Consider the following 288,358-nt stretch of genomic DNA (forward strand, 5'->3'; position numbering starts at 1 on the left):
TCAGATCTCCAAAACTGACTGTAAAGCTGGGAAAAGAATACAGTTCCCATGCCTATAGGTGCAGGAGAAGCAAAGGAAAAAAGGTGAATTGAAGTTATAAGTGTTTACAGTTTAGGGGAATATTTAATTGTTTGTAAAAAAACCCATGGGGGTGACACTGAACAGGATAAGTGTTACCTTCAAAGGGTCAAGTGGACCTTCAGTTAAAATAGGAAGGTGAAAAACTGGCTCGGAACCCCTTAAGCTTTCCCCACTCTTCCCCATGACCTCTCTGTCCCCTATACTTTTTTTTTTTTTTCCTCTTCTTATAAATCTGTTCAGAAAATATTGTTTCCTTTTTGGTATCAGTTTTGTGCCATCACTTCACCATAGCAACAGACAGCAAACAGCAGTTCCAGCAAGTGAAGTTGCTGGCTTGCTCAGGTAGGCTCTCCTGCTGCAGCAGCCCTGAGTGACTCCCTGCTTTTGGAAAAACAATCACTTTCAGGTTTATTTCCACTAAAAGAGAACACACACAATTAACTAAATGCCACCAATTAAACTATCAATGAGGCAGGGATATTTTCAGTACTGCACCTGTATACAGCTACACTGTCACTGCAGCACACCAGGCTGATTTTAGAGCAACCACCCCAAGTTCTGGACACAGACAGGGCCACAAGCTCCCAGGTGCCATCCTGGGCAGTTCCCCTGCCCACGGCTCTGTGCTGGCACTGGGCACACGGCCAGCAAGGCACCAGGGGCTGGGGGGAGCTTTGTGAGAGATCCAAACCCAGCTGCCTCCCAAGCAGTGCCCAGCGGGGAGAAGGGATCTGAGCCGGGACACTGCAGCAAACACTGAAGCACACGAGGCTCAAAGAGGCTCAAACCTGATCCTGGAGCATGCAGGTGTTTTGGCAGGTCAGCAGGAACATAAAGAGGTCAACAGGATGATGGAGGAGAGGAAGGGAATTTTTACAAGTCACAGTTGGGATGTGCATGACTATCTGTACATCACTGAAAAGCACAGCAAAGTCACAAACTGTGACAAGGTACCTAACTCAGGTTGCTACCAACAAGTGCTTACACTGATCCTTGATGATGATGAAGGAACAATTGTTCTGGGGAGAAATTAAATAATAAAGGGTGCAGATTTCTGTCAAGTGCTCCTGAATTCTTCTTGCTTTACATTCATTGGACATCAGGTTTTTTTAACATATTTGATTCCTGTTTTGCTTTGGAGTGTAGGAACATTACAGTGAATGAATAAAAAAATATATTTGAAATATATATTGAAAATGCTTTGAAAAATATACTGAAAATGTTTTTAAATTGTTTCATTTATGCATATTCCTTTTAGAGACATACATATGTATACAAGATACATTAAGAATCGCTTTAAAGGAAGATGAACTTCCCCCCAAAAACTGTGCTATTTAAATTTTCTTTTAGGTTTGTTAACCCATTTTTAGGTTTAAAAGACATTGTCTATTGAGATTGGGGAGTGTGTTGTATATCTATAATTAACTTTTCTATTAACTACAACTTCTCATATCAAGACAAGTGTTGGATAAAATTCCTCCAAATATCTCAGCTGTCTGCTTTTCCCCAACTAAAAGTAGATGCTTTTCAAAGAAAAACAGCCTCAATGACAAAAGAAAGACAAACATATTGAAAATATTAAAACAAAATAAAAATTAAAAAATCTGCCAAACTTCCTTCCCAGTATCATCAGTGACAACACACTTCCAGGATATCAACAGCAGCCTAGTGTGGCATTTAAGAACATCCAAATAGCTTAGACCCTGCACAGCCCCTGCTGTTCTTTGATTTATAAATTAGTGTCCAAATCCTGACCTCCAGATACAAAATCCCACTGAATTCACTAGAATTTCACAGATGAAGTTCAGGACAGAAATCGGCTTTGAGCTGCTTAAATTTAATTGGCCCATACTATGTTTGTTGTTGGGAGATGGTTTTTTTTCCCACCACTACACAAACTGGGAAGATAAAAATTTAGTAACTAAAAATGTTTTCCAATATCCTACTTTCCTAAGGGAAAAAAAAAATATAATTACATGTAAATGGCAGAGTTATTGATCTTACAGTGAACATGGTAACTGTGGTGTCTGGGTTGTCATGTATTCTTTCTGTCCTTCCATCAGCTCACTTGTTTTCCACGTGGCTGCTCGTGTACTTACAATTGTGTCTGGTTATCATATGCTGAACATGATTGTTCTGCACACAGATTTATTCCCAGCATGAAAATTATTTGAAAATGGGTGGAAGAGAGAAACACAGCCATCATTTGAGAAACTCACACAGCAGAGTGCTCAAGGGCTTCCTTTCAGATTTGCCTTCCATACCAAGAAAAGGCATTGTTGCAATGACAAGTGTGCTACAATAGGAAAATCACATGGGATGCAAAATTAAAATCTCAGTCACAGGTGCAAATCAAGGCAGGAGGGGAGTGCATACACAGAACTGCTCTTTTCTCCCTGCTCTAGGCAAAACTGGCAGTGCCCTGTCCCTGCAGAGGCGACTCTGGGAGGTGCCCAGTGCCCACGGCAGGGCAGTGGAGCACCCCCAGCACTGTGTCCATCCTTGGCTCTGCTCAGGGCCCTCCTCCCCAGTCTCCAGTCAGCCCCAGTGCCCCGAGCTCCCCAGCCTGGGTCCTGCTCCTCTCCATCTCCATCTGCCCCTCTGCCAGCTCCAGGCATTGCTCAGGGGAGGCTGAGCCACAGCAGGGGCAGCCAGGGGCACAGGGCACAGCTCCAGCCCCAGCTGAGAGCTCCCAGCACTGCCAGGCCCCGGAGCTCACCAAAGGAGCTGGGCACTCTCTGCTGCCTGTTCCACAGCAGCAGGACTCTGCAGCACTGGGACTCTGTGCTGTCAGGGCTTCTTCAGGGCAGCACAGGGGGGCACCTACACTCAGCCAGTGATTTGAATCACACCTGTGACAATTTAAGTCACACTTGTCAAGATCCAGATAGAAATCAGGTGGGATTTCCCCATGCACAGATGATTCTGTATTTCTGAATGGCAGATTATGCACCTCAAGTTCCTCTACTTCCAGCTATGAAGAATTTCTTCCTTCTTGTAGCAATTCTGGACAACAACCCCCACTACTACTTACCCTCTTTGAATAATCACACCCTCACAGTACCTCTCACAGCCTAATGTTTTACAATGAAATCTGAGAAGCTCTGAATAATCCTAATAGCAGTTAGGCAGCAGCACTCGCACAATTATGATATAAAAGGTAAGTGTGCTCCCACCAGCTCTCCATTTAAATTTATAGTGATTGGTTCCATACAGTAACATGGTAAATGAAAAACATCCCCCAGCCTTCATTTAAGAGGTTTATAGTAAATAAAAAAATGCTGAGGGTTGTGTGTTGGCATCCAGCCTGGCAGCTCCAGTGCAGGAAGGGGATTCAGGCTCCTTTTCCTAGGCACACACAAAGTGCTGGGTGATGCAGGGCTCTGCTCCACCAGCACTGTGGCTGCAGCAAAGCCTGAGCAAGGCAGGCTGCTGGTCCTAAGGAACCTTCTCTGCCAGCCTAGGCTGGGAGGGCAGAGGCAGAAATCACCTGTGCTCTCCTGCCACTGCTTTCCAGAGACACTCCAGCATCTCTGCAGGGTTGGTGATGAAGCATTTCCCAGCCATGAGGCAGAATGGAGTTCCCTGATTAATTCAGTACACAGTGCCCTGATCACGCTGAACAAGGGCTAGCAACTGTCGGATGTGTCAAGTGCTGACTAAATTTTTTTTACAAGGAACACAGACCTGGAAGATTTTAAAACCTTCTCCAGAGACTAAAGACTGCTCTGTTCTGAGCTCAGACTGCAGGGAAAACAGGTCTTCACTCTGGAGAATTTAATTTCAGTACCTTCACTAGTACCTTCAGAAAATGCAACTTGGGTCTGACCCTGACTCTTACAATAACTTCCACAAGATCCTGTGCAAGTTAATTAGAAGAAAGGTGTAATTCTGCTACATAAAGCCGAGCACCTGGGGGATCCTCAACCCTATCCTGCTACAAAGTAGATCACTCCTGGGTGAAAACACCGAGGCACCTGCTGCTCTGTGCTCCTTCTGGCTGAGGCCACCCCTGCAGGTCCCCTCTGCCCTCACACAGGCCCACACCTCAGCTTTGGAATGAGGACAGCCAGCACAGCCACACGGGAGAAGTGCCCATGGCTGCTCCACTCAGACCAGCTCCTGCAGCCCAGACAATCAGTACAGCATGCACCAGAGAGGCTTTCCTCATCTTCACACTCCCAACATCACCTGTGCATTGATTCTGTGGTGCCCAAAACTTCCTTCCTTACCATGAGCCTGCATTGCTTCCCCTGTGAGGAAGGGCAGATCCTTCAGGCTTTCATACCTTCACCAAGCTGTTTCCACAGCAGTGCTCCACACCTTGCACTGCTGCAGTGTCCTGGCACTTTTTCCCCTCATGCTCCTCTCCATCCATTTCATCCTTAAAATAAATAAATGAGAGAAGGCATTGCTGGCTGAGCCTCAGCCCCACACAGCCCACCCTGCTGACAGTCCCTGCTGGAGACTCCTGTCCCAGAACTGCTGGACACCCTGACCTGGCTCCATCACCCTGCTTCAGCCTTCCCCATTGCACACCCACATAAGGGATATTGCCTGCCTCTGATTTGCTGGGATTTCACACCAAGAAATGAATGCCAGTGTTTGTGTGCAGGGTGAAAGCCACCAGCTGTGCAACATCCACTGTCAGACGGCAGCTCCTGGCCCAGCTGGCTGTGGCTGGCATCCACCTTGCAATCCCTCATTATTACATCCCAGGGCTCACCCTGTGCTTAAGGAAGTTCTCTCCTCCCTACAAAGCAGAACACACCAGTTTGTGTTTCCCAAGGCACCCTGGGAAGTCGGTGGTGAGGGAAGGGTTGTGCCAAATTGCCCCAGTGAATCCCTGAGGAGGAGAAGGGACTGTGCCCCCTTCCCCAGCTCCAGCAGCGTGTTCCTGGGCTGCCCTGCACATCTGCTGAGCCAGGGCAAAACCAGACACTGCAGAGCTGGGATTGATGTCACCAGAGCAAGGCACTGCTGGGGAGGGCCCTCCCTGCTGCAGGAGAAACACTCCTGCACACTCCTCTCTGTCTGCTCACACATCCTGCCCCGGGGATCACAGCATGGCTACAGGCAAAGCCTGCTACGAGATTGTCACCTCTGCTACGAGATTGTTCACCTCTTCTCCTCAGACTCTGGCAGTGCCCAGAAGTCCCAGGGCTTGTGGTTACTGTGCCACCCTATAAAGGCAGAGGAAGGGCTTGGGCATCCCTGACCTTCACACAGTACCCCTCAATCCCTGTGCTCTGGAGCAGCACAGGCAGCTCTGCCTTTCAGGAGCACTCCAGCAGAGCTGGCAGCCAGCTTGCCTGCAGGAAGAGTTAACTGGGTGGAAGGAGGCAGAGGAATAAAAGGCCTTCCTTTCTCTGTTTGTCAGGCAACAGGTCACACATGCTTGCAGACAGATCCCAAAGCCTGTCTCTACTCTCACATTTCCTCTCTTCCTTTCTCTGACGCTTTCCTGACATATCTTCTTGTGCACTTTGCTCAGCTTTTGAAGTAACACTCCTCCCTGCTTGTTCTCCTTCCCACTCCTTGTCACTGAAGTCCTGCTGCTGTCATCACACTCCCATCAGACTTCTCCTTTCAACTGTGCGTTTCCACGCTGTCTCTCCCAACTGTCACACACGCTTCTGGTTCAAACATCTGTTCCTCCCCCTCCCAGGGAAGTTGCTCCAAAACAAGCTGCTTTCTGTCTGAATGGCAGGGAGGAGAGCTTTGGTTGTACATGTGGTACCACAGGACCACGGTGCTGCCAAGGGAAAGGCTCCTCTTGGATTTCGCCACATCAGTCCCCAGGGCTGCAGGCTTAGGGCCTCCTTATTGTGCCAGGAAGGAGAGTGGGGAGCCTGATTCCTGCACCTCACAGCCTGGGGGCTCAGGGCTCAGCCCTGCAGGAAAGCAGAGGAAGGGGATGCTTGCTGCCCTGCACAGAGGGAAGGTCTGCATGATCACTCTGCCCAGGCAAGAATGGCTCAGCCCAGGCGAGTACCAAGAGGCCAGCAAGGAACTGACAGGTTACAGGGGCATTGTGGCTGCCCTGTGCCCAAGAGCTGGTGCTGCCTGCTGATTTCAAAGGTCCTGTGTCACTGCAGTGAGTCCCAGGGCAGTTCCAAACTCAGAGTGGGGCTAACCCAGGCAGCATGGCCAGCAGGGTGTCCTGCACAGCCTGCCAGTCCATGGGGCTCAGAGGCAGAGCACATCCCCAGCCCTGTGCAGAGGCCACAGCAGCCCCACTGCTGCACACCCAGCCCCACTGGTACCCTCAGGAAAGAGAACAAGTGGCCTCTGAACTGCTGCTTGCTCTGTCCCTATGTGCTGGCTGCAGGCAAGGCCCCAAATCAGGTGTCAGAACTTAGAGAAGAAGGTTCAGAGAGGTTTTATCAGCATTGCTAAGTTCTGCCCATTGTGAAGAAAGAGAAATGTAGTTTCTATTCTATTCCCTTTTCAGCTGCTTATAAGTTTTTCAAACATACTCCTATTCAGGGTGAAATGTTCAGTGCTTGGTCTCAGATCAGAGATGATTTCTTTTATTTTCCCCTACAGGAACTGTGAGCAAAATACTAAATGGAGTAGATTTGGAGTTTGGGGAGCATGAGCAATCAGATATTTCCCCCTTGTTCCCTCTGATACCATATGTTCCAGTTGGAAATTTTACACTTGCAGACTGGTAACTCGTAAATGGTGGAGATGATAGACTTCAAATGTTCTCATTGAGAGGCAGAAAACAAACCCAGATTTAACAAAATAATTGGTTCAATACTGTTAAGATGAGTTTAAAGAATTCTGATAATGCTTTCCCCTTCCGTCATGTCCCAGGAGACACAAGTACACACATTTTCTTTCAGTCTCTGTGCTGTAATTTTAAGGATAGCTGACAAGAGGTGGTCTTTGTTAAGATGTATCTATTTGCTTTGAAATCCAAAGAAGTTCAGCATTTCCAGGCTGCCAGAAATCACAGACTTATTATTTAAGGAACTTTTGAGCTTTGCTGTCAAGCCCATCAGAAGTCTGTACACTGCACAGCTCCCATTCAATGCATTTTTGTGCTCATTTACAAACTCTGCAGTGGAATTGCTTGAAGCTTTATTCCCCTCAGCTTGAAACTCACTTAAAACTAAAGCCAGGGAACCCCAGTGTTCTCGCAAAGGCATGTTTGGAAACCCAGCCTTACAGAAGGCTATATTGACACCTATATTATCAGCTAGGTCACTTAAAACATCACAGTCTATCTACCTGATTTTTTTAATTCAAAGTCAGGCCTGCAAACCCCAGGTGAGCTTTGGATAACCTGTTAATGCCCTGCATGTTGGTATAAATGCAGAAGTTACAAGGCAGACGATCAGCTTTGAGCACTGAGGGTTCCTGCTCACCAGTGCTCTGCCATGATCAGACCCATGCATGCAGCACACCCAGAGACGGTTATTTCCTTTATCTTTTCCAGGGCCAGGTTCACTAAGAGGGGCAATACTCCTGTTTCCCTCTGCACAGCACAGATGTCCTTTCGTGTCTGAGCAGACACTGCCCAGCCCATCCCCACTCCATCCCTGGTCCCACTCAGCTGAGAGAGGCACCACTGACAGCTCACGTGTATTTAACAACTTGGGCAGCACCAAAACACCCCAGCACACTGTGGCACAGTAAAACAGAACACAAAAATCACCCTGTTTGAGCCAGAACTCACCACACACCAGGGCTGGCAGGCCATCCAGGAGGCAGGTAATGGCTCCCTTCCACTCCCACTGACCAAAGTGACCCAGCAGCCACCTGGAACACAGCAAGAGATGAAATCTCTGGCAAGCAGCTCCCAGCCTGTCCTCTGCCTCCACAGCATCTGGCACCAGCTACTTTCACCCCAAGCCCCTGATCTCCCAGACAGGTATGGACCTTAATGATTCATGATTGTTACGTGAGTCCCACCTGCAGGCAGGGAGGCTCCACACCACCCTGCAAAGGTTATGGAATAGCAGGGGCTCCCCTCCCCAGCCCCTCCTGGGAGATACTTCCTTACACCAGTCTCACAGCATGGCAATTCTATTAAGTGCCATGGAATTAATCATGATTTATGCCAGCTGAAAGGAGAGAATAACCTGTATCCTCACCTCCTGTACCACTGGTACTGCTCTAATCTTGTTCATACTTCCAAGTCCTTCCTTCCAGGCAGGTTGTTAGAATTACTTTGTGCCTGTACCCTTAAGCTCTGGTCATTCTTTGCTGTAATTCCTTGCTGTGGCTTCTGGAAAGGTGTTTTTCTCCCTCCACTCCCCACAATAAATGAGTTTGTCACTTGAAATATACTGCCAATGTGTTACATGTCCCACAGTGTTTGTGGTTATATCAGAAGTGTTTGTTTATAGCACCATAATTCAGCAATATCTTGATTACAGGAGAGATGGTGTTGTAATTCACTGTGGCTTGAGAGAATATTATTTTTCTTTTCCTTTAATATAAACTGTTGATTTTCAGTCAATACACCGAAAGAAAAAGGTGCAGTTGTTGCCCTAGTAACCAGCTGCCTTGTAAACCATGAGATGGTAGGAGCACAAGGTGTTAATTGTTCCAAGGCTGCTTGTGGTCAAGGGTACCAGCTAGAATGGGAGAGATCACAAGAAACATCTGGGAAGATAAAGTCAGCCGGTGTGTGGTTGGAGAAAGCCTAGCAGGTGAAGTGAGAAGTTCCACTGCCACAGAGGTGCAGGACGAGTGGAATTGTGGCCTCGTGTGAGAGAGTCCCTGAGTGGAGCCTGCAAGAGCACAGCACACCCTGGGAGCTCCATGGGTTTTACCAGGCACACTGAGGGTTCAGCACTCCATCACCACAGGCAGCAGCTCTCCCTGACAATGCCCATTCCCTTCTCCTGACCAAACCCATCTGCTCTGTGTCCTGGTGTCTTGCTATGCTCTGCTCCAGAGGGTTCCTCCCTTCAGCATGAATTTAGGCTTGTCCTTCCCTCCACACACCTACCTGGGCTGCAGCACACCTCCCTGCCCTGCTGAGCAGGTCCTGCTCTTTGCATGGCACAGCTCAGCACCAGCATCTCCCTGTGTGATGCTGCTGTGCTCATCCTGGCTCTGCTGATGGCCAGGAGTGAGCACAGAGCATCTGTGCCTCTGCCCCAGCCCTGCGTGAGCACAGCCCCCAGATCCAGGGGGTTTTGTGCTGGGAGGCAGCACCAGGAGGACTCTGTCTGCAAGGGAGGGAAAGAGAGAAGGGCTGCATGGGGGCTTCCCTGCCGTGTCCCCTCCCTCAGACCAGAGCAAGCTGGCAAGCAGCAGCTCCACAGCATCTGCCACCTTCCCCTCTCTGCCCTGCCCAGTCCTTGCCACCGGGAGAGCAAGCAGCAATACTGTCAGGTCCGGGGGGAGCTTTCCTGCTTTGCAGCAATTTACCATGTCTGAATGCCCACCGAACCTGCCAGCATGTACATTCCCCTAGGAAATAAAGGCAGGGAGCGCAGGAAGCACGGAGTATTTGCAGGATAAGCCCCTCCCAGGGGCAGGGTTATGCTAAGCAGGAGCCTCTGCCCCAGCATGGGACGTGGATTACAGCTACACACAGCAACATATGGAGAGGAGGGCTCATGTCCTGCAGAGAAAAAGGATGGGACACCAGGATTTTTCCCCCTTGGACTCCATTGTCCAGGGATGTGTTCCTGATGTCTCATTAACTTCTGGGGGGCAGTTTTTCCCCCCGTTGCTTTTATTTACTAGCTCTTGGTGTTTGTACTTCGCAATAAAGGCATTGCAGTGAGCCATGCCACAAAGCCCTGAGTGCAATCTAATGACATATCACACCGGGGATGAAGCCTACATTTCAGCAGAGGCTTATTTTCTTCCTCTTGCTTCCCCAGGTCCAGCTGGCCATGACAATGCAGCCACCTTCCTCTCAGCACAGCCTGATGCAGACCTCTGCTGCTGATCAGGGCTGGGATTGCTGCCATTCATCCTTTACACTAAGAAAACACAGTCTGAGTGAATAAAGCTGAGAAACCATGAATTTTTCCAAGCAGAGAGTGTCTGGGCAGCACTTCAGATAGCAAAGCTGCATTTTAACTGGGATCTGTGGGAAAGGCTGAAAAATAAAGATGAATGAGTTTGGTTGGGTAATTAGATAATAAAATTGAAGGCTCTGGAGTTTAGCCCAGAAATATAACCCAGTGTATGTGGCTGGCCAGCCTGCTCACTCTCCTGCTGCTGGCAGCACTGTCTTACCCCAGCAAGGAGACCTGTCCTTCAGAGTCCCAGCACAGAAATGCATTTGTGTAGCACAGGATCAGTGGCACAGGACAATCCTGCCCTCTGCCAGACTGCCAGCAGCTGGATTTGCTCCCCACAGGTGCTGCAGGACTCAAAGCTGGCTTCCCAAACGGAGAGGGGAGTTGGGCCCTGGAACAGGCTCCTCATGGTCACAGCACCAGCCTGACAGGGTTCAAGAAGCATTTGAATGATGCTCTCAGGAACAGGGTGTGATTCTGGGGCTCTCCTGTGCAGGGTCAGGGGTTGGACTTGATGATCCTCGTGGGTCTCTTCCAACGCAGGAGATTCTATGGACTTCCATGTATATCTCCTGCCAGTAAATACTACTGTGGCTCTGTAGAGGGTGGTGTTTCAGGGTAAAAAGGGCAGCAGAGCCAGTCTGAAAGGAAAACTGGGAGTGATTTTGCTTTCTGGAGTGACTGTTTTCCTAGATTCAGTTTTCAAATCGCTGCATAGCTGAAAAGCAAAGCAAAGGCAAGTTCTCTTTGACTTGGGAAATACTTCAAAAATAAAGCAAACTCATTTTGAAAGGCACTTTGTCAGCTGCCCTATTTTTAGGATTGACTCCTACAGGTCCTTCCTTCAATGATAACAGTTTTGCCTGAGCAATGACTAGGGACTGCAGGATTTAGGCTTTTAATAAAGCAATTGTGTAATTAAAAATAAATGGGTCTCTAGTGTCACTATTTAAAAGAAAAGAAAACTTAGATCAAATAAGGCATTTCTTTCTTTTTGGTTTAGTCTGCTTGGATCATGCAGAGCTTTAATGACGCAGTCACAAATGTTGTATTTAAAAAGCCTCTTAGTTGCTGAGAGGAGCCCCAGGAGAGGGCTATTAACTGGCCAAATTAGGCTATTTATTTTTGTGAGTTTTGCAAGTTTGAAAAAGAGAGGCACATTTTCACTTAGGAGAGTGATATTTCAAATAGGTCACAGGAAACTCTGGCAGGCGGGGAGCAGAGCAGAGCGTTGGTAGGAAAACATTAACCAGAGACATTTTGCAAGTGTAAGTCGACATTTGGGTTCCTAATGGCTTCTGAAGTCCATTCAAAAATCTTTCAGGGAACATAAAATAGGGGCAAGGCACTGCAGCTGTGCAGGAGCCCCAGCCTGATCCTGAATCCCTAAAAATGGCAGAGCCATGCCCTGGGTGCTGTGAGAGAGCCCAGGGCTGCCAGCACAGCCAGTGGGACGTGTTTGCAGGAGATGGACTCTGCCTTTGGTCAGGAGAGAGCTGGGGCTCACAGCCAGTCAATCCCAAAACCTCACTGCACCTTCCCTGCCTTTAGCTTTCATTTTGGTTCTTAGGACAAGCCATGAACTTCACTTACCTCTCACATAATCACAGCCTGGAGCAAATCAGGAGCGACTTCAGTAAACCCTGTAATGCAAGCTGCATGTACACCTTCAGCATCAGACACAATGTATTTTAAATACAGGTTGGAAAAGGTGTCTCCACACCACCTCTGCAGGCACAGCACATGCTCACCAAGTATGTGTGTGTATATATATATATATATACACCAAGTGTATATATGTATGTATGTATGTATATATATACACCTTTCCCTGCTTTTCACCTTTGCAAACAGAATCAATTACCTTAAAGCCCACTCAGGAATGATTCAGGTGAAATTACTTTGAAGGACTGCTCCACCTGCCATTACCTTCAGCAGCTGAGGATGAAGTTACCCAGGAGTTGAGAAGCCTCTGGGGCAATGTCAGGCTGTCACTGGTCCTGTTCTCCTCCAGCAGGGCTGGGATCCCTTGAGCTGCTGCCACACAAGCAACAAGAGCACGACAGCATCTGGATGTAAAAGTTTTGCAGGATCAGGGTGAGAAAAGAAATGATATAGTAAGATAATAAAAAGCAGTGTTCCTAGAAAGTGAGGTCTAATGGGTTCATCTTGGTGGATTATAAATCCAGCAACCATACATGGCATAAGACAAAACCAAAGTTAAATAACCACATACCTACTAGAGCAATCTTCCTCAAGTTCTTTTCCTACATAAACTGGGTAATTGAGGACTCAAAGTACTGGCATGTGTGAGGCTGTGACTTGCTTCAGTGCTTCCATCAGTGAATAACAAATCTCTGTAAAAACACCTTTCTGTGGCTCTGGTGGGACAGGCTCTCAGTACCACATTCTGCTCCTCTGGCTGGTGAACAGGAGGAGCTGTGGGTGCTTTGTGCCTGGTGTTTTCACAGGAATTCAGGTTTTTTATGACTCAGACAAACGAGTGCTTCACTGGATCAGAATTACTGGTGTAAAGGGAGCTGGAAAGGGAAATTTGGAGCTTCACCAAAACCTTGTCAGTCCATACACAAAATGTCAGACAGACCTGGCCCACAGCTTTATTCTTCTCACAATCACTGTACTGTCATGCTAACATAAACCAGCCCATCCCACCCTGAACCAGCACAACCCAAACCAGGAGGGGTTTCTGCCATGGCCTTGTCCTGCACTGTGAACAGCACTGCACACTCAGCAAGAGGAAACCAGAGGCAGAGAGAGTCCCTGCAGCTGTGTCATAAAAGAGATCCCTGCTCTGACCCATGTGGCATGTGACAGGGGGGCATATTTTTCAGAGGTGAGGAGGGAATTTATAGGTACAGGGAAAGCACAAACATATTGCTTGTCTGTTTGGCATGAAGGAAGCTATAAATAGTGTGACAATTGTCTCCAGAAACCCAGGACAACCTCTGCCCTGATTAGCAGCCACACACTGTCCCTTTGGACTTTACTGATGCAGGTTGCAGTCACCAGCTCAGCCGGCTCAGTTGTCTGTTATTGCCTTTAAAACTGCTCTAGCAAAAGCTGCCTTTTCCAAGGAGAGCCAGAGGCTGGTTCTCTGCCTCAGACAAACCTGCTGCAGCTCCAGTGCTGATCATCATCCAGTTGAACAGTAGAGCTCTCCAGCTGGACCCTGTGCCTGCTTCGTGGTTGTAATTTTTCCAGACCTCCTCTGTATATTAGCTTAGCCTGGCAATATTTATTTAGCAGATAAAACTTTAATGCTGCTCCTGTAGAAATGGTTTGCAATATATTAACAAGGCCCTAATATTAGTCAAAAGCATTTTTCATGTGCCCCCAAATGTTTGGTGCAAAAGAATCAGCAGATGCCAAATATGACAAGTTAACCAATAGGTAAAACAGAGGATGAGGGTGATCAGGGGTACCATAAACCACTCTCTCCTCCAGGACCTTGCAGCTCACAGCATGCTGTGTATAATGCATACAAGGTTATTGCTTAAATCAATTCAGTATTATCCAAGTCCATCCAGACACAAAGAAATACTTCATGCTTTTCCCATGGATGGGCACAAAACAAAGCATGCCATAGTGCCATCCAGGACAAATAGGTGTTTCCTGTTCCATGCATCTGGATGGACTCTCACTGCCTGCCTGCCTGCCTGAAGTGGGGTTTCAGGAAGGCCTGCAAAGATTTGGGTCACTCTTGCTTTCCCTCAACCACCCCATCCCCTGCTCCCCTCCCAGGCACAGCCAGGGCCATCAGAGCCCACCCAGCCCAGTGACAAACAGCTCCTCCTGGCCCCATGCTGGGCTGAGGGGGCCTCTCCAGGGCCACCCTCCCCAGGGAAGGGCAGAGACATTCCTCATGGTGATGGGGACTGGCAGTGCCCACTGCACAAACCTCCCCCTGGCCTGTTCTCTTTCTTTCTCTGTTTCCCCATTCAGGAAAAAGCTTCTGTCACAACAGCTGCTGATTCATTTTCTGACTTGGTGCCGAGCATGCCAGACATAACATTTGTTTGCTGCCAAAGTGGTAAAAACAATGACTTACCAGCTCATTTTTCTTCAGTTGATTATGTGGTGGGGGGAGATAGGAGCTTTAATTAAAATTAGATAAGGAGGAGAATAAATCCACTGAGATGCAAAGAGCAATGCCTGGGAAGGCAGGAGAGGGAGGGCATCTGAGGAGGTGCAGGAATAACCATCACTAAACAAAGGACAACAAGGGAGTCCATGGGCAGTGGGGAGGGACTCTGTGGTCCCCTGCTGCCCTTCACCAACTTCTCACTCTACACTTTCCACCATCCAGATGTCAGCAGCTTCCCAGAGCAGTAACTCTCAGATCCAATGCTTTGCCTGCCACACTGAGAGGAGAGAGGCCACCTGAAGATGGCTCCAGTGAGGGCAGACAGGTATACTGGTCTTTGAGCCTTTCCATTTTTCTTCCCTGATTTGTCTTCTGTGATGGAGGAGTCTCACCATTATCTGCTTCTTAAAACACTGACTAATGATTTGCTCAGCAGAGACAATCAACATCCAACCCACATTTTGGAATTGCTCAGGGCAGAGTGACTGGACTGAGATTTTGGCTTGCCTGTTAAACACCAGAGCCAAGTCTGGCTCCAATGAGTGAAAGTCATGGCAATAACAGAGTGAGGGTGAGGACCTGCTGTGCATGAACCATCCAAAGCCATTATCCCAACATGAGAATTATCATTTCATCTGATGATAAAGGAAAGCCTAAATCATTCAGAGGCCACAAGAGAGATTTTTAAGGCAGATGGGGAACAATCCTCCCACAGGTGGAATGTGGCTGTGTGGTCAGATGCTACAATTCAAACCAAGGACTCATCAAGGACTACTCATCCAATGCCTGGTAACCTCTCCAAACAGATGAGGAGGAAAAGCTCACTTTTATACTTCACAAGCTCTTGCATTCTTTGCTTTAAATAGTTGTTTGCTCTCTTCATCTGAGGGGAATACAAAGAATGGCTATTTGCAAATGCAAAACCCGAGATCAAGGAGTCATTCTTGTTCACCAGAGAAAATAAAATAGACACTAGAGAAGCTCTTTAGAAGGAAGGAAGGATTTTCAAGAATACCAAATGAAGCACCTAGATACCACCAACAAACCACTAAAAAAAAAAAAAAGCTACACACCTTCTTGGAATATTTTTGGAAAATCACCTCATTATGTCAACTTGTATTCAGAACCTGAAAGGAGTATCTTCACCACCATACTCTCACAGAATGGGGAAGAGGGGATTTAAGAGGTATCTTATGTTCTCCAGTTCTCCACTTTTATCTCTGCTACACGACTAAACAGTTCTTTCCTTGACTTGCTCTACCTGCATCACTTCACAGGTCTTGTACACACTGTTTCCTTGGATGGCAGTGCTAAATTCCTTCAATATAGCAAAATGTAAGTGTTTAAGAAAATCTCAAGTTGCTCTCCTAACCAGCCATGTTACAAGAACACCACCAAGAAAGGTTTCTCCCTCCCATGACCTTTTGCTGATTCAGATCCCACAGAAAGCAATGCTCAAGCTGTGGACTGACATACCTGACCATCCACAGACACCCTGCCCTTCCTGGCTTCAGCTGGACCTGTAGTTTCCCAGCACCTTTGCAAATTAAGTCTAGAAACTAAAACATTAAATTGTATTGCTGCATAAAGGACCTTAATTTCCAGACTTTTATCAGCAGGAATGATATTGCCATTCTGTACACTAGACCTGTTTTTGTAATAGTATGGTTCATCAGAAGTTTTTATGTTAATACCAAATCAGAAATAATACACATGTGATTCATAATAATCTAACTGAATGGCTGCACTGAATGTATTGTAAGAAATTCTGGTTAGGCAAGAAACTCATTAAAGAAATAGTGACTACTATTATCCCACAGCATACATTGTTCTACTGGAAAGTTTCCTTGAGTAGTTTCTTTAATTAGCAGTTTGATATTTTGAAATAGTGTGATCTCCACAACACACAATTTGTAACACAGACTTGGCTGGCAAAACAAAGGAAAACAAGCAATCTTTTCATAGTTTGCATCTCTAGGGCATATCTTGTCATTTGCTGCTGTATATATGTGTATAACTTAGTGACACTGTTCTTGTAGGATTTTGATTCTTAAAAGTTACTTAGATAAAGAGCTTTTTTATTGGAACATTATATATTGTCTTTTATTTTTCTTTCTTTTTTAGAAAATCCACATAAAATATTTGCATAACTTTGGGCTATTCAAATAGAAGACATTGACCCCAGCTGTGTTCTGGTGAATGAATCATTTATGTAGGAGCTCATTGCACAGAACGTATGGTATTTTATCTTTGCTGGGTTCCTGCCAAATACAGTCTGCAACAATTTTTCCCCTTTGCAGCATTTACTGCTTGATATCCTTTAAAATATCCCAGCTCCAAGTGTGAGAAAGCAAAACAGATTCTGGCCAGCTCTGGCTGAGAGCTGTTTGTGTGGATACCCCTGTGCTGGCACCGAGGTGCTCTTGTTTTTGGAGAACATCCATTCCAGATCTGAGACTCTCCTTGCACTGACTGCTTTTAATAAACATTGAATCAAAGTTAATTTAAACCTGCAGGGAACTCTGCAGAAGCCCAGGAGCAAAGGAAAACAGGGATCCTCTTCATAAACATAGGAACTGCCCCAGTGAGAGAGGAAAAACTTCCACTGCCTTGCAGATCCCGAGCTCTGCACCTGCAGGGAAAGCCTGCGGGGAGTGAGGGAGGGTGTTCCTGCCACTGCTCTGCTCAGTTACAGCTATCCTCCAGGTATCACTTAGCTGGAATTTGGGCAAGACATATTTCTGCCCAGAAGGGCAGGGAAAAAGATTATTTCATTAAGAGACTGAGGCAGTGCATGACCAAAGGCACTATTACAGCAGGTTTGATTCGAAACGCTGAGGGAGAGGTCAGGCTCTCTCCGCACTGATCTCCCCGGGGAGAGCAGATAAGGCAGAGTGCTAAGGTTTCCAGCTCCCACATGAATAGATAAGGTCTGAATGAGCAGCCTCATCTGCAGGCTGCTTCCCTGAGTGTTTTTCATAGCTTTCACTGGGAACCCTCATACCTTTCTACACGGAATCACATAATTATGGTTTCCACAAGAAATTCAGAGCAGGATCTCCTCCCACAAAATTTCCTCTCACCTGCACTCCTTTCATCACCAAAGATGACTATTTGTCAGCACTATCTCTGCTGCTGAAAGGGTTCACAAGCAGCTCAATTTAGCAGCCAGAGTCAAGACTATTTCCCCATGTGCAAGTTTCTAAAACGTGTTTGTGTGTGGCATGAGCATCTCCATGAGGAATCCCTCATTCAGGACACACTTGCAGCCTCCATGTGCTCTCCCTGCTAAGCAAGGATCTTCTTTCACAACAGACAGCCTCCACCAGCAGGAGGTTACCTTCCATTTTCCCAGGAAAGCCTTGCTCAGATGGAGATATTGCTAGCAGGATGCAGCCCCATTAATCTCTGCCATCCCCTTCCTCCTGCCTGAGCTGTTCCCTGTCACAGAAGGCTCCCTCTCCATCACAACCTCCCACGTGCAACTGGAACATAATAGCCTGGTTAAACCTGACCTGGGTAAACTCCAAATACAGACAAGACAGTGCTCTGAAGGTCACCAGTTAATTCATCTTTCAGCAGCAGATTATTTCTGATGTGAAATGTTTGCTCCTATTCCCTCAACAAAGCAAGCCAGAGTTTATCTGGGGTGAAGGACAGCTCTGCAAGTCCTTCCTGAGAGTCACCCCAGAACCTGCACTGACACCAGTGCCAGTGTTCCAGAGCTGAAAGTGCTGCTGTAATTACACTGTTGTACAAACTCCAGTTTTGGTTGCTCATAACTTCATCTATAATTAATTGTTTAGGCTGAAAATTTCTCCATCTGGATTCAGCCTCAGGCTAAACTCTCATTTTGGCTGAAGTGGCTTGTGTCTCTCCCAAGAATATATTTAAGGAAAAAAAACTCTCTTTTGCCCCTGTTAAAAGGGTCTTTCTGTAATTTACTGAGATGTTCTCACAACTCCATGCTTCTAAAAGCAGCACTTTGAAATACTGGCAGACTTGACTGTTGCGAGACATGTCTCTTCATATTGTCAGGGGGAAAGAAGGATCACAATGCGGCCGTTTTCAGCCTCAGGCTTTAATATATATAAACATGTATAGGTATGTAGATACATACGCATACACACATATATTTAACTCAATGCTGAGCAAGCCTGGTGCCCCACTGTGAGCACAGCAGTGAGGGGACACACACAGAATCCAGCAGAGACCAAGGACACCTCTGCAGCTCCAGGGCCTGCAGAGCTTTCACTACAAACGTGCCCTTTGCTGCAGGTTCTCTGGGGTACCAGGCCAGGAGAGAGCTGGAGACAGGTCAAGCTGAGCAGGACACAGACATGACATCTCAGGGAACACAGGAGAAGCAGCTACTGAGAGGAGCCTGTGATGAGCCTGGCCACAGAGCAAGGTCTGACCTGCAGGCAGAGAAGGTAACCCTAGGTGCACATGGAGCAGCAAAGACAATGTTCAAAATGTTCAAAAGCAGCTCAGGAAAGAGCTTCTGTCTACTCTGAGAACAGCCAGAGGTGTCTCTATAGAGGGCTATTCTACAGTGAGAGAGAACTGGAGAAAATGAGTATGTGATCACTCATGATAAAGAACACAGCACAGTGCAAGGGGGCTGAATGTAACCTGCATGAACAACCTAAAGCTTCCTTCTTCAGGAATATCTGAAGTTGAAACCTTATGACAGGCTAAAGATGTTGTTACCGCTTTCAGAGGGGGTGCACACCATGCAGAAAGCACACCTGGCTGCAGAGAACAAGCCCTAGAAACACAGGAAGTCTCGAAAAATCTTAACTGAAAAGTGAAAATTACTTAATTAAAGTTTTTACCAATTCAATAGAGTCCAGAGATGTCATTAGGAAAAAGAAACCCCAGCACACATCTGCCTCCAAGCTAAGCAGGCAAGCAAAATGGCCCCACTCTAACTAAGAAATTGAAACGCTTTTAGACAGTTCTTACTACTCTGTAAACATGAGTCAGTACAAGTGAAAATGGTGCACAGATGGGCCAGCACACAAGCAACAGAAGTGCCGTGATATTTACAAGGGGGAAAAAAAAAATCTTCCTTAACAAGTGTAAATATACCAGAGAAATCATGGGCTTGCAGCACAAACTGGGCTTTGATGTAGCAAACACTCCACCAGGGACAGCACCAGGAGGAAGAGGCATGGCAGACACTGCATCTGGAAAACAGTAGGCTCAAAGCACTGAGCTCTTCCAAAGAGCCACAACACACACAAACATGCCAGACACAAAGACCATCCCATACTCTTCATGCAAGCAGCAGCAAGGGGCCAAGCACTGAGCCAGGCTATGAGAGATGCTGAGAAGGAGAGACTTGTGGTGAGTGTTGGCTCCAACAGCTGGAAAAGAGCACTGTGACAGCCCCACCAGCACTGCCCACCACACCAGACATGCCACAGCTCAGACACACAAACCAAAGTTGGTGGTGTTCTGCATGGAGCCAGGAAAGCAGCACCTGAAACACTCTGTCCAGATCTGGGGTCCTCAGCACAGCAAGGACATGGACCTGCTGGAACAGGACCAGAGGGATAAGGTCCAGAGAGACTTTAAAACATCTTCCTGTACCTAGAGGGGCTACAAGAAAGATGGAGACAAACATTTTACCAGGGGCTGTTGTGATAGGACAAGGGGTAATGGTTTTAACTAGAAGAGTTGACTTTACCTAGATGCAAGGAAAGGTTTTTCCTTTCCTTCCATCTAGTTAAAGTGAGGGTGTAGAAACACTGGCACAGAGAGGGGGGAAATGCCTCATCCCTGGAAGCATGCAAGGTCAGGTCGGATGGGGCTGAGAACAACCTGATGTTTAGCCTGAACTATATAACCTTTAAAAGGTACCTTCCAACCCAAATCATTCTATGATTTTTGGGGCCCGCAGCCTCTCACAGAGCAGCAATAACACAGGGGTTCTTTTTTTTCAGCCTCTCTCAGGTCTCCCCTCAGTGCAAGCTGCTCTGAGTTCACAGTGAGAGCATGGGGCTGAGCTCTCCAGACTAATCACATTCCTCCCCACACGCCTTCCCCTCACCTGTAAAACAGCAGTAACAATATTTACACTTCTGCAGTTGGCTCAAGATGTGGAATGAACATTTAATTATCATCAGTGCTATTCACCTGCAAGGAACTGCTCCCAGCCTGACCACAGCAGGAGTGAGGAGCGCAGAGTGGAGCTGCAGGAGACAGCACAAATCTCATCCCCGTGGTAAAAAGGTGTGGCAGCTTTGAATGGGAGAGAGCTTCCCCATCCCTTATGAACTTGTTTATAGCGAACTATCACAGAATTTTGTAGTGAATTTCCAGTTTGCAGGTCAGGCAGACTGCTGCCATTCAGTGCTCTGCTCACTGACTCTGCAGTGACACACACACTTGTGTTCTACGGAAAAACCATTTTTAAACAAGAAATCTGCCTTTCCAAACCTCTCACCTCCCCTGGGTCCCTCTAACAACTTTTGTGGGTTTGTGCTACATTGTCTCACTCCTGAAGACCTTTTTTTCCCCCAGTGTTGCGTGAAAGACCCAAGCACAGCAGGAGAAATTAATTAACAGAGCAGACAGCTATTCTGCCATCAAATGAACAAAATTAAACAGGACCAGAGACTTACACTCATAGTCACCCCTAAGTGTTTCACATGACAACAGCAGGGAAAACACAGTCCAGACTGTTGTTTTAATGTTGATAATATTCCAAAATCCACAGCGCTTACCAATTTCTCAGTGGAAATAAAACCTTTGACACCAGTGGGAATTCTGTCTGGGCATGAAAGCTGCTTGTTGTACTATGATCCAGCAGTAAGAGTCTGTTTTGATTGTCAGATGTTTAGCACCATTCCCTTCTACGCCTGCCCAGAGCACCTGGACTGACAAGCTGAGGACAAAACTTGAACACATCTGTGCACTCACACGCTTTGTGCCAAGGCTTGTGCTGCTGAGGAGCTGGTTCTGCTCTCCACTGCAGGCAGGGTTTATTTATGCTTTGCAATCACCTCCCAGCAGCTGGAGGGCTGTCTGATGTGTCAGCCTGCTCTGCTGCCTTTTTGCATCTCAGCTGCTTTGTTACTGCTCAGATGCTGACCAGGACTGGGCTGCTAATTTCCCCCAAAATCATGAAGATGTTAAGGAATATAGGGGGAGGGAAGGGGAGAAGGAAAGCATTGTAATACAGCAACAGTGAGAGGGAAAAGAGTTAAAATGAAGACAGGAACAAAATTCAAAGGCGCAGGAGTGTAAGACAGCATCACTTCAGGCATGTGTCAAAATAGTGTCAGATTTCTCTCTGTTCATTAAGTCAACAGTTAAACACCCACCAGCTCTGCTTTTTACTAGCCCTGGAGTTCTGCTGCACCTGGAGAACCTCTCTGTGGCATCAGCAGTAGAAACAACTGGGTTTGTCAGCAGATAATCTCATTCAAGAGTAGGCTGAGTGACCCCTTCCACTCGTGTCACCATGAGGGCCACGAGGAGGGGTCAGATCACAGACCCCAGGGGGTGGAGAGCAGCTCAAGCACAACAGAAACAGTGGGAAATTTTAACAATTTTTCCTAGTTTTAAGTCACATGTAACAGCACTTTATCAAACTCTGGGGACTTATTTGTCCCCAGAGTTTGATAAAAAGAAAATCATCCCTATAATACTAAATTAAAAGCATAAAATTCATATCTGTCCAGCTAATGTGGTAGAGATCACCAGCCTGTGGTGAGGAATGGTCCCAGCTAGGGAACATCTGTGCATTCTGAGAAGAATTTTTCCTCTCCAGCACTTGGGGTTCTTAACTCCCTCATTTACAGAAGATTCACAAAGAACGTGACATATGAGTGTCACACACTGCTTTTCAACAGGACTTTGAAACTGTAACAATATTTGCTATAAAATTACTGCCCTATTATAAAATTTTGTGCTGTGGTTAAAGAAAACCCAAACAACCCACATGCAATAACTTAAGAATAAAATGTTAGTTTCCCTTTTTGTACATAACTTTTATTATACTCATTGGAACTTTTCCATTGCAGGTAGAAGAATGAGTAAACACGCAAACCTTTATTTACAAAAGAGGGTAACATTGTCCAAGGGAGAGTGCATATTAGATTGAGACTGTGGTAATTTTCTAGGACTGTATTTAGATGAAAGAATCTGGGGGTTTTAGTGGTTTTGGCCTCAAAAGCCTTCCCAAGGGACATGTACAATTTAGCTGTGATAAGTCTCCCTTAGGTTTATGAGCCAAGAAGACAGACTCATCTCTCTTCTGCAAGAGCCAGCATCCAGAACTTGGCAACAATCACACTTTGCTCCCAGGCAGTGTCAGCCCTGAGCTGTACCTGCTCTCTGCCACTTCACAAACCCAGGCACATAAATCAGCCCTGTCCAGTCTGAGGGAAAACCCCACACAGACACCTTGGCTGCCCTGGCACTACCTGTTCTGCACTCCAATTTCCACACTTCTCAGTCCAAATAAGGCTGCTTTATGCACTGTTTTATTACTTCAGGTAATGCTGCACACTCTCAGCAAGAGGAACAAAGACTTTGGTGAAAGCAAGCTTGTTTGTCTGAGGGTTTTGGGGTTTTTCCCGTAAAAAAAAACTTCTCCCCACTTGTAACTATGAACATTCCTCAGCAGTCCTCACCTCAGTCAGCCAAAAATCACATTAGGTCTTTCTGAAAAACTAAGTTCTGTGCAATGAAGTTATTAACTGCTGGGAAAGGCAGAAAAGCTTTTTTACAGCTGTTCATTGATGCACTGAACGTCACCTTACACTCTATAGCCCTTTTGGATTCTGCAGACTTTTGGAGTAGGCTAAGAAAAAACAAAAATCTTGGCCAGAGCAGTTACACTGCTTCTTGAGACATGGGGGTTTTTTTGGGTTCAGGCCTCAGATTCCCAGCCAGCAATTTCTGTCCCTGGTGGAAATTAAAAAAAAAAAAAACCAAAACAAAGCCCCCAAAACCAACCAAACAAACAAAAAAAACCCAAACCAAACCAAACCGCCACAAAAAAACAAAACAAAAACTCAAATAAAAACAAACAAGCCCCCCCACAAACCACCACCAAAACAAAACAAAAACCACCCACAGAACACACCAGGTTTGTCTGCTTTTTAGGAATCCAGAGAACAAATATGAGTTCCTAAGGCATTTGCAAGGGATGTGAACTGAGCCCAGCAGCCTTCCATGGAAGATCACAGTTATTATTCTGACAAAAGGCAGCAGTGCCTGGCTCCAGACCAGGGTGCTCCCAGACACACAGAGCGGGGGAGTGGGAGAGGAGCAGCCTGGCCATGGCAGCTCCCATGTGGCACCCTGAGAGCCCATCCCCGTGCACATCCACTCCTGCTCCCACAGAAGGGGACAGCCAGCTCCACCTGATGCTCAAGTCCCCACACTGATGCTTGATTCTGTCCACACAACAGCTTTAATGACTCTCAGAAACTTTTCACACAGAGACCACAGCTTGTGCTGCTGCCTCAGTTTCAGACAGGTGCACAAACCCCTTGGTTTAACCCACTGGCTGTCATCCTGCAGTGAATGACGCCAGAATTCATTTGCTCCGTTTAATTTATGTTTCAATATAACATGTACATGGATGGTTGGGTACCTGCATGTCATCAGTACAAACCATACCAAGCAGTCCTGTTCTCAGCCCTGCAGCAGTACACCACTCCTCACACCCAGCCTGCTGCTCGGCTTCCTTTCCTCTTTCCCTTTTAAATGGCACAGACAGCCGAGGAAGAGCCAGGCACTCACCTTGACCCAGACTTTCTCAGCAGGAACAACCAGGTTTGAAATGAGAGAAAATGCTTGGCGGGTGCTCCCAGGGGACTGACCAAAAATAACTGCACTCTCTAGTTAACGTCCATCCGAGCACTACTAACATTTCTCCTTTAAGAGAGTGCGGCTGCAGCATTTGATTTACACAAGGTGAGGCGTTTGTTTGCAGTCCCCGGCAGACCCAGCACACAACAGGGAACAGTCAAACCCAGTTCATTCACCTCTGAAAGGTGCCCGCGCTCTCCACACAGACAAGGCATCTTTTAGGGTGTGATTAACTGTAATTAGGAACCTACCTCTCACCTTTGATTATAGCAGTAGTCTAGACAGCCAGTGTTGGCAGAGAACCGACAAGACTTAAAATTACCTTGTACAAAAATTCCCCAATGCATCGGTTTTGCAAGGAAACAGACCGGAGGCTCTCTGGGAAGAGGGTTACACCGAGCAGCACTCGACACTTGGCAGCAGTGAGGAGCAGGTAAGGCTGTTCACAGGGAGCTCTGCTCAGCCGTGGCTTCCACCGGGAGCTCCCCGCGCCCAGCCCGGAGCGCCGCGGGCTGAGCGAGCCGGGTGCGGAGCCCCGAGCGGCTCCTGCGCTGGCACCGCAGAGCAAAGGCTGCTGCATGTCAGCTCTGGCTCGGCACCAGGGCCGGCAGCGTGGCCAGCCCACTGCTCGGGAAAACCCACTGAAAACTGCTCCTTCCTTCGGCACGGGCGTGCAGCTGGGGAACCCGGGAATATCCATCCTCCGGTCCTGCAGCCGCGGGATGCTGCGTGGGGCAGGCTGCTGGCAGCTCTCATCTGTCTCCTACTACTGCTTGCAGCTCTCATCTATCTCCTACTACTGCTCGCAGCTCTCATCTATCTCCTACTACTGCTCGCAGCTCTCATCTGTCTCCTACTACTGCTCGCAGCTCCTACTACTGCTTGCCTTTTTTTGTTTTTTAAGGAACCTCTTGGATCATAACTTTAATCAAATCTTTAGAAAACAAGGCATCTAGAAAATTTGGCCAAATGCATTGCAGCTTCATTAAAGAATTTAAAATCTTCCCTCCCCTCCCCCCAGATTATAATATGTTTTAACTTTAAAAACAAATGTTCTTTTTGAAAATACTGCCATAAAACAATATCTCAGGCCGGAGATAGACTAAGGTCGAAACATAGTTCAGCCCCTGAAATTACTCGCTTTAAATTGTGTATTTTCATTTTCCATCTCAGATAACGGTGTGGCAAGTCTGTGCATTGCTACATGACAGCTCGTTCTGCTTTTAAAACAGCAGCACTTCAGTAGTAGCTAAATTGATGCCTTTTATGGGTCCATCACTTCCCGAGGGTAATTGATTAGCGGCTGTGAGGGGCTCTGAGATATAACATGTTCTGAGCCTGCTAAATTATTTGAATAGACTTAAGATGGAAAAGATTCAGATTTTTGTGTGATCCAGTATTACCTGTCCCGATCAGCATTTCCCCTTCCCATATTTTGGCTCAGTTACAAAACAAGTGTGCTAAGCCGAGGGAGCAAGAAGAGTTGAACATGACACCTGTTAAAATATAATAGAAAGCGAGTATATTTTTCCACGGAGAGTTTCTCTGATGACTGTTTATTCCCCTGTTTAAAGATTACAGCTTTAATCTCGCTCAGGAGCAGGAAACGGAAAGGTCACAGCTCCGAGGAGCTCGGAGCGATCCGCGGGCAGACGGCAGCCGTACAACACGCTGTGCTCCAGGCTCCAGCCTCACAACACATCCTCTGTGCTGTAATTTGGAACCATTTAAACTCAGCTGCCTCAAACACAGCCCGAACCAAGAATAGCCTCGGCTCCCGGGCACAGGTCAGGCGATGCTGAGTCACTTGCTGGCCGGGGCCCAGGCTTTCCAGCTGCCTTGGGCTCGGCCTCCTTAAAGACACAACTTGTGCCTGCCGCACGCAGCCCAGCTCCAGCTGGGCACGGCCAGCCAGGGCTGGCACCCCTGGATGCCGGGGCTTTGGCCAGATGCTCGATTCCAATACGAAATCCTGGTTCGTGCCGCCCTGTTTCCCTCCAGCTCCGGAGCGCAGCGCTGCTGCTGCCTTCCTGCCCATTCAAAGCTACATTCATACATCTCTTTGTAATTATGAATCAACTCCCAGGCATCGGTGCACACCCCAGGCTCACACAGAACGGCAAACAATGTACTGTCACGGGTTGCATCAGCTGCACGATGCTCTCTCATGCCTTCAGGCTTGCTAAAGCTGATCCAACTCTAATATAATAATAGCCTTTTTACCCGCCTCCTCCCCCAACAATTACCGGAGGCTTGGAAAGCCATTGAAATGCAAATAGCACACGGAGAGGTTATTGGGAACCAGGCTGGGAAGGTACAAATGCTGTCCCGCTAGTTTCCTTTAGTTTGACACGTAACGGGACTGTAGTCCTGAATTTCGCTTTGTATAAACAGGGAGAGAGACGCAATATCGTGGATGTACAGACGGCCAAGTGTAGGAGCTGAAGTGCATCTTCTCCAGCACGGCTTCTCTTATCTGGGACCCCTGTTACCCCCCTCGGGTGCTACAGGAGCAGAGAACCGCACAGCACACAGGAGTCTGTAGCTCCGGTAATACCAGCGTGCCCAACCACACAAACTCACAGAAACGCGCGCAGTGTGGGTGTGAAAGATCTTGCCCCCACAAGGCAAGGCACAGCGGAGCCTGCAGTTTGCTCTGTGCCCAGATGAAAGTCAGAAATCCTGTTATCCCACCGCATCCTTCAGCCCAAGCGCTTCTACAGGGGCCTGGACCCCCTCCCTGCCCCCCGCCCCATCATGGTCTGTTTGCCTGCTGTCTTTTCAGGTAATGTTTCCACCGAGGACAACAAAAGGGCTTTCTGGACCCAAGGCGGTCCTGACACTCGGCTGGAGCAGCCGCGAACAGCAGCGTGTACCATGCTGGGAGGTGACACGGGACTACGATGACCCAGACACATCTTCAGCCTCTCAGTCCCCAGTAAAGCTTCAGGAATACCTCCTAAAAATAGGCTGCATCCTCATCCCCTTTTCTGCAGCAAAATTACCTATAAATATCACAAAGAAGATGTTTACCCTGTTATAAACAAATTCCTACCCCCGTTCAAAAGAGCCATAGAGAAGAGGGTCCAGCAGCCGGCGCACAAGGAGTAACTTGTTTCCTTCGGCGAGAAGGCGGCTGAGGCAAATCTACGGGCAGTTTGCAGCTACTCAAGCGCAGTTATTAACGCGCCAGAGCCCACACAGCTGGGGGTGATGGCTAAAGGGTCAGTGGGAGGGGTAGCCTGAACCCAGGGGAATCTTCTTGCCAAGGTAGTGAACAGCATGGCCACTGGTCATCTCTGGGGGGCACGGGAAGCTTTCAGCCCTGGAGGTTTTCACAGGTGGCTGTGGCTGATGTAACCTGGTGTCCATGGGTCCCGCTCCGATGGGGCCTTTGGGCTGGAGACCTCCAGAGGTCGCTTCCAGCCAACAATTCCATAGCTCCGTAACCTCCACGTGAAACACCTGGCATTAAAGGGTGAAACTGCGGCAGCTCCTTCCCCTGTACTTCTGTACTGTCCCCGGAGCAGGGCACAGCTCCCAGCCGCGCCACCGCCCCATCCCAGCGGGAACGCGCGGCCGTCCGTGCCCGGGGCGGCGGGCACACGGGGCTCCCCCGGTGCCGGGGCTGACAGCGGCAGTCCCAAACCCTCCCTCGTTCCCTGCGCGTCCCCCATCGCTGTTTGCCGCCCGCCTCTCCCCGCTCGGGCGAGCAGATGCGGCACTGATGCCGATGCGGCGGAAGGATGCGCGCCGGGGCCGCGCTTTCGGCAAAAGGCGGCGGGTGCCGGCACTCGGTCGTGCTCCGGGGCCCGCGGGTCTCCGGCAGACACCCCTCGGGTCCCCTGCACACACCCCTGGGCTGCGCGGGGCCGGGCGGGGGCGCGGCCCGGCGGGGAGGGCGGGGGGCGGGGGCGCGCAGCGCCCGCCCCTCACGGCCGCGTCCCGCCCCGGCGGAGTCGGGAGCCGAGCCCGCGGCAGACGCAGCCGCGCCGCGCCATGGCCGGCCGCCGCCTCCTGGGGCTGCTGCTGGCCTTCGCCGCGCTGCTGGGCGCAGGTAGGGCGGCCGGGCCGGGCTGGGGCGGGCTGGGCGCGGCGGGAGGGGGCGGCCCGGGGGACAGGGCCCGGGGGCGCGGGGAGCTGCGCGCATGATCGCGGCACGGGGCTCGGCCCAGGAACGGCGGACCCCGGCCGGGGTCACCCCGCGGGATGCTGCCCCTGAGGGATGCTGTCCGCCAGGGATGCAGGCGGTGCGGCCCCCTCGCCGTGGCGGCTTCTCGGGCTGGATGTTCCCCCGGTAGCACGGAGCCTTCCCCGGGGGGTCTCCCGGGGCCGGAGGGACGCTCCCCGAGGAGAGGCCCCGGCTGGGAGGGTGCAGCCCCGGGATCGCCCCGGGAAGGGGGCTGCCTCCTTCGGGCCCCACCCTGCGCAGAGCACCCCGAGCCCGCAGCGATGGCGGGGTGCCAGCCGGTGCATCAGGCCGGGCCGCAGACCGTCCCTGTCCCCCTCCTTCTGCCGCCCCCACCCTGGGCTCTGCCCGGCCCCTGCCCCGGCTCCCTCGCTGCCCGCGGGGCCGGGCCCGCAGCCGTGCCCGCAGGTGGGGCGGCTCCAGCCTGCCTGAGGTGACAGTGACAGCGCTGCTGACGGACGCATCGCGGCTGCCTTCGGGTGACAGTGTGACAGCGATGCTTAGGAAGCGCCATACCGCAGGTATAATGCCCTGGAGCAGCCTGGGGCTCAGTTAATCCTAAACAGAGGTAGCCATGGAGTCACCGCCAAAGGAGTTTGGGTTTGTCTGTCTGCTCGCTGAGCTGCTGGATTAGAGGATTCTCTGTGTGACCCAAATTTGTCGGGCTGCTGGTTGTATTCTCACTCTTTTTTTTGTCCCGCTGTTATTTCTGCAGATCAGAACAGTCTAACCCAGAAATCGTTCCCAGCTAAGCAGCAACTAGGAAGGAAAAAATTAAATACTGTTTTTAGGAGAGCAGGAAGGAAGAAATTAAAGTCAATGCGAAGTTTACCACAACTCTTTGTCTCCTTAAAAAAACTCAACAGTACTTTTAAAAAGCTGTGTGTTTGAATTCAAAAGAAACGTCCTTCTAATGATTATACAGAGGAAATATACAAAAATTGTGTAAAAAACCTCAGGAAAGTTTTTCTAAACAAAATCTGCTATTAACCAGGAGGCACCCGACAAGCACAGACTGGTTAGAAGATAACAGCATCAAAGCAGATAGCGAACTGAAACCCAAGGAGCTCTTCCTGTTGGAATAGATTAGGTTTTCCATGAGTCAGCCTGGAATTAGTTTGTTTGCATTTGGCACCTACCTGTTTGTGCACCTGGAATGGTAACAGTGTGGTACAGAGTTGGTTATGCTGACCAGGTTAGCGGCTGCATTTTTAATTGATGGATTTCAGTTTGACAGGCTGAGCTGAGACAGTGCATAAAATCTTGATTTTGTGTTAAAAAAAAATCTGGTTAGTCAGTACTAAAGCTATTTGCATTTTGTGTTTTTCGCAATGTGGGTAAACAAAAATGCTGTTTTGGAGCTCTTGGGCTGCAGAGTCCAGCTCTTAAATATCCTTGGCTGTGTTCGTATCAGAATAAATTTCACTGAAACATTCATAAATCATTCCTGCCAGCGTGAGGCTTCACAGGTAATTGAACAGCATTAAGTTTGTCTCCTCTCTGAACTGTTTTAAATTGCCTCTCCGTGGCAATCACTGTGCCAGGGGGAGTTCCCTGCTCCTGGCTCCCGTCCCGTGCAGAGCCTTGCCACACGGGGCACACCGAGCCGGGCTGCCGGTGTGCAGCACAGCCTTTCCCCGGGCCTCTGCTCCCTCCCCCGGGTATCCCAGCCCGTGCATGGGTGCCTGCTCCTCCCTCCCTCTCTCCCAGATGTGTTGGAACAGCCCTGCAGCACCCTGAGAGAGCCCTGGGAGCCCTTCCCCACCTGAGCACAGCCTCCCTGCCATCCTGCTGTACCCACGGCAAGGTAACAGGTGGTGCCAAGGCAGTGGTTTCCCAGGCAGGGCATTCTCTGCCATTTCTTCAGAACAGCAGCAACAGAAATCACGCTTCTGCATTGCCTCTGTTCCCCAGCAGGTTGTTGGGTTTTTTTGGCTTCTTGTTCTGAAATAGCTACTCCAGTAGTGCTGAAGGCAGGCTGTGGGCAGCTCAGTCTCTTGGAAGCTGAGAGATTTACAAATTACCAAGAACTAAGAATAACAAACAACAAAATCAGTACCTAGTGTGATTCTTGCAACTGTGGTCCACCTGCACTACTGACACAAGACTGATGTGTGTGTTGTCTGTGACTGTCCAGTAAAGCAGGAGCAAACTTGACTTTTTAATTGGAAAAAAATGGGTTTGGGTTTCTCTTTGATCACGTTCTAGTGCATTTCCCTTCATTGATGGCTGTGTGCTTCAGTGCCCTGTCTGGGCTGTCAGACACAGCTGTGCCACATCTGTCTGTGCCTCCAAGCTGCCTCTGCCCACAGCCTCTGCCTGTGGCTGCAGTGCTGGAAACAGGCACTGCTTGTAGGGCCCCAGCCCCTTTGCCAGTGCTGCTAAACTCTGCCCTGTTCCCAGGGTGTTGGTGGCAGAAGCATTAAAGTATTTTGAGGTAGTGGAGAAAACCAAACACCCTGCAAAGCCTATTGGCTGTAGCCAGAGCAGGCATTCCCCATGCCAGCACCTTGCATGGTGCTTTAAATTCACAGATCTGTGACTTTTTTCCAGAACGTAGTTATGTTTCATGTTTATGAGTCATCCAGGGATAACCACACGCTTCTGGAAAACAATAAGAGATGAGCAAGAAACTTACCAGAATTGTTGTTTTCCCCTCTCCTGTCCTCAGTCTCATAAGCCAGTACAGAAATGCGTTGATGTGTTTTCTTTGAAAGCTGGCAACTTTGACATCTGAGGGCTTGTTGGAGGGAGCACAAAGTAGAAGGCAGAAGGGCTACGGAGAGGTTTTGTGCTTTACCTTTTGTAAGAAAAGGTTGAAGAAAACCTTCACTCTCCAAGGCGCGGTTAGCCACCTCAGCATGACAGGCTGTGTTGTCACTCGTGTTTTCATCGGCAGCATCTCACAAATCACTTCCCCTCCGAATGTGGCTACAGCCCCCAGCAGCAATCACAGTAATTGCTGAAATCTGAGGGCAGTATCAGACGGTGCAGTGCAGAAGGCAGTGTCACACAGTGCACTTAGCTCGGTGTAACTGTTGCACAGATGGCCGCAGTCCCTGCACGGCTCCCCTGCACCCCTCCACACCAACAGAGGGCATGGGCAAAGCAGGAAGGAGCCATCTCTTTTCCTGGTGTTTTCAGCTGTCTGGACTCTCTTTTGCACTGGGCAGCTGTGGATGCAGCTGGCAGAACAGGGGTGCCAGTGCCAGGTGACCCCATGTCTTTGTGCCTCATCACTTGCTAGGATCACTCACCATGGATATTCCAGAAGGGATGCAGGGAGGAATTATTTGGAGTACAACAGGAAAGCTGGGTTTGGCATTGTTGTAGAAACTAAAGGAGATAGCAGCATTGTATAAAGCTCCTAAAAATCTTTCTTATAATACATTATTGTGTTATTAAAGTTATAATTACCAGGTATCAGTGGCAAGTCAAAGTAATACATTTAAAGAATAATTTTTACTTAGGTAATGTCTTCAGTGTGTATGACAAAGGAGGAGAAGCCAAATTGGTTTTCTTACAAATTATCTCTCATCTTTGAACACATATGCATTAATTAAATGTGCCATGCTCAGATATTTATGTACATAACTGTGGAAATAATTAATTTCCATGGTTCTACTTGTATTTAGTTTTTTTTCTTCTACCAGCCTAGTGATAAACATGCTTGGAAATTGCTGTTTAACTCTTGAGGGCTTTTTTCCCCCTCCACAAAAATGTGATTTTTTTCTTCATCTGTTGCAAGTGTTTCAGCCCTTAAAGCACATAAAACAGAAGTGTCTATTGATCTCCTGAGCTGACTAGAATAAACCTTTAAAACTACTAGGTTTAAATCCAGATTTGTTTTCTTCTTGGAGGAATACCTCCTGGAGGTTTAAGGCATTAACTTTACAATTAACTAAAGGAAAAATTGGGGTTTTATTAGACATTGCCTCTGAAGCCACTCTAACAACAAAACATATGCGTAATAAACTACATAACACTGATGGCAAAGAGAAAAGCTTTGCAATAATTCCTTTGTAAGCTGGTTGATACAATTCACAATCAGGGGAAGTGCTCAGATAGAGGAAAGCAGGAGAAGATGAACGTGGCACATCAAAATGTAGAACATGAAAGGACTTTGAAAGGGAAACTTCAAAGTTGGGGATCCAGATGCTGGAATCACTAGCTGTGATTTAGGATGTGAGCACAGGAACGTGACTGCTGAGGGAACAATGTTTTTGAGAAGGAAGCAGAGTCCTGATACAAGCCATGGCACAGAGAGAGGTGAGCGCTGCCTCTGCACTCACAGGGATTTCAGTGGAGCTGCTCAGGGTCAGCTTTGGGTTTGATCTTCTGAGAGCTCAGCCTGCTGCTGTGATGGGGGTGAAGTTAATGCTAATGCATATTTATGAAACTGCCTTGCAGTCACTCCAAAATCCTTTTCCTTTGCTTTTCAGTCTTGTCTAGGAAAACCAGAAACTTATTTTGGGAGGAGAGCTGGGGCCACAGGCAGAGAGCTGATGCTGAGTGTGAGCTCTGTTTCCCAGGCACATGAGCAGCATCTCCAGGGAAGGAGATGGCCAGGTTGCTGTAGGGTCTGGTGTGATCACCACATACATGTGTAAAAAACCAAAGCAAGTGAAACCAGAGGCATTGCAAGATTTTGGAGATGGTGGCTCAGACAGGGAGGAGGGACCCTGAGAACAGCAGCATTCTGCTGTTGGAAGGCTCTGCAGGCTGGTGCAGGGTTGTCTCCAGCAAACAAGTGCTGGGGAAAGAGAGCTGCACAGAATTTTGCTTACCCTTTGAAATGCTCTCTTTGCCCATTCACAGAGAAATCTGGGTGAAAAGAACTTGCCAAAGTTGGAATAATCTTACTGAAATCCTGCTTCAGAAGATCAAGCTGCAGGTTGGTTGTTCAGGGGTAACTGCAGCTCTGGCTCTGGGAGAGTAGAAGGCAAAAGCTGAACAAGCAGAAGAGGTTTCCAGCCCCAGCTGTGGATGGCAAAAGAGGTGCTTGTGCTGCAGAACAGATGTTAGATAGCTGATGAGATGTTGAGCAGCACATTAGTCTGTGTCCCTAAAGCTTTGTCTGCAGGCAGAAGCGTTCTTGTAGGGGTAGGAACTTGGGGAATGCCTGATCTCTGTATGAACTTACTGTGGGCTGAACTTGCGCAGCTTGGTGGGACATCTCTGTGGTGACCAGACACCTCCAATCAGGTGTTCCTGCTACTGCAGGACGTGGGTCATCTTTCCAGGCACTAAAATCTGAGTGAAAATAATGCCAGGCTAATGCAGACTCATTTAGAGTAAAAACCTCCCCAGGTCCCCTCCTGCCATCTGGAACACAGCCTTCCTCTCGGAGCTTTGCTGAGTTTCCACTACAGAACCTGAACAAGTAGAAAGACTCAGAAGTGGTGCAACTTCACCCTGGCACATTTTCTCACCCTGGAAGTTCTTTTGGCCAGAAAATCACAGAATCAATTAGGTCAGAAAAGACCTGTGAGGTCCTTGAGTCCAGCCTGTGACCAACAGTCACCATGTCAGCCACACAGTGGCACCGAGTGCCACATCCAGTCTCTTAAACATCTCCAGCGACAGTGCTTCTACCATCGCCATGTTTCATCACCAATGTTTCATCACCCTTTCAGTGAAGAAATTCCTCCTAAAGTGCAACCTAAAATCACCATGCAGCCTTATGCCAATGCAGTGCTGGGCAGAAGAGGTTGCACCCCCCAAAACCATCCCATCCCATCCCGTGTTCTGTTTCCAGCTGCTGCCAGCCTGCTCTGAGCCCCTGCTTTGTGACCCAGCCACAGTCTGGCTTCAGCCCCAGGTGCTTCCCCTGGGGTGGGTGTTCAGCCTGGCCCCACTCACCAGGCCCAGCTATGGCTGCTGGTGCCATCCCTTGCCCTGTGCAGACACTGAGCCCATGGCATGCAGTTCTGTGTAATTATTTGAGGAAACTGGAATGTGTTATTTCCAACCAGCACCTCCCCACCCCAGGACAGCACTGAGCCTTGACCTCATTATGCTTTTAAAAACACCCACAGATCCCAAACATGTCTTTCACCATGTGTAGAAAATAGAGCATTTTAAAGTGAGGTTGAACATATATTTGAAAAAGAGAGTGTATTCCTTCTTTTTTGTAATGATGGTCTTAACTGAGTGAATTATTTATGCTTTCATAGAGAAAATCTTAGAACCACAACAGCTTGCAGACAGTTGGGTTTGCAAGTGTTGGTGCTATTTCCTCTCCAAGTAGGGTCAGAGAGAGCAAGAGACCTGTTGCTGGACTTCTCTTTGAACTCACTGAGCATGGTTTTATGTTTAAATTCTTTCATGCCACATGAATAGCACAGAGTGCTCTGTTTATACAGCAGCTGGTCCCCAGGTGATGGGGATGCAGCTTGTGCTGGGCATGGGAAGCAGAAGAAGCTGGATACACACCCCAAACTCCCCTTTGCAGAGACTTCTCCAGACCCCTGTGTGAAAGCAAGGAGCAAACTCACCTTATTGAGGAGAAGCTGTTGGGAAAGGCTGGGGATGTGGCACAGCTTCCCTCGCTGTGGGTGAGCCGGGGGCGGGGGGTGGTCTCACAGCGTCCGCTGGGCGGTTAAAAATCACCGCCAGCTCCGGCACCACCTGCTCAGAACCATCTCCTGCAGATCTCTGTTCGTGCCGCCTCCTTGGAGGGTGCAGCCCCCGCCCTGCTGTGTGTCCGTGCTGTTCCTTCCATGGCAGCCCCACCCGGAGCAGGGATGCTCCCGGAGCCCAGCGGGTGTGGGTGGGCCAGGAGGGTGCGGCAGCAGCAGCACGGGCTGGGCGCTCAGCCCTCGCACCCGACCCGAACATTCCCGTTTGCAGGGCAGGGGCTGTGGGGAGGCGGGGACAGCAGTGGCCAGGCGGGAGCCCTGCGGTGACACCGCAGACAGATGCTCTCAGCCACAGGAGCAAACTGAGCCCCCCGTGCTCTCCCAGAGCCCTGCTCCATCTGTCAGCATTACCCGAGTCTTCCTCCCACTACTGCTCTGCTTCTGATTTTAAATAGCACAGTATGACAGGAGCATCACACCCCAGGTGATGAACCAGCATTTTTACTGTGTAATTCCCTATTTACCTACTTTTAACTACAGCACCTCCTCTTGATCTTTATCTGATGAGAGCAATCTTTTTCCACCGGGAATCAGGTGATAAGCATTTCATCTCCTCTTTCAGTTTCTTTGGGCTCCTGCATCACTGACTTTGTCATCAGTTGTTTCTGCACTGAGTTATGAGCAAAATGCTTTCATGCCACAATTTGTTGTTTGGTTGATGAGCAGGCATCTTTGGCAATAGACAAATTCACAGCCATTAGTTAATGTGTAAGTAAAAATCTTATGGCTAATGTGAATGTACATTGTGATCTTTCTGGGTGGACAGCAGCAGGAGAACATGGAAGCAGCTGTGGTGGTGTAACCTCAGCTGGCAGCTCAGCCTCACACAGCCATTTGCTCACTTCCCCCATGATGGGGAAGAGAACTGGAAGGGTAAAAGTGAGAAAACTCCTGGGTTGGGGTAAAGGCAGTTTAACAGGTGAGGCAAACCAAGGGCCTCATTGCCCACTCCCCATGGCAGGCAGGGGCTCAGCCATGCCCAGCACAGCAGGGCTCCATCACCTGTGCCAGTGACTGGGGAAGGCAAACACCATCATTGCAAACGTCCCCCCTTCCTCCTCCTGCCCAGGTTTCCATGCTGAGCTGGTGCCATGTTATGGGATATCCCTGGCTCAGCTGGGGTCAGCTGTCCTGGCTGTGTCCCCTCCCAGCTCCTTGGGAGCCTCTTGCTGGTGGATGAGGAGCAGGAAAGGCCTTGGCTCTTTCCTTCTCCTCATCAGGATGGGGGTACAGCTCACCCTCCAGTTTGTCCACACCAGAGACCTGCACACAGCATCTGTGGGGACAAACCTGAGCCCAGGGTGACACTGTTGGTTTTTTTCATCACTGGAAAGTCATCTAACCATTCATCCTGTGCAGTTGGTTCAGTGCTAATTTCCCCTTGACCTCTTCTGAAGTGGTTGGGGCGTGGGAATAAAATAATGATGCTGTCCACATCCTTTCCCCTTTAGGTATATACCTTGTTCTTCCCTTAAAAATCCCCAAACAAACAGCAAGAACGTGGAAAGGAAAACCAGCTCCCTTTCTTATATACCTTTAAGTTATTAAGGGTTATACCTGGGGCATTTTCCCAGAGAGAGTCAGAAATTTGCAGAGCTCCTGTGAGGTCTGGGACAGGCTGAACTCTTCCTGCCCTCCCGTAATCCTTGGCTGCAGTGTCCTGGTACCCACTCCAGGCACAGAGAGTTGGGCATCACCCCATCCTCAGCACAGCTACAGGACTGGGGCCAGGCATGCCCAGAAGGGGAGGAACCTTAAATATATCTGCTCTGAACCTTTCAGCCTTTTGCTCCGGGTGCAATTGATTTGGGGCTAATTGAAAGCAGGTTTTCGCAGTGCTGTGGCAGAGCCCTCTGACACAAACCTCAAACAACAGCTATCATATTAAAGTTGCTTAGAAAACATCACCTGCTCCATGGTCTGAGATGGCAGAGAGCCCTGGAAAGCTTTGAGTGCTCATACTGAAGAAAACTGTTTATTATCTTGTGTTGCCAGAGCAGGACTACCTGGTGTGGAACATCCTGTGATGGAAGAGCTGCTGGAACATTTGTTTCACGTGGGGTCAGAGACACAACACTGCTGTGGAGCCAGGGATGGGGCAGAGCTGGCCATCAGCTCCAGCCCAAGGCATTCCATGGGAAACCCCCGTGCAAAGCCTTTCCTGGCTTTGGTCCTGCTGACCTGGATGGGCTTTGCTTTCCCTCAGAGCTGTTCAGAGTTGCTGCTGGCACTGGGGGGTGTTTGTCTGTCTGTGGCAGGGACCCTCAGCTTTCCAGGGTTCCTTGCAGCCTCTGTGCTGGTAAATAGAGCAGGCTCTGTGCCAGCCAGTGACCAGATGCAGCTGTTGGCAAAGACAAGGCAAGGGTGCTTCCCTCTGGGGTTTTAAATCTTGCTGTGGAGGAGTGGAAAGGCTGTGCAAGAGGGCAGCAGATGAAAAATTCCTCCCTGCTGTGTTTTTGGTCTGGTCTCTGCAGAGGGGCCTGCTGGTCTGGCCATGGCAGCACAGCCTGAGCCCCCAGCCGCTCCCCAGGGCTGTGGGACATGGCAGGGCGTGCAGGGTGGTGCTGCTTCCTCAGGTGCCTTGCAGGCAAGCTGCAGGTCTGTCCCTCCACAGCAGGTGGGGAGAAGATGCCTTCAGACCTTTGTGCAGCCCTCAGCATGTGCAGGCTGGGTGGGCACTGCATCCCTTGGGCATCCAGAGTGTGGCCAGGCAGGTCCCAGCAGGGCTCCCCTGCCCACCAGGGATCCCTTCTGGCCCTGCCCCACATCGTGGTGCCAGTGATGTCTGCTGGAAGGAGCCTGCTGCAGTCTGGTTTCCTCACCAGCTCCATCACTCCTGCTGGGTGTAGAGCTTATTGGGTACCACTGCCAAATAATTCATATCATTTCTAGCAAGCCTTGAAATCAAGGTGCACCAGACACCTGCTTCTCACGCAGCTGCCCCAGAGCCACGGTGTTGTGCTGTGCCTCAGGGCCCAGGTGAGGTGTGGTACCCTGAGCTGCAGACTTCACAGCTTGCACGGGGCTGTGCTGCCTCTCCTGGCCTGTCCTGGGGCACTGGCTGGAGGAAGGGGCAGAGCTGGGGTTGTGGTGGGGCTGAGCTTCCCAGCAGGGGCCTGGGGGCAGCGTGGGCACTGCACGGGTCAGCACAGCAGAGCCCTGGCTCTAGTGGAGGCTTTTAGGCATTTCCATTAATAGGTTTCAAACACAACCACCATCAGTCCCTCCACAAAGAGAAAGTCTTCATTATGCAAATTCTCATCTTAAAGCTTTATTCATGTGCTTCCTGGCAGGCTTTCCTTTAATCTCAAGAGCGAGATTGCTTGGAATTACCATACACCCTTGTTAATTGCATTAAAAAAAAAATTCAGCAGAGGTTGTTTTTGCCATAATCAAGAGTGATTTTTGATTAGTACTTCTGAAAATCAAAATGTTTCACTGAGAATAGAGAGCAAGGACAGCAGCATTCCCTCATCCCCTGCAAGGAGCAGGGGTCAATCCCAGCTGGGGGAATGTGTCCCGCTGCTCTTGACTGGTTGTGCCCTGGGCAGGATTGCTGTACCCCAGCATCAGCTGTTGGTCCCACTGCTGGGGTGAGTGCAAGGGGCTGTTTCTCCCACACTTTGCTTCCCAGCAGAGCCCATCCACCCCTTGCCCTGGTGGGCTGCTGACAGCTTGTTTGTGCAGGGCAACCAGTCTTCCCTGGCAGCAGCTGAGAGATAGATTGGAATTTAAAGTCTGCTTTTTGAGGCAGAGCTACCTTGAGGAGGAGGTGTGTGCTGAGGAGGCAGCCTGGCCTCTGTGCAGGGAGCAGTGCAGGGAGCAGTGCAGCTGCACAGGAGCTGCCCTTAGCCACCTGCTCCAGCAGCAGTGCTGTGACCAGAGACTGTCTGTGACACCCCAGCTCTGAGGGGCACTGCTCTCCCTACACACATGGAGCTGTGCTTTGGCCTTAGCAGCCAGCAAGAATTTGGGATTCACAAGTAAATTTCCCTCCCATTTGGCAGTGGCTGGGACCGGTTCCCAGACAGCAGTGGGGGAGGCATTGGTGATTCCAAAGCTGTGCTCTGTCCTGGCTGGGATCTGCTCTGGCTGGTGGTGTTGTGCTGCCTCCTGCCCCAGGAGAGGTCCCTGGGCACACTCAGTGCTGCAGCAGGGCAGACCCATGCCCACGGGGGAGCAGCCATTTACTCCCCACAGGCTTTTGGGCCGTGTTTGTGCTGACCTGGTAGAAACCCCACTGTGAGGATGCTGCCCAGAGGTCCAGCCACACAGCTCTGCTCCCAAACCCTCCTTCCCCAGCGCCCTGCCCAGAGGTCCCAGCACAGCTGTGGGTGCCCACCCTCAGGCCCACCCACCCACCTGTGTGTGCCATCATCATAACTTGGAGCAAAGAGATGGGGTTGGTCACTGGGGACACCCTTTGGCTACCACAGTACTTGCTCTCCTGCTTTCCTCCTGCTCCCCCACCCTCTGTGTCGCTCCTGAGGTGGCTGCAGTGCCCACCCAGCTGCACCATGGCAGTCAGGCACTTGGAATTACTTTCTGCTGCCCTTGTACCTGCTTTGCATTCTCCCGTAATCTCCCAGGCTGTCAATCTCGTGCTGTTGCAGCTCTCTATTCCCAGCGAAGCCAAACACACATATCCTGCACAAAGAGATCCGTGGGCTGCTGCTAAAAATGGAAAACACCTCGCTCTGAGAGCTGCAGACGGCCTGGCAATATCCTGGGTGTGAATTATGATACTGTAATTCAAGCTTTGTCAAACAGAGGGGCTTAATTAGAATATATATATAATTGTAAAAACTAAAAAGCTGACGAGTACAATTGTGTGTTTGAGCTGCCTGCTACAGAAAATAATGAGGAGAGAATACATTAAGGCACAAAAACCTTCTACCTTCAAAGAGCAGCTAGCTATGATTAAAAATACCCCCAGCAAGGCAAGGGGACTCAGCAAGAGCTGGGGGAGTCTGCAGTGCTCTCACCCCTGTTACACAGCTTCTGCTGGACACAGCTGCAGCCTTGGGGTCCCCCCACCTCCCCATTCTGGCTTGGGGGGATTCATATTGGGTGCCATGTAATGTCCCAGCTTGGTCTCTGTAGATTGCCAGATTAAATAAAAATATGGAAAACATATCTCATTTGCCTACTCCCCCCTCACCATGGAGCTGCAGTCCATCGGGTGTCCCACTGCCCTTGGCTGGGGGCACACAGGGCTGCAATTGCCCCCAGTTGCCCCAGGGGATGTGTGTTTTCTCCCAGCAGCCAAAGAGCAGAGTTCTTCCAAAGACCCAGTGCAAGGGTAGGGAAAAAATTACCCAAACTAGCCTGGTCATCATCCCTTACTGCTCCAGCACTGAGCAACCAGCAAAGGGGGGTTTTGTGTGTCACTGTTGTTGTGGCCGTGTAACAGGTTGGAGGTGGGGATGTCCTGTGGGGAAGGTGACATGGCAGGGCATACACATCCCTGACTCTGCTTCATGGGCATCACAGACAAAACTCTGCTGCAGCTCAGCAGCTTCTGAGCACTGATGTGTAGGAATGGGCCCCAAGCTCTCCTGAAAAGTATAAAACCTTACTCTAAATACACTCTGTGCTGTGCCTGAGTTCCCATCAGAGGGCTTTGGAAGCACCACTCCTGCAGTGACTGTGGAGCAGTGTCAGGGTCCCAGGAGCAAAGGGATTGCACAGGACAGACCAGGGAGTGGCAGTGCTGCCTCCAAAAAACTGCATGTGCACTGTGAACACACCTACCGAGAGCTGGTGGGGTTTCCAGTGTCTGGCCGTGAAGCACCAGATTTGTTACCACTCAATAACAGAGTAAAAGAATGAAGAGAGCATTCCAGTCTTATCTGTTGGAGCAAGCAGGGGAGTTTGTGTGCCTGTGACAGCAGTGCTCAGGTATTGATCTATAAAAGGTCTAATACATCTCTGCAACACCCTTTGCATGAAATACAGATGTTAGCTTCAATTAACTGGCAATCTCTTATTAATTCTTGCTGACACCTGGGTGATCTGGAAAAGGATGTTGGTTTGCCAGGGCAGCGTTGGGGAAGCCCTGGGTACCAGGCTGTGCCAAGCACTGCAGCTCCATGGGAGGGTTTTACTGGGCAGTTCAGTGCATCCACAGTTTGCCCAGCCCTCACTTGGGCAGCATTGCCACCTCTCCCACCAGGGCAGGGAAAGCCCCAGAGTCCAGCCCAGGACTCTCCAGCAGTTGTTGTTTAGCTCAGCCCCATGAGGATGGAGGGCCCTGAGCACCTCTCCCCCCTTGGGGCCAGCTGCCTCTTTGGAGAGGGGTTTTGGAAGGGGCACCTTCCTTTCATCCTGGGCAGAGTTGCCAAGGGAGCTGTCACCAAACCCAGGGGGCTCTAAGTGCTTCTCAGCTGGCAGGTCCAGTGAGCCCCCCAAAGCCAAGTGGAGAGAGCCCATTTTTTGGGACACTGTGTTCCCTGCTGGGCCCCTGTCCCCACAGGGGGGACATCTCTGTGCAGCCCCACAACCCCCAGAGCCCTCCATTAGAGCGTGTGAGCTGCACACACCCCACAGCTGTCCCCTCCTGCACTGAGGCAAAGCGTGGGCAGGACACACTGACACAGGGCTCAGCGTGCAGCAAGTCAGTGCCTTGATATTGACTTAATCATGGAGAGCAGAGGGAGAGGGAAGGGAGGCTCCTGGCATTCTGCTGTGAGTTGGTGCTGCCACCACGTCCCTCCTGCCAGCTCACATGGTGACAGAACGTTTTCCTCCTTCGGGCTGGGAACGCTTCTCATCCCACCAGAGAGGCAACGTGGGTTTCCCCTTCTGCCTATTTTAAGCATGCTTTTATATAGAAAGAAACAAATGGTGGAGTCCTGTTAGTTCCTGGAAATCCAGTAAAGACTGGGGAAAAGCCATTCTGGGGAAGGAAGACTGCACAGAATTGTCAGACTGACAAGGCTGGGGCAGTTGGCCAGCACAGTGATGAGTGTGTTGAGTCTCTGCAGGGCTGTTGGTGGTTTGGCAGCCCCCCCTGCAAGCCCTGGAGCTGGGCAGGTGTTTTCCAGCACTGTGGATGGTCTTGCACATTTTTGACTGTGCTCCTTCACACTGACAGACCACTTGTTAGCTCTGCAGCTTCCCCCAGGCTGTCAGAGCAGGAGAGCAATGCATGTCTAACCATGCCACTATTTCACCAGCAATAAGGCCCAAGAGGGAAAGATTTTGGGAAGGGAGGAGGGAGGTGTGGAGGGAGGCTGAGGGTGGCAGACACAGCCCTGCTGTGCTGAGCAGGGGCTCTTCCATGTGCCTCTCCCTGTGGGTTTCACAGGGATGTTCCCTGCCTCACCTGCTGCTGGCCGTTCCTCCAGGCTCACAGGGAGGTGCTGGCATCATTCAGCTCGATGGGAAACCCAGCGTGGGCTGGGACACTCATCCTGTACACACCCCCTCCAGCAGCTCCCAACTCCAGCCTTTGCTGGGAGGAGAAACCCACAGCGCCTTTCCAGCCCCTGCCCCTGCTCACAGCTCACATCCATCCCCTCAGGGCTGCCGAGGGTTTCACAGGCAGCAGATGAGATGGGAGGTGATGTGTGAGTGAGAGGAACCCGAGCTGCAGCTGCTGCAGTACTTAGTGAGCACTCTCAGTGAAGTTTTTCACTGAAACGCTGATACCTGCTTTGTGATGGACTGGTGCCTCCCCATTGTTATTGTCCTTGTCAGTAAAGCTTTAAATTTATTCATGAAGCACGCTGGAGCTCAGGTGGCAATAGCTAAATCCATTTAGCAGTAGGAATAAGAGGAAAGCCATTTTAATGTTCTCTCGCAGTGCTGCAGTACTTAGCAAACCCAAAGGATATTAATTACTCAGCATGCTCCGAGATGTAAAAGCATGAATTTATCAAGACAAATACATTCAGAACTAGGGTAAGTCAACAGTAATTAATGCCATGCAAAAAAGAGACTGAGAAAGGAAGGATTAGCTGGCCTTGTTGCAGGAGAACACGATGTAGCCCTGAGTTATCCCTGGGCTATGGGACTGGAGTTGTGGTGAGGCATCTCTAACAAAAAAGTCTGCCTGTGCCTGTCACGTATATCCCTGGGATGGGGGTTTCATCCTGGTTCACATTTCCAAGGCAGAATGATGCAGGCTGCCTCTGAAATGCTAAGTCGTGCTTGGCAGCCGGCAAGAGAAGAAGAGGGGCATGGGGCTTTTTTGTTTGCCACCGAATTTGTCTGCACTGTCCCAATGTTTTAATGGAGTTCAGCAAGCATATAATCATGAGCACAGGCAGAGATGAGTGGCAGCTCAAGAGATGAATTGGTAGGTTCTCCTTGACAAATCTAAGCCTAACATGTGCCTTTATACCATATCCATTAGGGCAGACAAATGGAAAATCCAGAGATGGCTGCTCTGCATTTAACAGTCAGGGCATTTGGAGAGGGCTGATGTCTTCCTTGTCATCAGTGTTGGGTCAGGCTTGGAAAAAAACAGCAAAAAAACAAAGCAATTTGAGCAAACAACTCTAGCCATGCCTTATTTAGAGGTGGATTACTGTGTGTGGAGTGAGTACAGCCAGTGCTGATGCTTTGTCTCCAGGTCACGGGGATGGCACAGATGACTTCAACCTAGAGGATGCCCTGTTGGACCCCGTCACCAGGAGACGTAAGTCACATTTCTGCACTGCTTTAAAGAGGGGAAAACAGATAGATGTGAATAGATGCAATTTGTTCTTTGGGACCTGATGCTGGTGGGAGGGTGGTAGAGGATACAGCTGCCTCATCCTCTCTGCCTGGGAGACTCAGGGTCTGGGTTGCGCAGGGGGAGCTGGGGACAGTCCTGGAGAAGCTGCCTGCTGCCCTTTGCTTGCTGGCTCCTGTGAGAGCCACAGAGGCCCAGCACACAGTGCTCTGAGGCAGCAGTGGCACAGAGCTTGCCCTTCTGGCTCCCTTTCCTGCCTCAGCAGTGCCTAGCAGCAGCCCTGGAGCCATCGTGCAGTCCCTCCCCAGCTCGCTGTGCCCGGCCAGGCAGGGGCACTGCTGGCCCCTGCCCTGCTGCCACTGCAGTGTGGTGCCCAGGAAAGCTCATGGTGCCCAGGGGCACTGCTCTGCCTCACTGGGGTTCCAGTGTCAAAGCAAACTCACTTCCTCAGGGGTGCCCCACTGCTGGCAAGCAGCATTCAGTATTTTGGTGTTTTACACCCTAAGGACAAAACCTAACTGCCAGCACAGCAGCTGAGGGATGGGAGGAGGCTCATCTCCCTCCCTGGGAAATGTCACCTGCCTTACCCCAGTGCTGAGCCCAAGGCCACTGTGCACCCACACACATCTCTGGCTCCATTTGCTCCCCAGCCATGGGGATGCTGTGGCAGAGCTGCAAATGCCAGCACCCAGAGCCCCTCACTGCCCAGCACTCCCCACACAGCTCATGGTGGCTGTCCCCAGACCCAGCAACTGGCAGGGCAGCAGTGGGAAATGCTCCATGAGCGATGCCAGGCTCTGGGATGGGGCAGAACATACCCACCTGTATGGAAGGGAAAGCTGTAACACTGTTTGCAGCCTCTTGTGCTGTAGTCTAACAGCAGAGGGACACTTGTGCTGCTTTACCTTGGAGTTTGTGTGGAATAGAGGGTGCTCTCTGCAACTCTCCTGCATGGGATAGGCCATGGGCTATCAGACTTGGTCACAGGGCTCATGCAGCTCATCTAGGATTTTGCAAAGCCCTTTAATGCAGCATGTGAGGAGACCTGGTTAGAAATGCCTGATGGCCACCTCAAGTGCAGGGAAGGTGGTGTTCTCCAGGCTGGAGTCCCTGCAGTGAGGGAAGGGAAGGGGCAGCACTGTCCCCATGGTCTCCCCACGTGCTGCATCCCACTCTGCATTCATGTCAGCCCCAGAAAAAAGCAAACCAAGGGTCTGGAGTTGGGTCACATCAAACGACAGCAGCACACTGGAAATGAAGCCCAGCAACACCACTCCAGTCTAATGGAAATTAATGGGAATGGAGCAGCCACAGCTCTTGCTCATCATTTATTCATATACTTGGTAATGCCAGCCACTATTAATAGGCAGTGGTTCCCATATTGCTCCCTCCCTCCCCCCTCAGTGGCTGTAGCTTGTTTTAGCCCAGAAGCACCTGGGGGGCTGGGATCTGAGTATCAGGGTGTGACTGACAGCCCTCCAGCTGACAGGGAACTCCTGTGCACAGCACAGCACAGGAGATTTTCTGTCATTGGCCTGCCTGACCAGCCAGGGACACCCGAGCACTGGCACCTCCCCGCTGGTTTCCACACTGCTGTGTGCAGTGCCTGCCCTTCCCTGCCTGCTGCTCATCCCAGAGCCTTGGGACAGATTGCTGCAGCTCCCTGCTCCCCTCCAGCTGGGCTGGGATGCTGGCTCAGCTCAAGGCAGCACTGGGCTCCATTTCACCCATGGGCTGTCCTGATCCCTGTGGCCACACACTGTGTGCAGGGTGTTTGTTCATGGCCCTGTACCCTGAGTTTACAAATGCAGATGTCAGAAAGCTGTGCTGAAATCTTTGCCATTCTTTCTCAATCCAGAGGTGACTTTTTTGGTGATGCCTGTGACTAACACTTTTCCTCCCCATCTCTTTTGTCACAGCCACTCCCAAGGGCCCCAGGAAGCCAGCAGGTGGGACAGGTGGGACAGGTGAGACCTCCTGGCATGCTCCCATCTCAGCTCAGTGCGGGGTGCGCTTCCCCTGGGGCTGAACTGTGAGAGCCCCCATGGGCTGCCCCTATGTGGCTGAGTGCTGCTGCCTCAGCAGCTGCTTTGGGACCCCTTCACTTGCCCATGGGGAAGCTGGAGCTGTGTGTGCACCTGCACTGTTCCAGTGTGACCAGAGAAATGCAATATTGATATTTCTGTCCATGCTGAGGGTAAGTGGAATTTACAACCAAGGCAGAATTTTGCACACTTTGCAGTATCCTAATGGAGAAGACACAAATCACTGCTCACTTACACAAGAGCTTTTGTTCCTGTCTGCATGACACCTGCTAGCTTTCCTTCCAAAAGGAAGTCCAGAGGATGTTTTCCTTCCTTTTTTTTATTCCAAGATATCCCCAGCCTCCATAGAAAGTACCATCTTGGTGAGACTTACCCATCCAGGGGAGAATGGGTCTCTCACTGTTGGTGCACATCAAATGTGGTCTGGCCAGCTCCCAGCAGTGCCATGGTTGAGCAAGCTCCCTTCAATTCATACGAGTTTTGTCGCCAGCAGCTCCTCAGGCTGAGTTCTGGCCACAGAGTCCCTGTTAAATATAGCACAGCCACAGGAGCTGAAGGGTTGCTCAGTCCCACTGGGGGAGCCTGCAATAAACTGCATCAGAGGAGTGCTAAGAAGTAAATCCACTCAGTCCTGCATGAAGGTCTTGGCACAGATTTAAGCAAATTCAACTGTCTGGCTCCTTGGCCACCATGGTCTTTGGTAGGGACAAGAAGAGCCAAGTGCCAGAGGCACACACAGGGCTTCAGTGCCTGGATTGCAGCCCAAAAGAGAGGTTGTTCCATCCAGTGAACTCCCCCTGGGAAATGGACACGTGTGGAGGCTGAGGCAAAGCCTCAGCCAGTTGCTTCTTCCCCAGGGAGTGTTTTTGTGTGAGTGATAGCACTGGGAGGCTCCTGCAGTAGGTTCCTGTGCCCTGGCCCCTCTCTGTGCTGCCCTGCTCAGTCAAGGTCACTCACGGGCAGCTGCACAGGGAGCAGTGTCCCAGCCACTGGCTCAGTTCCACTGCCCCTTCTCATCTCCCCAGCCCTCAGGAGATGCTGCAGGTACCAGCAGGACTCCCCCAAAATGAATTACTCAGGGATTGCTGGGGCCGGGCAGCAGCCACAGCTTGGATGGGGACACTGGAATGGTGCCAGGCTTTCCTGAAGCCTTTGTGATAGGCCACAATTGAGCAGCAGAGTGGCTGGATGCCCTTTCCAGCTCCAGCCTGGCATGGGAGGCCCTGGCAGTGGTGCAGCACCATTGCACAACACCCACAGAGCAGGGAGTGTGCCAGCAGCCTTGTGCTGCCCCCACAAACAGCAGTGTAACCATCCCTTCTCTCCTGCAGACTTGGATCTGGCTGATTTCTTTGACACGCCTGTGGAGACAACCACCAAGCCAGCCAGGCCCACTCCCAAGCCCTTCCCCAGGCCAGGGAAGCCAGGTAAGGCAGAGCCCCTCCCTGCAGGCTCCAGCATCCATCCCCAGGGCACCCCGAGGCAGGGTGTCCCCATGCCAGCTGGGATTGTGTTACAAAGTCGGATGTAAGACTTTGCACGGCTGCTTTATTGATGTTGGGATGGCTGTACACCCTGCTCATACACCTAATTAACAGGCAGGTATTTTATTACATTGTATTAACTGGGTGACTTGTCTGCACTTTGGTATTCTGGGCTTGCTGAGTTTCCAGGCTCCTGCAGGAAAGGTGGAGGTGTTGAACTGCTGGAACGTGGCACTGGCCACAAACCAGAGCTCTGAGCTGGCCCAGGCAGCCCCAGTGGGTGGGGGTTTCCCCTCAGCACTCATCTGAACCCACCTTTCAGAGGATAACAGCATTTTGGGTTTTTTTTCCTCCCTTCAGACACTGGCTTTTGGGATGTCATTCGCACCACCACCACCAAGCAGCCAAAAACTACAAGAGCCCCTCCTAAGCGTAACCCAGGTGAGCATCATCTCCACAGCCCCTGCTGCTTCTGTCAGCTCATCCCCACAGCCCCTGCTGCTTCACTCCAGCTCTGCTGCTGGCACAGGGGAGAATTTGGGATGTGCCAGGGTGGTGGCACTGCCCTCGTCCTGGCATTTCCAACCTCTGGTCTTTTTGCTCACCTGAGACATCTCAAGAAAAAAACAACTATCAAAAACCACAGAGAAGACAGGACATCCGAGCATTACCCTGCATTTCCCAGGGGACCTCAGTGGTCTCTGGGCCATGCTTCATTCCCATGCTTGCTGGAAGGCTGTGGGCTCATTGTGCTCCCTGTCCTGGCACAGCCCTGTTGGGCTCCACTGGCAGACACCCACAGGCTCAGGGCACCCTGTCAGCTGGGCATTGTGCTGCCTGCCCAGGCTGGGTTTTGGTTGGAATCAGAATAAACTCAGGAGAGCACTGGTGGGAGGGCACAGTTGGCTCTGTACTGGGCTTTTAGCTGCTGTTTGTCAGGGACAATATCCTCTGTCAACCAGGCAGCTCAGGGGACCAGCTGAGCATTCACAGAGGAAAATAACTCCAAAGAATCAAGCCACAGCCATTCCAGCCAGCACATGAGCACAGTACAGCCACCTCCCTCCCTTCACTGGCTGGGCCCTCAGGGCACCAGTTTGGCTCTGACTTGTCCTCCTGGCCTCATTTATCTGATTGCCTGGCACTCCAGCCATGGGGACCCTGTTTCTGCAGGAAGGACAAGGTATTCCCCAGCACAGCAATGTGGGGACGTGGAACAGGATGGGTTTGGAAGATCTGCCATGAGGCCCCATAGCAGAATTGGGAAATGCTTGTGTCTGGAGCTTCATCTCTTTCAACAGTGTTTTTCCCTGATTAATTAATTAATTTCAGAGCTCCTCAGCCTATCACCACAATGCTAACCCTGGTCTTGTTTTCTAGAAAAGGATCCTATGGATTTTGACTTGGCTGATGCCCTTGATGATAAGAACGATAGGAAAGATCCTGGGAGGCCAGATGTAAGGCCAGGTGAAGGTAGGCTGACCTCTCCTCTCTGTCCTGCTTGCTCCAGCCCTGCTGTTCCCTGAGACCTGCAGGAGATCCTTCCCAGCCTGACACCATTCCCCCTAAAAGATGGGAAAAAGAGGAACAGGTGCTGCCTGGTCCAATGTCCTGTCCTGCCTGCTCAGAGTGGGGGCATTTCCAGAGGCAGCTTGATCCCAGGGAGGAAAGGAGCCTCTTCCAGGGAGGGGGGCTCTTCCTAACAACTTGCTCTGTGTCTATGTGCAGGTTTTTTCCCCCAGGGTCTCTTCTGATCCATTAAGTTGCAGTGGTTGTGTTGAGTTCCCCCATCCCCAAACCCAACAGCTCTTTAGCCAAGGGCATGGGCTGCTGGGGTTCACACTCACTGCCAAGGTGTAAATCTAGAGCAGGCTCACGTCCTGGCCTAACACACCCTGTGGGCTGGGAGGGATCTTTTTCCATCTCTGAAGTACTCCAGTGAATGAATCATTTGTCTGTGAGGATTGTTCCCCTGAGCACTGGAGCTGGGAAGCAGACTTTGCACGGCTGCTTTATTGATGTTGGGATGGCTGTACACCCTGCTCACATGCCTAATTAACAGGCAGGTATTTTATTACATTGTATTAACTGGGTGACTTGTCTGCACTTTGGTATTCTGGGCTTGCTGAGCTTCCAGGCTCCTGCAGGAAAGGTGGAGGTGTTGAACTGCTGGAACGTGGCACTGGCCACAAACCAGCACACGCATTCCCCCAGCACCACTGCTCCCTGGACTGCCTGGGACCTCTCCAGGCTCTGGCATAGTCAGGGCTTTCATTCTTTTCACACTCATTACTGAGCCCATAAATCTGATTTTTGTGGTAAGCTGATGAATAAGGCAGTCTCTTCCAGTTAAGGCAAAGGAAATCCTTCCCAATGCTCAGCATCAGAGGAGGAGCCTTTTGCTGTCTCACTGTTGGGTCTCTGCTCCCATCACTCACCTTGTGCACCCCAGGGCTCCCTCTGGGGCTGCAGCTGAGACCTTCAACAGCACCACTCATTCAGCTGCAGATTCACAGACCCCATTTCTCTGTACTCATCCTGCATTAATTAGACTTCCCCACTACAAGGTAACTTTTTCATGTGTACCAAAACATGCTGTTGCTCACTTTTTCCCCTGGACTGTTCTGTCCCTCTGGGAAAGATAAGGGTCAGCTCCTGCCTGCAGGACCCCAGGCCCAGCTGGTGCAGCCAGGGGCTCACTGATCCACAGCACACACAAACCACTTCTTCCTGCCTCCTCCACTCTCAGCCAAGGCTGGCCACCAAAACATTTAATGAACTCTTAAATTATCAGTCATCTGTGATTATCAGTCATCCTCACTCCTAAAAATCACCCATTTCAATAAAAGAAATAATACAGTAGCATTTAAACTAGTCAGTTATTACCTCTTCTATGACCTTAAAGTAATTCAGGGTTAACATCTGGTAAGTGTGAGAGAAGCAGTACTACTTTTTGACCAGTCCCAGTTGCCAAGGGGGGATGGAGCAGCCTGTGATCCCAGCCTCTGGCACAGCTGTGGCTCCCTCAGGTGCCAGCCACTGTTTGTTCCTGTTCCTTTTAAAGGGTTTTCAGACGATGACCTGGCCAGCATCGTGGATGGTGGCTACAGCCCAGACAAGAAGAAGGGTAAGTGCTGACCTAGGTATGGTTGTTTTCTGTAGCAGTCCTGGCTCAGGGCTACCCCAGCTCCTGGAAAGGGCCCTGTGCAGAGATGTGCTCACCTCTATGGTGGGGGCAAAAGGGATCTCAGCCATGGAGCCAAGGGAGAAGTTCTTGGCTTCTGTGGTCACTCTTGGTGCTAGCCATTGGAGGTGCTTGTGTTTGATTCCATGGAGGCTCTGCAGCTCCAGCTGCCACCAGGGCACACAGGACCTGTGTCTCCCCATCCCCCTGAGGGCACCCTGGTGCCATGCATGGCTACATGCCCTTGTTTGCTTTTCACCACATGACCACCAATGCCTGGAACAAGGGGGAAATCCAACAACAACCGGATAAGCTGTTCACAAGGATCCACAGCATTAAATATTAAAAGCAGTCACATAAAGAGCTGAACACCATGAGCCTAATCAACATTTAATAAATCCCCGTGCCAAGGACAAGACGCATCAGAGGCATTAACACAACGCTGACCTGCTTCCATAAATTCACATGGAAGTGACTCGGCAAGGACTGAGCCTTCCAGGGGGAGCAGCTTCTCCTCCCAGCCCAGTTTCTCCAGGGAAGGTGATATCAAAACAGACTTCAATCCAATCGAGGGTTCCCTGATGTGATGGAGCTCACCCAGTCGCCTCCCTGTGATGGCACCCTTGTGCTGTGTGACACTCTGACAGCCCTGCAGGTGTTCCCTTGACACTGAGCAGTGGGGGTGTGGGCAATTATGAGACACAGGCAGAGGTGCCCCATGCAGTGGATCCCACAAAATTCCCCACATGCACACACAGAGGGACAGGAGCAGCTTCAAATCCCTCAGAAGCAAACATGAGCAGCCCAGTGGAGTGTGGGGCAGCAGAAGCGCTGCGGCCCATGGTGGCATCTGCCCACGCCCAGGCCAAGGCTGCCCTGCCACCCCTGTCGCGTGTGTCCCCTCGCTGTGAGCCCGGCAGTGTGGGGAGCAGAGGGCAGGGAGGTGCAGGGCACTGATGGATGGATTGTGTCTCTGCAGGTGCCAGCGGCAACACCGACAACAACGACTACAGCGGAGGTGGGTGTGCGGGGGAAGGTGGGGCGGGAGGGAGCTGTGGGCGAGCACCCGTCCCTGAGCTCTCCGTGTGCCCCACAGTGGCAGAGACCGGGACAATCGCCGGCATCGCCAGCGGCCTGGCCATGGCGCTCATCGGGGCCGTCTCCAGCTACATCTCCTACCAGCAGAAGAAGTTCTGCTTCAGCATCCAGCGTGAGTCCTTCTCCCAGCAGCCGGGGCACACAGTGTCCCACCCTGAGCCCCGCTGCCGTCTCCACCCAGTGCCCCCAGCTGGCAGAACAAAGCCCCGGCACAGGTCACTGAGCCCCCCGTGTCAGCCTGTGCACAGACAGGAACCCAGCAGCAGTGGCAGCCCCAGGACCCACTGCCATCCCCAGGGCTCACACTGCCCTCACACCCCACACAAACACAGCCCCAGGACCCACTGCCATCCCCAGGGCTCACACTGCCCTCACACCCCAAGGCCAAACCATCAATACCAAACACAGAAAATACGAAAAAAAAAATCCCACCCCAAATCTCAGCAAGCAGTAAAAACTCACTGGGATGCAGGGAAGGGAACAGCGGCAGTGTCTGCATCTGGGGCTTCAGCCCACTGCACCCTCAGCAGCTATGTGACAATCATTGCAGTAAACTGCAAATTAAGCAGCAAAACTCACCATAAAACACCTTTTGCATGAGCTGCCCCTTAAAGCTGCTTGGTGCAAGCATTGCAGCAGAGTCCTCACAGTCTCAGCCCACAACATTCACCTGGCCATGCTGGGCTCCTGCAGCTCTTTATGAGAGGGAAGTTACAGGCAGCTGAGTTACAAGCTCTTTTTCTAAATTAATCAATTGAAATCTCCTGTGAGTCCCATTTGCTCTAGGGAAAGGGTGTTTGGGGTTGGAAATTTCTGTTGGGATCGTGCTATTTTCCCAGTTGTGCCTGAAACAAACAGCATTTTGGTAAATTAGATCAGCAGGAAAAGTCAAATGAATGTGATGGAATGAAACACTCTTGTACATTCCCCCCACTTAAATGATATTTTGGCAAGAATAAATAATAAAAGAAATGGAGTAAAGGCTTTGATGAGGAGGGAGCTGAGAGACACAAAGCCCCAGAAAGGCAGCAGGAAATTAAACTTAATTATAAAGGAGGATTAATTTAAGTCATCAGACATGGCATGCTGGGCTAATGTCAGGCCTTAGATGCATTGCAGTGCATGACAGAAATCTAAGAGTTGTCAGCCACTGCTTTTTATTGAAAAACATAAATTGCATTTGCTGTTACTCCAGCAAAACACATCTGACCACTCACTTGATGCACAGAGGAACAGGCTCACTTCTTTCTCTGTCCTTCAGCTTTGAGTCTCTTCAAGGAGCATTTGCTGGTGATTCCTCTAAAGCAGATGCACAGCACTGCCTAGAACTCTGCATCCTACTTTCTTTTCTTACACCTCACCTGGTACTCACCAGCCATGCCCTGGCTGTGGCTCAGCCTCCTCCTGTGCCTGGGCAGGGTGGCAGCTGTGCCTCTGCTGCCTCCACAGCTTGGCCAGCTGCTGCCTGCAGTGTCCCTGCTGCCATCAGGGCTTTATGGGGGTGCAGAACCCTTTTCTCCTGTGTCTTGGAGGCAGCAGCTGCCCCATTGCTGCCCAAGGCTCCCACCACACTCCTTTGGCCTGGTCCTGGCACCATTCCCTGCCTCCCTCCTTCACTGGGAGATAGCAGTGAGCCCTGTCCAGAGCTGGTGGTGGGGCACAGCCAGAACCTGCCACACCCTGAGCTATATTTACGTGTGCAAACAAGTTATAGATGCCTACAAAGTGTGTGCTGCATGGCCTGATTGCCTCAGGCTTCATTTGCAGACCAGCACCTGAATCCCCTTCCCTGGTCCTTCTCCAATGGATGCAACAGCTTGCACAGCACTCCCACCTCTGCCTTGCCCCACAGCTGTCCCTCAGAGGAGCTGCTGAGGATGCCTGAGGTCCTTGGCACACCCCAGCCTCTCTTAATTCACCTCCAGCTCTGAGCTGGACCACCTCTTTCTCCTGCAGCCCCCTTTCTCCTGCCCACCCTCCTGCAGCCAGCCCTGCCCACCAGTGCCCAGCCTTACTCCATGGCCTCGGCTCCACTTGTTGATAACGTTGGGAACTTCTTTGCATTTAAATAAGGGACTTACTCGGGATTTGACACCCCACTGGGATCCTGCTTCATCACCACGGCCCTGCTCTGAACTGCTGCTTGAAGCTGTGCATAACTTAGCTCTTAATGAGGCTGTGACACATCTCTGTGCTGAGGCACACAGCAGTCCTGTCCGGGAAGCCTTCCTCCCTTCCCCTCCCGCACTCCTCAGAGCTCAGCTCCTCAGACAGGAATTAGCTGGGCTGTCTCTCGTGATAAAGATGAAGCAGGAGCCTCAGACAAAAGAGCTGCTGCTGGAGCTGTGCCTGCCAGGAGCTCCATGGGCACTTTGAAACCCAGCAAGTCTCAGCACTGGCTGTAAGTTATGGATGTTTCTGTGCTGCTGTCACTGCAGAGGAGGTTTCAAAAAGGCATCTCAGCTGTTACAGCTCTGTGCCCATTACCTGAGTTTTTAAGGCATCAAAGCAAATAATTTCACTTTCTACCCTTCCCCTCTCACTGTGTTTATTGTGTTCCTCAGAGGGACTGAACGCCGAGTACGTGAAAGGAGAAAACATGGAAGCCGTGGTGAGCGAGGAACCCCAGGGTGAGAGCCTTGCATCCCTTACCCTGCCTGCCTCCCTCCCCTAAAACAGCTTCACCCAGGCACTTCCCCAAAGTCCCCGCTGCTGCACGGAGCTGCTGTGTCCCTTTGATGCTGGCATGCTTAGGTGACGCTGCAGCTTTTGTGGAACACCCACCCCCGAGCTTTACCCCTTTAGTGCACACAAAGGAAAGGCTGCAAAGAGCCCAAGGAGCTCTGCTGAAAACGATGGCACTTAACATGGAGCTTTCGGGTAACAGCCACTGAGAGTCTGGCACCAGGGAAGCATGATCCTTCTGTCAGTGACAGACAATCAAAGCTGCTGCAAAGGCTTTTCCAGTGTCACACACAATCAGCCAGTGCTGGGGTTGCTTGTGCCCTGGTTCCATGGTGTGCTATTGTACTCATGGTTTTTTTTCTTTCTCCCCAGTTAAATATTCAGTCCTGGAAACGCAGTCAGCAGAGCCACCAAAACAAGACAGTGCGAAGATATAAAGCGTGACCCAGGGCTAGAAACTAATCAGTCAGCAGCAACAGAGATCTTAACGTGCTTGTAATTTAGCTTTTAATTTAATTTGACTCCAAAGCTATTTAATGTGTATTTAAGCTTGAACTGGCTTTTTATTGCTGTAGGCTTTAGGGTTAGACTGGTAGCATGTGTTTATTTTTTGTGAAGAGGTTTATGTTTACATTGAAGCAGTAGTGTAGGATTGGTGTGCAGGTGGATGGAAATCCACATGAGGTGCTTCAGCTGTGGTCACTTTTCAAGAGCTTACAGGTGTGAGGGCAGTGAAGTGCCTGTAAATAGCAATCCAAAGCCAAACCCTGCAAAGCGCCTCAGCCACCTTCTGCCTTCAGCTCCAGGCAGTGTCACTTCAGTGGTGGGGACAAAGCTGCACATTCCCTGAGGGTGGATCACAGTCCTTTGTGTAGCTACACCTAAAATGAAGTGCCTATGGTGGGTCCTTGTGTGGGGCCTTGGGCTGAGCCAGGTGACTCCCTGCTCCCAGATCAGGAGTTGCAGATGCTTCACCACCACCCAGAGCTCAGCTTGCAACCAAAGGACCTGATTTTCACACCAAGTCACAAATACAGTTGATGTGTGTGCAGTGTTCACCTCTAGCAAATGTCATTTGAATGCTCCACTGTGCTGCAGATCAGAATGGAATTGAAGGGATACAGTTTGTCTTAAGCTGCACCAGGGGAAGTTTAGGTTAGACATCAGGAAAAAATCCAGTGAAAGAGTGATTGGGCACTGGAATTGTCTGCCCAGGGAGGTGGTGGAGTCACTGTCCCTGGACTTGTTTAAAAAAGACTGGATGTTGTTGCTATCTTATCACTGTTGTCTCCTTATCACAAAAGTTCCATACCTTCTTGGTGGACAGCTCCTCAGAGCACTGACTCTTTCTTCTTCACAAAGCACCCAACTGACTCCAGTTCCCCTCTCAACCAGCCACTCTTTTACAGCACTCTTCTTCTCACTGGTTACAGCTGTGGCCTGTTAAAGTCAGGCCTGCTCCTAATCTTTGATAATTGGCCCAGCTGCAGCTCCTTAGGGGTAAGATTACTTTCTACACTATCTTTATTTTCTTATATTCTATCCCCCCACAGGATGTGGCACTCAGTTGATGAGGAGGTGCTAGGTTAGGTCATAGGTTGGACTTGATGATCTCAAAGGTCTTCTCCAACCTAGTTCATTCTGTGATTCTGTCTCTGTGACTTGAGATACCCACATTGTCACCCCAATTAAAGCTGTGTGCATATGGATGCTTTCAAGGACAGGTTCAGATCTCAGTCATACCAGAACAAGTGACTCATTTAACCCAAAAGAAAATAAACAAAGCAGATATCTGTTAAGACCTGCAATGCAACAGAACTCAAGCTTAACAAGGCACAGTCCCCTCTTTTTATCAGCAACTATCAGGAGTGCTCCCAGGCACCCAGAGGCAGAAAAAGGATTTAAGCTTCACTCCTTGTGTCACTGGCTAACCTTTAAAATAAGCAGTACCTCCTGAGAGGACAAATTCTCCATCCCTGCAGCTGCCTGGGAGCACTGGGCTGTGAGTGGTGCTCAGCAGGACACTGGGCTGCACTGGGACAGTGCTCACACAGCCCCTGCCATGCTGCTCAACTGCTGCCTAGAACTCACCTTCACTGCCTTGCAAGAATTTCTGTTTAGATTTCTAATCCCACCCCAGCAACCTTTCTGACTGCTGCTAAAATATGGATAACTGCCGCTTTCCGGTACATTTTTCCAAATCAATGATTGCTTAAAAAGCATGCTCTCAAGTGAAGGAAATTTCACTTCACATGGTGTAACAGGTACTCACTATTTATATACCAACCTGAAATGGGAGCATTTTGTACAGGTTTGCAAATTCTGTGTTTTGTGAATGTGTGTTAAGAAAACCAGTGTATAAATTCACAGCTTTCAGGTAGACATGACTTCAGAAGGCCTTGCCAGGAGGTGAACGAGCCCAGGAGCATTGCTGTCTAACAGCTCCATTTGGAGTGAAATTGCCTAGTAACTTGGTTAAGTATTTTGCAATAGCTGCACAATTCTTTATGCTCTTTTGAACACTTGCATTTTTAAAGCCTTATACTAGCTCTGGCAGAACAGCTACAGTGGTTTATAAGGTGCCTCACAACTATTCAGAATGCTTAGGCTACAACAAAACTACTCTGAACTACTGCTGCTTTGTTTTGTAAATGTCTGGAATAGGAAAGAAATGTTGATTATTGGCTGAGATAATGGAAGCTTAGGAAAGAGATGGGATACACTGTTTGCTTACTCCCAGAGAAGGGTTTAATGGAGGAAGTGCATCCTGAAGAGTTTGCAGCAGGAGCTCAGGTGCCATCAAAGCCACACAGCTGAGTTTGTGTATCTCCAGTCCCAGCACCAGCATTGTATTTTGTTCTTAGCCAAACACAATTGAAATCTGTAGCATGAAATGTGTTTTCTGTAAGTTATTGTAGATGAAGTGTTACAACAGGGCATTGATGATCACAGGAGCTGTTTGCCCAGCTTAGATCTAGTGCCCATAATTCCTCCTCTCCCTTTGCCAGTGACTGTCAATAGTCAGTGTGGTTTAAAGAGTACAGCACCTACCCCTCCCCTGGGGAACTCCTCCACTAGGGCACAGAGGGAGCACAAGTCTAATTTAAAATACTACAGGTCACAAATTTAACAAGGAAAGGCAGCAAGGTGTTTCACTGGAACACCCAGCCCAGGTTTGGGACTCAGAAGCTGCTGCTTTGCTCAAGGCTCTGCTATAATGCTGGTGACTGCTTAAAAGTTACTGTAGTGTGTAGGTGTGTGGAAATCCACAAATGCACAGTGAAAGAGAACTTCCAAAGTGAATAGTGACAGAATTCAGGATTTCTTTTTCTAGGATTTCAAATAGGAAAATACTTGCAAATTCTGCAGTAGAGAAATTAGGCTTGGCCTTCTCTTCAAAACTGAACAAAAGTCAGAGTTTTGGTGGTAAACATCAGCAAAGGCTCAAATGATTTTTTATTGCTGTTTGTCCCCTCTTCCATCTGAACTGCCACCAGTCTCTGAAAAACAGGGAGTTTATATCATCTATATTTTAGTCATTATAGCAACTGAGAGGTTTCCTGTGTATTTTCCTGGTAGTGATCCAAGTTCTGGAACAGCTGACCCAGCACTGACCTCTACTTTCATTTAATTACTATTTATTCACTTTAAATTGGGATATGGATTTTTAAAAAATCCTGCATTTAAGCTCTGTATACATGGCATGAACTTTCTTGTCCTTTATTAAAAAAGGCAATAAACCACTAGAAAATTGGTTTGCTTTTTTTTTCATGAGTCCAAAACCTATATATAGACGTCCTGAGAGTTTTTGTACTATGTATGTTGTGAGCTTTTTTTCTTATGACACCTCACTTCTAAAGCTATTTTAAATGGCAATAAAATGATTCAGAAAATGTTTGTCAAAGGTTTGACAGAGAAAAGAGAGAATTGAAAGAATTCAGTTGGCTCTTTCCGTGTTTTTTCTTTCAATTACTTGCATTTTCCTTTGGCAGTACTTCGTTTCAGATTCCTCAGCTGAGAATACTCTGACACAAATTTCAGATCTTTCTGGCACTATAAACTCAGTCATTTTCAAGCAACCCACTAACGAACCCTTACAAGTGCTCCACTGTCATCCTTAACTACTCATTTGTTGTGATAAAAGTGGAATTAGTCCATAATGTTGCTTCAGACTCTGAAAAAGAAGGATGAGTCGGCAGGCTGAGCTTTAAAAATTGCTTCTCTAACAGATGAGGCTGAGGAACAAATGGAGTTCAGAAACAAGAGAGTTGTGAAATTAGAGAACTCTTTCTTTTGAGTGAAGTTCTAACTTAGAAGCAAGACAGATTCCTTGCTGCTGAAGAAGTGACCTGTACCAAAGGAAGGTTGAATGTTACTGTAACAAAATACATTTTGTTAATGTGTGTGTCAGGGTCACGGGGGTAAAAACCAGAATGTAACTACCTTTGAAAACACCAAATAAACCAAGTTGACTAGAAAGACATTTTAGACTTGATTTTTTTTTGTGTTTTTTTTTTTTTTTCCATTGGAAGTAAGCTGCAAGTGTTTGGCTATATCCTTATGGTACATCACCTCTTCTCTAACTACACTGAATTCTTCATTTAAAAAAGCAATAAGAACTAGATAGTGAGAAAACAAATACCACTATGAAAACTTTAATGGTGAAAATGGAGTATTTGCATGCACACACACTCTCTCTCTCTCTCTCTCACTCTCTCCTCAGGTCATCAGCAGCTAAACTCAAGGCAGTGCCTGAGGTTTCCTGCAGTTTTTCTTTACATTTTCACACCAGTAGGATAAATCTCCCATGCAGTGCACACTAAGCTTTGTATCATGATGTGATTTTTGACCACAGTCAAAAAAGGTGGTTTATATTTCAAACTAACTGCTTCTGACTCATGTTTCTTAACTCTTTCCCCCCAACTGCCCAAGATCTGGCAGTTGAAAGCTATCAATACCTCTTAGTTCAGCAGATATGGTCTCAGCTGGACATTCCTTTTTGCTTTTTACCATAAACGTTTCACCTGGGGAATAGTCTGAATTGCCCATTTTGCTGTGTCCTCTGTTGTGAGGCTTAGTGCACATGAATGAGAGCTCTTGATTCCTTGTTTTCAGCTTTCAGAGAACCAGATGTTCTTGGTGTTACAACACAGCCCATGAATTAGTACAGCTTCTCTTGGAAATGAAAGCAATGAAACACTTCTTGTTTAAAGCTCTAACTCCTCGAGAAGGAGGGAGCAGAACCAGGCAGTTAGGAGTGTTTACTGCCTTTAAAAGCCTTCTTCCATTTCAAGGAAACAGCAAAAAAATTACTTATCTATACAGGGGAAAGAAGTGTAAATTCAGCTCTGAAACAGGACTTAAAATGGCAAAATCTCTGATGCTGATGATTCACTTAACTTACTTTACAAGCAAAAAATGTGTCAGCTGGTTACCAAGGCTTCCTCCCCTTCTGGGACACTGGATTCAGGCTGTACCCCCTCTCATATGCCACTGAGAATAGGAAAATCCTGCAAGCCAAATGTAAGTGCTTGCTGTCTTTGCACATTCCTTTTATAGTGAGCAGTCAAAACCAAAACCCAAAGCAGAAGATGCAGTGTTTGAACCAGAAGTTAACAGCTCTGTCCAAGGTGCAGACAGGGAACAGGATTCTGCTCATCCCTTACCTAGCTCAATACTGCCTTATTGAAAAAGAAAAAAAAAAAGACAGAATTAGTTGTTAAATCAATAGGAAAAGATCTGATTATCAGGAAACAGAGTGAGTACAACCACAATCATCTCTTCAATGCAAAGCTTTGCTCTAACTCACCCATGTGAGCTACAGAATACCTCTGAATATTTCTGTGCTAAGTGTGTACAAACACATCCCCTGTGCTGACACATGGGACAGCAGGACCCTCCCCAGAGCTCTCCCTGCACATCAGGGACTCACTGAGCTCTGCTGGAACTGGTGGATACACAGCCAGTCAGCTGAAAGAACTGATATTCCTCTATGCAAAACCAAATTCTCAGAGTTTAGCTTTAAAAATCCAAGCTTAAAAATCTCAGAATGCCCAAGCTAATCCAGTCATCGCTTTTGCAATAATTATAGAGAAAATGTTGTGATCCTTAGCACAAATATAGAGAAAAACTTCAAAAGATTTTCTTTAGCACTGCATTTTGGAGATAATGTGCTTTACTTTAATATACAGTAGAAATGTCAAGGAAATCTGAAGTACAGAAGAGTTTAATTCAACACCAGCTCAACATATTTTGGCAATGTAAAATTCACTGCTGGCACACTGTTCAGCAGAACCATTTTTACAGGAAAACATCTTTCATCTATTTATAAAAAGCCTGAGGTTGATTAAGAGATGCAACACTGCAAGCCTTCCCAGACTGTGTTTGTGTAGGTGAATATTTATCATAAAAAGCATTCACTACAGTAAAAGGACATGTTGAAGTACCCTGCATTGCACAGTAAACATGTAAGAGTGGGTGCAGCACTTCAGCCTCTGCAGCTGAGGTCAGGAGGGTGCTCAGCAGCTCACCTGGCTCATTAACTGGGTGCTGGGCAGAGTTAATGCAGAGACACAGAAAGCACTGTTGTGGATTGGGAACAAAAGTGCAGCAACAAGGGAATACTCACAGTCAGGAAAACCCACAGTCACCACAGAGAATCAAATGGCTCTTAAAAATGGGGCTTAATTCCCACCAGCAGAACCTGGAGCAATATAAGAGTCAAAAAGCAGAGCTGCAATGTTTAAGTTTCCTAAGGAGAAGAACCAGGTTTGCATGAAACACAGCAGGAAAACAATCCAGGGAAAATTTGCAGCATGCACCATTTCTAGGCCTTCCAAGAATGCCAGTGAGTAGTTTTCCAAAAGGAGGAATGTTACAGAAATCAAATCTCTCCAATATGAGTATTTCTGGGAGGAGATGCAAGAAAGTTGGGAATGTATATTTAACATGACAACACAGTTAAATTATTACAGAAAAAATGCTAGTAGGAATTTAAAAAACAAAAAGCCAAGAGGCTTTATTTCAAGAAAAACAATATCATATTATTCAAAAAACTTTGTCAAACAAAGTCATTGCAAGTTAAGGTCCTCAGAAGGGTTTGGACAGGCAGGATCCATTTCTGAAGGTACAGCTTAAACAAACCCACGGGAGGATGCAAATGTTCCACATCACATACACATGGGTGTAAATGCACACAGCTTTGCATTTTGTGTGTACACTTAGAAACAAAACACACTTACAATGAGCAGCTATACAGACTATACAATTTACACAGCTGGGTGTCATTCCAACCCCAGAATTACCATTTGCTAGAAAACAAACTATTACTTTGTACAGGACCTTGACATGAGCAAGTTTACTCCTCGCTCAGGAGGCTGAACCTGAACAATAAGCTAAACAGTCAAAAGACTTTATTTCAACTTGTACAAAAGGCATTAAAAAACCTAAAATACATGCTTTACCAAATATATTACATCATACAAGTCAGTGTGGTGTACTTGATAAACCCAGCTCAACTTCATCCACTTTTAATGGCATATTTAGTTCGAAATGTAAAACTGACTACACTGGAAAACATTTATTTTAAAATCAATTTCCAAGTGCATTACCTAAAAAAAATAAATTGCTCTAGCAAAAAAAAATAAAAATAGAAATATATATATATATATTACTGAGTGAAATAAGGAGCTCCCATTCAGAAAAACATTTTGTGTTCTGTGTAAGCATCATGTGGCATTTCATCCGATTCTCTCAACCAGGCATAGTACTCTAGACAATGTGTGAGGCATTTTTCTCTCTGCTTGGCAGATGGATTCCTTTTTAGAATGGTTAAATTGTTAGTTGCTCAAAACAAAGTTTAATTTCACGATTGGTGACTTAGCTAGAGTGTCAAAACACATGTGGGAACTGCCAACAAGAAAATACATCACATCTTCTGAAGCTCTTTTTGGCCTCATTGTGATAGTATCAGACACAGAGTAAGGCATGGAGATCACAGCAATCACGAGTCACTCACAATCTTTTTGTGATGGGAGAAGCATTTCACCCTCCTCTGTTACCTGACACTGATTTTTCACGTGGCTTTAGTTCCACATCACACAGAGGTGTGCACTGGGGTGGCAGAATGGGAGGGAGAGGAGCCTCTGTCAGAGGAGGAGGAAATGGAACGTGTGGCAGCTTCCCGCTGCAAATCCTCAACCTTCTTCTGGAGCTCTGTCCTGATGGCCAGCAGCTCTTTGAGATTCTGGTGGATTGGAACCTGCCAGGTAAAGAAACAAAAGGCTTACTGTGGCTCTCATGGTGAGTTATCCTTTCCAGCAATGCATCTGCTGTTGCTTTCAATAACAAGGAATTCAACACTTGTGAATTTCAGTTTGTCAACATTTACGGAAAGTGTTTCTTTAGTCATTTGAAATGAAACATTGCAGGAAACTGTCCCTTTCTAACAACACACTTGGCAGGAAACCTATTAAAAAGTGTTTGCAAATGGTTTTGATGGGATACCAAATACACTCCAATAAATGTACCTGTATCCCTTATCAATACCACTGTCAGCTGAACTCAAAATGCCTTTCCTGGGAATGATTTCTCTGGCCTGTTGGGACAGAACTTTATACATGGAGTTAAAAAAGCTGGTTCCATATGGAGCATCTCATTACTCTTCTAACCAGGCATCCTTCCAGGAGCCTGACCCCTTCCAGTGAGAAAGTGCAGCAGCCAAGTGAGTGGTGCCTGGACCTCCCAGAGTCCTACTCCAATGACTCTCTCACAGAAGTGCATTGTACAGGTTTCTGCTTCTGACATTACCCTACAAACATCAGAGATGCACCACTCTGCATCACAGCCCTTTCATATTCATCTAAAACATTCAATTATATTATGGCCAAAGGAAGATTCAAGCCATACTGGAACTTGCAGCTGGATTTGTTATCTCAGACAAGCAGAGAGAACCCTCCCCCTCTTCCAGATTCCACAATAAGGCCAAAAAAGTTTTACTGTAAGTGGCTTTTAATTTATTTTATCCTGTACAGACTCTGTTTATAGCTTTTGGAAGAGCAAGAGGGGAAAAGAATTTAATTGCACTGATGCAACCATCATGGGGAAATGCAGCTCTGGGATTGCTAGATGAGTAATTTATACCCTGGGCTTCTGGAATGCCAGGGAATTGCATTCTCCCACCATCAGCTCCTGCTGCCCAGGATGGGCATTGTTAAGGCTGGGATGCACCCCTGAGCCTGCCACCTGCACATGGTGCCACGTGAAGGAAATAGCAAAAACCAGAAAGGGTTTTACTTGCTAGCAATACACAACTGAGTCAGAACTTACATTTTTGTGAATTCTCACTTTTTAAAGAACATACATCCAAAATCCATGCATTTGATATTGATATTTTCAAAACCTAACACAGAAAGATACCATTAATTTTTAACTCTTGTTCTAACTTAAAACAATTAAATAGTACCAAAGGTCTTTTTAGGTCTCTAATTTTTTGGCCATTTAGTTTTTTCCTGTTGGTGGCTTAGCCCATGAACAGAAACTTCAGTGTATTGAGAAAGTGCTGCTCCCAGTACCCTGGGAGTCATCAATTCATCCAGCATGTCATCTACAGCAATTTTAAAAGCACAACTTTTGGAGTCTTCTGCAGAACAATTGCTGCACAGCACCAGCTCCCAATGACCCTGGAGCTCTGCCCTCACTGTGAATGAATTCCCTCTCTTGCAGTTTTACCCTCCATCCTCTATAGAAACTCTTCAGCAAGTGAGGCCACAAATCTACAGATCTCCTTCACTCATCAAAGCACACCCCCCAGAAAGCCAATCCCATTTTTCTCAGGTAGACTACAGAAAGTAGAACACCTACAAACATGGCAAAACTGAGCCTGTTGATAAAGACTGTCCAAGATGGTGCAATACACTCTGTGGAAACTTCAAATTTTAGTAAAGATTGAGATTTTCTGGAATTAGCATATTTATTTTTCCCCCTCAATAAAAGATCACTTTCTCACAGACTCCTACTTTAGACTTCTTCAGGAAGACATTTTCCTGAAACATGTGGGTCCCTAACAGAATGATTTACCACTGGAACCATCAGTCCCACAATGGCTCCCTGGTCATGGGAGACCTGTACACCCAATTTCTGCACAGCCTAACCATGACTCAGTAAAGCAGGGCAGATTTCACACGGGCATCAGCTGCTGGGGTCACTGCAGAGCTCACACACTCTCAAAAAGCAGCTCCACAGAACTGGCTTTTGGGGTACCTACCACAAATCCTTCCAGGGTACAGCACACAAAAGCTGCTGCAGGACCTGGCAAGCTCTGCAAAGTGCTCTGGGGAAGGAAAGTGTGGCTGCACTCTCATCCCTCTGCATGCCCAGAGCCTCACTGAGCAGCTCCTGCTCCAGCCCTGACGCAAGTGCTGCTCTCCCCGCAGGTCCATCCTGAAGAGCAGAGCTGCCTCTCAATAAATTAGCTAAATAACAATAATGACATTTAAAAAGCCTGTGTATATTCAACTCACACACAAAACTCTTCAACATTAAGATTGCAAAATTACACTCTCAAAGAATTAGGAGATGTCAGAATGAAGATTACTTCTCCAGCCTCAATTCAGCCTTCCTGTACATCTGTATAAAATCATTGGTCAAATAAATATTAAAACACTAGCTTCCCCCTTGTATTCCTCATTTACTCGGTGCACAGGCTGATGCTACTTAATTAATGAGAAGTTATTCAATATTTAGTTTTCTTTGCAGTGTCTGACCTCATCTTTTATTTATTGTTCCGAATTTAAAATGCTCAAGTTTCCTTTTCTGTACTTTCATCTCATGTCAAGAAACAAATTTATTTCTGCAGCACCCTAATGAGGTATGGGACTATTAACACTCTACTTTTACAAACAAGGATCTAAAGCCAGCACCTCCTAATTTAACAGAGAACTTGGGAATTCTGCAGCTGGGGCATGTGGGTACCAAGCAGGACACCCAGTAAATAAGGACAAAAAGAGGGATCATTCTGTTCCAGGTGAGCTCCCTTACAACAGAGGAATCCTGTGGCAAAGGCAAGGAGAAATGTCATTTCTCTCAGGGGATAACTCCTTCTCTGCCTGCAGCCATGTCCCCTCCAGACTTTCCCAGACTCTGTTCCATGGGTTGAACAAAAGCCAACACCTCCAGCACTTGGAGCATTATTCACTCCTATTCCCTGCTAGACAACTCTCTCACAGACTCTGTATAAAATCCATCTCTCAGTCCTTTGATTTATTCTCAGTTCTTGAGAATTCACTGAGGTTATTACAGCCTCAGACCTCCAAATTGGAGGAATTTCTTCCAGCATATGAGCAGGACAATTTCTGAAATATAATCTCACTAAAACCTCATGTTTTCCCTAGAGATTGAGCCTTTATAGAAAAACAGGCCCTTGCCCCAACAGAAGTCCTCTAAGTTTCCCAATATTTTCAGATGGGAAAACATTTTTCTTAGTCACAGTCTCATAAGCAACCGAGCCTTCTTGGATTAAGTCTTACAAAACAATTCAGTCAGACTCAAACCTGGGGACTCAATGCAAACCAGCAGAGCCCAGCTAAGCTGTGAGCAAGGCAGAGTAGTCTCTTATAGTAGGGAAGAAAAGGGGTCACCTTTTGGCAATCTTTCAGTGAGGGCATGCTAGATTTAAACACTGCAGGACAGTTCCACATAAACATCATCATGCCATTTCATCTGGCAGTGTAAACACAACAGAAGAGTTTTCTGATAAGATGCCTTTCCCAGGAAAATATTCTTTTTGATTGCCATTAACACAGCATCATGTAGATGCACACAATAAACAATAAAATTCCAGAAATAGGTTTTACATATTAAACTTCCAATACACACTTCAATTTCATGAAATAACACGCCAAATTCAGTGTAGAAAAATCTCAAGCAGCTCAATTTTCAAGCAGCTGACAATAGCTGATTTTTTAGTAACAAAAGGTTCATGTTCCAATTACATTACCACGGGGTAAGGAAAAGATGGCATAGGCAGCTAAGTATCACAGAAGTTCCTACAAGAAGACCTGAAAATCAGCCTGGCAAAGATGAAGGAAGAAGAGTAAAAAGATGAAACATCGTGAATCAAATTCTGTCACGAAAAACATTAAAATTAAAAAGTCAGTTCATTTCCACACTTCCTAAAGACTTATTCCCAGGGAGACCTGCTGCTGCCAGTGTATCCTCAAACCAAATTCTCACAGATAACCATCTCCATTTTTGTCACTTCACCCTGTTCTCTTTCATCATGAGATTCCTCTCTCAATTAAACCTTCTTCAGAAGGAAATGGGTCCAACAACCTCCACAATAACACCTGTAATGGCTTGCTGTGAACAAGGCTCTCCTTCACTCTGCCACTGTGTAGGATGAAAGGAAGTGGAAGAGTGACAGATTCTGTAAGGAACAAGAAGTTTGAAGAAGATTGTTTATTACAAGATCTTGTTACCACCTTAACCCTAGCACTGTGTACTTGCACAGCACAAGTAGCATCTCCAAGGCAAGCTTTTATTACTGTCTTGTTAAGAAATCATGTAATTGGTTTGCCTGAGATGAATTTGTTGGGAAGCTGACAGCAGCTGTACTGCTTTCTACTCTCTCATTCTGCCTCTCAATTAGGAGTGGGAGCTCAAAAGATGACTCTGGACCTATCACCCAGCTGCATTCAACTTATTTTTGCTGCTCTAGTCCACAGATTTTCATCCTTTCCTTTGTCACACCAGTGTCCCCACAGTGATGCTGCCAGGCAACACTCAGCTTCTACACCATCATTTCTGTCCATAACCCAGCTAAAAGCACAGAACTATTTCTACTGCATGAGAGGAGCCTACACAGATGAAACTCTACCCAGCAGTGCATCTACAGGTTGGCTGGGCTGGGAAATGTCCTGGGCCATTGCTCTTCAGGATGTTTTTCAAGTGCTATTTAAACTATTACCTCAATGAGCTGAAAACCAGTACATTTCATTTCTGTGATTTAACACAATAGTCCAGTAAAAATGAAGTAGAAACATAAAGGTGAAAGTACTACATACCTTTTCATGGATTTTGGAGGGTGAGCTTCCTAAAAAAAAAAATCTGCTATGTCCTATTTACAAGAAATAGAAATAAATTTCTCTAGTCACATAAAATTTACTATGAACAGTTAGAAGCTGATCACCCCAAAACAAAATTGGCACTGCATCTAATACAGCTAGCAACAGAACCAAACAGGGACAAGAACATGGAGTTTGCCAGCAGCACTAAGTAGTGGGGAGAAGGGTCTGGATGCTTGGGAAGTCTGACCTCACTCCAGGCATTAACCCAAAAGCTGGCCCAGGAAAAGCTGCAGAAGAATCTTTCTACAATGCTTCAAAAAGACTTTTCAGTGTTGGGGCTTTTTTGTTTTCTCCCCCCTATTTTTTTGTTTTGTAGATTTTTTTCAGTTTTTTTTAATTGTTACTGTAATAGTGACCCAGGAAGTCAGACTACATGCTGCTCCCCTACCTCTCCCACCACTTACCCAAACCCTGAGCCCCAAGTTCTTTTACCTGTCCTGAGCAATACCCTCAGCATTAAATATAAGTTTTACAAACTTCTCCCTGTTGTCCACGATTCTGGCATCTTTCTATTTGACTTTAAGCTCTAACCAAATTCTGTACCATCACATTCAAATCCCTAGTTCTATTCCATTACCTCTCTTTCACTGAGTTATCTTAACGAGCTAAGTTTTTTGGAAACAGAAAGTAAAAAGAATATTCAACTCACCAGGAAGATTTTATTTGGGGAAGCTCACATTTTTTCCCATTTCTTGCCATTTTAACATTTTTCTAAGTGTTTAGTTCAACTTCTCTCCACCAAGGCACAATGCAACATAGGACCTGATTCCCTCCTCAAACAACCTTCACCTGTAGCTACCTTCAACTTCTGAAATTCTTCCCTGTTACTTGCTTCTTCTCCCTTTCCCTTCCTATTTCATTCAAAAGCAGGTACTTTTCCTCCACCTAAACAGTAGGTTTTCTGCCTACATTGAGCAGAAAAATATTTACAAGACTGCTAAAAACATTCTTTATTACTAAAAATACCATTGATATGAAACCATTTTTTAAACTGAATTATCCACATATATCAAAAGCAGAACCTGGAGCAGAGCACATGTCACTCCACAGTTATGATGAATTATTCCTGCTGGGGAAGGATTTAAAGAAAAATAAAGTGTTTATTTTTAAACTATACCCACTAGAAAAACTATAGTTATGCTACACCATATACTACAACCTACACAAAAACCATCTAGACATGAGACAGCTTCATTTCCTCAGAAATTCAAGCCTTCCTCTTCACAGAATTACTACAGTTCACTTTCAGTATTGATTTTCAGGTTTTCATTCCCAAGGAATGCTTCAGGATCCTGAAGTGCTTTTGGATAGCAAAATTTGTCAACACAAGGATGGATAAAAGAGAAATTATAATAGTTACTCACTTATAATACCACCAAGTCCTAACTGGATGGATATCTAGTGTGTGTTACTCCACTAGCTCAAGGACAGCCATTCACATGAAAATTGTTCAGCAGTGAATGCATTTTGCCTTGTTCAGTGAGCACACTTTATCTATTTTAGCAACAGGGAAGGAAAGCTGCAGAAGAAAATGGTTATTTTGAATTCATTGCTCAGCTTAAGACTGTCAGTTTTCCAAAAACCTACTCTGTGCTTTGGAAAGACAACAATATCTTTCACTGGAGCTTTTTGTTCCTCTCTGTGAAGAACTGGAACTCTGACAGCCTAGAGAATAGGACACCTGTAGCAAAAGGCAATCTCAGATGATGAAGACAGCAATTCTCAGTAACAGGCAATATTTCCACACTTCTTACTCCTGAGAGATCAAGAAAGAAGCCCTGGCCCCCTGGAAAAAAAAAGGGCAGAAATTATGAATTTTGGATAGCAAAACTCATAATTTCCCCACAGCTATCAGGTGGGAACTGGAACAACTGATGGATTTCCAGACTCAGGAAACTGCCCATGCTACCAGCTGATGCCACTGCTTGTTAAAACCTACAGCCCACTTAGATTTAGACATCTGAGACATGAGTGAGAGAAATGGAGTGCTTGCCCTTCAGAATGTGCTAGAAACTCCCAAAATGAAGATTATTTGCACAGTACCAGCTTCTCCCACTCTGTGCACATTCTGATGCTCACTATAGGATACCAATTTATTTTTCTTAGGTAACTACAGTTTCTTTCAGCATCCAGGATAAGCAGTTAGTCTGTATTTTATTCCATACTGATTGAATACTGAGACTTCCATCTATAGATAAAAATTATCTGCAGTAAACTGGACTCTGGAAATCTTGACTTGACACTGAACTAGAGAGAAACTACCAAGTACTGGCCAAAACCTGCCTCATCTCACAAGGAACTCTTTGTTTATTGCAGGGATGAAATCTGCTTTGCTAAGGTCACACTCAGCTGTCTAAGCCACAATTCCTTCTCCTGACATCTCCTGCCTCACTCTTTCATCCAAAATCAGGGACTCAGGACCAGCAGTGCCAAGCAGTTCCAGAGCTGTGTGATAGCTCTGTCCTGCCACAAAATGGTGGTAAATCAAATGTATGGACTTTCAAAAATATCCCAACGGCAACTTGCTGGGAGGGGAACACACCAGCAGTGACTGAAGGCAGGGATAAATCCATGAACACTCCATGTGCCAGCAGTAAGTTACATGCAGTAAGTTACACATTATCCCATTACATGCAGGATAAAGCATTTCAGTAATTATGTTTTCCAGTTTATTGTCAGCAATTTTCCCAGCGACACTCAGGATCTTATTTGTTGTTTTCACTATACAATATTCTGTGTTTATTGACACTGAAGCACAGCTGACATCTGATTGCTCAACTGTTCAACACATCAAATCCTTTGGCAATAGCATCAAATAAAAGCAGCAATTGTAAGCTATTTATATACTTTACAGCCATTTCTGTATATACTGAACAAAAAGCTTTACTTATTCCTACCTCTCCCTTTACATCTTTAAGTGAGCTGCTAACCAGCCAACAGAATTTCCTGACTCTTGCACAGAAGTTTTGAGATTGCCTTTAGCAGATGATCCCACCACAGAAGCTGAACTGAATTTCTAGGTGATAGATGGTGCTAGCCTTTTACTCTGGATGACAGTCCACACACATGAAGAAAAGAATGAATTTGAAAAATTACAAGGATTTCTGTAGTTTCAACATGAGCACTGTGGCCAAATTTACAGAACAGAGCTTGAAGAAAAATTACCAAGCATAGGAAAAAAAAAAAAACAACATGAAACTAAAACTAAACTAAGCTCTGTCCTCCAAGCTTAAAACATAATTTCCAAGAAAGCATAAAAAGAACTAAACATATCCTAATGGACTTGCAAAGTTTGGTGACTAAAATGCATTATTTTCCTTGCCTCTCACAGCTTGGCTGGAAAGGACTGGAACTTTTACTCATGCTCTGTATATATGAATGATGGGGTGTGTTAGTTCAAAACTACTGCCCCTGCAGAGATCATGTGCATGGCTGTGTCCTCCCCACCTTCCAGAGATGCCCAAGGAGATACCTAATGACATCTGGCAGCCAAAACTCCTCAAATCAGTGTCAAGAGGATGAAATGACTACACAGAAAAGGGGAAAATATATATCAACTGAAAAAATTCAAAGGTATCATATCATCTAATGTATTCCAGACTAGCAGGGTCACCTGTAAGGCCATACCCACAGCTCCCACACCTCTGTATGGCAGAATGGAAGAGCTTCTCTTCCACATGACACATACAAATATACATTTCTCCAACTCAAAGAAAGGGCAAATCTGAAAAAGGTCTTCTCAGTCAATGAACTCAAATAAGACAGAGCTTAGATCTATCTAATTTTCTTGGGACAAGAAGCCAATAATGATGGAACACCTCCAAACTTAAACCAAAGAACATTTTATTTCACTTAAGAATTAGCATGACCTTGCTGAAGCACAATTTAGCAACAAGAGATGTCCACATTTAACCTAGAATTTTCCACAGTGTTCAGTTCTCAGACTCCTGAGCTTTGACCCCTATGGAAAGAGGCTGTGCATCCTTAAGTGCACAACATCTACTGCAATACAAAATAAACAGGGCTCTTGATGCAAATAATCATGATCAAAACCGCCATGTCAGGCTTCTACAAAGCTCAGACAGAACTGAAGTTATATAATTCTAAGCAATCTTTATAGAACATAAGAACAAATGCTGAACTCTGTATGTTCTAGAGCAATGAAGAATATGCTCAGACTGTACCACACTGGTAAAGGCTGAGACACAGATATTTGAAGACAGAGTAGAATAATACAAAAACAAATAAATGTTATATCAAGTAAGCATTCAGTAATTTTCAAATTTAAAAAATTACAGGTCATATATGCTCATTCCAATAAATCAGGCAATGAAGCGCAATGAAACTTCTCTCAGCCCATTTGAAAATCAAGCTCAAATGAGAAAACCTAAAATATTGCCTCCAACCAAAACCTGCCCTTCTGCTCCTGCGAGATTTCCCTCCCATAACACCAAGTTGGTTCAAAACAGGTATCAAAGATGCATTCTGATTATATTCAAAGTACTATTATTCATCTTCCCTTAAATTCACCTATTGGGCTTTTTCTCCTTTTTGGTGAGCACCTCGAAAACAATAAACATGGTTTAGTTTTTTAAAGATGTTTTTTCACATGATAAAACAGTACAAGGTTGCCTTGAAGTAATCATCAGACAACTTATTCATGTTCAATGTTTAATTTTCTCTTATATTTAGTTGAAAACCAAGATAACACATTAAAAGGTATTCAACAAAATCACCTTTTACCAGTAGGCAGGGATGCCCATTGTTTTAATAAATCCACTGATTAGGAATTTTTTCACTGAAGATAAGTGAAGACCTGCTGGGTGTCACAGGGGTCACTGCCTTTTTTTCTGTCACTGAATGCATCTGAATGTTACTGAATTGGTTAACAGGGTGTGACACCAGACAATGCAAACACAGAGGAAAGCAAACTTATTATGCTGTGATTAGTATATTCTTATTGCATTTAGTATATTCTGCGATTGTTTATTTATTTACTTGTATGAGTTTGTGCTTACATAATTAGACTGGTGAATGCAATTCGGAAAAAAAGCAACTTGTAATTTCTGCCGCTAATTTATCCAAGTAGATTTGAAACACTCCCAAATGTTGGTCACAAACATAAATTCAAGCCAGAGACAAGAGGAAAGGGATTATGTATCAAGACAAAACTTACATGGCAGAATTAAAAAGTTGAAACACTTTTTAAGTACTTGAAGAAAAGCAGGTGCAGGAGAGCTAAGGCAGTTACCAGGAGCAGCACATTTTGCTCCCTTCAGCTGCTGATGGAGGGACCTGCTCTCTCAAGTGACTGAGTCTCATGTGCAGAGGGACTGAGGAGCATCTCCCACAGAAGCAGGCAGAGCACTCAGCAGTGAGCAGAGCTTTCACTAAGAGATGACAGCTCTGCTGTTTTCTCATTGTGGCATCCCCACCCTCCCTCTTTTGGAGCAGGACTGGCTTTCATGTGGCTCACAAAGCCTGCTTGCTCTCAGGGCCTGGAGATCTTCATCGAATACAAGCCATAAACCAACACTACTGCAGCTAGTGCAAACACCTCCCAAATGGAATTCAGCAAACAGGCTGAAGGAAAGATGGCATTTTGCTAAAGAGCAGCTGACAATTTCACTTGCAAATTATATAATCTAAAATACACCATCTTTCAAAGTTTTAACAAGTAAGAGAAACAAAGCAGCTCAGAGGAAACAAGTCAGTGAGAAAAGCAAACAATCCAGACTTTTCCAGGACCTTAAAAGCTATTTCTCAGAAATACCTCTGGACTTCTACCAGTGCAGTGGCCTTGAAACTTACCTTGGAAAACCATCTTTTACAACAGCCTCTGACTTGTGGATGTCTAATAAATCTGAAACTCACATCTCATCCTAACTGCTAGAAGATGAAAGCACCTTTTGAGCAATCACTTAATACAGGTAATTCATCATAATATGCTTGGAGGTACCTTGGAATGTTACCTTAATAAAGAGATGGTGTAGCACACAGATTTTTTATGGTCGTGACACAATCTGAATGCTCTTTCTTCAGACTTCTAAGCATGAGAACATATGGAGCATTTATCTGATGAGATTTAGAGATTCATCTCAATAGCAGACATTACTTATAAGAACAAATACTGGATGAATCAAGGAGCATGTATAGGGAGTGTTTAATCTTTAGTATGCCAGCTTAAAACTACAAAAGTCAATTGAAGACAAGCATCCATGGGATGCTTATTTAGAGAGCCTGCAAAATGAGTTGGTTAGTCCAGTTCTTTCAGAAACTGCTGCTGTAATTTATGTCAGTGCTGGGGAAAGGGCAAGATATGATTAAAACAAAGGTATACAAAAACTAGGAGAAGGACAAGGCAATAAATGTATTAAAAAGTGTTACAAAGTATTATAAAAGTAATCTTCTGACAAAAAAAGACTGTTAATCATTGCAAGCCAATACAGTGATACTGTAACTCCCTAGTTTGTGACAGCAGAAAAAGGAAAACATCCTTTTTCCATGTTTGACCACATCCTGCACTATCTTCATTACAAACACCTTTTTCCCTATCAGCTGAAATAAGTGCAACAAATGAGCACTTCTGTATTAAATGCTGCATTTGACACTAGGAAAAATAATAATTTCTCTTATTTCTGTGACCTTCAATAAAATATAAAGATGTGTGAGAGCTCCTACCTGAGGCCTCATCCTGGGGTTCCACCTGATGTAGTAATTCACCCACAGCTCCAAATGGTTCAGGCTGGCAACAGGATACACGACATGGTTTTCATAGTTTACATAGAAGGGATTTGTGAATTCCTCTAACTGGCTGTTTATATAGGACCACAGAGATACAGTCTTTGTGCTCACCTCCTGATTGAAAAAAAGTAAAAAAAAAAAATTAATGATACGGATTGCAAAATTTTAAAATATGATGTTAATATCTGCATATCAGTATTTCTGTCAGAATTTTGCCTTATCAACTAGAAAAGTACATGCAGGCTGAGACACTTCCAGTAGCTGTTCACTGAACAGCCTTAAAACTTTAGCAAAACATGTGAACACTTATTTTGGTCCAAGGCTCATAGAGAAAGGAGATTCAGACATATTATCTTCAGAGACACTAAAGGCTAGTTGAGCAATATATACAGTACTTAAATACATGCTTACACACTGATAAACTGAACTAAAAAGATTAGCTTTAACAAGAATATCAGTGAAGAGACAGGGAGTTTGGAAGATCCAAAACAGTGTCTGTGAAAAATAATTTTTCATTCTTCCCATTCATACCATTTGCTCCTAACAAAAAATTGATATTATGCTTTAAACAGACTACTTGTACATTTATTTGCACTTCTAAAAGTTGTATTATTCTAAATTTAATCAGCATAATAATGGTTAGATCAAAGACTGGAAATCTGAACTTACATCAGATTCATCTTGCAAATTTAAACTCCTTCAGTGTTGTAAAGCATGTGTTTCTACTACTGCATTTCTCTATTGAGAATTGCATCTGACTATTTATTTATGAAAGAAAGCTGTCTGGAAACCCTGCATTTGCTGAGAACATGTTATTCAGCTCCATCTTGTGGTATTTACACGCAACTTTTCCCCTACAGAAGCAGTAGAGAAAAATTAAAAAAAAAAAACCAGAACTAAATATAACAAGGAGTTGTAACTTGCTCGAAAAAATGAGGCAGTAAAAACAAAAACCCACAAGTAAGCAGAAGTGCTCTTGGAATAGCAATGAACTTCTATTTTTTCTTCACAAACACATAATATTTCATTGAATCCTAACTTCATTCATTTAGATAATTTTAATTTCTGTAGTCCTCAGCCACAAGTTCCATCCAGTTATGTCCTACAGTAGCCTGCCATGGCATCATAGGAATTCCTTCAGAAATAGTGAAAGAAATGCTAATATTATTTGATAATTACTACTATTTAAAATTTTGTGTTTTGGCTGAAAACACCTGCAAGAGGACTTAGTGAAACCCTCAGCCCCCCAGACAGATGGTACCTAAAGAATTATCACCAAAGTGCCACCTCACTTAATAGCAGGGCATTCAGTATATATTTCTCATACTATGCCATTTAATGTCTGCACTGATTTTTAAGACTGTGTGACAAATGTATTTAAAAACACAGCTCAGATAATCTTAGGTAATTTTCTATGCATTTTAATACAAAAAAATCAGAAAACCAAGAATGTGCATTATACTGATTATTTACCTCTTTTAATCTCTCTTTTTCACAGTTGCATAAGAAAGTCCCAAAGAGACAGCTATAAAGGTGATCCAGAATGGTGATCAAAAATAACTCATTGAATTCAAAGGCTGCAGGAAACTGATATTAAAAAAAAAGGGTAAAATTACTTTCAGCGTTATTTTAAGCAGTGTAGAAAGGAAGAAAACCAGACATAAGAAGTAACCAAATAATCCAGGTAATATTTTTGTCCTATTTAGGGATTATTTGCAGGAAAACTCAGCAATTTCAGTAACTCCCACTTCAATAATTCATTTCACCTACGTACTTCTCTACAAATACTTCTCAGAGCTATACTTTACATTCATTATCCAAGTATACCAGAATACAAACATTAGCTGATGTGAAACTGGTGATATAAAGCAATCCATTTTAAGAAGCTCTAACAGTGTTCTGTTCTACCCCAAGCCCTCTTAAACATATGCTTTAGATCTTTTACTACAGAACAAGAAAACATTCTGGGGAGAAAAAAAAGCAAAAATACGATAATGGCATTTAAGAGTTTTATTTCCTATTTCAACATGCAATGAACTGAATAATAAAGACTACTACACATACATTGTGCTTAACATTTAATTAAAACTTTTCTATCACTTTCTACTCCAGTAAGTCACTTTTCTCCATTTCACCCTGAGTTTACCATCAGCTATATACAATAAGCCTTGAATCCCTCTTCTTCTGTATGGGAAAGTAAATCCTGTACATCTGAAATGAAAGAACTCTTATTCCCCTGAGCACCATTAGGTATTTTATTCACAAGCACAGGTTACCTGATACATTCTAAGACAAACAGTCAGAAATCTGAAAATGTTTCTCCTAATCTGTAGAGCTCTAAAATTCATAAAGGAAGAAATTACTACAAAATGCATGGGCTGCTGCCCATTCAGATGGAAAAAGTCTTTCTTCAATCAAATTTTATGGTAAGACTACATGTGGCAACTACTTGATGTGCCAAAATAGCTTTATGTCCAGTGTGACAAGGGCAGCAAATACAGACATGGAATGATAGACATTTAGAAGAATAACAAATTGAGAAGACTTAAGGAAAACTTCAGAAGTAGCATTTCTCTCGTTAACAATAAAGAGCATGTAATAAGAGAATAATGTCCAGGACAAATGAAATAAACTTTGTGCATTCCCTCTAAAAAAGCACATCTTCACAGAAGTCTAAAAGACAAAGTTTTAGATCTGCAAGGCAGAATTTCCTGCTACATGGAGAAACCTTAAGTCAGTATTTCAGATGTGCAGAAAGCACAGTCCTTCTTAAGAGGACTGGTTTCTGTTTTGTGCCACTGAAGAACACTGAATACCTTGGCAAGTGTCTCAAGAGCTACTTAAAATGAAGATGACTCCTATAGTTAGGAGGAATAACAGCAATTGGGACTGTGGGTGAACTAGCTGATCCAGAAATTCCTCTTCAGTGTCAGCTGTGATTTATGAAGGGCAAATGTTTATTCATGTTGAAAGTAAAGAGTTGAATAACACACAATGGGTGTGCTTGTAGTGAACCCAGACAGAGGTAAGTTTTAAACAATGTTTCATAAAAAACAAGACTGATCTAAGACAAACATTGTAAAAGCATTCTCTTTCCAAGACTTCTCTAGCTAATATATACCATCTCTTGACTGAAATTTTTGAGTAGGGAGATTATCAGCACCATGACACAGAAAATGAAGGGGAGCCTTTTCTTCTATGACTCTGCTGCAGATTGTGCACTGTTCATCAGCACAGTGTGCTCACACTGGGGCTTCTCTTGCAAATCATGGGTTGTTTTCAACCTCCTCACCATTTGTTTTCATAAGGCACAGAGGAAACTAAGATTATCAAAATCTCTTTTTCAGTCATGTTCATAAGTTTACTTTTGAACTTCCTTCTCTCTAGGAAGTCATGCCAAAACTTAATTACAAAACAATGATGCTAGAAACACAGCTATTACTTTAAGGAAGCATGAACAGAACTTGACAAGCAGGTGTGCTGAACTAAGTCAGGAGAAAATTCACTGGGTCTCAGATCTCAGCCTGCTGTGTCCAACTCAAAGCAGCAATCAGACACAGAGAGCAAAAATAATTTGCACAGGATCAAAATGATATTTGGAAAAAACTTTGAAGACAAAGTGTCTCCTAGAGGGACTCCCTTTAACTGAAAGCATTTAATGAGCCCTGTCACATCAGGGTTCTGTGTTGTGACAGGTTCATCCTAATCAGAAGGAGGCTGACATGGCCACTATTCCAATCCAGTGAAGCATATTCAAAGTTCCATACATCAGGGCTTGCTCTCCAACTAGTTTATTAATAAGTGATAGCACTTTATTGAAACCCAGTCTTTGGATACAAGAGTGTACTGTTGGAGCTGATGTATCAAGACTGTAGAGCTTCTATTACTGCTGAAAAATCACTGACCTAAAAATGCCTTTCTCTGTAGTTCCAAGCCTATTAGTGTCTGCCTGAAGATTCAGGTGGAAAAATTCCCCAAATAGAAATTTACTTCTTCTCAAATCCACTAATTATGAGAAAACACATGGGTCATTAAAATCCCCCACTTGTTGCTGTGGGAGTTGTTGGGGGATTTTTGTAAAGTGGCATTTAAAAAAAGAAATTATCTTGTTTAAGTCTGATGGTGAGAAGTGGCATTTGATTCAGAGACATGCAAAATACACTTCCTTTTTAATCAATGAGCTTGTTCTGTACTACAGTAACATTGGAACACTTGGCAGAACAACTGTGCAATGGACAATAATGGTTAACTGAACACTAGGCAGAGGAACAGTGCACTGCTGAATCCAGTGAAAAATGCACCTACAGCAACAGCTGACACCCAGTAACAAACAGGATGAAACTTTCTGCTGACTTTCTGCAGACCTTCCTCCTGTGAGGGTTCAGTGCCTGAAAGGTAGGAAGTTAAACTGCAGGGCTACATGCAAATTTTACAGTTCTGTTTCATTTTTAACCAGGCATCAGTATTTCATCAGCTCACATGTGGCCTTTCCAGTTTGACATCTGCTACTCAGTATCACCAGAATTTACTAACAGAGGAGGGAAATAATTTCACCATGAGGCTTTTTATTAAAATCTGATGTCAATGTACTTCTCTCAAGTTCTCTGTTATTTTATTTGTGTCATGAAGACCATAAACCCAAGGGAAAATATAAGGCTGTCAAGGCCTATATTTCATTGTCTGAAGCTATCTGGAAGTTTGTATCTTAGTGGGAAGTTAGGGATTCTCTCACTTAAGGTGACTGTTTTAAGAATGTAACTCTTAGACCCCAAAAGAGCTTATTTGGTGGCTTTTAGCCCATGCCCAAAGCAGAGCCCTTACACCCTCCAGTCATTAACACTTACTTAAGCTTTGGAACACTTCACATATGTTTGCCATGAATTCTAAAGCACAAAACTATCACTGTTTTATGAGCAAATGATCTACACAATGATAAAATAGAATCCTGTTTTTCAAAGGTCTGGGTCAAGGTAATGACAGTCTTCACATCTATTCTCTAAGTGTTCAAGTCAATTGAAAAATTAAAATAAGTGGGCAAGGACTGTTCAAGAATAACTTTTTCTATTTTTTTCCTGTGCAACATTGACATAGGGATTTTTTTATGTCACTGCTGTTCAGGAATTTCAGAACAATTTCTGGATCCAGGTTTTGAACAGATGTGGTATTGGCAAAATGTTGCATAGATTCCCCTCTGCCCCCATCCCTTTCTCTTTTTTAAAGCAGAGGCAACTAAACTGTTTATAGCAAGAAATAGGAGGCAGCAAGGGAGATCACAAAAACAGAAGAGACTGCTCTCAATTAAGGATCTCCCCAGAGGACTTTTGTTCCTACCAGGTGTTTAGAACTGCTCCTCTTTGCTATTGTTATTAGCTTTCCTCTGAAACAGGGACAGAATTTTTCATTTATTTTCTCCAGCCATACTAAACAGCACATTAATGCTGAAATATAGATACACAGAAAGTCTACAAGACCCCCTGGAGAAGGGCCCACTATAACAGCAGGGAACTTTCATAAAGCACCAAAGATGACTGTTTGGAATACAAATTTTGGAAAGTATGATGTAAGTTTTAAGAACCATGCTCAGAACAAGAAGACTAAGGTAAGAGATCTGGGAGTGCTAGGATCAAATGGAACCAGACTGTTACCCTCCTCCCTTCAAATCACAAACTACAGAGAATTCAGTATAACAGCTTTTACCATAAAAGCACAGATCCTTGTTAGGCTTCAAGGAGGTAAAAAAAAGGAAAGAAGAAAAAAGAAAAGATAGAGAGGAAGGTAAAAACCAAAGGAGTCAAGAACCAAGAACTTCTAAATCACTTGGAAATAAAGCCTTCAGGTGGGCAACCCATTTCAATAACCCCATTAAAGAATGGCAATATAAAAGCACAAAAAAAGCTTAGGTTTTTGCTCATGGAGGCACAAATAAAGAAAATGAAGACTAAATACATTCAATAACTTAACATTTCAGAACAAAAATGAGAATCTGAATATTTTGGTACCTTAAGAATCACTAATTTCAGAGATCTCCCCTGATCTAGAAGTAAGAGCAGTGATGGAAGTAAGAAAACTTAGCAGAGAATAGGCTTGTGTGGTATAAATGTTGTCCTGTATACATAAGGATGAAAATGTTCACATTTGAGATATATATAAAAGAACTCTCTACTACCCTCAGGTCACAGTCAGTCCAGATTTTTGCTGTTTCTTAAGGACAATCTAAATCCATATGAACATTTACTCCACCAGTGAACATACAACACAAATAATCTATTTCATCAACAACTCTTATTTATATAAACAGTAAACCCTTTTAAAGCCTGTTTTAAACAGAAAAAAAATGCTGGTTTCAAGACAGGATCTCTATTCCAGCTCCCTGTACCTCACTTTCAACAGAAATTTCTCTCTGCAGCCACAGAGCAACAAACTTCAGGTAAACATGCTACTACTCTGTACAGGAATGTGTTCTCCTACACAAATTATGTTTCCAAGATAAAGACTGATACCTCACAGAAATGCACTCTTCAGCATCTTACCTGCCTTGTCATCTGCCAAACACAGTCAATGAACTGCAGGAAGATGGGAGACCTGTCAGCATCGGCGTGATCGTCATCTCCGTGTCCCACTCGCTGCAAGTCAGAGCACACTGATTTCAGCCTGGTCTGCAGTACCTCCCCAACTCTGCACAGCTCAGGAACTCTTAAACATGTTCCAGGAGTGAACAAGACAAGCAAGTCCTCCATAACATTAACCTGTATTTTTCAACTACTAAAAATGCCTCCCAATATTAAATCAGGGACATGCCTTCAGCGTTGAGCAGAGCTGGAAAGCTCTACCAGTTGCCTCTCCATCTTCTACTGCACAGCCACTGATTTCTACCAGTGGGTGAAAGTGGTAGGAATTTGTTAAGACTGAGCTGAAAAAATGGTTATTCTATATCCACCTGTCATAACTACATGCCACTTCTACTAAATAATCCTAAGAGTCAGAGCCCACAGAATGTCATAACAATTTATTCTAATTCCCCACTAACCCAAGTGTTAAATAAACACTTCAACCTTAAATCAGAGTAATAACTCCAGCCATTTTACACTTTAGAAACCTTAATTGTTTTCCTTGGTTCTCCATAACGTAAGTTATAATCCCTCATTCTCATAAAAAAGCCACATGACTTTTTCTCACCATTACACTCAACCACTTCATTTTTTTTTACTTTATATTATACATGACATGGAGGTTTCTGGTTAAAAATGAATGGGTCACAGTTCTCTGACACACTCAGATCATTAAAGAGATACCAGAGACAATAACTAAAATGCAGCAGTAAAAAAACTGCTATTCAAAGTAAAAGCCCTGAAGGTGACAAACTGCACACTACATTTTCCAGCTTACCATTGCAAATCGATGTCCAAAACTTATCCACTCTTTCTCTACAAGCACTTCAAAGCCCTTGATGGTTCTGTAGTAGCTGTCCAGCATGAGCATGGCCAGAGCAGTGAGCTGTGCAGTCCGGTCCCAGCCATCACTGCAGTGCACCACTACAGAGGTTTTACCAGACTCAATTTTATCTGCAATTCTGACCGCTCCAGCGAGAAGCATCTTTTAAAAAATGAAGAAACAAGTGTATTAAATACTACCAAAACTCTACCCCAAAAAATTAAGATTTTATACTCTTTAAGTCATGTTTTAAAATTTCAGATTAATTACATAATCATCCTGAGGACAATGCTTTAAATTAGAGATTTCCAACCAGTGGTGTGCATGTTCCTAGAGGCAAAAAGACTGTGTGCACTCTCTTGTTCAGAGAGAGAGCTTACCAGCTCTCCATTACTAGAAGCACACAACAAATGAACCTGGGAATCCCTTCTCTAAATTAACTGATATTCTGTATTAGGATGAAAAGACAAATACAAATTACAAATACTGTAATCTATTCCAAAGGCTGAAGTTTCGAGGTTTTCAAAAGTTCATTTCACATTAATCAATCACTCTTTCTTGCTTCATTTTCAAGTTCAACTGAAACTACTGAGTTTAGAGAAAAGGACAAAGCATCCAGCTAGTCTGTACCAAAACACAACCCAAATACCCCTGGCTGGGAGCCAGTTCTGATTTGCTGCTGCATGAAGTATACACGATATTCAACAGCCTGGATTTGCTATTATGGTAGAACTGAAGAATGCCAGAGGGGAAATACCAAGAAACAACACAGAAGTGTCTATGAGAGAACAGAGTTTGTGGTATGAACTAGTTAACTGCCAATTATTTCAGTTGGAAAGCTCTATTGCATTAATATTAACACAGTTTGGTCTTCAATAAAAGCAGAAAACAAATCTATTTAACATACAGGTATGCAATAGCTTGCTTTAAAGAGAACACAGATGCCTCTGAAGGAAAACAGCTGGAAATAAAACAATAGAACAGGTACAGGAAATGAGCAGGGAATGGGAGACAGAAACCACATTTACTATTAATTCAGCAGATATCTGTGGAGTATGTGAAGCACTTTATTCCACTGCGGACAACAGCCTTTAGAAAACAGCTTCCTCTACAAATTTATTATTCTTTACAGATTTTTCAAAACTTGGTAACCATCACAGTATTTCAGTTAGGGCTCCTAACAAAGAACTGGCTTTGGACTGGTTTCCAAAATGAGAATTGAAAAATAGTTAATAGCAGAAGTTCTACCCTCAGACAGCAAATACTCCAGGAATGCAATAAGCACCAAGTGCCTCTACTCATGTTGTTATTCCTGTCTGCACACACTGAGTTACTGCTGCCTTCACTCCCAGACCACCTCTGGAGCACTGTGGGTGCCAGGGCTGGAAGGTGAATTTCCAGTGATGCATTACATTCAACTGGGACACAGCCACACTGGTCTGGGCCCAGAAAACAGCAGATGTGTTTAGAGTAAAGCTGTGGAGTGTTAGTGCTACAGCAAGCTAAATCAAAAGGCAAAGAACTCTTGGAAGAAATCTCAGAGAGACACTATCAACACTGTTAATACAATAATGGCAGCCTTTAAGGTATCAGCCAGTTTCTGCTGTCAGGACCTTAAACTGAAGTAGCATGTAAGGGACAGATCCATGAAGAATGTCACACATGCATCAACTCTTCAAAATAATTTAAAAGACATTTCCAATTGCTATGCTATTGTCACCTGTCCTACAGGGGTATCAAAATTCACTCCTGTCACTGCCTGATCCAAGAACCCCACCAGAGTCAGTGGCAATGAAACGTGACCACAAACACAAAACAGACAATTGTAAAAGGCCAGGCTGATAAGAAAAGTGTTCCAGATACTCAATGCTGTTAGAATTAGATTCCCAATGCTGTTTCAAATAGTTCAAATTCAAGTGAACAAAAAAATTAAACTGCTCCCAAAATATCATTAAATTTGGCTCCTAATTTTGTGTTTGCTCCCTCTACTGGCTCTGCTGCAGTTGTCAGAAACTGCTTAACAGAGTCAAACTAATGAATGATCCCAAACATGTTTTGCATCAGTGACATTTGAGCCAGCTGCTAATAAAACAAATTACACTCCATCCATATTATTCATAAACAGAGGATTAAATGTGTTAATGAAATAATCTACTCTACAATAATTTCAAAGGTTAGTGAAACTGACTGTAAAACTGAGTGTGGTAGTGATTTATTTTAATATTATGTTAAATAATAGGGCAGATGATATTCTGACAGATCAGTGGTTACAAACAGCTCATGAAAATGTAGGTGCCCATCACAAAAACTGCAACATTGCACTAAAGGAGGGAAGGATGAGAAAGACTGGAATTCACAGTCAAGTTCTTTTGGCAGTGGCTCAAATATACTCTGAAGTTCCCAGTGCATTCTTCCAAACAAGAGGGATAATCCTGGACTGCCCACAAACATTCCTTCTCAAGAAAATAAAACACAGCAGTAAATATGATACTGTATTATTGAGAATTAACTCACTATCTCCCAGTACACAAAACTAGAAATACAGTGTTATTATGGAATGCTTAAAATGCTGTGTTCTAAGCGATTATTTAAAAATTACACTTTTTCACAAGATTATTCTGATTCACAAGATTATTCTTGAGTTTCAGCATGATTTTAGCAATATTTTTGGAAGTGCAAGTTAAAAGCATGGTTTAAAAAAGTAATTGATTTTCCACATCAAAAGCATTTTACCCTTATATATTCCAGCCAGTGTGTGGAGTCCACGTTTGACAGCCACCGAGTCTCATCAATAGTAGGATAAACAATTTCTTTCAGTTTTCTCAGGGATTCTCTCATCACATGGATATTGTGAATCTCCAAAAAGACCAGCTCTGCATTTGGGTAGGCACTTTCACTTTCATATCCTCCACCTTTAGCCTGTCATTCAAAAGGTAAAAGCAGACAATGAGAAGAACATGTATAGGACTTCAGCATAAGGCAGAGAGAGTTATTTTATTCAAGTTTAAGAATTTTCTGAGAGAAGAGATTATTTTAGTGCTGATAAAAACATATTTTTGGCTTCTGGTTTTCTAAAAAAAACTGGAGGTTTTTTAGGTAAAAGAAATTCTAATTGCAACAGGCTACATTTGATAGTACATCCATATACCTTCACTGCTTTATTAATGAAAGCTTTGGTCTTCTGTGAGCTTTACTGCATAATTTCTCAGCTATATCTGTGGGTCTGTCCTGAGCTCAGGCTACAGCCAATGTCTGAGGTCACCATTTGTGGTATTTTCTGGGTCCCCAGGACGAAGGAGGAATTGAGAATCTGGCTCCATGTTCTTAGAAGGCTAATTTCTTATTTTTTATGTACTTATATTATATTAAAGAATGCTATACTAAAACTATACTAAAGAATAGAGAATAGAGAAAGACAGAAGGTTACAAAGAATGATAATGAAAACTCGTGACTGACTCCGGAGTCCCAACACAGCTGGACAGTGATTGGTCAGTAAGTCAAAACAATTCACATGAAACCAATCAAACAACCACCTGTTGGATAAAACAATCTCCAACTACATTCCAAAGCAGCAAAACAGAGGAATCAGCTAATTATTGTTTTGAGTTTTCTCTGGAGCTTCTCAGCTTCCGAGGAGAAGAAATCCTGGCAAAGGGATTTTTCAGAAAACATGACAGTAACAATATCTTCATGCTGCCTTTGATTCCTGCCAGCCTTTCTAAAATGGTAAAAGCAACTTACCTTCCTCCCTCTTTAGGCACCCTTTCTTTTCTCTTTTCAACATCAGATTCTCCACATTCTGATATCTGGCTCAAGCTTCAGTCTTGTGATAAAGCTGATGAACTAATGCCAGTTATGATACAAACCTACCTTGTTTGTATCTGCAACACTATTCTGCCTGGCATCAAAGATGATAAGTTTGTGTGACTGAGCATTGGCATCCATAATTGTCTGCAAATATTTTTCATCTTCCTTGCAACGTTTATCATTTGGGCCAACTGATGGCTGGCTGCATCGTGTGATTGTTGCTTGACTCTCAGGATGGATCCAGGATAACACCTGCAACAAGAGAAAAGTATTTAATTCACTACACTACTATAAAAGCAGCAGGCCAGAGAACAACCAGACTGATTGTTCATTGCCTATCTGGCATTATTTCCTGGCAAATCAACAAATGCAAGTTTAAGGACAGGCTGATGCAAAAACATATTGACAGCACACTAGCACTGACTGCTCATCCCAAATCTGAGCCTGAAATACAGAGTGATTCTAAACATCTTAGCTGTTATTTCTAACAGCAACTAAGCCTGTATTATTCTAATTGAAAAAAAAAGGGCAATGGAGGAATAAAATCTGCTTCCATGTGGAAGAATATGGACCTATATACTACCTTGCTAAGCATGAAAACCAACACAGTCTAACATATTTAAAGTGGTTCCAATGCTACCTTGTCTATTCTCAAGCAAAGCACTATGGCTATGACACATTCTACTCCAAATAAGAACACAAGCTAATACATGCCAGAGCATGAGATACCACTGTGGCCTAGAAGTGCTAATCCAAACAAAAAACTCACTACATAGCACAATAATTGTGCAATTAAACTCACACTTGAGTTGCTCCCTTCAGTTCTAAACCCATTAAGTCTAATTCTTTATTTTCCCCACCCCCCAACTCAGGAAGGAAGCCACTCCACTGTTGTTTAAAAAATGAAGCCTAAAAGAACACTAATAATTTTTTAAAAGCTACAAATTTCTAAAACACTTTTATTCTCTTGTACAAATTTCACTTACAGGAACTCTCCCTTTTGCTCTAAATGCTGCCACTTTTGAGAGGTCATCATCCTTCACACTGGTTGGCACAACAAGAACAGCAGGGTATGTATCACAGAGCTCATAGGTGCTGTTAATTTTGGATATCTTCCAACTCTCATTGGGCAAGCCCTGTATGGAAACAAAACAATCTTGCATTTTTCAGGTTATACCTTTATATATCTCAGTTTGGGGCAATGAAAAATTTTATGTGCTGCATGATTTAAAAAAAAAAAAGGCATGCACAATTTTTTTTATAAATAAGCTATAAACTTTGGTCTTCATACTGAATCATAAATCAATGCAAGTCTTTCCTACTAAACTGATAAGGAAAATAACCAGATGGAAAATGCAGATTTAAAATTACAAATTACAGTTACTCTTCTGTTTAGTGATGTTTATTCAAATTCAATTTTTTATAAAGTCCGTGTTTTGTAGAAACAGCACTTGAAAAATATGGATTTCAAAATCATGTTAAGTTACACCAATTCACTCAAGTACTCAGTATCTCCAAGTACCTGTATCTCCATCAACTTTAGCAGGTGCTCAACACACTCAAACTCAGGCCACTTGCATTTTATTATCTAAACATGAGATGCAGTCAGTCTATGTAGCAAGAGCTGAAAATGATGCATTTTCTGTAACAATTTTTCTTTGTTTAAATGCCTCTGGGGGAGATGGAGAAAAAAAAATACACCAATTATTCTATAACTTACCTGCCTCTTATATTCTGCCATTGGATCATACACCTTCCAGCCATTAACAGCAAACTTTTCCTTATAGCTGAATGCAAAAAGAGGCTAAAAACAACAAAACAAAATCATAAATTACTGCCTGACAGGTTGTAAGCACAGTAACTCCAAAACAGTCAACACTCCAGTATTTCAAATATCAAGCAGACATAACACCTTCAGTCAAGACTGGAAAACACTGAGCTAGAAAAAAAGATAGTTTTTTCCATTAAGTATGAGTTCCATCAAGCATGAGTTTAAAGTTCAAAAAACCAACATAGGAAACAGAAAATTGAAGTTACTTGCCTCTGATCACACAACACATCAATGGCAATGCCAAGATTAGAAAATTGGTTTCCTACCTCCCAACCAGTTCCTTACCCACACAAGCAAACAAAATAGGATTCTGCAGCTTATAACAAGACTAATTGTACCTATTTGTTGTATTAGATAGAACTTCTAGATTTAATTATCTACTGCAGAAAACAAGAGTCAACACATACATAGTTTTAATCAGCAACATTAGGCAAACCTAGATCTCAAGGGTTATGCATAAATTAATTTCACCAATAGCAGACACAGCTGTGTTTGATGAATTAATGCAAAATCACACAGGGTCAGAGTGGCCTGCCCGCTCTATAACAGATTTTGTGAATCAACACTTCAAAGTTTGTTATGCAGCCCTTGTATTTCCTCCCCTACACTTTCCCAAAAGAGGAGAGCCAGTGACAGCCTCTCTCCATCTCAAGACTTACCAGCCCATTAGAAACAGGAAATGCACGTATTACAAGGTTTTCAAAGATCTCCAGTCTGTTCTGCTCTTCCTGTTTATAGGCCAGCCGCAAATTTCTCATATCCTGTCAAAAATAAGTGACAGTTTACTCTATGGTAACTTAAAAAAAGAAAAAGCAGTTATAAGACATTTGATTGAATGAAGGCATATATGGAACACTAAGTCACTGACATCATCTAACCCCCAACAGAACAGAGTTGTGTAAGCATTCATGAGGTAACTAGGACTGTCAGTAGAGATGCTTGATATAAAAATTGCCACTTTTCCTTTCAATTCACTCTTCAGACAAAAGGCAGAAGTGTTTTAGACTGCAAGTATCATAGAGGAACTGAAATAAATGAAGCATGATTCAAATACAGGGAACTGATCAGACAGAAAAACAGCACATGGGCTGGCAGATTCTTCTTACAGAAAAATGAAATGAAAATAATTTACTATAAATAAATCTCTACCACGCCTTACCTTGCAAACTATTTCTATACCACATGAATTGTCTCCATGGCTCTGTACTCCAATTTTTTCAACCCTACTTATAACTCCAAGGGGAACATCAACAACAAAAGGTGGATCCTGAAATTTGTATATAAAAGAAATAGATTTTATCACATGAGAAGAAATACAAATTGGTACTATTCATGTGTGTTTCATTAGAGCCAACAGTTTCACAGCAGTTTAGTAAACTGCTGTGAAACATCACACTTCATGGAATTTGTCACTTTCTGAAATCTACTTCAACAACATTCCTACCTGAAACTGCAGGCAGATAGATAGTGAAGTCTTACCCTCTCCACACTTTTGATAAACATTCTGAAGTCCGTCACTGTGAGTGTGCCACTGACTGCTCCCATAAATGGGCAGATATACATAACGTCCTTAGCTGGAAAACAGATCAATTAGAGCTTTGTTTTACTATTACAGACATTTGATGCATAACAGTCTATTTTCATTTGAAACTCACAAGATTTTGGCAGCTCCATAAGATTTTGATGCCTGACCTCTTTAGGAAAGTCTATTCTTGCAGAGTTGTCTTTATCTCAACAATGAAAGGAATCCAATTCCTCCCCTGCTGCTCCTGAGCACTTGGGGCAGGGCTGCAGCAAGGGCAGGCAGGTCCCCAGCAGGTACCAGGTTCAGAGCAGCCACACTCACCCCAAAGACAGAGCATCCAAAGTGGCAATTACTGATCCACAGGCACCCCATCTGCAAGTAATTCAGTTCTATAGCCACAGCTTTGTTTTCACTTTTATTTGCTGGTATTCTTTCCTAGCCAAGTACTGCACTGCTAGCACAGAGCTTGCTGTCACATGCCAGAGTGAAATAAATCCCACTAAGTACTGGAAACTAAGTTCACCACAACTTCATCTTTTTTGAAGAATAGAATTTTGAATCTGTGATATATTCTTAGCACCCCAAGCAGAAATACAATATATATATCCCTATGGAACAAAAAAGCCTTAGGAAAATTAATATTATCTATATGGAGCAAGTCATCCTCTGGATCTGATTTCTCCTTCCTACACTTGGATTTACAAGACAAAGAAAAGAAATCCACATCTAATTTTAAGTGGCATTAAATGAAATACCAAAAGTCAAAAGGAAGTCATATTCTGTTTTTAAATAAAGCAGCAATTTACCAGTATTCAGTGCAGCACTCAGTGGTACACTTACCAATAACTTTGATTGATTCTCCAGGAAAAAGTGGAGCCTCTTCCATCTGTGCCAGTTTGTTTCCATCCCGCAGTGCCTGGCAAAAATCCAAAATCATGAGTAAATCTCACTCTCCATCTGTACCACATCGATACATTTTGATGCAAAGTGCTTTTACTACCAGATTACTGGAACACAAGAAGTGTGTCTTTTTTAAAATCACACAACTGTACTAAACAATACCACAGTAAAAGAAAAAAACAAAAAAACAACCAAACACAAAACTAAGCATTATAAATTTAACACAGACATACATGTTAGTTACATATTAGTAACAAAGCATTCATGCAACAATTAGTTTCACATGCTAGCTATATATAGCATACAAAAATAAGAACAATAAGATCAGCCCAAATTATTAATTAATAATTTGTTAGTGTTTTGCTGAATGCAGGTATTTTTGGGGTATTTTATCTATTTGAGAACATTTTAAAGCTCTTTTGTTTTTTTAAAAATTCTAACGCTGCTTATTTAATATTTGAGTATTTTCATGTGAGACAATTATATGGCAGATACTTTATTTAAACATTTTAACTTTGTGATTTTGATAGTAAGAAGCACCCCCACAATACTCTATTTCAATCAATACCTTACACTAATAGTGCCACAGGCTATGGAACAGGTTCACTATAGGAATTTTGGATCCAGATGGTCAGATTAAGAATGAAGTAATAACAAAATACAGAAGGACAATTAGCAATTTTAAAATAAAGTTACTTTAATAAATTTTCATTGAGGTAAATGGCTTCATTGCTGAATGATACATGATGGATTCTTAGGGTCTTTTGCTGGCAGCTAAGATTTACAAAGTACTAAAGATTGTAATAAAGCATAAAACAGTTTGTGGGCCTGTTAAGGACCATGTAATAAAGTGATCTGTCTCAGGTCAAAATGATGAGACAATAGGGTCTCTATTTTTTACATCCTGAATAAATATAATGGGGTAACTTGTTACAAAAAACAACTAATCCTCCCCTTGTATTGCAGCTCTGACCCACACAGAAGTAACTGGCGGGATCTCTCTGCTTCCACACAGACGACCCCAAGCTCTCCCTAATAAATAATTTCTAAAAATATTTCAGCTGATCTCAGGCTTGAGATTTCCTTGGAAAATTTTAGAATTTCACATTCAGCAGTCAATCACAAAAAATAATGTGCTTACAGACTGAGGGTGGATGTGCTCTGTAAGCCAGGCTTATGTTCAGTATTGTATTTTAGACTACATGACCTTACAAGAAAACTCTGTCTGGCACATAACCTGTTACAACTAAATGCTTTCTAGGGCTTCTCTTGAGTAAGAAAAGTAAGATTTGTATGCACTGTATGAATACTACTTTATAGTACCTTGCTACATAGTTAATGAATGAAAGATGAGTAAAACTTGCCACCTGATCAGGTTCTGCTTCAGAATGATAGCCATTGTGTCCATCCTGAATCTCCTGCTTTGCATGAGGCAGCAGTAGGGCAAGAGAGAAGTAACAGCAAAAAAATTGCAGACAACAGGTGAAAGGACAGAATCTTATCTTTTTTTTTGTTTCCCTTTTTAAAATTTCCTTAAAAAGACAGCATATACTTTAACTCCAGTTTAGCTTTCCAAAATCTTCCACTCCTGGCACACACTACTTTCCACAGAAGGGAATCCAAGCTATTAGCACCATCCTTTGAATGTTACTTGGCACAACACAAAATGAAAAATTTACTCCCTTTTTCACAAAAGAGTCAGTGCTGGAAGATAAGAACACAAAAGTATGTACTGTCTTTTTAAGACAAATAACCTTACAATGAAGAAAATTAATTTCAGTATGCCACATGCTTATCAATAGAAGAAATTGAGAACAACTTGCAATGGCAGCATTATGGGAAAACTCATGCAATCTTTTACAGAAAAAATAGATTGACATCCAATAGAAGTACCTAGACACTTAAAAAAAAGCTTTGCTGTGTAAAACATTTTGTAATTGAACTCTCAATCTTATAGTTTTACATATCTTTCTAGCAACTTCTATGTTGCTGTTTGAAACTTGGCCAGTAACTTTACAGAAACTAAAATTACTACTCATAGCAAAATATGCAAACAATTCACATTTTCATGGTAATTTATTTTTGCATCATTGGCAGCAAATCCTGAACATTAGTTCAATTTCCTTAATAAACATAAGGTCCTTTTGCACACTGCAGAGAAGCACAAATGTCATTGGGTCAGCTGAAGGAATTATTTTAACATGTTCAGCCAAAAATGTTCTTCCGTCTTCTTCCTTTAACAGCTGGAGAGAAGTTGTGCTCATGACAGTCCATTACTCCCAGTTCAAATGCAAAGAACTCACTTGGTCAGACTGTAAAATCAGTCTTAGTCTAAATTTACAAGTGTTGTTAGAAGTCAATTTTTCTTTTTACAGTATTTCTACAAGAAACCCTCAAGAACAAGCTTAGAAAAAGGACTTCAGATATCTTCAGATAATTTGAACTCTACATGAGTTAAAAAAGTTGTATGTAATGAAAAAACCTTTTCAAGCTATAATGTTACTAACATTTTGGTATGGGTAGAATTCTGTCATACAGAAATTACTTAAATTTCTGATCATAATTATATTGTTTCTGAAATCAAAGAAAAGTAGACACTGTGATCTCTGGAAGAAAAATAGCAGGACAATGAGCAAATACACCAAAAAATTTAAATATATGAAAGACAAAGAAGCAGAGCAGACCATTCAAATATCAAAGCCTTTACACAGAACTGGGAACAACTGAACAAAACGACTTTTTGTTACTCAACTAAGACCAATTATTTGAAGTGCTGTCGATTCAAAAGAAAAAAATATCAGTTTGTGGATTTGTATGATTGGACTAAACACATCATTTTTAAATAGGTAAACAACAGATGAGAAAAAGAATCCATTCAGACTTCATCTCTTGGTTTCAGACTGAACAAGAGGTCTTTGTTTGAATAAAAGTGTTGGACACATTTCATGAACAATGTCAGAACACTATCCAGATCATTTCTCACTCCATAAATGTTACCAAGAGAGAGGGGCAAGAAAACAAGGCATGCCCTTTTTAATCTTCAATGGACAATGGGCAAGCCCTGGCCTCAAAATTATCATTAAAAAGATGTAGGTCATTGCACTAGTGCCTAACTTCAAACCTAACTTTCAATCCTATTACAGCCTGGTAACAACTAATTTAAAACAAGTACAAAGGCAAGCATGAATTTGGAACTTACTTAAATAGGACAGACAGACAAATTGCTTTTACCACTGGTATTCTTTAGCACAGACATGTTAGAGCTGCTAACACAGTACTCTGCACTCTGAAGCATGTAAACCTGAATTGCAAGCATCCATTTTGTCAAAATTAATGTAATAAAACTGAAGTTAGTATTGCACATTCATAACATAATTTTAAAATATTGCTCTCTTACATACTAACTTTCATTGCTCATGAAAACATTGTAATGTATATAAAGCATTTTTGTGGCAAGAAGCTGTTGCACTGCATAGCAAAATGGCCTGACTGCTCCATAAAACCCATTAATGAGGTAAAGAACGCTTGACACACCAAGATCTCACACAGCACAAGAGACACACAGGTAGGAGGCAGTTCACTGCTAGCCAAAGGTAATCTTACCCGTATTACTGGCCTCCTGTACACCTGTTAGTTAAAATATAAAATATTATCCAATGAAACACATGGATTTGATTTGTTAAAGATACTGTATCTTAATTCACCAGATTTTCAAAAAAACTCTACTCCCAAACATTTTATTTATAGCTGGGTTTTGAAAGAACAAAACAAAACTATGTAGAACTAATAACTCTCATTTGCAGATTTTTTTTGGTCTAAAAAAAAATCTTAGCCACTTGATTTTAGTGATGTAACAAATTCCAAGCTCTTTGAAAACATTCATTCCTAATCACCCTTTTATCCTGCTACACTGTGCTATTGTTAAAAGAGAAGAAAGAGCCTGGTAATCCTTCTAGGTGGAAGACAATAAGCCTGCACTAACAACCATGAAGGAGAGGCACGGACCTTTCAGAAAAAGACAACTCTTCTCAATTTCTGAAGGTGCTTGTAGCCAGCAGCTACAATCTGAGCCATTTTCATTTATATGAGCCCCTCATTCAAGAACACTCTGCAGGCAGAGCATGTGTCAGAGAAGACACAGCAGAGCTGAGCAGAGCCTGAGATCGCTGCTGCTGGAGGGTTTAGCAAGCAAGAGCTCCCCCAGTGCTCTCCGGTTCTGACCATTCCATTCGCTGCCCCCCTGCTTCCCTCCTCCTGCTAAGTCACATAAGAGTAACGTGAGTAACACCGCTAGATACAAGAATCAATATATTTACTTGGTTTTGCAAGCATATTAATTTAAACAATAAAAAAGAAATAATAAAGCAATGATTTCCGGGTAAATCCAGCACAAAGTAACAGAACTGCCTGACCGGTTCCAGAAGCAAACACACACGTCTGACCTGTTCTGAAGGCTCTGAGTTGTAACATAGTCTCTAAATGCAGCAATTCGAGGTAACCAAAGGTAATGAAGACCCAGGAAAGGGCATCAAAAGAGAAAGATGTCTCAAAGGAAAACTGAGCTTTTCATGTGTGGATTCCACAGTAATAATGAACAAACACAACCCGTTAGTGGTACTGAGTAAGCAACTATAAAAAATTCCATCACGTTATATACAAATATGGGATTTCAAATCACAGCAATGCAATGATGCCAAATACAATTTACCACAAAAATTCTTCATTTAAACCATCAGGCTTAAATCCTTTTCTTTCACTTCTCAGAGAGAGAGAATGAAGTAAAATTTTAATTAGGCCTTAAAAGATTTATTCCTGTTAAATAATATCTGAGAAGAGTTTGGTATAGAGATGGAAGCTATTCAAAATTAAACAGTGCTCTTCATTCCAGAGGAATGCACTTTACTCAGAGATAAACTGAACACCAGGCTTACACACATGGATTTTACCTAAAATGAAATCCATGGCAAATACAACATCAACAGATGCAAAGCAAGCTTTCCCACAGTGTTTTACCAAAAATGATGGCCTTGATGTGGAGCAAGCATTTGCAATTCAGCTGCTGTAGAATGGGAGAGCTACTCTGTACAAAGTGCTGACTGTGCCAACTGTGTGAAACTCTGTTGAACTTCTAAACACACTACAGTCAAAAACATTTTGTGGACTCATCTCAGACTCAGGCTGAATCTGACCTGCTGTCACTCAATCTAAAATGTGCTGTTTGCAGACAACATACTTTGTAATCACAGAGCATATGTGAATTAAAATCAAGTTAAACAAAACAAGACATAAAAACTTTCCAGTGGCCATTCTCTATGAACAATAAAGCTGTTACAAATCTAGGAAGAAAAAGGGATCTAAACAGCAGCAAGTTGGGCTTCTTAAAGGGAATTGAAAAACATTGGTCACGTTGTGAGAGGAGAAAAACTGCCCATGCTCCATTCCTGACAGCTGAACTGAGTGGCTGCATGAAGGGAACAGCCAGTGAGGGTGAAAGAACAGGGGCACAAAAGCACAGTGGAACTCAGAGAAACCATACTGTGCATCATTACCTTTGTGACAAAAATGCTGCTGGGAAGGAATGAAAAAGGTGACTTGTTTGTTTGATGTTAAATTCTGTGTCTCTGGAGAAACCCCATCAACAATGATACTCAATTATGTTCCCTACACAGTAACAAAGACATTAATTTATTTTTTGTGGAATCTGAGGAGCTCAGTTCTGCACTCTGAATAACCCACACAAGAAACCGTTTCAACCTATAACTATAATCTACTTTACTAATTATTTTATAGAGTAATCAAAAGAAAACTCACTTTTGATGTTTTATTCAAAACATCGACTTCTAAAATTTCCTTTCACTTCTCTGTTAATTTTTATTCTCTAGACTTCAATGGCACTATTCTAAATATAGAGGAAAACAGGAAGCAAATTCAAGAGACTCCACTGGATAATGAGATGTTTCTAGCTCTGAAACACTCAGTGATCACTTACCGTTGGCTAATCAAGATAGCAAGGACCCTCCCCATCTTCCACTCTTGTATCTTAAAACAAATCAATGCATTCTTCAGGTCACTTACCCTGTAGTCTCTGGACACACCCTCTGATGGGACAGACCCTGAAATCTGACTCGAAATGGTTGCAGCAATCAGCTGTTTACACCATTCCACGTGGGATCCAGTCGGGCTACAAAACCAGAAATTTCAAATTATTTAGCAGTAATTCAAAATGTGTATTTTGAACAGCACAGATCCAGAAAGCAACACTGTAAGTAATCAATAACATAGTAAAACTTAGTTTGCTTTGTGGGTAGAATGCAACTATTTTATTGATCAAATTCCATAAAAGAATTTTACTAGATCATGTCAGAGACACAGAGCTGTCAGGATGTTAAAAGTGAGGTTAGGGTCCTAGGAACTTGAAAAATATTCTTTTCCTTATCCAGTGTAATTTTTACCATTCATGTGCTTCTTTCTTAAATCCATCCATGGAATGAGTTTTGCCAAGTAACAGGAGCTCCTTATACTGTCCTTATTAATATGTCCTGATTATTCTGTAAAGCCTCAGAATTAAATTACTTTGTGCTAGTATTAAAAAAAAAAATAACTATGCTAATGTTGTATTCTGTATTAAATGTTAAAAATACATGTTGTCTAAAGGGTAACTTCTAGTTAGCTGCAGCTTTTCCCAATTAATGAAATAAACCCTGGATAATCTTTCACATGCCGCAGCACTGAACTGCACAGCACAAAGTGTTTACAAGAACCTAAAGCACCTGAACTGCACTAAAGCCCAGGTGGTGCCATTTCAGAACAGCCCCCTGAACTGGAGCTGCCCACAAGTAATGCCCCACTGAGAGGGAGAAGCAATGACAGTCTGAAGTGCACTAGGGCTGCTCAACACCCACTGGTATCCAAGGACAAACTGGGAATGCCAGAGGGAACTGAGCATTACCACAGCCTCGGATGGTACCTTAGATAACTGCCACTTTTCTTCACACCATTCAGCTGTGCTCATCTATAGACTGAATGCTTATTCAGAAGTCAAATAGAGAAAGAAAATGTTATTTTTTTAAAAGTTAATTTATAAACTAGCTTTGGATTCTATGAATGCTCCACGACATTGAAGTGAATAGACCTACACATACCCAGCACCCAGCAGGTGCACCACACCTCAGACATTAAGAGGGTGGGGTAAGGATTGGTCACCTTAGATGACCAATTACTACTGAAAAAGAGATCTTTCCTTACATTAACTCTGCCACTATAGCTAAGTATAAGGCACAGATCTATGCAACAATGTCATACCCAAAGTGGAAGATCTTTCAAAAATTTTCCCACCTGCACATTCTACACAAGACTAGATCTCACGATCTTGTTTTGCAACTAAAACACATCTATGATAGCCCTGCTTGAACAACAAAGACAACTCTCAGGTTAGTGCTGAACTTAAACCCAGATTTACTTAGAGAACTCCTCACTTGAGTTCTGCAAAAGAGCCCAACACCTAAATCCTACAGAAATCCTTTTCTTACCTCATTTATTTCTCAGTCTCTCACATCTCTTTAATTTCCAGTATAGCTCTTCAGGGGTTGCCTAAGTTTGTTTTCAAATAAGCACTCACTTGTTAATTAAGTAAAGGATTTATTTTTCTATGGCTTATCTTCACAAGGAATCACTATATCAACAGAGCAAGTAACAGCAGGAAAACAAATATGAATGCAGGACCATCCCCTGAGGCCAGTGCAGGGGATGTGACAGCGTTCCAGAGAACACTGATCACACCGAGGTGCCTTGTCCCCATGCACCAGTGGGGCACACAGCAGAACTCATTGCCTTTGCATTCTATCTCATCTGCAGCCACACACATCAGCCTGGCCTGGCACAACCCTACTGGCAAACAAGTGAACTGTATGACAAATGGACATAACTAGGACAGGAAAGAGGAAGATCAGAAGAAGAGAAGATGAAAATTAGGATAAGAAAGTGCATTAATAAGGAACACAAAGGTGCACATCTTGATGACAGAAAATGGACATTTGATTTCCATCCTCACTAGAATGATGGAAATCCCCAGGTTTCTATCGAGAGAAAGAAGAGAATACAGAGACTGGAACCTAGCACTGATTTTAAATATTATTTTTTATTTAGTTTTCATCAGGGTGAGATTTCCATTCACTTCTACTCTTGCTTAAGGATTTTTAAGCTCAATTCTGAAGCCCACCTTCAGCTGGAAACTTCTGAGTGAAGTAATGTCTCTGCCAGGGGCTGCCGGAGGAGATGCGGTCCCACCTGGCACCGCTCTGGTGAGACCCTGCGGACCCACCGCACACACAGACACATAACGCACACACAGACACACACGGGACACATAGACACACACCAGGGACACACAGACACATAACGCACACACAGACACACACCAGAACACACAGACAGCATTCCGGGACACTGCACACACAGACACACACCAGGGACACAGCACTCCGGGACACACCGCACACCGAGAGGGCACAGCGGTGCTTGGGGACAGTCCCACCTCTGCAGATTAAATACACGCACGGAAAAAAATCCAAACCAATCGGGAAGAGACTCAAAACCCGCGGACGGTCTCAGCTCGGGTTTGCAGGACGCTACTCCAATCCCCGGGCCGCCTCAGCCTCGGCCAAGCCGGCGGCGGCACTGCCGGCACACGGCAAGCGCAGGAGGAAACTTTGACAACGGCCGGTTCCCGCCGCGGACCATCCGCCGCTGCACAAACTGCCGCCCTCAGACTGCAGCTTCTGGGGCCGGAGGGGTCGGGGAGGCCGCCCTGAGACCGGGGAACCGCGCTCGGCCGAGGCTTGGGCCGAGGGGCGCCCGCCGCCTCCCCAGCCGGGCCCCGCAGGCCGCGGCGCCCCCTCTCCCGCCGCCCGCTCCGCCCGGGGCCGTCCCCGGCCGCCGGCCCCGCTCACCTGTCCAGGGTCTCGGTGCTGGGCTGCCGCGACCCCGCGCCCGCCGCCGCGGCGCCCCCCGCCCGCACGGCTCTCCGGCTCACGCCGCCGCCCTCCACCGCCGGCCCCGCCGCCGCCGCCGCTCGCTCCATGGTTCCGGCCGCGCCGCCGGGATGGCGGGCGGTCTCCCGCCTCTCCGCGGCGCCCGGCCCGGCCGCCACAGCCCAGCCTGCTGGGGCCCCAGCAGCGCCGAGGGCTGTCACCTGGCGGCGGCGCCTTCCCAGAGGCCCCCGCGGGAAGGCGGGGCCGGGCCGGGCCGGGCCGGGCCGAGGGACGGCAGCTCCCGCCCGCCGCCCGTTCCGGCCCCAGCGCGGAGACGCGGCAGGAAAAGGGCTGGTGGAGGCACAGAGTTCAGCACTGACATCTTTATTTTCCCCTCCCCGCACAGACACGGCAGACGGATAATGTTCACTGCTCTCCCCCGACCCACGGCCTGGCACGGAGGGCCCGGCTCCAGAGCAGTCCCGCGGCATCCAAGGAGAGCGGCCGACATGGTTAGTGAGGAAGCGGCAGTACTGAGGAGACCTGCGCTGGTACTGATCACACTGATCATGTTCTCATGCATGACAGAATGCTCGCTGCGACACAACATCTGAACTCAAGGCAGAGGTTAACAATACATCAAAAGGAGGTAGCACACAAGTCATGTCAGGTACAGCCATAACTGATGCTGGGGGGAAGGGTAAGGCAGGAGCAAATAAAAGAAGGCATTCAAAAAACAACCTTTCTAAATAAGTAACAGAAACCCAGCACAAAACATAGCTGCTTCTCCTCATGTCCATGGAAGGAAGAATACAAAAAACCTAACCTAGCATTCCAAGACTGACATTTCTTATGGGATATTGGGCATTCATTGCTGGTGATGCTAACACCCCAGCTCTGCTTTTCACCCCTCCTAGAAAAGGCACTCAGCGCCTGCAAGTCTCATCCTCACGAGCTCAGAAGCTTCCCCAGGTGTGCTCCTGGCAGGGACCGGTGTGCACAGAGCTCAGGAGGTCTGTGCAGAACAGCCCAGACTGGGGGAGGACAGAGATGTTCTGCTAGCACTGATAAATCTGGATGCCTACATTCACAAGTAGTATTTTCCAGAGCAGACTGGATTAAAATCACCTTTATGTTGGTCTCATATGTAAAAACAATTAAAACACACATCCTATCTGCTGGCTTGAAAAATTGCAAGCCTGCAAAGAGCTTCAAAGACAAATTCAGCTGAAGAGTAATACAAAGTAATATGTAATGAAGTAAGTGCAAAAAGATCCTTTCCATTACATGACACTTTCCCAAATGTAACAGGTTATCATGTAGTGTTTACACAGTAAAAACGATTAGATTTTAGATTTTCAGAACTTTATCACACCGCTCAGAGATGTCACCAATATGTTAAACTCAAATACAGAAACTTTAAATATTCTAATAAAAATAGCGCTTTTTTCTTTAAATAAACCACAAGTAAGTAGAAGGCAAATATACCAGAGTATGCATAGCTTTCAAAATGTAAAATACATCATGAACAACTGAGTATCCTTCTTCATTTATCTGATGTAATGAATCTTAACAAGTCAAGATTGGGGGACAACATTGTTATTTTGGATACACATACTGGAGAGCATAGATGGGAGAATGAAATTTAGAGGACAAAAGTCATATAATTCTGCATATTTAGAGCACACATGCTGTATGCTCTGAACTTCCCTGAAAACACAGTGCAACTCAGTGCATATACTGAATTAAATCCAGAGGCAGTATATTTTTATTCCTTTGAAAAAATACTGTTTTAAATATTCAATGTCCTCTAAACTTTGACTTATTTTATGGAACTATACCTTTAAATTTAGTTTTCATATGCAAAATATTTACACTTTATAAACTTGCAGAATTTCTAATAAACTATATTATATACACTTACACAAAACTTAATTTATATATAATCCTATTATATCTTGCAGATCAAACCTCACCACATGTACAATAATTTACAATGATAGAAGCCTAAAGCATCAAAATATCTCCTTTAAAATAACAATATTAGAGTCCTTTACAGATTCTGACTTGCAGTATTTCCTGGATTGCTTGAATATCATTAAACTTATGAGAATATGCAAAATTTTAATTAAATATCAAGAGCAAAATTTGTACTGTCATAAGAAATGCTAGCAACTATTTAAAAATTACCTGAAAGAAACAAATTAAAGATTTACAAAAAGCCTCTGAAAGGTAGGCTTGAAACTAGAGCTCACTTTAACGTTCAATGTAAGTGCAGACACTATATGCAAATCTTGGATACTGAAGCCCCTTAAATGTTAGAATAAATCTGCTGAACAGGAGTTAAATTAAACAGTAAAGTATAAATGTACAAGCTTTCAAAATTATTTATAACTGAGAGTTTTTGTCTACTTTGGTATAAAAGCTCCTTTAAACAGGCACATTTATTTTTAAAAGACAAACAGAAGCTTTAATACTATGGCTATTGCTGGATATTTAAGCAATGTCTCTGTAGTTCTGTTTTTCATTTTATAAACTTTCTTTTGGAAACATTTAATTCTGTATTAATCCAAAGAATCAATACTGCCCACAGTGATAATTTGTACTGTATTTTAGTGCTGAACAGCTAGCCCAAACAGAACTTCTCAGAAACCAGTACAACTTTCATTTGTTTTTTTTAAAAAAAAAATAAAATCAATTTACAATAAAAAAGTTTCTTTTATTTTGATATCTACTGAGCTATTTGAATTTTTTATTTAGAAGCATATCACTGAAATGCCTTCCATATTTCTATTTATTAAAAAAAAGTAAAATTTGGAATTCTTGGGTAATCAGAAAGTTTCAACACTTCTCTCTGACATCTTGCAATATAATTTATTTTTCTCTCATGAACTCCATGAATGTATTCCTAACAGGAACACAGACATACCTAATTATATACAGTGTTAATATTCCTATTGCCATTATTGTGTTTATTCATGACAGGTAAGACTGAGCATGAATTTCCTTACAAAAACATGACCTAAAATGTAATAAATTAAAGCATTCTTATGAAAACAATATATCAATTTAACTTGTACCAGACCTACCAAAATAACTCTTAAAGCCCTCCATAGCTATGAGTTGATTAATAATGTTCCCAGTCCACAGGTTCTGAAAGGCACGTAATCGAAGAGCTGGGTGTGTTTGCTGTGAAGTCCTCCTCAAATGAAGACAGTTTATAATAATTTGTGTTAGGACAGTCTAGTGTAAGGCATTAGAATATTCCTCTTTAGAGATCTATGTTAAGCACCACTTGCTATTACAGTATGGGAAGAAGCCAACATTTTCTTCAAAATTGTGTTTGCACTTGGGACACCATTTGTGAGGGAGATGTTGATGAGGCTGATGAATTGGATATCTTAGCATTATTTGTGATCTGAAGCTCTTCAAGTCTCCTGATATAATCATCACGCAAGGCAAGGAGCTCCAGGTAACGCTGCTCCATGGGGTTTGGCTGCTGGGAAGAGATCCAGGTTAGTCTGAGCACTTCACAGACCCAGGTTAGTCTGAGCACTTCACTTGTACACAGGCTGCTCGAGTATCCAGGGCTTCCTGGCAGGTGTAGCACATCAGAGCTAAACAGAATCACTCACTGCTGTGACCTGAGAGCCCTCTGCCTTCCAGCTGTCTCCCCCAAAGCCCATCTTGGCACAAAATCCTTTGTCCTAACTCAGTAAAATCAGCCACCACTTCCTGGAACATATGGATTTTATTTTCTTATCTAATATTCTGTGCAAGATAGGTACTTGTATACCTTGACCAAAGCTTTTTTCTTGACTTACTAAAAGGTTTTAGAGTCCAGAAGCCAAATGTCTCAGCATCTTCCAGAAAACACAGTGTTCAGCCAGATTATCTTAGCTACACTGATCAGATTAAGATCCATGTCTTCAGTTTAAATAACTTCTCTCACTGATGAAATTTACTGGAATTTTTAATAGTTAATTTGCAACTTGGTGTAAATAAGTGAAAAAACATTTTTAAGTGAATTGTCTAAGTAAATTTGCAGCTGTTTAAAATCAACTGCTCTGGCTTTCAGGAGATTACTTAGAAAGAGCCTTTGAACTGTTTCCACTTTGAGCTTGACTTCCTTTCCAGACTAATGAAACAAATGGAAAAGAACTATTACAAATGTCCAAAGCAGAGAGAGAGCTTTAAGTTACCTTCAGCTGAATACACCTGTCTAGAAGCTGTTGCTGTTTCACATTTAACTGCCTGTCATTCAAAGCTATCAGCAGTGGAGTTTTAGCAGCAAATGGCTGAACACCTCACCAGTTCAAAACCAGTTCAACCAGCACTCTGAGATGCACCACTCACTGTGCACCCATCTGAGGATCATGGTGAATGCTGAGGCAGCTTTGGAAGTTGGATCAGTGCTGATGTAGGTACAAAGATGAGTGGTGATGTAGGATAATAGTTTTGCTAGCAGAACATAATTACAAGGAATGAACTAAGAAAGGTCATCAAAAAAATGACCAGGCCACATGTTCATTATTCAGTTGCTTAACTGAACATGAAGCATAAGTTTTATATGCAGGAAAAAGGAACATTTTGTCTACAAAAATGGTGAAAATTAGGGACCAGTAGTAGCAGCAGACTGTTGTAGGAATACTGTCACTTGGGTTTGCATATACAAGGAGAAACTCCTGCGAAAAAGCTCTCCCAATAGGCAAACTGCATTTTTAAGTAGATCTATAGCTAATTTGCATGTCTTATAATTCTTTATTTTCTAAAATAAATCTTTATATTCACCTTTTGCAAAACACCCTCATCTTTCACAACAAGCAAGAAAAGCTTTAAAACCAGGACTTCCAATTCCAATAGGCAATGTACTTGTAAAAAGCCATAGCAAACTGCCAGGCTTTCCTGAAGCCTCTGAAGAGCTGTAAATAATACAGGAGATCAGCTGTGCAAAAGGAAGTGTATTGCTTGAAAACTACTGCCTCATTCCAAGGGCTGGACTGTGAAGATTGCTTCTGTCAAGCAAATTGCTCCTCTGTCTTCTACTCAAATCTCCACAAGCTGTTAAAAAGGACAGAAAAGTCTCTATACAAAATCTTTATGTGCCACATGGTGGAGATTTCCAGCAAGACTGTAACAAACACTGAGTGTCCACATGGATTAAAACCACAGAACTGAACTATGTGTCATTTGATAAAAGCTTTTCTGGACTTCCAATCTGATCTACTTGTACAATTTTCAATAACAGCTTTCACCCACAGTGTAAACAATGCTGGGTCATCAATGTTACATAAAAAAATTAAATCTTACCATCAATTCATACAGCTTTGAAAGAGAAAGGACTCAGCAGGTCATTTAATTTGTAAATTGTTTCATACCCTCTCTAAGCAAAAGGAGAAAGACCAAGCAGATGCAACTGTGTGTTGCTAATGCCCCAACTCTTCAGGGATCGACAAGCCCCATTTCTAAGCTTTGTCATTCAGGATTTAGTAGCATCAAATGCCCTTAGACATGTGTACAATAAAAAGGGCTAGAAAGAGCACAAGGATGACTTGCCACTAAACAGAGAAATAAGTTCAATGAACTAAGAGACAGCTAAATAATTGCTTACACTTCTTCCTCCATCTTTACAAATAAAGCATTAAAAACTTGAACAGATTACAGGTAGTACTCTACAAAATCTACAAAATCCTTATTTCCAGTCTCTAAGAGCATTTTTAGTATGTTACAGAGAATTTACTTACTTGCTGCCGAATCCTGGGGTTCCACCTGATGTAGTAATTAACCCAGAGCTCTAAATGCCGCATGCTGGCTACAGGATAGAGTGCTCGGTTTAGCTCTTTACTATAAAAAGCATTGGTGTATTTAGATTTGTCACTGTTTATCAAAGACCATAAGGATAACGTTCTCTCAGTCACTTTCTAAAATGAAATCAAAATAAGAACAGTAAATATATGCATAAAATCAAGAAATCCATCATAGAAGCCATTGTTACATTCCAAAATTAGTACACTTCTGGTTTACTTAGAAGCATAACACATTTCTGTATTATAAAGATTCCAAAGCCAGTACTGACAAGTATTTTAGTGACTGCATGGCACTACTCTACAAGAAAAAAAGCCAGTTCAAAATCACTGCCTGCAAGGACTATAAACCAAATACAATACAAACAAAAACTTTTGCTATCACCTAGAGTAAAGACAGAAATGCAATGACACAAGCAGTGGTTTGACCAACCTCTTTTTCTCTGAGGAACTCGCTGTTATACAGGAAAGTGCCAAAGCGACAGCTGTACAAGTGATCCAGGATTGTGATCAGGAACTGCTCATTGAATTCAAAGGCCGTAGGAAACTAAAACCAGGAAAGACAAACTCATTGTTTACATGGAAAACGCAGGGGGATATGCCCATGCCCTGGCTGAAACACTGAAAGTAGTTTAGAAGTGTGGATACATCTACAAATAATTTTTAAGATAACGCTTTCATGTACTGTATAGCAGACTACGTGTTCCAATGACACAAGGTGTTCAACTTTCTCAAACTAGTCACTGAAAAATCTCTTCTCAAAATGTTCTACCTACCTTTAACTTACAAAAAGAATAAAGTACAGAATAGTTACACATACATTTTTACTATCAAGACAGAATAAGAGCTCTTCAGTGCATTCTTGCAGTCCAGCACCACACAGGAAAATAAAGGTCCTGATCTTTAGCCCTAAGTGGACTAAGTTCACTGCTTTGTTTCATTACTTACTGACATTACAATGCTTAAATCACAGCACTCAAAAGCTCCCTAGCTTCCTTTTTAAGCATAGATAAAACAACAGGTGTCCCTGCAGTTCAAGGGACAGCTTCACTAAATGGTCAAAGAAAACAAGAGACCCCATTAAGACAGCTGGGTGCAATTCCAAAAGCTTTCTGCCAGGTATGAAACATCCCTCAGAATGTGTCTGAGAATCCCATATCTGAGAACACCAGCCATGCCTGCACAGCCAGTGCCATGTCCAGCAAAATAACCACAGCCTGTATATCACTTTCAAAAAAGTAAATACACTCTTTTTTTACTACAGCTCAGAGCAGAGGGGTATGCTGTCCTCTTCAAATACTTTTTTCAAAAAAATAAAGATGTAGGGTTTTAGCTCAGTAATCTCTTCACACTGTTACCTCCTGAAGAACATCACCACGTACCTGTTTAGACATCTGCCACACACAATCAATAAACTGCAGAAAGATGGGCGATCTGTCAGTATCAGCATGATTTTTATCACCATGGCCTATTCTCTGAAATGAAGCAAAGCAGCCTCCTGTTAACTGAAACATGCTATTTTATGGCAACAGACATGGTTTCTTATTCGGTACTAGAGCATTAATTCTTTTGCAATAAAGCAACCCACTGTTAAAATTTCAAAATTAGTTACTGCACCAAGGAGGAGAGCTTCAGACACAGAAACCCTGCAAAGCTGTTTCAAAGATATCTGAAATAAATTCCAAACTGATAACTGGTCCTGTTATAAAAACCTGTTGATTTTTAGACAAGCAGAACTGTTGAAGCATCCATTACTTATATAATCAAGACATATTCTGAACTACATTTACATGGAAAGTCTGTCAAAAGCCTAGGTGCGGACTTTGTCTTCCTTTTAATTTTAAGCCACTGCAGGACCTAGATCATCAAATTATCCACACAATCTTCTCTTTCTCCTCCATACTTGAACTTTAATATTCACCCTGAGATAGTAAGCAAACATGAACAAGATCAAAAAAACATTCCTGTTCTTGACCAAAATTAACAGATTATTTAAGTTTTTGTGATCCCCTTATTCTGAGGTGCCCAAAGTAACAATCAAAGGAATTTGCCCCACAGACAAAAAGTAGATTGGGTAAAAGCTGTTTTACTTCCTTTTTTGCATTTGAGAGCTGAGAACAGGTAAGAGATTCAGGGAAAAAGAGTTTCTTTTCCTTCCCTAATTCTGTTTGAATGTACTTGCTGGAGGAGACAAAAGAAAAGCAGGTATGTTGACCTGAGATGTTGTCTATCTGCCTGTAAGATAGCAAGCTTAATGCCTCAAGGACATGAAAAATCACAAGAGCAGTACACTACTCTGTACAATGGCTTCCAAGACAGTTTAAAATAATAGAATTGAATGGGAGGAAATAGAGGGAAATGAAGAATTGCAGCTGAACTCAGTCAACAGTAACAAATGACTCGAAAAGGGCTATAAAGAAGAAAACAAAATTGGCTTCCTTGCTCTTCAGTTTTCATGGTTTGAAATACTCAATATCCATTAAGAGTCATATATGTGTTTAGTAAGGAGTGAAAGTCTGTCCACTTCCACTATAGTTAGCAGTTTCAGGATGTCTATTTTCCATCTATAATTATGTCTCATATTTGAATGCATAAATAGAATTAAATTCTACATAAGCAAATTTATCATCTGGAGAGTGCACTAAATTCAGCACACCTAGAAAAGTTGGGGTAGGGAATTCCTTTTCAACAAGGAAATTTATTGCTCACCTCATTTGATAAAAAATATAGAGAGGAACTATTAAGTGGTCTACTATTTGGTTATTTGATATTAAATAATCCAAATTGCAACCCTGGTATCATAAAAACATGAAGCTTGCACCAACCCAGACAATGAAAATAATGCTCTACTCTTCAACTCCCTACTAAAGGAAAATGAAACAACAACAGTTTCAGAGATGAGGTTCAGGAACTACTCTAACTGCACCAAGTGTCTACTTCTTACTATTCAAAGTCACAATTCTATCACATAATTACCAAGCTAAAAAGGAGTATGAATTATCATAATATTTTCTGCTTGCATTATACTTTTTTTTATCATAGAATAGTTAAGTTTGGGAAAGCCCTTTGAGATCACAGGGTCCAACTGTTAACCCAGAAGTGACAAGTCCACCCCTAAGCCATGTCCCCAAGCAACACATCACGTCTTAAACCTCTCCAGGGAAGGTGACTCCACCACTTCTACAGAACACTCCAGAAAAGACTGACTTTCACTATAAGCTAAATAACCCATCAAACAGAAATTTACAGTACTCTCAGATTACAGCAGATGGCTGAAGAGTGGCTTCAACCGTTTCCAAAGATTGTTACTTGACTGAGCAAGTTGGGAAAATAGCAGTTTAAGCAAAAGCAACTGCTTAAATCACTCTTATTGCTGTTACATTGTCAGACATGAACCAATGGACTGAGTGAATCATCTGGAAGGGATGCCAAGTCCTGCCTCATTATTTGGAAAAAACCATCTGTTGAAGGAGAACAAAATCCTTTGATTATCCAACTAAAATGAACGGTTTAACAAAAAGAAACATAGATTATTTGAATTTATTAATAATGATGAAGAACACACAGATCTCTTTTTAAGCTCTGTGGTAAACCATAACACATGTTTTTGACTTCAAGTGCCCTAGTTATACCATCTAATTTTATCTGCATCCTGACTCTTAACTTTTTGAAGTATAAAATAAAACGTGAGAAAAAAAAAGTCAAGCCATTGGCTTCACATTTTCCTGTGGCTGTACCAAGACAGAATACTTAAAGGTCTATAGAACATATCACTGCTAAAGGACCACAAGTAAGTACACACAAAACCAGACTACATCAGCTATCACTCCCAAAACACAAACCTCCTGAGCCTCAAAGCACCTTTTGAATGTCAGATGAGAAAACGTCACAGCCTACAAGCACAGGTAAATGGTGAGGTGATTTATGCTGAGTAGCTATACATGGATTTCCAAATGACTACAGCACTCCTACATGTTTGCAAATGTAAAATGGGCATGAAACACACAGGTAGGTATATTTTTCCTTTTCTTGATTTTTTTCTAGATTGCCTATTTTCCAAATTTTAGCAATATTAATATCTTTAGGATATTCCACTAGGGACAAAATATCCATGCAAGTAACTTCTACTGAAGTTGTAGAAATGTCTTACTGTGGATTACAGGGTTCAGCTCCAACAAACAACACTGTTGTAATGTTTATAGCAAGTAACAGCACAGTTTCCACAGCAACCTAATCTGCTCCTCCAGGTTCCTCATGTAGACTTCCTGGTTAAATGGTTAGCTGCCACATTTAGAAAAAGTTCCACTAAGACTTTGAAAAGTTTTCTAACACAAAAAGGATGAACAGGTGCCTTCCAACTTAGAATACTCTGTGAATTTTCTGTGAAAGTTATTCACATACCAGTGAAATATTAAGGACTTCCTATGGAAGCAACTACTTGAACTTCTGAGCTTCTAACCTTCTGCTCAGAAGACAAATGAACAGAAGCTGAGCCAGCATTACCAGTAACAGCCTCTTGGGAGCTATTACAACAAGTTTAGAATATTTGGGAATCAGCATGCAAAATCTCTCTTAGAAGACACTGGTCAGACTCATTCATCTGTTCCTTGTGACAGTCAAAACAGTCCAAAGAAAGAGTGATAGAGAACCTTATGTCCCAGCTTTATCTGTTCTTCATCTGAAGAATTTGAGAGGACACAATTTTTCTGCCTCCTTATTTTCTTTCTGCCTCTGTATTTTCTCAATAACCACAGTGACCCTAGCAATTCCATGTAGCCATGATATTTTCTGAAAAATCCTTTCCTTAGGATTTTTTCTCCTGAGAAGCTGAGTGGCCTCAGGAACAAAATGTAAACAATGGTTATCTGCTGCTGTGGAATGCAACAGGTGCATCTGTGATTGGTCTCATCTGCTGCTGTGGAATGCAACAGGTGCATATGTGATTGGTCTCATGTGATTGTTTTAATTAATGGCCAATCAAGTCAGCTGGCTCAGACTCTGTCTGAGACACAACCTTTTGTTATAATTCCATTCCATTTCTATTCTTAGCTAGCCTTCTCATGAAATCCTTTCTTCTGTTCCTTTAGTATAGTTTTAATATAATATATATCACCAAATAATAAATCAAGCCTTCTGAAACATGGAGTCAACATTCTCATCTCTTCCCTCATATAAGACCCCAGTGAACACCATCACAATTCCTTTTGTGCTTTTAAAAGGATGCAAAGGACAACATGAGTTCTCAGAGAAAGAATAGCAAGAAAAATATTGATCAAACAGGTCCAAACCTAACAGTTCTGCTCAGTTTACCTGGAAATGCTTTAAATCTAAGTTCAAAAATAATGAAAGGAATCATCAAACCCTGACACAAAGTGAGCAGTTTAACACTGGAAGCATTTAAAAAAGTTAATACAGCACAGTCTTTGCAATTATCTTGTAATTCTTACCGATGCAAACTTGTGTCCAAAGCTGATCCACTCCTTCTGCACCAGAACCTCAAAGCCTTCTATGGTTCTGTAGTAGCTGTCCAGCATGAGCATGGCCAGGGAGGTGAGCTGAGCCGTGCGGTCCCAGCCATCGCTGCAGTGAACCAGCACCGAGCTCCGGCCCGACGACACCTTGTCTGCCACCTGGATGGCTCCTGTCAGCACCAGCTGGCCAGACAAAACACACCAAACACACACGGCTTATTTCTGCTCTAATGGTAACTCTGTGTTCATTTCTTTGTATCTGAAATAATGCTGTTTCCATTAAAAGGCCTGAAAAGAGCAGTGTAGTTAATTGGAAAAGAATTTTCTGGGAGATCAAGTGAATTTCTATAAAAATAGAGGAACAGATTGGTTCCCTAATCCCTTAGTAAGATCAAACTCATCTCACAGCAAATTCTTAAAAAATGGGGCAGAAAACAGTAACCTTGATAAACCAAAGAACATAAGCTTCTTTTTCAAAGAAAGAGGGGATTTACCATAGGATATACTCTCTAAAAATTCAGTGTTATTTCATTTGACTCCTTTCTTTGAACCAAATGACTGAATTATCTCAGTTGTTGGAAAAAGGAGCTTGCACCCTTCTAACATACTTATTTTCCAAATATTAAATTAAGACGAAAATTTTATCAAGTAGGATTCATTACATAATACTCTAATTACTTTTGCACAGCTATACTTGAGACAAAAGATCCAAAGGTCAACTAGTAAGAACACTGGTGAATTACCAGCTCAAGTATTTTATTTGTGCTACCAGATGAAAATTACAGATTTACAAATAAATTTACAAGATTTATTTACAAAACTGTAATTCATAAAATAAAGTCACATACACACTGACAACTAAAGTATTTACTAATATCTCACAATGACAGTCATTTGCAGGCCTGTATTGCAAGAAACCAAAATAAATCAGTTCTCATGCATATAAAGCCAATCAGACTAAGAATGAATTCTTCTACTAAAGACTCTTAACTTGAGGCATGCAACAAACACTCAGTTTCACCTGTTGCTTAGTTACGAGTGTCATAACATACTCTAAGATTAGCTGGCAAAAAAAAGCCAACACTCAGAGATATTGTTTTTGTAGTCCAAGTAGTTTGATGTGTTCTAGGACTATTTCAAAGCTTAGCAAAGAAAGTAATGTATGACATGACAGATTTGGACAAATATCTTTCAAACAATCAAGGAAAAGTTACCTTTATATGTTCTAACCAATGGGTTGATTCCAGACTTGACAACCAGTGTGATTCTTCCACATTAGGATAAACAATGTCCTTCAGCTTCTTCAAAGATTCCCGCATGACATGAATGTTATGGATGTCCAAGAAGGTAAGTTCTGCATTGGGATATGCATCTTCACCTTCATATCCTCCCCCAGTTGCCTACAAACAAGAGATCTGAAATTAACTTTAGTCATATATACACTCTTTTCAACAGAGCTAGAAAGAATGAATGACATTTGACATGGAAATAGACAAAAGTGATAAAATGTTTGCCCAAGTAAATTTAAGAGTTCAGTTAAGAATAAGATACCTTTAATTTAAAAATTATGTTCAAGAATCTTAGCTTCTGTCTTTAAGAAGTAAATTAGCAACAACATTAAAGCTTACTTTAAACTTTCTAAAACTTCATTTTAGTGCTGAAGACTAAACACATATTTAGACTGTTAAGATATTAAAGAGCCACATAAGTGAAAAGTCTGCTCTGCTGCTGCTCTTTCAAAACATTTCACCATCACCACTACAGAGGATGTGCCTGGTCACAAAAGGAAGCAGAAAACCCACACATATTTGAGGGCACAAAGCCACCAATGAGACTTTCCAAAGATAAACATGAAATTGTTTTGGGTTGGAAAAGACCTTTAAAATCATTGAGTCCAAGCATTAATCCAGCAGTGCCAAGCTCACCAGTAAACCACACCCCCAAGTGCCACATCTTTTAAATACTTCAAGGGACAGTGATTCAACTACTTCCCTGGACAGCCTTTCTAGAAATAAAACTTCCCTGATATCCAATTTAAACTTCTCCTGGTACAGCTTGAGGCCATTTACTCTTGCCCCATCACTTGTTACTCGGGAGAAGAGCCTGACCTCCACCTGGCTACAACATCCTTTCAGGCAGTTGTATGAAGCGATAAGGTCCTGAGCCTCCTTTTCTCCAGACTAAACATCACCAGCTCCCTCAAGCTTAGAGTGCTGCAAAATTGCAACATTTACTGCAGACAGCAAAAAGATACCATAAATTTGGATAAATATATTTTGCCTTTATATGCCATTGCAGGCACCAGCTATACATCAGACAAGAGCCTAAAGCACAGTGTAGCCTTTCCCCATGAGTGCCACCTACACTGCTGTACAGCAGCACAGTATCTCTATTCTATTCTATCTCTTTTCTGAGATGTGGGGTTATTATCAGAGTTGTCAGGCTCTGCAGTGAAAGAAGCAATGAGTGTATTTTTCTCTTTCCTTTGACTGTTATGAAGTCTTTGTGAGGAATGACTGCAATTTCAGCATCAGGGCTGCTGTGGCTCCTGACTGTCTTGACCCATGTACAAGGAACACAGCAGTGCATGAGTAGCACAGCCCAAGATTTTGCTTAGACAAATCTTCACAGCTGCTCATAAAATATTTTCAGAGTTGATCAACACTGATTTGCACTTTTTACATCATTCTCTCTCAGACCCAGAAATGGACCCTACTGTGTCCACTGCTCTGATTGAGCATTTCACATTTAGATATATCTTCATTAATTAATACACGTACATATCAAGTTTGTCTATAAGACATTACCTCAAATTTTTCTGCAGTTCTTGGACAAACTCAATTTTTTACCCCATTTGTTTCAAAGTTGCAACTGACAATCTTTCCACAAGGTAAACAGAATGATGACATGTTCTGTTCACCCATAAAAATTCATTGTGCAGTGGATAATGGGATTTGTACAGTTAAATGCAAACAATTGAGGCAGACCCTCAAAATACAAACCATCAGGTTAAAACAGCCCCTAGGATAGAGTCTCTGAAAGAAGGTGTGCTATACACACAAACATGGTATCAAAGCTTAACAAACTACATTCTGGATTACAGAGAAGGCTGTACAGGTACAAATAGGTGCACCCAACCTGCACAGAGTAAACTTCCAGTATTATTGTCCCCCTTGAATTATTACTGTTATTCTTGAAAGCAACTTAACATTTGTTACACATAAACCTCTTAGATGCAAACAAGTTTTTTACCATTTCATATTCCTTTCAGCACAAACACTGAAGAGGACTCATTTCACTAAACTGGTGTTTGCTTTGTTCCACAGAACTATTCGGAAGCTGGAATTCCTTCTCTCCAGGTAAGCACACTTGTAATTTCACTCAGGTCTCAAAACCCTCTTGAGCTCAGCCCTCAAGCTCTTTGCTGTGCAGACACACACCTTCACTAGTAAGCACTGAAGAGCACGTCCCTACATTTGTGTTTGCTAAGGGACTATCCCCAGGCGTGGCACATTCTCTCAAGACAAAAGCATTAAACGTGTCTCCTTCACCACCACTCCCTAACATGGTTTCTGCATATAAAGATGGAGCACATCCCTGTCTATTGTGCTCCATGCCAAAAACAACACTGACACAGTGTACTGGCATTATCTGAGCTTGCCTAAATAATCTAATCCTCAACAGGGCTGAAGGGGAAGCAGAGAAGAAAGCAATCCACAGGGATACCTTTTCTTCCTGACAGGTTAGAGAAGATGATTTTTCAAGATGTGTTCCAGCCTGGGCTGATATATGATTCTGATCCCATTTAGGTTTTGATTACAGATAACAAACAGCCACCCTACCCAATGAAAGTATTGTTTTTGTACTTACCAACTGCAAGCACCTGGGGAAGAACAACAGGTACCAAGGCATCCAGGATCATACCCATACTGCTATTTACACTGCAAACACCCAAATTAACCTATTTATCACTTTCTCTTTATTTGATGGATGCCAGGATAGGTCTGAAGTAGACCATGTAACAGTTAGCAAGACCCAAACAAAGGATGCCTGTCAGTGAGCTTGGCTTTATGCACACATCCTTTCTAGGAAGGAGTTTTCCCAGAGCATCTGTAGATTGCCTGTCATTCCAACAGGGGACATGCTCTACAGACCAGTGCATAGTGGAGTCATGCCTAACTTCAGTCACATGCTAAGATTTGTGCTTGGCTGAGAATAGACAAGGTAAAGCATATCTGGAAATCCACATATGGTCCTGAAACTCTGCTTAGGGACCTACTTTAGACACCCATGTCCTTTCATGGCCTTGAGGCCCAGTAGTTGATTATGTACATTTATCTAAGTTAAGATTACTACTATTCCCCAAAACCTCTTTACAGATAACTGTGAAACAAGTCTGCTCCTCATTCTCTTCAAAACAAAGACATTAGAAGCACCTGTTTACCTTGTTTGCAACTGCATTGACATTGGGCCTTGCATCATAGATGGTCAGTTTGGAGATCTGCCCGTTGGCCTCCCTGATGATATCGAGGTACCTTTCATCATCCTTGTTCCGCTTGCCGCTCATTCCCACCAGGGGCTGACTGCAGCGCATGATCACAGCCTGGGTCTCTGGGTGAACCCACGACAGAACCTGGCCACACACACAGCACAGGAAACTCATTTTAGTACAAAATCATAGCTTAAAGCTCTAGTCTTTAAAATACACAGCATGAAAATTAACACCTTTTTTTTTACTTCTCCAAAATAAAATCCCTTGACATCTCAACTTCTTCTAGTCTTATAAGATTTAATAATAATCTTCAAAAGAGTTCTCTTACATATTTAATGCTTACTGGAATCATACTTACCTATATAATCCAATGTATTTTAATATTTTCCTACGTGTCTTAGGTTACACAAATATCCTTAAAAGTAAACTAGTAACAAACACAGCAATCTCTGCTGAAACTAAAATCAACCCAGGAAAATGAACTGATTGTAGAAATGGTGACTAAGATGCTCCAATTCTACAAGAACAACTTTTCCCCTTTTTGGAAAAGGAAGGGAAGTTGAACCTTCCTGCAGTATCTTGAATGCTTTCTCTTCTCTTTAAAGCACATTTTGTTCCTCAGCCCTCTTTACAAAGAGAAGGCACTGGAGTGAAGCACATGCTGTCTTTGTTGTTCAGAGCCAGAGAGAACTTGCCACAAAAGACAGTGAGCTGCCCAGGGAACAGATGATTAAAGATAAGCAAGAAACACAAGAAACAGGCAAAAAAATTGTAATTTCATTGTTGAAAAACATTAAGAAACAGTATTCTCACCCACTCCACAGGTTGTGGGTTACAGACTAAAAGAAGATCAGCATTCAAACAAAAAACCCCCCAAAATTCAATCCTCAGAAACTGTTCATTCCTGAGGTGTAGATCAGAAACAAGATCTGCCAGGGAGGATGGGGTGAAGGTAAGTGGCTATTTCTTGACAAGAATGAAATTACTATTTAAAATTACTATTTTAATAAAATTACTATTACCAAGGTAATTACTCACTGTACAGGCATACCAAAAGGCCTGTCATGAATTTTGGGGTGACAGGGATGACACCATTAGGTTATTAGAATTATATGCCCAGGCTATACATTACACATATGTATTCTATACACATTACATATTATACAGATATGTGTGTATATATAGTAAATTTATAATTATATACCTAGTCTGTCAGTAAATATACCATATCTAATAAATATGTGTCATATTGAGCTGTGCATCTGTTTGAAACAGATTTGAAGCAGCTTTCTGATACTGTCTGAGACTCTAGCACATCTTCCAAGTTTGCTAAAGGGAAATACCAGTTAAAACAAGAATTGGGTTAGAAATTAGTATTTTCTATAGTACTGTAAAGAGCTGATACATAAAATTCTCTTACTGTAATGAAATAGAATTTTCATTACAAAAAGAGACTGAGGCCTTATTTTAGGACTGACCAGTGGAACTATGTTTAAATGCCATGTGGTTTGCTTGCAGGACAACATTTGTGATTACTTTTTATGGGCACTCAGCAACAATAACGAGTGCATATGGCAGTAAGGCTCACTCCTCATCAAGGCAAACTGCACTGCTGGCCACTGTTACTGGGCAAGTCAAGTTAAAACCAATGAAGCTGTCATGGGTGATGGGGGAAAAACGGAAATGTGGTTTGACCAAGATACCAGTTTCAAGCAGAAAACCACCAGCCAATCAAAACTATTTTGCCACAACCATTTCCAAAAAAAAAGCATCCTCTGCTTCATGTTCACCAGGAAGTTGTCTGGATGTAACTTATAACAAGCTACACTTTCAGACAAGTTCCATCAGCCAATACTCACTGGGATTCTATTTCGGGACCTAAAGGCAGCAACTTTCTTGAGATCCTCATCTGTGGCGTTGTAGGGCACGACCAGGAGCGAGGGGTACGTGTCACACAGCCCGTAGTGCTCGTTAATGAAAGTCACCCGCCACCGCTCGTTGGGCAGCCCCTAAAACACAACGTGCAGTTAGTCCATGTGGTTTTGGCTGAACAAGTAATAATTCTGCTTCTGAGTTTCACATGACATTATGGCCACACAGCAACAATTTAACTAAGTACCATGTCAAAGGGATAGAAGCAAAAAAGATTACCAGCTCATTTCAGATGGATTCAGCCTAAAACAGCTGCAGAGCCATCTCATACCCTTATGCACACAATTCTAGCCTTATAGTAACTTCCAAAACAGTTATTGAAACTAGGAGATATATTTCTTCAAATGTGGGATTGAGGAAAGAAAATTACCTTCTCTCCTTGCCTAAAGCTCTGCTTTTCCACCTTGCCTGGTGAAGAGAGACTGTGGAGGAGAAAGTCACACTATAACCTTTCTTCCCTGTAGCCTGGTACTACCATCAAGTTAAAAGTAAGATTCAGGGTAACTTTCTTACAGAGAAAGAACATCATCTAGTTGCACTCTGACCAGTAAGGCATTTCCAGGAGAAATACTGATAAGTCCTCCACACATGCACAGTGGGCTTTGTGTGGGTGTTTGTATTTTACCTTTTTTGGGCCTTAGGCTTCTAACCATGAACCAAAAATCTACAGGGGGTAAAAAAATTAAGGAAGTTCTTATTGTTTGCTATGTAATTTTTTAATGTCATACTTTAGTTATCTAACAGACATTTTAAAATGAAATATCATCCTCTTTCATTGATATTTTTCCAAGATCACATAAAGAGCAAGGAAGAATACTCATCTGTATTTTATATATTATATAAAAGACATTTTATATTATATAAAAGATATCTGTAATTTCTGTAAAGCAATGCTGTTTCTAAAACAAGCTGGATTTTTTTCCCCACTTCATTTTGGGAAGAAGAACAAATCCTAGCTATGTTTAGGACACTACAGTTACATATTTGCCACATTCTCCCTACCTGTGCTCACTTAGCAGTGACACATTGCAAGAGGCATCAATAACTTCCTTCAAAGAGCAAAGATTACCTTCCTGTGACATTCTAGTGTTTTTTTAAAGGCTCAAGAGTTTTATTTCTTTCCTTTACTTTTCCTCAAGTTGCAATTCCATCCTCTCCCAACAGCTGATAAGAGAAATGTACAAACAGCAATTCCTCTATGCAAGTTGGGAGATGTAAAAGCACCAGGCAATGGCACCTGTAATAACTCACCTGTCTCCTGTATTCAGACATTGGGTTGTACACCATCCACCCATTTTCAGGAAACTTTTCTTCATTTACAAAGGCAAAAAAAGGCTGTAAGATATAAAAGCAGCTTATTACACCAAACTGACTGCAAATGGCAAATATGAAGGCTCATCATCAGTTATGCCCTAATGCTCACTACAAAATAGGACTGACTGCTCCATGGCAGCCACACTCTCTCCATTTCTATCCAGTATGTGAAAGACTATGGAGCAAAGAACAAGTAACAAAAAAATAAAGAAAGAAATTATAAAGTTTAACTGGTTGGATTTTTTTTTCTTTCTTACTGTCAGGAGATTGAAATATTTTAGAATGGTTTAGTTCCCAAATTTCACATTATCACTAAATAAACCACCGTCTTCTCACCAAATTTCTCCAATAGGCACAGTCTCAATTACAACATACAACATTAGATGCTAAATTCAAAGTGGAAAAAGGTTTTAATTGCTATTCATTGCCATTAGGAAGCAGCTGCCCTTCTGCATCCTCTTGCCAACTGATATTTACTAAGAGAAATCCCAATTACTGTAAAACTCTACAAAGCTGCCAAAAAGAAGTTGTTGGCTGCTTACACTACTTACTTTTTACTTACTTTATTGCTTGCTCTCACAACTTATTTATACAGCAGAGCAGCCTCACTGATCATTCCAGCAAGTCCTCATACCTTTTACCTTCCTTCTCCTTCCAACAAATTCCAAGTGGGCTGTATTACCTAATTAACCCCTTTCCCCTCCCTTGGTTTGTTTCTATAGTTTAGGATGAAAGCAAAAGTAATGTGAGAAAATTTATTTTGGTGGCCTAAAAACTCTCCAGACACCAAAAGGAGCATGAAACCAAGTTGTTTCAAACAAAAAAAAAAAAAAAAAAAAAAAAAAAAACAAAAAAAGAAAACACAACAGACTATGTGTTGTCCTGAGCTAACTGAGCAACAGCACCCAGAGCAGAAACAGTGCAGAGCCCATCATAGCCCATCTGTAATAAAAGAGCTGAAAGTCCCTGAGCTATTAAAAAACCTTAAAAGGGGAAACCAAGCACTAAACTGAACATCCAACACATGCAGAAAACCCAGTAAGCAAGAAAAAAACTTGTGGTCTAAGGTGCTGTGATTCCACCTACAAAGCTCCAGAGAGAAGGCAATTCTTCAAACCTGCACCACCCCCAGGAGGAGGCTTTGAACCTTAGGAAGGCTCTGGGCAATCCTGCTCAGCCCAATAAGTTACACTGCTTTAAACACTGAACAGCTCACATCAAAACACAAAACTGAATCCCCCTCAAAAGGAGAAGGTTTTTCCTCATGTAGTTCAAGTAAACAAATATTTTAAAAAGATGTTACTGCTCACTCAAGATGCTTTATGACACTAGTTTTACAAATTAGAATTTTTAATTAAATCACTATTTTAGAGCAAGTGCACTCATTGGCAAGTTTGCAGAAGTAAACAATGCATTGCCTAGTTTTGTTTTCTGAATGTCTTTACAATTTTTAAAGAGGCAGACCTTCAGTGCAAGCAAATATTACAAATTATTTTTACTAAGTAAACTGCCCTCAAGTGGTCAAGTGGTACAGAGGGAAAAGATGAAGAGGTGGACATCTACTCTATCAGAAAAAAGCTCCATTTCATTAAGAGTAGATGCAAGCATCAAAAGTTATTTAAAACGTGAAAAATGTTATTTAATTGCAAACAAGGAATACAGCAAAATGGGAATATCTCTATCTGAAGCAGTAGATGCAACTGATTTGCTGAACTGTTAATACACAGCTACACACAAGAACCATCCCCTCCTCCCAAAGGAATTTGCTATACCCCAAAGAGCAACTATGCTAAGAATTCACCAGGGACCCAGAGACAAAGGAGAATCTTAGAACAGTACAAAACAGAAACACTGGAATCCTAACAGGTCACCTCAGATGTCTAGAAGGCAGGAATAAGTCTTTTATTTAATTTCCTACTTACTGCAAGTTTCCTCATGAGAAAGTAAAAATTACCCATCTGAAGCCTTGGTAAGTAAAACTCATGAGTTTATTACAGTGCACTGTGATAGCTGATACACAGAACAGGGTTTTACTGACAAAAATAAAAAAGGTGTTGCTCTGAACTAAAAATAAATGGCAGGTATGCTGCTCATGCCACCCACAAAAAATCCACAGGACAGAGGAAAAAGTGCATTTTGTTTTCATCTTTTAAAAACCAGGGTTAAATTTATTATGCATGAGGGGACGGATCGAATCCTTTCTGAAAGAACAATGTCCTACTATGTACAGCATGATTCATTTCAAATGCTTGGCTACAGCAGCTTTACCACATCTGCTACCAAAGCTTACAGTCACACAGCCCTTAGCTGTTTAGGTGCACAATTATTCTTCATCAGTTTTGTTGATATTTCAGGTATTAAAAATTCCTCCTAAGTTGCTCAATAATAAAAAAAAAAATCTTTAGTAGAATAGATCAACCAGCAAAAACCTGAAGTCTTCACAAATCACAGAACACTGCCAAGAACGCAAAGGTGTATGGAGAAAAATTTGGACTCGGATTTCTATGTGAACATTTCAGAGAAAACTGCGTTATACCACTCAAGAATAGTATTTTAAAATTACCAATCTCTAAAATCTGATGACTAAAAATTATTTTTCTTCTGTAAGCATTAACTAAATTTTAGCAAAAGGTTGACACGCACACATTTGGATGTGCACCAATGTGTACAGACTGCACAGGTGATCTGGTGACTACTGAAATTCTTACTCACTGTACCAAAAGATTAAAGATCTGAATTCCATTCCCACCACCCAATAGCTTCTAGGATAAGACTTGAAACACTCAGTGAAGATGGCCTGAGCTTTAGTCCAGCCTAACTGCTGGAGTCTGAAATACAGTAAAATCATGACCCTACCTCAAGCCCACTTCTCCCAACAAAATACACAATTATTGCTGTGTTATGTTGTCATTAAAACAGAGTAGGAGACACACAGATGTAATACTCTATATACAGTCATACTCAATTCATAAAGGTCTATTAAATTTTGAACTACAGTTCACCTTGACTGTAACAAGCAACCCACATTTATAACCATTAGAATCATATACTTAACATAAGATATATGCTTGGATACATTGACATCTTCTGACCTGTGTCAGTACAAGCCTTATTTAGCACGTTTGAACATGACTTATTTTTGTTTGAAAGAAAATGTGATAATGAGCAATATGAAGTAATTTCTACTGAATAACATTTTTTATTGCATTGGGTATTTTATTATTCTAATGCAACCAAACTGATAAACCAAATTATAGTCAACAAGCAAAGGTGATAAACACATATTTAGATCCCAGAAGGGTTTGCTATAGTTCAGGTTAGCTTCACATCTGCACTAATGACCCATATGTTTCTACTTTTGTCCTGAATAATCCAAGATTACAGATTAAATGCTGTATGTTTGTATATTTATGTCTTGATTGACTCGACACTGCTGAAGCTTTCACCTCACAGTACATGAAATCTGAGTGAAATTCTACAGTGCAGCAGGCAAATGGAACAGAAATAAATAGGAAGGAGAAATTCTGCCATTCACAATACAACATGCATAGGTTCTCTGTATCACCTGATGTAAAATTTGAGAGGGGCTATCTCAGTAAAATTCCATGGCTTAGCTTTTTGTGGATACAGGCTCCTTCACATTAGAGCCCCTCACACACACACTTGCATGAGGGGAGGGAAGCAGGGAGGTCTCACACTGGGCACAGAGCAGCTGGGTGGGTATTTTATTTATAGCCTTCAGATGCAGAGGGCAGAGCAAGGTCAGAGCAGAGCAGCACTTGAATGGGATGGCCCCCAAGGCAGGAACCCTGCCAGCCCCTCTCAGGGCACCATCACTCACACTGGAAAGCCTTTCAAATACCACACTAAGTAAAAGTTGGTTGGTTCTATACCTTCTCCACACATCTTCCCTTCTAATCTATGGTACATCCCTCCTAGATGCTCCTTCTCCCCAAATAATACTTTAGGTACTCAGAGTCTCCACCCTGACTTCCATTCATTTTTTCTTCCCTCTACACACACAGAATTCAATTCCTTTTTATCATTGTTAGTCCTGCCTTATGGTGTTTGTGAGGGTCCCCAGGACAAGGTGAGAGATGAGAATCTGACTCCATGTTCTCAGAAGGCTGATTTATTATTTTATGATATTACATTATATTATATTAAAGAATACTATACTAAAACTATACTAAAAAAAGAGAAGGATACAGACAAGGCTTAACATTTTTGGTAAGCTACTTTTTATGCTTCACTGTGCAAATAATAGTTTACTTCCTTGCAGGTGTTAACCCACAATTTCAATGCAGTCTCTATTTTTAAGCCTCCTACAGACAGAGTGCTTGTCTTTAACATTCAATTTCTCCTTCCCATGTAGTGCACAAAAATAATATGTAATACAGTGGTTGCTCAAAACACAACATAGTTCTGTGAGGTAAAGGAGAAAGCATCTGCAATCTGACAATTACAGCTTAACAAGCAGTCTGGCAATATAAATGTAATGTAAATATATAAATATCAATATAAATACAATAGCTACATATTTACTCTTTATGGAATCACAGCATAAAAATACATGTTATACTTGCACATGAATATACAGTGTAGATACATTTTAGGAAATATTTCACCAATCTTTATGCATTGCAAAGGAAGAAAGCAGCAAAACTAGTACAAGAAGGTGCCACACACCTTCTGAAGAAAATCAGCTGCATTTTCTATTTCTAACTCACTGATGTATCCTTTTTACATATAATAAATTACTATGTTGTTACTCAGCCTTTACCGTAAAGGCCGACAGTTTCTCAGTGTATTCAAAAATAAATATATCATTATCCTTGCCATTATTAATGGTGTTTAGTATGCCATTATTACAACCTAGCCAGTTACACCTTACCTGTTGATCTAAAACCTAAGGGCAGACATTGTAGTGCTGGTATAACTTTGTGAACACTGTCACCTCACACCACTGCTGCCCTGGCTCTGATGTGACATGGGGAACAAAGCCTCAAGCCAAGGGGTTCTTTGCCAATTCAGGGGCTCTGTCAGAGCTTGCCACCCCTTTGCCAGCCTTGCTCCAGCTGAAGCCATCTCTGCAGATCCAGCAGCACTGGTGTGAGCCAACCCTCAGACATTTTACATGGCCAGGAGGAGCAGTTCCAGTCATCCAGCACAGCCACCAGAGCCTCACAGAACTACTGGGGTTAGGAACAAACACACACTGTGCAGATACCCTGGTGCTGACCAATCTTGTAAAAATGATGATGCGTACTTTCATGGTAAGATCAGGAAGTGAAGCAGCTGCTAGGTAGAAACTAAACAACAGAGACAAATATAGCTCATCTTTTGTGGTGTACTAAAACATCTCATTTGGGGGGGAGGTTGGCTATTTTATTTTTTCAAACATTAAAAAAAAGCAAACACTTTCAGCAACAATTTTCTTTCAATTAGCACAAGTTTGCAAATAGCAACAGCAGCTGCTTGCTTCCCATCAACTAAGCTGTCAGTCAGATGAGCTATCAGATTTTACTTTGTGTTACTGATTCAAGGATATCTGAACCCAACCTATGCTCAAGGTTATTTGTATGCCTATTTGGAGGCAAACAAAAATCAGCTTCTGGAACTAAGCACCAAGGACAATGCTGAGGCACAGAGGAACAGCTGTGATTTATTACAGGCTCTCAAACACTGCTGTTGGGATGGTGATGGAGACAAATCTTGAAAACAACAAGTACACTGCACTCAGAAATTATCTTTTGGGTTTTATTTACCATCCATTTGTACGAGAATGGAACAACATGAAGAAAATAGAAACAAGGCATCTCTACCAGTTCCTGTTTAGGATCAGCTCTAAGGATAAAGTTCCACTACAGCTGAAAATCAATCACATAAAAATATGATATAAAATATAAAAATACAGATAAAAATCAGGACAGTAAAGCCTTAGAACTTTATTGTCAGGTGAGATCATCTTTCCACTGCAAAGCTGTACAAGTATCAGTGCTGCTGAACCAGCTAAACATCCAGGATGCATTTCCACAAGATGGTCCGAGCTAAATTAACATTTTATAATTGCTAAAACCAGGACACCCCCCTCTTTTCTCTCCTGTCTTCTCCCTGCTCCACTCACATGTCCACTCTTGCACTCGTTCTGATGCACACTGATTTCAAACCAGGTCTCCCCAAATTACCCAAAGCAGCATAGGGCTAACCAGAATATTTTGTGCTGGATAAGTGAGTTATGCTGGCTCAGTGATTATACAAATATCAGTTTGATATTAGAAGAATAATCAACCACGCAACTGAAAGGTAGAGAGGAGACCAGAGAAGAACAAGAGCTCAGATTTGAGCATCAGAGGGCTTCCATCTCCCCTCAGCTGTCATGGGGAACTGCAGCACATTCTCTGCAGAACACCTCCCTGAGTGAGCTGGCTGCACTCCAAGGGGAAGGCAGGCATGCAAGTCCCAACACTGCCACAGTCACACAGTGAAACCTTCATCTGAACCAGCCACTGAAGGGAGCAGTGCCATCATCCCTCCTCATTCACATCCACCCAGAGATGCTTTGACACCACTTTCACTTTGGACTAACAAGACAGGAAGTAACTCAGAGTAAAGCTTTTATTTTTATCTCCTTGTTAACTTTAGTTCCTTTCACTTCCCTATCTGGTTCATCATGCAGCCTCAAACTCATGCAGCAAAAAGCAAGACAGGAATGGAAAACCAGGCAGAAAAAACATTCTACCTTTGCCAGCATCAGTTTAAACTGCTTGCCAAAATACAAGGAAAGCACACCAAAAAAATCACACACTTGCTTAGTTCATGCTGAAGTTAAGGGCTCATCAACACTGTGACATTAGAAAATAAGGACAGCTGCAACTTCAGATGGAACACAGGCTCACTTTATTTCCCTCCAAAGTAATCCTGGTTTCTAACAGGCATGCCCTGTTTCAGACATAGTTATGAGACAAAGTACAGCCACTCTTCCTCCACACTGTCACCATCTTCCCAACTTCTGTGTTTACTGAATCCAAGGGCCAAATTACTACTGCCTCAACCAAGACTTTTGTTATTAAGCTTAATTTCTGTTGGCAAGCAGCCTTCACATGGGCCATATAATGATGAGCTTTATTGGGTTCAACAGGTCCAGCAAATCAAGCAGGAAGTGGCCAACTCCACACATCACTCACTGCCATCACCAGACAGGATCTCTGGGTCCTTTTGGATGACAAACCTAATACAAGTGCACATCTCATCACCAAGGTATTCATGCCCCATAGCTGGATTATCCCACAAGACACTCTATTAATCAGCCACAACTTGATTTGCCCATATTCACTACATACAACAAGCCTCAAAATAAAAACCACTCTTCCTCATGATAATGTGGATGAGACCGCATGGGCATGATGGAATATACAATACAGGAAATACTCAACAATACACTTGACTGTGCCCTGGATAACCCAATCCACAACCCTCTTGCAACAGAAGCCAGAACCTTGTGATGTCTAGAAGACACTTTTGATCTGAACCTCTCCATAACTTGGTATTTCCACATACAGCTTCTTCTTTTCCATCATACTTTCAAGGTTCACATATCCTGTCATCCTTTCAATCATTTTCTATTTTAAAATGGATAAAATGGCAACAGAAGAATTAGATATATTCCCTTCTTTAACAACTATCTTATTTATGATTACAGCTCCTCACACCTACTCAAATGTAAAAATCTGTTTCATTTCTGAAGGCCTATTTGTTAACAATACAAATTACTCTAAGCAAAAGCATCTTTTCCCTTATGCTTTCACTCCACAGTTTGTGTATAGAATGAAAATATCTGCAGAGAAATTTTAAAGAATTAAATGTTTATAAAGTCTATCCCATTGACTGATACATACATTCCTGGAAAAAAGTAAGATTCTTGCTGCAGCCTTGTATACTCAACATTTCTTTGAACAAAGTTCTTAAAATTCAGAGAAGAAGCTCCCAATACTTTGTGGACAGTGGTCTTATACAATTATCCCAAATTAAAGCACACCAATAAAGTATAAATTGAGTTTTACAACGGACAAAATAAAGCATTTACTAAAGAGATGTCAAACCACTCACAATAAGGACAGTGCATGGATTTAAAAAAAATTGAAGATAATGATTAGCTTTCATCATTGTTGCTCAATTTCTTCCATAAGACACTTTTTTACTCTGAAACAAATCTGTAAATTCATAAATGCATTCCTGTTATATTTTTCATTAGTTTAATCAATAAAACAAGAGTTGTCTTACCATATCTTTTTCTCCTGAAGTAAAACCCTTGGTGATTCATACTTACCATTGCCTTGGAGACTGCTTGATTAATTAATGTTTTCAAGAAGTCAAGTAAGGTATGTATTCCCTATATTCCCAAATTAGGGAGGATAACTTGCAGTTTCTAAGCAATGAAGTCTGTATGGAGCAGAGGTGATCTGTAGTGTATATGGAGTACATCCTTAATTTTACAAAATATATGGATTTAAGTGTTGTAAATACATAAAATAAAAGCTGCTGTTTAGTTTATGCTGACCCCAGATTCTGTTGTTACACTTTTATATCAGCCATGATGTAGCCATTACTAGTTCAAATAGGTAGTTAATTGGCAAGAACTCTGCATTAATACAACTCAGCAATAGAAATGATGTAACTTACCAAGTTATGTGACTGGGGAAAAGCATATTTTGTGAGGAGTTCAAATATATCTCTTCTACTGTGCCCTTCTTGTTTTAATGCAAACCGTAAATTCCTCATATCCTGAAACAAAGCCATAATTTGTTAGGTGAACTAAAGCTGTAAGATGCTTCTCTCTGTACAAGTGCTATATTATACACTAAACATGATTTAGAATCTGCTTGTAACACACCTCAAACCCTCGTGAATGTTCAGGTTTATTTCTTATCCCATAAAACAGAATAGAGTGTAAGAATTGTACAAATACAGCAGTACCACACTCTGCATGCTGCAAACGGTCCTTTGGCATGAAGCATCAGCAATGGCTCTATTTGATTCACTAAAAAGTCTCATGAGCTATTGAAAGTTTGCAGGATGGGAATTACTCTATTTTTGAAAGAAAGATTTGCCAATAATCTGTGTAGAATACATTGTTCCTATGTTCTCATCACTTGGGTCAAAAATAAGCAATCCGTGCATTAGCTGCTAAGAATCAAATGTGGACACACTCAGTGAATGCAGTAAAGGACCCTGAGTTATCCACTGGGAACTCCCATATGACCACAGTTTTCCATGGTGACAATTTTTTGTGATACTATAGATATTTTTTACATAAACTTTTCACTGGCTTTATAGTTTACAAAGACCTTGTTTGAGATGTTCTTCAAAGATACCAGAATTATTAAAAATATTCATTTTAGAACAAATGAAATAACAAAGCAGTGCAGTAATAATGCCCTAAAATACAACGGATGTGCAAAACCTTGTCAATTAGTGATCTGGAAAGCAAGACCAATCCCTCTCCTTGCATGCAGGTAGGACAGTTAAACAGCCCTTAATACAAAAGTTATTTCTCTGTCCAGTTTCAAAAAGCTCTTTTTAAATTCATCCATAAGCATGTACTTTCCCTTCCTATAAATAGGTAATCACTGAGGGAAAAAACCCTCTAGATTTCATTTCCTACTTAATTATTGGGAAGTCTTACTTTACAGGTTATATCTAATCCATAAGAGTTCTCTCCTCTGCTTGAAGCTCCTCCCATTTTTTCAATCCTGGAAATTACCCCCAAGGGAACATCCAATATCACAACTGGATCCTGCAAGAAAAGTTTGAGTAAGGAAAAGATTAATGCGAAAAGAAGATTCAAGCAAAATGTTTTTATGCATTCCAGAATAGAAAGCAGACATGAAATACATACAGGAAACAAAAGCATGTTTCTGCCTTTGAGTCTCAGACCTCTGCCAGCATGTTATGAAGTCTGTACAGTCACTCTACAGCCTTGAGCGCCATCCAGTTTAACATGCTACAAAAATATTTCATGCCTTGTTCAGTATGCAAAGAAAACAGTGGCAACACGCTAAGAGATGCCTTCTGCTCCACACTGATTGCCCCTGCTGGTTTATACTGCTTTATTGATACACAGCATAAAGCAGAGCTAAATGAAAAAAGACATTACTACTACAGTTAGCTACAGCCAGAAAGGCCTCAGTTCAATAGTCCCAAATCCTTATTAAAAAAAAAAAAGCAACAAAACATTATGAAAGAGATCACAAGCACATTTTATTCTCTTCCATGTCACTGCTTATCAAACACATTACCACTATCCCCACCCATATAAGGTTCTACTGCTCAAAGTATTTTTCTTTTCTAACAGTAAGGACAATCAAAGTCTTGGTTTACTGAGAGCCATTTTAAGAACTATTGCACATCATTAGTTACTGCCCTTGATCTATCACAGATTAAAGTGTAAAGGGAACAGCTATCAAAAAAGCTCTGACAAACAAAAAATAAAGGTATCTGCTCAGTCTAAGTGATTGAACTGTAATTTTACCAGGCAAAAATCACACTTTTACAGCACAATTAATTTTAAAGAACTTATATTGTAATACAGATACCTCAGTGGCACAAAGGCAATTACTATTTAATCATTACAGAATTAAGATATGGTTATTATTAACATTATAGACCATTTCAAGAAAAAAGCCTCCTATGCAATCCCACAAGCATATGTGTGGCAAAACTAAAACAAATGAACTGGCCACAAAATAAATCAAAGGCAGTGGGGGGGAACAGAAGAGAGTTTAAAGCCAATTCATCCCATGAAGTAATTGTGGCATGTTACTCACATTTTCCACACTTCTGAGGTACAGCCTGTAGTTTGTGATGTACACTCTTCCTTTAACGGGGCCATTAAATGGACACATATAAATAACATCCTTGTCTGTAAGAAATGTAGTATTTCTTAAAAGATTGTGAAAAGACAAAATGAGAGCTGAGGACAGTATTACTTAAGTAGCAGTAAAATAAAACAAGAGCTATACTCAGAGGTAAATTAATTTAGAAAGTAATACATCTGAGTTTTATCTTTAATTTTTGAATTATTAAGAAAATGTGAAAGACTCATATACTAAACTTGTCCAAATAAGGTGCACAGCCTTCCCTAGTTACATTTGTGTTTTCTTTCTCAGCACTACACAGGGGGACAGAACAGGGAGTACTGTTATTACTGCACCACAGTCTATTCACCACCCCAGAACAAATACATTGTTGATACTATTACACCACTCTGTAAACAATTCTCTACTGGAGTAGTAGTTCAAGTTGAAGAGTGTTTAGGGAACTCACCATGCTACAGAGAAACATTACATTTCAATTTGAGGCAATTAAACAGAGTAGGGCCATCAGTGATTCAGCAAGGACAGCAACAGATCAAATACTAACACATACCACTAAAAAAGATTTAAGTGAAGCAATGCAAGCACAATCACAGAATTGTTAAGGCTGGAAAAGATATCTCAAGATCATTGAGTCTAACCATGACATTAAAGACTTCCATTTATTTCTTCCTGTCCACTTATTTCTTTAGCCCAATCTATTTATCTGCCCTCCACAAAAAGTGCCCTAATCCAGTGCAGTGCCCCAAAGCACAGACAATTTCCATAAGGATCACATCATACATCCATCTTAGTCCCACACCCTCTCCCTCACACTTTCTTCCTTAAAAACAAAACTACTTCCTCTGAATCACCACAAGCCAATCTTGTTTAAAAATGCACCCAACAAATCTGGCCATAGGGGAGAAGCTGCACAAGTAAAAGACTCCAACAGAGACTTTCATTCAGGAAGAGCTTCCATCAAAAAAAGAAAACTACACAGTACATTAATCTCCCTCATGCTACAGTGTATGTAAAAGCCAACAAGAGCAGAGAAGCCCTGCTCATGCCCTCTTGTGTCAAGGAAGCATAAGATGGTACTTTGGGAATTCACATTTAGGCTTAAATTCCACAGCACTGCACAAGGTATCAATGCACAGTGGGTAGAACATAGAATTCTCTCGACTTCAGGAAGCTTGGAGGAGCTCTCATCACTCAATATGTGCTGATTAATCTGTAGATACAATTAGGACACAACTTGGTAATTTATTTCTATGGAAAGATTTGACATGTGTAGAAACCAAGATTTTAAACACTTAAAAGTTATTTGTGATAAGTGACAAAAAGAATCTATTACAATTTCTTTGAAAAACTCCTGACATATCAGCATGACTGAACTTTGCCCCCAGCCCAAATTACAAGACAATTCAGTAAGATACAAGTGTTTGTATCTTCAGACTGCTGAACATCACTGCATCAGGCACTACTGAGCTTCATACCTGTGACCCTGGTCTCCCCTGGCAGACGAGGTATTTCTTCATTTTGTTCCCAACTACTTCCATCTTTTAGATTCTAAAGAGAAGCACAACAGCACATCACAGTTTATTTACTATTTCAATCAGATTAAAAATAAAACCAACCAAATTTAAAGGTAATTCCTGCATGGCAAAGAACAGGTCTTGCTAAAGTAGGAATTCACAGACTGAACCAAAACAGGAACACACACAACTATCTTACAATGCAACTATGAAATGTTTAAAGGTTGAACAGATCTGAAACATAAGCAGGTTTTAATCTTTCCCCTAAAAGAACAGTCAGTTATTTGTATTCAGTTGGAATTAAACCTCTATACTACAAGTTCTCTGGAAGTTGTGTGCATTTATTTTTCCAAGAACATTGGGCTTGGAAGAACAAATCAACTGCAATTACTTAAGCAATGTACTCACAACTATCACACACAATCTACTGTTTTCTTGCACCCTGCTTACATTTTCTTCAGCTGCACAGCATTAGAAAGCAGAGGGACATGTCACTTACATTGTTTCAATATATTTTTCACTCTAGATGAACATCTTAAAACTGAGCCAGACAAACATAGCAAGGTATAATTTAGCAATTGCAATACAGAATCAAAGGCAACAAAGTGCTCAAAATTTTCAGGAATGCCACAGAATATTTTAAGGTAGAAAGCAAGGATAAGAGTAAGTACATTAGAACTGATTTTAAGGAGTCTCTAGTTAGCTATGATAGCAAATACTTTGCCCATCCACTCCAAAAGATATTTAAATCATCTCAGTTAACTGCATTAGAATTTTAGCAATAAAAGTAAGTTTACACATTCAAGAAGCCATTTAAATGCTTGTTTTTCTAACCAAATATGCAAGACATTGCTCTCTGGGAACTCTGATGTAGAAAACCAAAATATGGAAAAAGTTACACTTACCTGTTTACTTGAGGAGTTCTCCAAGGAGTTTGAATTATATTTAGATGTTGATGATGAGGCCATGCCGGGTATCTGACAAGTAAACACAAATTGAAGACTTAAACTACCTCCTGAGCTGCAAAACTATTTCCAGGACAGATTTTAGACTTTTGAGGTCCACAGGTGGACATGAAGAACTTAAAAGAATGTTTTGCAAGCTACCAGTAATTCAAAAAATTACACAATCCCTCATAATTGAAGGTTACTATTCAAAAACATCCAAATCTAACAAGAAATTCATTTCTAGCTTTGCAATTGGCTTTTATTATAAGGAATATTCTGACTCAAGCTCTCTAATGGAATTCCAATGTTGGAATACAAGTATTGGTTCAGTAAACAGACATTAGAGTGCTTGTTTTAAGTCACTGTATACACACATTATGAAATGCTACCTACTTGGAGTATTATTGCACAGCTCTTGAAGTCACAAGCATGTCAATACACTCATGTGGTTCAAATTTAAAAAACACAAGAAAAGAAGGACTTCCACAGTACTTTTCTGTTTAAAAACAATCCCCCATTTCCTAACTGAAGCTGCAGCTAGTACACCAAAAGAATGAGGGTCCAGCCTTCTGCTCTGAACAACCTTCATGTATTTAAAGAAAAAGGATGTTCTTTATTTTTAAATGGTATTAATTAAAGACAGAATCTTGTGTGACAGAGGATTCATCATCTTAATTTCACAACACTGCAAGGGAATTTTAGAACTAACACTGGGAAAAACACTTCCCTTTCACTACTCACACACCCTTCATCAACTGATCTGACATCACACAGCAGTCTTGAAGAGATTCTGTTTGTTTGTTTGTTTGGGGGAGGAAAGACAATTACAGACTATAGAGTCTTTGTTTCTATTGCACAAATCTGTAGTCTTTAAAAAGCACTGTCTCTCCCCTCGCAACATGGGAAAGTTTGGCCAGATCTCTGCACCATGAAAAGCAGCCCATGCCCCTGTGTCACAGGAGGGCTGACAGTGACACTGCAACAGTCCTGTGACAGAGACACATTAACTACAAGAGGAAAAATGCTTTGACATTACTTTAACAGTACACCAATGTGTCTGTGCAGGAATAAAGTGAAACACCACATCCTGTGGGTTCTACAGTGTTGTTACCCAAGTCATTCATCTCTCATTAAGAACACAGTAAACTTGACATTGTGTTTAAAATTGCAATATTCAGTGATACAGTTTATCAGTAAAAAATCACATCCCTCCACCAAAAAAAAAAAAAAAGGAACAGACATTCAGCTAAAGAAATGAAGACAAAAAAGCTTTGAATGCCACAGAGCCTGTGTGACCCTGCACACAGAGGTTACTGCCTCCCTTCTGGGTGTCCAGCTATCTTAACTTTCTCCAAACACTGAAACAGAGGCCCTGAACTACTTTTAGGGCAATGCCAACAATTTCAATGAAAAGCTATTAGCAATCAAAATTAAATCATCATCCTTTCAAACTACACAGAAATACTGTTGCAACACTGGAGTCTAATATTTTGCCCATAGAGTATTAAGATATTTTCACAGCTTTTACTTCCTTGCAATATCTTACATACCATAAAGTAGATTCAACTTCTGCTATTGCCATGCCAACTTGTCAGCATCCAATACTCGCTCAGATAAGATTCTTCAATTTATAGAAGTTTAAGATTTTATAAATGTAAAAAGCATATTTACTCAAAGTTGTTTTAAAAAATTTTCCATATGAAGTGTCCTTTTTCTATATTTTAAATGAGAAATGCCAGGTGAGACAGCAGCCCCGGTTTTTCTATCTATCTCAGCAGAGACCAAATAACTGCAGCTTTTAACTGGCGCTCACGTAAATTTAAATTAAGGCTGCACCAACCACAAGAGACAAGTGAGCACAAACAAGCCCTAGAAAAGTGCCTTTTAAAGGATGTGACAGCCCTGAATAGCTCTGCACTGCAAAATGGAAATAGTGACTGCAGCAGGTACCGGCACACCCGAGCTGGCTGATCTTACACAGCTACTCCAGCAGCAAAGGCACAGGGAGAGCCCGGCAGGACCTGGGCACTCACCTCAGAGCCAGCCCACTGCCAGAGCTCAGGAAAACAAAAACTGGTTTGGACACTCCCCATGCCTCCCAATCACAGTGTACTCCTGCTGCTCACACAGGGAACAGCACCCAGTGTTTTAAAAGCCTTCTGTTTGCTCCTTTGCTTTCTTTATTATTTCCTTCCCTCACTGCACAGTCACTAAGTTTGGGCTGAACTGCAGCACTACATGAGGTGAGTTAAGATTCTGAAACAATCTGACTATAATTCACACTGAGATGTGGAAAAGTTAAAATATATAGTCAGAGATCCTGTCAGGTGCTCAGAAAAAAATTCTCTTTGAGGAAGCTGACAACACAGCAGGACAAAGCTCCCCTTCCCCCCACACTGCCACCCCACCAGGCCACTTCTAGCAAACAACATATGTGTGGTCTCGCTGCAGATGTTTATGTTTCTGTGGATGCAAGATTACCTTGTGTAAGATTCCCCCAACTCTCCCTGAGACCTATTTCTTTAAACGTACTTGAAAGCGAAAATAAATTCATTATCTGTCTTCAATTTCTATAGAAAACTTCACTCTAGAATCACAACCAACTACTCTGTTTCATTTCCAACGCTTCAATGATGCAAATTAGACTTATTCAGAGCTAATCAAGTTGAATAAATATGTAATGAAGATAAGGTGTTATCTGTGACAGTATTTTTTAAATCCATCAAACATTTTCACTAAAATTAATGTGAGTTAATTTAATCGGTATGCAAGTGGAAGAATACTTCTAATGCTAAAAAATTTTGCTTTGAAATCTAGTCATACCTAAAAATTCCAAATACTAATAAGCATATTTATAACCACCCACATTTCCATGAGTAAACTGAGTCCTAGTAATTAGTTACAGAGCACTCATTAGACAGCATTTAGAACAGTGTTTTGGCCCCCAGTACAAGACAGGCATTGATAAATTGCAATGAGTTCAGCTGAGGTTCCCCAGGAGGAGCAGAACATGGAGCACCTGATCTCCTACAGTGAGAGGCTGCAGGAGCTGGGAATTGTCCAGCCTGAAGAGGAGACAGCTTCAGTGGGACCTCACAGCTGCTCACTCAGCCTTTGAGGCACTTGCTGAGAAGGCAGAGCCAGGGTCTTCAAAGTGCTGAGTGACAAGATACAACAGAAATCAAAACAAAATAGATTCCAGCTTGATTTCTGGGCAAAAAAGAACAACAAAGCCCTTCTTTTGCACTGTAAGGCAGGCAGGCTGTGAAAACAGGTCGCAAGGAAGTTGCAGTATTCACCCCCAGAGGTTTTTAAGACCCAGCTGGATAGGGCTGTGAAAAGCTGGTTCTGATCCTGCTTTGAGCAAGAGGTTGAACTGGAGGCCTCCTGAAGTCCCTACCAACCTGGATTATGCATCTGTGATCTTCAGACAATAGACAAGATTAAGTTCTCATTAAAAGTGTCCATCAAACAAGGACACACCCTTAAGGAAGTGGACTTCTCTATAACAAGAGAAAACAAGTTTTCAAAAACATTTAAAACTAACATGAAATATTTACTTTTTATATTATTTCTTAATCTGTCTAATTGTAGAAGCGGCTTTTGGCAACCACCCAAAGTAATATTGCCATGAACAATTCAAGAAAACATATTCCACCACAGTCTTAAAATAGCTCCAAGTTTCTCATTATCACAGAGCAGCAGTAGTCCTTCCACACAGGGAGACACCTTTCAAGTAGTTTTCCACTGCAAGCACATTTATTCCCCAGTACTCATGCGTACTTCTAGACTTGAAAAAAAATTGATAACCATACAAAGCTCAGCAGCTGAACACAAAGAAAATTACTCTGCAAATTTAAAACAAATCAGGCAACTTTGTTTGTGATATTCTGCAGTTAGCAACAGTTGAACATTGATTCCTGAATCTAGAATAGCAAAGAGACAAAGCAATTTCACTAGATTTAACTTGAGCTGATAAACAAAGCTTTGTAAAGTTATCAGAACTTAATATAGTAACACTATCAAGAAATGGAGGCTCTGGTGATCTTACAATAACAAACTACTTGCAATCAGTGTTTTCATTAAACATGATATTTATACTTGTGCTTCCTAGGATTGATGGGAATGGAAACACAGCAATGTTTGAAAGGTGTGCTGGTAGAGTTTTCCTAGCTATAGTAACAGCATACAAAGCCAGTGTGAATATACTGCCTTGTGTTTCCCATACAAAATTAAAAGCATAAAATACAAAGTACTAAAACCAAAGGGACATCTGTCAGAACCACAACTGCACAGATGAGGTAATACACAATAGGGCGGATTTCAGAAATAACATACGGAATAGTGTAGAACTTCAGGAATTTTTAAGTATCAAAGTTAGGCTAGGACAACTACAAAGGAAAAAGACAAGAAAAGTATTTCACTCTAAGTATTAAGCAGAAAACAACATAAATCTTTTACAAAATATATATGGAAAAACAGCAGTCCTGAAGTGTCAAGCCATCAGCAGCATCTAAGTTATCAGTCACCAAAGTAAGCACCAGCATCCTAACACTAGTAAATAGGTGTTTAATCCAATGGAGTCAAGAGTAGCCATTCATCTCAGTAAAGCTTAATAAAATTTTAGGATAAAATATAAAGACATACAGGGGTACAAAAAAAGACACAAGAATGATCTAAGGCAATGAAGGCAGTTTTCCAGACATCAGCTGTCCCATACCAAACAGCACCAACCAAACAAAATGAAACACAGTAAGACCCACAGAAATAAATACATCTCTTTTAAGCTCATTTAACCAGTTGTATTTTAGCACAAAGGAACTATACTCAGAAACAAAGATAAGGTAGCAGAAGTCTCCAAAGTTACAATGCTACAAAAAAAGAAGTAGCATAAAGCAGAGCATTCCAAATTCAAAGAAGTTAAAATATGCAAACAACTAAAACCCCACAGAAAACCCACACCAGAGAAATATTTGCTGATATATATTTCCAAAGGATAGAAACCCAACAACAATTTCCTGCAATAGTGAAAGATATCAGTGCAGGGGAGATTTAGAAGCAAAACTACTTGGGTGGAATGGACCTCTCTAAGTCACCTGGTCCAATCCCCCTGCAGTGAGCAGGGGCATCTCTTTAAGCAGATCAGGTCGCTCAGAGCCCTGTCCAGCCTCCCCTCAAACATTTCCAGGGACGAGGCATCCTGTCTGAGCAACCTGTGACAGTGTTTCACCATCCTCCTGAAATGCTTTTTCCTTTAACTGGTCTAAACTGACCCTCTTTTACATTAAATCATCACCCTTGTCCTATCAAAATAGGCCCTGATAAACACCTTGTGCCCATCTTTCATTTAGACTCCCTTCAGGTACTGGAAAGTGCTACAAGGTCTTCCTGGAGCCTTCTTCAGGCTGAACATCTCTGACTCTCAGCCTCTCTTCACAGGAGAGATGTTCCAGTCCAAGATCATTAACCACAATGATGTTGTTTCTGCTCTCTTATCTCAATTGGCAGATCACAGAATCTCCTATTTCTGCTTCACCATCACTGCTACAGTCTGAAATCCTTCCAAGCACAACCTCTGTGTAATGCAGGTCACAGCCCTCACCTTCCCTCAAGTGGATCCTCATGATTCTGCTGATCTGAGACCAGATTATGCCACTAGTGGATCTTCTCCCTTAATGCCTAAATCACATTGCCTATTCACATGTACTTACTACATCTACATTTTCCAGGGAAGCCATATGAGCTTTCAAGTCTCTCTGAAAGTCTTATCACATCAAGGTGTAACCAGAGCACACAAAGCAAGCCAGCAGTGCAAGCTTCAATGGAATACTGTCCATGCAAAATTTATCTGCCCTTCTACACCGAGGTTTCCAAGTCAGTTAAATCAAAATCATCAATAATCACTATATTAAAAAAACCTGTATCCTTCAAAAACAGTATCACAAAAACTCTCTCAAACTGAAGCTGTTTGCTGAGCACCAATTCTACACCAGGCTTCCCATCCCTAAGAAAAATGCACTCCAGAATTGTTGCCAATTCTCTGCTAAACTGTACAGCAGTTGCACAACTCAACACAGACTGATGAATTTGTTTGTCAAGAGCCAGAAACGCTCCCTCTCCCAGAAAAAGCATTCTCTTGTTCCCTAATGAGCCCTGCATTTGACAGGTCAGTCATTGTCCCCAAAGGATTCAACACAAACAAATACAAACAAACAAAATTCACAACAGTCAAGTGACTGCTAATTCACCAAACCAATTACAAGTGTGGCAGCTGCCTGCCCACTCAGATTGTACAGGCTCACTATAGTAGGGAGTTTTCAGGATATTAGAAAGAAGATCTCATACTAACCATAACTGGTATCCTGACAACGGAAATCTACAAATGGCAGCTAAAGAAAAAATTCGGCAGAAAATTTCTCAGAGCCACCAGATCCTACACACTTCTAGGAATAAGTTCTTCAAAAGAAAAACTTCTTGTAGTCTGTACATGGAAGGCAGGTATTGAATACAGAATAGTTGGAGGAAGCAAAAAAAAGTCTCAATTCTGTCTGGATTGATATTTCTCCTGTCTGCATTTGAAGTTTTTTGTTCTGCTGTCTTAACGTGGAATTTAACTCCCACCCTATTTTCAAAATAAATCACAACTTTCAACAAGACCCAACATAAATGTCTATAACGTTACTTTTTCTAATTATCAACCCAATTGCTTACTGCTTACATATTATATTGAAAATACAGCTTAGGGTGACATCCTAGCTTTTGTCCTGGCAAGCTTTCCTTTAAGAGAATTACAAGTCCCTCTCACAAGGAGAGGTGACAGAGTAGAACACTATGGATCTGATAGTTAGATAAGTTTTATACTTTGTATCACCATTACAAATAAAAGCAACACCTTCTTTAGTAGTAATACATATAATTATTTTCTAGGGCCTGTATATCAGCAATAGTTCTATTCCTTGCAATCTATGCTAACAATCATTTCTGTCCACTTGTGCTCACTTTTTACTAATCTTGTATTTGTTCTATGTGTACTACCTTTCCCTTGCCATGATTATCGTTTTTCCTGGACTGCTACTTAACATTCATTCTGGTAGCTGAGTTCTAAAGTGGAAGTTCAGTTCTGTGAGTGGATCAAAGGAAGCAGTTTTCCTCTAACAGCTAAATCTACCTAGATTAGGTGGCATGACAGAAGTGAGTGGGTTTTTTAAGAAAGCATTTGTCAGATTACCTCTAGAATCAACATTACATCTGTAAGAAAGCTACGCCTGAAGGCTGATCCCGATCCGTGGCTTTCTAAACCCACCCAGTCTATTTTCACTGCCTCTCATCCCCTGCAGGGAATGCATACCTCCCACATTGTCAGAAGCTGATGCAGTTGACAGGAAAGCCTAAGGGACAGCACACACAGCTTCCCAGTCTCCTATTAAGAAAGCCTTCAGTTGCTCTCTGCTCATTCTTCTTGAAAGACATCCCCTTAGGCCACTGTAGTTCTGTTGCTAAAGAACTAAGTGATGATTCCACAGGAGAAATGGAAATTGCATCTGTTATGCAATGATACACTGTATTCAAAAATGACACCGTAACAGTTAAAACTACATCCCCCTACTCAGACTTTCCTCCCAACTTTCCTTTAAGAACATGTTCAACCCATCAGACTCATCCTCTGCCATCTGCTGTTTAGCTCCTCCTCCACTACATGAATACTCACAATGCCAAGGAGAAAGTACCATTCTGAGCTGGTCTGCACTTTAAAAAGAAAATTAAGTGGACTATGATTTTATAGACTATGACAAAGTCATTTACAAATCATTGCTGGATTCCATCCCTAAGAAAGGAGACACTGGGACTACCCTGCCCAGTGAATGGCCCTAAGTCACCCATGGAGGTGCTCTCTTTCAAGCAACAGCAGGGTCTTTGCTGGGCATAAAAACCTGGATACTTCCCACACTGATGGGTCCAGTGACATCCCAGTCTGTGCTGTACAGCCTTTCCACTCACTACATGCACTAACATGAGTTACTTAGATATGGTTGGGAAAAAGCACATTCTATCTTACACAAAAGTGTACTACAGTCTGTTAAAAGGCACTTACTTTTGTTCTCTCTTGCTCAGAAGTGTCCAGATTCAACCAGTCATTTCAGTTGAATAAAATACAGATGCCCACTTCAGTGTCAGATATCAGGAAACTTGGGTTCATTCCTTCAGCTTTACAACATTTGAGATTTTTGCTGTAGCTGGTCCCTAACAGGAATGGAACAGGTAGGAAGACATTGTTAGCATTGCCAGAAAATTTCAATTGACATTACTTTTGAAAACTTCAGAAAGGAAGCAAAATCCCAGAATAGTGCTATCAAAAACAATCTGGAGAAAGGAAACAAACAGTACTAGTTCTTTTTATGTTCTACCTTATGTCAGGATGTTTGGCATCAAATAGGTGGAATTGAGAACTTTCTCTTCTAAAGCTGGTTTTAAAATGTTGTTAACCAGTTTCTTTTCCCAAACACACTTAGGAATGTCTTTCATATGAAAAGCTATGCAAAGTCAGAAGCAATAGACCATGAAACAAAAAACTTATTTCTACCCAATTCAGGTTCTTAGAGAAACTAGTATTTTGTGTCCTTTGAAACAACTCACACAACACCTACAGTTTTACAGTTACTTATTAAATCAGCTGTGCAGTCTGAATTAACTCTGTAACTCTACACACAGGAATACAATAGCACAGGGTTTGATCACACTTGATGCTACGTGCCCATGTCTTCAGTGAGAGTGTTTTCTGCAAGTTTCCTTCTGACCAAGCACAGAATGATAAACAGTGCGAAAAGGGAGAATTCTACATTTTATTGAAACCAGCTCTATAGCTCATCTCCTGGGACACTTGCCACGCAATGAAGTCACAGTGTCAGAAATTCTGTGTGTTAAGGCTCTGTTAATAACTGTACAGCCTAACCTTTTAAACTACCTAAATAAAAATTAACTTTAAAAAGAAAACTGTAGCAAGGAAGAGGTTCTGGTTTCACATCATACTGTTCCTGTACCATCAGATACCTGGTTCTTTGAATATGGCTAATGATAAACAGATTTATGACCACTAGCAAGCAATGGGCACGATTCCTGCCCTAGAAAGGAAGCTGTGCCATAGAGCCAAGCTACTTTTTAAACATCCAGTTTTTGTCAGTGCCTATTGTGGCAAGCAAATCTACAGACCCACAAAAAAAACATTCTCAGAATTTTAACACTGAGTTTGCCTATGCTGCTTTTATAGCACTAAGGCAGCACTGGGGTCTGCTGTGAAAAAAGCTAACACCTTTCTTACGCTCTTAAAACACGCACATCTGAAAAAACCCACACCAACAAAACAAAATCCACCAACCACACAAAGCAGAAAACATGCCTTTTGACTGCCACAACACAAAAACCAGCAAGAAGATCTGTTATCTTCAAGAATAGTTTCGTGCTTTAAACCAACTAAAAAGTTTGCACTGAAATGAAAGGTTTCAGCTCTTTAGTCGTGAACACTGAAAGAAGTCACATGCCTCAGAACAACATTTAAGCCGGTCAGAAATGAACACTACAGCGGCTTAAAGGTCTGAAAGCCTGAATCAAGAGCGCTCGGGACATCGCGGAGAGGACTGAACAGGAAAAGCAAAAATTGCACTTCAGAGGTGACTTTGCTGAGCCACACTTCAGGAACATCTCGCTCCCAGACGGATGCTGCACACCAGGGTGGGAATCAGGAGAAGCCGGAGCCCAGCGGCCACAAACAACGCGGGCAACCGAGCCCCGCCAGCCGCGGGCCCCACCGACACTGCCCGGGGCCACAAACGGGCCGGACACTGCCCGGAGCCACGGGAGCCACGGGCCGGACACTGCCCGGGCCCCGCACACACCGACAACGCCGGGACCCCGCACCGGCACCCCTGGGCCCCAAGGACACACAGCGCTCCCGCACCGGCACTGACCGGCACTGCCGGGCCCCAGTGACTCGCAGCAGCCCCGCACCGGCACTCCCGGGCCCCAATAGCACACAGCAGCCCCGCACCGGCACTCCCGGGCCCCAATAGCACACAGCAGCCCCGCACCGGCACTCCCGGGCCCCAATAACACACAGCAGCCCCGCACCGGCACTGACCGGCACTGCCGGGCCCCAGTGACTCACAGCAGCCCCGCACCGGCACTCCCGGGCCCCAATAACACACAGCAGCCCCGCACCGACATTCCCGAGCCCCAATAACACACAGCAGCCCCGCACCGACATTCCCGGGCCCCAATAGCACACAGCAGCCCCGCACCGGCACTCCCGGGCCCCAATAGCACACAGCAGCCCCGCACCGGCACTCCCGGGCCCCAATAACACACAGCAGCCCCGCACCGGCACTCCCGGGCCCCAGTAGCACACAGCAGCCCCGCACCGGCACTCCCGGGCCCCAATAACACACAGCAGCCCCGCACCGACATTCCCGGGCCCCAATAGCACACAGCAGCCCCGCACCGGCACTCCCGGGCCCCAATAGCACACAGCAGCCCCGCACCGGCACTCACCGACACTTCCCGTGCCGCCGCCGCGGGCCCGAACACGGCGCTCACGTGACGGGCCCGCGCCCCTCCCACACCGCGGGGGCTGCCGGGAGCTGCGGCCGCGGGGCGGGGCTGTGGGGAACGGGGCGGGGCCTCACGAAGGGGCGGGTCCGGTCACCCCTGGGGGCGGGGCTCCCCGAGGGGCGGGGCGGAGCGGCCCCTCAGGCCGTGAGGGCGGGCGGGGCTCCATGGCGCCCTGAGGCGCTCGGGGCTGCGGCTGCCGCCGTCCCCGCCCCACAGAGCGGCCCCGAAGGAAACACCCGGGGAAAGGGGAGGGGAGAAAAGGGACGTGCGGCCAGAGTGAAAAGGATCAAGCTGATGGAGTGATCAGACACGCCAAGCCTTTTGGATGCCCTCTGGACACCAATGAACACTATAATAAAAGGAGTAAACGATAAGAATAAACACTGTGCTAAAGGAAGTAAAAGAATTGGTGATGCAAATGGCAGGGGTGTCGTTCATGTGAAATTAAAATAAAATAAAAATTGTCCATAAAATGGCCTGTTGGCCCTGCACAGGGAGCAGCTATGTGTGTCTGGAGGGCAGGGCGGAGATCGGGCACTCTCTGTGGTCTGATGGTCTCTGCTCTCAGGAAAGGGGGTTTGTGATATTGCCAAGCCTTTCTGATGTCGTAAAGCGCATTCTTGAGCTACGAGATGTGCTTTACAAAACAGCAGTGTCCAACTTCTCCCGTGGTGTGACCAACCCTAACTTGATCCCGCATCAGTGGAAGGACAATTCTTCCCTGCTTGCAGGACTGGATACCACAGAAGAGCTGATAAAAAAAAATTAAAAAAAAATACAACTTCGGTTCCTTTGTGAGCACTTAGGAGCTCCATACTCGGTTTAAGCAGCTCTCACAGACCCAGCAATGCTCCCCTGTGCTGGGCCAGCACCGGCTCTGGCTCCTCTGGGGGAAGATTATCCCCTCCCAGTTCACAAACATTGTACCAACAACTATATCAAAGACATCATATCACCTCTGCTTCTCCATGTCTTCTTGGAAAAGTTTTAGTCCAGTTTAATTTTGGCATGCGTATGTACATTATTTCTTCTCTGCGAACAAATAGTTACACCACCTGAAGAGCTGACTCTGGCCTAAAGGCTCTTTGAGGTGAACCATGCATTTGTACAAGGTGAGAAGTACTTTCAGAAGAAGCCACAAGACAAAAATTATAACAATAATTTTATGCATTACTTTTAGGTGTCACCTTTATTATCAACAATTTACATCTGGAATTCCAAAAACTATAGAAAATCAAAACCAGAAAAACACAAGGGAACTGGGCTGGTGCCTCTTATGACAGAAAAAAATGTTGCTGGGGTGAAAAATATTTTCCCACAATAAGCATGGAACTGTGTGTTTTATATTAATAAGCAGCAGGAGTAAGCAGTGAGCAAAAAGAGATGAAATGTTCACAGCAGTCTTGTCTGCTGTCTTCTGGTATGACATACCTTTGCCTCTGACATTATCCTCTCAGCAAAGATTAGTTAAAAAATCCACTGATGCAGTTTTGAAGTCTTGCTTTGATGTATTCCAGTGTGATGTGTATATATATGTATGCACAGGTCTACATTCATATGTGTGTGCACACACAGAGAATCCTTTACTTGATCATTCTTTCAAGGTTTCATTCAAATCATGTTTTAAAGGCTTTTCTCTGTCATCATGAGAACTAGAACTCCTTTCTGACACATCATGACTCAGATCACTAAAAGTGCTCTCCCCAAATGTTCTCATAAATTTATCTCCATCAGTTTTGTCCCAGATTTCTCCCAACCTGGCTTATGCCCTTTGCATTTCTTTCAGATGACAAAGTCTCAAACAGCTTCTTGCTCAGATCACCTTTAATGATCACAATTATTATTCCACCTGAATCTGTCAAGTGAAATACTCACCCTTGTTCAGTGACTGACCTGTCCCTTTTTGTCCTCCTACATTTCTAAGACACCTACTGGCGCATTTTTGAGGGACTGTTTTTTACATGCCTTAGCTTCTAGTCAGCATTAACCAGACCTTTCTCCTTGGGTCTCTGCTCCAGCCACTTTATCCCCAGGTAATTTGTAGTGTGACCACAGCTCAAAGAGTGGACCTTTTCCACTCTTTTTTCCCCCAGCTATGCCTCCTCAATACAGATTGACTTGCTTTCCTAAAAAACTTTACCTTGTATCTCTAGTACTTTCCTATGACTCTTCTGTGTGACTTCATCTTCCACTGCACTCAGTCACAATCGACCTGTGAATCCCACACATGCATGGTCAGGCACCCCAAGTGATGTGAACTGGAAGAAATGTCCTTAATCCCCTGACTGATGATCTACAAGAGCATAAATTATTAACATTATTACATTTTGTCAATAATGAGCGGGGTGTGGGGATGTTTAGGCTCTCTCTGTATTTCTGAGCCTGTCCTTGTTGTGGCACACTGCTGTACTGCAGGCTGTGGTGCCTCCACTGTAATCAGCCCAGACAGCACACAAATACTCCACCCTCCAATCCCTGCACCATCTGGATAAAAACTGGTTAATTGACAATGCTAATGTCATTTTCAGCTCAGTACAGTTAAAACAGTGTCAGGCCTTCTCCCACAAGTACTCTCTACTTTATCTATTACGCTATTATCTGCCTGTATGTAATCATCTTTGACTCAGACCTTTCCCTAGCCCTTTATGGTCAGACTATGTCTAAATCTGTCCATACAGCTAAAACTCCCATCGTCTCAAATCTCAATTACTGCAACATCCTTTCCCTTGGCCTTGAAAAATATAACCTTGTCTTACTCATATTTATTGAGAACACTACTCCAGTGATCATTTTTCTAAGTCTGTCATTCTCACCGTGTTATTCCACTCTTTTCATCCCTGTGCTGGCTCAGCCTACTCTATCATGTGGATCCTTCCTACCTGTCTTTGCTTTGGAAGGCCTTGGCAGCCTGTCCACTTGCCATTTCCATTCCCTGCTGACATGCAGCTCCAATCAGCTCACCATGCCAGCTTTCACAGCCCACTTGTAATACATTTAAACATGTTCTTTGGTGCATTCTCATTGCTGCCTTTTATTTCCAAAGATCGTATAAATGGCCCAAAAGTTACTGGTAATTTCCTTAAAACCTCTCTTTCCTGTAGTGTCTACAACAGAGGATCACAGTTCATTATGCTGCCTCTCCTGCTTGTATTCCTCAGTTCTCTAATCTCATACTTTGTAAAGTATAAAAAGTATTGACCCTGATACACACCCAGCCCTTGTAGCACTATGGTAATGCAAATAATAAATACACATGTAGAACTGAGATGCCAGGGGGAACTAAGGTATTATAAGATTGATGATATAAAATTGCAGTTTGAGAGCACAATAATACCTGATAATAATATTAACTCATTTTCCTCCTATTCTGGAGAAAAAACTCAGTGGAGGTGAGGAATCTGCATCTTTAAATCAAGCCCACAGGTCAAGTTAAAGATGATTTACGTCCATTTACCACACAATAATTTCCTGTTGCTGTTTTCAGTTGCTGTTGTGACAGATAAAATGGAAAGGACAATGCAGTGTTAAACATCACAAATCTATAGATGTGTCTGTGTGTTCACATGTGTACATTTTTCCCCCTTTTACAAGTTAGATATTAGAAAAGATATGGTATATCAGAGATTCTTTTGCTTTTCTAGCACAGTGCTACTTACACCCTTTGTTTCCTGTCATTGTTCTTTGTTTGCTAACCTGATGTTTATTTTTGTCTCTGCTAAATAAAGACCTCCAGATTTAATTCTTTTAAGCTGTACTTTAAGACCTCTTTAACCTATTTCTGCCTAGCTTTCCCCTCAATTAGCCTAATTGTTTCTTTATCAAGTAACATGCCACCAAATAAAACACATAAAGCACCCTAAAAAAAAATCTGGCACTTTCTGCTTGACTCACAATAGCAATAAGGTGAGTTATATAAGAGGTTTCTTGTATTTCTGGATCCTGCGACTCCCAGGGGCTGGAAATAGCAATTGTATTTTGGGAAGCACTTTCAGAAGCACTGACTGGATACTTGTTATTGTGATTTCAGGCAGATGATAGCTTGCTTTTGGATACCTGAGTTTGCATACACAGCACTGCTGTCACCAAAACCTGGCACTTGGCAACTGATGCATCCAATCTATACCTGTCTGTGTGTACGTACATAAATACACACATCTGCTGTCACCACCAGGCACACACTGACTCCTTGTCTTCAGAGACAAGGAAAATTAGTATCAGGTATGTGTTGATCCTGTATTTATGTAGGAACCACCCCCCCTTATATTCCCTATGCAAATATTAGCAGCAGTTAGTATGTTTTATTTGAGAAATAACTGCATTTCACAGAAAAGCAAACTCATTCTCACATGTACCATACCTCATTTGCATAGTACATAAAGGTTTTTAGAGAACTGGAGTATTTGGATTAGAAGAACCAAACAAATTGAAGTTAGTAATACCCACTGAATTACCTGATCTGTTAGTGGAATTAATCCTAGTAGAACAATGCTACAAATTAAGAGAAATAAAAGAAAATCTTCTTAAAGCAAATAGCACACAAAAGCGTAAGCTTCCAGTACACTTTCTTCTACTGCAAAGTGCAACAGAAAATGATCTGTTAAATGTATAAATATAGCTTGTAAAAGAGAAGGACCCTTTAGTCTAATACCTGTTAAGTGCTTTGCTTTTGCTCTGTGCTCTGAAGTTCTGTGAAGGGCTGAGGTTTCATTCAAATCCTGAAAGAACTCCAGTGACACAAATCAGGCAGCTGAAAGTGCAGGAGTGAAGTGGTTGAAGTTAAAACACCTTATAAAAGCAAAAGCATCTTGGCATCAAACAGTTTTATCAGGGAAAAGAAAACCATGCAAGATGGACCCCCAAACACCCCCCTCCTATTGTCAAGGTCCACACATGTGAAGGTTTAACATCTGAAGCTTTTACAGCAGTGTCTGAATCACTCACAATTCAGCGTGTAAGAATTATTTTAAGCATCATTTTTAGAATGTGAATGAGCGTGACAGAGACAGGCTGTCACAGCAGAGTTAATACATGCTCCATTCAGAAATACTCTTTGTTTTATAGCTCAAGAGTCACTGCAGCTGATAGGGCAGGACAGGAAGCCAGCATTTCCTACTCACAGTGGAATATCTGTGAATTTTGAAAACACAGCACAGCCCCTTTCAGCTGTCATCCCATAACAAAGAGGAGGGAGCTTCAAAATTCAGACAAGCTCCAGACAGCAGATTGCAGTTGCTGAATGCAAAGAGTCCCCAGGTCACAGACCAGCTAGAGAGCCTGCAGAAATACCAGCATTTTGAAAGTCTTTTCTCTTCAGAATAGTGCATCTATTCAGATCAGATCATATTTTTGTTGGATTTCCATGATAGTATTTGCTGTCATATTGTCAACAGCAGTGAGTGCTTCTGCACCACAGGCAATCAGTGGTGGGCAAGCTGTTTCAGGCACTGCTGCTCACCAGAGCTTTACTGATTTCTGTTTCTCTAAAGCCCACTTGATCCAATAATTTGGAAGAAATTCTTCTCTATCAGGTGTTAGTGAAGGATTCAAGCCTCTGTCAGCAGAGGCTGCCAGTGCATAGCTCAAGGAACTGGAAGGAGCTTTGAGTTCTCCAAAGCTCATGCTTTATTGATTCTGGTTTAATTCAAATTTTCCTTTACCATGTTTTATAGGCAAAATGGATCTAATCTTGTTATTGTGGGGTATTAATCTTTATAATGAAAAAGAAAACACACCACCATAGTCAGTTTGCCTAAATATGTCATGGTGGGAAGAAGAGAAACTGGGTTTGAAATGCAGTTTTCTTTCCCATTGTTAGAGAAAATTATCATTTACAGGCAGGATTAAAACCAACTGGCACTCATGGTGTTAGCAGGAACCTTCACTGCAGTAACCAATGAAAATTTTTCTCTTAAGTCCTGTGGGACCAAGGATCATTCCTGTGGGACTGAGAAAGCCATACTGCTGGGGATCATTTGGCCTGGCAAATCTTTACACTCTGGTGAATAGGAGAAAATAATTTTATTATGAAGCAGAATTTCTTTGGTTGCTCTAATGAGTGGAACAAACCCTCTCTCAGCTCTGCAAAATCACTGAGACAAGTGGGGCCCTGAATATCACATCAGGTGCTGATATAGGTTCTTCAGACAATTAGCAAATCTTCAAGCAGCCACCTGAAAGAAATAATGGCTTTTATTGGAGTTAATGCAGTCATTTGTTCCATGAAGCTTCTAGTGAATAATTCTTGCTGGAAAAATTGTACACGATTTCTTTTCATTTATATTTTAATGCAATTTATTATACAACAGTGACCCTCATTCAGGGTTCAGAAGATCAGAGCACTTACAGTAATCTTCACAGCACTTTTTATCTCCAGCTACAGCTTACATTCACAGCATGAAAAGAATAAGAAGTTAATGTACCAAATCAGGTCTCTGTGCAGCAGTGTTAATCTCAGTGTTGAGCTATTATTTATTAGTAGACTTATAGTAGCATCTAGAGACTAGGGCCTCACTGTTTGCATAAAATACACAAAAATACATAAAAGAATATATTTGCTCTCTAGGATAGCTCAGAGTTTAAGTTTGAGGATGATTTCAGGATGTGGACAAGAGCTACTACAGCTACAGATACTGCCACGGCCAGAGGAAAAACTTCTCATGCTTGTTGTGGATGCTGACAAGAGGAATAAAATTACCAATTGACAGACAATTAAAATGGAAGCATCATTCTGGGATCAGACTTCTAGGCGCAAGAAGATGAAAAGAGTCTCCCTGCCTGATTTCATGCCAGGACAAGCATGCATGCAGATGGTGTCTCACTACATCTTGGGTACATTAATGAGCCATTAGAAGCTCAGGAGGTGTCAGGTTTGAGCTGCAGGTTTAAAGCAGGAGTAGGACTCCACCTGCCTCAAGATGCACAGGTGGCACTTTTGAAGAGTTTGTTGGCAGCAGTATTGGCCAAGAAGAGTGACCTTCTCACGTTTTCTGTGTGAGCCCAAGCCCTGTGGCAGGGCCAGGTGTGCCACATCACAGAGGTGGGAACAGGGATTGAGTAAAGCAAAGAACTTGCACAGAGGAGAACTGGAATCCATGGCTCATCCTCCACTGCCTACCTGCCAGGCTGCATGCTATCCCTGCCAGAATTAGCCAATTGACTCTTAAGGTTGGAAAATTAAGACACCAAGGGGCCTGACTCACAACAAGCCATACAGAAACAACCAGCTTTTCCTCCTGGACCTACCTGTGGTAACACACAACCCACTGCCCATGAGATGTGGCTGCTAGTCCTGCTTAACTACACTTGAAAAATCCTACTGGTGTCTGCCTGCCTCATTAGGCACCTAAATATCTTTGGGATTTGAGTCTTGAGCCTTTTGTGCCTCATGGTCCCCCACTGCTAATGGACATCATCAACTATCCTGAAAGAGCACAGGAAAACATATATATTTATTAAGGATTGTAAGGCTCAAACAGGGGGTTAATGGGAACTGCTTAGGCAAATAGTGCAGTCAGCTAATAGGTGAGAGAGAATAGTAATTTATGGGCTGAGAAGAGGAAAGGAACAAGGGGCTGCCAGGTAATTCTCTCCCTGGCTGCCATACAAAGCCAGCAGAGTTGACAAGGAACAGTCTGTAAACTTGAAACAAAGCATGTTTCTGCAGCTTGATAGCCAAGCACAGCTCTATATCAGCAAAACAAAAAAGAGATTTCACAACTTTATAGCTTTGGGCTGGCTTCCCCTCAGAGAGGGGAAAATAGGCCGATCTCACCACCCCTGCTGCTGCCCCAGGTCTTGTCTGTCCCAGTCATCCATCAAACACAGCACAGCTCCAGGACAGGGAACCCAGCAGGGTCAGCACACATCTTTTCACTCCTTGAAAAGGGATTAAGGCAACACCAGAACAATTAAAATGTCCTTTTTAAATACAAATCCAACTTTAAGCTTAAAAGGGCATTTCGTTTTTCTTCTCCAGCCAAGTTGGTTAAATTCATTAAATTGCAGCATCAAAAACCCTGATAAGGACAAAAACAATGAGATGCACAAACCTCAGGAGCTTCTCAGTGGTCTTTGGCTTTGGCACACATTGAGAGTGGCAGCAGGGTTCAGCCATGGGCCCTTTGGGCTGTGGGGACAAATCACTGCTGTGGCAGGGGGCTGTTTTAATCAGCACACAGCTGTTGTGAGAAATGATACTCACTTTCAAAAAATTTAGAAGGTTTAATTTATTATTGCCTTATCAAACAACAGAAGACTGAATAGAGATGATAGTACAGCCACAGGAGCAAAGGATTCTACCACCACATATTACCCACACAATGGATGTTCTGCCCTTTAAACCTCTAGCCCCTCCCAAAGTCTTGTCAATCGACTCCTTCACTGTGCAGGGGTGGAGATCACTTTCTTACATCTTACACCTGCTTGGAGCCCAGGTGCTGCCACAGTGATGAGCTGACCCCCCCAAATCCCCAACTAGCCAGGCCATCCCTGATAACAATGAAAGGGGGGCAAACATAACAATACATCTACAAAACTTCTCTTAACATGTACATAATATTTTCCCTTTAATTGTGAGAGTCATTACTCATCTATAGCACAGCCATGGCTGTGATTAAAAACAGCTTCCAGTGGTTTCAGCCTGACTGCTTTAATAACCTGCCTGTCCCTGGTTTCGTGCAGGATTGTACACAGGAGGCCTCTTGCCCAGGCACAGTCTTAAGTTCTCAGGAACTCCTGCATTTGCCAACCAGTGCTTCTGTTTTACTTTGCCCAGGAGAGACCCTTACTGGTGTTTAAAACATCTCACTCTTTTCTCGGCTTTTTTATTATTTTTCAAAATTTGCTAATCTATATCTATATCTATCTATCTATCTATCTATCTATCTATCTATCTATCTATCTATCTAATCTATTTATCTGTCTATCTATCTATCTATCTATCTATCTATCTATCTATCTATCTATCTATCTATCTATCTATCTCTATATATCCTTATATAGCTATATTTATATCTATATCTATCTATACCAGGGAATAGAAGGAAACAGGCATTAATGTGGAGTTTAGCACCAAACCCCGAGCTCAGCCTGGGCAGATGTGCCAGGGCCAGTGTCCCCCAGGAGCGTGTGCCACCTGCCTGCCGGTGGAGATGCAGCAGCAGAGAGGCAGAGCAGGGCAGTGGCCACTTGCCTCATTCCTCCCCGTGTCCCTGCTGCCCTGCAGCACTAGCAGGGAGCAACTCCTTTCCTGGGGGCACCCTGCACATCTGTGGCACCTCTCCCACCTCCCACCATGAAGGTCATCCAGGCAGGACCATGAGACAGGTGCCAGCTTCTTGCCAGGTGCTTGCTCTGCTCCCAGAGAGGTGTAAATCAGGGGTTACCCTGCAGCAGGCAGTGGAATAGCTCCTGATTTACAACATCCTACACAAGAGGAGAGCTTGACCTTACACTTCAACATCAGTGCAGCTTCCTTTGTTGAAAGCTTCTTAAGACAGACATGTAATCAATCCTGTAGAGCCTCTGAGCAGCAGGGCTCAGGTTCTGCATAAGTCAGGGCTATGCTTCCCAGGGAAATTGTCTGATCCAAGCTCCCATGACATCTATTCCTACTGTCTAATAGGAAAGAGTGTGTTTTTCTGTTTTGCCTTTGTTATAAATGGGCTGCTTTAGATTAATAGAATCCACAAAGAGAATTTTTCCATACTAAGTCTGGCTTACCTATGCTACTAATCTTTCAGTGAGAGAGGCTTTCAGTGAGCTCAGGTCTTTGGAAATTCTGGACTTTATAGGAATTTGATGTTATTTTAGAATCCAAGAGGAAAAGCTTACTGCCTTGCCTCTGTTTTTTCATGGCCATAATTATGAGGGCAGTCTGGTGACGTAACTTGGATGGAAAATAAATGATGGCATTCAACAGTGAGTGCTGTCAGACACTTCGTTCCTTGTAACTATTTTAGAAATCCAAATTCAGTTTGCACTGCCAGAGCACCACATGCTGCTCTTATTTATGTTTGTATAAATCCCATACCGTACCACTGCTTTAGGAGATCTGTTGTGTGTTTACTCTGCATGGTGGCAGAATTTGGCTCACAGTGTAAGTCCATGTACATCTTGTGGGGTGATCTGCTGGTCCAGTAAATACAGCAGGACTGTCAGATATGCTTAGTCCTACAGTTCACTAGCCCTTACTAGCTGTAACTAATTTGCCTTAATGACACAGACTGTCAGAGTGAAGGCAGGATTACACTTTGAGCATTTTCACACTTTAAACAGAGAGAAGAAAAGGCAAGGCAAAAGTACAGACAAAGTTAACTCATTAACAGTTACTATTTACATGAACTGACACCAGCCAGGACTGCAGTGCTGGTACTCCAGCTGCTGGAATGTTTGTCTGTGGTCATCATGCCTTTGCCCTGAGTTCCCTGTGCCTGTGCTGCAGCCCAAGCTGACCCATGGAGAGGCAGCAGCCTTGTGCTTGGGCTGCAACCCAAGCAGGGCATTGGTCATTGTGGTCATTGGTCATTTTGTGCCAACTCCCCAAAAGACATGTTTACTAAAGAGTACTTACAAATACAACCAGCAAGACAATAATAATTATACTTAGTCCAGTTCTTCTTCCAACAACACCTCTGTGGCAAGGAAGGATCATCATTCCCTCTTGAGGCATGAGGAATGGGATATGGAGGGGTGAAAAGCTCCAGTAGCTGAAAAGGTAAACAAAAAAACCAGAGTAAAAACAAGTGCATACATAACAGAGGTGCAAGATAAACTGTTTTACAAAAATTCTGTTGGAAACAGTTGGCTTTTGAAGACATCCTCTCTGCAGTGTTTGTAACCCAAATCATGCAGAACTGAAAAGATGAAGTGTGTATTGACACAAACAAAATGAAGAACGAAAAGGGGACATTTTTGCTGTTTTTATTTATATTCCCAAGAGGACCATGCGGGCAGGAGCCTTCTCTGCCATCAGTGGCTGCTGTGCTGCCAGCCTGGAGGGCTCGAGTGCCTCTGGATCCCAGACCTGTGTCAGACCTGCCACTCCCTGAAGCTCCCTGTGCCCTGGCAGGATACAGCTCACGACAGAAAAGCTGCTGAAATGGTGCCAGTTTTCACAGCCAAACAAACTCACCTTTGTCCTCACCACAGACTCACCCATGGGCATTTCTCCCCCTCTCTGCTGTCCAGAGGCAAGTCAGCATTTCTGCCTTACTCAGACACTTGCTGAGTTCTACAGCATAGTTTAGGCAATGCTTTGGTTTCTTTTGCTGGAAAAACTGGATTTTTTTGTCCTCACCCTGGTTTCACACAAGTACACGTCAAACTGGAGATGAAGCTGGTTAGGGATCATTCCCCTCAGAACCTCTGGCTCTGTGGGATCTGCCTTTGCCATCAGGAAGCCACAAGGATCTTCTGTGCACCAGCAGCAGGGCATGTGCCTGGCTGCTTCAAACCCTGACTGTTCCCTCTAATTTTTGACTTCAGGAGCTGTTTTCTGCCCTTTGGCTCTGGAGAACAGGCTCCTGGAAGGACCCACTCAGGACAGGAATGTGTCCTTGCCAAGCCCCTCCCTCCAGCAAGGAATCCCCCCAGGAGATTTCCTCAGGCTTTCAGTGCCCACAGTGTGCCTCTGACAAAGGGCAGCAACAACACATCTCCACCAGGAAGCTGGGGAGCCTGGCTCAGTTCAATGGAGGCAATTTTAGCTCCAGATTCTATTTGTGCATTTATTTAACATTGCTGAAGTTTTCCTGTTCTTTCCTACCCCTCCTCTCAGCCCGGCCTCCCCCAGGACAGGCACCAGCTCTCCCATAAGACAATTTCTATGTCAAAGGAGAACATTCTGTACTGACCACTGCCCTTGCAGGTGTCACAGAACGAGCAAGGTCCCCTTCTCACTGCCTCACACTTGGCATTTACACACAAGAACTGTCACTTAAATAAACATGGTGCTATGTTAAAAAAATACCCAACAGAGATTAATTTCACATTCACTTATAATTATACTTGAAAAGGACAGTGGACCTCAGCACTCCCACCTTAAAATAAAATTAAAGCCTGCTTAAACTCTCTGTCTGGCCCAGTGCTCCTACCAGCAGCACACATGCATTTGTAGATGTTATTAGATTGACGTTGTAGCATCCTGGACAAATCAAATTAATTCAAATATCTGCAGGTACAAAACACTGTAGCTGAAAAATGAGCACATAAAGATATGCAATTTTCCCCTGGCAGTTTATTATGGTATGAAGAAAAAAACATTCTGTGCTTGAAGCTGACATTATATTACAAATGTATTGCGAAGTATGACGTGACTATTAAAATATGATTACACAAAGTATGAACATTTTAAGAAGTTTACAGTACAGCGAATCTTTTATAAACAGACTCTTAAATATACAGAGGACAATAGTAGCTGACAGAAAAAACATCAAAAATTAACTATTAATGTTTGTAGACTTTTCCCCTGAAAAAAGTCTTACATTAAAACAGAAATTATGAAAAGCCTTAAAACCAGGAACAAATCACCTGTACACTACAAATATACATGGTAGAGGTGCACAAACCAGAGCTACCTTTTTGCTGAGGGGTTCAGTGGCTGGAACTGGGCAGTGCCTGCCCAGCACCTCCTGTCCAGGCTGGCCACCATGGGCCACACCACGCTGAGCCTGCGACCCCAGGCACACAGCCCCAGCACTGAAGGGCACCAGCACACACTCCCTGCAGGACAGTGACCCACTGGCGTGTGTCAAGCTGAGAACATGCCCAGGATCTGGCAAATGCATCTCTGCAAGCAGATGCCTGAATGCACTGGGTGCCTGGATGGGACCTGTGTACCAGGCTTGGTCTACAAGACCAAGTGATGAGGGAATCAGCAGCTCCCTTTAGGGTTTTTACTTTTTTTTAATGCAACTTTTCAATCTTTCCTCTTGATATGGGAGAATAAATGCCACATTTGATTTCTGCTTAGTCTGGTTGCAATTACACCCCTAGATCATGTGTTAAGTTATGTCAAAAACATAAGTATTTTATGCTGTAATACACAGTATTACTGAAACTAACAATATTATTTGCATATTTATAACAAGGTATAATGAAATCCCTATAATAAAACCAGAAGTTATGCTATAGATTTATTTACAAAGAGTCCAGCAAAGAAGTATAAATACTTCTACATTTAAGGTTTAGGAAAACATAATTTACAAAATATTCAAATATATACAGTCATCTGAAAAACTGCCAATATTAAACTTTGATGCAAGCAAAGAATTGGCTGAGTCCATTTCCTCTGTATTGAACGAGGCAGTGGCTTTCATGGGTTGTCTGTTCTGCTCAAAGCCATACGTGTGTTATTTACAACGAGGCTGCTTCTCTCCGAGCTAAACGTGTCCAGAGCTTTGAGCATGCTGTCCCAAAATGTCATCTATCATTGTCAGATTGTTCAACCACTCCTCGTCGTTGCTGCTGCTGCTGTTCTTCATGAGGGAGTCGAGGAAGTCGGTGTCGCTGCAGTTGGCAGGCATGATGGAATTGCTGTGCTGGGACACAAAGTCGTACTGGGGCAGCTCAGCAGCGCTGCTCATCCTGCTGAAGGCGTCGGGCTGGCCCGTGGAGGGGTAGCTGGGCGGGCCCAGCCCCGGGGCAGGATTGAGGTGGTTAAAACTGGACACTCCTTGGGGCAACGATTTCATAACATTCATAGCTGGCAACGGTCCCCTGGTTAAATTGTGTCTCAAGTTCTGATTACTCATTGAGCTCAAGCCCTGGCCAGACTGTCCCATGCTCAGTTTCTGCATCTGCCTGACCTGGATGCCAGGAGCGATCTGGTTTGGCGGCACCACAGCCTGCTGGGAGAACGCCTGCCCCGGTGTGCTCGGCCTCACGCCCTGTTTGGAGAACACTGTGTTCCCAGAAAACTGCTGCATGCTGGTATCCATTTGGCTTTGATTTGGCATTCTTGGCACAGTAGTGGGTGTCCACATCTGGGCTGATGAGTTGGGGTAGACGTTGGGGATTCTTGGCATGCTCGGCTGCCTCAGGTGCTGCTGTGTTGCAGAGTGATTTGCTAAGGAGCCAGAACTGAAGCCTCCCATGGGCATTCCCGGCCTCACAGAGGAGTGGCTGTGACCAGTTTGGCACCCCGAGTTCATGCCTAGCGAGTTCTGGCTGGGCCGCAGCGGGATGTTAAAGTCAGAATTAGGTGGGAAAATCCCCTGCTGCTTGCCAGGGTTGTGTGGCATCATCACCATGGTCCCACTGCTCTGGCTGGCGGGGGCTGAGGCCATGCCAGAGCCCAGGGTGCTCTGGAGCATGGCTGGGTTTGACGGCAGCATGCGGTGGTTGGGCGGAGGAGCGGGAAGCACCTGGTTGCAGTCAGCAGGGATGGGCTGCTGCACGGCTGTGGACAAAGAGACACGTTAGCTGGTGAGCATGGATTCACCCTGGAAACATGGCTAAAGCCTTAAAAACTGCTGCTCTTTCTTTCATGTCATGGGGGCTTCTCTTTGTGTTCTTTGTAACAGAGTTCTATGGAGCCATAAAGAAATGGAAATCTCACAATATGTGATAAAATGCAAAATACTTTTAATTTGGGGCAGAGAATCATTAAGTGTCTCTATTTAACCAGATACCAGGTCTTATTTTCTGGTAATTTCCTTCCTTACCTTGAAACTGGTTTATCTGCTGGGCTGCAAACAAACTCCTCTGTTCAGATGTTACTCCCAGCATGTTTTGTCTCTGCTTTTCCTGGAAAACAAGAGGAGTAATAGTGAAGTTGAAGTCTCTTGACAACCAAAAAAGCAGCAGACACTTGAAGTGTAGCCACTGTCATTAACAACCTCTCCCATACACTCTTTACCCCCCTCCTCTGATAAGACTCAACCCAGACAGAGTGAATTTTAATTTCTCACATTCCCCTTTTTGCAGAGGTGTCCTGACGCCAGCCCAGCACTGGGAACTGCAACCTTCAGCAGATGCTGTGCAGGCAGCCAAAGGGGAGCTGGACAAACATGGAGACTCCTGTGTTCACCAGCTTATGAGTCAAGTGTGCTGCTGCTGGAAGCTCTGCCCAGGTGCACCATCCCCTTGAGTGCTTTTTGCCACTTGTAACCAGAACACAGGAGCCAGGGATCCACAGCAGGTGCTCCCTGAGCAAGGCATTGCTGGGCTAGTCCAGGTGACTGATTTGAGTCTCCCACCATTCAGCCCCAGAAGCCAGCACTGCACTCACATCCCTGCTGTGGGCAGCAGCTGTGACCTGGGGAGGTCTCTGGGGATGGTGGAGCTCCCCCTGTCTTAGAGAGGCCCAGAAAAAGTTAAAGCCAAGTGATGGCAGGGAAGTAGAGTTGGGTTTGAAAGGGAGTCTGATCAAGGAGTAGCTCAGGACTTCATTGAGGGTTTTTGAGCTACTTCTCATCTCATTTCCCATCCACAGAAATGAGCCTCCTTGACCCAAATCCAGTAGCACATTCAGAGGCACGTGGTCAGACCCAATTAATGTGTGGGATTTCCCCATCCCAGCTTCCTCACACAGCCTGTGGCAAACCTCCTACAGGGGCTTCTGTTGCTGGAGAGACCAGTCAAGTCCTGGACAAACATCTGCTCTGCTAAATCCCCAGGGAACCAGAGAGAAAGGCAAGCATGGAGAACATCTCTCTGGGGCTGATTCACTTTCCAAGCCTCCCTTCTCTGCATTTTCCTTCCCAAATCTGTGGCTGACCAAAAATGACATCAGGGATATGGAGGTGACCAAACCCTTCCCTTGTATATGAGGGGGCAGATCTGCACTCAGCTCTGGCAGAGCAGCACTTGGCCTTGGCCTCTCTTGGCTTCTTGCTAGACTCACCACAGCCTAGTGTGACTCAGCCTAGCAATTCCAGAGTCACCCTTAGCGTTTGCTGACTGATGATTTCCTCATTCCAGTTAGTCCTGTCCCTCCCAGTGAGGTGAGAGCACAGCAGCCCACAGGGCCATTCCCCCTGTACCTGCATCAGCTGCCGTTTCATGATCTGCTGCTTCAGGAGATGGTTCCTCATCGTGTACCCATTGACCGTGGCCGGTGCCGGCACGGAGCCGCCGCTCGGGATGGAGCCCGGCTCCTGCAACCTGGCAACGATGCCAGGGCTTTGATCCTGCCAGCAAAGAGAAAAAAAGGAAATTAATCTCATCAGGGAGGTAACAACAGAAGCCCTTATCCTCTCTACTGATGCCCTCTCTTCAGTTTTCAGCTGTCCCAAGGCCAAAGCACCTCATGGACTCACATGGCCTTGTGTGCTCCAGCGGGGACAGTGAGAGGTGGGGGAGTGCTCTGATTTCTAAGGATCAGCACAAGAAGAAGTGAGAGAAGCTAAAGGTTAAACCAAAATTCCTTGTGTGTTGCCCAAGGCCATGAGGACCCATTCACTACCAGAGCTGCAGACACAGGGCTGCCTGGCTGGCAGAAGGGGTGGGAGTAAAGCATCACATCTCTCACAACTTCTCCAACTGTTATACTGAAAGACAGAAGGAAAGGAAAGTTGAATCAGGGTAGGATTTAGCATGTGAATGTCGAGGAAAAACCTACAGGGAAAGAGTAAACTAAAGGCAAAGGAATAGAAAGGGTGCCATCAGATCCAGGATCCAGAGAGATAAGGAAGATGTGGGCCTGGGATTAAAGTGGTTCTTGTGGGTTTCAAGATCAGATGAACAAGAAGAGGTCACTGTGAAAGGAGAGAAGAACATACAAAAATGCAGGGTCAGGTCATGCCTAGGCACAAATCAGTAATAAATGCAGTGAGCCCTGCTCCTGCCTGGCACAAACCAGCCTCTTTCTAAGTCCTCAGTGAAAGATCCAAATTGACTTTGACAGCTGAGCTTTTGCCTCCAAAGAAAGAGTATGATGGGGAGGAGAGAAAAATAATTCACCAGAACATGATGAAGACACAACCCAAAATGGAAAAAGAATTTAAAAAATACTGAATTCTAAACATCTTAGGAGCTAGCAGGTATTCAGAGGTATTCAGGGAAATACAAGAGAAAATGAGGGAAGAAGTCAAGGCCTTGCTAAGGACAAGATCCTGTGAGTGCTGTACCCAGGAACAGCAACACCAGCTCATTCCCCGTTCTCTGTTTTCACATCCAGCTTCTACATTATTTATGATGTATTGTTATTATTGGAAGGGAGAAGTATGTATATTATATCCAGCATCCTTAGCTGGGCCATGCTTCCTTTGTTTTCAGACTGGAAGCCCACATCCTTTGTTTGAGAATCAATGTTATCAGGAGATAAGCAAGAAGAAAATGGTTGTTGCTTTCTGACATCTGACAATTAGAAGCATGCTCAGATGGAGAAAACAGGATACGAGCCATGTTTCAGAGGGGCCAGAAGGAAGCCTTGAAAGGCATTTGTCACCAGGAAAGCTCCTTGAGCCTGGGGCACCTTTCCACAGAGGCTTCACCATGAGGAATCATCCAACTCCTTCCAAGACATTCTTTCTAAGAGGGATTACCAAGAAGGTCACTGAAATTACTCATTTTTATGGTGCCTCCTTTTGTTGTAGCACTTTGGTCTATTATGCAAAAGCACAATTGATGAAATGTAAATGCCTGCTAGATAATTTGCTAAAAGACACAAACCTGCAGCTCATCACTGCTCTCATTATCATTCCTATTCATGGGCAGTCTCGTAAGACTAGATTTTATTACTGGTGCTTTGCTTACAATTCTGCTGGACATCTCTCCTCCTCCCCCTTCCCTCCTACCCATTTGACTCCATCTCTCCCATGGAAAAAGAGGAGGGGATGAAAAAGTAAATATGATTTACTACAGATGTAAATATGAAAGTTCATTTTAAGCTGGCAGTCTGCTTTCATGTGAGACAGGATTCTGCAACCACAGTTAAGCTTTGAATAATGCAGATTGCCTCTGGGGGAATATTTGAAAGTGGAGAGATTCAGTTTGTGTACTCTGCACATGAAAGACGCTGAAATGTTCATACCATCAAAATCCCTGCCATCTATCCAATTTCCTCCAAACTTGTCTTGTGGTGCACAGAGGGTCTGTGCTTACTGAAGCAAAGGAGTTTTAGTGCAAGGACAATCATTCTGATGTCTTGCTCTGGGCTATTGCATTAACAAGTCATAACATAAAAGTCTCTTTTCCTAATCATGTCCACCTCATTCTTATTTCTCCTAAACATCATCAAGAAAATAATGTTGATGTTTCCATATTATTAATGGTAAAGAAGTGTAAATCACATTACTAATTGCAGCTCTTGTGCTGTGGCGGTACAACTGCTTAATTATATGGGATTTTCTGCAGGCACCCTATAGCAATAATGACAATCAGCAAAGTTCATTTGCAAATACACTGAATGGGTTGCTGAGTTTTTCAGAGCAAAGTTGTATAACACTTAATTAGCCAGTAAAGAAACAATCTCGAGATATGCAGTTTGCTTTTGGGGAAATTAGGACAAAATAGCATAGCTGAGAAGCCAAAGAGTGAGTTAGAAATCCTGACTTGTACAAGTTCACGTTAAGGTTAAGACAAAAAAGAAAAACAGAAAGGAAAAGGAAAAAAAAATTCTCTCTTTTCACCACTAGTGGGAACTACTGTATTCCTGTACAATAAAAAATAACCACTCGCACGTCATGACTAAGAATAGCTATGGTGTAGTCTAAAGGACACTGCAATCTGTACCAAAGGTTAATGAACTTTAAACATTTTTCCTTTTCATCACTTCCCAAGAAAAATCACTTTCCTTCTCCTAGTAAAACCAAGCCAAAGCAGCCACAATCTTAACTCGTCTGTAGTTTGGTTTTATCCCATTATAAATCCACTAAGACAGCAAAGAGAGGAGGATTCTGCTGCCAAAGCTGGGAATGTTGGAGTGGATGTTCCCACCCAAGGGTCTGTGTGGCTGAGCTGTGCCTTACACTGGAGGGTGGAGAGAGCTATGGGAGGTTCTGACTCTTTGACTTAGAAAAAAAAAAAAAAATTGTATGTAGATATCATGTTTTTTTCTCTGTTTTCCCCTCTCAAAAGTCATATTAAAATGAGCAGAATCCCTAACTAAATGGCACACCACACAGACCTGGAACTGGAGAGTGAGTTTGAGTACGTGTTCCTGTTGCCAGGCAAAGTGTCACAGCAGGTCCAGAGCTCCTGCAGCACTCCCCAGGCTCCCCAATGGGAAAATTTCTCCTCAGAAAGGCCTTGGGGAAAACCTCACAGTTCTGACTTAGTCTCATGCACTAGTTCCAACAGCAGGCAGAAAAGAGTCGGTCCCCAGGCTTGCAGGAAGGTGCAATGCTCCTGTCAGTGTTGAGGCACTGAGTGCCTCTGTGAAGGCCATGGCTCCCTCAGTGACACCAGTGACACCAGTGGCACCAGTGGCACCAGTGACACCATTGGCACCAGTGGCACCAGTGGCACCAGTGCCCTTGGCCGCCCCACTGGGCTCCGTGGCAAATCCGCGCTCACCGCACCCAGCTGGGGCCAGCCAGGGCTGCTCCAACAGCCACTGAGGCACTGCTGGATGGAAAGTGTGCACACAGTGCCACTGAGCCCTGCCATGGACATTTATTAATCTACATCCTTCCAAAATTCCACTGACAAGCTCAAGCCCCATCGTTTGACTATGCAGAAATTGCACAGCTGCAGCAAATAAGTGTGGAGATGAACAGTTCTGTGTGAATGTGGCTGATAAACTTCAGTCCTTAATACTTAGTGATATATCCAGTAATCACTTTGTGGCTTCACTTAAGCAAGAATGAGTAAATTTATGGCCCCTAATTCCTTTGAATCCTCATTAACAAACAGTCCAAAAAAGAATTTAAAAGCAAGACTTTCTGAGGAGCTGAATCAGAGCTGTAATCACTCTTTGGTAAGTATGTAAAAAAACCTCTAATCTTTAATAAAGAGCATTCATTGTTTTTAGGACTATGTGAAAATACTATGTGAAAATGAGTAAACTCATTTGTCATTATTAACTTTCCCATCTGCTCTTATGGTGTAACTCCAAAGAATATAACAAAAAAATTGTACATGTTAAACTGTATTGACTTAAGCCCAGAGCTACTGGAGATGTACAATTTTTTTCAGTGAGGGCAGGAAGGGGACTGCAGGCTGCTAGACAGTCTCATTTGTCCAATGCTGAAGAGACAGTTATCTGCACCAAAATGGCTCTCTGAAAGGCACATTTGCTTTATAAGAAATAAGCTGCCAGGTGAGACCATTCAGCATTATGTTAAAGGCTCAGACAATAAAACTAAGTCATGAATTTGAATAGTTAACAGATGGACTAATTAGAGACTGAATTCTTTGTGGTTCTAATAGATAACCAGGTCACAGCAAGGTTACTGAGAGAGAAGCAAGCAGCACTGCAAATTTCAGTAGATATTTGCAGAGTTGGGGAAGAGCTGCACTTCCTAACTGAAAGCATTAGCAGTAGTGGAGGAACAGAAAAAGGGCTCATTTAAAATACCTCTAGTAGCTGAATTTTAAAAGTTTATTCCATTTCAAAAGATGCTGCTAATTTGAGAAATAATCCCTCTACTTCCAATGGGGCATCCAGCTGAATCCAGTGATTTCAGAGCTTAAACCAGAAGGGCTGTTGAGATGGGCCACAGCATAAAAACAAAAGACTTAAGAAAATGGGGCACCCAGGGTGGATGTTTGCTCCATGTACATGAATGGGACAAACTGCTTTTTCCACCAGGTTTGGGTTTTTCTGGCAACCAAAGGTAAATTAGTTTGAAGCAAATATCATGATATCAGATAGTAAATAAGAAACACAAGAAGCAACCAGAAAACCATGGCTACAGGACTTGAGCAGAGCCACTCCTGACCTGCTCTAAGGCCCTGGCTCCTGGGCTGGGGACCCGTGGGCAATCCGTGCTCGTGGCAGGGACAGCTATTCCCTGGGGTGGGGTGAAGTTTCACAAACCAAGTTTTGTTCTGTATTTTTAGAACATCTGTTACAAACAGGGAGTTCTGTACTCTGCTGAGAAAATGCAAATACTAGTTTCAAAGGAATGTCCCTGCATTTCTCTGCACTTCCACCTGCCCCTCTTTCATCCAGGAGCTGTGCTGCATCTCTTTGGTGGGGACTTCAAGCTTGGGCAACGCTTCATTATGAAGCCCAGGACTGAGACCCCAGGCACAACCACAGTGCAAATACTACAGACTAAGCAATTAAACACCAGCAGTATTAAAGCTGTCTCGCCCAAATTCATGGTTTTAAGTTTCATGACTTAGAATGACAGAGAAGCCACAAGTAGACTCCTGGTGTGTGGGGACTTTGTGCATAGCCACAGGAAACCTTGATGCCACCTTTCCAAAGAAGGCTCATGGCCTTCACAGCTGTTAATGCACTTAGATACTAAGATAGTGACCTATGCATACAAATAAAGCAAACAAAATCCAGGGTCAGTTTGTCAAAAGGATCATGGCAGCCTCCTAAGAGTGTGATGTCTGTGAGATGCCGCTGTCATTTGCTCCATGCAGAACTCTGGGGCTACCTGTGCTTCTTGCCTCTGCTCCTTGCCATTAACAAAACTCTCCATGTGCTCTTTGAAAGTTTTCTGCCTTTTTTTCCCCTCCATTCTGCTCACAATTCAGAGATGCTCTTCAAGATAAAACAGCCTTTCAGTTCAGAAATGCTCCAAAGCTTTCTGTTTGTTTGCGTGTTTGCTTTAGCACAATGTATGAACATTGATAAAACAAACTGTGCAGTTTGGTGGATCTGGGCTTTTTTTACCCATCTTTCAACCATTTACTTGATACACAAGCATGTGAAATACTGCCAGACTCAAGTTTCTAAGCTTATCTTGGGGGCTGTCAGTCAGGAAAAGGCTTTGTTTGAAGACTGTAAGTGATCCGTGGGTATATGGTTTGGTTAAAAAACAATCTTCCAAGATTTTTGTTCTTTTCATACAGCATGAGCATGTACAGTTTCCTTGAAAGGCAGTCCTCCTTCCTTGCTAGGAGCAGTGACAAGATCACCACACCTGGCTAGCAATTTTATCAGGATCTTCCTCCTGCCTTCAAGCAAAGCAGTTGAAACACCAATTTCCCTGTAGTTGTTCTTATACTTCATGCAGTTCAAAACAAAACAAAATTCCATCAAAGTATCCAAAGTGCTTTTAAAATGGACTCAAAATTCTAATATGATGGAAACTGACTCAACTTCCTCTCCTAAAAAAAATTAATTAAATTAGATAAAGCTGTTGTGCAAAGACTTTACCAATATTGTCAGAGTTGGTTTCATCCATCAAAACATGACCTTAAAGAGCAACAGCAACCAGAGCAACCAAAAGACAGAAAATCCAGAATGAATAATTGCAATGGGATTTTTCTCTTAGACAAAAAAACCCATCCTTTAGCAGGCATGTGGAAATCATTGGTGTTATCAATCTAGTAATAAGGATAATGGGAAACAGCTTCGGGAGCAGATAAGAGCTTGAGAATGGAGGAGCTGGTGTGTAACAGACAGACACAACCTTCCAGGGACTGCAGTGCTTGTAGAGAGGTGTGATCAAGATTCCAGCAACAGCAGCTCCCTTGAAAGTAGCTCCTTTGGCCCAGATAAACTCCCAGGCCATGGGTGAGTGTAGCCTTTGATCCACCATCCCGAATGCAAGGCAAACCTCTCTGTATAACACATAGTCACAACCCAAAACTGAATTCTCTGCACAGAACATATATTGATATTGGGTTGTACAGCTGCCATGATTCTCCAACCCTTGACACCACGCTCTTGTTCCCATGGAGGGCAGCTTGCCTATAAATTGAATGAGATAATCTAAAACTGTACTTATCTCACCTAATTTCAGCCGGTAGTCCTGCCTGTCTCTGCAAGGTTGTGCTAGCTGTGATGACAAACTACAATATCTTGTGTCTTATAAAGTGGTTTGACTCGAGCAATCCTTGTGTTATGTCAAGTCATGCTCTCAGAGGTGTCAATGAGATTCCAAAGGAGTCAAGTGAGCTCAACACCCAGCAGAAGCTGCTGCAGGGGAGGGCAATGACTGGCTGGTAAATTTATGTATTAGGGAAAGCAGAGAGATCTGATAAAAGAAATACAGAAGACTTCACACCAGCAAAGTGAAAGTCAGAAAATCTTGAGCTAATGGGATAAATCAGTTCTCTACCTGCCTATTTCTGAAAAGCTCTGTGAATTGCAGTGACGTGGTCTGGATCACTGAGATTTTGAAAATCCCCTGCTTTCTCCAAGTTAACATTTCCATTAATTTCTTTTTCCTTGCCATGCAAAGGATCAATTTGCAGAGGCAGATGCCCAAGTCTTCTTCACTTTCAGTAGTAGCTGGCTCTCTGAGGGCTTCTGAGAAGCCCTTTGCATGAAAACCTCCCCATGTGCAAAACCCAGCATAATTACTCCTGATTTCTCATGTAACTGCACAAACAAAGCAAGTTCTGGCACAAAGTATCACATCACTTTTTCAGTATTAAACTTCTCACACCCTTACTCTTTCCTAACACATGAAACTAGTTCAGCACCTAAAAAGGGTTTCATCAGATCCTCTGCCACGTGTCAAAAATCAGGTGTCAAAAATCACCGTAACTGACAAAACAAAAGGCAGTAATCAATAATATGCTAAAATAATGGATACAAGGAAGGCTGTGACTAGGTAGTTCTCCTGATCAAATTTTTAAAACCAAGATATTGACATGTTAAAAATGAAAAATGTGTTAAGGTGACCTTGAGTATGGGGAACAAGGAGCAATTCCATTATGTTTTTAGATGGAAATTATTATTAAAACACCTGAAGCTGAACTGTTGTAACCAAGTCAACTCAGTCTCCCCCTTAAATATCCCTTTTCTCCCTTTCCATTCAGATTGTATTTACAAACTGTTAGATGTCTCATTTTTTTCTTGTGTCATTTCATTATTACAGAGTTGAGACTAGCCATCTGCAGCTTCATTTCATAAAGCTCTGATTTGTCCTTGGAGCAAGGTCATCCAGAACAAGAACATAAAATTCTGCTTTCCTCAACTGACAGTTCTTTATGTCTTCCTGTAAATACTCCCTACTAATTTTAAATAATTTTACCACTTCATACTCCCCCTCATCCACACTGAAAGGTTGATATACACACATATTAATAAGGATCTTGTAATTTAACCACTGCATGTCATATTAGAAGCAATTAATGGTGTTTATTTGCTGATAACACAGGCATTTCGAGCTCCAGCTCAAGAATCCCTGGTAGCTCCATGTGACTTGCAGGATATTAGCTATGGGTCAGAAGTTGGGATCCCCCCATTCAGCATTATCATATGCTTGGAGCAACTCTGTTTTCTATCAAGCAGAAAAGAAAATGCAGTCAAGGCACAAAAATTACCAGCTGCTATAACACCATATGATAGGTGAGTGATAATAAAACATCACTAGGTGTATGTGGGTTCATTAATCGAAATCAACAGACCGGTAAAGAAAGATTTTCAGGCGCGTTGCACAATGTTCCAAGCTAAAAACATAGAAAACTGAACATGGAATTCCTACACAGATCAGATATGACTTGCCATAAATTCTGGAGCACCTTCTCTGAAGCAGGCTGCTGTTCTGGATTACAGCAAAAACCAAACCAGGAAAACAAAACAAAACAAAACAAAAAGGCAGGGTAAATTAAATTGAGAATCATCAAAAGAACCACCAAAAAGAAACAGGGAATAACTGAGTGACTGAGAATAATCAGCATTAGCTCTGGGGGTCAGCCTCGTCCCCGATCTCTGCCTGCAGATGCTGGCAACAGCAGACTGAAGGTCCTGCTCTAATCTCCAACACAAGGTGCCTATCTTTTGGCACTGGAAAATGCATTACTGAGCGGATGTGGTGGATTCTGAGATATGCTCTGCTGTATGCAGCCATCTGCCTCACAAATAACCATGTGAGAGCTTTTACCTGGTGCCTCTAACAGCCCCAGCAGTCCTAGCCATGGGGACATGGAGAAATTGGGGTCTGTTTGCAAACACCCCTGGCTCTGTGCTGTGCATGCAAGGCTCCGAGGAGTTCAGCCACACAAGTGTCCCTTTGGACACACAGCTGGGGTGAGCTCATGAGAGTGTAAGCATGCAATTTGTCAGAAGGAGAAGTGGGAGCTGGGATCATTACAGGTGAATTCCCAAGCCTCTAAAGCCTTTGCCTCTTTACTGAGTCAGAGAACAAGAGCCGTTCCTATGGACTTGCGCTTACTTAACCAGGTCCAGTTTCCAGTTCTGTCATACAGAGATTCTTCACTGACTATGGGCAAACAACTTCATTACTCCCTGTCTCAGTTTCCCTCCAAAAGGAATTAAAGTTCCTCCCAGAAAGAATGAGGGAAATTTCCTGAGGCAATGTGAGGGTTTACATCTGAAACCTGCCTCTCCCTTGCCCTGGTGTCATGACCCCACAGACCTGGCAGAGCTGCTTTCCTTGTTGCTCACCAGTGAGAGGTGGAAGGGCTTTTCCTGTTTCACTCCACATACAAGTCATTGCCGTGTTCTCCTCTCTGCACCTCTCCTCCAGGTCTGGCCACAGCTGGCTGCATCTCAGAACAACACTGAACTACACAGAGCTGTGATGGTCCCCAGGGCCTCTAACCTGGCTGCACAGCCCAGTGAGTGCAGCATGTCCCAGCCACATGCCCCATGATCTGCCCCTGAAGTCCTCAAAAAACTCTGCATGCAGCAGCTTTGGACATGGCAAATGGACTGGAGAATCCCTCAGTGCCCAGTTGGAAGCTGTGTGAGGAGAGCTCAGTGCCAGGACAAGTCAGCCCTATGTTTTGTCTTTACAAAAATAAGAGTATGGCTGAGTAGTTTCCTGTGAAAATCTAGGGATCTTCCTGCAAGTCCTGCTTGATACTTTATTATGACAACTTTTACTGCAGGGAGAATGGTCCAGTTTAACTCCACATCCTCTCACACATCCCTGTCTTCACCCTGTTCTATCTGCATTACATGTCCCTCTGTGTCATTTCCATTGCAGATGTTTTTCATTCAAAATTCACCCATGATGAGAAAACCTTCCAAGTGCCTCCAAATACCATCTTGTCATATCAGCCAATATTTCCCTGAAATTCTGTGGGATTCTGGTGTCTCTGTCACTTGAGCTAAAAGGAGTTTAGGAAGCACGTGCCCTTGAACATGTGGCCAGCCACACTTTTGCTGTAAGGAAAGGGGGACGGAGGGACATGAACAAGAGGCTCAGAGCTGGAGCCCAGCCACGCTCCCTGCCAGGCTGGGATGTTGCAGAGCACTGCACGTGTCTCTTCTGCAGAGACACTGCATGTCAACAGTTAACTTCCCTTTGTTCCCATCCAAATGATTAAGCTTAGAAGCTTGCCTGGTGACATCACCAGAGTTTAAACATGCTGGATATGGTCCAGGGAGCCAAAGTTATTGCTGACCCCATGGTTACTGATCCGCTCTGCAAGTAGCTGATGTCTGCTCTCACTTTATGAATTATTTAATGGGTTAAAGATTAGTCAGATCTTCTTTATGCAATATACAGCCATACATTGGGCAGGGGGACGTAAACATGCATTAACAAGGTTAAAGTCATATACTGTAACTACACTGTTTTCAGCTTGCAGCTTTATTGACTTAATCATGCCAGCACTGCAGCCAACAAATCATTAAATCCATTCCATTCTTCTGCTGGTTACCAACCACAAAAACAGAGGCAGGCAAACACGGAGCAAATCTGGGAGGGGGTGGGGAGGGCAGGGGGGTGCGGGGCCGAGGAGAACAGTGGGATCACTATGGAGCGACGCTGGCCTGTCACTGCAGCACAAAGACGCCAAATCTGTCTTTATGGACTAAGTGGTTTCATGGTTTAAAGTGACACACTCATTTGTTCCTGTTTTGCAATGATTATAGAAAAGAAGAAGGGGGGAGTGGGGAGAGGCAATAAAAAGCAAGCTGAGCTTCTTCATACCGTAACGGGGGGAGGTGTGTGTGTCTGTGTCTGTGTGTGTCTGTGTCTGTGTGTGTTGTGCATCCTCACAGAGCCACAGACCTCAGCTGCAAACATCCCCCAGGCCAGGGCAGAGGAGATCTGGGTGCTTGTGGCACCCGAGGGGTCTCAGGCTCTGTGCTGCACTCACTGCTAAGCTGCCGCCAAACGCAGGCATGATTTAGAGTTCAGCATAAAAGCAAGGAGACAAGGAGCATTAAATCAGTCCTTCCACTGCCCTCCAGGAGCAGCTCTGACCACACAGAGCCATGGGAGAAGTCTCTGCTCTCAGACTGAGCTAACAACTTCACTTTCAGAAAAAGGCTTTCATCTTTGGCCTGGCACTTAACTGCAGCTTTTCAGATCCTGTTCAGGACCCCCAGAAGCTCCCTGACTGTCAGTAGTGTGGAGAATGCACGTGGTCCACCACAGTCAGCAGATTACTGAAATACTGTTTCTTGGTGGTTAGTTGAAAACATCTAGCTTTGGAAATGGAGCTGTCAGCTTATCAGGTTTGAACCTGTAAGATCTTTGTTTGTCACTGCTATTGTTCCTGTTCATTTTTTGATGGAAATAATCTTTTCTCTCACCAATAGCTTGGTGCCTGTGCTAGTGGAGCATCCCATCAAAACACAGGTATATGTGTTACAAGCAGGCTACTGAGTAGGAATTCAGCATGAGCTCCTGGAAACCTTCAGACATCAGGGTGTTTTGCCTCTTTTACTGATGCCTATTTGCCAGCTTTCCTCCAGTGCAGGAACATGAAATAAGCTCCCCCTCTTTGGGGAAGACTCGCTACACCAGGAGAGATTCCTGGCCCATTTCTATTTGTTATGAAAAGAAGAAATGGCCCACAAGCTCCCTTTGCTTTGCCTTCTGGGTACAAGCTGCTCACAGCTCCCTGTGAGAATAACCCAGATTTTAGCATCCTACCAGTGCAGGGGCTTGGCAGATACATTTGCACCTTGTCCTGACACACACCACTCCAGACCTTTTTGAACATCATCATTATTTGGTTTATAGTTGCTTTCTTTAGACCCAAACAACTCTTCTTACAGTTTGAGTTCCAACCTTGCCTTTTCTTGTTTACTAGTCTCCAGATCCCTATCACCCAGAGACAGCTCCTGGCTCCATATATTGCAAATAAACATATCATTACTTGGTGCAAGAGTCAGCCAGAATTCCTCTTGGAAACAGCCTCCAAGAAAGAGCCTGTCCCCCTGCCTCTCACTGCAGTGTGGAGGCAGTGGAACGCAGCATCAAAGGTGCTTCTTTCCAGCCACCACACTGCAATAACAGACAGAAACTAAAACCATTTTTGAAAGTCAGAAAGTAAAAAGTCAGCTATTTAAGGTACCTGTGTGACTTTCAACTTAATTTACTTTATGTATTGGATCACCACAGCTGCTGTTGCCTCCACAGATTGGAATACAAGCAGGCAAGGGCAAGCCTTGGTGTGTTTTCCAGGCTCTCCTCACTGCAGCCTGCCCACCTCACCTTGGAGATGCACATTAAGGTGAACTGAAATCACTCTCAAAACATCTTTTCCTCCACTGGCCACAGGAGAAGTCTGATGGGAGCAGAAAGATGTATCCTAATCAAGCACAGAGAAAGACTGACAACAGAGAGCTCTAAATCCACAGCTCACGAGGCCCAAACCAGTGTTTAGCCACACACCTGTTTTGCCTTTTTTCGGGGTTCAGCAGCCCCAGCTTGTTCTCAGCAGAACCCCCTCAGCTGCACTGGGCCAGCACTGACTTCCCCCAGGAGCTCCACAGCTCCCATTCGGCTGTGCTTGAGGGCTGGTGTGATGGACCCGGCCTGGAGAGCCTTATCAGTGCCCTGAGCACCTTATCAGTGCCCTGTGTTTATCGGGGAACAGGGAAGGAGGAGGTGGCTCCCGGCCGCGGTCATTAGCGACAAGCCGCTTCAAAGGGAAGTGACAGCTGTGCTGATGTTCCAGGACCGACACACCCAGCCAGGAGTAACACACCACTTGGGCTATTTATAATCCCTCATTCTCGAGGCTTAAAATAGCACTGCGTTTATTTTTACATTTTTAGGCACACTGCTATGTTTAAGCAGCTCCGTTCGCAGGCTCCACATCAAACCCATCACGGGCGGGCTCGGAAGTGACACTCGGGACTCTGCCTCTCCTCGGAGAGCTGAGGTGAATTTCCCTCTCCCCATCACCCCCATCTCCTTGGCAATTGTGACCGGGCCTATTTCCATGTATTTACATACAGACTGCCTCTTCCACAGGCACAAAGGAGGGGCCGGGCCGGTTGTCTCTGCACACACCCAAGGACAGCAAACACCAGAGGTGTTCGAGGCCGCAGTACAGAGCCACACGTCTGCTGCTCTCATCAACAGGCACCACAAAGCCTCTGAAGGAGTTAATGGGTCCTATAAGAAAGCCATACTGTTTGTTTGTGTTTTTCTTAAACAACAAAGGTCAATATACAGAACTAGTCAAACAAACCAGGGCTGCAGGTCTGAAAGGAGTGCTATTTGTTCTCTGCTCCCTGGTGCCACAATGTACTTGGTTGGCATTTCTTAATGACGGGAGCATCCATGTGCTCTTTGTAGAACAATTATAAATATTCAGGGCAGGAGAAAAAATTTCCTTGCACAGCCAAGGCTCCTCCAGCAGCCTGCATAGGTGTCAAATGGTAAATCGTTAGGTGTTTTAATTGCAGAGTTATTTATACCCTGGAATTTGTTATTAACATAGGAAAAAACAGAACCTATTGTTACCCATAATTAAAGGGATTATTATGGGACTGCAAAAGCATGGATAGCCCCAGCCAGACCACCTGTCTTTTGACAGTGGTGACTGTCATGGGGAGGAACATTAAACAGAGGCCCAATCTTCAGCCAACAAGTTCAGAGGGGTGGTCCCAACATGGGAGCCCCAATTTCTTTACTCAGTCTCACCTCATCACCCCTCTGCTGCCTCTGGCCACAGGACTGGCATTAAGCAGGGGAGCTCTGAGGAGAGGGTACTGCAGGCGTCCAAACCCACCCTTCCCTTTTCTGACCAAGGGGTGCACAGATAAGACACATCCTGGATTTGGCCTGGAGTTGCATAACTATCCTGTTAAAATTCAGGATGAACAGGTTATATTTTCATTTGTGAGATCATTATCTGCCCCAAGAAAGGTTTCCGATTTCACCAGCACTAATCAGGAGCCACAATGGATTTCCGGTCCCAGCAATGAGGCTTGAGAGCCTTTGTACCTTGTGGAGCCAGTTTCAATTCAAATCTAGCTGGCAGAGCTATCAGAGCTGCATGTTGAACAGATTAGGGGAAAAAGAAAAGTCACTGCTACTTACTACTGTAACTTATTTCTAAATCCATTTCTCACAGACACAAATCTCTCTGAGCACTGAAGCGTCTCGTAGCTACCCTCCCTTTCCAGGAATGACACCCTCAGTCTCCCCAGTGGCACTGAGCAGTGATCCCCATTACAGCTCTGTGCCTTGAAAGAAATATGTCAAAACCCTACACTGGTGCCCAACTCAAGTTCTGGTTTAGGCTGTTAAGGATATCATAAAAAATAAGCAGCAAACAGGTCCAGAATCAAGAGATGAGTGTGCCACAACAGCCTGTGCCCCCAACAACAAAGAGCTGAGTGCCCTGCACTGGGCTGTGGGCTCAGCAGCATTTCCCAGTGGAATGCTGTCACCCACACAGGGCATCCCAGCACAGGAGCTGCCTTGGCTAGGACAGTCAAGCACTACTGATGCTATATTTACACCTGGGAGGACAGACAGTCTCACAGGGGGTACTATCTTTGTGGGCAGAGAGGTGAAGGGCTTACTGACAACTGCCTTTACCAGATAAGTAAATTAGGCCTGGGTTACAGTCTTCATGTTCTCTCCTGCCTCCACTCCCTGGACTGCATTAGTCAGTAGAACTGGAGGGAAAATATTCACAAAATTCTACAAGTGCAGGAATTAAAGAGACATCTCTGAAACTTGCCTGTGGCACTCAATACCAGCTGAAAAATTGGGTTAGCTTGACATTGCTGCTGGAGGTGAACAGAGCTGGGAAGGCTGGCTGAGTAGTGAGAGCAGAGCCTCTCTCTGCAGAGCAGGTGAGCACAGTGCTGCCCACAGCCTCATTGCTCCAGCATGGAAACACCTTTTAAATTTTTAAATCCGGCAGTGAGAGCAATTAAGGAAACAAACTTTGTTTCCTTAACAAACATGAGGTTCAGACAGTTTGGGATTATGAGACACATGCAAATCTGCAAGTCTGGCCTGAACAGTTTTTGAAGGCTGGAGAACTCTGTGTGCTCTCCAAGGTTCAAAAACTTTGCCTTGAACAGTCATGGCAGGACCATTTTGGTGTTGATGCTCCTTTACCATCACCAAAGCAGCCCCAGGTGACAGTCACACTGCCTGGCAGGGAGAGCTCTGTGAAAGGAGCAGCAGCAAACCCCAAATGTCTCATAAATCCTGCTGCAGGGAGTGCCACATCACAGGGGGCTCCTTGGAAGGCTCTCCCGGTTTGTCTGCCCAGACAGGATGCCAGGCCCTGCTGGTGATGACACCCTGCTGCCTCTCCTGATACCAGTGCTACCCAAGCCACCTGCCTGCTGCTGCCCTGCCCCTGTCCCAGCAGCTTCCAGAAACCAGGGCACCAACTAACCCAGGAAAACAACAACAAACCACCAGGTTACACCATTTTTTCCTTAGTACTTTACTTTCTGCTCCCATTTGCTGCTAGATTTGAGTAAAGAGCGTAAAGACTGATAAAAATGAGTCCACAAACCTCTGATACTCTACCCCCAAGTTGGGGAGGTTTCCAGGGGCTGCCTCCAGAGTCAGCTGGGAGGAGGGAGAGGAGGCAGGGGAGGGAGAAGGGGAAAAATGAACAGCTGCAAAGCAATTATGCCTGCCTCCCTGCCGTACTGTCCAAAGCAGGAGGCAATCTAATTCAGCCTGGTGCCTCTCTTCCTTCAGCCGTCTGGTGCCTGCCTGGGATTCAGGAAAGGGGCTGTCTGACTGCCCACTTTGTCTGACGAGCCAAAGGGGCCCTTCCCAGCCACAATTTCCAAAGGAAAGAGATCTTGGCTGGTGGTGTCTCTTCTCTTCTGAGAAAAACATGAATTGAATGTAGTGGCAGCAGCTTTATAACCCTCTCCTGCCCTTCCTCAGCAAACAACCAAAGAGGAGCTGGAGCAAGAAAATGACCCCGCTGGCTCTCTGGCTCAGCACTTGTTTCCCAGCACAATGAATCAATTGGTGTCCCATCATTATTGTGGTAACTGTATCTTTCACAAGCAAGATTTTATATAGAGATAGAATAGGATGTTTTCTGCTCATTTCCTTCCTGTCATTCCAATCACGAACTACTGTTAAAAATACAATGCATTTAAAGGCTGTAACATTTGCAAGCATGTGTTCCATTTTCCCAGCTGAATGGCTAGGCTTTTGTTTTCTGCCCAGTAAAGGTGTGGAGAAACAGTGATGGAGGGGAGCCTGTGGTGCAGCTGGGTTAGAAACTCACATGTACAGAAGGTCGTCTCATTTTCATGTTCCTAATGTCAGGGATTACTTTAATTCCTTATTCTGGCCAACTGTTTTGGTATATAATCCTAAGCACAGGACTCCTTCCAGCCTGTCTAAGGTGGTACTTGTTCTGCTATTTCTTCAGAAACTGGCAAAAAATGTTTTATTTGGAAAATGTTAGTGAAGTAGGGTAATAAAAGCCTTTTAGTACCCAGTCAGAGGAGCAAACAGGGTCTATTAGGAGAGCAGAGTACAATTCAACTCTACTTTCACTTGTATTTGACAGTAATCTAGGAAGCAGGTACATACCTTCCCCCTGTCTTGATCAAGACAGAAATATGCAAAATGTGTATTTTAAATGCTGCCAGACAGCATTTCATCTTATGAAGTTTGTCAATACTATTATCATAAGTGGAAAAAAAAAGAAATCATAGAGAAAGCAATATTTTAGCCCACTATTCTGATAAATGCTTTATAAAGGATGAAATTTGAGGATTATTATTTAGCTCTTCATAAGCTAAAGCACATTAACTTTATATATTGTGTCAACCTAGAATGGAGCAACCCACTGAAAACAGGAGTTCCTTACTAAACTTATAACACATCAGGTCCCTCATGAAGACCACAGTTCTTTCTAAAAATATAATTCATAGACATATAGATATATGCCAACTATCTAGGAAAAAGCTCAGACTCTGGACTGGGCACAAAACAGATCAGTATATATCCCCCCTCAATGCCAACATTTTTTCTTATGAAGAAGTTCTTATTAAGTAGTAATTTCTAATTTCCTTTAAAAAAAAGTAAAATAAAACATAAATAAATGTTGGGGATTTTGGTCCAAGGCCCAAACTATGAGAAAACACTGAAATGTCTACCTTTTTCAGTTAAAGATTTACTCACATTTCAGAACTATCACACAGTCTGTGGTGATGTTATCAGCATTTCTCTGTTCTTGCTGACCTTAGGTGCTCTTAAACCATTATACACATAATATTCTCTGATAATAGAACACCATTCACATTTCAGTAACAATAATTCACCTTAATGAGATAAGAACTTATATGTCAAATGACTCTACCTCTATTTGAGAGATATTAGCACACTTTGGGTAACTGCAGAATCACAAATAATGACATCAAGAGTCCAACACTGTTCCTGGAGAGCTTGTACTCCCAGTTACATCAGCAGGAATTTGAGATGTGTAAGAATTGCAAAAGCAGATGTTAATCTGCAGCAAACACCACAGGTATGGGCAGTCTGCATTTTTGCCTTAAGCAAACAAGAAAAACAAGACTATTAATGAGAGAAAACAGCACCAGTTTCTAACTGCATGTATAAATAGGCATTAACACCAACTATATTCCTGAAGTGACTCATTACCGTGTAAAGAAAACTTTTACAAGAAACTTCACGTTGTTTACACATTTCCCGTTTACATTTTGTTTTAATTCTTGCTTTCCCACTCGTATCATTCACCGCAACCATAGCAAAGATTTTCAAGAGACAGAAACTCGATGCTTACACTAAAACCAGAACCACCAAGATTTACTCCTTCAGCGACCCGGTTCTGCACTTTTCCTGCAGTCAGGTAACTAAATAAATGTGAGCAGGGATATTTCATGAAGGCAAGCCGAGGCCCTGTGCTGGCCAGGGAGGGATGCTCGCTGGCTCCGGGCTGGGCGAGGCAGCGCAGCGCGCTAGCGCCGAGCCAAGGACGAAAGATACAGCAGGAACAGCCTAATTCCAGCTCTAAATGAGCTCAGCAGGGAATCTAAACAGTCAAGTCAATTGCTAGAATCTGCACTTTTCAACCTCGTTCTGCTCCTTTGATCAGACTGAATTTTGAGCCACGGCGATTAATGGACTAATAGAGGAAGTCACAGGGCATCTCTGGGGAGGGGAGGGCAGGGAGAAAAGAGCGGCTCACACTCATCATGCAGCTATGCTGAGAAACACAATTCCGTGTAGAAAACGAAAATGCCACCGCAGAAAGTGCGCTGACTGAGCGGCAAAGAAGGAGAAAAAGGGGGTAGTACGAAACAAAAAATAATGCTGATATGATTGCTCATTCATTGCTTAAACACAGCCTGCAGAGCAACCGGGAGAGAAAACAGACTGCCCGAGCATGAGTGTCCTGTAAACTACCCTTCAACCCAGCGCTGAAACTGTTTATTCTTAATGCCACAGAGTGAAGGAAATATTAAACATATTTATTATGCAAAGAGAAGCTTTCAAAAGCCCTGAGTAATTAAGCACTAAGAGCAATTGATTTGTTTATGACAGGGATACATAGTACTGATATTCCAGGGTAGTATGTCCTCATCTAGCTGGAAAGGGAAGAAACACATTAACACTAGAAGTCTGCTAATCACAAAAGAGAGGGGAAAAGTGTTTTGTTAAGATTTTTTTTCCCCATTTGCTTTTTTTGTTGCTGTGCCTGAGAGGATGGGACAGCTTCTCTTCCTACAAGGGGCAAATTTTCCTTCTGCAATTGATGACTTTAAAAAACAAACATAAGAGGACTTCAAATAACCCCTGGACTGATTAAAACATTTATTTATTTGAAGCTTGGCAAGTTTGTAAAATGCTGGTACTAACCCCTAGAGGGAAAAAAACCCCAGTACCAACAACAACAACAACACCACCACCAGAAAAGCCAAAAATAATCCAAATGTAAACTTGAGCTGAGGCAGGAGCAAGTGCATCAAAGCTTCCAACTCCCTCTCTTTTTTTGCTGCAGCACTAATATAGCATTGCCAACGACTGCTGGGCCCCTTGCTGCATCCTTCTGCTCTACCTTTGGTCTTTCTTGAGCATACAAAGCCTAGATACATACATGATTCACTCTGCTGTCAGAAATAATCCTGCAGTCATCCTGGAATGACCTCCCACTGCGTAAATTTAGGTGTGTGTGTTTGCATCTTTACAAGATCAAGCTGTTAATGTAATGTCTTAGGCCAGGATATCACACTATTTTGGCTACATTAAAGGGCTTACCCTCCTTGTGGGTCTCTCATCAATTCTGTAGTGGGGAAAAATAGCTCAGCACAGCTTGTGCATAACCTGCATTCACATCTGCATCTGCCTGACACTGATCCAAGGAATTGCATTTTCATTAATTCAATGACAAATGTTAAATAATTTTGCTGGTTATGCAGAGAATATTATTCATACTGAAGTAATGCATTTACTACCTTCATATTTTAATATTCCTATATTCCAAGGGTTAAATTGTAATACAGGATTACTTCTTGTTAATGGTAGTGCTTTTCAGAATTATGTACTGATAATGATGATATTTGCCTTTATATGTGCTATAAAAAATTTAACTTTAAAACATGTAATAGAATGATTAGCCTTCAAAGCCCTAAGAAGAGCTGCTGCATTCTGATTGTGAATTTCTATCAATTATTAGTGCTGGCTGCTTGAAATATCCAAAGTGCTCAAGACAGAAATATTACACAGCCAACAGGGCAGACTGATAGGCTTCCTAAATGTACAGTTTTTGAAAACAGCTCATAATAGTGTTTGCCTTTCAAACCTTAATGTTAACAGCTTTGATGGGACTGCTTCTAATTCGTATTTAAGACCCATTACCTCTTCCTCTAAGCAATCCTCATGAACCATCATTTGTTCTGGGGGGATATTTGCCATCCAGTGCAGCTCTGTAATGGCTGTTAATTCACACCATTTTGCTTGCTCCTGTATTAATCAGCAAACTGTGAATCATCCCAGGGTTTCCAGACTCGCAGATGTATGAGAGAATCACCGAGGCCAGTTCAGTTTCTCTCCCCATTCAGTCCCACAGACAATATCAGTTCCTGTTTACAGACACGGCTTTGTTTTCCCCCACCCACACACTGAAATTTCTCCAAAATGCCCAAAGAGAAAAAAAAAATTTAAAAACCCCCACCGAGTTCATTTTACCAGAAAAGTTATTTCTAGGTATTGCATCTGAATCAAAACATGTTTGTACTTTGAGCTGGTGTGCAGGGCTCATGCAGCCAGGCAGGGAGGCAGAGGAGCAGAATGGGAAGGCAAAGGGGCTGCTCTGTCAGCCCGCCCTGCTGGAGCCAGGCACGGCATTAACTGCATCCAGGGACTCTCCTACACATTTGTTTGCCTTCATTATGTTTGCTTCTGCATGTATTTTTGCCTTGGGAAGTACTGATATAATTTTAGACTATGACAAGACAATACTAGGTAGAAAGCACCCCAAAAATTAAGGGTAGATACCATGCTCTAACAGTACTACTTTGGAAAGTATTAAAATTATTTATTAATTTAGGCATCAAATTTGAGGAAATAAGTAGGGCATGGTTTTAGGGAAGTGAGCACATTTTCCAAAAGCCAGGCTGCTTTTAGTTCAACACAAGCTCCCCAAACTGTCATTGACTAAGAAAGAGACAGAAAATACAGACAATGTACAACCCTACCTTCCAAAAACATGGGGAAAAAAGGAATGAAGATGTTCTGATATTAATGGGGATTTACAGCACAGCTGAAATGAGCTGGGTGTACAACAGGGTCATGGAAAGCATTTCCTCATTGCTATTTCTCAGCACGCTGGCCATGAACACACCTTTGCAATGTAAGAATTATGGGTGTGATGACTTGTGAGTGAGGATGCACCTTACCCATCACTAACCACTCTACAAGTAGTTATTTTTAAGAATGATGCACAGAAGGAAGTTATGGCATTCATCCTGAAGCCAAGCAGTGAGAAGGTTGTGAAGCCCTTCCCTAGATTCCCAGGATGTTTAAAACTTCATTGTATCTAAGAGTACAGTTGAGAAAATATGTATGTTCAAAACCTTTTGCTCAACTGCTTTTAATTCAAGATTTCTGCATATGGATTTTTTTTCCAATCTGTGATAATAAAGGAAGTAAAATGGGTTTGTGGGAGGGGAAAAAAAGGAGAAAATCTGGAGATGGGGCCTAATTCAGCTGATGTTTAGCCCAGAACACTTGTGAACTGCTACCAAGCTGTCTGGAAAACTTGAGAGGAACTGTCCACATGGGCAGCATGGACACACAGCCCTGTGACACAGCCTGGACACACAGCATGGACACACAGCCTGGACACACAGCCTGGACACACAGCCCTGTCACACAACATGGACACACAGCATGGACACACAGCCTGGACACACAGCATGAACATACAACATGGACACACAGCCTGGACACACAGCATGAACATACAACATGGACACACAGCATGGACACACAGCCTGGACACACAGCCCCATCCTGAGCACCTGAACATTGCAAGCAGCCTGTCAGGCTGAAATGCAGCACCTTGCCCAAAATTTCTCTGGGCTAAGTCACATTTCCCTGTGTGTGTTCACAGCACATGAACACTGCTTCCTCTTTCTCCACCCTGGACAACCCTCCCTCATCACTTCATTGTCCTGCACATAAGGAAGAGAAGACTTCCTCAAACCCTCCAGCACCCCTCAATGGTGTTTACAGAACCTCCTGAGCATCTTTTTCCTTTCCAATTGGATTGTAATTTGTTCAGTGTGAGATTCCCATAGAGTTGTCCGTTTCCTAAATGCTCAATTGCTGCTGAACATTTTCCATTTTATTAAACAGGTCATAACCAAGGAAAAGACCTGTCTGGATGGAGCAAAGTGCTGCAGCTTTGGTGTAGTGTCCACATTAATTTCAGATCCAAAAGGTGGGTGATGGTGAGAGTGGGGGAGGATGCTCCCCACATGGTGTTTAGAAGGTTTTGGTCTATTTACAAGCTTCTTCTGTGCAGATTGCTTGCCCTAATGATGTGCTGTGTGGTGTCCAAGAGTGCTATCAGCACAACAGAGAGCTAAACTGGAAAGAATTATGAATGCATTAGGCAGAGCAGTTGGAACCATCAGTGCCTGCAAACATCTGAAAATACAAGCCAAAGAAGTGGGAAGGTTAAGACACAGAGTCCCTGTGTCTGTAAGGGCTCCACTACAACAGGGGAATGCTTTGAAATACCCAAAATGGAACACAGGAAGACAACACATGCAATTTAAAAAAACACTGAGAAAGAGCAATGAGCCCAGAAGACCAGATGTGAATTAAGGTATTTTAATCTTGATTACTTCTGAAAATGTTGCATTACTGTTGACATGTTGAGGCCAAACACCCCCTTTTGTTCCACAAGTTTACTTCTTACTTTCCAGAACTTATCTGACATCGTTTATTCCCAGGGGAGAGAAGGGAGAAGAAGCAGTTGAAAGCTTCAGTCAAGCTCCTCTCAGACTCTCTTGAGAAGAGAACAGAGAATCTCCAAGTTTGAAAAACATATCAACTCACTGGCAAATGCACAGATAAATACAAATTCAGAAATGACCATTCGGGAAGATGTTTTAACATCTGTGGAGATGTCAAACTCCAGGCTCAGCCTTATTGCTCTCTGTAATCCAGATTCATCACCAGCTTCCTTTATTCCCCTATTCAAAGGCACTTAATTAGCTGAAGGGCTTGTTGCTTTGCCTTCAAAAGCCCTCCATCCCTCAAAGGCTTTGCTTTGGTATTGTGCTGCCACTGTCCTTTGAAATCAAATCTGGTTTTCTCTTCACAGCATTGGTAAAAGAAAAAAAAGGTAGATTTTAAAAAGGGAGAAGAGAAGAGAAGAGAAGAGAAGAGAAGAGAAGAGAAGAGAAGAGAAGAGAAGAGAAGAGAAGAGAAGAGAAGAGAAGAGAAGAGAAGAGAAGAGAAGGAGAAGAGGAGATCAGCAGAACTTCATTCAAAGTGGCTTTAAAAATAAGTAGAAAAGGGTAAGAAGAATAAGAAGCATATTCTTAAAAATAAGAAGAAAAAGGGTAGGGGATTGAAGCTGCAGATGAAATCTGGGCAGTACTTTTGGTTTTATTAATAAAGCATGATACTGTAATTGTTTTATGCATTAGGAAGATGCCTTGTGACATCTTGGAAATCCCAAATAAAACATTATTTTCCCCTGTACTTGCAGGAGGACTGTATGTACTCAGATGATGCAGGTTGTGTTCTCTGCTTTCCCAAACTCTTCATCAACCTGCATCAGAGCTCATAAAGTGCTGCTGAGTCAGAACAGTCTCACCTAACAATCACAGTGCACTGACTTTTCACAGGCAGAAATAACTTCCCATAATATATGGCACCCAGAAATCAGGCCATGGTATTACCATTTCTTCGTATTAATAAAAACTGTATTTTGTATTCCATTATAGTTATTTAACCTTTGACATCTAACCTCTGGGTCAGTTTGCTCCTCATAACAGCACATTTCTTCTTCAGTTTTGTTTCTATATTTAGAAAACTTACGCTCTGAAAGAAGATTTTTTAACTTTAAAAAAAAGTATATTTAATCTAGCTCAGAAGTTTTGGTGTTTCTCTGCAACCTATAGTTTATTCTTCCAACTCAGATAATGTATTGCTACTTTTACCACAGTCGAAGAAATATTTTGCTTTTCAAAGGATATTTTAGTCCTCAGCATGTTCTTGACTATCCCATATGCAGTCCATATGTAGTAAAAGTACAGCCACTTTTACTGCAAATAATAAGAAGTTTTCTCTCTATCTCTTCCCTTGTCATTTTTTCTCTATCAGTATTTTTGGCAATGGAGATGAAACAAATATACCCTTCACCGACAATCCGGTGTACAACTCGCTGGATGTCAGCAGGAATGCAGAGAGCTCTAAGAATAGCACATTTGGTTCCTACGGTGCGAGTGGAGCCCAGAGACACAGCATGTCCCTCCCAGACAATGGCTGTTTATCACCTACATCCCCCAACAAAACAAAACAAAACAAAATAAAACAAAACCTTCTCAGCTGCGTTTGGTTCTCAGCATTTCACACACGGAGCAGTCAGTGGGCAATCCTGCTCTCCTCCGTGAGACTCCCAAGTTTTAACTCAGATCAGGTCGGGTTTGGAAAAGAGATAGCCACCCAAAGGGTTTGTTGTATTCCAGCCTGACTCAAGTGTGAGTATCACCGGCTGCTTTTCCTGCCCTCGGGGAGGAGGGGATCCCTCCTTGCCCTGCCCTGAGCCCTGTGTCTGTCTGCTCTTGCACTGCAGGGACTGACAGAGCAGCTTTTCTGAACTGAGGTGTTGTATCAGCATTGCTGAAGGCAGAACTGGGCCCAGTGTATTGGACATTCCAGAACAGGAAATCTGCAAGTACAAACTCTATTTAGACATGAAAATCAGGGAGATGCCTAATTTATCAACCTGCCTGGGCAAATGCAGCTTTTTGTGCGCCCAGAAACAGCAGACAGAGTCAAGTGGTGAAGCTTTACCCCTGAAAACAGCATGTGATAGCTCTGGAGACTACCTCTGACTCTGGCGTTTACTACCACCTTTATATTTGGATTTAAGAGTCCAGACCCTTGAGTATAATGTCACTCACCAGTCTCAGCCCTACAGGAATAAAATGAAAAGCTGCCCATGGCCAGAGAGCAGCGTTACCCCAGCAGGCTTTGCAGTAGCACACAATGCAAACTGTCAGCGCCTCAATCAATACCCGTCCTGGCCAACAATAAAGACACAGCGCTTCAGATGGGGGAGATTAGCCCAATCAGATGGAGCAGTGTCCAGGCAAGGCAGGATCTGGGACACACACTGATTGCACTTAAAAGATACATCACTAACTACGAAAATGGCAGAGCTGTGAGGCACCAGCAGTAACCCTGCTTTGGAATGTGGAGTGTTTGCTTTAATACACAGTGAAACAACAGCAAAACTCTCACTCTGGGTCTGCGGCTGCTGCTCTGCTCCCCGTGTTGCTGTGCCTGCTACAAGGATCAAATTTCATGGTTTATTGTTCTCCCTCCAACTGGCCACCATCCACATTCTTCTTCTGTACAAAGCTGCACCTCTTGCTCCAAAGAGAGAACTATGCCTTCTTTTTATAAATTTTAGTCACATTTGCAAACACACACACAGAGTAAGGGGATGACTTTTAAGCACTAAACAACATTTCAGGGAATGCTGTTATTTTTCTCTGAGCAAATTTCTGTGAATGAGGCTAAAAAAGGGCAATTTTCCACCAGAAATGTACTAATTTTTGAGATGCACAAGTTGTCTCCCCCATCTTCTGAATCTTTAACATTGTGCCTTTTAATGAAACAACTGCTCATTGCTTGAAAAGTGCTATTCATCACCTATCATCAGGAGGGAACTGCACCGAAATTCTGCAAAGCTCAAATCCAGCTCTGGATAGACTGCTGGAAATTAAACCCACAGTCACTGGGGGTACTTCACTCTAATGGAGTAAAATTGGTACAGAGCAGGTAGGGTCCACAATTCAGTGCCACCTCTCAATGTAAATAAGAAATCTATTGCAGACAAATTGCTAGATTCCATGAAATGTACTAAGTATCTCAGACTCAAGGATTCCTACACAGAATCATTTTCCTATGCAATCTTTCTTTTTATTCAGCACTCAGGATCCATTTTCTTCTATGAGATTTGCAGTAAAGTTATCAAAACCTTACAAAATGCTCCACTCCTGAATATCCACCATCTTTCTTCAGCAGCTCAACAGACTGTAAAACTGGAGCACAGTCATCTGGTGTGTAATTATTGGTCTAAGTCTGCCCTGTAAAATGAGGGAGGCACCATAAGCTTACCTAACTAGTCTGAAAATGTAAAATGCTCATCACCTGTAATCATTGTCTTAACTGTCCTTGATCTTTACTGATAGCAGCAAGATTATAATAACACTCTCTCTGGCAGTGAGAATCAGCTGAAAATGCAGCACAGGCAGAGCACCAGGAAAGTTGCTCGAAGAAGGAATATTTCAGCCAATTAGACAGACTGACTTCAGGAATTTTTTTTTAATGTCTAATCAGTGATGCAAGGGGTTCAGAGGTACAACACTAAAATGCAAAGCAGGGAAAACTGGGGCATAGAAACCTCAGGAATCCAACAAGGACATTCCTACTTCACAGACTAAGTGGTGAAGCCAAAATAAAAACCTCAAAGGTTATGGAGGTATGATCAAAAGTGATCATGTCACTGTGGTTGCATGTGGTTACAACTTACTAGTCCTCATGCAAGATGTAGGAAAACACCATGAATGTATTCTTCACCCACACCTGCCTCCAGAGTAAAACATCTGGTGGGCAGCAATTTGTGGAACTGCTGCACTTTGCTCCCTTTCAATCGTAGCCAGGATCCCCAGCCAGCAACGTTCTCTACCCTCTGTTTAACCTGGGTCCCACCAAACAAGCAGGGTCCTCGTGTGCCTGGAGCAACAAACTGCTCCAGGTCTTTGTTGAATAAGAGGCCTTTCACTGGTAACCCTCCAAAGAGCACTAGATATGCCTCCCTGTTACCTGTTCCACACAAACCCAGTGAGGCACCAGTCCTGCCCTGCTGCAGGAAGGGACAACGGAGGGAGCACCACTTGGAAAAGAGGAGGGGATCCTGAAGAGGCACAGGGGCAATGCACCTCACTGGCTTACCCCTTAGAAACTGATAGATAGTAACTATCCCCTATTTCTGATTGCTGTCACAGGACATTTTGATATTTAGTTACACCAGTGTTACACCAAGACTGATGAAATCCCCCTCCTTAAGAAGCAGTCACTTTGCAGGGAAGAAGGGCAAGGAAGACCTGGCTCTGGAGTGAATCTCATACTTCAGCTCTCAAGCAGATCCCAGTAGAATTTCAGTGACCAGTCTCTGCTTTGCTGGGAGAGCAGTGTCTCAGTCCTTTCCAAGCTGCTGATGGAGTGAGTGTGTGCACAATTAAGTAGCTTGGAGGAGTCTGCTCACAAAGTGTTGGTTCAACCTAACAAAGTCCTTGGTTTGGTGGTGGGGCCTGGTGTTTCCAACTATTCTTCCAAACAAAAAGAGTTTATTCCTCACAGCCAGGCTGCTCCCAGACCCAGTCCTTGAGCCCTTCCCTGCTCCCAGGACCTGTTCACAGCACATCTCTCTGATCTGGGTTGGTAGCACATTCACACGTCTCACTGAGTCTCAGGGAGGAGGAGGAGGTCGCTGCACAGAAACCAGGGCTGTGCCTCACTTTTGCTAGCTGCATTTTTGCATTTACCAGCTGGATTGGTATCACAGATCATCATGGATGGGGAATGGCCCTCATCCAAAGCAGGGAATGGCTTCTGGCAAATGCTAGTAACAGGTATTTCAAGTCTGCCTCTTTGCTTTTCAGGAGCTGTACTGTTTGACCTGCTGTCCATGAAGGACACATTTTAACTTCACTTCTCACCCCACCTGATCTTTTCTAGCCTCAGATGCATAACACAGAGATGAATTTGTTGAAGGGCACTAAGATAAAAAGAAGATATTTCCTCTGAAAGGATAACATGAAACATGCAAGGAGAATATCTCTGGAGATTATAACATAAGCTAAAAGTGACTATCACCTATACAAGTAAAAAAATTACTTTAAAAGAGCACAAAGTTCTCCACCATGCTAAAACAAGCAATGTATGGTGGAATTATGGTCCATTTTTAGTTGAAGAAATGAATAAATTTTCTATTATAACACCAGAGGTTGTTATTGCCTTGTCCGTGTATGCACTGTGCACACCTCAGAAATTTAGTGACGTCGCATTTGAAACACAAATGGAAAAGCAAATTAAGAAAATAAATGACTGGGTATTTTCACATGAGCCATGTAAGACAGAAGAGAGGTTCTCACCTGTCTGCTTTGAGATGGCAGTGTGGCAGCCTGCATCTGCCTCTGCATCCGATGTGGCTGCATCAGCTGTCGGAACTGCTGCTGGAGGAACTGGCTGCTGCTGTTCTGCTGGGGCTGCTGCGTGGCTGGGGACTGCTGCTGCTGCTGCTGCTGCTGCTGGAGATAGTGAATGAGGGACTGCTGCCCTTGTCCTGCCGTCAGAGGGGACATTTTTTGAGTAGCTGACTCTGAGGCAAAGTGAGACAGTGGTTTGGTGTTGTTGAAAGAAAACTGGTCTTGGCTAACAGGGCTCTCATTCACCAGACCTGGCTGTAAGCTACTGGATGGCTGTTGCATAATTATGTTCATATTTTTGGTCTGGTTTGTAGTCATTGATTTAAAAAGCGAGTTCTGCATATTTGTGGGATTGCTGGTGGGAGTGATGTTGGAGATTATTGTACCTTGAGGACTGAAGGGCTGCTGATGCAGAGCAGGGCTCGACAGCTTCTCTGGCCTGTACGGTGGAGAAGGTCCAGTATTTGTGGAGGCCATGCTGGCAACCAGGTTGTTCTGTGGGCTTTTAATGCTGCTGGCTGGCAAGCTGGCTGCTGTCAGAGCAGGCAGCATGGAGCTCTGAGGGCTGAAGGGCTGCTGGCTCAGAGCTGGACTGGAGAGCTTCTCAGAGCCGTAGGGGGGAGAGGGGCCATTCGATGGGGTGCTGCTGGAAGTCATGCTTGAAAGCAGAGTGTTTTGAGGACTCTGAATGTTGTTTCCTGGTAAATTATTAGCAGGCATGCCAGACACCATAACATTTTGAGGACTGAAAGGTTGATGGTGTGGGGATGATCCTGCCCTGTAAGGCGGAGAGAGACCAGGAGGAGACATAGTTGGCCAGCTGGGAGCCTGTACTTGTTGCTTGGTACCAGACACCTGCTTGCTGGCTGCCAGCTGCTTTAGCTGCTGAGCGTGCCAGTTGGAGCCTGGCATGCTGGGCAAGGGCACTGGGAGCATCGGTGGGGGCTGGTTTTTGTTCTGAGCTGCTGCAGAGATGGGTGATGCAGCAGGTTTGTTTGAGGGAGGAACCTGGAAGTTAGCTCCAGCAGATGATGGTCTCATCTGAGGGGATCCTCCACTGGTTGGATTGCAGCCTGGAGAAAAATCTTTGTTAGCAACATGGTTCTCCAAGTGGGAAGTCTGCGGGGAGGACTTTGGAGTGGTATTTATGTTTGGTTGGGAATGACTCAGACCAAGCGGATCTTCAGCCTTGCTGCACAAAATCTTCTCCAGATCCAGGTCATTGGGAGAAGGATCAGGCATTTTGGTCAGCTCTTCCAATAGATCTTGCAGCTCTTGGTCCACAGACTGTAAGCTGTTTCCTTTCTCGTCGTAATGGACAATGTTGTTGGTTTGCCCTCCTATTGACCCCTTCTGATTTATTTCTGTGTTGGCTGGCACTGAGAAAGGGGAGCCAATGCCACCCCCATTCATGTGATTGTTTTCCAGCAGCACTGGGTGCCCTGTGACTCCCAGGGAAGAAGTGCTGTGACCCGTGGGGAATGGAGAACTTTGCATTTCTGGACATGCCATGCTGGGATTGGCGCCTTGGCCCATGGCAAGGTTTACATCATCAAGACAAAGTCTTTTACTGTCATTTGGGAAAGTGACATCAGGCACACCACTGGAGGCAGGAGAGCTATCATCTTCCAGTTTTCTTTTAATGGATCCCTGTAACTGTGAAAATATAAAAGGAAGAAGAAAGGATCCGTTATTGATCATATTCTGACATGTGCTGAAGCTCCACACTACAACACTGGGTTGGAGATAAAGAAAATTAAATAATGCAATTAAAAAGCCAATCATGTGAGACAAATTCAATCAGGATTTAAATGTGTGCAACTTCACCGAAATCAAAAGAGTTCTAGTCAGACAAAGGCTAAATCTCATGAGTTGGCTTTAAAACAGATGCTAAAGCTACAGAATACTGTCTGTCATGTGAACTGTAATAGAAGTTTTTAAAATAGTTTCTGGTTGTATTTCAATTAAGACATTATACTCCCTGCATAACAAACATGCTAACATTTTTATGGTAACATTTTTTAGGTCTAAATGGCAAATCTGAATGAAACCCTGGACTGAATTTAGTGACCTTCTGCCAGTGACTCGAATTAAATTCAGACCTGAGACAATTAAATTGTTTTACATTCTTTATAGGCCAAACATCTGAAATAACTAGCATACTTTCTAAACAAACCAAAACAAACCAAATTCTCAGCTATCTATCTAAACAGACTTTCAAACTTCCTATCACAGATGTTTTAAATTCCAGAAAGAGTAAGTAACAGCTAAACTTCTTAATTTTTGTTTATTCTTCTATGTCTAAGGCATTGTGAGCTTCATTCTTTTGAAGGATTGCCACTCATTCATAAAAATGGACATGTTTTCAAAATACAATTTTATAAATATCTTGACCTACAAGAAATGATGGAGCTGTAAATTCACAAGTCTAAGGGAAAAGAAACCTGCCTTCTACATATAAAGAAAGCGAAACTAGAAACAAAGCTTCTCATATTATTTCAGCATATGGCAATCTCTTCCACATAAAATCATCTATGGCTTTCAATTTTAACAAGCATGACCTGTATGGCACAGGATTAATCAGACCTTAACATTGCTGCTTCAAGTTAAGGAAAATAAGCATTATGACCTTGTTTATCAATAGAGGGAAGCAGTATATGGAAAAGTATCTGATCAGCAATGGAAAGTGAAAGAACACTGGTTCCTCTAAACCAGCTCCCAGTAAAGCATATCCCAGCTCTGGGCTACAAGTCCAAGTGCTTCCCATCATGTAGTGCTATAAAAAAATCTAATAAAAGCTCATATCAACAGAAAAGTCCCCCTGCCAACCCCAGCATAACCAGATCCACTCCAGGGCTATGCTGCATATGGCCAACTCCTAAATTTTACACTAATTTTTAAACACATTGCAGTTATGCCTCAGTCACTGCACAACTGCAGCACTTTGGTGCTCTCAGAGAACAGTGCCACAGCACTGTCACCACAGGGGGGGCACACCAAGTGCAGCTCCTCTGCCCTGTGCAGACAGCTGATGTCCACCCTACATTCAGCCCATCTTCAGGCAGCCCCACAAACATGTGTGGCTCTCACCTGGAACATGGCAGAGGGCTCACCCAACTGGTCTCACACTTCTCATCACTTATTTCTAAACTGGTGGCCAGAGGGACAATGGCAGATTTGTGCCCACAGTTGCTGAGGGTGAAGACGCAGTTTGGGATTAGTATCAGACATTGCCATGCTGGTATCCGGTTTGCAGAGACATTTGGAAGAGAGTGAGGGGATACAAGCTGGTTGTCCATGACCATCATGGCAGGCCTGCAGACTACAGTGAGCTGCTGAACAGCTTTTAGGAGGTGTTCATCTCCCCTCCATCACCACACACAGCAGCTTTGGCACTGTGGCAAAGAGACCTTTGGGTGTTTTCCCTTTACTCCCCAAGAGTTTCCCTTACAGAGTTGCTAGTGCTTGTCTCTGGTGCTCTCCAGTCACATTACTTCAACATGGGCTGTGCTCAAAAACCACAGGTGGGAGAAGTGAGGAGAGCTGCTTCCAGGGCACATTGCCTGGTCATCTGAGAGCCTCTCTGGGCAGCAGTGTCTGTGCTGGGCCAGGATTGCTGCTCTCTGAGAGCCTGTCCCAGTGCCACAGCCAGACACTGCTGCACCAGCAGACATTTGCTGATGAGGCCAAAATTTGTTTAGCTTTAGGAGATGGAACCAGGCCTAAATCTTCTCCCAAATGCTAGTCTAATGATGGATGAAATAGTTTTCCTTCATTTTCTCTGCTAAAATTAAGCCAGAGCTGCATGTTTCAACAGATGTTGCCCTGTGTAGGCTGAAACATGTCGGTAGAGACTAACTACATATATTTAAAACTCAGGCATGTACAGAAGGTATTTACAGGAGCTTCACACATCCAAAACAAACAGAGTGTGCTCCCAAGTTGCACCCTGGGAACCTTCAGGCAGGAAGTGGTGGGGGATCTCCCACCCTTGGCCAGCTGACATGCTGGCATGCATGTCCTTACCAGCTCTTCCTTTGCCATAGGACATTCCTGTGCTCTGAGTTACCAGGGAAAAATGTGGGCTTTCTAAACACTCTGAAAAACAGTTCTTTAACTGCTGCACTGGGGAATAAGTGTGATGGGAAAACAAAACTTCATTTCCCTATGACTGTTACTAGATATAAACAGATAAAATAAGGCCATAGCTTTCTGATGGCACAGGTATTCTAAAACTGGGACAGGACTTTTAAATAGGATGCTGTTGCTTAGCCCTCCCGAGAAGATCTGCTGTAAGAGAGGCAGTGAAATTAGCTGGGTGTCATGTTCTCTTGAAAAGCAAGATTCCTGTTTCCCAGGTGAGTATTGCATAAGTACCATGAAATCCAGAAGACCAATTTCTCCCAGTGCAGGCAGGTATGACTCCACAGAATTTAGTGACATAGCTTTTGCTTAAGATAGATTTGACTACAGCCCCAAACTTGAGAGAGAGAGATACGCTCCTTAAAGCAGCTAAACAAATCACAGAATAATTTTGGTTAAAAGGGACACTTGGGTGCCATCATCCTTCTGCTTCAAGCACATCACCAGTGTAAAAAATAGACCATGGTCACCAGGCACTTAAGTGTGAGGTTTCCATTATAAACAGAAATCCCTCCTTGCTCTGGCTGAGAGGCTGTTTTCAGTGGTCCCCACTGACCCCTCAGTGGTTGTTTGTCCCACACAGCAGGCTCTGGGCTGGTGCTGGCTGTGGGGAGCCCCAGCTCCCAGTGACTGCTCTCCATGCATGTGCTGCTGTGGCAGCCCTGACCAGTGCAGGGGACAGGAACACAATTCAGTGTTACTGGGACCTGCCTGGCTCAGACACGCCAACCACAGTGGGGGCAGGAGAGCATCAACAAGGCACTACAACTTCTAGGATCAGGAGGTCCTGACCTCACTAATTCAAGAAGCTGTTGGCTGCAGAACATTCCTTCATCTGGTTCCAGATTCCCCAGGAAGAACCTGGTTTATTCCAACTCTTTCTCCTCTTCTTTTTTTTACACAAATTGACACAATCAACAGAAAAGAGAAGAACACCAAAGCATGTTCTTCTCCTTTCTCTGCTGATTAGTATAATGGGCAGCTGTGTTTTAAATTGAATACCTGAGAAGTGAATGAAAATATTTTAGAAATGCATCACACACACACACACACACACACACACTCCTGAGCTGGCTGGAGGCTGCCCATGGCTCAGTATGGGAAAGCTTCATTCACATGTGCAAGCAAGGACAAAGCAGACAAGCAACAAAGGGGCTCTTGTGACATTGTCAAAATGCATTAAAATGCACTGGCATGCACAGGATAACTTCTGTTTGGGAATACCTGGGAAACAAAGGCAGCTCTCCAATTCAGGGCATATCCGATTGTGAGTTCTCCATTATCTCAGGTTTGCTTTTAGCAGTGATCCCAGCACTCCTGTCCTCTCCAAACCAGCAGGCTGTCCTTCTGGGAAGGACCAAGTCACGCAGGAGCAACGCTGCTGGCTCGACATGGCAGCACAACCAGAATAAATAATAACTGTTTACGCTGCTCTGTCCACAGAAGCTGCACAGCTGTGGTTACAAACAGCTAATTTGTCACACGCTCCCTCCCTGCACCAAACTGATTCCCTCCATGTGGGCAGAGCACTCCACAGGCTTCTCTTGTGCAAGGAGGGAAAAGCAGCCTCAGCAGGAGAAGCCAGTCCTGGCTGTGCCCTCCTCGAGCTGGGCTTGCTGTGGGGGTGACCTTGGGCATCAGGCACCAAACTTAGGGGGTGGTGCTGCCTTGAGGAACTCACTGTTACTCAACAAAGGGACAAAGGAAGGCAGGAAGTGGCAAAAACTGAAGCAGAGTGATCAAATTGTTAATAAATAAATACTGTGATGGTTCCATTGGATTTTAATAACCAACCACACATGGGCATCTCTGGACTGGCTTCTTGCTTTGCCAGCACTCAGAGCCTTTCGTCTTTGTAACATGTCAGCTGTCCTCAGCTGCTGCTCCAGCTCTCCCTGGGAGCGAGGCTGCCCCATGGCCCTCCTGGCAGCCCCTGTTAACTCTCCTCCTGGAGCTCATGCCTTCCTTCACCTGCAAGTGGGAACCTGGGAAGGAGCACCTGCATCCTACACTGGAGAGCCTTGTTCCTCCAGCCTCACAACTGACCCCTCCACCAGAAACAAGTTACTTCTAACCAGAGATTCCTATTTAGGCCAACATACTGCAGAAATGAGAGAGGAAAAACATTAGGCAAGGTATTTCAGTGCCTCTTCCTGTGCCTGCAGCCTGTCAGAGAGTCAAGCCTTGATTTACAACAACTGCAGGGTGCCGATTATTGATCTGCACCATCCCACCCCACGCCCTGCCACGGACAGATACAACCTACAGCAGTGATTCCCACACCTACACAGCCTCTTGGAGTGAGCCTGAGACCAGAGGGCTGCTGCCATCCACACCCTCCCTCAGCAGCTGCCCTGTGTCCAGAGCACGGCCAGAGGCTCTCCTGATTTAATGAACTGATGTTCATGGATCCATGCCTGGGATATCCAGAATGGGAGTCAGATTACCGTCTTTCACTAAGAGCCTCAAGACCCTTGTAACCTTGGGAAATTCCACGTGTTGGTTTTTCTGTTTGTTTCACTGAGGAAAAGAAATTACTGTAAAAGGAGATGGGGCAGGCGGGGAAGACATCAGTCTCCCCACAGATCCTGAGATTTGCTAATGTGGTGGCAGCTTTGCGCAAAGCCTTTCAGAGCAAAACACCTCGGGAATCCAGGTCACTGACAGGCTGCTAAGATCTGGCATATCTGAATTGTTTTGACAGATAGAGCACGTTTAATTTTTGGTGGAAGGACTGAGCAAGGCAGAAGCCTGAGATAAACAGAAGTATTTTTCCCCCCAGTATCTTCTCAAGGCATATTGCAAACTGTTCCCTCTGCAAAGCCTAAAACCTGAATCTAAGGTTTGCTTAACTGAACTGACCAGAGAATCTATCAGTCTCTGTCTCTTTCAAACACCAGACACTGCCAAAACTGGAAGTATGTATTTGCCAGAGGCAAACTGTTTGCAGCATTCAGCGATCAAGACTTCAGCCTCTGTGGCTTCAACAAGCTTCAGCGAGACCTATCTGCCCATCAGCCCAAAATGTTTCTATCTGTTCTGACAAAAACAGTCATGCAATGAGAAAATGGAACTGGCAATTTTCCATATAAAACAAGAAAACTTCACATTTTTTTCTCCTGTGCCTTAAATTCGCAGTTTGGAAAGTTTTGTGCTCTCCATTGCTCATTTATCCACACTCTAGACAGATTTTACTGTCCTGCTAATGTTTAGGGACAGTTGGTGAAAAAGAAGTGAGAATGTGCCTGTGTGTTTAAAGGCTGGAAAGTGGATCTGATGTGAAATATTACCTTTTAAATAGCAGCAGTTACTTGCAGCCCCTCTGTGCTTGGTATTAGGCTGGCTTGTACATGAACAGCAAACCCCAAATGCTCCTGGGCAACAATCCCACTCCAGTACAGCAGGACCTGGCACTGCAGTGAGTGCATTTAGCACATCTGTAGGTTTCTGTTTGTGCATGCTGGCTGCAGTTTGGTAAAAGACACTCACATTATATACCTGAATCCAAGAAAAATTGCCTCCTGCTGACCAGTGAGCAGCCAAAGCAGTACCTGACTACAAGAAACATAAACTACATTTTATCAAAGTCATATCTCAGGCTACAAGGAGAACTCAAGGAGGCTCAAGCAATTAAAACTACCACTCACTTTCTCCAGACTAAGATTAAAAATAAGCTAAAGTCACATTCTTCCTACTACATTGGGCTGTTTGACCCTTCTGATTTCAAGCAATTTGAGCATGGATGGACATTAAGTTGTCATTTTCCAGTGTAAGGAAAGAGGTCACAATGCAGTTCCCAATTACCAAAGGAATGCACCAGTGTGCTTAAAAATTGCAATTCCCCAATTTTTCGGGTAAGGAGTACCAGAGTAAAGTCCACTTTGGTCTGTTGGGTACTTGTAGGCTGCAAAGGTGGCAGATCTGTTTGTAATGAGGTATGGTGGTAGAGAAAGGATTACGAATAGGGAAAATTCACAGGGTGGATTTCCTTCTATTCATCATGCTTATAGAAATAGGCAACTGGAAGGGAGGATGTAGGAAGAGGAATGGGGGATGTAAGCAGTCACTTTAAGCATGAAAGGATGTTGGTTATTAGCCACCTTGTATGCATGATGTGGATTGTTTTACCTGACACTACAGCTTAAAGATGGGAGTCTTCCAACTCCCATCTTTAAAACAAACATAGTAACATAGGTACTGGAAGTTGCTCCTTAGGTGTGCAGATGTAAATCACCTCCCAAACACTGCTGCTGCGTGTGGAGAGTTTGATCTCCCCTCAGTACACAGCACCAGTTGACTGGATGGGAGTGTGCACTGATCTCTGCCCCATTACTTGCACCACTCATCGAGATCTTCCCCAGTTATTCCCTCTGTAAATCAGGGACCTCATGCTGTGTTAAAAGAGAAAGAAAAGAACAAGGTGTGTGCTTTCCCTTTATAAATCTCACACTCCTGTTGTGAGTGCAAAGCTGCAGGAACCAGGGGCTGTGCTCACACAGCCCCTGAGTGTGCATTGTCAGAGACCACAAAACACAGAACTGTGCCCTTTAGCTGGTAAGCGCAGAAATCCCAAACACCAAGCATCATGACTACACAAAACCAGAATAATGTGATCTTACAATAAGCTTAGCCACAGAAACTAAGAGGAAATTCAACCTGGTTGAGCCTAAGGCATTAGCTTTCTTTTTTTCTAAATTTTAACAAAGAATTAAGGGGAAGAAGATACTACACATATGATTTTCTCATTCACCGATTTGTGTGAATGCAATTACACTTCTAATGATAGAAATATGTGTGATCTATGTCTGGCTTTCAAAGGGAACAACTTACACCCTACAGAGCAGCAAGTATGTGAACAAGATTTTTCTAATTACCCCTCTGCAAAATCACAGGAAACATCACTAATGTCTGAATAAAGGTATCAATGTAGGATGAGAGAAGAAAAAAGGAGAAAGGACAAAAAAGACATAGCCAAGGATATACCTATTTTGCCATACTACACAAGCAAGATGCATGCAAGAGGCCAAGCACCATTCACTATAAAGAAATTAAAAAAGAAATAAACCCAGCAGCTTTGATACTTTTCAGGTCAGACAGAATTACCAGACTCATTTGGTAGGCACCAACAGAGATCTGCCCTATCAAAACAAATGTTCAGAGCCTTCCCATCTTGTCTTTCCTTAGCAGTTCATCTGCTTTTGGTATTAATGTCACTGTTAAAATGGAAATTTTTCCAGGAGAAAAATTGCCATTGACAAATGGATCTGGAAGAACAGGACCAGTGCCTGCTCCTGTGTTGTGTTGCTAGCAGGAGATCTCTGTGCAGATGCCTTGTAATTAGTCATCTGAAGACTTACAGCAATCACGTCACACATATTGTTTGGCTGTAAGCTCCACGTTCCATTTAATGACAAGTGTTATTAACTAGACATCTGAAGGCAGAACAAGTTCTTTGCCTCTTGGTTTTAAGCTGTAGTACAAGAGCAATTCTTTCATATCTGGCTGTAAATCAAGATCAATCTTAGACTCAATGCCTTTCCATCAGTATTACCTCATCTTAGCTCAGTTTTAATACCAGCAGTATTGTTTTATATCTTTTTTATAGTCCATTAATTTCAAAGTCCTATGGAACACTTTGCAGTAATTTTGTAGACTACATTAATTTCTCACAGCAATGTCTAGGCTGGAGAACTGTAGATCCTCTCCACTGAGCAAAAAGTGATGTTTTTGCTGCTTGGGTCTCCCAGGATTTGTAAGAGCCTTTTCTCTCTTCCTTTTCAGCCCCTAACACTGGCACAGTTATGCAATGACCACAAGTAGAAGAAACAGGATGTACATGTTCCTAAATTATGAGGTAGGTTTTCCACTTACTAGATAAGCAGATAAAACCCAGTCTGACACTTCTTTTCTGCTACATAATGTATTATATTTTTAATATCTCAGAAGACTTAGTCCTGTGGTTTTACCAAACTACAGGTGCCATTCTGTCAAAAGGTATGGTTGGGGAATTAATAGCCTGGAGGCAGAGCCTCCAATTAGGTCAAACCTAAGGACAAAATGCTTTCAAATTCACAGAACAGTAAGAAACAATGTGATTTCAGTCTGAGAAAAGGACATTTTTATTCCAACAGCTGAAATAATCACACTCACTCCTCCAAAGAATAACAGCTTCAGCCTCCTGTGTGTGGCTGCCCTGAATGCTGAGACCAGCACCCTCACATCTGCCAGCCCAGAGCCCTTCTGCTGACTGCCTGCACTGGAAAATGATCTATTACTGAATCTAGAGCCCAGAGCTCTCCTCTGGGCCCAGGCAGGACAAAACATTTAAAAGAGTAGTTTGAGGTTTCTCCTAAGTGGTACCAAAAACTGAAGCACAGCTCTTAAGAAGGATGGAATAAGTGGGCAAGGAAAGAAACATCCTGAACAGCTCCTCTCCCGCTCCTTTGATATTCTCTGTCTTTCAGAAAATGAAACAATAAACAGGATATCGATTAATACAGATCCAGAAAAACCAAGCCTCTCTTAGAGAAAAAGATAATCAATCTAGTCCCACAGAAAGTGGGTGTAGAGAGAGGTCTGTATAATGGCCAGAAGCAGAAATCTTTTGTAAGGCATGAGGAATGAATATTTAATTTGTTTCTGACTACTTCATGTTATCCCACCACTTTCATCTTCACCAACCCAGCACCTCTGCTATTCTCAGTGTGCATCAGCTGGAATATGAAAACAATTCATTGGAAAAATGCTGTTTGTACACACCTTTCCTCCTGCAGCAGGGAGATGAGCAGCTCAGCATCCAGCTCGTGCTCCTGTAGTACCTGCTCTTTGAACATGGCTCTTGAACTTACCCAGGCACCTTTAAAGGGATTCTGCATATCAGTGGTACTATAAACCCCTAAACCAAACACAGATTCCAGTCCTGAAGCCCGTGTTCTGTATAAAGCAGCTGAAATCTTGGCCTCAATTAAGTAAATTGGTTGGACTTGATGATCTTAGGTCTTTCTCAACCTAAATGGTTCTAGGAATATTTTGGGATGCTGACTTCATCAGGGATGACATTTCACTCTTTGCTCCTTCCTCCTAACTAAAGGAGTGAATTAAAAATACACAGGAATTGGAGAATTTCTCTCTGCCAGAATATGCAATGCCATAGTTACTTGGGTTTTAACCAGAGAACCTCTTGACTTGCTATAGATACCAATTCCCCTCTGTCCTCGAAGCAATGTTAATCACACATTCATCACTGCAAATTGACAACATAAATGCTGACTTATGCAAACAATATTAGAGAAAATGGTGTTCTTGCTGCAGAAGTGAATTACACAGCCTTTTAAGCTTTCTACACTTCTCAGTTTTATGTAAACTCCAATTTCTGAGCTTTTGTTCTGCCTTGAAAGGTCACACGGTTGAAAGCCATGAAGCATAGCATGTGTTCCTACTGATATTAAAATACTGTTTACTAAATCATGCATATAAATGTAAAGAAGAAACTGTTTGCAACCTACTGCATTAATAAGAGATGATTTATAAAACAACACAATTCCAAGTATCAACATGTGGAATGTAAAGATCTGATCTCAATCACACAACGTGATTTTTTTGGCTGTTTTTTGAAGCAAAGTCTCTGTACAGCAATCACACTAACTTCTGATGACACTGTATTTGACTGATTAAACTCTTAATCGTGCCAGTGCTTAACTTCAGGAATACAAGTGGCCTTTTCAGATTTGAGCATATGATTGCACATTTGCAAGATCAGGACTTCATTTGCATATTCAAACTGCAAAACTGCATCTTCCCTTTGTCTGTGTAAGGCCAACTATAGCGCTCCAAATGCTAAACAACCACCGTGGAGTTGGACAGTATTTTTAGCATCTCTGTGGTGCACTCCTATCTTTAGCTGCTGTGTTCACAAACAATCCCACAGGACACTGCATAGCTAACATAGCTCAGGCTCTTCACCACATTCCAACTTTTCTCCCAAAACATGGTGAAAGCAGAGTATAAAACACACCAGTTCAGGACCTGCTACAGTTTCCTAAGATGCATTGTCTTGAGCAGAGCAGAAATATTTTCAAGCACAAGAACAATAAAACCTCAGCACATTCTGCTCTGGAGTGGTGATGGAGCTTGCTGTGACTTCCTCAGAGGAAAGTACAGCTCTGCACTCCGAGTTTGCACTGTGCAGATAAATCAAGTAGGACAGCAAAGGATTTCTGCATGTTGTTTCCTAGCAGGACGTGCCCATGGGTTCATGGCAAATTTCTGGTCAAAGCTTAACCCTGCAAGAGAAGTTAATAATTGAACTTGCCAAATCATCACAATTTTTAAATCCAACTGCGCCTTGTTTTTACAAAGGGGCATATTAAACCACTGAGCCATTTTATTAGACTCATGCTCATGTAACAAAAACATGTGTTAGCTCTTGAGTGCCAAGTACCATCCTGGAGGGTTACCAATCCCTGATACAGACTTTGTAGCCAGACTGCAGTTATCTGTCACAACAGAGGAGGTAGTTTGGGATACACAGGCTGAAGCATCCTGCTCCACTTGGGAATACTTTACATGGTCCTGGTAAAACTCCAGGGGGATGAATTGCAGCAAGGAAAATGAGCTTGAAACCTACTGCTGGCTGTAGTGGGACTGTCTCACAGAAGCCTCCTGAATGGCTGGAGCTCCCTTCCTTCCCTACAGGAACTTTTGCAATGGGTGCAGCATCAACATGCAGCTGCAGCAGCTGGGTCAGCTCTGAGTGCATAGGAAATGCTTTCAGTCATCTGCACAAGGCATTTCAAAACTACAAGGATACCACAAAGAGAGAAAAGACTCATCAGGGGAATGGGAGTATTAATCAGATGATTGACCTTTGAAGCTTTGAATATGAAATGCTTTGCACACTGAGCTGGAGCTGCACATGGAGACAATAGTCTGCAATATCTTGATTTACAGAGGAAGTACTGATGGAATTCCATATATTCTGTTAATGGTGAAAGGAAGGGAATTATATAAAGGAACTATTTTTTTCATTAAGTGTCTTAGCTAAGCCTTGCAGATGAGCCTAGACACTTGGCTGCAATTTAATTTCAAGGGGACAAGATAACCTGAAAACTCAGAAAACCTAGACCTTGTGAGTGCTTTACAAACAGACTCCTCATTTCCCCATTTCACTTATCTTCTCTCCCAACACTACGTGTGATCAAACAATCTCTTATTAGAACTCTTTAAACACGAATGGACTTTCAAACAAACTATGGTCATTTGTTTCCCCTGGCCCACCACAGGTGTGGCTGTATGTCTGGGAGGTGGGAACTGAGGAACAGTACCAGGGCTGGGAGGGTGGCCCTTGGCCCTGCAGCAGCACCACAGCAAGCAGAAATGCACAGGAGGCAGTGCCAGGCAGCACCATGTACCATGCATTATGGCTCCAATACACCATGGCCACAATATATATGTGCTCTTTTTTTGTGTTCTGCTCAGAGTTATTTTTTCTTTTTAAGCATAACACAAATTCAATTCAGAGTATCACGTTTTTTTCTCCCAAGTGTTCACATTATGTAACATGAGCATCAGGTTAAAGAGAAAACCAAAAAACCCTGCAGGTACTTTGATTTTTTTTTCTGAGCCCCTTCTTAAAGGACAAATTTTCATATAAGTAGAGGCTTTCCCTCTACCCAGAGAGCAAGGCTGACATCCTGGGTTATAGTCCTTATCCTAGTAAAGACTCCTTAACTGAGAAATGTGGGTTGCAAGACTTGGCCTTTACTAAGAAACAATGATATTACAGGAAAACTCACTGTATGCTTTTGAACATCAACACTTAATTACCTTTCTATTTTCTAATACAGACATGATGTCTGGAGTTGAACAAACACATTCTTGAAAGGTCAGAACACTTAAACTGTGTGTACCTAGTTTAGGATGACAAACCTGTTGCTGCATTTTAGCTACGACATTTCAGTTTACCCACAAGAATTACACTACCTCCCCTAAAACTTTCAAGCTCGAGAAAAGTGTCTGAAAGTGAAGGCAAAACTCTTTTTTGACATAAATTTATCACAGCTGCCACTGAATACTGTCACTTACTGAGAATTCTGCCTCTCCTCCAAAAAGGGCTTGAGCCACCAGCAAACACAGGCACAGGGATGCCCAGTCCACTTTGGGAGAGGGGCTGGCTTGGCTGGCTGCTGCCCAGGCCAGCACACACAACCATTCCCCAAACTGTGCAAACCTGAACCAACAGCTATGAATTCTCCCAAACCACACAGCTGGAGTGCAAATAGCTCTTCATTTTTTTCTGAAAGAATGGGAGGAACTTCCTCTTTCAGCGATCGTTACAAGGGTTAGTGAGGATTTAACTGCTGCAACCATCAGGAAACGACTGTCCAGGTGGCACCATGGAGTGTTCCTGGGCAGCTGCAAGGACCTTGCAAACTGGGAATTAAAGTTTGGGTTTCCTGGAAGTGAAATCCGTCACTAAACACTGTGTTATGCCCACCTTCCAGTTTCAGGGCACTCAGGGAACTGAAGGGGCACCAGTTTAATCCAGAGAGGAGAGGTTCACTTAACTTCAACAGAGCTGCTTGAGATGACTTCCTCACTTCCTGGGGCTCAGAGATCCTGATGCCAAGGCCACTGAGCTAGCTCTGGGACTAATTAGCATGGGTGGGCACTGTGTTAATGCAACCCACCTGGCTGGGACATGCATGTGCTGTGCTCAGGTAGTCTCAGCAGTCTTAAGTGGAATTGCACTGAGACAAAGTCTACTTAAGGGCATCTTAGGCACAGTAAGATGACTGTCCTCTATAAGAAATGACAGCCTCTCAGGTGGAAGTGGCTGAATCCCAGCTGAGAGGCACTGACTGACTGCAAACTCAATGGAGACAGAAGAGGTGAGCCACTACAAAGTGGCTGAGGGTAACCATTTCATCTCACATTGGCACAGAGGCTGGCAGGTACTGCTCTGTAGAAGGAAATGAAACTTCTTCAAATGCACCAACTCGAGTCCTTTCAAGTGCTTACCACAGCTGCAACCCCTCACCTCCATCTGTACCTATTCAAAGCTCTGCCAGGCCCTTGACAGAATTTCCTGTACACATCATGACCATCAATATGCATTTCAGCAGCCTCCCATTCCCAAGTTCCTATAAGAGGGCCTTCTTCTCTTCTGAAGCAAATTTTCAGCAGTGCCCCTCCTAGTGCCCACCAGCAGCCCTGGCACACACCCAGCCCTGGGGGCAGGAGATCTTCAGTTCTTCAAAAGTAACTTCCTACTGAACTGAAGAGACTGCCAAGAAATGGTACCTGGTTTCCTGAGCTCCAGTCACCACATTTACCAGACATGATGTAGGAAATGGGCAGGAAACACCAACCCTATGTATGGCAGCAATTCTTCCCCCTCCCTCCATGACACATTTGAGCACTCCAAAACCTGACCTTGCACTTTTTAGTGCAATCTTTCTTGCACAAACATTTGAGTCAGATCATGAGCCAAAACCAAACAGAAAGCCAAACACATTGCCAAACACATTAATTTTTTTTAATGAAAAAGGCTGACACCCTGTTTTATACCTATTTGTACTCAAATCTAAAATGTACTGTATATTTTTAACTGCATGAATTTGGTAATATCAACAAAAATTTTAAAAAAATTATTTTATATATATCTATTTTATACTCCTTCTGATATAAAAACTGTTAAAGAACTGATATAATTTGGGCTCCATACAGATATGAGAGGTGCTGATGATCAAGAAAGGTGTACTACCACTAAGCACATTGTTAGGAGGTTTCAGCTGTTATATTTCTCCCTTTTACAGTCATCTTCACTTTGCTTCTATTTCAAAATCTTATCAGAACACCAACACAGAATTAGTCCTTCACCTCAGTTTCTTTGCACAATTGTTTGGACAGTGTATTTAAAATAGCACTGTTCTAACCTGGCAGCATTTTATATTTACTTTATCCAGGCTTAAATGACAGCCTAAAGAATAATGAATTGTAATCAGATACAGCATGTCTTCCCCTTGTAAAACTACCTCTTTTTTCCTCTTGAGCACCTAAAGTTGAAATACAATTTCCCTCTTTTGTTTCCCCATTCATTATATATGAACAGGGACAGATAAATGTCAAGTGTATCTTTACAGGAAAAATGCACCACAATTTATCAGTCCTCCAACACAAAAATCTCTCCTTCTGCTTAAATTTGAACTATTTTTTCTTAGTATACAACAAGACACCAAAAATAAGACATGGGAGAAGTGGGGTGACGTTGGGGCAGACCGATTTACGGAAGTTTCTGCCCCAGCTGCGTGTTGCCTTACACAGCATTTCCTGGTTTCTGTGAGACAAATCTGCTCTGTAACAAGACAGACAGTAAGTCAGAAGTGTCAATAAGAGCAACTCCCTGAAAACAAACTTTGCTCATTTACAATACAGTGGTTCTAGTGTGGGACGTGGAGCTGCACTGTGGGGAAGGAGCTCGCCTGGCCCTGGCAGCAAACTGCACTCATGGCAAAGCACGAGGCCCTGCTCCTAAACTCTGCCAAGAAAAGGGCAATCCTGGGAAAAACGAGCTGGCCAGAAGCTGGGTCACCAGCTTTCCTCACCAAGCACTTGCCCAAGATGAGATTCTGCTTGTCACTAAGTGCCCCCGCTCCCAGGGCCGCTCAGGGTAGGGCTGAGATAGGAGGGCACCTTGGGCAACCCTTCACAGCAACTCTGAAAACCACGGGCTCTTCAGGACTGCCCATTTCATGACGCCAAAATGAAGCTGTTATGGGATTCCTAGATAGCTCTCCCATTGCCATGGTCTGGATCTCTCACTGGCCCACATTAGTTTTGGGTTTTCTGAGAGGCCAAACTTCTTTTTCCCTTAAAATGTACAGAAGCTCATGGATTGAATGGGAAGGGAGGAGAATTAACCTCAAGTACATTTCCACTGTTTTCTAATGATTTGTGCCTAACTCTAAGAGCAATCCGAGAACCAGGAGGAATTTCTGTTACCCCTTAAAAACATGCTATCTCCATATAAGAAAACAGTGGCAGCCTTCACCAGCACATAGTAAGCTCCTGGCTTCTGTCAAACAACTAAACACTTTTAATAGAAACCTGGTCCATTAACAAGCTGAACCATCAAGCAGGCACACAAGAAAAGCAAACAACCCCAGCAAGAGCTGTCTTTCCATGATGAACAAAAACCTATTTACAGTAAGAGAAATAATGCAGCTTCTAATAATGCTTTTCCTCCCTCTCCCATGCATCTGCACACAAGCATCCCTTTATTTCTGGTGCAAATTTAAAGAAGCAAACCTTGCCCTTGTCTGTGCTCACCTGTTCCTGGGGGTTCCTTTGTGCTGATGTCCTCCCAGCACCCATTTTGCCACATTTCAGTGCCAGCTGCAGATCTCAATGGGTCCAGGCTCTCCACTGCCCCATGCATCAAACACATTTCTGTTTGGGTATTGGTCAGCAGTAATATTTTTTTAAAATAAAAGCAGAATTTGGGCTTTTCCTCTCTGAAATCTGTCTTTAGGATCTTCTATACTCAGAACAATCTGTATTCAGTTTTGCAACTGGACCTGAGCTGGTGAAACAACTGGAACCTTTGCTGCTGATTGCAGTGGGCATTTCTCTGTGTATCCACTCACAGCTTGCCCTTTTGAGGATGAAATGATCTCCACACCTTTTACAGCACCACCAGCACTCACCCTCACTTTCCGCATACCTGTGCATCTAACATGAATAGAGATTTTATTGTTCCTGCACTTTCCATATTTGACTTCTTTCAAACCCCACGTGCAATACAAATAACTGCATTACAAGGAAGAGAAAGTACATGTTTGACACAAACATTTATAATTCCAAAGCCTTAGACAACAATTGAGATAAACCCAGCATCAGTGGCAGTACAAGCTGTGCTGGGTGATTCCAGTGGGGTCCTCAAGGTGCAATTTGCATTTAATGCTTCTGCCACCAGCTCAGGCTTTGGTGAAACAAAACACCCCACCTCATTAGGCAGGTGGAATAAAATGGAGGTGAGGTTTACAACACTCCTGTTTGGTGTGGGAAGAACCACACTCACTTGACAGGAAAGGTGATGCTATGTCCTCTGATGAAGATTTAATTTCTGGAATTTTTATTTCTGAAATAGGATTGACCCCCTCCCCCCCACCATTTTAAGTATGTTCCCAAAGGCATTCCTAACAACAGCAAATCTGTGTGCAGTGCTCTCCTCAAATCTTCTGCCTTTCACATACAGGCCAGCTGCTCTCCAGACACAGCACTGGGCTACAGAACCAGGCTGCTCTGATTTATAACCAAGGTGCTTAAAATAAGGCAATCTAATTATTGACTTGATAGCCCACAATGTCTGCAGTCAGCAAAGTTTAAAAAATGCAAAATATTGACAGGATCAGACAAATACATAATGAGGGAGTTATTAAAATGCAAATTGCCTGCCTTCTGGTACTCCTGTGGTGCATGCACAGGACCCCAGAGTCTGCATCCCTCTAGCTCTGTGCTGGTTAGGAGGAAGAAAAGAAACAGAGCTGGGGAAATGAACAGGCAGAGCTATCACAGGCCAGCTGGAGGGGACCCCACAGCATGGGGGTGCCTCAAAGAAAGACAAGGACATGGGAATGGGAGGCATTGCAAGAACAGGCAGCCCTGCACACAGTGGACCCCAGACTTTTGCAGGATTTCAGAAAAGTCCTGGAGCAGAGGGAAGCCCAACAACAACAGTTCAGTGACACATCTATACATCTATTTTGGGGAAACATCCAGAAGTTAAACTTTTTGCAAGTTGGTGAAACTTGATATGAAAATGCACAAAAGGCTCTGCATAAAGATTTATTAAAAAAAAAAAGTCCAAAGAAAGGATGTAACAAAAATCCTCTGTCCAACCTTATCTGGGATGCTAACACCTGCCTTTACAGGTTGATATGTTCAGAAGAAAAAGTTCACTGCCCTAATCCAGTTTGAGAAGTCATAACTGGAAGGTAAATAGGGTATTGTTACAAGGCACAGAATTTCTTCCCTTCTCATCTCTGTCCCCCACTTTTTCCTCTCATTTAAATAGCCTTCTAATCCTGGGGACTGTCTGGTATACACTTATTATTTTACCTTGCAGACACATTCCTTTAAGTCTGAGGGCTGTGTATGTGTCTAGATGTCTATAATAAAACAAGTAAAATAATACCATTCCCAGCTGGGCTGGATGATCTAAGCCCCCACCAGGAGAAAACTTTGATGCATAATATAATTTCATGCAATGCATTTCAGTCATGTTAATATTACTGTAACAACTTCTAAAAATTACTCCAGTATAGACAGTGATACCTAATTAACAGGCAAATTCTAAGGGGGAAGTTAAATGCTAATTTTACACTGGCATTTAGCCTAAGAACTTCATTATGCCATCTTCTATTTTAAACTGTAGCCATCCCACCTTGTGCTGTGCTGCTGCCTGTTCTCAGGCAGCATTGCATGGAGCACAATAATTCCTTGCAAGACAGACAAGGTCACAATGGTTGGGGCTGGGAACCTGCCTGAAACCAGGAGGAAAGCTGGACCCTGCCCCCAGGAGCCTGCAGGGACTCTGACACTAAGCTTTAGCATCCTTCCATGCTTCCCCTTGGAAAGGGAATTTTGTGCAGGGCACTAAAGTGGTGGTTGGGATAGATGGATGTAGCTGCTCAGGGCTCCTGAAAAGGCACCAAAAGGAAAAGGACACTGCAGCAATACAATCCCCACTGAATACTGGCCCTTTCCAGTTCCTGGTTAGAGCAGCCATGGGCAATGTGGGGTCAGGCAGACAAAGGTTGCTGAGCCTTCCACACCACTGTTGAGCAGCACTGATACCAGCCAATTCTCCATCTCATCTTTTGGATAAACAAAATCCAAAACAGATGGTGCTTAAAACACACTGACAATGGCAAAAGTGCAGAAAAAATATTGAAAAATACTACAGAATACTTGAGCTTACAGCCAGGGCTGTGGTAAAGCTGTATCAGATTTGCATAGAAATTAGATGCCTCGTTAGCTGCAGATAGATGTACAACTGCCCAAATTTAAACTTCCTCCTTTCCCCAGCTCACCACAGTCATTACAAATCATGTGGCTGAATGAAAGCTGAAAAAGCACCAAGAACTTGGCAGTTTTGCTGCAGTGAGTCCCATAATAAATGAGGGACAAGGGGTGGAAGCACTGATAATAACAAAAACACATTTTGTGCAAAGCAACCTACTATTGTTCATATGTAGAATACATCATGTTGCTAGGAGGGAACAAACTGTCCTGCACTTTATAGATAGCCATTTTATTACAGATTCCCCCTGACTGTGACTCTAAACTCACAGAATCCACACCCCTTTTCTTTTTAATAAATGCACAAGATGCTCAACACGGCTTGATGATGTTATGCTGCTCTAGACAGCAGCTTCAAATGCAAAGCTGGAGGTATATTTCTAATGTGCAGCATCACATATAAATTATTAACAAAAGTTAAGGATTGAAAGCAGAGCAAAGCATCATCTGCCCAACTAGAGTCAGTTCCTGAGCCATGCTGAGCAGCATCCCCCTGTACTCACACCAAATGGGCTGGAGGCAGCTCGGTACCCAGGAGTCCTGGTCCCCACAGCATCTCTTCCTGGTCTCCCCATCAAATTCAAAAATCCTGAGGGCTTCTTGGGAAGCCAATTTTTCTCTCTCCCTCCCTCTGAAGTGAAAGTGGCTAGGTGGGGTTTAGTTTTGTGAGAACTAGGCCTTTTTCCTAAAGCTAAAAATGTTTGTATAGATACGAACAGCCTTGACCACGTGCAGGAAAATCTAGTGCATTGCTTATCAGTCGATTTGGCTTCACACCAAGAGTAACACACTGCTATAAAGGGCCAACACAGTGTGAAAAAGGAGCTGTTCTACTAGAGTACACTCCGTTAATTCTGGTTGAACTGACATTCTCCTAGGACAAGAGCTCAAAACACATTTAGACTGTTGTACTAAGTGTGGCAGGGAATGGAGGAGCAGGCTGGTTTCTCTGATGTCACCAAACAACAGGCAGACACCCCCCTGCTTCCTCCCCCCCCAGAAAAAAACCCCATCAATCTCTTGAGAAAACAAATGTGGGACAAACTCTCCCAGCACCATCTTCCACCAAAATAATATACCAGCTTTTGAACAAAAATCCCCTCCACCCTAGCAGGGAAAAAAAAAAACCCTGAAAAGTGAAAAATTCCAGCCTTGCTAGACTTACAGTAATTGTCCTTTATAAGAAGAGCCCTCTAGTTATGTGAAATGCCATTGCCTCGGCGAGGCAGGCTCCCCACGCTCCGCACAGGAAGGAAGCAGACACACATCTCTTTAAGAGCCGTTTCCTCTCTGCTCTATTAATTTCAGAGATTAAGCAAGCCACTCCTTTGTGGCATAACAGAGCAAGATAGAGCCATTGTGTTTGAGGAGAGTCCTGCTCACTGGCTTCCTACCTTTCAGTGGGGGGATGCATTAGCACTTTATTCTCAGATGAAACACCAGAAAACTTCCAGCAGCCCTAAAACCCCCTCATTCTTAAATTACAGTTTCAGCACAGAAGAGGCCAGCAGCACCATTCCTCTCTCCCCCACTGATGAAGGTTTCAGTGTCTCACTGACAGTTCAGGATGTGTTAAAACCAAACCACTTGTACTCGAGGAGGAATTTTCATTTCAAGGGCCCTGAATCAACAGGACTTATTTAATCAGGATTATTTTGCCTGGACACACACATCCCACCTCCTGTCCCTCCCTGCTGTGTTGAACCTGAAACACTAAATTTACCATAATTTTTTCATCTTCTTTTCTTCCTTTAAAATTTATATTTAGAGAATTTAGGAAATCTTCTGCTTGCACAAAGTCCCTTCAGCTTGTACCACAGCCTGATGACCTTTAATAATTCCAAGGCCATGGCCTCTCCATTTCAAAGACTATCACCACATCTCGTGTTGGAGCCTGGGATTACATGGGCAGCCAAAGCAACCACCAGCTGACCAGAGCCTCAGCTGCTCCTAAAGTTTTCTGATGGAAGAAGAGAGAAGCAGGAGAAGATTCAGCCACTGAAGAGTAATTTGGGATCCCCACTCCAAGCCTGAGCTTCCACATTTCCTCCTAAACCACACTGAGATATTCTATCCTCAGCTTTCCAGGTTTCTTTCCAGACTGCTGAGGCTGGGAACACAGGACCCTTTTGGAGTCAGCAGCCATAGAAATTCCACTTTGTGGGGGTGCACAAAGCTGCAGAATCCTTGAGACACGGCCTCATTTCTCACAGTGTCACCAAGGCCCTGGCTAAACAGAAATGCCATCAGCAGCAAACAGATACCTTCAGGGGGAGGGGAAACAGATAACACAGGCTCAGGGCTTTGAGCAGCAGCAGCAGGAGTGATCTCCTGGCTGAAGCAGGAGCATGTGAGCCAGAACACTGTTTGTACTGTACCTTCCCTTGCAACACAGAGTCAGGAACACAAAACTCATCCAGATAAAACAATCTGCCTATTCAGCAGCTTTCTTTTCATGAGCTGCTTCATCTTTGCAGGCTGCCTCCCCCTTTCCCCTCCCCGCTTCCCAGTCACCAACTGAAAAGTTCAGAAAGAAAAGCAAAGGAGAAAGGAGTTGTTCAGACAAAGGGCTGATTCTCTGAAGGGGAGGGCACACACAGAAAACACGGTCACGGTGTTCTGGGCACAGATCTGGCACCAAGCTCTGCCAACAGTTGTAGGACTCTGCTCCCCAGGCTCTGCTTCAGGTTTTGGGATCATGCATTTAGAAAAAGGAGGGAGCTGTAGCTCCTGCACCTCCAGCAGCAGCCTCCTGGATGAGTTCCTGGCCAACACTGCAGCTGGGAAATATTTGCACCTTCGCACCTTCTCCCAGCAGCTACACAGGGCAGGGGCCTTGCAAGCTTTTGCCTGTCTGTTGTCAATAGAAATCTTAACCCCATCCAGAGATTTTTCCTCTGGGACATTCTCTTGCAAAAACCAGTTTGGGTGTTCAGGTTGTTTTTTTTTTCCACTATTAAACAGAGACACTTTTCTGGTGTATGAATGTAAATCACCAGTTCATATTACAGAGGTGACTCAACAGCCATTTAGATGCCAACATGTAGTTACTTCTGGATGGAGCAGGATGTGATTCAGCAACTACAGGCAAGTAGCAGTGTACTCATTTCATCTTCAAGGCTCCTTTTTTCCTTAATAAATTAAATAAAAAATCAGTTTATTCATTTTTACTTTGTTGAGTTTTTTTGTTACAGTCATTACTGGTCTAACATAGCTCTTTAGTATTCAGAAAACCTATGAGGAATTGTAGTATTGCCACACATCAATAAGGCTAAAAATCCTCTGCTTGGCATCACATTTGGCTTAGCCTCTGAAAAGCTTTCTTCTACATTTTATCAACATTTCACCCAAAATGCAGCCCCCACTACAGGTGTTTTACACCAACAGCTGGAAGCAGCTCCTCTGCTGCTCTTTTCTCTTAGAACAGTGCCAGAGCAGGGCACATCAGGGGCTGGCCCCTGCTCCATGGGTAGTTTGGAGGATCACAGTCACCTTCCACCCACATCCAAGCTGCTGGAACAGCAGAGGTGAGGTGATTGCAAAACTCAGGTGAGATGTTTATTTTTTACCGTGTTCTTTGTGAGGTACAGAAATGGCTGCACTGAACATATCAACCTACAAAGCTGAGCAGGAGAAGCCCTGGTTAGCAGGGGTGATGCAGAAGGTGCACAAGGATGCAGGGACAGGCCCAGAGCTTGGAGATGCTCATTGGCATCTTCTCCTGAGCAGTTCTGAGTGCCTTCATCAAAAACAGAAGCATTTAACTTTACACAGTGCTTTGCATCAAGGTTGGCAGGGGGGAAGCAAACTACCTGAGCAGTCCTGGAAGATCTAAAAGGCAGGATTTATTAGTTTTAATAATGAAAAACTAAAAAATCTACCTTGATCATAAACTCAGGAGCTTTGAGTCACTGAAGAAAGAGACAGGGATTTTTTTTTAAATTGTAATTTTGGAGTTTAGAAGCCCAAACTGAGTGACAATATTAAAATCATCAGTCACAGCAACCTTGTTTCCATACAAACCTTTGTTCACATCTTCTATACAGGCAAATCCTGTTCACTTATTGCCTTTATGCCCAACCTGACTAAGGAAACAAACATGCTCTTTGCCACCCACTTTGTGTGGCTGTACTTCCCTGTACCACTTCCAGGGATTAAGGGGAATTTGGTGCTGGGGTAGGTCTGGACCAGGCCTTTGCATTAGAGAGAATACCATGCTTATTGACAGGAGTTTTGGTCCCCAAATCTGGAAACCAGCCCCCCATCTATTTACAGCTTACTGCAAAACAATTCTGCACTGGGTTAGTTAAAACCATGAACTTAAGTGTTTATGTAAGAACCCTTTTTCTGAAGTGCAATAATGGTCTATTAGCTTTCATTTAAATTGGCTCCTAATGGAGGTAAATAAAATAAAAAGCATTGTTTTCACCCTGCCTGCCTAAATCCCAGCACACACCAGCTGATGAGCAGTGTCATTACCTTGCTCAGACAAGACCTGAGTCCTCCTGGTTTAAATTCTGCCCTGAACAGTTCACCTTTCACATGTGTTAAATCTCAGCCCTGCCATGCAACAGTTACCTTCACATAGGGTTATAGCAAAACACAGTAGAAATAAACACAAACAGGGCTCAGCACTCTACAGGCACTTTGAGGAAAAAAGGGGGGAAAAATATTAAATTAACCATAGGGAATAATTGCTTCAAAATTTAGTTGTTCAGAAAAAATTACCAGTGTTTCTTTGCACAAGGAAATATGCCTGTAATCTTTGCCAGACACAAAACCAGGAGCAAGGAATTAAGCAATGAGCTAAAAATGGTTCAACTCTCAAAGCAGATTGTAAAGCAAGGAGAAAACTCCCAGGGAAAGCCGAGAATAAGGTTTCTTAATCTTCCACTGAAGGGTCATAAATGTGCAAGCCCAATACCTCACAACCCTTTTTGAGTAAATAAAGGTTTAAAATGTTCTTTCTTTAGTGCGACTGAATTCCTTTCCAATGTGACCTCAGCATGCCATTCCTCTGTCTTTATCTGCCTACACAGCAGAGCTGTTGACCTTTCACCAATGACCTGAGCAATCAATAAACAGCCCACAAACTATCTCCACAGAAATTCTCCACCAACGAGTTCCTCCCTGGCTCTCTGCCGCTTCTGAACTTTTCCTCAGGCCCTGGGCCGTGCGTCAGTGTGACTTAACAAACAACACAGGGCTCAGAAATACATTTTCTTGGGCATTTCCTATCCAAACATATTAAAGCTGTAAGTGGTTTTGCTGCTGTTTGCAGTGCCACAAGCTGCTTTCATGTTACTGTAGGATCTACAAGATCTCTGCCTCATGCTAAGCACTTTGTGTTGATTTCCAAGGACAGAATCCAAACTCAAAATAACTCGAATATGCTCAAACTGTTGGAGAGTAAGATAACAAATCAAGAAAATGAAAAATCTTATTAAAGTCTTGCCTGAACACCAATTGGAAAAATTTCATCTTAAAGAACATTATTATACAAAGAATGAACACAGTCAGTTACAGATGCCTGGAATAAGAAGAGAATTAAGGCAGCTCAGAAAATACTAGTGTTACTATGGTGTCTCTCAGATGAGTTCCAGTGCTATAAATTCTGTTGTACTGTCACATTACATGAAAAAGGATCGAATGCAACTTTTCTATCAATATGATTTATGAAATCCTGACTCAAACAGAGCCATACTTTAAAGGTGTTACAAAATGGGGAATCAGTCAAATGCTGCAATATGTGTTACTGGGGTACAGAAGGGAGAACAACCATTCCCTGCAGTGCTTACAGCAAACATACCTGAGCATTGACCAAGATCTGAGAAGCCAAAAGAATGAAAACCATCAGATATCAGCCATAAGCAGAAATTAAACTAATTAGCCCATAGAGTCTTCATCAAACTGAATGAACACAAAGGTAAAACAGACCTGCAAGTACTGAAAAGGGACTTAGATTATTAAAACTGAAAGAATAACAGTTTGAAGAGCTTATTCCCACGACAACTGAAATGCTTAACAGAGATGGAGTTTCTCTACTTCTCTACATACACATACACTCATATATATGAACTTCTTACTCTCTATATATTTATATATATTTAAATTCTAAGGAAGATCTTGCAATGGTTCTTAAGACATTAATAACATTTGCTGATCCAAGATGCCTAAAGTTTCAAAAGCCAATAAACCTGCTAAACTTTGCTGAACTGCTACTTTCTCATATGCTGCACATATTCCAGAGGACTGATTTATTGTTTCTTTCCACACAATTAAAAAAAAAAGGTAGCGTGATTACAACTGTTTTCTGAATTTTTCTCTTACATTAATAATGTAAATCAGTACTAAGGGAAGCATAACATGGTATTCTTTTATATAGATTTTTTCAGTCTCTCTGGCTTGAAAGTATGTTCACTGGGCATTGCTACAATTCACTAATGACAAAGATTAGCTCTTTAAATGGCAGTGACAACAAAATTTTAACAAAAGTGATAAAGTGATTAACCTGCTTGTTGCAGAAGTGTTTGCATTATTGCCTGCACTGCAGAGAGCTGCAATGTGTGCAGCAGCTCTGGGTTATTTATTTATCCTTAATATAAACAAGCCAGAGTGGCTCAAATAGCAGTACTCAACAGATTGCATTGATGGATCAATACAATATTCCAGTGAAATTAAACTTAGGCAGACAAGAGCTATCAAACCCTTTAAATAAAAAAAACCACTTGGCCTTCTTGTAATTTCTAAGTCCAGATCTCACAGCCTGATCCCCCCAGCAGGATTTCATGGGTGGGAGCCCCTGCACTTCACCTGGGCTGTCTCATGCCTGGCCAGGGTGCCTGTGAGAGCTGCTGAGGCTCTATGTGAGCACTGGAGCCACCTGCACCAAGCCCCAGGCATTTCTGAGGCATCTGCAAATAACTTGGTGAAGGGAGAGAATAACACTCTGCAAATTTCCACACATGACAGCTATTCCTCAGTGTAAGAGTGGGAGTCGAATGTCCTGTTTGGGATTGCTTAAATAAACTGGCACAGATTTCCAGCTGGGCACCTCTCCTGCACGGCCTGTGAGTGCAGGATGCTGGGTCAGGAAGGAAGTGCTGTGACTGCTGCACAAGGTACTCAGAAAAGCAGGAGCCCTTGGCTACCACAGAGGGCTTTTACCTTTTTTTATCTTTTTGCCTCTCAGGATGTGCATGCAGAAAAGCCCCTGGGATCCCACACTCTCCAGGTCAAAGCTGTGTGGAAATACTTGAGCTATGCTGGGTTTTTGGCTTTAATTTTTTGTTCTTTTAGTTTTCTTCCTTTTCTTTTTTTTTTCTTTCCCTTTTAATCTAGATGGAATTAATTGAAAGTGCTGCTTAAGAAGAAAATAAGAATGTAAAACTGCAGAAGCACGATAAGTAGGTGTATTAATAAACAGATTTCTAATTTCTTATCTTTGATGGTATTCAGTACTATTATAAATATTCTCAGAAGAATCACAAACATACAGAAGGTCATATATAAAATCCCTGATGAAGCAATTTAATGCTAAATTAAAGCTGAAAATAGGTAAGCCCAACTCTTGGGATCTTGGGTATTTTCAAAGACTAAAAAGGAATCAACACTACCCAAAAATACCGTGCGTTTTTCAGATTTTTAAATATTTATTTCCTAAATTAAATCGAGCAGGATTAGCTGGTTCTTACAGTTTAGCAGGAAACAATTTAATTTCCAAGCCAATTGTATATTGACAGTTGGCAACAATGGGTTTGCTTTATGAAAAGAGAATGGGAAAATAGTTGTGCATTTCTGAAACACTTCCAGAGAATTTCCTTTGAGAACACACTGAGTGAAAAGTATACAAACAGGCATTAAACATGAATGTAATTTAATAAATATCCACTCAGCTATATGGTGTGATAAATAGGTAATAAGAACATAATACAAGCATTTACCTTTCAGCTTCCAAAGGAGCTGGAAGCTAAAACAATAATACTTTCATTAGACTCTCCTGCCTGGCGTCAAGAGCCAATTTCCACCTATTAATATGGATTTCTATTACCTGCCTTGTGAATACTGTTAACCCATTTATCAAGCAAGAAGCCATATTTTTGTCACTTATTACAAGCAGAAGGGGAGCAGAAGGATTGCTAAACCATGTCACATTAGAGCATCAGATTAAATCATTTGACCTAGAAGATATCCCACTTACATTGAAAAAGGAAAAAAACCTCACTGCAGCCCTGCTCATCTTACATTCGGTAAGACCTCTTGCAGGACCAAATTTTTCCTTGTGGGGTCAGGAGAAAAAAAAAAAGGAAAAAAAATCAGTCTGCAGACTAATTGTAAACTGGGTGTATGTGTAATTAAACATGCCTCATTGGTTCTCTTGATCTGTCAATAGTGGGTAGGAGGAGGTTGATTTAATTTAAACGATTCAAGCCTTATGAACATTTGTCCCTTTTTGTGTCCTCTAAGCAAAGCATCACTGAACAGAACCACAGCCAAACATGAGGAGCTCAAAATTAAATGTTTATTATTCAGATTAGAGTGGTGCCCAGAACATGCCAGGCAGTTTTCTAAGTGCAGAGGGAGGTGCTGGGACAGGTCCCTTCCTCAGCTCCTGATGGCCACCAAGAGCACAGATCCCCCACCCTGAGCAGAGTCCCTCTCCTGCTGCTCTCCTCTGCAGAGGGGAGGTGAATGGAGGGTGCCATGGCAGAGATGACAGCACACAGCTATTAATCACATGCTTGTGGCTAAACACACTGAATTCCCACTTTCCCACAGTGCTGAGGTCTCCTTGTCCTCACAGCCAGTTCTCAGCTGCAGTGAGCAGCACTCAGCAGCTAATGGGTCCAAATGAGCATTTAGCTTCAGCCTCCCTGTACCTCCCTGCTCCACCACTCACCTCTCACTAGGCTATCACAACTATGAATTTCTCTTGCTATTCACACTGTATCAGATCATAAAACATGTCTGCTTCCATGCCTGTGATAAAAGCTCCACAATCTGCACCTCAGCCCCACTTTCTCTGGAGCAATGACCCAGGAGCAGTACTTGTATTTCTCCCACTCGACACAGCTCAGCTACAGATGCCAAAAATACTTAAGACCTCAATCCACAAGGGATACATACAGGATCTGGTGAAGCCACAGAATGTGAGCAAAGTTTCTGAAGTTATAATACCTCAAATTTTCTGCTATGTGTTCACTGGAACCATTGAAGATACTGAAATTGAACTGGGATATCTCAGCTTTCCTTGCCTCATTCCCTACTGCTGAAAGACCACAAACTTGGTCACTTGGCTTCAAGCACTTGGTGCTCGGTTACCCTTCTCACCTGGCTATTCTTGTTTCAGCTTAATTTGGTCAAGCCACTGAAGTCTCCCTCTGTGTATCTTTTTGTAAGACTTCCATACAACTTCCACTCCTGGCACAGCAGAGCTTCCAGCACCACACATTCCAGTGGGGCCAAGGGACCTCCAAAACTCCCTCTGAGAAAAGAACATTTTCTTTTCCTTCCCTGAAACCTCACAGTGATCCTTAAGTTAGTGAGTTACTCAGAAGTCATTGAGCAATCAGGCTGCTCATTATATCCTCAATGAAATTATTACCACGAGTAATTCTCATGCAGTACTACAGGTTAGCCAATCTTACATCCTCTTCAAAAGACTCAAAAAAGTTTTGCACCTTTGTGAAACAGATTTTTAATTCCTCTCATACTCTTGGGTGGTAGTTTTATCCCATATTTTACTGTTTCTCACACTGCAAGTTAATGCATACCCATTTATTTCTCAGTGGTCCTTTAATCCTTTTCTGTTCGTGCTGCAGCTCAGCACAGGGATGAGGGTATCTCTATAAGCCATGTGCTCAGGAGGCTCTATCAATATGCATGCACGGTGCAAGGCAGAAACATATTTCTGCTGAAGAAGAATCAGAAGTTGGGGTCAGACATTTTATACTTCAGCCAGATTTTGATAAGACATATTAGGAATTCATAGGGCTTTTATCATTTTCAACAGCAAAAGGATTAGACCCTACACTGACAAGAGCAAGAAATCAGTTGTTAGAAGAAGCATGTGCCACACTGAAATATAGTAAAGCACCTGAAAGGCAAAATGTATTGTCTGATAAAAACAGTCTAAGCACTTTCAAATTCAACCCAGTGATGACTTGCCAAGTCAGTGCTTCATTTGTCTGGCAGAGTCAAAATTACAATGACTTCTGTTCCAACACTCAAAAATGCAACAGACATGTAAAGGGAAGCCAGGATTTAAACCATGGCCTCACACAACAGCAAGGATTCAAACTATGCATAATATACTCATGTTTAGGTCATAGGGAAAAAAGGAACAGTAAGAATCTTTATTTGGATTCTAAAATATTATGCAGCAAGCTTGCAATGTTGACAAAAAGACCAAAGCAATTTTTTTTAACCCATATTCAGGAAAAGGTAAAGATAATGATTCAAAAGCCTCAATCTCCTTCCAGTCTGAAGAAACATCCCAAAACCAAAAAGAATCTCAATTTCATCCTTCTTCTCCCTAAAATATGCAGAGCACTGCAAATGTGTTACAAACTAAATGACTTTTTGTACAGAACTTTTAAAACCCTTGACTTTTAATAAGGTCGTGCATCATTTGATTTTAATTACAGATTTTTTATCCCTTAAATTTGACTAAAAATGATGTGATTTACAAAGCAAACAAGCCAGTTAAACAAAGCTAATTAAATTCACTAGAGACAGCCTTGCTTTTCCCCTCAGTGAGTGTTTATTTCAGCTCCCAGTGCTCTGATAGCTCCTGACAGCTTGCTGGGACACAAGAAAGAAGTAGGTCAGGGTAAGCTGGAATCAGCAGCAGAGGATCCCATTAGACAGGCTTGTAGGGTAATACGGAGATCGAGGAAGTGTGTGATGTAGTGACAGTGTTAGAGACACATAACAAACAGCCTGAGGACAGCCTCCAGCACAACCGGTACATTTATCTTCTCTGTGTTATAATGACCCCTCACACGGCTCAGCCAGGCTGTGATTTCTCGTACAAGAGGTGCTGTATAACCCCAATGACAAAAGGAGCTCCCGCTGGCCAGGCGGGGCCGGGGCAGCGGCTCCGCTCCCCGGGCAGGGCCGTGCGGGATCCATGCGGAGTCTGTGCGGGTCTGTGCGGGTCTGTGCCGGTCTGTGCGGGTCTGTGCGGGTCTGTGCCCCGCTCCCCGGGCAGGGCCGTGCGGGTCTGTGCGGGTCTGTGCGGGTCTGTGCCGGTCTGTGCGGGTCTGTGCCCCGCTCCCCGGGCAGGGCCGTGCGGATCTGTGCGGGTCTGTGCGGGTCTGTGCCGGTCTGTGAGGGTCTGTGCCGGTCTGTGCGGGTCTGTGCCCCGCTCCCCGGGCAGGGCCGTGCGGGTCTGTGCGGGTCTGTGAGGGTCTGTGCCGGTCTGTGCCGGTCTGTGCCCCGCTCCCCGGGCAGGGCCGTGCGGGTCTGTGCCGGTCTGTGCGGGTCTGTGCGGGTCTGTGCCGGTCTGTGCCCCGCTCCCCGGGCAGGGCCGTGCGGGATGCGGGTCTGTGCGGGTCCGTGCGGGCTCTGTGAGGGTCTGTGCCCCGCTTCCCGGGCAGGGCTGTGCCGGTCTGTGCGGGGTCTGTGCCCCGCTCCCCAGGCAGGGCTGAGCAGGTCCGTGCCCCGCTCGGCCTGGGAACGCGAGAGGGAACTCACTCTGCACAGAGATCAAAGCAGAACAGCACTGGCTTCTCCTAACCAGCTTCTAAATCATTATACTGATGATGGTGGTTGCAGTGCCTACACTGGATCTGTAATCCCAAGCGCCCTAAAGGGGCAAGAGAAGCCCCGGTGGCAGCCAGGATTGCAGCAATCCCGTGGGATGGGGCACAGAGGATGCTGCTCCCACTGAGCTGTACTCTGGGGCTCCTGGGGAACCAGCACCCCGGTCCTTTTATGCCATCGGAGGGGGCAGGAGGGCTTGGGTCTGTCTCCCCATGCCACAGCACCTCTGCCCTCGGCAGCAGCGACTGGCAGGGGGGAGAGGCTGAGAAAGCTGTGGCTTCTGCTGGTTTCCCAGATGGGTTTGCTGTGAGATGAAGAAACATCAGCAGAACCAAGGAGGAGAACGTAATCAAAAAGACCAAAGTGATCCATGTAAAAGATAAAATGCTCTATGTACCGCTGTTTTAGATGATTTAATATAAGGCGTATTTTTACCACATGTGTATATACTCAAATACTTGCTAATGCAGCTCTTCCTTCCTGAAGAAAAGTATAAAAGTATTTTGTTTAAGTGCCTGGGCATAAGAGCAGAAAACACACCACCATAAACTCTCCAGTTTCAATATTAAGTCAGAGGCAAGTGGAAAAGCAGAGTGCTAACTCCTCTTGTTCTTGTGACACCTGCTCACAACATTGAAAGTTCAAAGTGCCCCCACCATCTCTGGCAGTGCTGGCCATACACCAAACATTTAAATTATGAGAGTCCATTTCTCAGGCTCACACACAGCCAGAGAGATTCTCCCCAAACTCAAACTGTGAGGCTCACATTAAAAGGAGAGCACAAGCGTGTGCTGTCTCAGAAAATAGGTACTTTTGACAGGAACAATTTGAATCGCCATGGGCATAAACAAACACAAATGGAGAATGTTGTTTTATTTTGTTCAGAGCTCAATACATCCACTCTGCTCAGAGATGTCTCCAGCATCCACTTCACTTGAAGTACCTAAGTGACTTGGTTTGCAGCAGCAATGGGGGTCATCCTAATAAAACAGGGGTTTCATTTTTCTCACCCCGACTTCATTCCCCCTTTTACTCAGTTAGAGTGCATCGTGCTCAGCATTTATCCCCTCTGTTTCTCATTACAAGCTTTCTGCAGCACAGTCCCCATCCGGTGGCAGCCCTGCTTCCTGTTCTTCAGGGGGTCATGCTGTGTGGTCACTTGCACCCACCCATTTTACGACACCACACATCCCTTTCCTGCAATTTTTCCTTAAGCAGACAGTTCCACTGACTGCACAGAGCTTTGCACTGATTGATGCCTATTTGCTCCACCCCCGAGCATGGAGGCAAATCCCAGCCTAGTTCAATGTCCTACAGAAAAACATGCATGTCCTAACGAAAATATGCATTAGGATAAAAGCATTAAAATAAAGGAAGACAAAGAGAATTATCAGAGCAGCACTGCCTGCAAGGAAGGAAGGAAGCTTTTAATAGCACTAAAATATAAAATTGATTTGTACACATATTTGATAAAAATCAATACAATTAGCAAGTAACTGAATACTAGAAAGGGAAATTGATTGCTTGAGGGCCCAGAGGACTCAGGGCAATCAGTCCATTCTTCTAGCTCCTCCACTCTTAATAAAAATTTACTTTTTCATAATCCTGCCTGAACTCTTTGCCCATTAATAATGCCACTAAATAGCTCTTCTTTTAGCACTATTATTGCAGACCTGCTTGAATTACATTTGGAGGCAGTTTCGAGTGGCATGTCCTGGCCATTTTGCTATCTGCAGCACAAACCTCTGAGCAAGAGCATAAAAGAATAAGGGCTAATGAACGGCAGCACAGGCACACTTGAGAAGAGCTTATAAATTTAAGTACCAAAGTTTAAATAAACGGATTACCATAGAATTGATTTGCTACATCAATTTGGTCAGCTTTTGCTGATACATCATTCCTGCCTCAAAAGAGAAGAGCCACCGGTTTGAAACAACTAATTAAGCATTTTGAACCATGGCCTTACAAGGGGAGTGGGGCTGCACTGCTTTGCTCTCCTGCCTCCCTTCTCTCAGCCAGTGACTCCTCACTGCAGCATTAAAATCATTACTCCACGTGAAACAGGAGGCTCAATTTACAGTCAAATCTAGATAAAATGAAGCAGCTTCTATGGCCACCATCTCAGAGTGGATTTCAGTTTCAGCCAAGGGCATCTTCTCTTTTTTTCTTTAAGGCAGGATTGGAGGAACTAAAAGGCAATTGCTTTGCCCCACAGAGGAGGAGGGAGGCTCCCAGGGGAGCCTCCCAGGTGAGGGTTTCCATTACAGTGAACCAGCTGCACAGCCAGATTGAGGATGCACAGAACTCATATGCATCTACCAAGGAGGCTTCTCTTTCAAAAGATCAGATGCCTTCTCAGACAAGGACCTTCTCAGATGTTAAGCTTTGTCCACTGACTCATCTTAATAGGAAGCTCTTTAAGGCAAAAACTACCTTTGGGCCCTCAAGAGGTTCCCTGCCAGTCTGCAGATCAGGGTGACATGGCCTTTGCTGCAAACCAGGGCCCTGATGTGGCAGTAAACTTCAGTGTAAACTCAAACAGAGCTCTATGAGTAGCTGTACTCCAAAGCTGTATCCAAACCAAAGGTAAACAAATAATTTTTCCAGATTAATGAGATCCCTTGCATACTTAAAATTCAACAATGTAATTTAAGCACTTTCTAATGCAGTAAGCCATTGAATTGATTAAAATCATATATGCATCTCATCATATTCACTTCAGCAGAGACTGTCTTATTCCAGAAATCTCAACATACACTTATTTCTCAGTGGTCCAACCAGACCAATGACTAAACTGAGCCATTATATAAGCCTAAGGAAAGATCCACAGGTGCTTTGCAACTCAAGTGGCAACCTGTGGGAATGCCTCTGTAAGGGAGGAGGAAGGAGAACAGGCTGGCAGGGCACAAGCCTAAGTGATCCCTCACTGAGCTCTTATGATGTTCTTACTCCAAAGTCTGTCCTGCTGCTTCTTCTTAGACAGAAGAGACATTAGTCTGGACTCAGAAATAGAAACCTGAAATTACACAGTTTCAATGCTGGCCTTCTTTGTAACCATGACCAAACTACTTTAATCTCCTTGCTTCCGTTTCCCTGCCTTTATTAATAAAGCCAAGGGAGTAAAACTTACTTCACCTAACTCATACATCTTTTGTGAAGATGAAATGCTTGCTCTGTGTAAAGTACTTGGAAGATGAAAGACATCAAGTAAATATTAATCATAGTCACCACACCTACCAACAGAATCTTCAGTACACTGATTTGGATCCGTGCTTGAAGAGGCTTTCTTTGTGCAGTTCAGGAACTATGCTTTCTTGGAGTAGTAGAGCTGAATTAAAGCTAATCAGAAATTCCCATGTTAATCGGCCTTCTAGCATTCACAAGATCATAAGAAGGATGATGCTTCCATTTCAAAAGACAGCACAGTGCCACAAAATGAATTACATCAAACTGGCTGAAGCCCATTTACAGCATGGTCATGGAGGAAACTATTGGAGTTCATCCACTGACATTCATCTCAGGGCAGGCACACTTGTAAATCAGCTCCTATTCAGTAATGAAATGTCGAGTGACTCATTCTTTCTACATTTGAAAAAGCTCTCAGAGAGAACCAAAGAGTCTTTTACTTTCATGTCTGCTTTTATAAACACTGAATTACATCTCCTTACTTCAGGGAAGCTACAATGCTTCAGAACCAGCTGTAAAAGAGAACATTACCATCCTTGGTTCACAGAATCCAAGGCCACCTTAAGATCCCAAACTGCTGTTGAAGGAGATTTGGAAAGATGTTTAATTAGCAGCTCAGATGATCTTCTGACCTAGCTTCCCAGTGCACAGCAAGGTGCACTGGTCTCATGCAGACGTGCCCCTGAGGCTGTCCCAGGGAAAGCTGGCCTGAGGCAGGCTGGCAGTGCTGCTCGGGGCACTTCTGCTGTTCCATGTGTGTCAAGGGCCAGATTAATTTACTTAACATCTTAAGCAACTTCTGCAGCTGAAACGCAGCTCACGCAGCCATTGGTGTCCTGCTGGCAGTGAACTGCAGTTTGGCCAGGTGAAAGCTGCCCTCACTCTTTCTGCCTGAACCAGCAAATTCACAGAATAAGGACAGCAGGGCAGTCATACCTTGACTTTTGCCCCAGTGTTAGCACCAGCTCACATCCAAGGGGCACATCCTGCAGCTGCACAGGGACCAGCAGCTGTGTTTCAGCCAGCTGTGCAATACCTGGGCTGCCCCAGCACTGTGCTCACCCAAAGAAAAATCCTTCTGACAAAACAAACCCAACCAAGCCATGCCTGTGATCACAGGGAGTGCTGTTCCCTGCCACAGCTCTGCTGCCTCTGGAGAGGCGACACAGGTGAGATCCCAGGAGCAGAGCAACCACAACAAAGGCATGAAGGGAAGAGTACAAGGGAAAAACAAGGGTTGCAAACTTAAAAGAGACAACAGAAATAAAGAAAAGCAGTGCCTGGAAGTCAGTGTCCAAGGAGCACAGAACAAGTTTGCACACAGGAAGCACTTACTGCTTGAACGGAAGCCGTAGGAGATGCTGGACCTTGTGGACCAGGCACGTGAGAGATTCCAGCCTTACTGAGGCAGTTCTGGACCTGCTGCGCCTCCATTATCTCTCAGATACCTGCCCAGTTTCCTCAGCTCTCCTGTCTCCTTGGCTTTGCCCTCCCTTTGGTCCCAGCCCATCCCAGCTCTCTCTGCCCTACCATTGCCTCCTTGCACTTTGGACCTCTTCACCTCAAGCTCTGAGGTTCTCCATGAGTGGCTGCAGCAGCCCCAGCCCGCGGCCGGTGCTGGCAGTGCCGGGCTCCAGCAGGATGAATGCACAAACAAACAGGCTACACTACCAACACAGCTATGCTCCAAAAGGAAATGACCACTGGATGTTATTGCATAACCCTTCTGAATAATGAACGTGTATTTCTTGAAAATACATGCCACCTAATCCCCTTGGCATGGCAGACATGAACCACAGGATGGTAATTTAAGTTAATCAAGCCCTAAGCTCCATGCAAAGTTTAACAGTTTGCTTCACTACAGTTTGAGAAGCAGATGGCAAAGCACTCAGTGGCACATTTTCTGCCATTCTTGTACAAAGGGCTGTACCTGTTTCTGTTCCAGGCACGAACACCAACAAATGGATATTTGCTGGACTAGCTGGCCACTGAATACCCTGAAATAACATACACGTAGATGCTCCACAGGGAGGTCTTGTGGGCAGCCAGAACTGGTCATTTCCTGGCTAGTTTGCCATTACTGCCATTCTTAGATATGATAAAATTAAAGCTACAGGCTAGCATAAGGCTCTTTGTAAGTAATCCAGGTCTGATCTGCAGAAGTACCCACATCCACAGGCAGTTCCATGCAGACAAGTAGGACAGGTTTTCTTATTCAACAATACTTGAGACTGCTGCTGTAGCTCACAGTATTTCTACGTACACTGTCTTCCAAATGACTCTGCCTGGCATGTGGGCACCAGAAACCAGTCTGAGGGTGGCATTTGGATTTCAAACCACCTCTGTGGACAGTCACTGAAATGCTCTATTTCTGGCTAGTTTGTGGGATGCTGGGCTGGGGGAGAGAACTGACAAGGGGAGAATAGACATTTGTAGATAATGTGTAAGGCCAAAATACTTTTAAAGAAAGGGCAACTCAGATGGCCTAAGTCAAGCTTTTTCTAGGTATGTAGAGAGAATGGGAAGCAAGGTGGTGAGCAATGAACAGTTTATCCTGAGACATTCAACATCTTCATAATTTATAAACAGCATCATAAAACCACACATCTCCTTCAAAACAGGAGCTGAGCCCCCAGCATGCAGCGAATGGTGGTGTGCACAGGGGATGTACTTACACTAATGGGCTGGGCCATGGCCACGGCTGCCCCCAGCATTTCTGGAACCACCATTTCTACAGCAGCACCGAGCAGAAACGCTTCACGTTTATTAACTTGTTTGGTTTTGATTGTTGGATTGGCTCCCCATTCCCAAGGCTCTCAGATTTATTCTTTTAGCTTAACACTACAAAGTAATCAAATCACTCTGTTACAGCTGACAGACTGTGGGAGCCCTGAAGGGGAGGGGAGAGCTCCGTCAGAAGAAACAGCTACATTTTCTCTTACATCCTTCACACTTACCCTAAACTTCAGATTTGACTCATCTACATTTCTGGAATTCAAGAATATTGAACTTTAACTGACATGGGAAGTTATTTGAAGATGCAGGACTTTCACTTGAAATTAAGTCTGATCTACCTCCTGGGATCAGGGACCAAGATTCACGTCTCATAAGTACTGAAAAGCCCAAATGCACTCTCATTTTGCTTCAAGTCAAACACAAGTGTTGCTGCAACCAAGAAAACATCTTTCCAATGCTATGTAAATTCAAACCAACAAATTCATACCTACGAAGAGGAGATGAGATGGAAGATTCAAACATGCCTTTCTGCCCTTCCATCAAACGCGCAGAATAGGTAAGAACAGGAAGACAAAAGAGATGGCTCAGAGAGTCAAGAATAATATGGAAATGGAGGAAAAGGGCATGCCTTGGGCTGGATTTTGTCTGTCTCTCTTCAGTACAATTTATTTTCAGCTTTACGCTATGCAGTATCAGAAAATGCTTAGCACACAATACTTGTGTGGAAGACAAAGAAAATTTTTTTGATTTAGATGAATTCCAATGTCCTTGTCTAATGTTACCCAATGCAAAATTAGAAAGAAATTACTGCTTGCTTGGTCATGTGTTTTTAAAAATAATTTGAATGACCCACTGCTTAAAGTATGGACAGGGTCCTCTGTTATTAAAATCCAAACAAAGTCTGTACTCAAATTGACAGGGTAAAGCTTGAAGAAAATCCCCCAATGGGTTTCTTTAATCGAGAAAAACAAACAAAAAAATGCATGAAGCCTGTGAACAAACAATCTTACAGGCTTTGGACTTAATATACCAACAATGTCAAGCATTTCAATGCAGTAGCATCAAAACTAGATATTTACTGCTTGGTAGTGAGTAACCCTTTGAAAAGGGAGGAACAAAAATTCCTTTTTAATGAGTCACCATTTGACAGTCAGAGATCAAAACCTTTTGCCTGTATTTCTGACTAGAAGACTGTATAAACCTGAGTTTTTCTCTGTTTGAATTTATTTAAATCAACATAATTAATTAAGAAAATAAGTAAGTCAAGGTAACAGAAAAAGTGAGGTCCTTAAAAGTACCTGATCATCAGCAAGATCTACTGGGTTACTGAAGTATCAAATACATTCAGAAATTATCTCCTTATATAAACTTGGACTTGTGAAAATCCTAGTAAGATTTTAAGTATCTAGTGCAAACAAAGTGAAATTATACTCAGTATCCATTCTGATAACCACATGAAATGAGTGATACATAATTATCCTTAAACTAATGTGAATGTTTACATACTAATGTTTGGGGACAAAGCTACTGATGTGTTTGGAACTTTCACAAATGTCTTTGTAAAATATTGACCTTTTTACTATTGCTGAAAACTTAAACCCATGAAGATCCATGACAGAGAATGAAACATTAAAATACACGCCTGAGGGTAGATGCCATTTTTGTCTTTAAATATTTTCTTTAACCCTACATGAAATTCTGAAGTTTCAGCAAAAAGAAAGATACAATATGTGTTATACTGGGGGGGGGGGGGGGGGGGGGGTGGTGGTGGAATCCTAAATTGGCATTACAGCCAAAGCAAAGAAATAAAAATGTTCTTCAGTGAGGAGGATTTCCAGTAGGATATCCCTGCCTTTATTTTGAATGTAATTTCCAACAATTTGAAAGGACCCTAAATACCTCAGCTGGTAACAAGCATTGATGTTTTATTTAACTAGTTAAGGATACTTAGTGTGAAGATAAAGGCAAAACACTGCCATTCCCATTTTACAATGGACAAGTATAGAACCTAGGAACTATTTACTCTTAAAATTGCCTCCAGCAATACATACATACAGATATTCAGGCCCTTTGAAAAAAAATGTGGACAACTTTGAAACTAGAATAAGCATTACTCAGCCTTGGCTTGTTATATGAAAACTGATATCCACAAAAAATCCCACTTGCTCCACAGAGCTTTCCAACCATCCTGAACTTCTGACCAGTGAGAGCATCTCCAAACCTGACTGTCAGCTCATGGAATTACCAACATCCCTCTCATCAGCTGATCTTAATTCATGTTCGATTTACTTGTAGATTGGAGGTAATTAGAGTAAATAACCACAGTAACTGGTTACAGTTTGGGAATTGAGAGAACTGAAGAAAGAATTCAGAGGAATAATCTGATCTACTACTGTAAAGAGAATCAATCATCACTTTCCTTCCATTAGTCTTTTTGGCAATCCTGTGTCACTGTTGTCACAAGCCTGGATAATGATGCCACATTAATTCTCCTTTTGAGAAAGGAAATATAAGATGTGACTCTGTAACTGTGTCCTACCTGACTTTGGGGAATCTTTAGGGGAAGTTTCCCATCAAATGCACCTACAGTTTTTTACTGAAGGAGAATTACTGAGCTTGGCCCATGCTTTGTAACTCAAGTGCACAACACAAAAATATACAACCAATCTTCTGTTTCCATTTGAAATAAACTATTAGTACATAACCAATGATTTTTAAAATCCAACCTTACATGAGAAATTATGTTTTCAAAGTTAAAATTACATTTTTAACAAGCCTAGCTCAGAGTTGATGAACATGGTGCTGGATGACAAGACCCCTACTGCACATTTCTGATGTAACACCAACAGCCTTTAGCTACATTTTAGCCACATTTCCCTAAACTGGAGATAGCCTGCATTTCCCAAGCCTAACCTTTCCAAAAGGAAAAAAACAGCAACTGACACTTTTGTTGTGAATATTACAGAATTGGAAAAGAAGAAAGTCATCCTGTGTTTCGTAACAGGAGCAGACTCACTCTCTTCCTTCAAGCCAGCAGGCTGCTCTCAGTGTGAACTGTGGCACTGCTGATGTCACTGTGAGCAGGGACAAGAGGACATACGGCCTTTTGTACTGTTCCCATGATGCCGCATGTTAAAAAAACCCAAAAATCAAAAATCATTATCCAGGCTGGAAGAAGCCCAAGCCATCATAAATGTTTGTTTACTGCAATTTGGCAGACCGTTTGAGAAAAAACAACAAACTGCACTTAGATATGTAATCCTAACCCAAAATGTCAGATGGGAATCAAGCAGAAACCATGCTATTATTTTGAGGAAACCATGAATTATCTGGGGGAAACTTTTGCTGGGATGCTTATTTGAGTGTTTCTCTGTAAGTAGATATCACTTCTATTACTGTGGCTATAACTAACGAGTTAACAACACTATTTACACTAGTACTGTTGTATCATTAGAAACAACAAGATTATGTACTTTAATTCTAATGCCAGCACAATTATTTTAACACCAAGTGTGTCAGATCTGACTCTGTACCCCCTAAATTAATTTCAGAGTAGTGGCTAAATAAAATGACATACTTCTTTGTGCTTTTGTTACAACACGCTCATGTGCAGCAAACTGTGAAGAAAATGTAGTAATTAGAGGTTAAATTAATCCCTGACAGACAGGCAGCTTAGTAAAGCTGGGCCCTCTTCAGAAAACAGAGCATAAAGCCTGCCAGTCTTTCAGAATTAGGCACAAAGAACAGGGAAGATTGGCAAGTCCCTCACTGCTGTGATCCAACCAAAGGGATGGAATGCTGAGAAGTCAGTGTAAGGCTTGGAGCAGCCAATACTACCAGGCAGATCTTGTGACAAATGTGATTTAGAGCTCCAAGGGATTGTTGCTGCAGCCACTCCAACTGCCTGATCAGGATCAACCACTTGAAATTACAGACAGTCTTTTGCCCAGCAGAACAGGCTTCTAACCACCGTGTAATCTACCTCGAGACATTAATACAAGCCAACAATGGCATTATATTTCACAACATAACTAGAAAGTTACCTTGCTGCTTCAGATTTTAATGCAGGTAATGGGTTTCATTGCCTCAACAGAGTAAATGTGCTGGGTTACTCTGAAAGCAATAAATAGGTAGGTCTAGGGTAGGCGTAACTCTCAAATCTGCTCAGAGTTTTGAGGTACTTAATTCTAGAGAAAAAGAAACTTACACAGAAAAGAAAAACCATGCAAGAAGAAAGAGGCAGCCAGATCATGATGATGATACCCAGTATTTCTTTTCTATGTGTGTCAGCAGAGGTAAATGTTTTTCCCAATCTCTCTAGCTGTGGCACATGAAAGTAGCCAGGTTTTAAATCCATGCAAACACAGCCTGTTATCAACAGCGGGGTAACTGAAGGGCACCTGTTCAGCGCTGTGCAAGAAGCATCTTGGCTCCTGTGCTGGCAAACCCTGGTGCAGGAATTGCCGAGGCACCACTGCCTCCATTCCCACCAGATACCTTCCCTCCAAAGGTGGAAGGTGCAAGGAACAGGATTCTCCCTGGGCTGATGCTGCAGCCACTTCAGAAATTGCCTGACATGGGGTGACACCTGGCCCTGCAGGGGGAACCTCCATCCTGCCTGCACCAGGCTGAGTCCCCAGCTGGCCCTGACCAAATGGGAAGGCACGACAGGCACCTGCAGCGTGATCGCCAAGAAAATGAAAATAACCCCAAAACCAAATGGGGAAAAAGCAAAATGCCTGTATTACAATTAAAGTAAAAGTCAAGCAGGGAGCCTGCAGAGATTGCAAATCTATGTGGAAATGCTTTAACAGCACCAGCATTTCTGTACTACCCAGATCATCAATTATTAACAAATCAGGACATGCCTGATGGGGTACTTATGTAACACTCCTTTATCAATAAAACTGCCAAGTCCCTTCAGGGAAAAGCACTGTGGCTCTCAACAAGTCACAATATGGCACCTTCCTCTGGACAGGGCACTCCAGTGAATTCTGCTCTGCCCCTCCTCAGTCTGGCCACCCATTCCCAAGAGGAATCCTGGGCAGCCCAGCAGCCCCTGCCAGAGGCCCAGGGTGCACCCCAGCCTCCCGTGAGCAGCAGCCCTTTAATCAGGTCAGTGCTTATCAATGGCTCATTGTAGCCACGAGGCAGCTCCCAGCCAAGGCCATATGAGATCCTGCATCCCTCTGCATCTCCCACGCCTGGGCCCCACGGATTCAGCCTCCAGCCACACACTCCCTGGGCACAGCAATGTCCTCCAGCCAGCCCAGCTGCCTAGTGGGTAGGGAGGGCAGGAAGGAAACCCACAGCTCTTTCCTCTGCTCTTCCCTTTGGGCACAACAGGTTCTCCACAGTAGCAAAGAGCCAGGTAAAAGTCCATCAGAAGTGGTACACTGAGCCCTGCTTTGCTTCCACTTACCTCCCCACACCAGGTGAGAATGAGCAGGGTGCAGGCACACAACAATTCCCTGTCTGTACTGAAGGGCCTGATCCTTGAGCCCAAAATTCTTGGTTCAAATCTGATCCTCATCCACTACAAAATGGAAAAGGACTGCTAGGCTGGGCCCTGGAAGGGGAAAGCTGGGTGTGCTCTCCTACCACCCAACCCAATGAACAGCCTGCAATTAACCCAGGGTGCACACCAAGGGTAACAGCTCTGAAAGACCTACTACAACTTGGCAAGTAAGTGCTGCACAAAATAAGTATTTTCTTCTTAAAGGAAAGTAATGACTTAGTAATACTTTTCCCTCTATTTAATAAAATGAAAAATATTACCAGTGAGAAGGGCTCCCAAGAGGAATAAGTACTCCTTCCAACTCATTTGCAAGTTATCCCACTCTGACTGCACTGCTCTCTGGTAGTGTAACTGGTGACTTCTGAAACCATGGAGTCACATCCTGAGAGCCACAAGCCCTGCTTTTGCTGTCACCCTGAGATATACTTCCATTGTGAACTGGGCTAACAGGCCAGTCCATAGCAACTGCAATGAGAAATATCTACCAGAAGACAAGGACATAAAGTGAAACCTCTAAATGACAAAGACTTCAATTTTCTGTGCAAAGCACTGGCAGTGATAATACAGAACAAGAGAAGGAGACTGTAATACAAGCACAGACTGTTTTGCACTTTCCCTTCAGCTGCTGGCAGTCCTGAAACGGGTTACAGAAAGTTAAAATTGTGGTACTGATCACTGCCTGTTCTACAGGGCTGTTTTTAAAAATTAAACAGCATTTTTCTATTTCTATTTTCACTTAAAACAATATTCCAGTATTTTCCAAAAGACAGTCCAATCCTGAAACAACCCTAATGAAGGCAGCACTATACACCCAACCAGTTTTATCATGTATTTTTTCAGCAATTGCCTTTTCAAGGGTACCCCTTTTACGGGTGCACAACACAAAACTTGCTACAAGCACACAGTGGTATCATGCACATTTGGCATTTTACAGCTGTGCTCTAAAGTTCCCCTTCAAAATTACTGGCAAGGAAGGAAGTTCTGTGTAATTTTAGCACTCAACAGCTGAAAAAATTAGAAATGTCCCAACCGTTCTTTGATATGTAGAAAAGAACAGTTGAAAAACTTACAGTTGACTGGTGCTACCTAGGTTACCCATCAATGGCATTGAGACTGGTATATTATTAAGAGAGGTGTATGATGGGAATTGGTTTATTGTGCTGATCCATAGTAACCAACTCCTGTTCGTCCATCATTTATCTCTCTCACCAGCGACATATGGGTTTGTCTATTCACACTCTCAGCATTCTCTCTGCTCCAACAAACAGTCAGCCTTTTCTGCTGGGATAAGGAGATTTTTTAGTTACATCCATTATGTGCGTATCAACATTTATGGCAGGAAGATAATTGCCAAAGAGCTCAGGGGGATAAAAGCTCCCTCTTTATAACACAAAACCCCTTAAAAAATCAATATTGATATAAAACAGTTCAACACAAAGCCTTGGTGTGTCTTCTGCTTCCTTCAGTTCAAAATGCTGGTTTTGGGGTGTTTAAAAAAAACATTGCAAGTCAAACTGGAACATCAGGTAGAAAGCCTTCATAGTGAGTTACATCACTGTCTTCCCACAGAGGATGATATAGCAGTGTACAATATTAATTGTTCCTCAAAGAAGTTTGCAGCAAACGTGTCAGATATAAAGAGGGCTCCTTGGAGAGGTGCCAGCACCATTTAAACTGATTTAGCTATCTTTATTTGGAGACCATAGCAATTACTAATGAATCGTAACTTATAGTCACCTTCGCCTAAATGCTGAAAATCGCTGACACAGCCAGCACCAGGGAACAATGAAAACCTGGGGATTCTGCCCCTCTCCCTATTTCAGGAGCTCAACCTTCTACTACTACATACCCCAGTTTGGATAAACCTATTTGTCACAGCTTCTGCACTATTTACTTCACTTTCCCATGGCTATGTACTCATAAAAGTTATTTTAAGGCGACTTTTATCAGAGTAGCAAGTAACATAGAACATTTATTGATTAAATCACAGGAACCAGCGAGTTGCACTGTACTTAACCTACAGGACGACTTAGGCATTTTTCTTACTGTTATTCTTGCCCTTGTGTTTCCTTCTGCCTCCCTAACTTTTGTCATTCTCATGAAGCCCATTTTTGGGTCAATTCTTGTCCTACAGTCACACTCAGGCAGGTTAGTGACCTCTTAAGTCAGGGCAAGAGTATTACCCTGGCACCTGGGATCATGAACTCTTGCAGTAAATCTTCCTGCATATTCAGAAACCATCTAGCACAATAGTTTCTTAATCCCGTTTTAAATCGCCAAATGCTGCCACACTGTAACGTTTACAAGGGGGTCAGTAAAAAACATTGTATTTATTAAGCACTCCTACCTGTGTTAAGAGGAAGTCATACAAAAAATATTTAAAAATATAACTGCCTCCTTTAAATACTAATCCCTCTCTAAACCCTCTAACAATTACTTTAGCTTTAAAAAAAATCCAAGACACTTTACAGTTCAAAATACTCAGTTACAAGGGACCAAAAGCAAAGCCCTGTCAATATGTGCTTTTCTGATTTTGAAGTATTACTTAAAAGGAATAAAAATAGAGCTGAAAAACCACATGTAAAAAAAAAAAAAAAAAAAAAAAAGAGAAAAAACCCTCAGAAAATAAAAAGCTGGATTGAATTTGAGCTGCTCAATTGAGAACACTGAACAGCTTTTCACTCACTCGAGGGCTGTTAACTGCATGTTACCTGCCTTACAGTACAGACTATTTGTTTTTTATCCCTGAGCAACAGACTATTTCCTGGTTGAGTTTAAAAACTCTGTGACGTTCCAATATCAACCCACACATGTGTGTCACTGTCAACGTCAGTCGCAGGAAAACATTAGAAGTCACCCCTTGCTAATGCTTTCCTAACATGGAATTTCCTTGTACCTCGCCCCCCAGCCCACCTCCTCCTTCAGCTGAGAGCATCCTTCCCAAAGCGCATTTTTTTCTCCCTCCTAAACATATGGCAAGGAGAGAGGACTGAAAATGGGCAGTGCCAGCACTAGCTCGCTGCTTTTTTAGGTGCTCGCGTGTAACTTACTCAAACTGCTCACGCTGCCTCGCACGGGGCGAACGCGGCCGCGGGGAAAAGCCCCCGGTGCGTGGGGGCTTCCCCCTCTCCCGGGGCGAGGGTTCCCCCGGGCACTGCCGGCGCCTCCCGCCGCTGTCGGTTCTCCCGGCAGCAGCTCCGCCCCGGGAGCGGGAGGGCACGGACCGGGCAGCCCTTTCGGGGGGATACCGGTGTACCGGGGGAGGCAGCACCCAGCTGGGAGCGGAGGACATGAACCGGGCAGCCCTTTCGGGGGGATGCCGGTGTACCGGGGGAGGCAGCACCCAGCTGGGAGCGGAGGGCATGAACCGGGCAGCCCGTTCTGGGGATGCCGGTGCGCCGGGGGAGGCAGCAGCACCCAGCTGCCGGGACCGGCGGGTTCAAGGCCGTTCCGGCTCCCTGTCTCCCGGAGGCACCATATGGTCCATCAGCAGCTTTATTTCCCCATCAGCTCGGCCCAGAGGGGGAGCTCCGGGAGCAGCGGCCACCCCCTGCCCCGCAGCCCCCCGGGGCACCGGCATTAGGCATTACCCGGGGATTACGGGGCTAAGTAGGGGAAGACTCGCGTTATATAACCGGGGGAGCGTTCCGCCCTCACGGCGCTCCCACAGCCCGCCCTCCGCCCCAGCCGGGGAGGCCGCACGGCGGCGGCGGGGGGGGAGCCCGGCGCCTCCCTCCGCCCCCGGCCCGCGGAAGGGGCCAGACGCAGTTAATCCCCCCGCTGGCGGGGCGGGGGAGGCACCGCGGGGTGCCCCCGCTGCCCGAGGAGGAGGAGGCGGCGGAGGAGGAAGGCTCTTCCAGGAGCTCCTCGCGAGCCGCCGGTGCTCGCGGCGTTCAGCGGCTTCCGACGGGACGAGGCGAGCGGAGCCGAGCCGGCTGCGCGTCCCCCGCACGCCGCACCGGGGACGGACCTGCCCGCCCGGGCGCGCCAGGCCGCGGCTCCGCGGCGCCTCCCGCCCCGCTCCCCGGCCCCGGGCTCCGCCGCCCCCCCGCCGGGAGCACCGTGGAAAACAAAAGCGGCCTTTTAATTTATTGTTCCGGGGGGGAGGCCGGAGGGGGGGCGGTGTGAAAGGAAATCAAAGCCCGTTTTCTTCCCAGAAACGGCCGTTCTCCCCGGGATCCCTCCGAGTCACCCTGGTGACAACCCCCCTCCAGCCAAAGACGAACAAAAGCCGCGGTGCCCCCGGCACCGGCGCTCCTCCGGGCCGAGCAACAGGCCGGGAGAGGCGGCGGAGGAGGGACCGGCTATTGACGGGGAGAGGGGCAGCCCCTGCCTTGGGGGGGGACGTGGGACCGAGCCAGCGAGCGCCGTGTTTACCCTGCCATTGCTCTGAGCCCCGATCTTAACCACAGCATCAGAGACCAAAACAGTTTAAAGCGTGAGTCAGCACGCGTTTTGTTCACGCGTTCTGTTCCGAGCACACGGACGGACGGACGGACGGACGGCAGCAGCGCCCGCACTCGGGGCTGCTCCCGCACACGCGCTCCCGCAGCCCGGGCTCAGCGCCGCGCTCCACGCTCCCGTCACCAACAACCCAGGGCTCCTTCGGGGCTCGGAGGAGCCTTTTGTTCGCAATCCTGCCTATCGAACGTGCGCTTCAGGTTCCCAAAATAACCAGGCACGCGGCTGCCAACGCAAATACCAGGAATTACTTAAAAAATGATACTAGAGGGACCACCGCTAGCCCCTCCACGCGTGACACGCTGCCGGCGGAGTCCCCGGGCGATGACGGGTTTATCCTCCCCTGCCTGTCTGATCCAAGTTTAGCTGGAAATCCCCGGACCAGGGCTGAGCCGGCCCGGCCGCACTGACACGGGGACCCGCGGGCTGGCGGTGCGGGCGCACCGGCGGCTCCCCGCTCCCGCTCGCCCCCGACAGCATCCAGCGCCTGTTCCCGCAGCATCCAGCGCCTCTGCCCGCAGCCCAGCGCGTCACCACCCGAGCAATGACACGGAAACCCTCGGAGCGTCCCCCGCTGCCGCGCACCGCCTGCCCCGCCGCCGTGCCCGGGACCGCACCGCAAATCACCTTCTTCACCACCATTTTAAAGCCCACGGACCCCCTCCCTCCTGCCCTCCTCTCCGTGGTCCGACTTCAGCTCTGACCAGAATGGAGGACGAAATTCCCCCCTCAAGTTTCTGTCCCCTTCCCTCCGCCAGCCCCGGCACACGGGACCCGCGGGCAGAGCCAGCCCAAGGTGGGCGCTTTCTTGAACCGCCCCTGCAAACTTTCCAGCCTGGCTGCGACCGTGCCGAGCCCGGTGAGCAACTGTTCCGAGGGTGTTTAAGTCCTTTTAAACCAGCTCCTACTTTCCCAGCCCATATCGATTTCAAATGCTACTTACTGGAATATGTGGCTCCATCCGTGGTGCTTCTACCCGCTGGGAAACCAGCAGCATCTTGGACTGGGAATCAGCCGGCTTTTAGATCCACTTTGGCTGTATTGAGCAAACCCAGCGCCGCAGAGGACTCGCAGCCTGTTTTCTCCTTTTAGGTTCCAGACAAGTTCATCCTGGCGTTGCAGTTTGCTAATGATTCACTGTCTGTCTCGATCTGCTCACTACATTTCCATCAACCCACAGCTTCCTCACTTAGAAGGTGGAGTTTGTGGGGTTTAAGTTACTGATAGGCATATCTAAGTGCTGTGTCACTCAAAGAGGAGGAGACACACACACACTCACACACACAGCCCGCACACTCACACACACGAACGGCGCCAGGCTTAAAGGGGAAGTAACACTTTCTTCTCTACAGAAATTGGACACCTCACAGATCCAAGGATTTAATTTTTTTTTTTCTCCGTGCATGAAGGCGAAAATTAACCAGCCGATGGTCAAAATGTTAACACACAAAAAGCTGCTTAGAATGTTTAGCACCTTCCTTGTAGAGCTTCAAATTCATTTAGTACAAAGTCAGATAGGTCAGAAAGCTACTGGCAATTAATAGATTTTTTTTCCTTCCAAATCAAAGTACTCAAATCACTGAAAAGAGAGCCCAAAGCATGAAGTGTAAAGGTTTGAGTTATTCTTACAGAGTGTAGTTTCCTGTCCCTTTGTGACATAGTTTGTTCAGCACTCTTAACACAAAAGGGTTAAACTCATTTCGCCAGGTGAACCCAGGTTAGCAAGAAGGAAACAGCAGAGTTCTTTCATTTTCATCTTTTGTGCTATGTACATGTCTTTTTGAAGACAGACACAATTCCAAATAGAGAGCTTCCATAAAGCCACGCACTTCTCATATGACTATAAATGTGCTCGCTACAAGCTGCAACCTCTGAATACTAATTTTGATAGACCATCAACTGAAAGCTGAGAACCTATTCAGACCTCCTCTTGGACTGTGCAGAAAGAACTGGGAAGAGCAAGCTGCAGGCAGCTAGGAGAGCACACTGGGTCCACAAATAATTGCTGGTATAATTTCATTTTATTACCTTGCTAAATCACTACAATTGTCACTCCTATCCTGATAAACTGGAGATGCTAGAAACTCTGTCCCAGTACATTGACTCAATGGATGAGGTGTGGAAGACTTACTAGCATTTCTAATAAAATGTCTAGTTTCTAAGATCATTCCTGAAATAGTGATATGAGTAAATTATGCTCTGTAAAACTAGGAAGTTATTTGAATGCAACCCTTTACTGTAACCAAATACATGAAAGTGGAGCCAGAATCTGACCTCGCTTTCCTGAAAGTTTTCCAGACAGCAATCACCTTCAACTTGCAGCAAACTTCTAGACCTCCAAACCCATCTTTGTACCTGAGCTAATGAACATGGGCAATAACAGTTCATCAACAGAGAAGCATTGCTTTTTAGCTTTGCTGAAGCCTCTGGCTTGCCTGTGACAGCTGCAACAATAGGCCTGCTTCCCTGAGCAGTATTTGTGGTATTTCAGCTTGCATTGTTTGGAAACTTATTGGTTTGCTTTGGAAACTTATTGGTTTGCTTTTCTAGTGCTCTTGCCTTTTATATTATTTAAAATAAATTTGATCTATTTTGTCAATTAAAAAAAAAAGAAACACAAAAATAATAAACTTTTGTGGGTGTAAACACCCTGAATTCTGCAGCCTCCCAGGGCCAGATCTCAAAAGATTTCAGTGACTAAGGAGAGTTGTATCAACATCTGCTGTTTGGGTTTGCTGGGCTGTCCAGACCAAATCTACTCCCCTGCCTGAGGTGCTGAGGCCCAAACACAGCACTAGGGCATCAGCATGGGATCTAAAAGGGCCAACATGCTGAGCAGGAGTCACCTAAAATGAGCAAGCTCAGTAAAGATACACATTTGTCATACCTGAATGAAGCTCCACTGGAAGGAGGTGCCACTCTCTGCCCAGTGTGCCATGTCAGAAACCCTCCCCTGAAAATACATGTGTGTGTAAGGGCTCCCATCTTCCTCCCTGGAGATTTTGGAACTAAAATACAAATGTATGGAACACATGGGGCACCCAGGGATTCACACACGCTGTAGCTGGACCTACTGACAACACCATGATCAGATGATGAACAGTGGGTCCCTGTCAGTTTTTCTATACCAGTTATTGTCAAGAAGTTTTGTCATTTATGACTCTTGCCAAACATTTGAAGTTCCTGACAGATGACAATACTTCCTAAGAACTGTCATTTGCTTTGTTCACTCCATAAAACTAGACCAAAGGCCTCCCCCAAAAGGAAGATGACGTGGGTAGGGTAGAGGAGTCCTGTGTGTGCCTGCTCTGCAGCAGGAATGATGCTGCTGCCTTTAGCTGCCAAGGGCATCTGCTTGCCAGGTAGTGGTTTGTGTTCTCCTCTGTAAGGCGGGGTGTGCTCTCAGAAGGAAATCAAATCAAGACACTTTTAGCAGTTAGTCCATGACAGAACTGTGGCAACATTTTCCTTCTGAACCTGCTGGCTTAAGCTGTGTAGGCTCTGGATGTCACTCCAGCAGCTCAGTGCCAAGTGTGCCCGTGCTGCCAGACCTGGTGCACTGAGCTGATCAGCCTGGGTGGATCAACAATGGCAAGGACAGCTTTGGGTGTGCTCAAAACCCCAATTTCAGGCTGTGTAAGCATTTAACAAACCCCTTGCAGAGATCACTCATTTTCAGTGATAGGTAATGGCTAAGCAGGGGATTTCAGGCCTGCAATTTTGGTCTTTGGTGATTAAATTATGAGCCCTTTCTTTAGGCATATTTACTCTAGTTGACCTGGGGGAATCCTTGGCTGCTCTGGAATCAATAACAAAATTTTCACTGACTTCTTCAGGGCAGTATTTCATCTTCTCAGGTTAGGCTTACCCTAAGCATCTTGCAAACTACCTTGTTGCTATGCTTCTGTCCTATTTTGAAAAAGTGACTTGTAGGATTCTGCAGGAAAGATGTGATTCTAATGACATCAAGGCTGTTATGGCCACGAGGCTTGGCAAAACATATTCTAGCACCTCAAACGCTTCTCCCAATGCTGGGCATCAAACCTGGGCCTGACTGGCTGATTAATCACATTGTTTATCAATTTTACAGTAGTTTGCCACATTTCATTTAGCATCTTTAATATCTATAGAAAATATAGTTTGCTTTGTTCCTTTATAAAACTAGTATCATTTCTTTCCACATGGAGATGTCTTATTGAAACGCCAGAGTTGGAGAGTTGAGAAATTATAACTTTATCTGAAAAATAACAAAAGGATGAGAAGAGTGCCTTGAACCAAAACAAAAACCCCAAAACATAACAAACCAAAAATATCCCAAACAAGACCAATGTTTTTCCTTTACTCACTGTTCTGAAAAAGCAGTACCTTTCTACCCAAGGAGAACAGTTAGCTGGAAAGCTGCAATATGCTAAATAACTGCCCCAAGTTGTGTTCACCAAACCAAAGGATTGTGCACTCAGACACAGCCTGGATGGGTTGTGGCAGCAACAGGCACTGCCAATGGAAGATGGCAAGGGCTAGAGAAAAGAAAGGTTTGCATCTTCCAGGCTGGTGTGAACTAAAGATGCTAAAACTGAGCTTCCAGGTAACCATGATGCTGGGAGTCTTCTCCCAGGAGAACTGTGCCTGACTTCCAGCTGGCCTCTGAGGTTCCTGACACCAGAAAGGATCACAGAAGTCTGAGCAATAGGGACTGCCCCACAGCATGTCTTGTACACTGAAGGGAAGCAGCAAGTGAGCAGCACAAGGATTCACCACAGATTCACTGAAGGATTCACAGGTTTGTCAGTGCCTCAGAACCAGATGGATGGCAAGCATGTGATGCCTTCTATTGCACATTTGCAACCTGAAATCAGGTGAAATCAATGGCTTGGGCTAGATGAACCTTCACTTGGACCAGTCAGTACTGCATTTCTTGTGCTAGATCAGATCAGCAATCCAGCTAATTTGGTGTCTTGTCTCTGACCACAGGCAATAGCTGATGTTACAGAAGATAGAAAAGAAACTTTTACTGAGCAGCTGCAGGAGAAATTGCAGGTAGTGGTGCAAGCCTCTTAGCAAGTTTCTTTTTAAGCAAAGCCAGTCTTTAATTGGCTGATGCTCAGGACCAGGAAGGCTCATGTCCTTTGGGTACTTCCCCACAGTACAGTGTAATAAACTAGGGATGGAATTACTAATGCATGCAAAATTTCAATTCATTTCTGAAAGTCACAATACTATCAGCACCAGTAACATTGTGTGGAGTAAAACAGCATCTCAGGTCATTTCTGAATGTGTTTAATTGCATGTCCTTTTTCACAGAATCAAACCATTCTTTGCTGCTATGGTTTGGGTTGGAAGACACCTTCAAGACCATTTACCTCCAGTCCCCTGCCATGGGCAGGGACACCTTCCACAGACCAAGTGGCTCAGGGCCCCATCCAACCCCTCTGTGAACACTTCCAGGGGTGGGGCATCCACACCTTCTCTGAGCCTCAACACTCACAGTAAAGAAATCCTTTGTAATATCTAATCTACATCTACCATCTTTCAGTTTCTCTCTTTTCAGTCCTATCAATACTTGATTTTTTCCTACTAGAAGTATATGGTAAAACAGATAAAATGCATTAGTAAATTTTAATTTCCTCAGTAATGCTTGCTGCATTGAGTAATTCTGTAAGTTATACAGAAAAAATATATGTATATGTGTATAATTGGTAATGTACCAATTCAGTTCTTTTAAAGAAACATTACTTTTAGGAAAATAAGCTTCAAGAAAAAAAGCTTTTGATTGTATGCAGTTAATTAAAGGTTTTCAGGATGGTCTTCACTGGACATGAAAGAAGAACATGTATGATCAATTTTTTTGTCAGTCCTTCAACTTCCATAAGTCATTATTTGCATGAGTTCCATGGAGGAGTCTATAGGTAAAATCATCAAAGGATGGATGGCCATACTAACATTTCAGTGGGTACATGAACTACCTTAGAAAATTATATAAATTGAAGTGAATTACAATTTTGTCTTTTATATGGAAAAACAGACACCAATCTACTCTCTCTGTTAGTTAAGAGATGACAACTCTGTAACTTCTTCATAGTTTCAGAAAAGTACATTGTCTGTCTTCTCCTAAAGCATCACTTAAAATCAAGTTGTTAATGTCTGCTTAGTGACCAAATGCTTGCTTCCAATTGATATGTTTTGAATTTATTTTTTAAACTCAGAAATCAATTATTTGCATAGCTCAGAGATCCACTTAGGCACATGCTAACATTATGTCTGAGTGTCTCAGAATGGAAGGGATTACCCAAGTGCTGAGGGAAGCACACAGATGATCAGGGTGGTGAAATGCTGACAGGTTGCTCAGAGGGTTGAGGGATGTCCCATCTCTGGAGACTTCCAAGGTCAGGTCGGACAGGGCTCTGAGCAACCTGATACAGTTGGAAGATGTCCCTGCTCAGTGCAGGGGTCTGGACCAGATGACCTTTAAAGGTCCCTTCCAAGCCAAACCATTCTGTGATTCCATGAGCTGCTTTTGTAGATGACTTACAGATATTTCAATTCTGACCACCTTGCAGCTAATAAGATTTTTCATTAAAAGCACAGAAGCTGATACAAATTAACATAATATCATATTCAATAGCTCTATTGTCAGCAACAATACATTGAAATGTTGATAATGAATGACATTTCTCCAATTCTGTCTTGTGCATAAAACATTTTCCCTCTTGAGCTGTGATGTGTGCACTCAGTGTGGCTGCTGCTGGCTCTGCCCAGCGAGCTCAAACCCTGTGCTGGGCTGCAGGTGTGTGGGATGGCAGGGCTGAGGCTGCTGCACATCCCACCTGCAGCCTCAGTCACATCTAAGAATAAAAGCTGTCGTTTGCTGAAGTGAGAGGTACCTGCAAACACTCGGGCATTGTTTAAAGGAGCCCCTGTCTCTCCCCAGGAGATGCCTTTTCTCCAAGCATAATGTTCAGCAGCCTTGTCTCATTTATCAATTGCTCCAGCAGCCAAATGGGCACAGAGCCAGGTCCCAGCACATGGGGGGTATTGGATCAGGAGCAAACAGTGACAGGCCTCACTTGCCAAATTTCCAGGTTAAGAATAGGTCTAGGCAATAGGACACACTGATCTGACTCCTGTACCCAACTGCAAGTAAGAATATGCAATAACACAAACAATAGCAATAATTCTAGCCTTGGTGTTTTTCACTGCTGGATCACACAGTTCACATACAAGTGCAGTGATCAGGGATATACAGATCTCCCTCAGTTTTCTGGAAGTCAACAGAAAGGCAGAATCTGACCCATAGCTAATATAAGATATTCCAAATTGCTTTAAGTATCTAAGCATAAGAAAATTCTTCTACATTCACATAATTTTGCTGTCCTCAGGAAACACACCTTTTTTCCTTAATTTTCCCTTTCATTTCTAAAGCTGTTCTCTCTTTGCTGAAGCTATTTTTTAAAACATTCTCTATTTCATGACTGTCAAAGTATTCTTTCCATGCCAGATACATGGCAAAGTTACATATTCTTCAACTCAAAACAATTTACATGAATATTCATAAACTACCTGATGGCAGAATTGGCCCTGAGATTTAAACCCATAAAGCTCACAGAAACAAATGTTACCCTCTTTCCTTTGTCAGAGATCCCTTGGATCATGCTTAGAAATTATTCTTTTATGCAGTTGCCAGGAAAATGCAAAACCAATGCATGAAACATTGTATGTTCTGTTTATTAAAGAAGAGTGTCTGTGATGATACAGATATTCAGCCAGACTAGGATGCTGCCAATGTCAGTTTGTGATTTACTAGAAATTATTGATTTCAATTCTTGGTTTCCCGGGGCTACTGAGCATATCCTGTCATATAAATATGCATCCGTTTGCTAGAGGCTGCAGCCTTCTGTGGAAATGTGTGGTGTCTCAACTAGATTTCTTGAACCAAAAAAATAAAGCTTTGCTTCCCTTCAAAAAAAGGAATGAATAAAAGCTATTAAGATAGCTTTTCTATTTCTATGTCCAATACAAAACTATGGAAACCATCCAGAATTGTACATTTTGTTATTCAAATCAATACAGTGGCACAGTCCAGAGAAATTGTGCTACCACCCTCCCTCTCCCCCAAAGGAAAGTACAAGACCAGGAACCTCAGAGTTCTCCTACAAATCAAGAAACAGCCTGAACTGAGCTACTTTCAGGTATGTATAACTTACAAGTCAGTTACACAGCATCCAAGTGCAAAAGGATGATGAGTATAGTTACTCTTTGTACCTTAGGGCCAAGACTCACAGTTCATTCCCAGCACTTGTAAAAGGCCCTTGGGAGCTCCAGCATGTGTGTCCTGCCAAATTGCCCCCCTCCCAGGACCCCCTGCTCTGCCCATCTTCTGCTCCTGGCTCCCCAATGCATTCCTGCACAGTGTTTCTTTCATTTAGCCCTACTACTCCTTAACACTTTTCTCTTGGTCCTTGTGCTGTGTTCACACCTCTAATTCCAGCTACCCACTCTGCTGTCTTCCCTTTCCCAAGGGAAGTACTCCAGGGTGGAGACAGATCTCTCACCTACTGCAGGAGCTGCCAGCATGTGCCACAGGGTACAATGGCATTTTTGGAATTTGGTGAAAGATGCTGACAATTCTGCCGCATGCAGCATGTGGTCCATACCCATCTCAGTGTTCAGAGAAGGGGTATGGTTCTGTATTTTTCTCCAAAAAACCTCCTTGTTTTACCATCCCTTTTCTCAAGTCAGTTGCACGCCCTAATGAATTCCATGTTTACAAAAATACAAAATGTTCAAGGCTGACAGTGGTGGCAGAAATGACAGAATAAACAGGATAGCATTTTCTTTTGTTTTCTCACTTGTTTATGTCCAGTGCAGAATAGATTAAATTTGGGAACAAGGGAACAGGGCACAACCCCACAGGACCAGCCAGTGTGACCTTTGCGGGTAAAGGCTGTGAGATGGACAGGAATCAGCTTTGCTCCCTCCCTGCTGCTGTGGCTGGTGCAGCTGGGACAGGGAAGGCACTTCCCCCTCACAGAGGTGGTGGGGATCATTCCTGCTCTGCCTTCCAACTATATCCACTGCTGTTTGGAGCAGCATCACCTGCAGTTTGCACACTACATTGAGGGAAGAAGTTGGGTTTGGCCATGGCAGGATGGAAAACGAGCTTCCAGCCGTGGGGGATGTTGCCTGGCTGATGCTGTTTCCCACAGTCACCACGGTGATCACCACATTGTGAAGGAAGGAGCCCTCTCATTTGGGGACAATTTTCAACTGGAAACGAACCCCTGAATTCCTTTTGTGCACTCTGGCTCTTCCTAAAGTATTCCTAAAGTATTTGAAAACAACTCATTGCCAGATAATGGTGAGATCATCTTGCTCTTGTGCAGGAAAAAGAAAGGAGAGAGAAAAGGAAGCACTGCAACTTCCCAAGCCACTTCAGCACTAATGGCAGTATGATCCCTAATCAATGCAGAGGGGCTGACAGCAACAATAAGTGTTAACTGCTGAGCTGAACGGGCTGTTTAACCTGGCTAGGAAAAGTTATTTCTGCCACAGCTATTTGAAAAAAAAAACATCGGCAATTAAATTAATTCAAGCATATCCTCTCTTTTCATGGGAAAAATGTGGAAAAAATCCAGGCAGAGAATGAATGGCACCCAGATTAATGAGAAACTGCTCAAGAAGAGAAAAATAATGGTTTTCTAAAGTATATTCGTATTACATTCTGTGGTAGCACCATATGCTAGTTTCCTAGATGCTGGTAATCCTGATGTATTTTTATCTTGGCTAGTACCAGGGAGGGAGCTGTACAAGGCCAAGTTCTTCCCACATATCCATGTTGAAAGCAGTTTACCTTCCCTGCGTTGTGAATGTGAACCAAGACAGCCATGCAACTGCTTCAGAGCACGCCTTTATTTCCTGGCTCTATCTGACTGGCTTTTAAAAATCATCCTACTGCATCTCTTGAGTCTTTTATGAAGCCCCTTTTTCAATGATAGAGCCTAGAAATGCTGGACTTAGAATCACAAACCTCTACTGCTTCCATTTAAGGGTCAGATTCACTAATTAGATGCAGCAGGAGACTATAAATTGTTCATGTTCCAGACAGAGGAGAACAACAAAAAGCCATTCTGTGTTAGTGGGGATGTATTAACATATATGTAGGACTTCATTCTTCTCTAAGTTGAACAAATATTCTTTAATCAGTCCTTAAAAATCACTTCTGAAGGTAGTGGCATTCTTCCATTACTAGACAGGGACAAACAGCTCTGACTGTACTAGGAAAAAGAACCACCACTAATTAACATTGTTTAATCAGGCAGATTTGAAATATCTAGAGCACAGGTGACCCTAACTCTAGCCTGCTGCTGAATTACTGTACTAGCAGCCATGCTGCTCTGCTCAAGCTGCACCTCTGGACACTAAACCACAGATCTCAATGCAATTTCTGGTGCTGTGATTCTGAGGCTTTTGGGGAGTCAGCAGTCCAAGGATGAAGGTGATCACATATTCAAAATTCACATTATTTTGAGGGTTTTTGAAAGATGCTGGTATGAGCCTGTATCACAGCTTCCACAGGGGCCATGGGAAAGGGTCTCTGAGACAGCAGAATTGAAGTCAATGGCAATGAAATGGAGCACAGAGATCAGAGCAGTTTCCTCAGATGGGGCTCACCTGGTACAGAGGTGAGGCAAGAGAGGGAAGTATAACTTTGGGTGTAATGCCTAGGGGGAAAGCAAGCTATGGTATGTTCCAGCAAAGCACGGAGAACCAAAGAGCAATTCCTCCACAAAAAAAAAAAAAAAAAAAAAACCAAAAAAAACCCAAAAAAACAAACAAACAAAAAAAGAAAAAAAAAAAACAAACAACCCAAAAAACCCACCGAGATTTGTAGATTTGTCTCTGTCAGGAACTTCAGGAGGAAAATCCAAGTGTCTCTGACCATCTAGTTAGCAATTCATGCTATGCTCATCTGCACGGTATGTGACTGCCTGTGACCATGCTGCCTTTTGGTAACTTTTAGCCACTCTGAAGATAGGTGTGGTAGCACTTTGGAGTCACTCTGGAAACCAGGAATACACGTTTGGGAGGCATCTTTTATAATTGGCATGGCTGAGCTGCAGCTCTGCCTCAGGCAGAAGGTAGACTCTGTCTCGCTGGGGGTGGTGAAATGAAATCTCTTAGCACAGAAAGAACACAGAGCAGCTCAGAAGCCTGGAGGAAGGGGCTGGCACCTGGGGTTGCACAGAACCTCCTTGCAAAGCAACTGGAGGGAATTTTTTTCCCCAAGTGAGGGAACAGTGTGGAGGATGTTGTTGCCGAAGTCACCAGTGAAGTAGGGAAACTGAAATAATGAGCTACAGGAATCTCTCTGCATTTTGGCAAGATTTGAATCCACAGCTGTTTATAAGAAAGTAATTAGTGGCCTGTCAAGCATTTTGAAGATGTTCTGAGTGCTAGAAAATTGTGATAAACTTATCTTTCTGTGCCTCTGTGTCTTGTGAGCCATTATTCAATCAGTGGGGTTGTTGACTGGAAGACTCAGCCAAACAGTGATTGGGTTTCTAAACTATTCAATTACCTCTAATGAAGAAGGATCAGAGAAACAACCCTTAAACACCTTAAACAGAGCAGCAGTATTAACACACCAAATAACTCTCAGGAGAAACCTCCAGACACTTGCCAAGGTTGGCTTTGGAGCCAACTGTGATACAAATGCATAAAATATTAGTTCCTTAATGGTTGTGAAGTGTTGCTCTTTAAAGGTTACTGTCTTCCTGTCCAGACAAGGCTGCAGTGGAATGATGAATGAAGCGATCCATAAATCTGAGGTTTTCAAGCACCTGCAACTCCCATTGGGGTCAACAGGAATTTTGGATTACTGGGATTTAGCCAGTACAACTTGATTCTGCATGAGATTAAGAATTCCCAGGGCTATTGGCCTCATCAGCCACAGTGTTTACCTGATGAAGTACTTGGAATGAGGGCTCCAGAAATGCTGCTTATTTGGATGCATGTTTGTGATGGGAGACTTGATCTCTAAAGCACAGGGACCAGGTCTGTGCCAGAGAGGCTGCCTGGAAGTAAAACTGGGAAGAAATCTCTCTGTGGCTGGCAGAGAAGCACAGTGATCCCTGCAAAAAGTGCAAGACAGGATTCTGCTTCTGAGGCAATTTCTCTCTCTTCTCCATTACAAGTCTCACCATATACAAAGAGCTGACTTGTTATTGGAGCTCAAAAGAATGTGACGAAGAGAGAATGCTACAATTCCACTGGGAAGAGCTGCTTCTTTTTCTTTAACTTTTGCATTCAGTTAATATTTGACTGTGGCCTTGGAGCACGGTGGCATCGGAATGCCTCAGAGCAGCACCGGACAGTCGCTGCAGCACAAACACTGCACCTGCCTGGAGCTGTCTAGAAGCTCTGTGTGTGTCTGCATTTTTGAAAGTATCTCACGGTTTTGTTTCCTGTGAATGTGCATTCAGCCCTGCACACTCGTGAAATGCTTAGCTGGGCTTGGGAGCGTGTACATAGCAGGCCACAGAGGGGGGATGGGGCAGGGGAAGAAAGAGGGGCTGTAAGGCAGCTTGAGAACTGATACCATGCTAGTGTGAAACTTCTTTGTGAAGGGAACAACACTGCCAGGTTTTGGCTTAAAGATTCTCAAACACTCCAGCAGCTTTAGAAACTTGAACGTGTCCTAGGCTCAGCTGTGTGCAGACACAATGCTGGAGAGGAGCCCCCATTTCAAATGGTGCCAAGGGCTCCAACAGCTTCTGAAATTCCAGGATCAGGCCCTAAAAATAACAACACGTTTGACCCAAGGTAGCCAGCAGAGCCAGAGGAGATGATAGGCTGCACAACACAGTTCTAAGCCAGCTTTCCTAAACTGCAAACCCATTAAATATTTAGGTGGCCATATGCAAATCATTTAAATTCTGTTTCTCAGAAGCACACCATGGTGTACAGATGTGCTTTGTGCTGAGATCCTCATCCTAGACTTTCAGCAACTATTTATTTTAAACCAGTAAAGGACTTAATTAATGGCTAATCGTGAGCTACCTTTTTTTAAAAGGGTGTTTATTTATGAGGGAGGAGGGGGAGGAAGCAGAAATGCAAAGACATGAGTTTCTGTCAGAGCAAACTCACATAGAAGAAAACACACTTTTGTAACTGTACCAAAACCCCAGGATTGCTCAGATATTTTCAACCCCCTCCACGGGTACCAATTTGCTAATTCAACAAATAAACAGCTCTTTATGTAGGAGCTGTCTGGTGGACACTGTGAACACTTTAGAGACTAGGGCCCCAGATCTTCTTTTCTTAATGTCACTGTGAATTTGCTTGTGGAAGTGTATGACACCATGCACAGAGCCCAACAGCTGAGCTCATGCTTCAGGCATTCTCCCAGGACCGAGGGGGAGGGGGCTCTCTGCCAGCTCCTGGCCGCCTCTCCCCTCGCATTTACACACACACAAATCATGTTATCATAGTGAAAATATGTAAGAATTCCAGGAAGCAGAGGAAGTTTGTATGTTGACCTTAATTTATTTTTTTCCAGAGGAAGATCACACCGAATGTAAAAAGGACGGTGGACGCTAGCTAAACTCATTTGCAGATATTTTAATTTTCATTACAACTCTTTCTTCTGCTGAATTTTGTCTTTTAGGATTAATGCTGTTTGTATTTTATCCCATGTGGCTACTTTGACTGAGAGAACTGAAATCACTTGGTGAGAGGTCTATGGGACCTATTTAGACTGAAAAAAAAAAATTGCAAAGGAGGTCCCAGTGCATTCTGGTTCCTATTTTCCATTACAGTACAGTAAAACTTGGTGAGACTGTTTCTGGAGGGAAGGGAAGGAAGGGGTGGATGAAAGAGTGGGCTAACACATTAGGCTTTGGCACATGGAGGCCTGGGTTTATTTTGCTTTACAGCTCTGGGCTGGAACTCTTAAAATGCTGATCAGTTTGGCCCCAAACTCAACTGCACTTCTAAAAGCACACAACTTTAAACCTGCAAATGCCTTTGGAAGACTGTGGGACCTTAGAAGCTGTTGTTCTGGGAAATGCAGTTACCTGCACTGGCTGGTGCACAGCACCTTGCAACATCCAACCATTCCCAGCAGCTCATCCCTGATTCCCTGCCTCTCTCCCTGCCACCAGCTCATCCCAGCCTCCCTGCTCCTTTCATTACTGCTCACACCTGTGAGGCTTTGCACACATTCCAGCACAGCCATTCCACCAGCCCTAGGACACTGATGCAGAGCCAGGGAAATAGTACCTGAGTCCTTAAACACTCATATAAAAAACTCTATATACCATGGACAATGTGGTCACACACAGACTTGTAAAACGGCAAGTAAAGATACCCCATTCCTCTTAACTGGCCAACAAGGAACCCAAGCATGGAAAATATTTCTGTTTAATTGCAGGGGTCAGCCTGGCAGCCTCCATGAGGAGCACCAGCTATCCCTGTTGGAGCATCAGCTGTGCCCTGTGCCCCCAGCACACCTGAGCCTCGTGGTTATTCTTGAGGAACCCCACACTCTGTTGTGTGCTAGGACTCTTCAGGTTTTGTAAAATACACTTTCACCAGCATGTTTAACTCGTAATAGGACTGGGCATTAATCCTGGACACGTCTTGAACAGTTTGGTTTGAGAATTTATCAGATTGCTTAGAATTTCTTTGCAAACTATTTCATTTCTTATGTTTCTCCGTTGCAAACTTAAGCTTGAAGCCTGATTCAATTTTAAATGAGCAAGCCTGTTTTTCTAGCTAGCAGGCAGCCTGTGATGTATATTTGGGGCAGGCATCCCCACCCAACAGCTCTGCTCAAACAAGCAGGGCCATCCCTGCAAAAGCTCCTGAGCAGCTCGGTGTCGGCAGCCTCCCTGAAATCAAGGGATATGTCACTGAAGCTGTCAGGGTAGGACTTGTCCCACAGAATTTATTGCTCTATTCAAGTTTTCCTTTATTCTTTTCTACAGGTTTTCTGAATGCACTTCTTTCTCTCTCCCTCTGCTTGCCCCCCATTTTATTCTCTTGTCACATATTTCAAACACACACCTGCCTTCTCTGCCTCAGCTCTGGAGGGCTCAGGCAGAAGGTGGCAGGAAAAGTGGTATTTGAATTATATTTTGGTTTTCAGACTATTCAGACATAGAAGTAGGCAATGCAAGCCTGCTACTTTGCATGTTGTGGCACTGAGGCTTTTTTCTTTTTAAGCATACAACCCCCTACCAGCTGCAGTCTAGATTTACACCATGGGGAAGAACACAGTAGAACCAGATTGGAGATTAATCAAAGCAAATTCTGACCCACTGTTACATGTGTCTCAATGACAAAAGATTTAAAAAGTAAAAATAAAAAATGAGGAGGCTTTGCTTTGGTAATAAACACTCCAACAAAAAGGCACAACTTTCCCAAATATGCTGTGAAGAGAAGACAGATGCCTTCTAAGGCTTCTTGGTGTCTCTGGCCATTGTTGTGGCTCTGTGGCTGCACGCTGCCAGCACGGGGAGCTGCCCCAGCAGGGTCCAGCATTCCTGGCTCCAGCACATGCTGGAAACATCCAGCTCCTTCTGGGGAGTCCAAGGCAGGCTGCAGAGCCCAGCTCACCTGCCTCCTGCTCACTGGGATAATTCATGATCCAGAGGTTTTGCTGTAAGTCAACCACACTGCCCAGGAGAGAGCCAAAGAACCCCTGGGATCTTTTCTACACAGAAATCCCTTCTAGTCACTTGTTTGTGACTCTAAATCATATAGCTTGTGAATAATTAAAAAAAAAAAAAAAAAAAGAAAGTCACATACAAGGATGAATTATCAGTTATCCTGAAATGTGACATATTCTTCAGCTTTTAGGGGTATTTTTATTCTATAGGGATTGCAATCAGGGGAAAGTTTGTGGTTATCATCACTAGAGTAGCACTGTTAGTCTGCATTAAGAACATCTACCTAAACTTTTGGGCTACCATCCTCAAATGACATAAACTAACATAGCTTCATTTAAGTTACTGCAGCTCTACTTAGCTGCATCTTCTGAGGAACCAGCTTTTCTTTTCTTGGGAAGAGAAAAAAGAAAAAATTCCAAATAATTAGTAGGGTGAATATTTTCTGTTTTTAAAAAATATATTCCCAGGTGGCACAGGTAAATGACTGTGTTTAGATATAAGAACTGAGAAGATACCAGGACTTGAGAAAACCATCTGTATCTAGAAGAAGGAAATACTCCCATCCTTACTGGCCTGTATGAGATATTTTAAAAACATTCACAAATGGTTTTCAGTATTTTTCTCAGCAAAGACCTGGCTGAATTGGCCCATGTGTGTAATCAGGGCAGGGTTTTACAGTAAGGCCCCGATTCAGCAAAGTGCTGGAGCACACCTTCAGCTTTTAGTGCATGAGTGGCTTCACTGAAGTCCTTAGTAATTACATGTTTTGCTGAATCAGGACCTGAATTTATTTGGGGCAAGAGGACCTTAATATCTTCCAAGGAATTATACTTATTACAGGGGACAGTCTATAAATTAGTGTTTAAGTTAAAATCAATTTCTAGATAATACATATCCCTAAAAGACAGATTGTTAGTTTGTATGAGCTTTGTAACAAAACTTTAATTAAACCCTTTTAAAATAAAACCTGTCATACATTATACTGCTAATTGACTTGACCTGGTACAAAGAGGACTCTGCCAGCTAGAGGAGACTAAAGGAGATTATTCTGTCTGGTGCTGCAGTGATTGTGTGTTAATAAAATTTATTTCTGCAGTCTTGCCCAACTCCCTATTGTGTATTCAAGAAATGTGTGGGCTTGAAGCCAGTCATCACAAAGCAAAAAGTAATAAAACCTCAAAAGCTGACTTTTTCTACCTCATTCTGCTGCTCTGCTGCAGCACAAAGTACAGTCTGCTTGCATGCACATCTCAGAGTTCTCTTTTTTAATTATTTTAATTTACTTTTTCAATTATGGTAAACTCTGCACCTTATTAATGTGAGCACAGTAACAAATGAAGGACAATTAAAGGATTCAAAAAAGCTCAGTGATGAAATAGTCTGGGTGTGGCAATCATATTTTATTGCCACTACACTGATTACATACAATATAACACATCTAGCAATTAGAGAAACATGTTAATCCTCCTGGCCCAGACCTATTTCACACAGAATTCATTTCAGGGGGCCAAATTCTTCCTTTACCCTCATGCAAGTAAATCTGAAGTAGCTTCTTGCCAATCAGTAGAATCATTTGGATTGACATTCATGTAAATGACAGCAAAATATGACCCTCCGACTTCACAGAGTTATTCCTGATAGATGCTGGGTGCAATCACAAAAAAGTAATCACAAGAACTTATGCAAGAAATACATGGAATAAACAGGAGGACTTGGAAGTTTTAATACGTGCTCAAAATTATGAATTAATTGGCACAAGAAACTTGTTGGGATAATTCACAAGACTAGAATATTAATTTATCTGGTGGAGCTCATTCAGGGAGAAGGACAAAATGCTGTCCACAGACACACTCATCCCACAGTGCAAAACATGGGAAGAGATAACCAGCTGAAAATCCCTAGCTAATAATAACAGAGGGAGTGAGCACAGGTGCTGTCACAGCAGAGGGGGGTTGAGGGGGTGGACAAAGTAAAGCCACAAAGAACAGATGGACAGAACTCCTTCTTTTGGAGGGCAGGAAGATGATTCATACACACATCCAGGCCACTGGGCTTGGAGATGATGGGGGCACAGGCAGGAGCTGACGGAGATGCCTGCTGGGACACAGGGATCACAGGACAAACTGCACACTGCCAGTGTCTTCTGGCTGGAGGAGCAACTGAAGGGAACATTCTTTACTCTTCATTTTAAGAGTCAGGGGAAATAGGTTTAAAAATAAGCAAACAGAACGCAATTTGGTGACAGTGATCATGGAATGAGAAAACCCACTGCTCCTGGAAGGGAAGATGAATAGCAAATAGAAGCAATAAACTTGAAAAAAGCCAGATTAAATAAACTCAGAGAATTTTAAGTATTATCTCATGGGGAATGCACTCAGAGTAGCTGACAGTTCCTTAAAATAGTTCTATTAACAGCATGAGTGCAAATTATCCCAAAGCAGCAAAACCATTTGAAGTGTTGTAAGAAACCATCTTAGCTAAATCATGGACTCCTCCTCTCTGACCTCAAACATGAGGAAGGCATACAAAGTTGAACCTAGGTCAGATTATTGAGGACCAGGAGGAAAGAAAAGAGAGAGTGTAGGGCCCAAATCAGAAAGGTCAAATGAAAATGCATTGGTGCAGAAAGGACAACAAGAAAACAGGATGTAATCATACTTCATAAAGAGAGGAAGATGAGGAAAATGTGTTGGCCTTCTATTGTATAAGGCAGGGAAAGCTATTGATAGGTGATGCTGAAGAGGCTGAGGGTTTGAAGGTTTTTTCCTGCAATCTTTACCAAAAAGGTCAAATGAGGTTAGGTGGAAAACAGCAATAGTGACAGAGGTAGAAACACAAGTGAAATCAGGGAAAGAACAGATTAAATAGTGCTTAGATAAATCAGATCTTTCAAATTGGCTGGGTCAGTTACAATTCATCCTGAAGTACTCTACTGAACTACCTGAAGCAATCCTAGGGCCATGAGGGTTTTCTTGGAGATCTTAGGGGATAGGGGTGAATATCCACAAGAGAGAAAAATAGCAGATAGTGTGTTTCCTTACACAGAGGGAAAAGATTGTAATGGGGAATTAAAGAGCAGTGAGTGAAGGTCAGTTTTGGAAAAATATGGAAACAATCATATTATTTGTAACCGCTCAGGAAATAACAAGGAGATGAGTAACAGTTAGCATGGCTTTGTCAAGAACACAGATTTGTTAAACCAATTTAATTTCCTTCAGTGGGAATGGAGGAGGAGCAACAGATAAATATCAACTTTATTAAAGCTTTCCAGGATCAGCCTTCTCATGGTCATAAGAGAGCTAGGAAAAATACAGTCTCCCTCTACCTACAAAATTCTCTCTAAAACCAGAAGTATGTTAAATACATTTCTGTAGGCACCTGCCCTGGATTTGCTCTTATGAAATACTTCTACTCTAGTCTTTTATGTTAGATCAGAACAACTTAGTTTCCGCATACACTAAAAGTGAGAAGGGCTGCACAGGGTGATACCAGGCCATTCTTAGGATGCTTGCTTAGAATACAATGTGATTTTTTCACAGCTGGAGCAGTGTAGGCAGTTTGTAGCAAGTCCTTTCAGCTTTAAAGAAGACACTGAACAGAAAAGATCTAGCAGAGAGCACGGAGAATAGCCAGAGGCCCAGCAAACACAAGGAGAACTGGAAGGAATGCTCTCATATAGTCTGCAGAAAGGGCTGAGGATTACATACGTAACATGCACTTAAAAGAGGAAAGGAGTAAGTAGTCTTCCAGTGTGGATAGGATAAGAAATATTGGGTTAAACAGGAGCACAGGAAATTTAGGTTAAACATTAGGAAAGCCTGGGTAATAATATGGCTTGTTAAGCACTGGGAAAGACCGCCTGGGGAGGTTGTAGAGCCGCCCTCCTTGGAAGGTTCCAAGAGTATGTGAGATGTACACTTAATAGAAGTTATGCTTAAAGTTGTGGCAGACTGAGATGACCTCTAAAAAACCTACTTCCCTTTATGAGGGCTACTATTCCCCCAGTTTGAAAGGCTGATTCCCTCTAGGGGAATGGATCCGTGCCTGGTGCTGGAATGGCACAGCAGCCCCGGGCCGCTCTCGGCGTCAGCGGCTCCGCGGGTGCGTCAGCGGTGCCTTGGCTCCAGCAGAGAGGTGATCCCTCCTGCAGGCACCTCTGTACCTGAACTCACTTCCCAGCACTTTACTGAACCAGGAGCTCAGCTGGCAGCCTTTCCCCTGCCAAGGTGCAAACACAACTGCCCAAGCTTTCACCATCCACTGCTCACACCTGTGGCAGCGCTCAGCCAGGAATTGCTGCTGGAGGACACAGAGGGACTTCACTCAATGCTCTGTGCTTCCAGAGAAACTGAACTGCTGGGCAAAAACACAGCCTGCACTCCATGCTCTAGCTAAGAATTCATTCCAGAGGGAAACAAAGTACTGAACACTGAAATCCAAGTTAGAGTCTCATGTAGCAGATCAGGTCCTACCCACTGCACCTCCTGCACAACAACAACACAGAAAACACCAGATCATTCACTGGCCACTAGCCAAGAATTTATCCTACAACAAACGTGTTTCAACCCAGACCTAGCCATGTGCAGAATGCTCTGAATGACACAGTTGCTGAAGCTTTCCAATAAAATGGTAACTAGAATATCTATCACTAAGCTCACAGTCACAAAGATATTAATGTTCCTAGCACCCCCAGCAGTCCCAGACATGTCACTCTATCTCTGCCCACTGAAGCCACAGTGCTGTACGAAAGTCACAGCTCCCAGAAAATGAGGAAGTTAGTTTATCTGAACTTACACAGCATGAGATGACATTGCTAAAATGATAATAAAATTGGGGAAACCAGGAGAAGACAGAGCTTGTCTGCTGGCTGAAAAGGCAAAGTGTACTAGAATTCTTGCATTCCCTTCCTGTACAAACACTGATCTCTATCTTAGGGTGTCAGTTGTAAAGGAGGTGTGATCTGTTACACAACACATTTCATTCAGTTAACAACACTTAGTTACATGCTAATAAAGCAAGTATTAAGAATACATCAAACTAATAATTTAATCACAATTTCTTCTCCCATTTTCCTTAGCCTGAACTGGATTTGAGGCATAAAGAGGATCCATTAAGTATTTTGCTGTTTCAGTAGGTTTTTCTGGCACATTGGGCCAAGTTTCTCAAGCTTGTAGGTGGAAGGAGATAAAGGCACACAAGGCATATGCATACTCACACACACACATAAACACAGAGCAGGGAATGAGGAGATGATGTAGCCACTGGCAGGATGTGTCTGCTCTTGATTTCAAAGTGCCACAGAGCCCTTCCCTGGGTTACACAGTGGGGTTTTTTCCATGTTATTTTGTGCCTCAATGCCAGCACTGATTGTGGTGATTGATTGACTAAGCTGGTGCTGCAGGATTCAAAACAACAACCCCGGTGGCAGCAGCTCAGGGAAATGCAAAGAACACTGGGTTAATCCAAGGAGAGAAGAAACAACGCTGGTGATCTGCCAGCTCTGAGCATCCTACAATAAATTAGGAATAGCTATATTCATTGTTTTAAAATGAAAGATGCAAGCAGAGCCTGGCAGAAGCTTTTTAAGCACTCTGTGCTGGGCTTTAGCCTGTGGGCACCCAGAGAAAAAGCCCATTTTCCTTCCCATTGAGCTCTTCCTCACACATCTCATCCCACCCAGCCTCAGCACGTGGCTCACAAAAGCCATTCCCTCCCTCCCTTTGGGGTGCAGGGGCTTTCTCCCTGCCTGTCCCTGATGTGACCATTTGTTATTCTACACTGAAATGGAAGAGGTGCTCCTCACACAGCATCTCCTTCCGTCTGGCAGCAGTGTCCCTTTCCCTGGGGTCTCCCCCTTCCTCGCTGAGGATCAATGAAACCCTCTCAGACTTCACACCTGCACCTCCCACCAGGGTAAAGCAGGTGGAGATTCTTTTCCAGAAGCAATGTTTCTCCTTGGGAAAAACCCCTAGAGAATTCAAAGACCATCCTTGAGCTTTTTGCTGTTGTTACTTTTCCCCACCATCCCTTTATCTCCTGTGATCTCCTGTTCCTTCTCACTCCACTGCTGCTGCCTCTTAATTAAACATTTTGACACTGACCCTATTTTCACTTTATCTAACTCCCCTCTCACTCCCTTCAGCACAGTCCCACCGATGTCGTCCCCATTATTTCTCCTCCCACTCAGCTCATAGTAGTAGCTAGTGGTCTGCTTTCCTGATAGGAATTCAGCCTTCCCCTGGCTGCATTATGAAGATAAGCTGCTCCTGGTGACAAAGGAATCACTAATGGACGTGCCTGCTTTCCCATCCCGGGGACAGAGGCTGCTGCTGTCAGGAACTTTCTCCCTAGCACAAGTAGTTTTCCAGCATGCCCTGTAAAATAGAGCACATTTATGATTGCTGGCATGCTCACAGGGTTACCAGGCAGCTTTTTTCAGCACAGACTTTACAACTTGCATATAGATGGACCCAGACATGGCTCTGGTTAGAGACAATGGGAGATTTACTATTGCATGTATTTGCACCATGATTTGGTGGCTTTGTATAAACAAAATAGAAACAGAAAATAATTATTTGTTTGCCAACCCACTGAATGTAGGGAAGAAGCACAAAGTTTTATTCATCTGCAAGCTCAGCAGATGTCAGTGTATGAATGGCCTGATTTCAGTCTCATTTTTCTCATTTTTGGACTAATGAAGATTTAATATAGCTAACAGAACCATGAGGTAATTCTGGGTTTGAACAAAAAGTGATTCCATATCATCCCATAACTTGTCACGATAAAACATTAACTAACCCCATGAATTTTGTTGGTGGTGTTTTGTTAGAACAGCTTCTGAGGGGAGTGATAGTTCAGTCATTATTTGAATGTCTGCTATAGTGGAGTCTATCACCACTGAAAGCCCAGAATAATGGCCTGTGTTATTCTTTTGCATCTTTTTCTATACAGCTTTTGAGGGAGCTGTAATTGAAGAGAAATGAAAGGGCAGCCAACCAAGAGACAATACTGCAAGGATCAGTACTGGAATGTGAGACAACATAGTTTAAAAGCTGAAACTTTAAAACTCCTGCTACGTGTGTACTTTTGAAAAGGGTAACATCAATAGCAAAAAAAAAAAAAAAAAGAAAAAGAAAAAGAAACCACAGCTATTTTCTCCTGATTAAGAAATAACCAAACTACTTTTTAAAAAAATTTTTGTTTATAATCTGGTGGCCTCCTATGAGGGCATGAAAAAAAGGATTAATGCCTTCACTGGGTACCTATTTTTTACTGCTGTTCTCTTTAGAAAATGTGATTAACTAAAAAGGTGAAAAAGAGACCCATGGAATAAAGATATGAGAATACCAAGGCAGGGTGTTACGAAGCAGGGACCCTACAGCAATTTACAAAAAGCTTACAAAATATGAACTGCTACTTAGCATCAAGTCCTGTGTCAGCTGGGTCTCCAGTGATGTCAGAGTTGTACCCCCTGCTGAAAGCATTCCTGGTGCTTACAGAGAGCTCAAACACCACAGACAGCATTTTCCATACTTAAGGTTCAAACTCTAGTACTTAGAGGATTGAAAGAGGATCACCATTGGTCACTGACTGATGCACCAAGCTTAAATTTTCCTCCTGTTGCTGCAAATATGAGAAGTAGAAGCTCTTTAGCAGCCTGGTGTAAAGCTACTGAAGCCATTTTAAAGCCACTAAAGTCAGTGAGAATCTTTACATCTGTCTCCTGCACTCTCAGATTCTCCGAACACTTATGTGTGTACTTAATGTTCACAAGAACAATCCCCCTGGAGAAACTGTTTGTCTTAAGCTCAGAATAGGGCCAAGTTTAAGATGGTTTTAGCTAAATGTGGCCAGGGTAAGCCCCGAAATAAGCCTTTCCCTACCCAAGCCAATTCAGCCATATTCTCAGTTTCTGAAATTATCTATGCATCTGAAGATATATGGGATATGTTTGTGCTTAAGACTTAAAGTGATACAGTAAGGGACTGAACTTGTTCAAAATAAGCTGGACCCCAAACACGAGTCACTGGATCATAAACATAAGAATACTGAGGCTATTTCAGGCTGCAATAAGCAATGTTTCCTCCAGTGTACACCCCAAAAAGATTAAGTTTATGTTGCTTTTAATGATGAAGAGTTTAACAAAGCATAATTTGGAACCAGTTTTCAGTACTCCTGCCAAACTTTGAGTAAAACATCATTTACCTCCTAAGTGAACATTTTTTCTGGCAGTTTTGTATGAATTAAACATTTTGGTCATTTAAAGGAAAAATGTTAAAAATCTGGAGTGTTCTTAAAATAGCAAATCAGTATACTTGAAATATCATTTCTGATTTTAGGGAACTCCCCCATGCTTGTAACTATGAAAACCAGAGCTATTTTGCACAAATTTCAGAGCAAGCTTATGAAAATAGTATAATGAGGCAAAGTGCTCAGCAATGCCAGAGCATGGGGACCACAATGCTGTAATAGATGATATCAGGATGATGGCAAAATAATGTCACTGCAATCACTGGAGACTACATTACTATGTCAAGATGATGGCAAAATGATTTTGACGCAAGTCTACTGAAACTCTGCTAAAATATCCAGATGATTGCAACATATCAGGAAAATGGCCCAGAGGCAGTGACTGATAAATTTGTGTTAAAGTATTTCAAATACACCACTCTAATCTATGTTATATAGGCAAGATCCTGCTCTGCTAATGCTTTAGCCTGACACCACCAACACTGGCCAAGGCTCTCAAAAGGAAGCTTTGCCTTTTGGTGAGAAGTTCTGATGATCCCAGGCCATCCAGGATAGAGAGTTCTTTGGCCTTCTGTGCATGCACAGCTATAGTTTGAGATTGCCATAGCTGAAAAACAAACCAAGTCTACTTCAAATGTGGCCTCATCTGAGGTGAGCAGTTCTAGGAGTTTATGGTGTGGAGAGGCAAACTGTGCCCTCGTGCTCTAGATGGGGAAATATCAGGTGGTAACTAAGAATCACAGCCAAAACAAGGGGAAAGCTTTCCCGTTGTAGAGAATGGTAAACATGTCACAGGTAACAGAGAGCTAAGGCAGCTTTAGCATCTTCTCCCCATATAAAGTAATGAGTTAATCAGCAAGGGATACTGCCTTAGATGAACCAATCATTTACCTAAAGGGGCTAATTTTTTTGCAGCAGTAAGAAACTGTTCCTGAGAGTCACAGCAGAGTTCATGGACATTGAATGAAGTTAGCTGTGGAGAGCCTGATGGAAGCAGAGCACATTACACTGGACTTCAGCTGAGCAAATTACACTGAGGAACTCTATCAATAACAAGTAATGATGTCTTCTCCTTTTAAGCAAGAAAATCCTGCAGAACATCAGCCAGCCCTGCTCCCTGAAAATCCTGCAGAACATCAGCCAGGGCTGCCAGTCCCTGAGTCTGAGGAGCAGCATGCTCAGCAGGAATGGTTCGTACTGACTGCAGGACTGAGCCCTCGGAAGATTGTTACAGCAATTAGTGCAGAAGCAGCAACATTCCTGTTATCAGAACTAACAAGAAGCTGCAAGAGCTATTTCAACAGAAATAGTCAAAGCTGCTCTAATTATATGTTCTTTGCATAGGCTGGCAAGTACGATGATTTTAGAAACTGGGTTATTCAAGCTTCTGAGGTTACAAATGCTGCTGTGCCAGCTCCACCCACTAAGTAAAAGGTTGCATGCTGCAGTCAGCTCTGGCTCTTTCAGTGCAGCCACAGCCATGGGCAGCTTAGAAGGGGAAATAAGGCCTCAAAGGACAGCCAGGTGTGTTTAGGAGGTGGCTCTGCTGGACTTTCAGTTCTACCACAAGTATATTTCAACAGTGGTGAAAAGTGTTTTCTGCCATTTTCTAGGCAAAGAGGCCTTTACTGCTTGTTTTCTAATCTTGCTGCTCTGACCCACTTGTTCCTCACCTCCAGCTGACAGTGCTGGGCTGGCCACCACATTCAGCTGTGCCCTGGATCTTGGGCTCATCGTGTCTACTGTGAACAGATGGAGCTTGGGGTTCCTGCAAATCCCATCTGCTCCTGCAGCAGCCAATATTAGTACTCCTTTAAGAAGAAGCCTAGGTCCCTCCAGAAACCCCAGACTCTTTCTTGCTTTGCACTGTCACTTACTGGGGCAGATGGACCAGTGAAAGATGGCAGAAGTGTCAGCAGCACCCCCAGAACTGGGGGCACCTCATCTTTCCAAAGGAATATGAGCAGGGTCCTTCAGGCCTTGCTCTGCAAATGTGGACTTGTGGCCACCTCTGCCAGAAAGCTGCCTCAGCACAGTGCAAATCCAGCTGCAGGAGTACCTGTACCTTATGGGTTAAATGTGCAAAGGAGGCTGATGAAAATACAGGGTTTTGCACAACACAGTTCACAGCCTTAGCTGACCCCTGTATACTTTTTTGGCTCAGATTTAAATACCCAATCCTAATTTACAGAATTTTTATTGTTCCAGGGCTAAGTTATGTGTAGACCCACATTCAGGCACATCTCTCCATGCAGCTACACTCACAAAAGAAACCACGTCCAGGAATTCTGTCACTCCTGAAACTCCAAGAACAGGGAGAACAAGTACCCTGTGGGAGTTGAGACTCAGCTGGAACCCAGCCTGCTTCAGCTCGGCTTTTCTGCTCAGAAAAGAGGTGAGAGATGAAGGGAGAGAAGGGGAGCACAGACAGCAGGAGTCCCTTTGCATGCAGCTCCTCAGGTGAGAGGTTTGCCCATGTTTATGCCACAGGAGCACATTCCCATTTCAGATCCCTGCCTCAGCTTCTTGCTTGCTCCTGCCAAGGGTGACCCAGCACCCACCTCCATCCCTCCCCATTCCCCAGGAAGGAGCCTGGCTGCCTGGGCACCAGGGAATTTGATTTGCACACCCAGGAGTCGTGGACCCCCAGGGAACTCTCCCAGACCATTCAGCCTCAATGCAGCCTCATACAGGTGAATTATAAACCCCAGGTTAGAATGCCTGGTCCTGCAAAAGTGGCACAAAGGAACAGGTTTTGCTTTATGTGACCAGAAAAAAGCCTCCCTCACTACAGGGATAAAGCCAAGTGGAAGTGATTTCTGCGCCTTTCCAATCTCATTAGGGATTTTAACTGGGAACAAAGGGGTATTTGGGATGCTTTGCTTCAGTGATCTTCCCCTTCATGTAAACTCCATTCCAGTGGCGGAGAATGGAGTGATCTCGTGATAATTTTTTAAGTCATCCAGGGTCTGTCAGTATAGATTGATCAGCATATAAGAGGCTACAATTGCATCTTTGACACCTTCCCCATTCTCTAGTGCTGAGCACAATTGTGCTTTTACATCTTTTACATTAGAATCTGGTAGAAAAATAGATTGTTTTTTTTTCCTATCAAGACAAAATTCTGCTTTTAATAGCACTAGCTGAATACAGAATAATGCCATTAAATTCAGTGTAGATAGCTATTAAAATATTTGGCCCTCAAACATGGTAGTCAGTGGTTGAAATACAGGCATCTCTTCTGGAGTCACTGTGACAGTAGCAGCAAGCAACTGGAATGTGAACACTGTTCTTTCAGCATGAAACTAGCTGTTGTAGCGCAATTATTTCCTTTATTTTTCTACTGTCACAAATATAAATCAATACTTTTCCATCTGCTGCCATTTCTAAACTTGAACCATGTATTGCCTTCCTAACCATTATGCAACCTCTTGACAGAAACCCATTATAAACCTTTCAATTTATTCTGCAGCACAGCTCTGCTAGTGATATTTACATCTATAACATGCACATCTCATACTCTTTTCTTTCTTGAAGCCTCTTTTATTGCACCACATTTTCACACTGTACTCACTTCAGCCTCTAGCCAAGGCAAACACAGACAAAAGTATACTTCTTAAACATATTTCCGTTTTAACTGCAGACTTCAGTATTTCCAGGGAGTGGATCATAAAGAGCTGTCAACAGAAAAGGGAGTTGATTTCAATTTTTAGTGCCTTCCCAGTGCAGGAGGCTTGTTAAAGATCACAGCACTGTGGTGGATGTTGAGCTGTTCCACTCAGTGTATAAAGCTGCCCCTCAGATGTGCAAGACTCAGGCAGCCACCCCAGCTGCTGATCCCCTACTTGTGCCCATCACACACCCTCTCTTTTCCAACAAGCACATCCATACATTAGTTTCTATTTTCCAACAAGCACATCCATACATTAGTTTCTCTTTTCCAACAAACACAACCATACATTAGTTTCTCTTTTCCAACAAACACAACCATACATTAGTTTCACAGCACAGAAACAGCAGCCTGACAGGACCTCTGGCTTTGGTGGCAGGACATGACAGGTTTCACTGCTGATCTAACAGGACCATACTTGTTCAAAATCACACCTGCCTTCCTGACAGACATACTCACAGTGTCTGCTGGTCTTGAAGTAAGGCAGGTGGTAACTACAGAAGCAAGAGTCTGCCCAAAGTAGAGCATGAAGTAATTTCCCTATTCATATACACACACACACACATATATATATATATTTCCCCTCCAGGCTAACTGCTATCTTGTCTTGAAATAACACTCTGCTTAGCCCATAGCCCAGTCTTCAACAGCAACACACAAGAATGAGAAGACTCCTTGCTGGACCAGGCACTGGCTAGTTGGGTGTAACATCAGATCAATAGTCAATCCACAGCAATTTTGGAAATGTTTTTAACAAGGTTACTTGGGAAGGAGCTTATAATGATGAAAATAAGTGGAACACCCCCTATTGCCTTGGTGAAACCCCCAAATGGCTGCACACTGGCAGTAGGCATGGCTCCAGGAGAACAGGGGCTGTCAGCCACAGCTGTGACCTGGCAGGAAGATGGGAGCTGCCACTGTGGGTCACACCTGCTGTCCCTGTACTCTGGTACCATGGACCAGAGGAGTGTGCCTGGAATGGCCGATTATAGGAAAGCCTGCCCTAGAGGGAAATATTTCCTTAAGTCTCATCAGTCACTACTTATGCTGTGAATCATAAACATTTAAATCTCTTAAGATTTTTATCCTGGTTAACATCAGTATAGATAAGCTCATGACCTGTTTCTGAACATTTAATTGTTCTTTCTTCAATACTAGTAAGGTCTCTATATTTTATTTCTCACACAGGCAGAAAAACAATGCTTTGTTTGGGAGCATGAAGTCTGAGTAACTTTACTCACTGGTGATGTCTTGTGCAAGCAAGACCCAGCATTGCAGGCAGATGGAGGAGAGGCTCCCAGCCACTAAATAGGAACAGCATGCCGGAAAATTAGGAAAAAAAAATCCATATTTTGAAAGAAAATTATTTTTCCATATCTTGCATGGCTTTTGGCTTTGTTGTTATGAAAGATGTCTTGAGAATTCCCTGATGCACCTTTTGTATTAGATTCATTGTTTTACATATCACTATTCTGTCAGACCTAATTTGCCCATTTCCTGAAGTGTTCTAAAAATCAGTTTTCCTCAGATATTTCCATGTGTTCTTAATGAGAGAAAGCTTCATTTTCAAACAAAGTACAGCCCCACTCACTGTATTCACTGCTGCTCAGTGGTTTAGCCACAGCTACACCCTTAGCTAACTTGTCAGTGTTAGTCAGGACCTGGCCAAGAGCAGCCTCCCCTCCTGTGTGCTCTGCAGCATTGTTCCAGTTGTGATCACTGAAGGGCTCAAGAACTTGCTCTGGCACATCTGGCCAGTTTATAAGAGGGAAGCTGAACTCACCACTTATTACTGTCTTAGAGGTTTGGGGTTTTTTTTTGCCTCTTTAATTTCCCTCAACGTTTTAGTCACAACATTTTCTTAGGCCAAAGAAATAAATATGACTTTATTTATGTAACACTATTCTCATTGACTTGGGATTTTTCTGTCTCGTGTTTATAGCACAATTCAGTTCACACAAAAATGTAACCTGTACACAAACCCCTGGCTATGGCACTGGTTGCTCTGCTGATGAGCTTGTCTGCTCTTCATATGCACTTTAGACCTTGGCACCATGGATTCGCACTTGGTCCTATTTCAGTGCTGTGTTCACAAAGGAACGAGGACTGTACATAACATGATAGCAGAGCTTCCCAAAGAATGTTAGGGATGAGGCATCTGGTTGCAAGCAGGAGCATGACTAAGAAATGAGATAATAATTTTGGTGAATTTGTGACTGTGCTGAACTACAGAACTACTGAGAGCATCCTGTGTGTCTATCAAAAAGGTGAAATCCTGGTTCTAATGAAGTAAAACTTCAGAAGTTCCCAAGCACCAGAGTAAAATCAGCCACAGCTGCCTGCTCATGCACTTCATAGGTAGTGTGCCTTCTCTCCTGAAAAACCTGCCTCTCGAGTATTTATAAAGCATTACATGGTGTCAGAAGTTATCTTAAGCCAAAGATGGAGCAATTACTTCCCCCAAGTCTGCTGGCTTTATGAGGGAAGTGTGCAGGAAAATGGTGTCAGCTTAGCAACATTTTGAAATACTCTTCTCTGCCATGGGAGCTGCTGGGGAATTAGCTGGAGGGCAAGTGGTGACGCTGCTTGGGGCACGGGGTGCTCAGCAGCCCCCTAAGTACAAGGTGGGAAGGGAGAAAAAGAATTTAACACAGCATTAGGTGCTAAATAAAAACCTTACAGTGATTGGGAAGATCAGTCACATTAACTTGAACTGACATCCCAAGGTAGAAGGATCAGGTTCAGAATCAGTGGGATATGCTGGGGTGTGCCATCCATACATAAGCATCACAGAAGTACACACAAAGAAGGCAATCACATACACATTAATTTCAAATATTTCAATCCTTCTACTGCCAAAATAGAGTGCCAGAGTGGCAAACATATAAGATGAGGTTTTCAGTCACAATCTGGTTTCTTTGTGCCTTTACTATAGGAAACAGGCTACAGCAGCTGGTGTAACCCCATAGGCAGCAGGTTTACCTAGCTCTGCTTTGGGTAGAGCTGACACGTTTGGCTTTCCCTCCTTCCTTAAGTTTTACTCGTCACATTTCCCCAGCCAAACGCGCCCCACTCGCTGGTGTTGACAGTGACCCCGCAGAGAGTCCCAGCTTGGCTGGAGCCGCGATGAACTTTCTGCTTCTCCTCACTGGGTGTGCCCTGTCCTGCTGGGGATAAAACGGCGCATTCAGCTGGTGCTCACCACAAGGAATAAATAAAGCCAGGAAGGAACTGGAGGCTGGCGGGGGAGCCGTCGGTAGCGGTGACGTCCGCGCTCTTTGGCCCCGGCTCCCGGCGCGTTCCGGGAGCATCAGCCCCGGACGGGCCCAACGGGGGATTCGGGGCAGCCCCTGGCCATCCCTGCCCATGGGGACACGGGACAGCCCCTCGCCATCCCTGCCCATGGGGACACGGGGCAGCCCCTGGCCATCCCTGCCCATGGGGACACGGGACAGCCCCTCGCCATCCCTGCCCGTGGGGACACGGGACAGCCCCTCGCCATCCCTGCCCGTGGGGACACGGGACAGCCCCTGGCCATCCCTGCCCGTGGGGACACGGGACAGCCCCTGGCCCTCCCTGCCCATGGGGACACGGGACAGCCCCTCGCCGCCGGCCAGCAGCAGTGACCGCTGGTGGAGCCTTATGGGGAGAGGGCCCCCAGCTCCTCCCTGCCTGGGAAGCAGCTGTGCCACTGTGGTGCCACATTGCTGCTGTGCCACCAGCTAATCCCGATATATGGAACCCACAGCAGGAGAGCCCAGAGGATTTTTTTTTCCTTTCCTTTTTTTTCCTTTTCCTCTTTAAGAGGAAAAAACCCAGGAAGGAGTTTCCCAGAGCCAGGCTAGCAAGCCAGCACCATACTCCTGAATTAGCACCACTGGAGCAGAGCAATTCCCAGTATCAGCTGGGAAAGGGCAGGAGCAAGTGAGCGAAGCAGGCTTAGGGGAACGTTTAATAGAGAGCCTATCTAAATAAGCACCATGTGCTGCTGCCAGGAGCCCCAGCTGTCAGCAGCACCTTTCACCTGAGCCCGAGCCAGCTGGAGGAGGATGTGTGTAGGCAGCTCCCGATGACATTCAGGGAGCCGAGCACCATGAGCTGCTGCCTCCCACCAAGTGCTCGGTGGCCGGGCGGCAACAAAGGATGGGGCTGAGGGGAAGGGTGCTGGTGATAGGGATCTACAGTGGCTTTCGTGTACACTGCTTCACCTCTGAGCCACCTGAGGTAGGGGACAGTGAACACCGGGCTCAGCTTACTGGCCACAGGTGCTTTGATAGCTCAAAGCTGCCCGTGCTCAGCCCAGCTCGCCCCTTACGGACACAGCCAGAGGTTCCTCACATTGCTGGGGCACAGCCCAGCAGCCAAGGCACAGAGCAGACAGCCACGAAACCACCCTGCTGAGGCACGTCTGTCTCATCTCTTTGAAGCTGGACAGATTTCAGAATGTCTCAATAAAAGTTACAATTAACAGTATTGAAAAAGATACTTTAAGGAAGGCAATTTGAGATAATTCAGCCTGAGACCATACAAGACTTCCCTGGGAAAAAAATAATGAAATCACTACGGGGGAAAATGAACATATTTAAAATACTGCAAAAGTGTTTTGCCATACAAATTAAGGAAGGAATTGATCATACCTGGATCAAGGACCTCATTTCCTATTTGAAAATTTCTAGATTTCATTATGACCTTAAACAAGTGCCTAACTGATTCAGTATTCTAGTTTGAATTCCAAATAAACCCACAAAAGAAGATACTGTGTGAAACAACTTATGTTTATATGTTCTTCCATGCCTTAAAAAAAATCTGGCACACAGTTTTCTATGACATTGTTCAAAGCAGTGTTTTATATAATCGCTGTATTTCAAAGGCATATGAAACTGAAAACTTGATAAGAAAATGAGAAGTGGAATGTTTAACTTCAAAGAGAAATAAAACCTCACTTCCTACTTCTGCCCCACTGTTCTACATTGCAATTAAATGTGAAGTTTCATACACAGTGCTGTGATTTATCACTAGTCAGAATGTGGAAGCCTGCTTCTGCTTTAATAAATACTGCCCAGCCTCTGGAATTTTGTGATGCCTGACTGTGAATATATTTTACTAATAAATTACATCCACTCAAGAAAAAGACACAAATGAAACTTCAAGAAGGTAAGGACCAGGTGTTAAGAAATAGAAGGTTAAAAGAGCCCAAGGCTTACATCAAACTTCCATTTGTTGGTTAATTTCTTAAAATGCTAAGCCAAAGAATGAAAGTACAACTCCAAGGCCAGAGCAAAGGCATCAGTAGGGAAAACCACATCAATAATCAACAATATAGAAACTGTTCTATGAGGTTAAATTACTATTTTCATGAATCAACATCCTATACACTCTTCTGCTTCGAGTTACCAAAAAATAAACCACAAACAACCAAAAAAACCCTGACATCAGAAAAATCATCTTGTTTGTCCGTGCTGCCCAAGCCCACCAAGAACCAGAGGGAAGCAGGATGGTCCTCAGAGAGCTCAGATAAAGCAGACAGGGTTTACCAGGATCTGTTGCCCCTGCAGTGGGAATTCCAGGGAGGAGCGAGTGGGAGCAGGAGCCCAGCTGGGATCTGGATTTCCTGACTGCTGCAGCACCTTTTATCCAGGGCTTGTGGCAACTCCACAATTAAGAGCTTAATGCACGTAAGATATACTTTGCAAGCAAAACATTATTCATTAACAAATCTGATTAAACTGCTAATGCAGTGAGCGCTAGCACAAGTTCAGAAAGACAAATAGTCTCAGTGGTGCAGTGTTTGTGAGGAACATTACCTGTAAATGGATTTTAACTATTTAAATTGGCTTCTGTTCAGGAACTATGAAAAGACACAATGTAGCACAGAACACTTCATTTAGCTTACTGGGCTTAATGAGAGGAGGGAAAAAACCTAAAGAATAAGGTTTCAGACTTCAGAACACTAATATGTGTAATTCTGCAAAGATATCTGTGTCATAATCCTGGACTAAAAAAACCCAAACAAACCCAAATTAAAAAAAAAAAAAAATTCCACCAGCAGCACTTCACTGATTATTAAAGATTTGTTGGTGAATGGTTTCTTACTGTGTGTAGAACATTTTAAACCCATTCCATATAGACTAAGTCATGTTCACATCCTGGATTCCACAAATGTACACTGTGCTTTGCTGCTGTACTAGTAAAACTGTTCAGCTTTCATCCCTTTATAAGCCTTCTGATATTTCAGATCATGGAGGCAAGTTGCTACAGGAGAATTTTAGCTTTTATCTTTTTAGTAAAGGTATATTTTCATCATTTTGGCAGAACTAAAAAAAGTTCCCACTGGCCACGACAAGACATCTGATGGCTTTCCTTCCTTTCACACACCCATTTTCCCCCAATTTTTTCAGAAGTCTGATATCAAATCCTGTAAGGAAGTAACTCAGGCTGATACATGCAAATCAGGTGTAATAGTTACTCCTGCTCGATTGTGCCCCTGCTAAAGGCAGGTCCATTGTGAGGCTTTCAGAGGATCCTGCCCCACTGCAGGCAGACACCGAGCCCTCATCTGCAGCTGCCGGAGCGCTGGGCAGGTGTGGCAGCCCGAGGTGTGGGATGGCTCCGAAGGATTCCCGGCGCTGCCTTCCTTTGATCCCTCTCTCAGAGGTGGTAGCTGCACGGCTTTGACCTACTGAACTGAGCTATGCTAATGTGCCCACAACACTGCAGTAATTATTTAATCGTAAGACCCAGAGCTCCAATTGCTTCTGTACAACAGCAGCCTACCAAAATGCATATTCCTGTGTAACCTGAAAAATGAATAGTTAAAAAAACTCTAGGTGGTTTTTTTTTGCTCTTCCCATTGATCTTTTATGTCATTCTCTAATACTCAAGATAAGCCTCAACTCAAAAGATCTGAGACCAATAGGAATTTTGACTAAATCAGAGCTGTAGAATTTGGCCCATGGTTTCTAGAACTGCTCCTGCAGCCTGAGAAACATTGCAAGTCAAATCTCCCAGTGATAACAAGCTGTGTACACACACTGTTTACAATGGCCTGATATAAACTTTACATTATAAACTCAGCACCTTTTCCTCTTATAGCAGCCTATTTCATATGTTCAAATCTTGTTTGATGGCAGTCACAAAACCAAGCAGTTTGCAATTTCTGAAACATCCAGGGAGATAGAAATCAAATGGTGCTCAAGCTAGTTAATTAAAACATTTCAGAATCTTTCACCTGCGGAGTCAAGCTGTTTTGTTAAGAGAAGAATTGAGAGACTAACAGAGCAGGTGCTGCTGCAAGCACAGATTGCCAGAGAAAATCACTTTATAGAAGCCCATCAGAAGTAGTCTGACTACAGGATCTAATAGAGAGGGCAGTGTATGCTCATTGCTTCTCATTACCTGATTGTGAAATCTTTAGTTTAAGAGAGCTCTTATTGAAGTCAATGGGGATTTTCCCAGAGTCAGACTGCAGGACTGGGAACACACTGTGCCATTATGGTAGATATCACAAAGACCAGGCTGCCTATATTAGAGTTTTCAATGGCAGCATCTGATCTGAAGCCAAATGAATTTAATAGAACACTTTCCATTGATTTCATTGCAGATCAGACCAGGGGAAGAGTCACCTAATAGCTGAAATAGTGGAATGAAGCAACCTTGAAGTTGTTTAACAGGTTGTGAATATATATATATATTCTCTCCTTCAAGGAAAAAAAAAAAAAGAGCAGTTATTAAGGACTATGAAATGATAGTACAGAAAGGAAAAACACCTATGCTGCAATCAGCTGGAATGATGCGCATCCTGCTTGGTATTTTAGGGCATCATTTATTGATTTTTAATGGAAAAGAATGTTAAAAGGTCAGAAGCAAACATCTGCACACCACTGCACATCTGAGCAGTACCAATCAAGTCAATGATGCTTGATCCATTTGTGCAGAAAGACTGAGGCCAATGCTTACAACACCAAATGTCCAAGGCCTGTCCTGTTGGGAGGTCTCTGGAGCCCTGGCTCTGGAGGACCTCCTTGAAATCATTGCCACTGTATGCAAGCAAGAGTATTTGCCTCAGCCAGCAATTTGCAGGACACATACCTTACATTATCCTCTCTGCCCCAAGGAACATACAAAATGTCTGCATTTATATGGATACCCTAGTCCTACCTAGGATTGTAGGTAACAGCATAAAAGCACAGTGCTTCTTTCCAGAAAAATTAAGAGAAGGGAAACTAAAGGATATTCTAAAGGACTTTTCTGAAAACATTTACTTTGGGAAGAAACCTTCCCAAACCCTTGTATTCCCACTAGGCTTTTAAAATGCAATCTCACCTTCCTACTCATCCCAATAAAAGCTGTAACCAAGATAAGGCATTTTTACTGGGTTGAACCTTGTTTTTCCCAGTGAACTAGTCCCCTTCTGGAAGTTCATCTTTACTAGGACAGATGTGCTGCCTCTTTTCCACTGGTGCAGCTTTGTGTTAGCAGTTACCTTTGTGCTGCCCTAAAAGGCAAGAACGTGGACTTTACAGGGGCTAGAAAAGAGAGATATTCAGAAAGAACAAGTGGCAGAAAGATGGATATGCAGTATTCTTTTTCCAACTTATCTGTTTCCTCCTGTGAGTGAGCCCAAACCAGTAAAGTGCTCTCCTAGTCTCAGCTGTACTGCTTGATATACATGTGTGAATCAGAGCAGATGAAACTATAATTTACAAGAACTGCCTTCTAACATATAGGAACATATATTTAAAAAAATATAATGAAAATATGGTTTTATTGTAATACATATTCTGTGTTTAAAAATGCACTATTGTTTGATATGTGTTAACTTTCCAGGGTTCCTAGCATGCATTACTGCCAGTAACCAGCCCTCTCAAATGAGCACACCAGTCAAGATGAGATTGTACAGAACTTCTTTCTTTTTCAGAGGTAATCTGTCCTTCTGGTGCTCCTTCCCCCTCTTAGATGTTCTTTCAGAGAAGTAAAGAGCCTTTTAAGCAGTTGTTTCCTTTCCATCCCTGTTTTTTTCTAATAGGCAGTGGCTCAGTTGTAGAAGATATGAGGAAGGGTATGAACTGGAGTCAAACTTGAGATTCCCCATGCATCTACTTCTTCACTTGCTAACTACTGCAATACTGAATCATCTTCCAGGCTAAATTCATTACATGGAAGTCCTTTTATGAAAAGTGGCACATATTATTACGGTATCAATGTCTGGTATCATTTTAGGACAAGTCTTAGAGCAAGATTTTATCTTCTCTCCTGAAGGGGGAATGAGTAAATATAACTAAAAACAGTAAATATAACTAACTAGGTGCATTTTCCTCAGGAAGCAAACCTAGACTTTCTACACCAAAATTCCTGAGCCTCACTATCTCATATGAGAGGACCAAAAAATCACTATGAGGTGGATGAGAAGCCACAGCAGACTGAAGCCTCTGTGCACATATAACTGGGACAGAGAGCCATACCAGTCAGGATTACACATGCGTGCATAATTATCTGTTACCCAGCAATTATGTGGAGAAAGCACTGCCCATCTAGATCTGCAACAGTGCTACTGTGCACACACAAAAAGCATCTACATGCTGCCTTATTGAGGAACAGGAATGAAACAACTTTTTTTTAAAAAAAAAAATCACCAAAGAGGACAAAAAAAGCATATGTTAAGGTATGATTGACAGCCGCCATAATGGACTGTCATGTCAAAAGAACTGCCTTGCTAATTCTCTTACATAATGAGCTAGATGCTAGGCTCTCCTTGCAAGTTTGATTGTGCACCCTTCCATCAATCTTACCGACATCTTGGCATCTAAAATACAGCAAAACCACTTAACAAGGGCTCTTTAAACAGGAAAGAGGAGGGATGTCTCTGTGTATTAAATGTGATGTGGAGGTTGCTATGGTAAATTTGAACATGAGAACATTGCAGTGCAAAATTCCATACTGGTGGCTAGAGCTGAAGCTAGCCATGCCTCCAGGTTCTTTAGGAATACTTGGATTGCATTATTCAATCAGTAGAAAAAATATAGTTCTGGTGCCACTTTCATGGTAAGGACAAAAAAAAGGTGCCTTTGTCTAATTCTTTTCTTTGTGTGTGTCTGCAGATCCCCAGAGTATTGATGAGGAGCATCCAAAATGGGTTGTAGTATGTTATCGCTGCAGCTTTCAAATATGGGGCTCCACCCCCCAGATTCCCTCAGTAACTAGGACTGGAAATATACATGCATTTCTCTCTCTCTTTTTTTTTTTTTTTCACCTCGTCTGGTTGTCACAGTTACATAATGCTGCCAGTTGTAATCGCAGCTCAGTGGTGTTGTTAGGCAACTCAGTTAGCTTTAGTTATTGAATTGAAAATTGCCATATAGGTGTCGACTATCTGCCCTGCAGTTCTGGTGATTATAGCTTTAACTATTGGCACTTCCCTCATTACCAGTTCTCCGAGTTCCCATTTTGCTTGCCAGATTTATAATCCACAGAGCCCCCTGAGCTGTGAACTGCTCCCACCCAAGCAATTGGAGATTAATTGCCAGCTCTGCTCCAGGGCCCTGTAGCAGAGGGGGCCTGAGCTGCTCATCAGAGTCAAATTTAGAGTATAAACATTTACTGGGATTTACTGTTGTCAGGGTTATTTCGTGTTTCCCCTTTAGAAGCAATTCTATGAGAAACCAACTGATTTCCCAGCTCCATAGTGACATTTCTTAAAACATTTTTTTTTTGTTTCTACTCATTTTTACTGCAAAAGTACCAAAATAAGTAACGCACTACAAGCTCACTGATATCTCCACCGTGGCCCATAGCACACAGGAGCTGCCACCACCATTATGACTACTTTATCCAGTGCCTTTGGAGTTATTTATTATTGTTTATGCTTGTTCTATTTCTCTATTTATCCTATTTTTTTCTTGCTCACATTTTTAAGTTTTACATCAGTTAAGACTATCTTCCCTTTTTCCCTTTGGTCCAGAAGCATTCCCCTCCACAAAGTATCATTTTTTGCATGCACGATTCCATTGTTCTCCCTTTGCAAAAATCAAACTGTCTGGCAGACAAGTCCTGGGCTGACTGAGCACAAATGCTGACCTGACTATTCTGTATGATCCTCACAACTGGAGTTATTTTCAACCCCCTCAAACTTCCCTCTTTCCAGCACTTGGCTGGTTTCAACTTTCAGGGGTTTTGTGCAATTACAAACAACATTAGAGCCTCCTCTGTGCTTTTGTTTAAACACATTGAACAGGATTCTTGACTTTCTTCAACTTGAAAATATTCTCCTAAGGCACCTCCCTCCCATTGCTCCAGAAATCAACCCCATTCTTTGTACAGCATCCCTGACAACAACAGCACCAATTCTGACTCAGCCAGCCAACCTCTACAATTTTCACAGTCAAAAATACCAGCCACAAAGAAACAGATTTCATACCTGAAATATCATTCCTCAAGTTCTGTCAGTACAACACTTCTTTAGCTGGGATTTCTTACTCATCTCATGCTCCCATGTCTCCTCATTGTAGTTCCAGGCTCCCCCAGTGCTCTGGATTGTTTCCAGACCCCCAGTATTCCTTCTTATTCAGCCTTTCCTCTCACCTCTTTCCCAGCACACCCAGGAAACCTCAAAAGCTTCATGTCCCTGCAGGACCCTCCCTTATTTGCCACAGCTGTTGCCAAATTACTGCTTTAACTGATCAATTATTAGAATTGCACCAAGGTATTTAAAAGCTTGTAGCTGTAGCTTTTAAATTCATGGGGTTAGAGGTGATTTTCTGAAAGGATGAACAGATATGAGGAAGTTACCACGTCTGTTTTATTAACTTTAAATTTCAATCCTGTCCCTTATTTAACACTTCTGATAAACTTCCCCCCAATGTATTTCTGTGTCTATTTTTCAAAGCTTTATGTCTGTTTTGGCCACATGTTTGTTCAGTTTGCTTATGAACACCTTGGCAACAAATTCATCCTCTGGATTCCTGAATCCTGCTCCTATGTACAACATGTCCTGCCCATTCTGCACATATCAGTTTAATATATGTGAGATATTTGCATAGGCACTGGGAGTGAAATTTGGGGTGGGAAGAATATTTATGTGATGAAAGCATGTGTAACAGACTCTGATTTCTGTTCAGCTCCTGATTTCTTCCTCTAACAGGCCTTCTTGGTGATCTTGGATACTGCTTTACTCCTTTATGACTCAACTTCCTACCTGTAAAATAGTGAGGATAATGTTTGGAATGACTGCTGCTTGTGAGGTTGTAGGGAAAAAGCCACTAGACAGGAAAGTAAATAGAAAGATAAAAAGATCTTTTGGTCTCATCTGTTGGAGTAAGATTTTTTTTTTCACCTAGCCCTCTTCAGAGTACTTGAAAGTGAAAAAAGAATTGTGTTTCTCAGTAGGCTAGATAGTCTCAGCAAGAGCATTTCTCCATTTTAAAAAAGCATCTCTCATTTCAGTTGTCATTCAGGGAATCTGTTTTGTTTGGGTTTTTTTTCCCCACTTGTGTAGCTGTTCTACTTCTAGCTTTGTTATCTTGGGTTCAAAAACATTTCCACTCTTACTACTCAGATGGTTTTATGTTCAAAACTCCAGACATCAGCAGTATATGACTTGGAACACGACATTTAATATTTTTTCAAGTGTACATTTCTCTATTGGGCTTTTGAAATTGCTTTTAGTAAGGGGCAATCTTTTAAGAGAAGAAAAAAAAATCATGGCTGCCTTGCTTTGCATTACCATGTAAAATCACCTTTCTACTTTTTGCAGTTTTGTGGTTTCTTCTATGACAGTATAGATTAATGGATGCATTTTTTGTTTCTCAGAAAGATCTAATCATAGCACGGAAAGAAAGAGAAGCCAGTGAGAAGCCTCTGATCAGCCAACTCTCCCTAGATCAAATGCTCTCTGTTTGGGAACATCTGCCTTAAAAAATACCACCTGTTCATAAAAAAATAGCAATAATAAAGTGCTCATATGTCAGATATTGCAAGGAATGTTTAAAAGCTTATTATAATCATTCCTTGTAAAGTAACTAGGTTATAAATTTAAGCTGAAGACATTGAAGAGCCAAAGCAAGTACATCTGCCTCTGTGGTTGGTATGACAGGATGGTACATGTAGAGCCATGAGCACATTATAACATTTGATATTTTTAATCAAATCCCATTTTAAGATGTGATGTGTGTTACTCTACTAAAGGTCATTTTAGTTACAGTAGCATTAAGGGTTTTCAATAAAACATTTTAAATGCCAGTTATATAACTGCTTTTAAAACATTTAACAGCCACATTGGTTACATGACCTGAGACAAAGGATATTTTCTCAGCACTTTGATATATTGTGGCTAGATTATCCTTATGGGAACGTTCAGTTCCATAATGGCCTCAGGTCATCCCATAATACGTGGTATAGGATTTTTTTCACCAAAACAATAATTGCTAATGAAGCCAATGGTGATGGGAGTTCAATGACATGGCAGAGGATGGAGGCTGCAGTCAATAATAGCAGCAGACACTGGCCAGTACAAGAAGTTCATCAGCACTATTCAAGGACAAAGAGATGGAGCAATAAGGAACGAACACACACAGATCTGGGTCTTAGCACTGCCTGGACATTACAGAAAAATAACTCAAGGGAACAGGAGTTCTTTCCTCCTCTGCCTTTCCAAGAGTTTTGGCACCATTAAAATGTGCTAGAATATAAGATATATATAATATAATACACAATATATAGAATATGGTTTCAGGACTTCACAGCCAGGTGTCTCTGGGCACAGACAGAGATCCACCTCTCCACACTTCTCCTGTGAGGTGAACAAGCTCCATGTGATGTACAGGAGCCTCCTGCCAGATCTCATTATTAGGGTAGGCAGCTATTTCCTGTTTGGTTCTCTGCAGAAAGGTATCAGTGGAGCAGCATTTTCAGCTGTGGCATCTGCCCTGCCAACTCTCCGATGTTGGATCTTGCCCCCAGACCCAGCAACCTTCTTGACTCACAATCCACGTGGCAGATCATCAGCCAATCAACAGGGCACATTCCTCTCTGTTTCTTTAATATTTTTTCTTACTTATCTCTTTGGGTTTTGGGTTCTTGTGGTTACAGCCACCTATCCACCTATTCCTATGCAATCCTGGGCTATGGAGCATGGATGGGGTTGGCAGAGGGTTCCAGCCATGCTTGTAGACTTTTGCTTCCTCAAAGCAAAGCAAGTGGATTTCTTTTTAATAAAAAGAAAATATTTGTTGCAAAAAATGAAATAAAAACAATATATTGTTGTTTTCTTCTGCTCTGAGCAGGAGTTATTTGATGACCTTCTGAGGGCCTATCCAGCATGAATTATTCTACGAAAATGTGTATATTTGTTGAAAAGCAATATAAGAAACACTAACAGAGGCAATCCTTTTTCACTGCTCTTAGGCATCCTGTCTTTCTCAGTGACTTCAGGTCATAATGAAATTAAGAAGTTTCTGTGTTTCAGAATAATATCTTTTGCAGCCAATTTTATCACGAGCCAATGAAATAAATGTTTCCAAAGTGAACAGCTGGCATCTCTTTTCATAAAAGATTCCCTTTTAGAACACTATTTCCAAACAATATTACAGTGGCTCCATTCACATGGCCATAGTTAAGACTGTGTCAATACTTCTCTTATAAACCTTGTTTTTCAAGGGTTTATAACTTTACAGCTGAGCCATAATTAGCTGGGATTTGGGTTAAGGCACAAGAGTTTATTCTGTCTGTGATGGCATTTTTGCTAATATTAATAAAATCAGTTTTAAATCATAGAAGAGTAAAACACAGTAATTTATATGCATAAAAAGGATTCTTAAAAATTCAACAGCTTTGATTTAAAAAAAGGGATTTTGACAAGTGATTAGAATATACTGTGATCTCCATTTTTTTTTGTCTTTTTAAAAGAAAAAGAGAAAAAAACCCCCACTTTAGAAACTCAGTTTGACAAACATGGAAATTCAAAATCTAAGTGGATGGTCTCTCCTTAATTTATGTTGTTATGAAGAATGGGTACAATGGTCTCATTAAAAGGCAAAGAATCAAGCTTGTGTTCTGTGGCTTTACTCAGTTCTTGTTGGCATGTATGCAGAGTTTTTAATACTTGATATAATTTTGTTTGAGTATTTTATGACAATAGCAATTTGCATCCTGCCTGTTGTTTTATGGGCACTTCAGTCTCAGCCAATAGCCCACCTTTCTGCACCCCCTGTTTCCAAAGCCATTTTTCATTACAGTGCAAAGTGAATCCCTCCTGTTTCCCATTCCAGTCACCCTCAGCTGGGCTCCTCTGCCAGCCCAGGTCCCCCTCTCAGCACGAGCCCACCCTGGTTTCTGTCTCTGGGCTCTCCAGGATCGCATGGCAGGGAGAGACAGAACTGGTTCACTCCCTGTGTATCCTCATGGCAGGGAATAGTAAGGAATACTTGTGGTGACACAGAGGCTGGGCACAGCCCAGGATCTCACTCACAGATGTCCAGAGTGACCTGTGCATTAATACAACCACATGACACCCCTTCCCCTTTCTTCCCTGGGTAGGCACTGTCAGTGTTTTCCTCCTTCTTCCCTTACCAGGCAGCTCTTCATGCACCCCAAATTTGGTAACCAGCTTGGCGGAGCTAGGAGACTTTTTTCCTGCACATAAGGATGATTGGGGTGATTTGGAAATACACCTATTTTAGCCTAGTATGTTATCTGCAGTGATGCTGAACAGAGCAAAAGGGACAGGCTTTCACCTCAGCATTCCAACACTGTGGAAACAAACACAGACCTTTAACTTCAGAGTGCAAACAGCAGCCACAAAGCTCTCCTTGTTACCACTGCTGACTGATCTGTTTGGGAATTGCAGGCTAGGATGACTGTATCCCTCTCAGGCCAGAGTTAACTGTATTACACAGCCAGAAGCCTTCCTGAACTCTGTGGCCATCACCCTCCACAAAAGCATGAAGTTAAAATTGTTTCTCTGAATTCAAATGGAATCAATACTTCCCAGGAGACAGATGGGCTTTTCTTTTCTACACTGAGAAAAGAATCAGTGTCTGGAGTTGTGGTTTAAAGTTTTCATTCAGCCACAGAACACCACTAGGAAAAACCAGCAGAGACTGGGCACCTGCTTTTTTTCCTTGATCAGCCCCAAATCAAAGAATTTAACATTTTATATAAAGGGAGCTTGCTGTTGCTCTTGCATGCAGCTTTTTAGACTATACAGTTGGTCTCAAGCAAGAAAGCTATGCTTATTCTTTTTTGGAGCTTTTTAATTTTTACTTGTAGCTGAATCCTCTAGGTCAATTGTATCTGCAGGGGTGGGAGAGGAATTTAATTGCTTTTACTTCCTACCTTCATCTCAGGGTGACCAGTCCATTAATAATGCACAGGAAGCAACTAGGAAATGCATGGTAGATTAGGGATTAATTGATATTTGGAAAGATTTCAATCCACATTTGAAGGAAAAGGTTATGCACTGTAGTCCAGCTCTAGTTACAATGTGCATTTGATTATTACTTCTTACAGCCCTGCTTCTTATGGTTTTAGATCTCTTTCCCCCCTCTTTGGCCAACAAGGCTTTTACAAAAATTTCCTTGTTTGTTTCTTGCTACAAATATTTTCTACATTTCTGATAGCACTCAATATCAAATAAATACATATATTCCTCTGCATTTTCCAGTAACTGTGAGCTTTTTCTGCACTGACACCACCCACAGTTCCGTTATGAACAATTTGACTTTCCAAAATGTTATTGATTTCTCTGCTTGGAAGGTACAAGATTAATAGCTTTAGAGGCAAAAGTCCTTCAATCCATTCACTGAATAGGTGCTGCAAGCTTGCTTCAATGCCTGCAGATGTGCTTCAGCACATCACTTTTAGTTAGAAACATGAGTGAGGCACTTCTCAAATCAACAAGGCACTAAAATACAGGAAACAGATGGGTAATTCCAGTGATGTCAGGGCAGGAAGGTATGATTTAGTTGGTTTGAAAAGGACGAGCCTGACAACTCGACTTGTTTTGCCATAGAAATTATAATGACTTCAGTAAGTTCTTTAGCCATTTTAGAGGCTTCAGAAGAGCTAATACTGACACCCATAAAACCAGTAACTACTGGCAGCAGAATTTGACTCTAGCTATCAGGAGTTAGGGATGAGTGTAAGGAATAGAAGACCCAATAGTAAAGATATATTAGATTCTTTTAAGACCTTGAGAAAATCACCATCTTTTGTCAATGCTAGTTACATTAAAAATAGACTAAAATAAGGAATGTAACATAAATGTCCAGTTACAAGCACTTTGATAATGTTAGGTGAATTGGGCAAAGACCTTTTGAGGACCCCTGGTGTTACAGCAGCTTTTATGATGGTATTTGAATTTGAGAGTAATGGATTCTTCTAAGCAGCTAAAGCCAGACTATTTGGAAAAGGTTCAGGGCTGCTAAATGCACACTGCAGAGAATGTAAAATTTGAGTGGCCATCTCAATTCAGGACTGAAATGTCAAAGGAGAGGTAGACCTGTGTTTCATATGTGGTACCATGGAGTATTTGGAATGCTAATCATGGAAACACTTAAGTACTCCTGTAATAAAGTGTCCCTTTGGGAGCAGAGCTAGACTAGTTAATAATGTCTGCCAAGATCCAGTAAGTGAGTAAAGAAACAGTGCTGGTTCTGTCCTTTGCAGTAATCGGTTGGGATTGGAGGAGTTCATCTCCTGAGCTACTAAAGGTCACATCATAAGTGACTTTTACAGTCTACCTGTGAGTGTTCTGCACTGCCAATGCAGCTCTGTTCTAATTCCCTCTTTGACACACCAAGAGAAAAGGAAAGTTATTGAAATATAAAAAGTATCTCAAGAAGATGCCTGGGAGGAATCTTTGCTAATCTCACCACATCACACAGTCATAACAGCTCTGACAATGCCACCTTTTTTCCATTGCATGATATCTTATTCAAATACCTCCCGTCTAATGAGTATGAACAGTAAGCAGCATATCCTATATTACAGTATTAAATTTAAAAATATGATTTATACAACTATTGTTAACAGCAGTTTTCAAATCCCTTCAGTATTTTTCATCTATAGAGGTATTTGGGGTATTTTGCTAATTCTGGTTTTATTAATGTATTTGGTGAAGGTTATCTGAGTTTGCTCTCTTAATCTAGGAGACTTTGCAAGCACTATTTGCAAGTACTGATTTATCTGCTTTGATTCATTAAATACATGAAGAAAGAATTGTAAACTGTAGTGGTGCCACAATGGGGTAGTTATGCTTTATTTTAATTAAAATCAGGATCTAAAAAATATTTTATTCAGCGGCTATCTACCTTGCTGTTCTTGGCCTAGTTTCTTCAAGTACCTAGAGATTCTGCTGAAGTCTTCATTTACTCAATCTGCCAAATCCAGAGCTGCATTCTGTGTACAGCTCAGACTGCAGGCACATTTTCAGCCAAAAGAATTCTCCGGTCATGAGCATTTGTGTAAAGCCTGTGTTGCTTTTAGACAAATCTGCTCTACTTTCCACAACTTCCAGGCTCTGTACCTTGCTGTGGTTGCAAACTTCCCCTGTAACATTTGAGGGAAGAAGACTCCACAACCTTCCATTCCATTTCTATTTTACTTTCCACCCAATCTCTGCAGGAACCCAGGGATTGTCATGGGCAAACCTCTGGCTCCACTGAGTTTGCTGACCAAGAATCACAAAAAAATAACAAAACTGGTGCAATCGTCACAGCACAAAGCAATACAAGTTCTTTCAAACAGAGGAAGCAAAACCTAAAGAGAGTTTCCTTACCTTTGGTGAAACTCCCAGCTATGTGGTTTATGGCTGGCCCTCTGTTCTTAGTCATGCCCAACATACCCTGAGTTCTGCTGGAGAAAGTAGACTGTAATTACCAATCAAATAAATATGAGTTTCCACCACAGCTTATTTTTCATTTTACTTGGCAATGATCTCATCCCTCTCAAAATCAGTTTCATATTGCCTTGGAGACCACAGGTTACCTGAATGTTGCTAGGATGCACCATTTGCCTGATTCTCTCTCCTCTTCCTCAGCCACACTGCCCACTCTCTGTGCTGTTAATCCATTTGGATATTGCCATTCTGCACCCCTGTGCTGGGAAGTTCCTAAGTGGCCATGTTCCTTACCTTCCCTCTCACTGCACTGTGCTTATCTTGAAACACTGAACAGATCATATTTGCATGTGCATTTATCCCCTAGATGGGCTGGGTTGGCCTTTTGTGGGAAATTTGTTGCAAACAGATCACAAATGAAGTTGTTGATGTGAAACTGAGAAAAGCAGGTGCATAGTGTTATATACAGATAAATTTAGAGGGGATGGGGAAGACAGAACAATCTACTATCTAAACTTCTATACAATCAGTGCAGTTTATCTGATTGACCTGTATTACCACTGGCAGCAAAACAACTCCAGTTGGGAAGCACTTGTTGGTACTGACAGCAAAGGGAAATGGAGTGAAGAAACCTGAATGAACTGAGCTGAAAAAAAATAAGTAGCCCAAGTACCTTTTCCTTCCTAATCATCATGTTTTAATACAACAGAATAAAGTGGCATATAAAAGGGTAATGTGCATTTTCTTCAAGGACTTGTTGAAACCCATAATACAGTAGCTTTGTAATTTACTGGTAATATGTACACAATACAAAGGATCAGGAGCAGAGTACTATCACTATATTTAGAGATAATGCTGCTTTTCTTTCATAGGCTTGATATAATCTTTGATTACATAGCATTTCTTTAATTTGCTGCTATTCAAGAAAACCCTTAGAGCACTGCAGCAAGCAATGCCTCTCTTTTACATTTGCATTTTTTAATTTGCATTTTTTAATTTCCCAGACTGCAGCTCCACACCTACACAGGCTTCCCCTGTGGGAAGGAAGAGAATATATTTCAGTATGAATGATACTGTTTTTCTTCTCAAATAGCTGTAATTATTAATTCCAGAGATTTACAAAAAATCACTTTGCTACTGTTTCACTTAAGTGTGTAGGGTTTTTTCCCTAACTAACATCAGATGCCAATCTATTGCTCCACTGGTACCCATTTTAAATAGGGCAGCCAAGCAAAAAGTTCAGCCTGCTCAAATGACTGGCTGCTGCTCTCAGCAGCCTGCTCGTGCATTCCTTGCATACCCCAAAACACACTGAGTGCAAGAGGAGTTTGGTGCTTCTAAAGGAAGAGCCATTATGTCCATAATAGGTTAAGCCCCCCGTGGCACATTAATGGCAAGAATCTAGACCAGGTTACTGAGCACGACAGAGTATTTACTAACCAGCAGGGACCAGTTTAGGCAATACCTTTAAACATGTACTAAACCCTGATTGTGGGAGCTGGGGTACGTGCCTGTGGCCTGGGTGATGCACATTTTAAACCCCACTGTTCCTCTCTTGGATGGGACCTCAGCCTGGATCTCTTCCATCTCTTAAGAGTGTCAAGCTCTTCCAAAACATTCAGAAAAGGCTGTGACAGGAATATCCTATAAAACAATGTTATATCACTCACATGGCAAGTGACAAAGTTGGGACATCTCATCGAGTAATTCAACCACTGCATAAAATACAAATTGTGGCAGTGACACTGGAAGAGGCTAAGAGAGCCCACAGCACTCAAAAATCCTGGTGGGCAGAGCCCTTCTGAGACCTAAATTTAATTCTATATGCCAGATTTAGCAGAGGGACATTTAGCTTTCCATTTCCCAGAAGATGTCCAATTAGCCAAAAAAAAAAAAAAAAAAAAGAAAAGAAATGATTTCTTCCTCACTCTGTTTGGTAGAGAAGTGTTAGCTTCCTTTGAGCATTAACCTTCAAGGGAAATTTCAGAACCCCAGGTGACACCTATGCACTCAGAGAGCTGTCCTTCCCTGGGGCATCTGCTCCTGTCTCACCCACCAGTTCCCTTTTCAATATGGGGGCTCCTGGGACTGCATGTTTAACTTCCCCACCTGGTCCAGCTTTGCAGGCAGAATCAGTGCCTAAGGTGGATTTCTGTATCTCACACAGAGTCTTGCCCCTGAAGGCCTGAGATGCTAAATTTGAGGCATGACATAAAGGGAGAAGGCAACAAGCAAAATTAGATCTGGAAAAAAGATGGCAGCAGGAGGGCAATGGCTCTGCTCAGGAATTTAGCCAAGTACTAATGCCTGTCTGTTGGAGACTATCTGTCTCCAGAACAACTCCATCCACAGGCTGAGGCAACAAAATGAATTGTTTGACTTTCTCTATCCAAGACCTTGCAAAAGAAAATTTACAAACACATTGTGTCTTCCCAAGACTGAACGTTTGCTCACATAATAAGGTGGGGAAAAAAAAAAAAAAAGGCACGACTTTATATAACAGTACCATCTTGCAACACCTGCCATAACAATATTTTATTTGTCAGTCTTTTCTTATCCCATGTCTCTTGAAGTTGGCTAGGTTACTCCATCAAAGGGCAGGAGTAATAGCATCACTTTAGATAAAAGAAAAAGAGGGAAGTGTGCTGTACACAATCTGCCCATCACATCACCTCACAGTTACATTAACCTAGCAGGCACCACATCTATGGAGAGTTTACAGACATGACAATCCATGCCAGCTGCAGCTTCTTCTCAGGTATGGGAAAAAATGCTCCATTCTTATATGGCACCTATAATTTAAAATGCTGTAGTCAGATTAATTAGTGGAATTTTCTTTATGCATATCAATACACTGAGTCAGAGAAAGATTAAATAAATGACAAAGCACAAAATTTAACAGACACAGGAAGCAGCAGAGCCGTAAACAACACTGAACTCCCAGATTTCAGAAAAAACCCCTTGTACTCTAATGCAACTATATTTTTTCCCTTTCTTAAAGTACATGTTTCAGACAGCAAATTCTGCTGTGCACAGCATTGAGCACATCATCAGCTCTTTGCAAGTACTGAACTGAATAAATAATATTATCTATAATCTCAGTACTATGTTCTAAACCACTAAATCTATTGCAATTTGAAACCTTTATTTAAGTGACTTTGGTAAAGATAATTCTGAAAGCTGCACTATCTTGGTACAACTAATTAATATGTAATAATAATGATAATCATGACCAATAATGCTGTTTTAATAAGGATTTAATCCTACAGATCATTTTATAAAAGCACTTTGATAATAATGCTTATTTATTCTTACAGTGCGTTTTTCATGTTAGCAACTTGATGATTAATAAAGCTAAAGAAATAAAGAGATACAAAAAATAACAAGCTTATGAGACTGCTAATATGCTGAGCTTATTTAATAAACCTTACCAAATATAAAACTGTAAGGGAGATTCTCTTGGGAGAAGGGGAATAAATCCCCAACATAAAGCCCCTGAAGGCTATGTCAGCAGGATTGAATTGACCTGTGTATCACTGTCATTTCCATTGTCACTTTAGCAAACAAAATAAAATAATAAATAGCATTTAGTGCATTATGGGCTAGGCTGTCAGCTGGTGTAAAGAGATGCACTGGCATTAATCTAAAGGACCTGTGCATCTGGCCCAGCATTTTCAATGGCCTGCATAAGCACAAGAAAATACCAAATATGCCTTGTCCATGATGACTTCAACAGCCAGCAGAGGAAGGACACATACTGTCAGTGCTCACATCCTCTGGTGACAGTGGATGTACTTAGCTAAGTATTGGGACTGGGCATACTGAGATTTTCAGGGTTTTTTTTGGCTACAATAGAAGTGCTTTCCTTCTCTAGTGTTCCCCCTCCTGCAGCTAAGCCAAAGGCTTTGGTATGACCCAAGTTAGATTTTCATAGATATTCATACCAGGCCAATAGAAAAATCCACCTGGTCCAAAAAAATCCTCCATAAGGGATCCTTTTAGCCTACAAAGCATTGCATAGGTAGCATTATGCCAAAATAGCTTAGAAAGGAAATCACCTGAGCTGGCACAATTTATAGCAGCGAAAGAAATCTTCTGCAGGATGGTTTATATAATTAGAGAAGTCTGGTTAGCAATACAGGCAGTTTTTATACACAGCATTCAATGCTTATCAAAGAGCTTTTACTGGTTTGACTTCCCTAGCAAAGTCTTGGTAACAGAGACCAATTTTAAAAGATCTCTTCAGCAGCAAAGGTCTCTCCTGAAAGGTGAAATTTCTTGGGTTAAGTAACTTTCTACTTTAAAGGGTCCCCTGAATTTGTTCCTACCTGGCACAGATTGCTCCAGTAGCAATGTGAAACCAGGAAGAAATGGGTTATGGGATGCACAAGAGAGGAGAGAAATCCCAATGAGGAGGTATGCTGAGACATGAGATATAAATAGAAATCATCCACAGTGATTTGCTCATGGGCTCCACAGCAATGTCCTCATGCTGGAGCCAGGGAAGTGGAGAAGGGAGTATCAACCTCAGGTGTGAGACAGGGACACAGGAGAAAGTCTTTGGTAGAAAAGCTGAAGAAACCATTGCAGGGAAATTCTGCAGTTCTTCCTCTTCACAATCATATTTGCTCAGGCAGTGTAGGGAATGATTATGCAGAGAAAGATCCAAAAGAACAAAAAGAGATGCCAGGTAAACAGAAGCCCTCTGATAAAAGAGAAGCCCAGCTCATGGTCAGAGAAAATACATGATGGTAAGAAATAGCTGGCGTGTTTTGAATACACACTATATAAACACTGTCTGAAGTTCATGGCAGTACTGAATGGAACCAACTATCTCTTTGTTAAAGGGATGAACAAAATTTCATTCCAAATAACTATCAAGAGTAGCCTCCAGCCACAGAAAGCAAATCTGAACAGGAAGAGATCTTAGCAGATCCAATTCCAGCTTTCTACACTACCGCTCGATCCTTCTCCAAACTAATTTGTGAACAAATAGAATAAAGGACACATCATATTTTCTAACTAAATAAATTATGCTGAATGAGAGTACAAAGTCATAAAACATATTCAGACTATTAGCTACATAAGAATTGAGGAGAAGACAGAGTGCTCCACACTGCATTCCTAGTATTATATGTGATAAGTAGAGACAATAGAAATCAGTGGGAAAAATTGGCGTGCAGTGATTTCCTTCCCTGGGCCTCCTGCAATTTGCAGAACTCTGCAGAATTTCTTGGGCTGCTTGGTCAGCTTTCTCTTTTGCTGAAATATACTTGGATTTCAATGCTAACTACCACTGCTACAAAAGGAGGGTAGTTATAAAAGGTTGATTTGCAAAAATATTTATAAATTCTGCAGCTTTCTATTTTTAGGTGTTCAATTTAAGGCTTCTGGTGGCTGCAGACATCTGTCTTGTCAGAGATTTCTCTGTGGTGCTAACAGAAGTGAAGACTTAGATTCATCATGAAATGGGAACTGGGACTTTGATTCTACAGAAAATAGAACCCAGAGGAGAATCATAAACACACACACACATTTTCTTTGCATATAGATGTTTCTATTATTCTGATGCCAAGATGATTTTTTGCCTTTTCTTTTATATACCTTTTATATAACTTTTATGTATCCTCAGTACTCTTAGCATGCATACTTGTAACTCCATAGTCTGACAACTTAGCATAGCCACAGTATTCTGCTAGGCCAGGAGACCAAACATCCTAATTCATAGCAGGAGGCTGGAAAACCCCACACTATCCTGGGAAACCAAGGTCGACTCTAGAACATACCCTGTAAACTGAGATTTGGCCCATCCAGGGGGGAGTTCCACAGATGGGGGAATATCACACCATTCATCCAGGCCTCCCATTGGGGCATCCTTGTGAGATCTGCTAATCTATAAGGTCTATAAATTGTATAGGTGATCTGTTGTGTGTGTGCACTACAGTGCATCCCACCTTTGTGAACTGGTGCACCAGAAGGATCCTTATTAAAATACTGAGGCAAAACCCCTTATCCCTTAACTGTGTCTGGCTCTGAATTTTCTAAGGCCAGGATAAAGCATAAATACCCAGGACTGTTCAGCAATGAAAATAAATAGGAATTTTCTTAGAGATTTCCAGTGGAATCAAGATGGAGCCAGGCTGTAGTCAGTAACAGCTTTCAGGACACCAGCAAGCCTAGAACTATAGAATCTTTTTGTATGGAAAAGACCTCTAAGATCACCAAGTCTAACAGTTAACCCAACACTGCCAAGTCTTCTACTAAACCATGACCCTAACTGCCATCTACACATCTTCTAAATACCTTCAGGGACCATAACTCAACCACTTTTCTGGGCAGCCTGTTACAGTGCTTGACAGACCTTTCAGTGAAAGAATTTTTCCCAATCTCAAATCTAAAGCTCCTCTGGCACAACTTGAGGCAAATTCCTCTTGTCCTATTGCTTGTTACTTGGGAGAAGATATCAACCCCCACCTGAGTACAACCTCTTTTCAGGCAGTTGTACAGAGTGATAAGGTTCCCCCTGAGCCTCCTTTTCTCCAGGCTAAACACCCCCAGCTCTCTCAGGTGCTTCTCATCACACCTGTGCTCCAGACTCTTCCTTAGCTCTGTTCCCTTCTCTGGACACACTCCAGCCCCTCAATGTCCTTCTTGTCATGAGGGACCCAAAACTGAACACAGGATGTGAGGTGTGACCTGACCAGTTCCCAGCACAAGGGAATGGTCACTGCATTGGTCCTTCCTCCCACCCAGCTTGATGCCATCCACGTCTGAGGATGCCCTCAGTCCCCTTGTTCAGATCATCAATCAAGATATGATAAGAGAACTGGCCCCAGTACTGAGCCATGGTGCACACCCCTGGTGACAGCCCCAGCTGGATGTCACTCCATTCCTCACCACTCTCTGGGCCTGGCCATCCAGACAGTTTTTACCCAGTGAACAGCGCACCCATCCAAGGCATGAGCAACCAGGTTCTCCATGGAAATGCTGTGGGAAATGGTGTCAAAGATTGGCCCTTCTAATTTTCTCCCTGCATAATCTCATGACATCTCTGCAGTCTTCCTGAGTTGTGTGCCCCTTCTTCCAAAAGTCATAAATTTTCCTTTTGTTCCTGAATTACAGCCAAATATCTCTGTGCAGCTGGGACAGTCTTTTGGTACATGGGGACAGCCTGCTCCTGTGCATTTACACTTTCCTTCTTAAAGTATGTCCAGCTTTCCTGGACTCCCCTTCAGGACTGCTTTCCAACGAACTCAGCCAACCAGTCTCCTACACAGGACAAAGTCTGCCCTCCAGAAATCCAAGTGTGTCTCTTTGTTGGACTCAGTTGTTGCTGCTCAGCCTGATGTGAACTCCTAAGGTTTGTGTTCCCTTACACTTAGTTTGTGTTTCAGCAACACACAGCTTAATATATCTGCTTAACTATGTACTCCTGGTTAATGGTTCCCTATGCAGTCTGTCAATGCTCTCCTCAGTTATTCTGTATTTCTGTATAATTTGGGATGTCAGCTGAAGTAAAATTAAAGTTATCAGAAGCCCATTTGTTCAGTGTTTGTGCTAGGAGACCAAAGTCCAAGATTTGAAAGGGAAACTTTTTCCTTGAAGGACTATCCCAAATAACATTTTCACAAAGGTTGGAGAGTGTATCATGCACAGAGAAGAGATCATGCAAGACTTCTGGAGTCTCATCAACACCATATTTGAACAACAGAAATGCAAAATAGGGATGAAAAGTCTGCATACATGTCTGTGGGATGATCAGCATGGACCATGTGATAAACATGTGGTGTCTTAGTTATGAAAATTCTACTAGGCTTTAGAACAGCAGAGTCTAAAAATGTGATTATTCAGGCTATAAAGATTATAAAAAATAAGAGGTGCTGGAGTTCCATGTTCTGGAGTACATGGAAAGAATATTAAAGCACAGCAACGAGGAAAACTTTTTGGAAAAATCACCCTGCTTAAGGGACTAAACTCAGGTGTGGTTCACGAGGCAAGCAGTGTGCTTCTGCCATCAGCAAGGTACAGGGCATGGAAGACAAAATTAAGCTCAGGAATGAGTTGGTAAAAACTGGGAGAATACCTCCGTGTCTCAGATTCAATCATGTTTTATGACATGGTTGGTTTTGATCAATTTGATTTGCATGCTGCAGCTTCTACAACAAAATCCAGCACAGGATATAAAATACTTTGTTTGTTCTTAAGATTTCCATTTTCCTTATTTCCTATAAGGTTCAAAAGAATCTTTTGCTTGTGCTATTTTGCTCATACCATACTTGAAAGCAGAAAAATGTGAACTGTTTGTTTATCCTCAGGGCAGGTGCTCTGTAGATTATCACAGTCAAGCTTTGTTGTTCTGCACTACAAAGTCTTCAACCTTGACCTGAGAGGTTGTTTTTCCCCATTTCCCCACCCTCTGAGAAAAGGAAAAATAAAGTGAAGATGGAGAAATCATTCTGTATTCTAAGCTAGTGCTCTGTCTTGCTTTAGCAAAGCCTTTGTTGTACATAAACATGTACAAGTTTTCTAGTTACCTGTACCTAGTGTTAGTCAACAATGAAGCTGGTCTGGGGCTGGA

General features: G+C 43.5%; 4 protein-coding genes across 10 annotated transcripts; 1 reads left to right on the top strand and 3 right to left on the bottom strand.

Moving 5' to 3' along the window:
- The first annotated feature begins 28,004 nt into the window (after positions 1-28,004).
- CD99L2 (CD99 molecule like 2) lies at positions 28,005-58,507 on the top strand. Of its 2 annotated transcripts, none has more exons than XM_059482673.1 (11): positions 28,005-28,075; positions 43,427-43,492; positions 45,448-45,495; positions 46,905-47,000; positions 47,418-47,498; positions 48,438-48,530; positions 50,122-50,184; positions 51,221-51,259; positions 51,338-51,451; positions 53,904-53,969; positions 54,397-58,507. In XM_059482673.1, exons 1-11 carry the CDS (start codon positions 28,018-28,020, stop codon positions 54,459-54,461), a joined length of 789 nt encoding a protein of 262 aa, XP_059338656.1. In that variant the 5' UTR covers positions 28,005-28,017; the 3' UTR covers positions 54,462-58,507. The 2 variants fall into 2 exon arrangements, with proteins under 2 accessions (XP_059338656.1, XP_059338657.1); XM_059482674.1 differs by having other exon boundaries at positions 53,904-53,950.
- A 1,657-nt stretch (positions 58,508-60,164) lies between these two features.
- Positions 60,165-98,430, bottom strand: MTMR1 (myotubularin related protein 1). 5 transcript variants are annotated; one of them, XM_059483007.1, is made up of 18 exons: positions 98,336-98,421; positions 95,463-95,568; positions 92,991-93,014; positions 90,755-90,805; positions 89,328-89,403; positions 88,442-88,536; positions 88,122-88,229; positions 87,622-87,723; positions 86,852-86,935; positions 86,118-86,267; positions 85,195-85,383; positions 84,057-84,242; positions 81,279-81,485; positions 80,423-80,515; positions 75,366-75,479; positions 73,830-74,006; positions 62,085-62,284; positions 60,165-60,727 (listed from the first exon to the last, which is right to left on the bottom strand). In XM_059483007.1, the coding sequence occupies exons 5-17, from the start codon at positions 89,371-89,373 to the stop codon at positions 62,120-62,122; spliced, it is 1,716 nt and encodes a 571-aa protein (XP_059338990.1). In that variant the 5' UTR covers positions 89,374-89,403; positions 90,755-90,805; positions 92,991-93,014; positions 95,463-95,568; positions 98,336-98,421; the 3' UTR covers positions 60,165-60,727; positions 62,085-62,119. The 5 variants fall into 5 exon arrangements, with proteins under 5 accessions (XP_059338990.1, XP_059338994.1, XP_059338993.1 ...); XM_059483011.1 differs by lacking the exon at positions 90,755-90,805 and having other exon boundaries at positions 60,165-62,284; positions 98,336-98,425; XM_059483010.1 differs by lacking the exon at positions 92,991-93,014 and having other exon boundaries at positions 60,165-62,284; positions 98,336-98,419.
- A 1,161-nt stretch (positions 98,431-99,591) lies between these two features.
- MTM1 (myotubularin 1) lies at positions 99,592-141,305 on the bottom strand. Of its 2 annotated transcripts, none has more exons than XM_059482819.1 (16): positions 141,250-141,305; positions 138,800-138,948; positions 130,666-130,737; positions 129,722-129,794; positions 128,196-128,290; positions 127,055-127,165; positions 126,052-126,153; positions 117,307-117,390; positions 115,983-116,132; positions 114,076-114,264; positions 110,846-111,031; positions 109,608-109,814; positions 105,543-105,635; positions 104,594-104,707; positions 104,101-104,277; positions 99,592-101,852 (listed from the first exon to the last, which is right to left on the bottom strand). In XM_059482819.1, the coding sequence occupies exons 3-16, from the start codon at positions 130,726-130,728 to the stop codon at positions 101,688-101,690; spliced, it is 1,809 nt and encodes a 602-aa protein (XP_059338802.1). In that variant the 5' UTR covers positions 130,729-130,737; positions 138,800-138,948; positions 141,250-141,305; the 3' UTR covers positions 99,592-101,687. The 2 variants fall into 2 exon arrangements, with proteins under 2 accessions (XP_059338802.1, XP_059338801.1); XM_059482818.1 differs by having other exon boundaries at positions 99,592-101,855.
- A 12,219-nt stretch (positions 141,306-153,524) lies between these two features.
- On the bottom strand, positions 153,525-234,499 carry MAMLD1 (mastermind like domain containing 1). The gene is made up of 5 exons (XM_059483233.1): positions 234,307-234,499; positions 185,417-187,126; positions 157,293-157,439; positions 155,973-156,054; positions 153,525-155,707 (listed from the first exon to the last, which is right to left on the bottom strand). Exons 1-5 carry the CDS (start codon positions 234,358-234,360, stop codon positions 154,689-154,691), a joined length of 3,012 nt encoding a protein of 1,003 aa, XP_059339216.1. The 5' UTR covers positions 234,361-234,499; the 3' UTR covers positions 153,525-154,688.
- Between the last annotated feature and the right edge of the window lie 53,859 nt (positions 234,500-288,358).

Source organism: Ammospiza nelsoni, chromosome 15 (genome assembly GCF_027579445.1).
Source record: "Ammospiza nelsoni isolate bAmmNel1 chromosome 15, bAmmNel1.pri, whole genome shotgun sequence".
NCBI lineage: Eukaryota > Metazoa > Chordata > Aves > Passeriformes > Passerellidae > Ammospiza > Ammospiza nelsoni.

Excerpts from the sequence above, each read along its gene's own strand:
- CD99L2 (XM_059482673.1), top strand. The coding sequence starts at position 28,018 with ATGGCCGGCCGCCGCCTCCTGGGGCTGCTGCTGGCCTTCGCCGCGCTG. Across the intron at positions 45,496-46,904 it reads AGGTGGGACAGGTGGGACAG|ACTTGGATCTGGCTGATTTC; the intron begins GTGAGACCTCCT and ends TCTCTCCTGCAG. Across the intron at positions 53,970-54,396 it reads GGTGAGCGAGGAACCCCAGG|TTAAATATTCAGTCCTGGAA; the intron begins GTGAGAGCCTTG and ends CTTTCTCCCCAG.
- MTMR1 (XM_059483008.1), bottom strand. The coding sequence starts at position 89,373 with ATGGAAGAGGCTCCACTTTTTCCTGGAGAATCAATCAAAGTTATTG. Across the intron at positions 84,243-85,194 it reads GTGTTGCAGATACAAACAAG|GCTAAAGGTGGAGGATATGA; the intron begins GTAGGTTTGTAT and ends TTTGAATGACAG. Across the intron at positions 81,486-84,056 it reads ACTGGCTGGAATATATAAGG|ATGCTTCTCGCTGGAGCGGT; the intron begins GTAAAATGCTTT and ends ATTTTTTAAAAG.
- MTM1 (XM_059482818.1), bottom strand. The coding sequence starts at position 130,728 with ATGGCCTCATCATCAACATCTAAATATAATTCAAACTCCTTGGAGAAC. Across the intron at positions 117,391-126,051 it reads TTCCCCAGTCACATAACTTG|CCTTTTTTTGCCTTTGTAAA; the intron begins GTAAGTTACATC and ends TATATCTTACAG. Across the intron at positions 109,815-110,845 it reads ATTGGTTAGAACATATAAAG|CTGGTGCTGACAGGAGCCAT; the intron begins GTAACTTTTCCT and ends TTGTCTGGCCAG.
- MAMLD1 (XM_059483233.1), bottom strand. The coding sequence starts at position 234,360 with ATGCTGCTGGTTTCCCAGCGGGTAGAAGCACCACGGATGGAGCCACAT. Across the intron at positions 156,055-157,292 it reads TGAAACGGCAGCTGATGCAG|GAAAAGCAGAGACAAAACAT; the intron begins GTACAGGGGGAA and ends CTTGTTTTCCAG. Across the intron at positions 155,708-155,972 it reads GCAGATAAACCAGTTTCAAG|CCGTGCAGCAGCCCATCCCT; the intron begins GTAAGGAAGGAA and ends CTTTGTCCACAG.